Consider the following 275,436-nt stretch of genomic DNA (forward strand, 5'->3'; position numbering starts at 1 on the left):
GCAATTTCGTAAGACTCAATAGAGTAAGAAATTTATGTGTACTGGCTTTGTAATTTAAATAAATAAGAAAAAAGAATCTATACACAGCCTTGGGATGGAGTTAAAATGAGCAGCATTATCAGGACTCTAAGGGTTTATGAGACGCTGTCCAAAAGGAGGGCAGCACGCAGTCATTTCTCATCTAAAATAGCTGCCCATCCAGCATGTCATCCTTTCTGCTTTCTGTTGTTCAGGAGTTGTATAATCCTCTCAGCATAGGAAGACAGAGGCCCCTGCCTTCTCCTCAACCCTCAGACCCTGGCTCTTGACTGTGACAGAGGTCTCATAGCTCTTTGTACACATCATGACATTTTTACATGCTAGAAATACAAATTTCACATTTTACAAGAGTGATGAGAAATGTGATTGTCGCTATTTCTACACCTCCATTAGTAATTTTCTAAAAGTAATCCTGAATTCTAACAAATTACAGTAAAAGCAATGACCCAGGCATCTTTTTTTTGCCATTACCAAAAACCCCATTAGCAATCTTATTTAAATAGACTGAGCCATTTCCTATAACCACTGCAAATGATTTTAAATCAATCCACATCTTTTCTCTAGTTGAACATACAGTTGTTAAAAACTTCATTTATTTTTTTAAAAATAAGCTATGCTTTCTTATGACCTTTGCACTGACTTACTAAGAATACCAGTGCAATAGTCTCAGTTTAAAAAAAAAACAAGCTCTTCCAATCTATTGAAAGATGGCAGGTATAATAATTTGCTTTTAAAAATTTCAACAAAGTAAATTTGAACAAGGTCTGTAGGTTAGGAAATAGTATTAGATTGATGTTAGTTTCCTGATTTTGACAATTTCTCTGTGTAAGAATATGTTCTTGTTTTCAGAAAATACACACTGAAATATTTAGAAGTAAAGGGTCATTATATGGCAACCCTCAAACATCAGAAAAAAATGATTTGCATACATATATAGAAAGAGAATTATGAAATGAGTGATAAAGTAAGTATTGTAATATGTTAATATCTGGTAAATGTGGGTGACAGGCCAACAGAAATTGTTATTCTGCTTTGCAACTTTAAGTCTGAAATTATTTAGAATGAAAATTAAAAAAAAAAATCCCCCAGCTACTCAGAAGGCCAAGGTAGAGGATCACTTGAGGCCACAGTTTGAGACCAGCCTGGACAATATAGCAAGACCCCATCTCTACAAAAACAAACTTTTAAAAAAATTAAGCAGGTGTGGTGGTGTGCACCTGTATTCCCAGCTACGCAGAAGGATGAAGTGGGAGAATCACTTGAGACTAGGAATTCAAAGCTGCAGTGACCCACGATCATGTCACTGTACTCCAGGCTAGACAACAGAGCAAGACCCTGTCTCTTGAAAAATATATGTATTTTCCCCTAAAATGATTCATAAATTCAATAACAGTAACAAATGCTACTGCCCCTAAGTACCCCTGTAGCAGGTGGCAGGCCAGGCCTTCACAAGGACCCTTTCTAATTCCAATTCCTCGAAGCGATATTATTGTCCCTGTGCTACTGAGTATGTGAGGGCCTCAGCCAGCAGTTCAGCAGTGCTCCCCTGTGCCTACATCCAGCCCCATCTATTGGCTTCAGGGAATATTTTAAGTCTTCACCTTCTCTTCAAGCCTCCTTCCTCCCTCATGCCCCCAACACCCTTATTCCCTCAGCACATTAATTCATGCCTTTGTTCATTATTTAATTATTTACTTTCTCTTCTACATATTCTGAATCTTTTCCTCTCAACTGACTTGCCTCAGGCCATACCATGGTGAAGGCACTCACATCCTTTTTTTCTTTTTTTTTTTTTTTTTTTGAGACAGAGTCTTACTCTTGTTGCCCAGGCTGTAGTGCAATGGCACGATCTCGGCTCACCACAAACTCTGCCTCCCGGGTTCAAGCGATTCTCCTCCCTCAGTCTCCTGAGTAGCTGGGATTACAGTTGCCTGCCACCAAGCTCGGCTAATTTTGTATTTTTAGTAGAGACAGGGTTTCTCCATGTTGGTCAGGATGGTCTTGAACACCTGACCTCAGGTGATTCATCCACCTCGTCCTCCCAAAGTGCTGGGATTACAGGCATGAGCCACCACGCCCGGCCCACATCCTATTTTAAAAGTCCCCCTTAACCCTATTCCACGCTTTTGTCTTCCTTTCATAAGCAGGTTTTTGAAAAAAAAAAAAAAACCTATATCTCCAGCTCATTTCCCATTCAAACCAGTGAAGAGAAAGGATGTATGTCTGTATCCTACTATGTGATATATTTTTTTTTTTTGCCAATTTTTTTGTATAGGCTTCTAGTGAGCAGAGAAAAATCAAAATAAGAAAAAGATAGGGATGGTATCTATAGGAAAGAAAATATAGACTTTCTCCCTGGTATACAAAAACACACAGTGAATAAAATAAATCATTGCTGAAAATCTATGTACAAAGCACTCTGTTCTGTATTAGCTACTGGATTTTTGAGAGAAGTTTCTTGTCCATAATATATTTCTGGCCAAAAATATAAATCCCACCACCAGAAACAAAACAAATTCTAAGGACAAACATTCTTAAAGTAGAACAATGTCAAACAATCTTCTAGTTTTTTAGCTGAGATAAGATGCTGGCAACAAAGAAAATTAGGAATAAAAACTGCTGCCAGGTGAATCCAAGATCTAATTATTTTATCATCAAAGGATAGTCAAGTAACATCTCCAATTCGAAGAAGGCTTAAAACACAGGACAGTTTGGGGCTTATTCCTTTGGGCTCATAGTGTCCTGTGGATCAGGTAGGACACCCAGCGGAACCACAATTTCCAGTTGAATGAACCTGTCCCAGTTGCCACCTCCCTTCAGGAGGGGATTGTAATTCACTTCCTCTCCATTTTCTGGGGCCAAGGTACCACCCCCTGCATCTGAACACTTAGGCACTGTGTGAAGACAACTTGGAGTTGCATGAACAGGGGGAACATTCAGCATTGTTAAATGAAAGGATAAATGGGCGAATTGTATCTCTAGTGTCCAGCACATAGATGAAATTTTATGAATATTTCTTGAATGAATAAGTAAACTCACAACCCAATAGTCAGAATTCAGGGCAGTATTCCTGGCCCTACAGTTGTAACTCTAACCCTTCCCCACTCTAGACTCACATTCCCTTTCTTTCCCAGGCTCACCCCATCTTTTGGAAATATTTGAGGACTTGGCTGAAGGTGAAGACCATAAATTCATCTAGTATCGTTTCAGAGCCAAAAGCAGGTAAAAGCAAAGAACTTGGATTGCCAACTCAGAGGTGTTGGTGGGAGATGACTGGCTCAGTGCCATGAAATGGTGCTGAACAGTTTCTCTTAGTTTTCAGTTTCTATCATGATTCATCCAACAAGTCATTATTGAAAAACTATTGTGAGCCAGACAGTATCCTAGTCATTGGGTATAGAGCAATAAACATGTCAACAAAGGCCCCTGAATTTAGGGGTTTCCATGTTCTTTCATTCAGATGACAAGTATTAACTGAGAAGCCAGGCCCTTTATTGAGCACTGGGTGTACATTCCTGCCTCCATGAAATTTACATTCTAGTGGAGGAAAGCAAGAAAATAATTAAATAAATAAATAACATATATAATATATTGGAAGGTGATCAATCTTGGAGGGGGTAAGAAGGGACTGAAGCAAGGAAAGGGGATAGGGAGTACAGATAGGGGATGCAATTTTAAATAGTGTGGTCTAGGTAGACCTCACCGAGAAAGTGGTATTGAAGCAAAGTTCTGCAGGAAGGTGAGGGAGTAGGAAAATGGGAAAGAGCATTCCAGACAGAAAAAACCAAATGTAATATCCTGAGTTGGGAACACCCCTGGCATGTTCAAGAGGCAGCGAAGAGTCCAGTCTGGCTGAAGCAGAGCAAATGAGGAAGAGAGGAAATCATGTTGGGCCTTCTTGGCCATTGTTAAGACTTTGCCCTTTGCTCTGACTGAGATAGGAAGGCACCATAAGGTTGCTAACAGAAGAATAACGTGATGTGATCCAGTTTTTAACAGAACCACTCTGGCTGCTGGGAAAACAAGCAACAACAAATAAAACAGAGTATAGAATGGCAGAAAAGTGGTACGGTTGGTGTGGGGGGATAAATATCAGCATGCTTGTATGCTGATGGTTATGCTTGAGTGAAAAGGGAAAAATTGATGCTACAAGAAAAATAAAGGAAGATTGTTGGAGACATGTTCTTGAGTAAGCAAGAGGGGAATGGCTCTAGTATCCAAGTGGTGGAGCTAAGAACACAGAGTATTAACCAGTAGTCCCGGAGGAAGGCAGAATTTACGGGAACAGATGAACATAAGTGGGTAAATGTGACGGTGGGAGCTTGTGCTATTTCTTTCACATTTGCCTCAATATTGCAGTGAAGCAGAAAGCAAGACCATCAGCGGAAAGTGAAGATGGAGCAGTAGGTACCACAAATTTGAGGAGAAAACAATCACTCATACATGAATGCATCTTTAAGTAATCTCTTGAAAAATGCATAAAACTGTACATGTATTACTAAACTCTTGGCTATAGATTTGGTTCCAGAAAAAAAAAAAAAGACCAGAAAACATTTTTACACATACAGCATATGGAAAGCCATCTGAATACAACAACATGTACAAACGAAGTGATATGATTTGGCATGTTTCCATGAAGCAATAAAAGCTGTAAGTAATTTCCCTAAATTCTATTGAGATTTGAATCAGGCAAATACCTCTTTATTACTGGAAGTCATCTGAACCTAGGTCATTGCATTAGGAGTGAAATACTGGGGTGTAAAACATGTGTCCAGTTGACATGTGTCAACCAATGTGAAACACTGGTGAAGGGAACATTATCGTAGGGTCTATCTCACACCCACACCGAATCCAGTCACCAACTGCCTTTCTAACTGATTTATGTGTTCCCAAACTTTGGGAATCTGGAATTCTCAGGTTATATTTAACCCTCTCTTCCCCAGTAACAGCTCAGCTAACAGTTCTACTACAGGAAAACATGCTTGGATTACACTCATTTCCACCACAAGATTTCACTGAGTAAGACAATTTGAGGGTATAATATATAAAGAGTTAAGATGCCAGCCTGGCCAACATGGTGAAATCCTGTCTCTACTAAAAATACAAAAATTAGCTGGATGTGGTGGCACACACCTGTAGTCTCAGCTACTCAGGAGGCTGAGGCAGGAGAATCACTCGAACCCCGAAGGCAGAGGTTGCAGTGAGCCAAGATCACACCACTGCCCTCCAGCCTGGGCGACAGAGCAAGACTCTGCCCCCCCCCAGAAAAAGAGTTAAGGTGAATTAAAACCCAAAACATGTCATTCTATTCACTGTTTTTTAAACTTGCAATATTTTAAAGCATTACACCCTTCCTTGGTGTCTTGGAAGGCTGTCCTCCAGTCCAAGCTTTGATAATACTGTCCAGCATCCTATGGATGGTTGTTGATGTGCCGGTCCAGGCTTTGGAGAGCTAGTAACAAGGATAAGTAGACACTGCAGACCTCCACACACAGAGCACTTAACCAAGCAGGGGATGGGGGGAAGCCAGCAGTGCAGGGAGCGGGAAGAGGCCACAGTTCTTGTTCTCAGCCTTCAGCTCTCTGTGGACTTACCCGTGGCCTCATCTTGGAAGCCTAGGAGGTTTGCCCCAGATAGAGATGCTAAGCTTTAGAATATTTATCTGTTACCCATTTTCACCTTCCCTTTTAACTCAGGGAATTTTCACTTTTTTAATATTTTGAGAAAATAAATGGCTTAATTGCATTATTTTTATTAGGTTGTTTTATACATATAGTTAAATATCTTATTTAGGTATGATGGTTTTATTTTATCTTAATGATATTTAACCTATCTTGTCCTTCTTATTTGTAACATTTTACCACGTTTAGTCATATTTAAAAGCCTGTATTTTTTATTTAATTTTGTAATGACTTTTACTTCTCTTAACTTTCTATAACAGCTATATTTATTTGTTCTGTCTTTTTTTCCTTACCTAGTTGTAGTATTGCTTCTGCTTTGTTAGCATTGCCTAGTAGTTCCCCTATTTCTTCCAGTTTTAACAGCCACTCCCCATTCCCCTCCACACTCTCAAACTCGCAGCTAAACCCCTCAAGCCAGACAATTCATGAGATTTAACATCCACAATTCCTTCCTTGGACAATACATTTCCTATTCCTATGCACGTGCTTGCCCATAGGGAATGACATTTGTGTCTCACACCGTGCTCAGTAGCATCCTTCTGCTAGAAGTTCTGTGATCTAGAATCCATGGTCTCTCCTGTATAAAATCAATGCATGGAAACAAGATCTGTGGAGAATCACTGTACAACAGGAGGAGGAGGGCAACACGAGGTTTCTTTCACATTGTCCCCAAGCTTATTCTAGTAGGGGGGATCCCATTGTAACATCTCTCCAAAAAATGAACTACCTTAAAGACACCACAAACCTGAAGGTGTTTTGTTGTTGTTTTTGAGACAGAGTCTTGCTTGTCATCCAGGCTGGAGTGCGATGGCGCGATCTTGGCTTGCTGCAGCCTCCGCCTCCCGAGTTCAAGCACTTCTCGTGCCTCAGCCACCGAAGTAGCTGGGACTACAGGCACTCACCACCATGCCCGGCTAATTTTGTATTTTTAGTAGAGACTGGGTTTCACCATGTTGGCCAGGCTGGTCTCAATCTCCTGGCCTCAGGTGATCTACCCAACTCGGCCTCCAAAAGTGCTAGGATTACAGGTGTGAGCCACCATGACTGGCCAAAACCTGAAGGTTTTTAAAAAACATAAACTCCCTCAACTTGCCTATAACTAATATGATTAATCTGCTTTCCAAGTTTGCTATAAAAAATTCTGTTCTTAAGTAGGTAACCCACACGCCTTTCTGAGTTTCAAGCTTCAAGGAGAAGTGAGCTATGCCAGGAATTACCCTAATAAGAGTGTGGGTTTGGTTTGGTTTCAGTTTGTTTTTTTTTTCAGATAGATAGATGATTGATAAATAAAAAGACAGATAATAGACTGATTGATGTACAGATGATTGATAGATGGTAGGTAAATAGATAGATGATCAACAGATAGATGATCTATTGATTACATTCAGCTGTACTTTTGCTGGATCCCTTGAAGACCAGAATCTTATTAAGCAGCTGGAGTGTGCTGTGAACCTCAAAGCCTCACAAGAATGTATAAGCTGCCTCAATCCAACTAAAAAGATCACTCTTTCACAAGGGAGGCCACTCAGTTCGGAGAAGGGGCTGAGGCCAGACACCTGCACTCCTCTACTTCATTCCCTCAAAGAAAGCAGGATGCCATTTTGGTTAAAGCTGAGTTTCTAAAAACAACCTGATAAATGATCAGGGCCTAGCCCATGTCCATGATTCCCCTAAACTTAGAGATATTTCACAAGTTAATTTTTCTACTTAACATTTCCTGAACAATGTGCTTAAATAAGAATCAATCTCCTTCAGCCAGGCATGGTGGCTCACACCTGTGATCCCAGCACTTTGAGAGGCCAAGTCGGGTGGATTATTTGAGCTCAGGAGGTTGACACCAGACTGGTCAACACGGCAAGACCCTAGCTCTACAAAAAATTTTTTAATTAGCTCAGTGTGGTGATGTGTGCCTGTAGTCCCAGCTACTTGGGAGGCTGAGGTGGGAGGATCACTTGAGCCCTGGAAGTCAAGGCTGCAGTGAGTTGTGATGGTGCCACTGCCCTCCAGCCTGGGTGAAAACCTCTCTCTCTCTCTCTCTCTTTCTCCCTGCTTCCTATTCATCAATTCCTTAACATTATCAATGTTCTTTCCTTTCCTGGGAAAACATTTTGGGGCTTAGAGCTCAGCCTGTTTCTTACCAAAATGTATTTAATAACTCCAACCTCCTGTACTTCCCTACTGCCATGGTTGTGCATCCTTCTCAGCTGGCTGGCTCGAGGCATAGAGGCTCTTACGTGCCTGCTGAACTGCTCGTCTTAAAGGCCCACAGGGTCTTCATCTTAAAGTGTTATGCCATGCCCTGCCTTACGTACCTCAGCACAGATGAACCACAGCTAGCCGGTTCTGATTCCCATCCTCAACCAGCAGTGAAAGACAAATTCAGCACTGGGCTTCATAAGGCTTATACTCAGGCCCAGGAGCACCCTCCAGGGAGCATGGCTCCTCACAGGCCCAGGAGGTTCTCAGGAGCATTCCATCAAGAAACAGATATTTTTCTCCTAGAATGTGATAGGACAGCATCCTACTACCAAATATATTTTTGCATGCTTTAAGATATTATGCTACTGAGAAATCCATATTAAGAAAACAAGTTATCTTGTTTCCAATCATTGAAGCCTTTTTGATTTTCTTAGAGACAAAAATGAGAGAAAAGAGGGAATTAGCCTACCTAATTTACAGCCATGTGGAAGGGACTGTAACTCAGCTCCCAGGATCAGACGGCTGCTGCCACCCCCACAACCACCTCCTGGGAGGTTACTCTTGGGCCTGCAGCTGCCACTCCCTTACCTTGCAGTTGCTGTTTGGGATTGTTTTGCTCTCCTGAGGCTATGTCATCTATGAATCAACAAACAGTAGCTGCAAGATGACAGCTGAGGGAGGAATGCCCAGACAAAATCTTCAGGATGAATGAAAATGTATAACTCCTCTGGATTTAATTATCTGTAAACACGGTTCTTTTCCTCATGCTTATCTAATATCTATGTGGATTTTAAAATAAAATTCATAACACAAGTTCCCTCCACCCTCAAAAACAAAACCTCCCAGGATCATATTGTAATAACACCTGTTTACGCCCACCTGATTCATATTTGTAATAAGGTGAGCATGATATGCCTCTCCTGCAAGGATGCACACTGATTGTTCGGGTGCTTAGCCTCTGGTAAATGTGGTATTTATCTCTGAAGATTGCGATGTCAAGACTGGCAACAGTCTTGACAAAGTTTTTCCTGAGACAGTGAGATAAGTTGGACCAAAAGGATTGTTCCCACGTGACGTAGGCCACTTTTCTACAGAGTTATTTGGAGCTAAATGAAAAACCTCCTGTCAAATCTATACATTTCACCAAATATTGCTGAGTGACAGCCTAGCCTCTGCAATGAGGCTACTGTAAATTTCACTTATTTCTCAATTTTACAGATTAATGTTTTGGACTTTCTAGTAGCTAGCCCTGGCTTACTTATTACTATTCTTGGGATGAATATTTTAGTCCATGTTGAAAACCACCATTTAAATTTCCTGTAATATATAAAGAGTACTTTCAAACAAGTGGGTTGGATAAGTAAAAATAAAAACTAGTAGAAAAAATAAGCAAAAGATATGAATAGATAGCTCAAAGAAAAACCAAATCTAAATGCCCAAGAACTATGTAAAAGTATATTCAAATTCATTTATAATCAGGAAAATTAAAAGTAGCATAACCATGAGGTATCACTTTACACCCATAAAACTGCAGACCCTAAAAAAAAACTCTAACATTTGCATTCAGGGAGATATAAGGGACAATACTAAAATATATGGAGGGTGAATTTTGAAATTGATTACAGCATTTATTGAAAGCAATCTGGCAACATCTATGAAAATTAAAATATATATACTTATCAACTTCCCAATCCCACTCCCAGAAACCTACCCTATGTTAGGCAAACATGGTAACACTACACTACGAAAACCTGCAGAAATCTACCATATGGAATAAAAGTGCCAAAATATTAGGACACATGTGAAAGGCAGGGACTGCAAACAAAGTGAATGTCCATCAGTTGGGCTGAATTAATTGTGGTGTGCTCACAGAATACCGCGCAGTCATCCCAAAGGATGAACTAGAGCAATAGAAGATCTGGAGGAACTTCAGGAGCTACTGTTGAAGGAGAAAAGTCAGATGCCAGAAAAAGCATTTATAATATAATCTGTTCTCATTTTAAAAAATAATTTTAAAAAATCTTTATATGATGGATAGATAGAAATAATATACCTAGGCCAGGCGCGGTGGCTCACATCTGTAATCCCAACACTTTGGGAGGCCGAGGCGGGCAGATCACCTGAAGTCAGGAGTTCAAGACAAGCCTGGCCAACATGGTGAAACCCCATCTCTACTAAAAATACAAAAATTAACCAGACATGGTGGTAGGTGCCTGTAATCCCAGCTACTCGGGAGGCTGAAGCAGGAGAATCACTTGAACCTGGGAGGCGGGGGTTGCAGTGAGCTGAGATGGCGCCACTGCACTCCAGCCTGGGGGATACAGCAAGACTCTGTCTCCAAAACAAAACAAAGCAAAACAAACAAAAACAGAAATAATAGGCCTCTATAGAATTATATAAATGTGGATAAAAACATTAAAAAAGGACTCACTAGGCTGGATGCAGTGGCTCACACCTGTAATCCTAGCACTTTGGGAGGCCGAGTCAGGTGGATCACTTGAGGTCAGGGGTTCAAGACCAGCCCAACCAACATGGTGAAACCCCATCTCTACTAAAAATACACAAAATTAGCTAGGTGTGGTGGTGTGTGCCTGTAATCCCAGCTACTTGGGAGGCTGAGGCAGGAGAATCGCTTGAACCTGGGAGGTGGATGTTGCAGGGAGCCGAGATCATGCCACTGCACTCCAGTCTGGGGGACAGAGTGAGACTCCATCTCAAAAAGAAAACCAAAATAAAATTAAAAAGGACTCACTAGACATTAATATGGGTCATTTGAAATGGTCAAGGAACTGAAATGGGATATGAAAGTCTGGGATGGGTGGGATGACAGGTCTCCATGATAAAAACAGAATATATGATGTGATCTGGTTCATGAAAAATTTTTATATAAATTAATATACATGTTTAAACATATATTTAATGTATGTATATTTTTTAAATTGGTGTGTATATGTATATTTTTATATGTACTCCTAAAAAGATACATGAAAATAATGATCAACAAAAGGTGAATGATGGTTATCTCAGGATAGTGGAATTTTACATGAACTTGACTTTCTTTTTTTATTTTTATATGTAGCTTTAATTCTTTAAGATAATCATATGCTACTTACATTTTATATACATTTACTTACATATTATAGGTAAATAAATTTAGACGTATTGAGAAATATATTTTGTATTATCTAATTTATATTTTATATAAAATAAAGTTATTTAATTCTGAAAAAAACAACAAAATAAATAGGTCAATGAATGTTGTAAAGGAAAAAATTCCCCTCTTCATAGCCCTTATAGTAAGGATTCTGCACTTATACTTACAGATAATTGCACTACTAAAACTAAGAGATTATTAAACTAAAATGGGGAAAATGTCCCTGTTTTTTTTTATTTATTTATTTTTATTTTTATTTTTTTTTTGAGACAGAGTTTCGCTCTTGTTGCTCAGGCTGGAGTGCAATGCACGATCTCGGCTCACTCCAACCTCCGCCTCCCAGGCTTAAGAGATTCTCCTGCCTCAGCCTCCTGAGTAGCTGGGATTAGAGGCATCTGCCACCACACCTGGCTAATTTTGTATTTTTAGTAGAGATGGAGTCTTTGCCATGTTGGTCAGAACATGAACTCCTGACCTCAGGTGATCCACCCAACTCGGCCTCCTGAAGTGCTGGGATTATAGTTGTGAGCCACCGTGCCCGGCCTGTTTTTTGTTTGTTTGTTTGTTTGTTTTTAATTAAATAGAGATGGGGTCTCACTATGTTGCCCAGGCTGGTCTTGAACCCCTGGGATCAAGTAATTCATCTGCCTCAGCCTCCCAAAATGCTGGGATTACAGGTGTGAACTCTTGTGCCTGGCCAGTTCCTGTTTTTGTAAGAATTTTTTTTTAACTGGAAGAGCTGTTCCAATTGCTCTGCCTAGCTCCTACTAATAGATGTTAACCGCCTCAGCCTGAACCAGTCTTGTAATTCATGTGAATACACTTCATACACGAATAAAGTATACAGTGACTATCCTTTGTCAGAGACCATCTAGTTTCTACCGCTGACTGTGTTACTCCTTTCATTAAAAAATTAGAAAAGAAAAATATAAGACTGAGAAGTGAACACTTGCTTGAGAACCATGTTGTATTGTTTACCTTCTTGTTTTCCCTGAAGATGCCCTCACGAAGGTGTGGGTAGCAACTTAGAGGGCAGGATGACAAGAATTCTAGCTGAGCAGCATGGAAGGGAAATAGAATAAATTAGTGTAGCTACCCATATTACCCTGCATCATCAGGGTGTCCACCTTTAGAAGGGAGGTCAGCACCCCATTATCTGGAAAAGAGTGACGGGAACCAAGAGATGAGGTCAGTGGGTACCAGGAGAAGGACAGAGGACAAAGGCAACTGTGTCTGGGGATTAAATGCCTGGCCCTTATTCCCAAGGGTCCTAATTCAGCACAAGGAAGGGAACAACTGTGTGGGGCAGCACACTGTGTGCAGAAGCTACTGCAGGCTGTTTCCTGCAAAAGAGGAACATTATACCTCAGCCAGCCATTGCCAGGACATTGCAGGAGAGGGATCTCTGCCTGGCTAGTGCTTGGAGTCCTCACACACCAAGACATTTGGTCACATTCAGACAATCACGAGTCTCACTTCAGGACACGTGTAAACCAACCACTGGACAGAGAAGGAGATGCTCTCATGCCTGGATTTTGGAACCAGACAATGCTTCACTGGAGCAACTCCAGCAGGGAGAGAGTAGTGCGGGCATCTCGTTACAACTGTTTATGACTTGTAATGCCCTGTCATTTCCCTTTCCTTCTGGAGGCAGGAAGTGGCTCTGGGCCAAGCTGCTGGAGCTCAATATAGCCTCTGGTTATTTATGTTCACACGAAACCAGGATAGACACAAGTGGTCTCCTGACAAGTCAGATGACAACCTCCAGTGGTATGCGTTCCCGCCCTACTTCTTTCTAATTTATATGTTCATAATTTGAAATTAGTGTAGCTGACCTGGAGGATATCTCCTGCCACAGACAGTAAGGAGATAAGTATTCTCCTACATTATATTCATATGGTTTTCTTATGAACCAGGGCATGGAGTCCATAAAAAATTGATTCTTGAGTCTATTACCAGAGAGTCTCCATATGTTTTTATGTAGTTTTATGTTAAAGCTAAAAGTATGTCTTTGATAGTCTCCAAAACTAAACTCCAAAGTTTAACATTAAGTATCGACTTACTGTAAATTAATTTGATTTGTTATCTAGAAGTACATTTTTCTCTTAATTTGTCCTGGAAAATATCCCAGAAAAGCAACCCCAAAATTCTGAAACCCGTCTCTTCCTCTTCATCAACTCTGTCACCTTCTGATTTTTAATGTTTCTTGATTGGACAATTTCAACAGCATTTACGAGTCTCTGTGCCTCTGATCTGTCTCCTCCTGGCTACTTCCAGTGAACCCATTCAGCTCACACACATGTGTGAGAATATGCAGCTGTACACCAGGAACACAGAACAGACTACCATGGGGGCTGGCTTTCAGCCCTGGAATTTACTCAGGCCACCTCCTGTGCCCATGTATTCCAATCTGATATGCTTTGCTCTTGTTTCTTCTGGGTCACTGACTCTAGTGCTGATGGTTCTTTGTGGACATCCTACGCCAGTTCAACCTCATTATCTCTCCCAGGCACAATCCTGATAGTCACCTAGTTCTAGCATTCTACTCCTATCACTTGGATCTAGGAGACTGGTCCCACACCAGCGCTTCATTACCCAGTTGTTGGCTAGGGGAAGACCACTAATCTATCTATCTAATATATTCTCTAAATTGAAGCTAGATTCTAATCTAGTTTCATATCTAATCCAGCCTCTAAATTGAAGCTAGGTTCTTCTTTCTTAAATTAAATGCTTATACTGTCTTTCCTCTGCTTAAACTTTTTGAGTGGCTCCTATGGTCTGCAAGGTAAAGTTCAAACACCCTACTGGCAAATATGGCAGTTCAAGTCCTTCCTGATGTTGCTCCAAACACCCCCTCCAGCTGACTCACAACTCCCCCATTGCCAGAATGCATGACTTTTGTCTTCACCATTATGATATACTGGCGTTTTCTCTGATGTACCACGATTTCCTACCTCTGATATTCCCCCTTTCTGGAATGCTCTTTCTTGTATTATTTACCAAGCAAATTCTAACTCAGTCTTCAAAATTAAATATAAATGTTTTCTTCTCCAGAAAACTTTTCTTTTTTCTCTTTTGAGACAAGGTCTTGCTCTGTTGCCCAGGCTGGAGTGCAGTGGTATGAACAAGACCCACTGCAGCCTTAACCTTCCTGGCTCAAGCAATCCTCCCACCTCAGCTTTCTGAGTAGAGCTGGGACCACTGATACACACTACTATGCCTGGTTAATTTTTAAATTTTTTGTGGAGACGGGGTGTCCCTTCACTCCCAGGCTGGGCTTGAACTCCTAGGCTCAAGTGATCCTCCCACCTTGGCCTCCCAAAGTGCTGGGATTACAGGTATGAGCCACCTCGCCTGGCCTTTTCTTGATTTCTCTCAGCAGAACCTACCAGTTCATTCTTGATGGTCCTACAGGGCCTTCTGACCTTGTTGTATATCACAGTCATCCTTTGTTGTTAATGTTTGTCTTCTCACTAAACCACAGACTCTAAGGAAAGGACTGTCCTTTGTTAATCTTTAATTCTGAGTTCCTAACATAATATCTTGCCCAGCATAATTGTTGAATGAAGGAAACTAACAATTGAATGAATGAAAGTTAGAGTAGATCTAAAATACATTCCTGGGAAAATTTTAATGTTACCTTTGGATTAATAACTTTTCAGAGTTGGGCAATATCATTGATTTCTTAATAGTGAAAGAGAAGGTGAAGCATGTATTCTACAGTCTGTGACCAACAATGTGAGAGCGGTCACAATAGTTTCTCTGGGACACATTCTCCAGGAATTCTGAAATAGAAGAGGTTGTGATGGGAAAGAAGGGAAGAAAAAGAAAGAATTTCAAAAAGTCAGTGACTTATGGTTTTGCTAGATAAAAAAGGAAAATGTTTGCTTTGATATCATTTTCAAATATATGAACTACTAGCCAGGTGCGGTGGCTCATGCCTATAATTCTAGTGCTTTGGAAGGCCAAGGTGGGAGGATCACTTGAGCCCAGGAGCTCAAGGCTGCAGTGAGCTATGACTGCACCACTGAGCTCCAGCCTGGGTGACAAAGTGAAATCCTGCCTCAAAAAAAAAAACCCAAATATATATATATAAAAAATACATATATATTATACATATATATAAATAAAATACATATATATTATACATATATAAATAAAATACATATATATTATACATATATATATATATATATATGTTACCAGAAAGGAAACCATAACTAACAAATATTGTACAAGTTAGGAGAGAAGGAGTATTTGTGTCTGGTAATATAAAGCTGTGTAAGTGATACTATGAAGGCACATCATTCTGGCAGGCAGGCAGGACATTGGCTAAGAAGAGATGATGCTCTATTAATAATTGTCATTATTGATAGAGTTCTACCGAAGTGTTCATAATTTTTTGTGGTCATTGTTTCCTTCTTAATGACGGGAAAAATAATATTTTTTGTGTGCGGCATCAGAGTATAGAATCTCGAGATCTGTTTACAACTTACTTAACTGATGTGTGTGCTTTTGATGGTTCTACTTCCTTATTTATTTGTTTTTATTCTGAAAAGTTAGATGGGGAAGAATAGTCCCCCAAACCCCACCTTCCACATCTCATAGATGCTGTACTTATGATTCTCTGATCCATTTCTGTGTAGAGGTAGAATTAATCATCCAAGATGTACTGAAAGATTTTATATATTAATAATAGGATGACAATCTGACCTCTACTGTTTTTATTTTCAAAGCATGGTTCGATCTCAACCAGCCACAGAGACCACTGATGAATCAGTCCCTGGATGGTGCAGGCAACCTCAACATTACCCACCTCCTACCCAGCTTCTATCAGCCTTCCTGAGAGTGGTATTATTTAGAAATTCTCTTTTATGACATGCAATCCCTCTCTTCTTCTAGGTCCTATATTATAGCCTTGAATCAAATCAAACTGTCAAATGAGATGTCTATCAACAAAATCTGCAAGAAATAGTCATAGAAAATTTACTATTTAACTTCCTATTAAAAAATCACTGGGCTCATTAATGACTACTCCTTACATAAAGTTTCAAGTGTAACATTTCTTTAAAACAAAAAGAGAGAGAAAAAGAATACAGGACTAGGAAAGTCTTCACTACCCTAAAAGAAATTGTGTGTGCTTCCTGTTTCTTAATAAGGGCAAGTCAAAATTGCAGCCCAGAAGCCTGCTGACTTCTCTGGGTTCTCCCAGCCCTATTCACAGTAAAAGTTCTACCTCACCATTATCAGGCAACATGGCTACTCCAGCCCTTACTTGCTGTCTCTTAAGTTCACATCTCCATCTCTTCTTGCTTTTCTTCTATTTTTCTTAAGCCTTTAAGTCTTGCTCTTTGATTCATTCATGCAATAAATGTATTGAAATATATTGAGAGTCCACCATGTATTAAATATTATGCTATGTACCAGAGATTATGAATAAGACAGAAACAGTCATGGAGTTTGCAATTTAAGTGAGGTTTAGCTGTTTTACAAACCCATGATTTTTCTGTTGAAATTCCAGGCTTTGTACAGCTCAGTTAGTCCCCAGTATTGGTCCTCCTGGTCCAGAGGCCCCTGCAGACGTTACGTGCCCATCAAGGAGCTGAACAGCAAGGTGATGAAAATCGAAGTTCTACTCATTTGCAACCTCCTGCTAAGGGGCAGATTCTGCCAAAGGCTACTGACTTTTGAGGATGTTCTAATTCCCCTGACATGATCTTTGTCTACCTCTTCACCCACTCTGTTCCTTGCATGCTCTACTTAGTACTTAATTATCCCATTTCCCTGATCACACTGTCTTTCAATTTTTTATGTCTTTGCAAATGCTGTTCCTTCTTACCCTTCCTTTGCCAACTCATCCATCTGGCATACTCCCATTTATCATTCAAATTACTGCTTAGGACACCTTCTCCTAGATGCCTGCTGGCATCTCCTCTATTCTTTTCCTCCTTCCCCAAAGTACTCCCTCCCTCTTCTGTACTGGAGTGGTAGAGTGCAACAGTTTCTAGCTTGGTTTCCAAAGTCAAATTCATCTGAGTTCATCTCCTGGATGTACCACTTAGTCACTATGTGGTCTTGAGCAATGTATATAATCTTTCTGGGTCTCAGTTTTGTGATATGCAAACTTTCCTGATAGAGAGTAATACTATCTATCCCATAGGATTGTTCAAATTAAATTATATAAAGAATACACAGTACTTAGAACAGATTCAGACACATAGGAAGCAATTTTACCATTGGTCATATGACATTAGGTTATAGTTATTTATTTAGGTTCACTCTATCCCGCTAGAATGGCAGCTCCTTAAGAGTAAGAATGATGTTTTATTCATCACAGGGCCCAGCGTACAGTAAATGTGGGTTCTGAACTGAACCTAATAATGGTATAAAATATGTATATCATAATTCATTGCAATTCAAATGCAAGGAATTTTAAATAACAACTCATAGGGACAGCTGTGCTAACTGCAATTAGAGATCACCCTGTTCCCACGGCCTTTTAAAAACTTCCTGTTCCTATATGGCTTAACATCCATCATTCTACAGTTATCTATCAAATGCCTGCTAGGTGCCAAAGCAGTGGAGATACCTTAGTGAATGTTGGCAGCCCACGCCTCCAGAAAAGAAATGAACAAGTAAACCAGCTCTATTAGTCCATTCTCGCATTTCTATAAAGAAATGTCTGAGACTGGGTAATTTATAAAGAAAAGAGGTTTAATTCGCCCACAGTTCCACAGGCTGTACAGGAAGCATGGCAGCATCTCCTTCTGAGGAGGCCTCAGGGAGTTTTCACTCATGGCAGAAGGCAAGGAGGGAGCAGATATCTTACATGGCAAGAGCAGGACTGAGAAGGAGTGGGGAGGTACTACACACTTTTTTTTTTTTGAGATGGAGTCTCGTTCCATCGCCAGGCTGGAGTGTAGTGGTGCGATCTCGGCTCACTGCAACCTCCACCTCCCAGGTTCAAGGATTCTCCTGCCTCAGCCTCCCGAGTAGCTGGGACTACAGGCACGCTCCACAACACCCAGCTAATTTTTGTATTTTTAGTAGAGACGGGGTTTCACCATGTTGGCCAGGATGGTCTCGATCTCTTGACCTTGTGATCTGCTCACCTCGGCCCCCCAAACTGCTGGGACTACAGGCGTGAGCCACCGCGCCCACCCTACACACTTGAACAACCAGATCTAACAGTAACTCACTCACTATCATGAGAACAGCGCCAAGGGAACGGTGCTAAACTATTCATGAGGAACCACCCCCGTGATCCAATCACCTCCCACCAGGCCCCACCTCTAACAGCGAGGATTACAATTGAACATGAGATTGGGGTGGGGACACAGATCCAAACTATAGCTACTGTAACTGCCCAATGGGTCCACCTGGCCCGCTGCCTAGACAGAGCCGATTTATCAAGACAGGGGAATTGTAATGTTGAAAGAGTAATTACACAGAGCCAGCTGTGCAAGAGACCAAATTTTATTATTACTCAAATCAGTCTCCCCGAGCATTCAGGGATCAGAGTTTTTAAAAATAATTTGGCGAGTACGGGCTCGGATAGTGAGGAGTGCTGATTGGCTGGGTTGAAGATGAAATTATAGGGGGTCGAAGTGAGTTCTTTCTTGCTGACTTCTGCTCCTGGGTGGGATTGCAGAACTGGTTGAGCCAGATTATTTGTAGGTCTGGGTGGTGTCATCATCTGCTGCATAGGAATGCAGGGTCTGCAAAATATCTCAAGCCCTGATCTTAGGTTTTGCAACAGCGATGTTATTCCCAGGAGCAATTTGGGGAAGTTCAGACTCTTGCAGCCAGAGGCTGTATGGCATGGCATAATTTCTAATTTTGTAGCTAATTTGTTAGTCTTACAAAGGCAGACTGGTCCCCAGGCAAGAAGGGGTTTTTTGGGAAAGGGCTATTATCAATTTTGTTTCAGAGTTTAAACTATAAACTAAATTCCTTTCCAAGGCTAGTTTGGCCTACGCCCAGGAATGAACAAGGACAGCTTAGAGGTCAGAAGCAAGATGGAGTCGGTTAAGTCTGATCTCTTACACTGTCATAATTTCCTCAGTTATCATTTTTACAAAGGTGGTTTCATACCAGCTTATACCATAAAGTCCTGCTGGGAGTCACAGTGGGATACCATGCAAAATGCTGTGAGAAAACTTCAGAGAAGCAACTAACCAATTTTTGGAGTCCAAGAAAGGAAATCCTGCTGGAATTAGGAGACCATAGTCTTTTCGAAGTGTACCCTTTACCCACTTACCCACTAAGTGATCAACCTGATGCCCAGAAGCACCCCTTGTCCAGAGACATCCTGTGCTAACTTGTTCTTGCATTGCTATAAAGAAATCACCTCAGACTAGGTGATTTATAAAGAAAACGGGTTTAATTGGCTCAGGCTTCTGCAGGATGTAGAGGAAGGATGCACCTGCTCAGCTTCTGGGGAGGCCTAAGGGAATTTTACTCAAGATAAAGGTGCAGCGGGAGGAGGCATGTCAAAGGCAAAGACAGGAGCAAGAGAGAAAGTGGGGGTAGGTGCAAAACACTTTTAAAGGACCAGATCGCTCAAGAACTCATGCACTACTGAGAGGACAGCACCAAGTCATCAGGGATCCACCCACATGACTCAAACACCTCCCTCCAGGCCCCACCTCCAACACTAGGGATTACATTTTAACAGGAGATTTGGTGGCGACGCATATTCAAACTATATCACACACTTCTGTTACTATTAAGGACAGATTCTGAACAGCAGTGCCTTAGGGTCTTGGACAACGCTAACTTCCTTACAGCATTACTCCCGGAAGGATATCCAGCCCTTAGAAACTGATATAGTTAAAGGCAAATAGATTGTAAAAACCATAAAATGCCTGGGGCCATGCTAACTAGAGCTCTGAGGCCTCCGAGAATTGACTGCAGTAAATCTTCCTGTCTTATGCAACCACATGTCTCTTCTTAGAAGGATCCAGGTTTTTTCAAATCACCCGTTAAAATTATTCATCCATAAATTATTTTTATTATGATCTAAAAGGCTTTAATTCTGTTTGATGTAATCCGTGCTTTACATACAAAACATTCTGAGATAATCTCTAAGTTATTTCATCAATTTATTAGACATCTACTGAGGTGCCATGATCATTATCACAAACTGAAGGGTTTTCATATCTTGACTTTTTAAATTCTTTGTCTCAAATCTTAATTATCACACACTCAATTTTCCCACACCTGTAGGTTTATTTATATAGTGAAGTAATTTGGGGAAGGGTATAAATACACTGAAGAATGCAAAAGTCAACAGAATCCCTCATCAGACTTTCAAATGGCTTCTGGACATAGCTCAACTGACTCCTTTCTGGAACTTCCAAACTGTATAGCAGGGGCTCCTTCCTTTATCTGAGCATCACACTAGGGCATGCTCAGGACAGTTCTCTTTAATTCATACTTTTTTTTCTTTCCATGTCAACTACAGTACTTTGCCCCTGCTATCACTAACAGAATATAATTCCAGGTGTTGAATTTGAGTTCATTGGTAAAGGTTAAGGGCTCTGATTGTCTGGAAGAACTCAGTTTGAATTTTAACTCAGCCACTGACTAGCTGTGTGACCTTGGGAAATTTATGTCACATCTCTAGACCTAGTTTCCTTATCTGAATAGAGTGGTTATAAAGATTGCATGAGATAACATATATGAAAAGCTTAGATCATTTTAATAACCAAGAATCTTTCTGTTTTACATGTATTAACTCATTTATCCCTTACAAGGTGACCATCCCATGGGACACTTAGGGATATATGTCATGTCACTATTTTACAGGGAGTTCATATCTCCCCTACATGGTACATTCTGTACCTCCCAGTCACAAAGATGAAGGCCAGCTTTCTTACCAAGGCCAGCCTTGAGGTGCTAGTTGCTCCAGGCATACAGCCCTCAAACCCTTCTAAATAGCGCTTTTCACATGCTCCACGCAGCTGTTTCCCTGAGATAGGCAGCCTGCAACTCTTTGCACTAGCTGCAAACATGTCTCTGCATTTTAGTCCGACAGAACTGGCTTTGCTGACATCAAGGACGTGGTGCAAAGCACAGCTCTTTAGTTTCCAAATGAATGAAAATGACATATTGAAAGCGGGGCTGGCCACAGTATCTAGCTAGAAAACAATAATGACTCACAGGAAAGACAAAGACTGAGTAAGCACCAACGAAAGGCCACTCATCCCTTCATTAACATCACTGGGGAAAATATGGTCTCACTATGGAACAACCAAAAACATACAGACAAAAATCTCCTGGGCTTTTGAGCATAGTCTAATTCCCATCTGGCTTATAAATTTCCTAACTTCTAAATTCATTACACTAGGAGTTAGAAGAGAATAAACAGTGGCCATAGATATTAGAAATTTTTACATGTGGCATGTATCTGCATCACGACTAGCACTGCTAATCAATTGTGAAATGACTATTAGGTAGCTTTGATAAGAGAGTTTCTTATTAGTCTTAGATATTGGACTACAAAAATAGTCCACCAGCAACAAAAAGAGATTGAATCTTCTTTACTACATCTGTATATTGTCAGAGGTCCAGACAGAAATCTAAAAAACATATAAGAATAAATAAAATATTTATTGTGATACTCCTTCCTTGTTTAATATATTATCATGATAATACATGTCTTAATGCTATGTAATTTTGGCATATCTTAAATATAAAAGTGTCCAATTGATTCATTATTTTTATAGCTAATTATTCAATATATTAACAATTATATTTGTGCAACAAAAACATATCTTGATTTTTAATGCTGGTAAATGTTAAGATTTTGAAGTAAAAATACTATTTACATAATATTCCTGAGAAAAATTATTTAGGTAAAAGGCTCTTGTGAATCACTTTCTTGGGGACCTTGCAGGAATTATCAACAAAAATTGAGAGCCATAAAGGAAATGTCTAAAATATTAGAGGCTGTGTGTCAAAGTATCTTGTATTAACTAAATCAAGGGCTTATTAACAGAAGACAAACCTTGTATATATTTTTAATGTTTTTGGCTCCCCAGCATCTAAGCCCCTTCGCTATGCATGAGAAACCTCATGAGGCAGAGCCCACCTCCCACTATAGAAGCTGAACATTCTAAGTACTAGCTTGCCTGGCCTCTCTTGCAGCTAGGATGCTGGCATGTGGCTTTGAGTCATCTGATTGGATGCATTCCCCTCACATTTTGAACCCAGAGCTCATGACCAAAGAAGGAGGAACCTCAAGGAGTCCATTCTGGCAAGGGTAATAGCAGGGACAGAAGCTATATTCATTTTGCAGAAGCAGCAAGCATAACAATTCTAGTGGCCGCCTCCAGTGCCAGCATCAGGCTGGAGGTAAGACAAGCTGTGGTGTCAGTGCCTATTGGCAGAGGTGTTGATATCTTCCTGGAATACTTCTGTTGCATAATGTTGGTCATAGTGCCAGGCTCCACAGCCTCCAAGCTCAGTTCTCCAGCACTTCTAGAGACTGTCAGGCATACCAATATTCTTTAATAAATTCTATCACATGAGACCAGAATCCTGATTATTTCATTGTTTTTACTTTAGAAAATATTGGACTTTTTAAAAATAAAAAATGAACAAAGTTTTCAATATTTATTTTTAAAAATATTTACTCCAGCTATATATTATAGCTTGGGGAATAAGGTAGTTTCTCAAGCAAGCCAAGGTAATGCACAGGCTAATTAGTTAAGAGAGAAAAGGACACAGAAACACAAGTTTTGCAATGGCAAGGCAATTGTCAGCCTTGAGATTGCAAAAACATGTGCTGTGAGTTTGGGGTATTCTCACTTTAAATCCCAGAATGTAGTTTCCAGGAGGCAATGACTGTGTATTAACATGCAATGTGCATCAGCATTTAACTGTTTTCTCTTACCTCTGCAGTCCTCATACCATACTGTGGCTTCCAGCCTGTTCTCTCTCCTCAGCTGACTGGCCTACTGAGGGGGCGTGGCTTTGGGAGAAATTCCCAACCACTGAGAACATCTTGGAAATCCTAGGTCGGGCTAGGGGCAGTGGCTCACGCCTGTAATCCCAGCACCCTGGGAGGCTGAGATGGGCAGATCACCTGAGGTCAGGAGTTCAAGACCAGCATGGTCAACATGGTGAAATCCCGTCTCTACCAAAAATACAAAAATTAGCTGGGTGTGGTGACACACACCTGTAATCCCAGCTGCTTGGGAGGCTGAGGCAGGAGAATCTCTTGAACTTGGGAGGTGGAGGTTGCAGTGAGCCGAGATCGCGCCACTGTACTCCAGCCTAGGCAACAGAGCAAGACTGTCTCAAAAAAAAAAAAAGAATAGAAGGAAAGACTCCTAGGTCAACCTTCTGGCCCCATTGAACTTGCTCTCATTTTATTAATTCTCTTTCCACTTTCTTGTCAGAGTTCCTTAATACAATTTTGCTTCTTTAAAGAAGATCCTTAACAATGTATTGTACACAGTACTTGAAAATTGCTAAGAGAGTAGATTTTAAATGTCTCACCACAAAAAAACAAGGTGAGATAATGCATATGCTAATTAGTTTGATATAGTCATGCCACAATATATACAAATATCAAAATATCACATTGTACACCATAAGTATATATAATGATTGCCAATAAAAATAATTAATTTCTTAAAAAAGGAGAGTCTTGGCTAGTCTACTGCATTTCAACCTAATTCTTAGGAAATAAAATCATAGCAGTGACTTGTGCATGTGTAGACCGTTCTGGCTTGAGTTGGCCAAATATTATCTCTCACTAGCATTAAGGAATTTCTTCTTCCTGTAATTCTGAAAGAACAGAAAACCATCTGAGAAAATTATATCCATCCTATTCCCAGAGAGTAGTGCCACTTTAGCAAAGTATCTTAACAAAGGGTTTTTAACAATTAACTTAATAATTCCATTTAAAAATGTTTGTCTTAGTAAGTTAAAAGGTTATTCAGGACGTGGATGATCCAGGGTGGTTGTATAAAGTGCTTTCCAAAGCAAACATCTATGACATTTTGAACATATCTTTTTTTTGGAGGTGGATCTTTTTTCTCGCTCTGTCACCCAGGCTAGGAGTGCAGTGGCATAATCTCAGCTCACTGCAACCTCCGCCTCCCAGGTTCAAGCAATTTTCCTACCTCAGCCTCCCAAGTAGCTGGGATTACAGGCGCCTGCCACCACACCCTGCTAATTTTTGTATTTTTAGTAGAGATGGGAGTTTCACCATGTTGGCCAGGCTGGTATTGAACTCTCAACCTCAGGTGATCTGCCCACCTTGTCCTACTGAACTGCTGGGAGCCACCGCACCCGGCTGCATTTAGAACATATCTACTTATTAAAGGAGAAGCCAAGCAGTAGCGAAATTCACTAACTTATTCACAGTACACAGCTCGTCCCAACTGGAACTGCATAGTTGGGACTCAAAACCAGGCATTAGACTTCAAACCTCATTCTTTTCCTCAACATAACTATGCCTGCCACATCCAGAGCCAAGAGCCATTTCTAAGGGAAACTGTTCCATCTGGAGCCCCAAGGGCAGCCTTAGCTGACCATGGTGGTTTTGTTTTACCCCTCTCTGGTCTCCACGGATTGAACAGGATTGGGTAACTGACCCAAAAAAAAAGCCAGTCCACAGATTGGTCAGCAGCCTGTAGGATGGCCTGGCACAAAAACTTTTGACTCAACAGAGGTGATCTGAGTCAACCAGATTCTAGCTGACTCTTGTTGCTTCTAATCAAGAGACTCCAGTTGACTCAATCTTTCTGGAGATAATTGTATACATTATTCTGATTAACTGATTGCGTAGAATAACCTTGTTCAACTTTCTATTTCACCACTCTTAGGAAAACATGTCCTAACAGAACAAGATATTACATGTTTGGAAGTTCCCAATCTTCTTAACTTCTGATAAACAGTTTTTCTTTTAGAAATACTTGCTCCTTTGATTCCTTGGCTCCACACAGTCTTGGTCCTCTATTTTTTGGTGCCTCCTTCCTCTATGTTCTAGATAATATGCTGAGTGTTTTACATAAATTATTTTATTGAAGGCTCATGACAATCCCATAAAGTAAACACTATCCCCATTTTACAGATGGAGAAAGCGAGGCACAGGGAGATACTGTTGGTTTGGATCAGGGTTGTGGTAGAGAAGGGAAGAGGACAGATTACAGATATATTTTGAAAGCAGAACCAACAAGGCCCGGTTGCTGAATTAGATGTGGAAGTGAGGGAAGGGAAGAATCAAGGATGATGCTTAAGTAACAGGGTGAATTGTGCTGCCATTTGTCCAGCCAACGGCTCATCTCTAATTGGATATTCCAGAAGTATCTCAAGGTCAACATGTCCAAAACTGAATTCATCTTTTTTTTTTCCACAAGACCTTCTCTTTTTCAAATATTTTCTTCTTCAAAGAATTTCATCATCACTGTTATTAGTGGCAAGTGCTTTATAGAAAGGGATACAAATGAGAGAAACAATAAAAACTATAATAAACATTTTTCTAGAATTTCAAATTGTTTTCTCCCAACTTTTTCATTTGTTTACTAGGCTTTTAGCTCCCTCATTTAACCATAAGCTTCTCAGGAACAGAGCTTGTGTCTGTAATTAGACCTAACATTGATTGAGTATTTTCTAAATGTCATGGCTCGTGCTAAGCCGTGGCTGCATCACCCACGTAACTCTCCTAACAACCACGCCTCATGAGGCTGTTAAGAATAAGGTTAGACTGCCTGAGTTCAAATCCTGTCTCCGTCGTGTGATTTGGGACAAGTTATTCAACTTTTCTGTGCCTTGGTTATCACATGGTACTCTCAGAGTATAGAGGAAAGACATGTAACCCAGATAGATGAGATCAAAGAAGGCTTTCTAGAATGGAATGAAATGCGGAGTTAAATCTTCATTCGCAGAGCTATTAGGGGAAAGGTGTTGCAGGCAGAGAGAGCAGCTGATGTGAAGGCCAGGAAGTAAAGTGAAACATGGAGGTTTGATAACTGCCAGTGCCATTTATCAAGAGCAGGAAAGAGACATGAACATAAATGTTTACAAGCACCAGGCAAGTAAGGAAAATAAGTGAGGCTGGCTAGGGGTAAGACAATGGGAAGATGTGGGTTCCTGAGGCAAACTGCTGAGCCCAGGACTCACCTGAAGGGGCCACCTCTACTGAGGTCACACTCCCCTCCCTCACCAAGTTCCAATACACTGCTTATACTGTCTGGAGGCTCCTTCACTTGCTATATGCTCCACCTGCAAACTGCTTTGCAAGGCTGGCTCCTGAACATCATTTCAGCTCAAATGGCATTTGAAAGATGCCTCCTCTGATTACCACCCACATGCCAGCTCCAGACCTGTCAGTACTCCACTCTAGTTTATTTCTTCTGAGCACTTACTATTACGTGAAATTATTTTGTTCATTTGTTTATGTGTACATTTTGTGTCTTTAATTGTATGTTGGGTATATAATATAAACTGTATTGGAGCAGGAAACTTTTCCAACACCTACAACAATAGCTGACACACAGTAGAAGCTCAACAAAGCCCATTTATTAATTTTGAATAATCAAGTGATGGTTTTATTGTACACTTACTCCATGCCAGGTACAATGGACTACAGTGATAGAATTGGCAATCATCAGAAAATAGGTAGTAGCTAAAAACACAGGAATGTGTGAGAAAAGCCAGGGCATGTGGGTGGAGCCAAAAGATAACAGATCAAGAGAAATTTATTGTAGGCCTCAACATACAAAGAAAAACCCCAAAGAGACTGATCAGGATAGCAAGGGGAGGATCCAGGAAAGACGTGGTATCACAGAAGCCAAAGGAAAACAGAATCCACAGTGTAAGTCATGACTTTATGAGATATTCTGCTTCTGGCTGATTACAATGTACAACAGATTCCTAGATATCTAAAGACTTCACTCATTGCTGTTTCTCACTGTGCCCATTTAGAGATCTCTCTGCAGAAAGTCTCACCTGTATATTTACCATCTGTCTGCATTTCCTGTGATATATCCCAATAGTGATGCCATGTCTGTTCTCTTTTTACCTTATTCAAATAAACTTTCCTACATTTTCACCTTTGGCAAACAAATTTCCATTCATATACCATACCACTACTCTGCCTCTCCTATAAAATTATTTATTTATTAACAAGACAGAATCTACCATACTTATATTCTGATCCTGATCTGCTCCCCAGCCATCAAAATCTTGATAGTATCATAAGTCTATAGTTTTCAGCCTGTGTTAAGTGAAGGTTGAAGCCATAAGCATCCTATCTGGCCCCCTTCTCAGCAAATATATATGTGTATGTATATATACATGTGTGTGTATATATATGTATATATATGTATGTATATATATGTGTGTGTGTGTGTATATATATATGTATATAGGCACTTAAAATCACCTAATATATGTGATTAAAAAAAACTGAGTTCAGGAGATGGGTAGTGACCAGAATGCAGATAGAGGAAAGATACGTGTGATATTCTGATAGGTTGTTGAGGGAAAGTTTCTCTAATAAGGTGACATTTGAGCAGAAATCCAAAGGATGTTAGAGAATAAACCTTGTAGATTTCTGGGGAGGTGGGGGGGATGCTCCAGAGAGAGAGACAAAAAGAACAATAAGGTCAGTGTTTCTAGTGGAGAATAAGCAAAGGAGAGAGCCATAAAAGATGATGGGTTGGCAGGATACACTGAAGAAAGCAGCACCTGCCTTCAACTTAGGAATTCTCCAAGTCTGACTTAGGAAGTAGTAGTGCATCCAAATAGTGCCCAGAACACAGCAGGTGCTCAGTAAACATGCATTCAATGAAAAAATCCACAAAATGGACAGAGAATTATTTTGAGAACAAGCCCTCGGGATACCAGGTGACTGAGTTATTAAATTTATTTAAGATATGGGCCATGTCCTTTATTTTTATGATTCTGAGTCCAGTGCCAGCACTCAACAAACAGTTGGTTGATTGAATAAAATTAAAAAAAATAGTAGAATATAGGCATAGCATGAAGACAATGAAAGAAGAGGTGGTTGGTTATCTCTGGGTGATGGGATTAGAGATCATTTACATTTTTGAAACTTTATGTTCCTTAAAAAATTTCTATAATGACCATGTTTTTCTGCTACAATTTAAAATAATATATTAAAATACTAAAATGAACCAGATGTTAAAGGCAGTAAAATCCATCTCCATTAACACTTCTTCAGGGTCCATACAGATGAAGCATTTGAGCCTCAATTTAACTGTTGGTTGGCTATATATATATATAAAGTCTTAAAAAAAGCCAGCTCCCATTTCTGTACATGGAGAACTGACCATTAAGATAATACAAGTAATTATATAGACACTATCCTACCAACACTCTAAAATGCTCTTGCAAACATATGTTTTAGCAAAGTAAGCCACAAAAAGCAGTGGTAGTACATTTCATCAGAACAGTGTCTTCTCGTAAACAAGTTGTCCTTGCCAAAGCTTACTGAACATTTAACTGCCTCTTGTAGTTATCCAAAATAAAATGACAAGTTTCTGTATTTCTCTAGCAAAATCTCCATTAGAAAGTAGTGACTGCCAAAGACAGACAATGCTCACTTTTAAAAACAGATGCTTGTAAGAATGAATCAGAAGGCCTAGCCCTTCTCAATGAATCTTCAGAGGTCTGTGTATAAGACTCAAACACTAGAGGAAGTCACATGACCAGTGAAGAGCTGGAGAAACATTTCAGGGGACTACTGATACTGTTTCAAATAAGGTAAGCCTTTTAACTAAAATGAAGGACCATGAGACACAGGAATAGGTGAATGGCTCTAATGTATCCTAAAGTATAGCCAGACTTACCTCTGTCTGTGTGCTCTAGAGTGACCACAGAACAGAATGGGCAGAAGACAAATCACTCCTCTAAGGTCAGAGCTCACCTCCACCAAATCCCTGAATGTGATCTGTGACCCACCGAAACCATTAAAAACTATTGGATGGCTCTAGCCTATTTATCTCTCTGGCCTTAATCGCTGCCCACCAAGACCAATGGCATTTGCTTGTAGGACTCATAGAGATGTGCTTAACATTTCCTTTCTGGCTAGATTCCCTATTTCTGACTCCTTCTGGATATTCTTGGGCTGAAAATCTCCTAGAATTTGGTGTTCAATCAAAATTGCTGTAAGTATCCATTTTCCGTTGACTTCCACCCTAAGTTGAAAGTGAGTACCTGGGACTAGATTGCTTGTTTCCCCTCTATGCCTCTGTCCTTAGTCACTAAGCTCACTTACCTGCCCCCATCCTAGACTCTGAAGACGATATAGACCCTAAGTCAAGTGACCTGATCTATCCCAATTACTCAAGTCTCCGGTGGTTCAGTGACTTGGCAGCAAGCCTGCCCTGCTGATAATCCTGCTGTTCCTGTAAACTGCAGCCCTAATTATGAACTCTCTCTCCTATTTTATCGCTGTGCTAGTTGCTGTTTGTTTGGAGAATTGTTTTGTTTTAATATGTTTGCTGGTCAGTTCCTCATCTTTTTTTTTCTTTTTTAACCGAATCCCTGCCTTCTTCTGCTAGTTCAGTAGTTGGCTCCTTCCTTGTTCCCTCATGCTTGAATATTTTTCTAATTCCCCAGTTCCTCTGAGATTTGAATCCTAACTTTCAGAGACTGGAGTCCTGAATCCTAGTTCCCATAGCCATGTCTTTACTACCTTCTAACAAATTAATGCTTAAACAAGCAGCCACGGGTTGGAGAGTCATCAGGGTTCCCACTGTCCATCGCCAACCTGCGTGTCTTCCACATGCCAGGCACAGAAAAACTAAGGGCACCACAAGGAGCAAGACAGACAGAGCTCCTGGCTTCAGGGAGCTTACATTCTCATGTGGGAAGACCAATAATATATTAAATAAGCAAATACAATTCTAGGTGATGAGTGTTATGAACAAACATGCATGCTCCCTTGACCCTATGCCTACAGCTGATCCACTGTGATACCTCCAGCTTCTGTGCACTTCCTCCTGTGTCTGCCCACAAGAACATCCCTGGATATTCCCCTTGGGTAAAGCAGTTCCCAGCAAAAATCTTCATATAATCTGGGTTTAGAGCTTTTGACAATTAAATTGTAAAAACAATGACTAACACTGTTTAATGCCGGCTGGGAATCCTTGAGCAATAATGGGATCTCCCCTTTCATATGATCATAGGAATCTTTCCCTTGCCTGGGAAGCCCCAGCCTTCACACGTGCAACTCACAGGACTCCTATAACTTCCTCTTCCTTGTGACTGGGCTACTATTTGAAAAAAACAGTGGCTGCTTATTCACAGAATGCAAAAGAAAGGCATGGACAGAGCACACATCACCAATAAATGCAGCCTTTTAAAAAATATTTTTGATAGCAAATTCAAGTACCCGATTTAAAATTCAAAAGCTATGAAAGGGTATAGAGTAAAAAGTGAGACTCTTCTCCACCCTTTCTTCCCAATTATCCAGTTCTTCTACTCAGAGACAACCAGCTTTACCAGTTTCTTGTGTGTTCATCAGAGATATCATATGCATATATAAGCAAACACAGAGTTTTTTTACACAAATGGTAGTAGACATTGGTCTTTACCTTCCCTTTTCACCAAACAATGTATCTTAAAGTTTATTCCATACACATAAAGCCACACCACCCTCTTTTAACAGGTGAATGGTATTTCAATGTATGGAGATACTGCAGTTTATTTAAAGTCTCCTATTAATGGACATCTAGACTGATTCTAATACTTTTTGCCTTTGCAAATAATGTTACAATTAACATTTCTGCAATACAGTCTTCTAAGAAGACGTACTCTAACCTGCAAATTCTATAACTCTGTTTTTAACTATCTAAATTTTGTACATTCGTAATTCTACTTACCAGTTTCCTTTTAAAACAACAGACGCTTGTATAGGTGAAGAGGATGCTGTAGTACACTTGAAATCCCAGGCTGAAAGAAAAATTTTAAAACTTCTGGGCAAGGCGAACTACAATGGAATGGCAGGTATGGTCCTTGTCAGGGTGGCAAAATGCCATCTGAGTATTAAGTGTTCACTGTTCTCAAAATTCCTACACTGGCCAAACATGGCTATAGCAGGGCAGTCGCACTATCTGTTTCAGGTAGAAAATCCATGACTTCATGACACTAGCATATTTAAAACCTTGCAATCCTGTCTCTCTGGTGGCCTCCTACAAATACTGGGGAAAAAACAGTCATGCTGCTGGTAAGGAATCTTGTGGTTACCCACCAAAAGAAAGAAGCCCTGAGATTGGTCAGCAGCACATTTCTTGTGTCCTCTAGTTTCCTTTCCCTAAGAACTCAGTACTAAAAAGGAACTCTAGCCAGTCACTGAAGCTTATAAGCAAGGATATATTTCAGCCCTCAGTGTCTGCCTTATACACAGCAGGTGCTTAGTAAATGGTTGTAATGTGGTAATGCTTGACGTTTCATGGGTTGTTGGAATTAACCAGAACTTCTCTAAAAGACATAAAAGAAACTGTGAATGAAACATCAGAATAGTCACCTGGTTATGCGTGTGAAGCTCTTCAACTAGAGGAAATCAGGTGCTGGCCAAAGAGACAGAGGCGAAGGTGCCTCCGGGGAACTGCTGATATTGCTTCAACTAAGGTAAGTGTTTTGGCAGAAATGGTAGAAGCCTGAGACATGAAAGCAGGAGACAGAACTCTCCTGCAACACCAAGTGTAGCCATGGGGTCCACACGTTTTCAATGAGAAAACTCCTAAGGACACCACCGGGAAACCTCTAAATAGAACTAAAAGCAGTTGCCAGGAGGTGTGCACCTGAGGGTGACCACCTGAAGCCCTGGGAGGTCTTAGATAAGGTGACAAGGTAATTGGAAGTTCTGGACTAAGGCAGCCAAGGTGAGATGTGAGGAGGATCTGAAACTCTACCTTTTTAGGCTCAAATGTGAATCTAGGTGTGTGGAAGTCTACCTAAGAGCCATATTTTGGAAGGTAGGACTGCTGCCTTTGTGACCATCCTCCCTCTAGCTGCTCTTTCCAAAGCATTTGCTTTTTACTAGTGAGTCTATTCCAAGATTTTGCCTACTCTGAAGCCACAGCCACTAGAGTTCTTTAATTATGTGCAATTCCAAGTCTCAATCCAAGGTCCAGACTTAACTTTGTAACCAAAAAAGATTCAGCTATCCAGAATCAATAATAGCTAAAGTGCCATATTTGCCTAATGCCTGTTTTGAAGTCTACTATCAGATGTTCAGAATTTGATCCTCAATTTTGCAATGATCTCTAAGTTTCTTTTCATTATCCTAACATCCTCTGAACCCATGAAAATTCTTCCCAATATATTCATTATCTCTCTCTCTCTCTCTCTCTCTCTCTCTAAGTAAATATAATTTGGGGGTAAAAAGAGAATTTGAGTGGAATTCCCTAATGCCTATTTAATACTGAGTCATATAAACATTTTATGTTTATTTGAAATTTTCTTTCCACTCTGGTTTATTAAAGATGAACAGCCATGCCTGGTTATTGTTATCATAGTGAAAATTTTAAATTTTCATACTGACGCTCTCAATAGTAGATAATGAATACTCTCATTTACTGAACTATCTGCCTTTTTGAGATAGGACTATAAAATATTTCCACATGCATATCCTGCTGTTATCTCAAATACATGCCTAAAACCAAACTATTCTGAACGTTTTTAAAAGTAGTTTCTGTACCCATACACTGCCCCTTTTTTCCATTAGTAATGCTACAGGTTTCACATTCACACCCATGAAGTCATTTTAGACTTCTTCCTTTTCTTAAGTCCATCTCCACTAAGTGCACTCAATCATTCACAAAGCCTCTATGATTTGTATACCACAGTGTCTCACTAGCCCATTTCTTCTTCTCCCTCTCTCACTGTCCACTTCATGATTTCAGGTCAATTCTCCCATATTAGCCTGCAAACTTGTTTCCCTCCATTTTCCAAACCATCCGGTGACCATCACAATATTGGTATTCCTCTAATGGGACATTATCACTTTCTGACCAAAATCCTTCCAGATTCCCTACTGGTACACAGACTACATGGAGCCAAATTCTCTCTTTCTCTCTCTTGCTCTCTCACTCTGTGCATGAGTGAGAGTGTATTCCTTGCTTGTTTTGCAAATCTCTGTAATTTTGTCCTACTTTTCCTTTCCAGCTGTTTGTTATCCTGTTCCCCAAATTTCCCTGGCACTCTTCGTATATGTTATCAATTCTATGAATATGTGCTTCCTTATCCTCTCCACTTATCAAAATACTACTCATTCATCACAATCCAGCTCAAATCTCCCCTTTCTGAAACCCCGACTCATCTTCTATGTAAGTGTTCCTAACCACCCCAACCTAAAGTGATTCCTCTGTCTTCTGATACCTCATGGCATTTATTACCTATACTCACATTTGACACCTATAAATTATCTTCTCTTCTTAGTTTTCTTTTAATTTTTCATGTGTTTTTATTTCTCCAAATAAATAGTAAAGTAATAAGGGCAGTTACTGTATCTTATTCACATAATGGGTCCTGATTCTAGAGTCAAACTGACTGCATTTTAGCCCCTGCACTGTTATTTACTGACTATAATCTTGGTCTTAGTTGTCTCGTCTGTGAAATGGAAATAGTGATAGGTATTTCCTTATAGGGGTTTTGTGGGCATTATATGAGACAACGCATGCAAAGTGCTTAGAATAGTATCTGGAACATGGTAAGCATTCATTAAATGTTAGTTATTATAACTATTACTCATCTCTTTTACCTTGATTTTTAACCAAGCTTAATCAATGGAGTTCAGCTGAGTCAACTGTGGGATACAAGGTAAGAGGTAGACTGTGTGGGCAGTATACTGCGGAGTGGAGGAACTTCCTGGCATCACTAAAGCTGTGCCATAGATGCTGTCACTTATCGTCAAACAGCCAGTCTCGTTCTAAGTCCCTGCTAAGTCGCTTAGAGATCCTAAGATTAAGGGCCTCTAACTCTGCTCCAGAGACCTCCAAGATTTTGGCACAGTGTAAAGGGGCTGCTTTCCCAGCCCCTACTTTCCTGCCAATAAAATCTGACCCGGCTGCAGACAGCAGGCTACCAATCTTCCTAAGGGTCTTCAGGGTGGTATGAAAAAATGTGGACCTGGCCGGGCACAGTGGCTCACGCCTGTAATCCCAGCACTTTGAGAGGCCAAGGAAGATGGATCACTAGAGGCCAGGAGTTTGAGACCAGCCTGGGCACATGGGGAAAACCTGTCTCTACTAAAAATACAAAAACTAGCCAGATGTGGTGACACACACCTGTAATCCCAGCTACTGGGGAGGCTGAGGCAGGAGAATCGCTTGAACCCAGGAGGCGGAGGTTGCAGTGAGCTGAGGTCGCACCACTGCACTCCAGCCTGGGCGACAGGGTCAGACTCTACATAAAAAAAAAGTGTGCACCACAGAACCAGAGAAGGCAGCCTACCTGCCTACCTGCAATTTTATTTAATCGGCTTCATGACTGGCCTACTGACGTGGAAAACAGGCTCAGTAAGACACTCTCCTTTCATCTCACAGGCAGAGTCAGGATGCTCAGGTGCACCAGCCAGTAGGATACTCTCAGCTGGGACCCCAACATCAACAGCTAAAGAGCAACTGATGCTGGCCAAAAAGATGGGGACATCTGTGCTGCTCAACTGAGCCATAAAGGCCTATATTTGGTAGAGAATATTAAACTGAAAATTATCAAGTTTGAACCCCAATAAGCATCATGAATATCACTACCATTAGGCCGTCCAAGCAAATTCAACAGATCCAGGCTTAAACCATATATATGCCCTACTGAAAACAACTCAGAGGCAAAACTAATTTTATGAAAGGTGAAAAGTTGATCAAAGGCATGAATCGTGGTCCAGTGAAACAAATGCGTCCTTTAGATGTAACAGACCTGAATACCTCACATTCAAGCTGTGTAACTGCAGGTAAATTTTCTAACCTCGATTTTCTGATGGATAAAGGGGTTTCTAATACCCAGCTCACATGGCTGTGGTGACAAACGGGACAGTGGATTTAAAGCAGGCTATTTGGCCCGTGGCACATGGTAGGGGCACAACCCATTCAGTGTCCCTCCCTCTCACTCCAGAAGCAGACTCATCCTGCCCTAGGCTGCTCGTAATGATTCCAAGGACAGGCGAATAAGGTTATTTGAACATTTCTGAAACATTGACTTAGTTTGTGCTGGGTGTTGTACGATTCACAGAAGTAGAAAGGCTCTCTGCTCCCGGTGCTTTTCAGCCTGCGATTCAGGCGCCCACCTCTGTGCAAAGGGCTGTTTCCTTCCGATCTCCTGAAAGAGATCTGGATGTATCTTGGGTTCAACCTCGATTTTGAAACGATTGCCATTTCCATCAAAGCCAATTTCCTTGCTGAAAGAAGTCCTATCCCTGGGTGAAATCCCAACAGCTTCATTTGTTTAAATTATTTTACTGGCCTTGCTAATGCAGGGTGTGGTTTTTCCTCATCACGGAATATTGATAAGTAAACAACTACGGGGAACCTGCCCTAAGAAGGCGGCCCGTCGATCTCCTTGACTGCCCGGGACATGATCAGTGTTACTGCTGGGTGGAGAAGGTGTCGCCGAGCGGAAAGGCGCCGTCCTGCACCAGGTCGGGGGAGCGGCGCGGGGAGGTCGGGACCGCTGGGTTGGGCCGGGGCAGGGAATAGGCGCGAGGGGAGGCGGCGCGGGAACCTCGGGCAGCCCCAGCGGCTGGGTCGAGCCCGACAGGTTCCAGCAGCTCCCCTCACCCCTCTCCACGCCTCTCGGGTTTTCCCCTTGGCTCAGGGTTTCCTGTTTCAGTTCTCGGCGTTCTCCAGCAGCAGGTGCTGGTTTGCCAACCTCGGCTCCAGAGGCGGCGACGGAGGAGAAGGAAAAGAGGGAAGGGGAGGAGGAAGCGGCGCGGCTGCGGTGGCTGCGGGCGGGCGGGCGAGGAGCGCGGAGCGAGGCGGCGGAGCCGGGTTCGCTCTCGCCCGCGGAGCAGCGGCACGGACGAAGGGCAGGGCCGAGCCGAGCCGAGCGCTCGGGCGCGCCCGAGCCGGGGCCCTGGCGTGCGGCCAGCTGTCCGGGCGGGAGGCATGAGGGAGCCTCGCGCTCGCCCCGCGCCCTAGCGGCGGCCGCGGCAGCCCAGGGCTGAGGCGAGAGGCGGCCGCCTGCCGGAGGGCCCCGGGGCTGCCCCAGCTCCAGGGCATGTAGTGATGGCTGCGGAGAAGAGAATGCAAGTAGGTTGAGCAACAGATTCGAGTGCGCGCGCGTTGGGGCTGTGAGTTGTGCAACCCGGGGAGGGGGCGCCGGGGCTGCGGCCCGCGGAGAGGGCGCGCGGGCGGGCGCGGCTTGGCGGGGGAGGGCCGAGGTGGCCGCTGTCTCCGCGGGCCCCGCCGCCCGCTCGCCGCTTTCTCGCGGGGCTGGCTATGCCGGGTGGCGGCTCCCAGGTTTGTCCTCGGGAAGGGGGTGGGGGGCGCGGACCGCGGCGAGAGCGGTCCTGGGGTAGCCGGTCGTGGGGAGGGCCGCGGGGCCGCGCCCGGGCGCCGGGCGAAGGGTGCCGGGGCCGCAGCGACCTCGCCGTGTGATCTCCAGGCCCAGGCGGGTCGGGCTCCGGAGGTCGAGTCACCGAGCTCCCGTCGCTCAGGTGGGGCCGAGCGGAAAGCCCGGCGCATCCTCCCCTCGGGCAACGCCGTCCCCGCCGGGATTTCGGGCGAGGTGAGGCCGGGCTCCCCGGCCCCGCGGCCTAAGGCACCGGTCCCCGCCCGCCCGGGGGCATAGATCGCGAACATGGAGGCGGGCTCGGGCGCCGCGGATGGAAACGGACACACTGCGCTGCCCCAGCGGCTCAGACTCGCGCGCGCTCGTGGGGCGAGACATCACTTGGCATCTCGGATCCAGCCCTGGCCGTTCGCTTAACTATCCATCCCTCCATCCAGATCGCCAGCAACCCCAGGCCGGGCGTCACGAAAGCCCCTCACTCCCCCCTCGTCCCTCCTTCACCCCCAGGCTCCAGTCCAGATCCCTTTTACACGCTGCGTTCATTTTAGCTCGGCTGTTCACATTTTTAACTCCGTATTAAGAAGTGTTACAAATATAACTTGGAGAAATGAATCCCGCTTTTCTTCCCTAAGCTGTCTCATTTCAAGTCCTTAAAAACAGCCCTAACATCCAAGTACTGATTACTCTGTCTGGGGTTCTTGCCATTTGGTTATCCGTTAACAATCTCGGTTTGTGTTCGCTGTTTTGTGATAAAGAGATGAAAGACGAATCCAGATTTAGGAAAAGTTTTCCTATTGGTTGACAAGACTGTATTGGAGTATCCCAGGCCCATCAGGCGCTTATTGATTCAGACTTTTTTAAAACCATTTTAGAATAGATGCAGAGATAACTGGAGCTAAGTATTGTATGTTTAGAAATTTGGCAACGTTGTTCAGTTTTTCACTTGTTACGTGCTTGAGTTTTTCCACTTTTAAAATGCATATTATAAACGGAAAACGAGATAAACCTCAAACACAATTTTTGACTTTTCAAGAACCACAAGAAGTCATAAATACAGTGTGTTATAAATGTTTTTGTCTTAATGGACTTAGGATTTAGAGGGTATGACTTCCATTCATTTAATCACATGTACAATTAATTTTAGTAGCAGTTTCTTAATTTTAGGGTTCTCTGGTGTTTGACTACATGATAGCTTCATCAAACATTGGTAAAATTAATCTTAGTGTGATAAGCCCAGGAAGATGCCTATTTCGGACTTGACCCCCTGTTCACCTGTTTTCTTCAACAATTTGGCATGCTTATTTCCAGTTACCTAAATCTGTCTACTGGATGGTACCATAAAAATAGAATGGCCTGTTGACTATGTACCCATAGTTCAAAATGTTTTAATATTTTTACATGAAAGAGTCTATCTTACTTCCAAAGTAAGTTACAAGATTCTACTTCTAGTATTTGGTCACCATAAAAGTACTTAAACATTATAACCAAAGTAAAATGAACTTTTAAATAAACAACAACAAAGTGACTGGCGTTTTTTAGCCTTTATTTAATAAGGGAAGTCTAACGGAACTATTTTAGTATAATGGGAAATATTAAAGGATAGGAAACAGAAACTTGGAATGTTTCTATACTGATGGGAGTTTTTATTAGTCACTTCCTTTTACTAAATTTTTGTTTTAATGACCAGACGATATAAAAATACCCTATTTTATATTATGGGCTTCTCTGGAGCTAGGTTTTCATGGGTTACCAACGTCTGCAAAATCGGATCCCAAGTTGTTAATAGAAATTTTATGTTGAAAACATTTTTCTCATTCTACAACTAGGTCTTCATTCCAGCAGACCACAGTGGTTGCTACATTAATTTTAATTACTATCACAAATGTAAAAATGTTGCTGTTATAACTTCTTAGTGTGCTTCATTGTTTTTGTACATAAATTTAGGATTCTTTAATTCTGATTTGATAGCATTTTTAAAGAAACAAACAAGATATTAAGTAGGGAATGTTTTTATCTTTTTACTGTTGGAACGTAGAATAACACTAATCTGCAGTTATTGCTCATTTGAAACTGGCATGCTTCTGTTCTCTCTGCAAATAATTACTTATTATCACTCTAGCTGCTGTGTAAGGCCCCCGACCTCTAAAAGGATAGATTATGAACGAACATAATGCTATGTGGAAAGTACTAAGTTCCGTGAAAAAAGAAGTGAGAAATTCAGGTACTGGGGAGTGCCTCAAAGGTAGGATTTGAGTAGGTAGAGCTGGTTGGGAGTCATTTCCAAATGAGTCAGTGAACCCTGGCAGGAAAGCAGGGAGTGGGCGGTCCAGTATGTGGCGCATGGGGCAGATAATAGGAGTAGTGAGTGGGTAAGTTGGCAAATAGAGTTTTGGAGTATAGTTTTTATTAGAGCAATATTAAGTAAATAAGATGGTCAGTGAATAATGAAAATTAATTCAATCAGGATTCCAAATTTAAGCCTAAAATATTGAGATTCCGGGGTTTGATCGTAAATCTACCAAATGTTCTAAAAAAGCTTCTTGTGTTTTAAGTGCTAATATGCCTCATGGACCTGCAGCATATGAAATCTCATTACTTTACAAAGTGAAAATGTGTGAAGATTCAACAAAACACATGTTATAATCTCTGCTGCTGTTTTGCAATTAATAGTTCAGAGAAAGGATGATCAATCAAGAATGTGATTTTTTAAGAAAGATCTATTTCACCCCAGAATAGATCTCTAATTTCTTGGTGATTCAAGATTTGTTTAAAATTTTTGTAGGATTAGTGTGTAAATTAAATGCCTGACACAGTAATTTTTGGCATCTGATAGTATAAAGATAACTGCAGATATGTGTTGTGGCGGCATCAATTCTCTACTGTTGTTTTGGTTTTTATAGGTGACATAGTAATAGTCACGTTTGTACACTGATGTGCCAGACAACATGCTAAGTCTACATGCATTACCTCATTTAACCCTTGAACACCTTTATGCATTGCTTCTATTATCCCCAGTCTATAGATGCGGAAGCAGAGACACTGAGTTTGAGTAACTTGCCCAAAGTCATATAGCTAGTAAGTTGCAGAAAGGAGTTCAGACCCAGGCAGTCTGACTTTATAACCCATGATCTTAACCACTGTGCAAGTTCTGCCTCGATAGGATTCTGTTTTTAGTTTGTTCTCTAAAAAGTGTGTCATCATGTATGTTGTTTTGTTGACATACACCGTTTGAAAATTAAGTGATGCATAGTGAGTATGTAAGACGAGAAGCCTTTCCTCTGCATAGTACGACAATAGTAGGACAATACAGAAATCCTGTCTGGCCAGGTAAGTTGAAGGCAAGGACCATGTCTTTTTGCCAGGCTGCTTGAGTTCACTAAAGAGACAAATCAAAAGACTCCAGTTTCAGTCCAGCATGGCAAATGATGTAACAGCAGTGTAGTTCACAAAAAGGAGCACTTTTCAGTGAAAGCAACAAACATTCTTAATGAGTAATATTTTTTATTGATTTTTATAACTTTTCTCAGACTATAGAAATGTAATGTGCTTACTGTGGAATAAATTAGAAAATATAGAGAGGTATAAAGAATTTTTAAAACACCTGTAATCCCATAATCCAGAGAGAACTCATTTAACATTATGGCAAATTTCTCTCTGTTTAATTATTCTTAGCATCATCAGAGGATTGTTTTACTTTCTTAAGGGAAAATGGAAACTAATTGCACCTAAAGTATAATGTACACGGTTTTACATTACAACACTGACAATAATTCTTATGCCCAGTAATGTAGCCTGAAGCAGAGCTCATAAGCAGATACCTGAACATTCAAAGCATTCTGCCTTTAAGATAAGTATCCCATCTCTTAGGGTGGATATGGAATAAGTAGAAAATCCCATGGTCTTCCTGCTTACCTGGAACATTTTAAACTATCTTCCCTCACCTTTTGCCTGGGTCACACCTTATTCAGCCCTCAGCTTAGATATCACTTGGTTTACTGCATTGTGGTTTAAGTTTGAGAACACTATGAAACATTTATTGTGCCAAGTATTGTTCTAAGTGCTATACATGTATTAATGCATTTAATGCTTACTACCTGCTTATGAAGAGGTATTTCAGTACCTCTTTTTTCAGATGAGAATACCGAACCACAATGTGGTTAAATAACTTACCCGAGTTCCCACAATTAATAATAGCAGAATGAGGGTTCCAATTAATTTAGCCAGACTAAGTCCCTGTTAAAACAAATACAGTCATGCACTGCATAATCATGTTTTAGTTAAAAACAGACTGCATATATGACAGTGGTGCATAAGATTATAATAGAGCTGAAAAGTTCCTGTCGCCTAGTGATGTCATAGCCATCTCGTGATGTCATAGCACAAGGCATTACTCATGTTTGTGTTGGTGCTGGTGTAAACAAACCTACGGTGCTGCTGATGGTAGAAAGATAATGAACGATTATGTTACTGGGTTATTTATTTACTATACTATACTTTTTATTGTTATTTTAGAGTGTACTCCTTCTACTTATACGAAAAAAAGTTAACTGTAAAACAGCTTCAGGCAGGTCTATCAGGAGCTATTTCAGAAGGCGGCATTATCATAGGAGGTGACAGTGCCGTGCCTGTTACCGCCCCTGAAGACCTTCCAGTGGGACAAAATGTAGAGGTGAAAAGCAGTGATCTTGGTGATCCTGACCCTGTGTAGACCTAGGCTAATGTATGTGTTTGTGTCTTCATTTTAAATGAAGTTTAAAAAGTAAAAAATTTTCTAGATAGAAAAAAGCTTATAGAATAAGGATTTAAAGAAAGAAGATATTTTTGTATAGCTGTACAATGTGTTTCTGTCTTAAGCCAAGTGTTATTATAAAACAGTCCAAAAGTTAAAAAATGAAAAAGTTTATAAAGTAAAAAAGTTACAGTAAGAGTAATTTATTGAAGAAAGAAAAATTTTTCGATAAACGTAGGGTAGCCTAAGTGTAGAGTGTTTATGAAATCTACAGTAATGTACACTAATATCCTAGGCCTTCACATTCACTCACCACTCACTCACTGACTTATCCAGAGCAACTTCTAGTCTTACAAGCTTCATTCATGGTAAGTGCCCTATATAGGTGTACCATTTTTATCTTATAGACTGCATTTTTACTCTACCTTTTCTATGCTTAGATACACAAAGACTTATTGTGTTACAGTTGCCTACAGTGTTTAGTACAGTAATATGCTGTACAGGTTGGTAGCCCCAGAGCCATAGGCTATACCATATAGCCTAGGAGTGTAGTAGGCTGTATAGCCATCTAGAGGTTTGTGTGATGTTTGCACAAAGAGGAAATAGCCTAAGGATGCATTTCTCAGAACATAACTTTGTCAAGTGACACATGACTGTATTAAAGTCTGTGTAACCTAATACGTGTCAATAGATTTGTCTAGTATTGTGAGGTTTAAGCAAAATAATGAAGTCATCTTTCTTAGGAGTTTGGTTCTAAAAGGATACATCTTTTTCCTGTATAATTGGAATTATATTACTTGTAGAACTTGATATCCTACATTCGCTCTCTCATTTAACATACACTAAGGATTTTCTCATGACATTTAAAAATATTTCTAACGTTGTGTTATTTAATCATTCTACTATTTCAGTTAGACATGTATTTTTTCCCAGTATTTTAATATTATAATGCTTTAGTTGACTAGCCCAGTGAAATTCCTTTTTCTGCATCTGTGTTCTTAGGATGGAGTCCTAGAAATAGTGATAAAACAGAATAAACTTGAAGGTTTTTTAATGCCAAAAAGCTTTTCAGAAAAGTTATATTGATATGTATAACCATTAACATAGAGTCAGAGTACTGATTTCATCCCACGTTTGAGCCACTAAGTATTAACTTTGAAAGTGCTTGATTTCAAAGTTTGATGATGAGCATTAATATCTCATTTTAATGCTGACTTTTCTACTTATATTTTAAATTATTAAGGGAGTACAAGCTGGTTAAGAAAAGCAAAGTACCGAGAAAAGGAAAGCCACCTAAAATCTCCTTACCGAGAAATAACTTCAGGTTAATATTTTGATATATATTTACCCAATTATTTTTTTTATTCCTGTAGTTATACTTTACAGAATTTGTACATGAATTTTTAAGTAAAAACATATCACAATTACAAAAATCAGCTGGGTGTGGTGGCATGTGCCTGTAAAACCAACTACTCGGAAGGCTGTGGCAGGAGAACTGCTTGAACCCAGGAGGCAGAGGTTGCAATGAGCTGAGATTGTGCCACCGCACTCCAGCCTGGGTGACAAAGCAAGACTCCATCTCAAAAAAAAAAAAAAAAAAAAATCACAAACATTTCCTAATCCCCCAGTCCTACACAAAAGTAATTGGTAATTGCTTACTTCCCTGTGTTTCCAAAATACTTTTTTTCCCATAACACTTGCATATTAGATGATAGTTAACTCTTCATTTCTTTTCTGCTTTCTGTCTCTGCTATTCATCTGTCAATGGAGAAAATACTACCTACAGATTAGTCATAAGAATTAACTGATAGTACAAAATGATAATGATAGTACACCATACCGTACCTAGGATTTTTACCTTGTTAGTAGTCTTTAGGCTCCCTGAGGACAAGGACTCTGAGTCACATTATTTTATCCTGATTCTTCTACAGAGTTTGGCATATAGTAAATACTTCATGAATGTGTTTTTATTATTAAAAGCTATATGGTACTTTTTTTTTTTTTTTTGATACTGGGTCTCTCTATGTTGCCCAGGCCAGTCTCGAACTCCTGGGCTCAAGTGATCACCCGCCTCCACTTCCCAAAGTGCTGGGATTACAGGCGTGAGCCACTATGCCCAGCAAAAAGCAATGTAGTACTTTAAATGAATCTGCTGGTAAGTGGGTATGATAAACAAAAGGAAGTACAGGCATACCTCATTTTATTGCACTTCACAGACATTGCTTTTTGGTTCTTTTTTTGTTTTTTTTTTTTTTTTACAAATGAAGATTTGTGGCAACCGTAGGTCAAGCAAGTCTGTCTGCGCCATTTTTCCAATAGCATTTGCTCCCTTTGTGTTGCTGGGTCACGTCGTGGTAGTTCTTGCAATATTTCAAACTTTTTCATTTTTATTTTATCTGTTATGGTGATCTATGTTCTGTAATCTGTGATGTCACTACTGTAATTTTGGGGGGGTGCCAATAGAAGATGGTAAACTTAATCGAGCAGTGTTTTGTGTGTTCTGAGTGCTCCATCGACCAGCCGTTGCCCTGTTTTTCTTCCTCTTCTCAGCCCCACTATTCTCTGAGACACAATAATATTGAAATTAGGCCAATGAATAACTCTGTAATGGCCTTAAGTGTTCAAGTGAAAGGAAGATTCAGGTTCTCTCACTTTACTTCAAAAGCTGGAAATGATTTAGCTTGGGGAGAAAGGCATGTGAAAGCCAAGCTAGGCCAAGAGGTAGGCCTCTTGCAACAAACAGCCAAGTTGTGAATGCAAAGGAAAAGTTTGAGGAGATTAAAAGTGCTACTCCAGTGAACACACAAATGAAAAGAAAGGGAAACAGCCTTATTGTTGATATGGAGAAAGTATCAGCTATACTTTCTCTGTATTGCTGGTGATGGTCTGGATAGACAATCAAGCCAGCCACAACATTCCCTTAAGCCAAAGCCTATTCCAGAGAAAGGCATTAACTCTACCTAGTTCTATGAAGGCTAAGAGAGGCGAGGAAGCTGCAGAAAAAAAGTTCAAAGCTAGCAGAGGCTGGTTCGTGAAGTTTAAGGAAAAAAGCAAGAGTGTTAGGTGAAGCAGCAAGTTATCCAGCTCTAGCCAAGATAATTGATGAAGGTGACTATACTAAACAGATTTTTCTATAGACTAAACAGCTTTATATTGGAAGAAAATGCCATCTAAGACTTTTATAGCTAGAGAGGAGAGGACAATGTCTGACTGCAAGGACAGGCTGAAGGACAAGCTGACTCTCTAAGGGACAAATGCAGCTGGTGACTTTGAGTTCAGTGTTCATCTACCATTTCGAAAAATCCTAAGGCCCTTGGGAATTAATGCTATTTTTTTTTTTTTTTTTTGAGAGACAGTCTTGCTCTGTCGCCCAGGCTGGAATGCAGTGGTGCGATCTCAGCTCACTGCAACCTCTGCCTCCCGGGTTCAAGCGATTCTCCTGCTTCAGCCTCCTGAGCAGCTGGGACTACAGGCCCGCGCCACCACGTCCAGCTAATTTTTGTATTTTTTTAGTAGAGACGGGGTTTCACCATATTGGCCAGGCTAGCCTTGAACTCCTGACCTCATGTTCCACCCACTTTGGCCTCCCAAAGTGCTGGAGGACTAAAAGCGTGAGCCACCTCGCCCAGCCCAATGCTATTAATTAAATCTACTATGCCTGTGCTCTATAAGTGGAACAACAAAGCTTGGATCAGTTTACATCAGTTTACAGCATGCTTTACTGAACATTTTAAGCCCACTGTTGAGACTTACTGCTCAGAAAAAAAGATTCCCTTCAAAATATGTAATATTACTATTCATTGACAGGGTACCACCAAGAACTCTGATGGAAATTTACGAGGAGATTAATGTTGTTTTCATGCCTACTAACAAAATATCCATTCTGGCAGTCCAGGGATCAAGGAATAATTTTGACTTGCAAGTCTTATTATTTAAGAAATATATTTTGTTAAGGTTACAGCTGCCGTAGATAGTGATTGATTCCTCTGATGGATCTGGGCAAAATACACTGAAAACCTTCTGGAAAGGATTTACCATACTAGATGCCATCAGGAATATTTGTGATTCATGGGAAGAGGTCAAAATAGCATCAATAATAGGAATTTGGAAGAAGTTGACTCTAATCTTCATGGATGACTTTGAGGGCTTCAAGACTTCAATGGAGGAAATCACTGCAAATGTGGAACAGATAGCAAGAGAACTAGAATTAGAAGTGGAGCCTAAAGATGTGACTGAACTGCTGCAATCTCATGATAAAACTTGAACAGATGAGGAGTTGTGTCTTCTGGATAAGCAAAGACAGTGGTTTCTTAATTTGGAATCTGCTGGTGAAGATGCCGTGAACCATTGTGGAAACGACAACAAAGAGGATTTCAAAACTTCAACCTAGTTGACAAAGCAGTGGCAAGGTTTGAGAGCATTGACTCCAACCTTGTAAGAAGTTCTGTGGGTAAAATGCTATCAAACAGCGTTGCATGCTACAGAGAAATCTTTCATGGAAGGAAGGGGAAATCAATACAGCAAATTTCATTATCATCTTATATTGAGAAATTGCCACAGCCACCCCATCCTTCAGCAACCACCACCCTGATAAGTCAGCAGCCATCAACGTTGAGGCAAGACCTTTCACCAGCAAAAGGAATATGACTCACTGAAGGCTCAGATAATCATTAGAATTTTGTGGCAATAAACTGATTTTAATTAAGGCATGTACATTTTTTTTAGACATAATGCTATTACACATTTAAGAGACTATAGAATAGTGCAAACATAACTTTTATATTCACTGGGAAACCAGAAAATTTGCATCACTTGCCCTATTGTGATATTCACTTTACCATTACATTCACTTTATTACAGCAGTCTGGAACCAAAACCACAATATTTCCAAGGTATGCCTATGGATGAGTAAGAGATGGTTACAATAATACATGCCAAGCATGATAGAATTGATACCCAAACATTTAAAATTTAACTTGGAATGCGTTGTGTGATTTCTTGAGGGGCAATACACATTTGCCTTTGAAGAATATAATTAACCTTATTTACTTCTCTTAGTAGTAAAATATTATAAAAGTGAATCTTCCAAAAAGGTAGTCTTTAAAGTTTTCAAGAGCAAAACATTTTAACTATTTTAAATGGAAGAATTTATACACATGTATATTTTTCTTCTTTCAAATAATATGTAGCCTATGATTTCACTTATTATGAAAGATAATAGTAGCTAACATTTATTGGTACTAACTTTATGCCAGGTCCAATATTGAGAGCTTTGCTTAAATTATTTAATTTAGTTTTGCAACTGTATTGGGTATGTACTGTTTTGCTTATCTTCCAGGTAATGGAATTGATGCCTGGAGATGTTAAGTAGCTTGGCCCAAGTTATTGAGTTTTTTTTTGGTTTTTTTTGGTTTTTTTTTTGAGACAGAGTCTCGCTCTGTTGCCCAGGCTGGAGTGCAGTGGTGCGAACTCGGCTCACTGCAAGCTCCACCTCTCGGGTTCATGCCACTCTCCTGTCTCAGCCTCCCCAGTAGCTGGGACTACAGGCGCCCGCCACCACACCCAGCTAATTTTTGTATTTTATTAGAGATGGGGTTTCACCGTGTTAGCCAGCATGGTCTCCATCTCCTGACCTCGTGATCCGCCCGCCTTGGCCTCCCAAAGTGCTGGGATTACAGGCGTGAGCCACCGCACCTGGCAGTTACTGAGATTTCTAATTTATCCTAAGTGGCATAGCAATACTTGTTATGCTTTTTGTTTGCTTTAGATGTTAGGGGGCAGCAGGAACCAATTCTTTTTTTTTTTTTTTTGAGAATATCATAAGATTGCAGCAGTTCAGTCATATCTTTAGGCTCCACTTCTAATCTGTTACCCAGGCTGGAGTGCAGTGGTGCAATCTTGGGTCACTGCAACATCTGCCTCCCGGGGCAGATGTTCCCAGCACAATTTTCGTGCCTCAACCTCTCGGGTAGCTGGGTTATGGACCAGCTACCCGACAGGCATGCACCACCACACCCAACTAATTTTTGTATTTTTAGTAGAGACGAGGTTTTGCCTTGTTGGCCAGGCTGGTCTTGAACTCCTGACCTCACGTAATCCACTTTGGGATCATTTCAGCCTCCAAAGTGCTGGGATTAAGGAGTGAGCCACCGCACCTGGCCGGAACCAATTTATATGGATTCATGTTAGTGATTTGGGGTCTTGTCTCCTTGATGTTAGCTGTTCCTTGCTGACATGATCGTTCCCTCCCTGTAATTTGCAGGAGAGACTTACGCTGTGGATTGTGAACCTGGATGACAACATGCTAACATTATATATTAAATAAAAAATGTTCAGGCAGTAATTAAAAGCTGTAGGATACTCAGATAATCTAGGTTGAAGACCTGAAAGGCTACACAGTGTGGAGAGAGCAGGTGGGGCCTCTGAAATCAGGTAGACCTGGATTTAAATCCCAGCTCTGCCATTTACTGGTTGTGACCTTCAGCGAGAATCTCAATTTATCTTTGATTTGTTATCCATCAAACATGATCTACTTTGAAGAGTTGTTTTCAGTGATTCAAGATAATGAGTATAAAAGTGCTTGACACATAGAAGGCACTCAATATTCTGAAATGATTTAGCAGTGTCGTTGATTTGATTGAACAGAGATTTTGTTTTGCTTTTCTACTTACTCATTGGCTCTTAGTTGTGTTCTGAGTAATTGAAATAATCAGATACAAAATCAAGTTCACTTTTATTGCTTTTAATATGTCAGTTTATATTTTGGGTTTTTCAAAGAGATTGCAAATCTATTACTTTATGTCTTATAGGGTGAAGCTAAAATTAGTTTTTTTTCTTTGTTCTTAGTCATCTGTACTCATTTCCTATTCAAAATTATGTGGGCTTAATTTTATCCTTATTCCGTGATTTAATCTGTTTCAAATCTTGGCTTTTATTTCATAATTTATTTTTATTATGCACTCACAGGGAACAGTTTTCCCATATAGTTGAGGCTGTCTCCTCATTGTTGACTTACACTTTTAAAAAAATCTTTGGCATCATTTTCTTTGATGGCCTCATTGAGTTGATGATCTTATGTATTGGATACTTTATGAAATTTTGATGTAATTTTAAATGACTAGAACAGATATTAAATGAGCAAAAAATGTCTGTTTTAGGTTAAAATACATTATTTCTAGTTTTGCTAAGATAGAAAAGTGCCTTAAGTAACAAAAAAAATGGGCATAAAGTATGTTAAATCATGCATATGAAAAAAATAGTTTCAAATGGGGGAAGTGTTTTCTAAACTACATTTCTATTACTTTGACTATTTCAGCTTATCTTTTAAGGTTAAATTTTGAGTTGTTTTAGCATTTTATTACATATGTGAAATATAGAAAATATAAAATGATAGTGAAAATCACCTATAATTCTTACCTAGAGATGACTTAAAATTTATAATTCTTTTTTTCATCTTTTAAAAAATCTATTAATCTTTATAAACACATTCTTTTTTAAAAGTATATGCATATATAGTTTTGTTTGGTTCTTGCTTTTCATTCAGTTTAAGAGTCTTCCTGTGTCATAAACATCCTTTTAAGAGATTATTTTTATTAGCTGAATGGCATTCAACATATTTAACTGCTGTAATTTAATTATGTTTATATTGTTAAATATTTATTAAAATGTCACCAGTTTTTTAATTGTAATAACAGTGTGATAAATGTATATATAGGTCTGTTTAACATTATTGAATATATTTTTAACAAATTCCTAGATGTGGCCATGCAAACTGCCATCTAGAAAAGTTATACCAATTTGTATTTCTGTCAGCAATGTATGTGTCCATTTCTCTGCATCCATCACTGTTTCCCCACACAGCCTATTTATGTTCATTTGATAGATAAGAATGGGCATAACAGTGCTAAGAAGCTCATTTTGTACAGTCAGAGAGACGGAGATTGAGTTCCTGCTGTGACACTTGGGGGTTATGTATGTGATCTTGGGTAGGTTTCTTATAAAATGTCCCTAAGCTTCAGTTTCTTTCTTTGTAAAATGATGATAATAATACATATCGTGGTAATGTCATGGTAATGGTTGTAGAGATTATTTGATGGTATATATCGAAGCACTTAAATTCTTGAGAAATGTTAGCTATCATTTATTATGAATGTGATGTCTCCTCATCATGTGCTATATTTTATACTTGGTAGTGGCTGATATAAAAGAAAGTTATTTGTTTTTATGTAATCATCTGGCTACCTTACTGAATAACCCTTTAATGTACTGTTAGATCAATTGCAGGACCTAGTTCCAACACTTTTCAGTTGAGTCTTGTGATTTTCAGGATCTATAATAATGACCCAATACTATCAGGGTTTTTTCAGTATTTCAATTCATACCTTTTTTCTTCTTGTCTTATTGCATTGGCTGAAATCAGAGAACAGTGTTGGTTAGTAGTAGGCATTCAGCCTTTTCTTTTCCAATTTTAATAGGACTTCTTGTTTTCTAACACAGGTATCTCCTGCTTATATACACATGTTCTGAAAATACCTATAATGGTCAAATGTGATAAACTTAAAAATAGACTTACATGCCCTAGAGGGATTCCCTTAAATTATTAAATCCCTAAGTATCTTTTGTGAAACATCTTCAACAATATATTTTCAGTATTTAAGACGTGGTCTGTTTTTGAATTGAACATATTGTTAATCAGTTTAAATCCAGGAAGGCTGAAATTTTAATGATTCTATCCTTGTGTCAGTGGTATAAATTTTGAGACCTATTTTTATCACTGTTGTTCGTTTTTTATGCCATATCTATAAAATATGAGTAAAGGTAAATGATACAGTGTGTACAAAACCATTTATTCAAATGAAGTCTTTTTTTTGTTTGTTTTTTTCTGAGACAGGATCTCACTCTGTCACTCAGGCTGGAGTACAATGGCATGATCTCAGCTCATGGAAGCTCTGTCTCCCAAATAGCTGGGACAACAGGCGCACACCACTATACCCAGCTAATTTTTCCTTTTTTTTTTTTTTTTTAAGACGGAGTTTTGCTCTTGTTGCCTAGGCTGGAGTGCAATGGTGCAATCTTGGCTCACTGCAACCTCCACCTCCCGGGTTTAAGCAAATCTCCTGCCTCAGCCTCCTGAGTAGCTGGGATTACAGGCGCCCGCCACCACACCTGGCTAATTTTTGTATTTTTAGTAGAGACAGAGTTTCACCATGTTGGCCAGACTGGTCTCAAACTCCTGACCTCAGGTGATCCGCCCACCTTGGCCTCTCAATAAGTGCTGGGATTACAGGTGTGAGCCACTGCACCTGGCCAATTTTTCCATTTTTTGTAGAGACAGGGTTTTGCCATGTTGCCCAGGCTGGTCTTAAACTCCTGAGCTAAAGCAATCTGCCTGCCTTGGCCTCCTAAAGTGCTGGGATTACAGGTGTGAGCCACCATACCCAGCCTTTCAGAGACAGAGTGTCTCCCTGTCACCCTGGCTAGAGCACAGTGGCACGATAATGGCTCACTGCAGCCTCAACTTCCCGGGCTCAAGCTATCCTCTCACCTCAGCCTCCCGAGTAGCTGGGCCCACAGATGCGTGCCAACACACCTGGCTTTTTTTTGTTTTGTTTTGTTTTTGGTAGAGATGAGGTCTCAGTGTGTTACCAAAGCTGCTCTTGAACTCCTGGGCTCAAGCAATCCTCCTGCCTCAGCCTCCTAAAGTGTTGTGATTACTGGCATAAGCCACCATGCCTGGCCCTAATGGAGTCTTAAGATCATGAACTTCATGCCCTCTTTACCTGGCTCCTTAGATATCTTTGCAAGAGCACTGTTTGAAAGCTCCTGCTCTCTCAAAAAAGGTTCAGATAATTTACAAACACCAAAAATGACAGTGCTATTGAAATGGAGCTTTTCAGAGGCCGGCAGACAAACCACATATGTGATATCATGATAGCATGAGGTTTTTATTAAATAGTTTTTGTACTGAAGTCCTAATTTAGCATGTAAAAATGATTAAGTTTAGTGGCATATATACTACATGAAAATAAGGTATTCACAAATTTAGGTAATGTCTTCCTATTCTTAAGTTACTAAAATTTTGCTCCTGGACTCTTTTTCTACACTCTTCCAAAATAGTCCATCCAATACTGTATTTTAAAATACCATCCATGTGCTGATGACTACCATATTTATATCTCCGATCCTGACTTCTCTCTTGTACACTGCTGTCTTGTGGACAGCTCCACTTGGATAGCTATTGGTATCTGAAACTAAAATTATCTAAAACAGAATTTTTATCCCTCTAAATCTGTTCCTTTCTAAGTCTAAATGTTACTACCTTCTCAGCCGCTCAAATCAAAAATCTAGAAGTTCTTGATACTTCCTTCATCTTCCACACTGAATCCAGTTTAAGAGCTGTTAACCAATACATGCAACAAGTTGAATTAACAAAGTTGTTCAATATTAGGAAATCTGTTATCATAGAATAAAACCTACCTGGTTAATGTATATTATTATAATTTGAATATACTGTATAATTTCTTTCTTGAACTTTTGCATATAAGATTAATCTGTTCATATATTTGGTTAGTTTGGGTGCCATCTTTGTTGGGCTTTGTCAGCAGTTAGGCTAGCCTCATAGACCAGTTGGGATGCCTTCAATCTTTAGTGTTGTAGGATAATCTAAGAAACATAGGAATTGTTAGATGCTTCGAGTTTTGTTATAGCATGTCTGTAGAATCTGTGGGTAAAGGATTCTTTGTTAGGAATGGAATCAAGTATATAAATCCTTAATAAAGCTCTCATTCCTTCCATGGTTATTCATATTTATAACCTCTTCCCAAGTCAGCTTTGATTATAGGTTCTTAATTTATTGGCATAAAGATTTATGCAGAAATGGCACACTTTAAGCATCCCTTTCATCTCATTGAATATTACAATGGTAATGTTATATATTTGTGGAGTTCCCTGACCTCCTGGTCATACTTTTTGGAGGTTATTCACTCATTCATTCCTTCATCATTCATTACCAGCTTTCCATTTTGTTAATGCGTTTTACTTTTTAATTTTGCTTCCTAATTTATTTCTACTTTTAATTTTATGTCTTTGTTCACCTTTATTTGGTTTGTCTGCACATTTTAACACTTCCAACTTAAATATTTTATTCAGTTTGTTTCTTGTTTTCTATTAGATGCATTTACAACATAAATTTTTCTTTGACTGTCAGTTTGGCCATATCCCATAGGCTATTATTTTATTGTCATTCATTTCTAAATAGTCTGTAATTTTTATTTCTTTTTACTACCGTTATTTGGAAGAGCATTTTAATTTGCAGATAGTGGGATTTTTAGATGGTTGGCTGGTTTGTTTTTGGCTTTCTATCTGCCTCTAACTTCTCATTTTTATGCATCATGATGAGAGTATATTTCTATTTTCCAGGTTTGAGTTTTTCCTCAATGCCTTGAAAAAGTTATTTTTCAAAAGTTACAGGCACAAATGTTTGCCTGAATCTCAACTTTGAAGTCAAGCAGCCCACAGTAAATTATTACGTGAATACCTGAGATACAGGGGTTGCTTTTGTTGTTGTTGTTGTTGTTGTTTAAACACCTAAACCCTGGAGTTTAATGCCATCTCATTATTTAAGGCCCGTGGATAAGAGAAATAAAACTTCTGCTTGTCAGGGCTTTTTGTCCTTTTTGTGTAAGGATAGGGATGGTGTAACTTTCAAAATAAACGTATTTTTCCTAGTTTGTTTTAAAAATATTTGAGTTCCTTAAATGGAGTTTCCCTGTGATATTAATAGTTCTCCACACTGATTGGCCCTAGTGTGCTCCTTTCTATGGGTTTTATAGGATTTCTTGGGGATTGGAAGTTGAGCCAGCACCTATGGCTTTTCTTTGGCCCCCACTGTACTCTTTTTTACCAGTTTAATAGCATTTCCAGGAGCACTTCTGAATACTCTCCACCCTCACACTCAAGATTTTAAAGCTTTGGAAATAATAATTAACTCCTCTTTCCTGTCCTGCTTATGGATGGAATGAATAAACTGCCATAGGAATAGTAGAATTATAGAGATTATTCCACATTCTTGAGAATGGAGAAGGGTGGCAATGCTAGTGATTCCTGTAAGACAATGAACAGACAACTAATGCATCAAATCACTGCCCTTTTATTTCCCATTAAGTTTCCTACCCTTTAGTGTTCTGTCACTTCTTCTGAGTACATTAATGAGAGAGCCTCTGACTGGTCCTAAGGTCTTTCAAACCCCTCTTTGGAATAGAACATGAGTAGGGAACAAGAAGCAGCTAATCTTTGAAGGCAAATTTGGATTCTACAAATTAGAAAGATATTCTGTACTAAAAGAAAGACTAGCTTCAGAGTGTAGGTAGTATAATTTAAAGTATGATTTGTAAAGAAAAATCGGGAATCAGCTTATAAGAAAAAACTTCACAAAATTAATTTTGTGGATTTTGTTGAGGTGGGAAATTGTACTGCTGGCCTGGATGTCTGGGAAGCACATACCAGGTTGGCAGCTGCAGCTTAGCTTCGAGATCATCCCGTGCTGTGATAGCACCTGAGTGAAGATGTGGCAGGTGGAGAAGGCACTTTGGAACTCCTGAGTGACAGCCAGAAGCCAGAGTGTTACTTTGGCAAGTGTGCTACCAGGTGCTGAGTCTTGGGCCTGAGCATTCCTCACGATAACAGGTAGATCATAACTGTTTATTTCCTACTTTGATAGCAAATGAATGTGCATTTTACTAGATTGGATACTTATTTGATGGTATACACCTAATGTGAGCAGGACAGTTAAACATGGATTTACATATGATCAAAATCCTGAAATAATTTATAAACCTATATACAGTGTATAGAATTCTCATATCCTTCAATGTGTGATAGATTCTTACTCAACTTTTTTTATCTCAAAAAAAAAAATCAGAATTAGAAGGTAAAATAAAAGTCAGTAACTTATTTTAGAAACACCAGTTCTGAAGACTTGACTCATTTGTCTAATTGCCAGATATTTGCTTCCCCAGTAGCTTTTTTTTTTTTCTGAGACAAAGTCTTGGTCACCCCAGCTGGAGTGCAGTGGCACGATCACAGCTCACTGCAGCCTGAATCTCCCTGGCTCAAGGATTCTCCCACCTCAGCTTCCCAAGTAGCTGGGAGTAAAGGCACACACCACCAGGCCTGCCTGTTTTTTTTTTTTTATAGTTTTTGTGGAGACAGAGTCTTTCTGTGTTGCCCAGGCTGGTCTCAAATTCCTGGGCTCAAGCCATCCTCTCACCTCAGCATCCCAAAGTGCTGAGATTACAGGCATGAACCACTGTACCTGGCCGCCAGTAGCTTTTTGATTACCAAATCCAATGGAGTAAAAGTTTTTTCCACAAATGAGAAATAGGGTAAGCTGCTCTTATCCTCCCCACATCCCCATCTTTCAGTGCATGTGCATGGTCATGCACACGTGCACACATGTACACATGAACACTCATGCATGTGAACATACACAAGCATAGAGGAGAAAAAGTGCAGGGATAAGGAAGGAGGTCCACAGACCAGGAACATACTAGGACTGCTGTCCTTATAATATCCATTGTATTTACATCCCCTCCTCAAAAATCCTTCACATATATAGATGTTTAATTACCTTAGTCATGTAAGCATCGGAACACCTACACTGATCTTCCTTTTGGAACATATACGTATATTTTTGAGACAGGGTCTGGCTTTGTTGCCCAGGATGGAGTGCCGTGGCACTATCTTGGCTCACTGCAGCCTTGACTTCCCGGGCTCAAGCAATCTTCCCACCTCAGCCTCTCAAGTAACTGGAATTACAGATGTGCACCATCACACCTGGCTAATTTTTTGTAGAGATGGGATTTTGCCTTGTTGCCCAGGCTGGTCTGGAACTCCTGGGCTCAAGCAGTCTTCCTGCCTCCGCCTCCCAAAGTGCTGGGATTATAGGTGTGAGCCACCACACCCGATCCCTTTTGGAATTTTGATTTTTGGTGGAAGAGATAATGGAAGGAGCAACTAGGAATAAAGTATTTAGATTGCCAAATGGCAGCACTAAGCGCTGAGAAGGGTTAAAGAAGGACTAGAAAAGGAGGTAGAAGAGCCACAGAAGTTAACCTCCTGCTTCCTTCTGATAACTGGCAGTTGCCTGCCAGAGGCCCTTTTCCTTGCCTTTCACTCTCCACTCCCAGTCAGTCCTGGCTCACTGGGTGTTGTAGAGGCCAAGAAGGACTGCAGAGTTGAGAGTGGTTGGTTTTGGCAGAGAATTATGGGATGGAAAGCCAATGGTTGCCTGACTGAACCAAGTCTGTTGTTTTTCCCCATTTCACTGCTATTCCTTCTTTTTTCTGTAAGTTATTCTTTCTGTTGTTCTAATTGATTCATTAATTCATTCATACACAGATGTGCATGCATATACCCGTCATCTCTCCTGCCCCACTGAATCCAGTCTCCTGGTTTAAAGTTCTTATCGCCCCCCCACCAAAAAAAAAGATTTAAAAAAAAGTCTTCTTTTGAAACCATTCCTATCCCTCCCCGCCATCCCCAAAATAATCCTTCTATATCTTATTCTTTTCCTGCCAAACATATGCTGTCATCTCTCTCTAGCACATACTTATTTCTTAGCTAGGAGTTTTTAACCTGTGTTCCATGCTTCTCCAAAGAGTCGATAGATAGAATTTGGAGATTGTATGATGTTGAGTATGGGAAAAAATTTTCATCTTTTTTTTCTACAACCTCTAATTGAAATTTAGCATTTCCCTTAATTATGAATGTAAGCAACAAACCCAATGTTAATAGCAGTATTCACCCATAGAAATGATGTTTCCCTACATATTACAGTTGAAACAAATATCCTGAAATATTTACACTTTATGTCAAAATCATGTGAATAGATTTGCTGCTACATCTTGTTATTTTAATGTGTTAGTAAAAAGCACATATTTTACTGTACCACAATTTTTAATATTTTGAGGACTATAATATAATTGGCTTCTTTTGCAATTCAATCCTATGTTTTTGTTTTATGCATTGAAAAGTCTTACTTTGAAAAGAAGTCTGTAGACTTCATTAGACTGAGAAAGGGGTCTATGTTACAAAAATATGCCTGTTTATCCCATCTCTCTTCCTTTTGCAGAAATAGCTCTTTCAGGGACCATTAGTAACCTTGACCCACATCCTCTTCTCTGTGCCATCAGTTATTTTATAACTCCTTCCTCTTTTGTCTTTAGTATCAAATCCTGACTCAACCCATTGGCTCTGTCTTAGAAAATATATCATGTTTGTTTCTCTTTTTTTCTGCATAACTTTAGGTAACTTAGTCAGCTTTTACTTAGACTATTATAAGACCTTCCTAAATTGTCATCTTTGAGTTTCTTGCCTCCCCAAAACTAATACAGCTGGAGTTGTCATCCTAAAATAGAAATATGTACTCAGAAACCTTCAGTGTTTCCCATTACCTTTCTAAAATGTGGGTAGAAGAACACTATTCCCTTTTTCAGAAACCTTCAGTAGTTCCCCACTACCAAAGGTGAAACTCCGTATAGCATTATAGACTTTCCATGAACCAGCCACATCCTGACTGACTAGCCGCTTCTCCGGGAGTATTCATCACACAGTTTTCTGTATGTTGTATCATCTCTCACGCCTCTGGACCTTTGATCCTGTTGTTCTCTGGGCAACAATCCTTTTTTTCTTTGCCTCACCTTACTCCCCCTCCTTCTACCTAACACAGACACATATACCATAGGGAATATAGGAATAGTTTGTCACTGTCATTGTATACTCAGTTTATATGTCACCTCTCAGAGGCTTCCCAAATCTGAAGCAAAGTCTTTGTCTCTTGTACTCTATGACATATCCCTATATGCAGGCATCCCCTGTGTTTTACAGATATTCATTTATCTGGTTTCCTTAATACATTTTATAGTTCTTAAGAATAGCAACTTGTATTCATGTTTGTAACCTCCGTCTTTAACTAAGCATCATCTCTTTCTCATAGTAGGCATTCAGATAAATGTTTCTTCTGTGAGTAAATTAATTCATTGGATACTGGCTTAACCTTTCATTTAGTTTGACTGGATAATCGTGGACCATGCTGCTATTTTTCTGCTACTCATGAAAGTATTACTTTAAAAATGTATTATTTGTATAGAATTTTGAAGTAAAATTTGATCAGCTAGCTCATGTCTCTAAAATGCCCCAAGAACTAAGGTATTTTATATTTAAGTTATATGTCTAAATTATACCACTGTCAATAAAATAAACTCCTCATTCACAAGGATCATTTTTTTACACAAACGATTTTTAGTTAACAGTTATTTTAGGGGGAAAAATATTATGGCTTTAACTTTTCAATAATTTATAGATCTTTGGAGAAAGCTAACTGGAAAGTGTAGCAGTTTATGACTTTAGGGGAATTCTGTGGCTAGAAATTTAAATGTTAATGAAATTATAGGAGAGGTGGGAGGGTACTGCTGCTCTAAATTTGTCTATAGCCATTTATTTTATAATAATTTTTCACTATCCACCATCTATATTGTTAAACTGAAATGAAGGTTTCACTTCTCATTTTCTTTATTTTTATGTATTTATTTATTTTTTAGAGACAGGGTCTCACACTGTCATCCAGGCTGGAGTACAGTGGCACGATGATGGCTCACTGCAGCCTCGCACTCCTGGGCTCAAGCGATCCTCCTGCCTCAGCTTCTTCAGTAGTGGAACTACAGGCATGCACCACCACACCCAGCTAGTTTATTTATTTTTATTTTATTTTTTCATTTATTTATTTATTTATTATTGAGACAGAGTCTCGCTCTATCACCCAGGCTAGAGTGCAGTGGCGTGATCTTGGCTCACTTTAGCCTCTGCCTCCCAGGTTCAAGCAGTTCTCCGGCCTCAGCCTCCTGAGTAGCTGGGTTTACAGGCTCAGATCACCACACTTGGGTAAGTTTTATATTTTTAGTAGAGATGGGGTTTTGACACGTTGGCCAGGCTGATCTTGAACTCCTGACCTCAAGTGATGCACACGTCTTGGCCTCCCAAAGTGTTGGGATTACAGGCGTGAGCCTCCACACCTGGCCTATTTTGTTTTTTCATAGGATGGGGTCTTGCTATGTTGCCTAGGCTGGTCTTGAACTCCTGGCCCCAAGTGATCCTTCCACCCCTGCATCCCAGAGTATTAGAATTATGGGCATGAGCTACTACACTTAACTGTTTTCTCATTTTCTTTTTTTTTTTCCTTTTCCTTTTTTTTTTTTTCCTTTTTTGAGATGGAGTCTCACTCACTCTGTCTCCGAGGCTGGGGTGCAATAGCCTAGTCTTGGCTCACTGCAACCTTCGCCTCCTGGGTTCAAGCGATTCTCCTGCCTCAGCCTCGCAAGTAGCTGGGATTACAGCATATCTGCCACAATGCTCAGCTGATTTTTGTATTTTTAGTAGAGACAGGGTTTCACCATGTTGGCCAAGCTGGTCTTGAACTCCTGACCTCAGGTGATCCATCTGCCTCAGCCTCCCAAAGTGCTGGGATTACAGGCGTGAGCCACCACACCTGGCCTGTTTTCTCATTTTCTGGAAGAAAATCTTTGTTTCCTTTCAGGTGCCTGCTATATTTTCTTCTAATTAAACTTCACTTTTCTCCCTCTTGCCTTCACTCCTGCCCACCATTAAATCAATGTATTTCTTCTAAATCACTCATTTCCAAGCATTCTTACACTTATGTTCCTTACCAATTTCTAACATTGTTTTCTAATTATTTGCACTAGCCAAAGTGTTAATCCCAGCACTTTAATCTTCAATAATTTTTTTAATAAAGAGGATAGGTATGTTTGGCTTTTCCAAACTAAATGTTATTTCCCTTTCCCTTTGAGAAACATTATTCTAAATTATTTTCTTTATTTTCCAAAATTCAAATGTTGAGATATCATGCACAAAGGAATAGAGTCGGGCATTTTAACTCTAGGGCATTTTAACTCTAATGCATTTGATTTCTTGGTTTTATAAATATGTGGTAAGAACTAATGGGACACAGTTAAAGCTTTTGCCTGCATAATATTCTTCTGTGTTACTAAGGAGAGACGTTTTAGAATTACAGTAATGAGAATATGGAATAAATAATGACAGTCAGGTTTTCTGTTTTTCTGTACTGCAATTTCATTTTTACACTAAACTTTTTTAAAGACACACCTCACCATTTACTATGTGACAATCACTGTTACAAGTTATTATGTATATTAACTCATTTAATCTTCATAACAACCCTATGCTGTTAGTGGTATTATCATCTCCATTTTATATTTGAGGAAAATGAGACACAGAGAGGTTAAGTAACTTGTGCAGGTTGCTTGGTTAGTTTCAGGGAGAAGGCATGGTATGGATTGGTTCTTATATCCATAAATTATAAAATCACCCTGTAGTTCATCCTCTTTTCTTTGTACTTTATACTAGAATAAATTGTACCCTGGAGTTTATTAGTAAGTATTCAGAGACAAGTTTCAGAATACCAGTAAGCCAGATCTCTGGAAATAGTAGTCCCTTTATAGGAACAAGTGGTCCAGTCTAGCCTAGCTTCCTTTGGCACTGGCCAGTTGGTTTGCCATTGAGAGCAAGTTCTGAATGGAATACCATACCACTTTTAAATCAACAAAATAGTGGTGCCTAATTGGTGGCAAAGCAAATAGGTTTAAAGAAAGTGACAAGCCATTCTTATGATTATTGATGTAAAAATTCTTAGTGAAATATCAGCATATGTAATCCTCCTCAAAGTAATCATATTTCTCTATTGGCTAATCTATTAGTATAATTCACAATATAAGTTAAAAATTTGTGATTGTCTAATAGATCATTTTAATGTAATCCACATTTCTAAATTTTTTCTCTAAATCTTTTATGTAGGAGAAAAATGTATTTCTGTAAATGATTTTTCAAAGGCTGTATGTAGTGTGGTATGTATATGTATAGATGTATATAAAGTTATAATTACATATAGCTAACATATGAATGCTTGCTATATGCCTTGCACTGTTCTGAGAGTTTTATATTTATTAGCTCATTAAATTTCAAACAACCATATTTTATCCTTTTTTCAACAATTGAGGAAACTAAGGCATGGGGAGGTTAATTTTTGTCCCACATGAGATATATATATATATATACACACACACACATATATATATATTATATATATATACACATACACACACACATATACACACATACTTTATACACACATATATATATGTTGTATTAAAACACTAGAGTCATTCCCATTAATATCAGAAACAACACAAAGTCACCCTTGTTCTTTAATATTGTAATGCAGTGGAACAAAAGCATGGATCAAGAGATATAAAAATTGATAAGGACGATTATTTTATATTATTATATATACCTGAAAAACCCAAGCGCCTCGGTGAAACACTACCATTAAGAATTCACTGAGACATGTAAAACTTTTTCACTGAAGTTTTGTGTATAAGAATAGGTGTTTCTTTAGACACGAACAATAACCAGTTAGAAAATATAATGGGGGAAGAAACACCTCCATTCGCACCAGCAAGAAGAAAAAGCAAAATATTTTAAGAAAAGTTTATTAAGAAATACAAGCCGGGCACGGTGGCACACACTTGTTATCCCAGCACTTTGGGGGGCCAAGGCAGGTGGATCACCTGAGGTCAGGAGTTCGAGACCAGCCTGGCCGACATGGTAAAGCCCCCGTCTCTACTGAAAATATAAAAATTAGCCGGGCATTGTAGCACATACCTGTAATCCCAGCTACTCAGGAGGCTAAGGCAGGAGAATTGCTTGAACCTGGGAGGTGGAGTTTGCAGTGAGCCAGGATGGCGCCACTGCACTCCAGCCTGGGTGACAAAGTGAGACCCTGTCTCAAAAAAAATTAAAATAAAATAAAATAAACGTTTAAGAAATATATAAGTTCCCCGTAAAGAAATCTAGGGAACTCTATTGAAAGATTTTAAAATTTTCAATAAACTGTCATTGATTGAACAATTTAATAAGTCAGCAATGCTTTTTAAGCACCTATTACTGTAGCACTATCTCCATCAAACTCTCAATAGCTTTTTGGTGAAAACTTGTCAAAGCAATTCCAAAGAGTATCTGGAAGCATGCACGTGCAAAAATAACCAGGATAAGAATATGAAAATGAGAAGACTTGCACACAGGGTACCCAGTATATTACAAATCTACAGTTATTAACATGTGCTGCAGGCACAGAAATAGCAAAAGATCAGTGGAACACAACTGGAAGTATGGAAGTAAGCCCAAGTTGATAAGATATTAATATAAAATAGGATCATCACTTCTCTTCTCAAAACCCTCCAGCAGTTTCCCATCTCAATATAAAAGCCAGTTCCTTCATGTGACCTAAAACCTTGCTACTTAAAGTAGTGGGGTCCAGGGACCAACAGCAACAGCATCACCTATGAAATTGTTAGAATGTGGAATCTCAGACTCCATTCCAGACATCCTCAATCAGAACCTTCAAGACGCTTATATGATTCAAATGCAGTTTAAAGCTTGAGAAGCATTGTCTTTTAATGCACTACATGACCTGGCTTCCCTTAACCTTGCCTTTCCTGCTGCTTCTGGCTCTTCCCTTGGAGGCTCCTGACCACCTTGCTGTTCCATGAGCACACCATGCACACTCTCATCTCACAGCTTTGTTCCTGTTTGTCTTCATCCGTTCCTGCTGCTATCACCAAGTACCTTACACTGGGTAATTTATAAATAATAGAAATGTATTGCTCACAGTTCTGGAAGCTGGGAAGTCCAAGATCAAGGTGCTGGCAGCTTCGATGTCTGGTGAAGTCCTCTTCCTCATCAGTGGGGTCTTGTCACTGCATCCTCTCAGAGTGATAGCGGGGCGAAGGAGCTTGCTCAAGCCTCTTTTATGAGGGCACTAATCCCTTTCACAAGTGCGGAACCTTGTGATTTAATCACTTCCCAAAGGCCCCACCTCTAATACTATCACATTGGATGTTAGTTTCCAATATATGAATTTTGCAGGGACACCAACATTCAGATCATAGCCCTGTTATACATATCCTTTCACTTTGTTTAGGTGTCTGCATAAATATCACCTTATCTAAGACGCCTTCCCTGATTTATAATTACCATCACCTGACATGTATTTATTATTTAAATTCTCTCCCCTGCCTCTTAAAACACACTGCACTGAAACCTTGGGGAGAGGAGAGGACTTGCTTTGTTCTTACTGTAGCCTCAGTGCTTGGCACCTAGGAGGTGCCCATTTGCTAAGGGAAATGGTCTCTGGTCACAACATTTTTATCAGCCTATCGATATATGCCCTTGTTTTATGTGTGTTTCTGTTTAAAGATGCCTTATTTAATATATATTGTTGATTCATTAACATTGAACTGATGGCCAACAGCACTCTAAATTACACCTAAACAAAGCCCATCTAACAGTCATATTTTCTCTATAAGGCACATCACAGCCTTCTTGCACTTAGGAACACTGGACAGCATTTTGGCTACGCTCGGGGCCATTTTAAACAGCAAATTCACCAACAAAACACAAAAATGGGAAAAACGTAGCACTAAATAGACCTCAAAGAAAAGGACACTTGACTTGTTTACAAAGACATGAAACACTAAGGCAGAGCTTCTCATTCAGCCTCTGCTGGAACATATGCCTTGGGGAACTCAAAATTTTCACCATTCTCCCTGCACACTTGTCTGTGGAATGACCTAAAAATCACAAGTGTTAATTTAGGGGTTACAAATAAGTTTTAGCAAGTAGGCAAATTTGCAAAGATGGGGAATCTGCAAATGATGAGGATCAGCTGTGTGTCATTTTTCAATCACTGTGTATTGAGTTTCTACTGTGTGCTCTACTCCCAGGATTATGCAGCACTTAAACATTGATCAGTTCCTATCCATATGCCAGACCCTGTGCAAAACTCAAATAATTTAAAGATGAATTTAACAGTGTTTCAGGTATGGCTGAGTCAGGTATTTAGCTAATCTTCAATAATAATGGGTAGGATTTTAACAGGTGAAACTGTGGAGAAAAGTGCTTGGGAAGAAAGAAACTCTTAAGTCAATTTCCGTAACCTTGGCTACACATTAGAATCACTTGGGAAGCTTTTAAAATGCCTCTGGCCAGGCTTCATCCAGACTAATAAAAGTAACGTCTCTAGGTGGGACTTTGGCATCAATATATTTTAAATCTCCTGAGGTGATATCAATGTATATCTAAAATTGAGAGAACTGCCGCTTTAAGTACCTGTGTTTGGCTGGAGAATAGGTTATGTGAGGGAAGTAAACAAATAAATCCAGTAAAGAGATTTTGGTCCAGGTATTGGAAGGCTATTATTGATTTAGCACATTTGTATTCACCTGCTGTGTGCCGGGCACTCTTCTATGTGGTGGGGATACTTCAGAAAGCAAAACACAAGAATCCCGGCCCCGTTAGAGCTAACAATCGAAATGCTTTGGCAGCTGTTCAGGATGATTCATATTCCAGATTTAACTTTTTATAGTATATGATGATTTGTATTTAGAAGGAATCTTGTCCTAAAGGCTCAGAATTCTTAATTTAATGCCTAAAATCTTACATCACCTTTTGATATGTATAGAACTCTAAAGAAAAGTTTTGTTATAAACTTTTGTGCTAATCTCACTGTTTTCTAACACAGCAGTTCCTTTTTTTTTTTCTAGCCTCTTGCACAGCAGCACACTTGTCTAAAATCAGTAGTATGCAGTTATTTAAAATCAGTAGTGTGAGGCCATTGGAAATTATAACTCAAGCTTTTCATTTTCCCATCTTACAAGAACACTGATGTAGAAAGAAGTATTTTCTACATTGATTCTTAATAAGAGTTTATGTTGAGAGCAAACCTAAAATTTACAAAGTACTTTTCTTGGGTCATAGTGGGTTTGCAGCTCGTTTTGGATTATTTCCCATATACCATATTTTATTTTTTTTCCTGAATTCCTGTACAAGCATGGTAATATGTTGTTTACACACGCTTATGGACTCTTAATAGAAACAGACCTAAACACATAACTCTGTTTTAATTCTGATGCAGTTATTCTTTGTAGTCTATCTGTCCATTTCACTTTTTAACAATGCTTTGGTCAAGCAGTTTTTAATTAGTTTCCTAAGTAAATTATTTAACACTTAAAGAAGAACAAGACATGCACGTATCCTCATTTGGTACAAGCAGCCTGAAGATATGATTGTGCAGATCAGCAGCGCATACCAGGTGGTGGCTGAGGATGTCAGAGAGCGTGGCATCCGAAGGAGAGATGAGATGAGGTCTGACCAGGCTTTGATGGTGATATTGTGAATATTCTTACCATACCGTGTCATTTAACTACCATCAGTTATTTTATAATTTCAAGATATCTTATGTAGACATTTTCTTTTGTATAAAATACGCATTTTTGGTCATCTTTTTCTGAAAATTTCAGTTATACTTAATATAACCACGAGTGTATTTTGTTAACATGAATGATAATCATGTGCCTTCTGCTTTTAAAAAAAAATCATACGTAGTCCTCCCTTATCCTCGAAGGATATGTTCCACCACCCACGGTGGATGCCTGGAACTGTGGCATACATATATATACAAATGGTCCCCAATTGATGGTTGTTCACCTTAAGATTTTCAACTTCATGATGGTGCGAAAGCCATATGCACTTGCTAGAAACTGTACTTCAAGTACACAGATACCATTCAAGTGTTTTTCACTTTCAGTACAATAAATTACATGAGATAATCAACCTTTATTATAAACTGGGCTTTGTGTTAGATGATGTTGCCCAAGTGTAACTTAATGTTAGTGTTCTGAGTACATTTAAGGTAGGCCAGGATAAGCTACGATATTCAGTATGTTTAAATGCATGTTCAACTGGTGATATTTTCAACTTAAGATGGGTTTGTCAGGACATAACCCCATTGTAAGTCAAGGTGTATCTATACTACATTTTTTCATTTCTCCTCTAGCCAGCTAACAGGCAGGTAGGGTCTACAGTGTGGATACACTGGACAGAGGGATAATGCACATCCTGGGTGCCACAGAGCAAGTGGGCAGTAGATTTTCTGATACTGCTCAGAACGGCACACAATTAAAAATGTATTAATTTATTGTTTATTTCTGGAATTGTTTATTTCTGGAATTTTGCATTTAATATTTTCAGACCGTAGTTGACTGTGGGTAACTGAAACTGAGGAAAGTGAAATGTAGATAAAGGGGGACTACCGAATGTCCTCGTTGACTCATGAGTTTTCTCTTCCCATACACTAGCTGCCTCAGACCCTGTTACATCAGCACTTTGGATGTCATTTGCATTCCTTGTACTTTTCTAAAATTCCTCATTCCGTGAGTATTTACAGGTTTTGTAGGAATTGAAGATAATCTTTTTAAAGAGCTATTTGCTTAATGAATTTTTTAAAAAACACTAAATGGGAAACTAATCCCTGGAAAATATTGGATGACGTCCTGGGATATGAGTTATATTTTCATTTAAAATGAATGTAGAAGAGTTTCTTTGTCTTTAGACCAGTGGAAAGGAATGCTGTTTTTGTGGATTTATTTTGTATTTGTTTCTGGTTCCTAAACAGAATTGAAGGTTATCTACTCTTGATGACACAGGACGGAAAGATTTTCATAAACCTTAAGAACTTCGACTTTGAGGAGCATTATCTTTCTTGTGACTGAATTTTTTTCTTCTTTTTTGAACTTAATCCACTCAAATGTGTTAGACAAGTGGGCTGATTAGAGTTAATTCATACAGTTTTTATTACCCTTTATTTTTCTTAGTAGTTCTTTATAACAAAACTCTTTTTATTCTTGAGTATTGTTGGAGTTTGAGGGGTCTTTTTCCTGCCTTATTTCTCAACCAGTTGAGAAACAGACAAAGGAGCCAAGCACATGGAGATCAAAATAGCAGCCCTTTCCATCCATAGAACTATTGGAGAGAAGGTGATTTAAGAGAACAGCATAAAGAGCTTAGTAACACTGAACCCCAGAATTAGATTTAACCATCCAGTCCCAGGCCATGCTGGAGGGCAAAGCACCCAAGTGTTTTCTGCCTGTGGGCAGATCTCAAAGAGAAATGTGCAGTTGAAAAGGACTGGTCCTTACAGACTTACCCATCAAAGTCATCCTCAAGTGGGGAGGCAGAAGCTGCAGTGGAACTTCCGCAGGTGCAGCTCTAGTTGGGAAGAGAATCCAGAGGAGACTGCGGGAAAAGACCCGTCATCACTGGGAGTCTTGAGCATCTTTGAATGTTGGAAGCAGCCCCAGTGGCAGTATCAGGGCTACAAGAACTTTGCCAATGGCCGAGGGCACTGATAAACCCACCCTGTCACAGGGAGAAATAAAGACTAGCAGAGCAGCATTTTTGTTCTTGTGAATGCCTGCATTCAAATTTGCAGGGGTCTATTTTTTTTTTTATTGGTCGATTTTTCACTTGAGGATCTTCTAGAGATCAGCACACTGCTGCATGCCATATTGGTTGTACTATGTAGATTATGGGAGAATGAATGGTTCTGCTCTCAAGAAGCCTACATCCTGGTTCATAAATAAATGCTAAATTGTACTGTACACACTATTCATGTTACAGAAGTTTGAAGGAATTGGAAAGCAATAAAAACTGAACTAGTCCAAGAAGGCTTTATGGAAAAAATAAGTCTTGAGCTGGGCTTAGAACAATAGATAAGAACTGGATAGGTGAGGCCGTAGTGCAAGACAACACTTAAGGCAAAGAGACATCTGTGCCCTCACTTTTGCTGTCCCTTCACCTTAAGTGGGAAATTAGATTACAGGGCCAGAGGAGGCCCCGTTTGTAGATGGAGCCTCGAAAACAAAACAAAGCAGAGGACCAGAGACTTGTGATTTGCAGGTGAGATTTTTTTTTTTTTTTAAGCAGAAGAGTGATGTCATTGAAAATTACTTTGGCAGGGAGGTACCTAAGGGATATTCAAGGAAGGAGATAAATTAAGATAATCTAAGCCTGGGGGAATAAATGCTTAGCCTAAGGGATGCTCATGGCCATGGGAATGAGAAAATTGAGAAGAGAAAAATAATCAAGAATTGATTAACTGGATCTTCAGTATGTATTAAATGAATGAAACAATTGAGAAATAGACAAAGATGTCTATGAGGTTTTAAGAATGCACTGTTGCAACAATGATAGCTACTCTTAAGGAAAATGGGGAATGAGATACACTGTTGCTCATAGATGTGAAAACGGAAGCCAAGCAATACATAAATTCTTCAAGACTGATAAGTTTATTCCATTTCTACTTCCTTTTTTAAGTCATTTGGATGGATTTTATGGGAACCATATAGGATCTCTCACTAGTGTGTGTGTGTGTGTGTGTGTGTGTGTGGTTTTTTTTGTGTGTTTTGAGATGGAGTCTCGCTCTGTCGTACAGGCTGGAGTGCAGTGGTGTGATCTTGGCTCCCTGCAACCTCCACCTCCGGGTTCAAGGGATTCTCCTGCCTCAGCCTCCCGAATAACTGGAATTACAGACACATGCTACCATGCTAATTTTTTTGTGTTTTTAGCAGAGACAGGGTTTCACCATGTTGGCTAGGCTGGTGTTGAACTCCTGACCTCAAGTGATCTGCCCGCCTTCGCCTCCCGAAGTGCTGGGATTACAGGCGTGAGCCACCATGCCCAGCCTCTCTAATGTGTTTAATGTCCTTCTGTACTGGGTGTCTGATGTTCTGTCCACCTAGCATTTTCCTGCTCTGCTTCTGTTACTATCACCCCACCTAAGGAATGCCCCGCCACAATCTCCTTACGGCCTGACAGGGCAGCCCATCATGGCCCCACATACACCTGGCCACAGTACTAGGGCAAACGGGTGAGTAACATGACTTCAGCTGTGCTCATCAGATTCTCTGTCTCAGGAATTTGAACCTTGAATGGAGAACACAAGGTCAGAGAACATAGTGCTGAATCATCAGAGAGAGATAGTCTAGAAGCTCTGCAAATGAAACCCGGGGTTTAGTCCTCATCTCTGACCTGAAGGCTTGAATGTTGAGTTCTCTTTCTGACCCTGAGAGCTCCTTCGTGTTCTTCCAGTAAATGTCCCAAGCCCTTTCTCAAAAGGCCTGTTTTTCTTGCTGATGAAGAGTAAATTGATATGCATCTATTATTTTTATTTACCTATTGGTAGTTGCTTAGTATTTTTAGGAGCAAATATGATTTACAAAAAAACATGAGTTCTGATACCATTTCTTTTAGGATTTGAATAGGAAAAGTAGTTGTTGTTTTCTTCTTCTTTTTTTTTTTTTTTTTTTTTTTGAGATGAGGTCTCACTCTGTTGCCCAGGCTGGAGTGCAACTTCAGCTCACTGTAGCCTTGAACTCCTGGGCTCAAGTGATCCACCTGCCTCAGCCTTCCGAGTAGCTAGAACTACAGGCACGTGCCACTATGCCTGGCTAATCTTTTATTTTTTATTTTTGAGATACAGGATCTCCCTATGTTGCCTGGGCTGGTCTTTAACTCCTGGGCTCAAGCAGTCCTCCTGCCTCAGCCTCCTAAAGTGCTGGGATTATAGGTGTGAGCCACTGCACCCAGTTGTTTTTCTTTCTTATTATTAAAATACCAACAGTTTACTTAATGGCTATGGAGGTAACTATATCATGGTGATAATTTTAATCTACCTTCCCCTCAGCCCCCACTTCCAGTAATGAGATTAATGTTAACAGTAAGAAATGGCAGAGATGGCCATGTTACTGGAGGAAGTATGAGCAGAAAATGTGTTTGGAACTTTTTTCATTTGCACTGCATGTTCCAATAATGCTACTTTCATTGATTTTTGTTGTCTTCCTTATTGGTTAATAATATTAGTTATTTTCTACCCAATATTCATATTTTAATGAATAAATACACTAATATTAATGTACTTTTTCTACCCCATATTAATACTTCTCTACTTATGAGCTTTATTTTATATAAAGTTATTTATATTTGATGATTTATTTTAAACATATGATCTTGATTACAGTTGAGATCTTTTTTCTTACAGTTAAATATAAAGGTATATTTTTCCAGAAGTTACTTTGGGTGGATTGTATTCAGGGCTGGCTTCAAATATGGGCTAATGTTGGGACTTTCGGCGTCTGCCTCTTCTCTGAAAAGTGGCATGGTTTCATGGACAGAAAGGAATTAGGAGAATGTCTAACGCTTTCAACAGTACTTTCTGGAATGGGCATGTCTCAGATGTTTATCAGGTTCTTGATACATTTGACCCTACGACTTTCTGTTAACCAGTGCTCCCTATATCTACAGCAATTTATTTGTCTTTAATTCATACAGGCAATATTCTTAGCATTGTTTTGTGGTTTAAAGTTAGTCTTTAACACTTTTCAAATAGCACTCAGAAGAGTAGCTTTCTACAAGAGAGCTCATGGCCTGTCTGACTTCCTAAATATAATAACTCATAGATACTAGAGTTAATGCCTATTTGATTTTTTACTCTATTCTTTTACACTATGTGTGTGAATTAGCTTTTGTTGGTGGTGGTGGTGGTGGTTGCTTCTTTTTTAAACACTCAAAAATAATAGTTTTTGGTTAAAATTTTAATTTCAATGTTTTGGGGACAGTTGGGAAAATCTGATATAATAATCTTACTTCCATGGTGTTATCATTAGGATCAAAAGAAATTATAGGCTGGGCGTGGTGGCTCATGCCTGTAATTCAAGCACTTTGGGAGGCAGAGGTGGGCAGATCACATGAGGCCAGGAGTTTGAGACCAGCCTGGGCAACATGGTGAAACCCCATCTCTACTAAAAAATACAAAAATTAGCTGGGCGTGGTGGCTGGGGCTTGTAGTCCCAGCTACTTTGGAGGCGGAAGCTTGAGAATCCCTTGAAGCTGGGAGGTGGAGGTTGCACTAAGCTGAGATTGTGCCACTGTACTCCAGCCTGGACAACACAGTGAGACTCTCTCTCAAAAAAAAAAAAAAAAGAGATTACATATTAAAGAGAGTGGTCCCAGGAAGTGAACTCAGATCACTGCTGGCAAAGATAATTGATGCCATACCCCCACATCAAAGCTTACTTGTTTCACATTCATACGTCAGAAAAAGTACAAGCCCCTCTCAAATGGTTCAAGTTTCAAATATTAGACCCACCCTTGGCAAAGACAGATTTTAGTATAATACTCCTAAAACTACACTGTCTTTTTTTTTTTTCTGTCATAAGTGTGCATTGTGCTCAGTCATTTATTTCAGTGACCCAAACAGAGCCCAGTCCAGCTGTTTGTATTTTCCCTGCAGTGGGAAGTGGACTAGGGCCATGTGACTAAGAAAGCCAGCCTGGGGGCTGTCTTTTCACCTACAGATGTTTTAATGTGCTTAACATTATCCAATACTAGCAACCGAGATAGTCTAAATACCACAGCAGGATCTGATTAGCTTTTTCAGATCACTGCCTTTATTTGCTGTTTGCAGAAAAGCTTAATCCAGTGCTAGAGATCAGGCTTCCTGCTGAGCCCTGGGGTAGTTTCTCTCATTCTTTGTGTTCACAGTGGCAGGCATTAGTGAGCAGATTCCTCCTCCTCCTAAATTAAAGCTGTAAAGTAGTAACTATAGTAGCAAGGGATAAAGAGAAGGAAGAAAACCCAAGGGAAAAAAGAAGACTGTCTATTCATACCAAGTAGTTTCCTTGATATACACAAAAGAAAGAGTTTCTAATATGAATTCATAAATACTGACCTCAGTGTCTCTTCTAGTCAGTGCACAGCTATTAAGTTTTATTAGGTTTCAGTTGTAACTACTTTGTGTGCATATATGTTACGTTTTTCATATTTATCCTACTCAATCAATCTCAGTTTTACCAGAAGAATTACATTTATTAGCCATAACAGTGGCCCTTCTCTTATTCTTTTCAGGGCTGATATCTTTTTTACTCATGAGATTTCAAAAAGAACTATCACCACCACTAACAAAAAAAAAAAAAAGAGATAAAGTCTTTCTTCATTTCTGGGACATCCATTTGCTTACCCAATATGTGACATTTGAATTCTGTGTAATTTACATTGTAATTTGCAATAAGCGAGAATACTTTATCTCGCTTTATCTTGATGCTTTATCTTGATCTTTGATGGGTTTATGAAATGAGACCATCGCCTTAACTATTTCAGTAATATTGCTATAACCCTTAGCAGAAGAAAGAATAGGTCTTACTTTAGAAATTAGTTTGTCATTCAGAACCTAGTAATTATATTTAGTTCAAAAATATTTTCACTGATTTTTAAATTTCCTACCATTTTTAGAATGGCATACATCAATAAAATATTGGAACTCTCTTGAGGAAATATCTGTAAACAAATGATGATCTGTAATATGGTACTTTATCTTTTAGTTTTCTTTCTGGAAACAATAATAATTTTCAGTTTTTAGTAGGCAGAAGGAGTGTTTTCAGTGCGATAACTGAAACATCTTAACCATGTAGATCTTCTTACTTTGTAAATAGAGACGATCTCATTTGCATTTGAGTAGGCACAATAAGGACAAGGCCAGGAGTCCCAAACTAGTGTTACTTTTTTCCAACTATTCACAAATGATCCTAATTGTGTGTAGCTTCTGTATTTGTGTATAAAAGGAGATTGATTTTGATTGTTTTGGGGGTACTTTTTATATCTTTAGAATTCATGATCATATAATGAAAAAGTCTAGGCTCTGCATAAATCAGCCTATAGCAGAAAATTGTATGTAAAGAGCAGTTCTTTGCCTTCACTGTTTTAATTTGCACTGGAATGAAAAGGGAATGTGCGTGCTTGTGTTCTACATCACATAAGTAAATAGTAGAACAGCTATAGATTTCCTTTTTCTTTAGTAGGGAAATATCCTTACAATGCCTTATAGTATTTACATTTTGATTGATTTTTTTTTTGTTCATAATCAGAGGCCACTCCAAGTATAACTTACGCAGCCCACAAAAGCAAGTAGTACATAGTATTATACATGCTGCAGCCTGAAACTTTGAAATAAATCTGGGATAACAAGTTTACTCACAAAAGGGGCTTATTTTTATATACTTTATACACTACAAAAAATCATAGTATTTATAATGTTAACTTGTTCCTGAGCTGAAATTTGAGTATTACATCTTACAAATTTTATGAAATACAAATACTTTTAAACAGTTATGTTGTATATTAAAATATAATGAAAGACTTTGCTTCTCTTTAATTACGTGGTTAACTAGTATCCATAGTAAAAAAGATTTTACACTGCTATTGGCATACATAGGATAGGTTATTCTGATGATTTTAAGTTGAAGTTAAATAATTCTGTCTAAATCTACAGTTTAGGTGACTCATTTGGCACAAAGTTAGACAGAACTTTTGTTTTATCTACACTTTCAGTGAATTTTTAAAAATCAGTTCTATTTGTGATCTCTTGTCTTTTTCTTTTGCAATTGTATTTTCATCATCTCTTCTTTTTGTTTTCTTGTCTTGCAACAAATTAACAAATACTTAAAACTACACATTTTCCACTATTTCCAGGGAAATAGTTTGACTATACCCTTCTGTCTCATTTCACCAGTAACTCATTTATTAAAGACAGGGATTACTGCAATAGTTAATTGCTACTTTGACACACTTCATTTTCTTTAATAAAAATGAAAAGCTAATAGACTACAGTATAGCCTCAACTTTTTGGAAACATGCAACTTTTACTACTTTAAAATATAATTGGTTTCTTTGTTTCGTGCATTAAAAACAAGGAGGAAAAACTGAAGTCTGCCCAAGCCAGGTGTTTCTTGTTGGCAGCCTGCTCTCTAATGACTCCGCTCTCATAGAGCAGCTGCCTACTAGTCAGCTTTGTATGGCCTATTGTTGCTGCACACCCCTCGTTAATACACATGCTGCCCGGGGCAGACCCTGCGAATGACATCAGCTTGCTTATCTTAGAAACCTACGAACCTGACGCAGGGTGCTGAGGTTGTCTTGCATCTGCCCGGCCAACTAATTGTGAGCTTTCTGGCCTATGATTGGCTGTTATTCCACTCGGTAATAGGTTAAGCAAAGACATTACCATTCCATCTGTTCAACCATTCATTGTTCTTCTTGCCTGCCTGGAAGTCTGCAGCTAAAATTGTGTTAAGGAGTTTACTGCTGAAGCTGCTACAGAAACCAATGTCTTTGTATTTTCCTGCTAACGTGAGTATTTGTGCTACTTTAATGCCTTGGAAGTTAAACTTTGCTAAATATTCAGAGTATTAATTTGAACTCTGTAAAAGAAATCACCTCCAATGAAAGTCTACAAATTATTACATAGTGCCAACATACCAGAAAATTAAGTTATTTTTGTGAAATATGTCTGCGAAGCAGATTTTTACACTTTTCTAGTCTAGAGTTATATAAATAATTACTTAGAGCTTCATGAACATTTATAAGGCATTAGGCATGGCGTATAATCATTTGGAACTTAAAGTCAAGTTATAATAAATGTTCCAATATTTTTGATAAATGGTGGATTTAAATCTTACCTTGTCAAAGTCTTAAGTTTCTTAAGATGTCACTGTCGTACCCAGGTGCTATAAAATGATAAGATTTGATAGAGCTTTCTGTTGTCTTAAAAGTCTAGCTTGGGGAGATGGATTGATGTAGGTAGATGTCTCAACTTGTTTTAGATGCGATGATTAAGCATTCAGTTGCTTTGTCAGCAATCTCAGTATTCATGTGCAGCTTCTGATTTCTTCACTCTCACCTTTCTTCTCCCTTACATTAGTTTCAGACATTAGATGGAAGATGTCATTCCAAGAACTATTTTCTTCAAGAGTTCTGTAAAGGGGAAGGGAGGAAGAAACAAAGACGTGCATCTATCAGTTGGGAGGGAAAGAAAGAGCATAAAGGGTTAAAAAGAGGTTTTCATTTCTACCACATGCCCTATTGTGCGAACATATGCATAAGTCTATTGAAAGTTTTCCGAAGATGGGCAGGCCACCAGTTGCTGGTCTCCTGCAGTTCCAGTAGACATCTGTTGCCCCAGAGCATTAACCAATCTGTTCAAAGGGACATCCCTCCTTTGTTAGCTAGAGGGATGCAGACAACAGCACTCACTCAAATACAATGGTAATTAAATACACAGAGACTACAGCAGTAGGTATTTATTACATATTCATTATTTTATTTTTATTGTTCTCATAGTATTACCATTTGGATAACAACCAGAACCCACTTTCATGGCATTGTAACTTTACATTACAAACAAATAAGTTGGCTTAACAAGTTTATGGTCTAATATTCCTGATTAATATGAGGCTCTGTAGAATAGAAAAAAGATTTTTTTTTTAATCTGATTTGAGACAAAGAATTATCCAAGTTAACTAATGAGAACTTTCAGAAAATTTGGTCACTCGATGGAGGAATTTCAGTGTGTACAATAAATTTCTAGTGAATAGCCATTATGTTGTAAACCTGCATTCAGCTAGTACAAAGTTTCTTTTTGATAATTAAAAGAATTAGCTACACTTCATCATCATCTACAAAATTAGCATGAACATTTAGTTCTTTTTCAACAAATAATATTATTTAATTTTCAACTTGCCTTTTAGCGAGAAAAATTGAGTTTCCAATACAGTATCTGGAAGGAATTTATAGATTTATAATTATAGAAATCTTCACAAATCACTATATATTTGCCCAATTCCTTTTGTGTTCAAGAATATAGTGTCTTTAGGTCAATTACAATGGAGCCCTGATAATACAGTTTAAAAATTAGCTGCATTTCTTGGAGTTTTTTGATAACTATGGGAGTAAAAACTGACCTACTTTGTGAAACTTGGACTATGCTGCTTCATGAAATGAGCAAAATTACCCTTATTAGTTAATATTTCATTGATTAATTTAAGATGGTTTATATGAGTTTACGTTTTAGTAAATGCAAACTTAAAAGTCTAATAATTTTTTAAGAAATGAAAAGTATTTTCTACTTTACATGTGATAATACATTTTGTGTTGTTAATGGTCTTTTCCGTTCTTTTAAAAGTTATATTAATCATTTTTAAAGAACTGAACGAAAATAAAGATTATATACCATTCTTTCTTCTTAAGTTTCTCATAGTAATTTCTTGTAAGTTTTACATATTTCATTATATTAACAAATACTGCAGCCTATTTAAATACCTTGTTTTTAAATCTTTATCATGTAGCTTTTCATTGAATGATTTCAAGATATTGCCAAATTCTGGGTTGTTTTTAGGTGCCCTATTAAGTAAGGGCAATCTTTTGCCAATTACAAGTGGGTGAGGAAGCATTCTAGAGATCAAAGTTTTAAAAACCAAATCTTTACAATTTGGATCAGTACAAATCAGGTTATTTCAAATTTGTAGTATGCTTATAGGCGTAGAAATTGAACTCATTTGTCCCTATTTGTACTGTTTCTATTTAGCCTCTTGTTTTGCAAGGACTAAAAATCATTTAACTGCTTGTTTAGTACACGATGACATTGGATAACCTTCTCTGAGCTAACCAATGAAATCTGGAAGATGAAGAGAGGCCTGTCAGTGTGAAAAAAGTTCAACCAGAATATTTTAAGACAAAACTTATTTGCCTAAAAAAGTTGGACGTTAATTTCTTTTTAAGTAGGTTAGGCTTACATTTATCCTTAGCATTAAAAAGTCAACCTAATTATTGTAAACTTTTTACTTAAAATTGTGTGCAAATTACGTAAATTATCACACGTTAAAAATATGTGGTAGTCACTAAATACACTGGTATACAAATGAAGTTTGTGTGATTTAGTTATTAAAAAAACTGAAAATCCTATTTTCCGCCTTGTATCATGATAGCCATATAATAAAATTACATGGTATAGTAGGTTTAGGTAGTATCACTGACATTTTTTTTAAATATTAGATAGAAGATATAGAAAGATTTAAATACCTTTTAGAGTGATTTTCAGTTTAAAAACTTTGCAGTATCTGATTTTGTTACTTTGAAAAATGTGAAAATTAAGAATAATTTCACTTATCCTTTAAGCAGAACATTTTGTTCTAATATTTGTCACTAGTTGTATTTTTCATAAGGTATCCATCTTGTCTGGTGTAAAAGAAAAACAAAAACAAAAGCAAGCCCCAAACTGCTCAATATTAAATAATATTTCCTAGGTCAATTCAGGGATTTGGTCAGCAAGTCATTATCTTGAAGAATTATCTCACAACAGCACTTATACAAAACCCAAACTTTTCAGGGGAGATCAAAAATGTTGCCCATTAAATGCACTTCCTGCAGTCAGAGCAGATTGTGGGGTTTACAGAACAATGATGTCGGAGCTTCCAGATTGGTTTGGCAGCTGCATTGTTCTCGGAGGGTAAACCAGACGCACTTAAGTCCCAGTCTCTTTTATAGGCTTTTGTTCATACCAAATTATTCTTTCACTGTGCTAGCATTCATGATGGCATGTTAAAGGCGTGCAGCTTAGCAACCAGCTTCTGGTTGCCAAGCAGCCCAGCTTCCAATAGGTTTTCCTCGTTTAAGATACTTTCGGTGGGAGCGCCATGAAGGCCATGGTGTGGACTTTTCTTAACTGTATCCCTTTATTAGGATGCTGCTGTGATTTGTTACTTGCATTATGGTGTTAGTATATTACAGTAGTTAATAAATCACAGGGTGTAAAAATCTGTTTTTAAAATTCCTTCCTTCAATTCTAAATAATTGGGCTCATGCATATCCATATTAATAGGAAAAAATTGAAGTGGATACAACTTCATAATGAAGCAGATGTATACAGAGCTCTCCTAAGGGATATTTCTTTTTATGAGTTGGGCAATCCGGAGCTAGGGGAATTGATGTTTCTTTAAAACTAATGAATCCTGTATTAGTAGAACAATGATATTAAAGTTTTCTGTCTTCTCAGGGAATAGGCCCTGAGGAAACTCCTGTAGAAGTGTGTAGGAGTTCTACACTGAAGGAATGTTAAGTGTATTATCAAGCTGAAGATTCCATGTTCTCTTCTCTAGTATTTACCATAGTTAAAGTTAATAAAATGTATTTCATTACTTGACTCTCTAATTAAAGTTTACCAGGTATGCTTTCAAATTTGTGACTTCTCAGAAAATCACTTAGCATTTTCTTTTAACATTTATATAATAGCTATTTTCTAGTGTAAATATGATGTTGAAGAGCTTTAGAAACATTTTCTCAGTTTTCTTTTTCAGGTTAGTTTTAAATAGGTGTTTTTATGGCAGTCTGAAATTCAACTCTCGCTGGCTTGCTAATGCTGTATCTGTGTAGAATACTAGAATTGCCTTAACAAGTAAATCATGAGGCCAGGCGTGGTGGCTCACACCTGTAATCCCAGCATTTTGGGAGGCCAAGGCGGGCAGATCACTTGAGGTCAGGAGTTTGAGACCAGCATGGCCAACGTGGCAAAACTTTGTCTCTACTAAAAATATAAAAATTAGCCGAGCGTGGTGGCACTCACCTGTAATCTCAGCTACTCAGGAGGCTGAGGCAGGAGAATCACTTGAATATGGGAGGCAGAGTTTGTAGTGAACTGAGATTACACCACTGCACTCCAGCCTGGGCAACAGAGTGAGACTCCCGTCTCAAAAAAAAAAAAAAAAAAAAAAAAGTAAATCCTTGATGTGGATATAGTTCTTACAGTGAAGCACCAGAGAAAATAGCTTTATTTTCCTAACCCATTCCTAGTAGAAAAATAACATTTCCAATAGTCTTTAAGGAAAAATAGTAAAATGGCAAAAAACAAACCAATTTTAAATAGTAAAAGTATTCTTATATGATGAAAAATAGGAAAAAAGATCACTTTTTAACCAAATGCAGATTAATGGCTAGTTAATCTGATATAATACAGGAGCATTTTCTGCCATAAAATTCAAGAAACTGAGATAACATTATTTATTTAATATGCCTAATTGTTTGCTGCTAATTTTATGTGAGATATCATCTCTGCTTTCCGTAAGTGCAGATAGAATAAAACTTTTACTTTTTCCTGGAATGAAATAGACTGCTGTTTCCCTGGCACTTAATAAGGATAGCATAATGCTAGAAATTATATTGTGTTACTATGTTCCATAGTCAAAAAATCATGATTACTAGGGCAAAACCTTGTTCATCTCTTAAGAAGAATTTAACTCACTTTGTAATTATTTAATTCCCTTCTGGCTATCTTAGAATATGTGCTCTTTCATTGCAATATCTATATTATTTTTGAAAGTTCTTTAGATTGCTGTTAAGCTTCATCCAGATTAATAATGATTTTTCAAGTATAAGTTAATGGTTTCTTTCTATGTGGCTTTCTTTTTAAAAGAATATTTATAGATACTTATGAATTCTATTAGAGAAAAATGTAAATTTTAACCTGTCATGCATATTAAAAACATACTTTTTGATGATATTCTATGTGTCACTCTAGAATTGTAAGCCGTCCTAAAAGTAGAAAAATCTGATCCATTGAGATTGAGAAGGAGCATGATATAGTGGGAAAAGCATGGGTTTTAGAATCAGACGAAACTGGGTAAAAAAATACAGTTCTACTACTTATTTACTTTGTTGCCTTGGAGGAATTACATGGCCTTTCTAATTTATGACTTCTTCATCTGAAAAATGGCAGATGATACTCTCTTGGCAAGGGTGTTAGGAGGGAGGAGAGGATGTAGACAAAATACAAAGTATTTTGAGTAGTTGAGTAGTTGAGTAATTCTCTTCTGACTTCTCCATTGAGACAGAAATCTAGCCATAACTATGAAATTCTAAATATTTTACATTTTTCTCTAGGAATACGGGGTGCTTTGCATTCAGGAATACAGAAAAAACAGCAAAGTGGAGTCAAGTACACGTAACAACTTCATGGGCTTGAAGGATCACCTAGGGCATGACCTCGGCCACCTTTATGTGGAGAGCACTGACCCACAGTTAAGTCCAGCTGTACCTTGGTCAACAGTAGAAAACCCAAGTATGGATACCGTTAATGTGGGGAAGGATGAAAAAGAGGTGTCTGAAGAGAATGCAAGCTCTGGTGACTCTGAAGAAAACACAAATTCTGATCATGAGTCAGAACAATTGGGTAGTATTTCAGTAGAGCCAGGCTTGATAACTAAGACTCACAGACAGCTCTGCAGGTCTCCCTGTTTAGAGCCTCACATACTCAAGCGCAATGAAATTTTGCAAGACTTTAAACCTGAAGAGTCCCAGACTACATCCAAGGAAGCAAAGAAACCACCCGATGTGGTGCGAGAATACCAAACAAAACTGGAGTTTGCACTTAAGTTAGGTTATTCTGAAGAACAGGTTCAGCTTGTACTAAACAAACTTGGTACTGATGCTTTAATCAATGATATTTTGGGAGAACTTGTCAAACTTGGAAATAAAAGTGAGGCTGATCAAACGGTTAGCACAATTAACACTATAACACGGGAAACTTCTTCCCTGGAATCTCAGAGGTCTGAATCTCCAATGCAAGAGATTGTAACAGATGATGGTGAAAATCTGAGACCAATAGTTATTGATGGCAGCAATGTGGCAATGAGGTAAGTGGAAAAATCGTTACTGAAAATTACTACCAAATAATCTTTAAAAGCCTTATTTCTAATTTTGTGGCTCTTTTCCTTCTCATGGTCATTAAAGTCAACATTTTTCTGTATCCTGATGTTAACATTAGAAAACATTAGTTTTCCGTCTCTCTTCTTTCAGGGCACTCAGCCATCTTTACTTCATTTATCCCCGTATAGAGACCCATTTTTCTCAGATATGTCTCTTTTTGTCCTCATCTGGCTAAATTTCTATGGTATAAAAATTAGTGTGTGTTTCTGGTTTACTATTAATCAGTAGTTTTAAATGAATAATTTGATATGATAATATTCAGCAATTTTAGAATCTAGTCAAATGGTCTATTTCTTTAGGAAGTTAAATAATCCTAATTCTTCTAGAAAATAAACTATGTATTTTATTGATTTGAGAAAAAACCAAAGCTGTAGTTTGAATTGTTTTGTAATTTGAGTTGTTTTCATTTAAGAAATTCAAATCAGAAATAATTCTTAAGGAACTGGGGGGAAAAAAAAGCAAAACTTTCAGTGATAATTTTTTTGGCCAGGCAGGGTGGCTCACATTTGTAATCCCAACACTTCGAGAGGTCAAGATGGAAGGATCATTTGAGGCCAGGAGTTTCAGACCAGCCTGAGCAACATAGGGAAACACCTCTACCTATAGCAAAATATATATATATATTTAAAATAAAATTTTAAAAGAAATTTTTTTGTGTGATTTTGATGGCTCCATATTTAAAGCACATCTAAATTCAATCAGCTTATGGGTAACTGCTCACAATTTCAGAGCGCTGTGAAGATAAAAAGATATGTGTATAAAAGCATCAGTTCTTCCTCTGGAGAGCTTAGAGTTTCATATGCAGTTTCTCAGAAGGTGATCTGATGATGCCTACCAGAGAATCATCTGAGGGACTTATGGAAAATGCAGATTCTATATCAGTGCTGTCCAAGGGAAATACAATGCAAACCATGTATGTCATATTAAATTTTCTAGTACCTACATTAAAAAGTAAAAAGAAACAGGTAAAATTAATGTGACTAATGTATTTTGTTTAGGCTAACATGTCTAAAATATCTTGCTGACATGTAATCAATTTTAAAAAGTTATTAATGAGATAGTTTACATTATTCTTTTTTTTTTTTTTTAAGACAACGTCTTACCCTGTCACCCAGACTGGAGTGCAGTGGCACCATCTTGGCTCACTGCAACCTCCGCCCCCAGGTTCAAGCGATTCTTGTGCCTCAGCCTCCCTGAGTAGCGGGGACTCCAGGCACATGCCACTGTGCCTGGCTAATTTTTGTATTTTTTAGTAGAGCCTGGGTTTTACCATGTTGGCCATGCTGGTTTCAAACTCTTGACCTCAAGTGATCTGCCTGCCTCGGCACCCCAAAGTGCTGGGATTACAGGCATGAGCCACCACTCCTGGCCTGCATTATTCTTTTGATTTTAAGTCTTTGAAATCTGGTGTATATCTTATAGCACATCTCAATTTAGAATAGCCATATTTCAGGTGCTCAGTATCCTGATGTGGCTATTGACTACTATATTGGACAATGCACTTCTAGAGCCCCATGCAGACCTACCAAGTCAAGTTCAAAGTGTAACTCAGGCATCACTTTGTAAGTAGTGTGCCTTCCATTAATGATGTATGCTGAAATTAGGGAACTACTGTTTTCTGTAGATGACAGCAAGTTCTTTGACATAGACTATGAGGAGAACCAACCTAATCCTCTAAATAGCTTTTTCGGGTGGAGGCAGTATTATCTTTCTTTCATTTATTAGCAAATGCAACAAGATTTGAACTACTTGCCAAGACAAAATGGAATTCAAACCCAAAAATGTCTGACCTAAAAGCCTATATTCTTCATTATATAAAAAAGAGAAAAACTAAGTTGAAAAGGTTAAAGCCAGATCTTACTAGAGAATTTAAAGCTGGCTCTGTAATCCAAGGGAAATTGAAGGGTTTTCAGTAGAGGAGTGTCAAGAGTAGAGTTGTGCCTTATACTGATCATTTTTGCAGTGATGTATGGGAGGTAGGAGATCAGTTTGGATGTAAACAACCCTTTCTAATGGAGTAGAAAGAGTCTCGCCAAGTGTCATAGAGGTATGGAATGCTCATAGGGCTTTGAGAAGGACTTCAGTAAGATTACCTCTTGTTTGATCTTTCCCAAACTTGACCACAAAATAATCTTTTTCTTGAATAATCCAGAATGTCTGAATGATTACCTTAGTGATATTAAGACCAAAAGCCATAAAATTGCCAAACGAGGGAATAGTGAAGGAAAGTCATAGATCCCTGAGGAATACCTACAACCATGCCTGTATACCAGAATTACCAGAGGAGTTATTTAAAAATACATTTTCTAGCATTCTACTTTTGTAGAATATAGAATTAGTCTCTATCCACATGTACCCTCTAGTTTAAATTCATATATTTTCTTTTTTTTTTTTTTTTTTGAGACTGAGTCTCGCTTTGTCACTCAGGCTGGAGTGCAGTGGCATGATATATTTTCTTAAATGAATCCAATGCTTTCTAGATTTTTCCCTGGTTTTAGGTTCAGATGACTTGTCGTTAAGAAAATACAATTAAGGCCGGGCACAGTGGCTCATGCCTGTAATCCCAGCACTTTGGGAGGCCAAGGCAGGTGGATCACTTAAGGCCAGGAGTTCAAGACCAGCCTGGGCAACATGGCAAAATCCCATCTCTACTAAAAATACAAAAATGAGCTGGATATGGTGGTGCATGCCTACATGGGAGGCTGAGGTGGGAGGATGGAACGAGCCTGGAAGGTGGAGGCTGCAATGAGCTGAGATCACATCACTGCACTCCAGCCTGGGCAACAGAGACCCCATCTCAAAAATAACAACAACAACAAATTCTAGCGAGCTATCCAGAGTGGGAATGTGATAAATTGATGTTAGTCTCCTTTGGTACCTAAAAGTGTTTGAGTTCTTCAATATTCTTCCATGACCTAGTCATCTGACTTCATTAAAATTAACTAAATCTCCATATCCCATTTCAGCTTCTTCCAGATTTTATATAAAATAAGAATGATGAAAGAAAAAGCCCAGAGCTTCATGGCTACCTCCACATCATGCCATAGCACACATTCTTCTGTTGAGTGTTAGAATGGAAGCTGGCCACACCAGTCTTGTGTTTTTGATATGAACAGACAGTTGAAACTTTTCCCTCCTTTATCATGGCAAGTCCTACCTTTTGGGTAGTGAACCCAGGTTTCTGGGATTAGATTAAATCTCTCCCCTGACTGGTGGGTAGGCCTTATTTTTGCATGTTCGTGTGGAGTATTAGGATAAATGTTTTGTTGGCTAATAATCTCACATGAACCACTTTTGCCCATGGGATCCATGCTTGTATTTTCTGTTAGTGATACGGAGCTACTAGAAGAATTTAAGCAAGGAAAAAAGTGGCATAGTAATATTTTGCCTTTAGGAAAAATCACTCTATAGAGAAATGTAGAGAATGGATTTGAGCACTAAGATTGGAGACAAAGAGACCCACTTATGTTTGAAAATATATGCAAAAGTTAAATTGTGGACAACTCCTAGAAAAAGATGCAACAAGAATATCATTGGTTTTATATACCGATCAAATGACACAGAATAGAGAAATAAAGTAACCATTTGCTTGAGAGTTTATACTCAGCCCCGCAAAGAGTCATATTAGAAAACAGCTGGTGTTAGTACACATCTGATTGTAACTGGGGTATTAAAAAAAGCACTGCAGGTAAATCACTGAAGTAATTTTCTTAAAGTTTGAACAGAAATCAGATATAGATTATATAGAGTCAGAATATGAACAGGGAAAATGCATTAAGCTGTGATAACTTTCCTCTGTATCAAGAAAATGAACTAAGCCCATATATTTATGAAATACAAGCAGAGTTTAGCAATCTGTACAATCAGGATTTAAGCTTCTGATTAATCTTTTAAAAAGTACAAAGCCTTTCTTATATCTAATCTTTGTGAAGCTGTATGAACTTGAGAACCCTTTTTAATATAAATTTGAATACTGAAGGCTTTCTTGCCTAGGCTCTAAAATTTGCCTTCAATTGTTTGGTTGGTTTTGCTCTGCTGTTGCCTGGTTATCATTTAAGTACAGCACTGACTTATAGTTAATAAAATCATCCTGGAAACCTAGTCCAAATGTATGGTTTAGACTACAAATGAGACTAAAAATTGCCGGAATTCATACAAATTTGTTTTTGGCTCTCTCAACAAAACTGTATCAAAATTACGTGCAGTAGACCTGCATGAAACGTGTCTAGCCCAAATTGAGATATGCTGTAAATATAAACTACATATCACATTTCGGAGACTTCGTACAAAAATATGTAAACTATTTGAATAACTTTTATGTTGATTGTGGATTTAAAGAATTTGATATATTGAGTTAAATGAAATACATACTAAAATTAACTTCAGCTGCCTTTTACTTTTTTAATGTGGTATGCCAGATGATTTAAAACTATATATGTGACTCACATTATATTTCTATTGAATAGCCTCTCAGTAGACTGTTTTCTAAGCCCCAGTTTACTAGGAGTAACATTCATTAAAGGATAGCTTAAATTCCCTCTAGGTGAGTGTCACAGGTATTACTTCATTTGGCAGTGCCCCATTTCTCTTACTGTTTTTAAAGAAAATCCTTAGAGCCTATGAAAAGAATCAAAGAATCAGAGCTAGCTTTTTGTTGTTGTTTAATTATATCATTGTGGAGCCTGACAAAGGCAGATATTAGAGTTATATTCCATTGCACCTCTTTATAATTCTAAGTACATAATTCTAGTTGTCATCAATGTCATGTACTTTAATAGACCAGTCAGCAGTAAACTTTCCTATTATCTCAAGTGTGCTTATTTAAACTCTAACCTAAAAATTGGCAACCTTAGTAATCCTATTACATAGAAATAAAGTTAATCACAGATCTTCACCTAACTAGTGTTACCAGTTATACAAAATGGGGAAAAAGTGATTAGAGTCCATGTTTTCTACTTTTGTTAATAAGACCTTTTTACATCTACTAAACAGATTTTCTTCATTATCTTTAGACTGGATCTTGACCAGCTAGATGTTGCCTCAAATTGTAGACCTTATATGGCGAAGGAAATCTTTTTTCCTTTCCTTTTTCCTTGGCCCTTTCAATTCTCAAAGCTGTACTGCTGTTGAGCTCATAACCAACTGAAGGGTAATAATTACTGCATAATGGACTTCCATAGTAATTTTGGTGTTAAATATTTTTGTTGTCCTAAATCGATGACTTCCAGGCTTCTATTTTCCTTTAAAGCAGTACAATCCTGCAAATCTCTTCATGGAAGCCCAATATTTAAAATCAAGCAATAGCAGAGTTCTGTTTGAATTGGGAAGGATGTACAGGGTTGTGTTCCCACTTAAAAATTCCCTTCTCTACTCCCCAGAAGGTCCTGCCATGCCATGGAATTTCTGTTTGGAACACAGCTTGATAAGCATTGATTTAAATGATCTATAACAAAGGACATGGATTTAGTTTTCTGGTGGTATGTTTAATATTTAGCATCCTGTGAATGAGATTTAGCTTCAGAATGATTTTGGTATATTGGAAAAGAGATCAGAGACAATAACGTTGAGTAGCTATAAGAATAACAAAATAGGCATGCATAAATAGTTATGAGCCTTCAATACCAAAGAAAAAACTCCAGATCCCCATGAGATGAATTATAGATTCTCAAATAAATATGAAATTTAATTGGACTACAATGAGAGAAAGTAAAATATCCTGTTTCTACGTTTCTGTATTTTCCTATTGAAGATGAGAGGCAGCTGCACTTCTTCCCCCTGCTTAAGGACTACGGAATAGATGTAAGAGAATTTAACAATCATTAAACATTGAAAAATATATCAGTGAAGAAGGTCTTAATGTCATTTTTTTTAGAGTCCTTTAAAATTAAAATCTATTTTCATGTGTCCAAGATGGTTTATGTATAATCAGGCCTAAAATATGAGAAAAAAATAAAATTAATTCACCAAATATTTGAAGAGTACCTGGACTTTATATTAATAATTTAATGTTCTATAAATATTTATTAATATTATAATTATTCTGTGATTAAAATCTACTATACTCTTTCTCTAATATAATTAACTATATCTAAACTGGAAGGATTTTGATACTAAAGATTCAAGTATGATTTTCTAGTTTAAAAAGATTATTTTTAAAAATACACACACGTATATGTATTTGTATATGTGTATGTGTATATATGTATAAAGATGGGGTCTTGCTATGTTGTCCAGGCTGGTTGAACTCCTGGGCTCAAGCAGTCCTCCCACCTAAGCCTCCCACAAGTGCCAGGATTACAGGCGTGAGCCACCATGCCCAGCCTAAAAAGATACCTTTATATTTCCATTCTAGCCACTTCATTGACAAACTCTGCTAACTTGTGTCCTTATCACGATAGGTAGGTTAATCTAATTACCCATTAAAGTAATAGAAGTTTTATAATCATACTTATTTTTCTAGTGGAGGGTATCTTATGCAAGTACATCTTAGAATATAGCAAACTTACAGGTCAAGTTTTTAATTTAAATAAAAGATGATATATAGAAGGTTATAGAAAATCAGTTGCATGTCCTTTTGAATCCCATAATTACCTTGATCTTTTGTTTGGTTTCTTTTTAAAACACTGTTTACTGATCTCTACACATCATGCATTTTGCTCTAAAAGTCATAGTTTAGTATTGTGAGATTAAAGCTATTAAATAAAGATGTATTTTATTGGTTTCATTTTGATTCCAAAACAAGCTTTTTTCCATTTTCTAAATATTAAGACTGAGAGGACATGAGAAAGTAAAGACACTAGCATGTGTCGAAGACTTCGATATGCCACGCACTTGGCTAGGTTTATTACCTTATTCAGTTCTCACAACGCTATGAGGTAGGTGAGGTTATTTTCATTTTAAAGATGAGAAATTGAGATTCAGAATAAGAATCCCAAGCTCACACAGAAAAGTGGTAAAGAAAAAATTTAAACTCCTGTCAAATTCCAGAGGCTATGTTATTTTCAGTATCTTCAAGAGCCATCTCTATTTGGAGTACTGAAATGTGCCATTCTAGGTACTTTGTATCATTAGATTTTAGATGATTTGTGAAAAAGACTTTTTAAGAATAGGTCTTCTTTGATCATGTAAATAATATACGTATTATATAAGTTTTAGAAATAAAGATCACCTGTAATTTCCAAGGTTTTTAACAAGCATTATATAATATGCAAATTGTAGTAAAATCAAATTTGAGGAAATAAAAAGATAACTGAAAAGAGGTTCCTCTGAAAAGAGGTTCCTTTGTTCTTTTCTTCACTGCCATATAAAGTATTAAAAAGAGGCAGTCTCTTTTTATAGATGCCTTCATTCTCTTTTTAGGTTTTTCCATGTTTTTCAATTACTCCCCGTGTCTATCATTGGAAGGTAACAGTTATAATTCTAAAATAACCCTTCCTGTTCTGTGGTTAACCTAGTTAATGGTATCTGCATATATACCTAAAGAAAACATTAATATGTAACATTATGGTTTTTTAGATATGGCAGATCTAAAAGTGGTTGTCCCATCATCTTCCCTTCTAGGCCCCAGACTGAGGCACATTGCATTACAATATGTGGTCCCTTGAATTTTTCTCTGCATTACAAAACCCACCTCTATTATCTATTAACCATTGTAGGTGGCTAATATAGTGCCATTAATAAACAAGCATAATTCTCCGGTGGCAATTCATATGGTGTAATAGGATACAAGAAATTATTTTGACTTCTTAGGCCCTTCTCTTGAGGGCAGAAAAGTAGAATTTATGTGCTTTTCCAGTATATTAGTCTTGAGTAAAGATAATCTTGTTAGAGCTATGAGACAAAGTGAATTTACAGAAAAATGAAAAATTATAATAGTGAAAGCCTTATGAAGAATATGTTTGTTAAGATAATTTATGTTCACTTAGCTCTCCCTAATTTCCAGTTGTCTAGTTCATAAGGCGTTGCTTTTACCTGAAACTGAGTAGGCATTTTTGGATAGAAGTAATGAGGTTTCAATTAACCCAATCCAAAGCGCAGTAGTCCTTTTCAGAGCTTGGTCTACAGATTAATTTCATCTTATTATCCAATATGAGCTCTACAACAAATTACAGAAATTGGGGGGGGGGGGGAGTTGCAGTGACTCTAGTAAATCAGCATCTCATATCCTATGTGGTATTTTAGCTGCCACTGATGTTAGGATGCCTCTCTTCTTCGAAATGTGGCCCATAGCATGGAAGATCCCCAGCACATACTTTCTCTTGATATAAACAAGCACATACTCACCAGCTCAAGTGCCCTGTCTCCTAGAGTCTTCCAAATACCCAGCGTACAGAATATGATGGCTCTTAGGTTACACAGCAGGTCCCTTCACAACAAATTAACAGCAGTAAGAAACAAGAGAGAGGCATGTTCTTCGAACACAGGACCTATTGGCTCGGGAATCTCAGACGAAAAAGAAAAGGTAGAAGACGGTTGAGAGAAACCCATAACTTGTTGTTTTAGTTTAGTTTTGTTTTGTTTTTGAGACGGAGTCTTGCTCTGTCGCCCAGGCTGGAGTGCTGTGGCGCGATCTCGGCTCACTGCAAGCTCCGCCTCCCAGGTTCACGCCATTCTCCTGCCTCAGCCTCCCGAGTAGCTGGGACTACAGGCGCCCGCCACCACGCCCGGCTAATTGTTTTTGTATTTTTAGTAGAGACGGGTTTCACCGTGTTAGCCAGGATGGTCTTGATCTCCTGACCTCGTGATCCGCCCGCCTCAGCCTCCCGAGGTGCTAGAATTACAGGCATGAGCCATCGCGCCCGGCCCCGTAACTTGTTTTAATGGGTCAGGCTAAAACAAGAAAGATGAACAGAAACTGCAGAATTCATGGCTCTAGTCTCCACAAGACAGAGCAGGAAAAGATTAAGGCAGGAAAAACAAGCAAACAGATCAGGTTGTCCCATTTCCAGCACTGAGGCTCTCCCATTATGTCACTTTTGCTCCTAGTTGCAGCGTTATTTCCTGTCTGATTTCCCGAGGGGAGAAATCTCTGGAGGGGGTAGTAAAGCTTCATGGTTGGGTTGCATCTCTTGCATCTTCCTCAGTCTCTTCCAGCATCCCTTTTTCCAATGCCCTAGCTTCCTATAGTAGTGACCTATTGACTTTTCATTAGAGGATCTTCTCTTATTTGTTGGTAGTCCCAGAAAGGGGTTTGCTCCCCTTGTGAACAATTCTAACTGGGAAGGTAACACTGCAGTCTTAAGTTTCTTTGTCTTTATCTTTCTACATTTTTTTTCCAAAACTGGATTGCTATTGCCAATACCTGAGAAACTTGTCTATCCTTACCATCCACGTACCTTTTCTTTTACCTACGCCTGAATTCCTAGTAGCAAGGCTGCCATAAAAGTAGAGAAGAATAAGGGTCTATTCTGATCTACCTTTAAATCCATCCTTGTTAATTTAGAAAATGCCTCAGTCAGCCACTGATGAAAATCAATGGGGACTCACCCAACAGCAGCATTGCAGCTTCTCCCAGGTCAGCTCGCGGTGGGTTTCTAAGGCATGAGAGGAGGTAGTCTCCTCTTGTTTGAGGAGGCAGTCAGCTTCCTGAGGCCAGGGCACTCCCTTACAAGAGGGCTTATCATTTGCCTCCATCGTGCCTGTCCCATTAGTCAAACACAGTCGGCCAGAGCAACTCCATGCAGCAGCCAGCATGCCACAGAGCACCTCGGCAAATGTTTCCAGATCTTTTCAGAGCACTGGGAAATAACTCTTTAAGATGGGTACCATCAGCTGGGGAAAAGGTCATATGCACTCCTACCATGTCTGATGTACCTGGCAGTCCTGGATCACTTTAAAAAGGCATTTGAGTCACCGGAGCTACTAAAGGGTAGGGCTGATTTTCTTCCATTGAGATGAAAAAATAAGTTGATTCAATGAGAACACATGACTACAGGGAGGGGAATATCACACACCGGGGCCTGTCAGGGGGTCGGAGGGAAGGGGAGGGAGAGCATTAGGACAAATACCTAATGCTCGCGGGGCTTAAAACTGAGGTGATGGGTTGATAGGTGCAGCAAACCACCATGGCACATGTATACCTATGTAACAAACCTGCACATTCATTCAGCCCATGTATCCCAGAATTTAAAGTAAAATTTAAAAAAAAAAAGAAAAGAAAAGAAACAATAAGTTGGTTTGTATGACACTGTAGTGTCAGTCTCATTTTGCTGTTTGGTATCCTTACTCCTTTTGCCTCCCCTTTCATCCAAGTTACCAAGGCAACCATTTGCCAACCTAATACCTTAATTCTAGGACAGTCTGTTATCCAGGTTCTCAGACTCCTTGTTCCTTCTTCTTCGTCATTTCTGCCTCTGTAGCTGTGTTTTGCATGTTCTGTTTAGGGAAGTTTTGGAGAATGGAATCCACATTAGAATATTCTAATAAGGCTAGCAATTTTCCCCCTTCCAAAGGGAAGTTATCTCCAGAACCTGTAGCCATTGGGAATCATCCATCCATCCAGAAGGTCATTGCCCCACTCTTCTAGGACCTAGATAGAGGCAAAGAAGGGCAACAAGAAGCAGAAAGAGCAACAGCAGAAAGAGGTCAAGAACCTGGAGGAAGAGAAAGGAGCTTTCAGTTACTTTATCTCTTCCTCCAGTTTCTTAATTCATTCTTTGTGGCTGCCCACTTCATTCCTTCTTTTATTTCCTGAGATCCAGAGATACCAATAATCCTTTTGAGTGGGGTTTTTCTGAGAATTCCTGTAAATACATCAATTTGTCTACTTCAAATGAGACTTCTTTTGACCATTGCAAAGCCGGATTTTTATAAGTATGCTTATGCCAAATGTGAGAGAATAAAAGAAGCCTTTTATTTTTAAAAAAGAGACCTACTGACAATATTCTAGGCATCTCGTATTTTTCTACTGTTAAAGCCAGTGATGAATCAGATGGGACCTTCAAAGAGTTACCCATTTTGCTCAGTTGTAACTTGGAATTTGCAGAGAGGCTTTGGAATTTTCCCTGGGAACCAAATCCCACTCAGCCAAAGTAGTCAGAGGGAGACTTTTTGGCAAACATTCAGAGTTCTGACCTAATCACGGGTGACCACAAATCCTCCAACAAATTCACCCACCAAAAGGACTCACTTGAGATATACCAATCTTCCGTATTGCCAAATTGTTGGGATAAAAAAGTAATCAAGGCCCAAAGGGACATGCTAATTCATAAATCTAGAAGTAACTAACTTTGTTACTGAGCAGAAAACCCCTGCATCCATGCAGATAGCCCATAAGTGGCTATAGAGCTATGGTGAATGTTCTCTATTTATAAGCAATTAAAGCTACGGTCCTTTTTTTAGTAAATAGTCAACAGATAGTTCATTTGCATCAGTAGCTACATGGCACTTACTCTGACATCCTGTTTTTCATCATTCTTTATCTGGCTCACTCTGATTTTGTAATTCTTTATCAGTACCTCCTCCAGTTGTCCCTTATATTGTATCTAGCACGTATGATGAGTCACATCCTTCATCATGCGTCAGTAAGGTTAGATTAAGTTCAGTCTCCCAAAACCTCTCCTAGTGTGACAAGTCCCATCTGCAGATTTGAGCCACCAGGTAACTGTCTGCTCAGGCTTAAGTTATTATACCATGAATGATTCTGGATCTTGATGCCTGACACAGACTTCCAAGACAACAGCAGCGATTCTAGAGATTTCTCAGTTAGCATTCATTTTGGGGCCTGATCAGGGGAATATTGGCTGGGAAAGTCCTGGTAACTCAGGGACCCACCCTGCTCATCCCCACTAACCTGACTTTCCCTCGCCGTTTAAAAGATAAGAACAGTAGCTTGCCCCCAAGTGCCACCTAAGGCTGGGAGGAGGATGAAAGGCAGCTGCCAATTGTATTGAATCTAATTTCGAGTTCCTGTGGGGTTTTACTGTACCTGGATGCAGAGCTACTGTATTTTAGAGAAAGTACGCCTTCCGCTTTATGGAAGTATTGCCAAATTGCTCTCCCAAATAGTTATACCAATTTACACTCCCACCTGTGATGTATGAGTTCCTACTTTCACACATTCTTGGCAACATCTGGTGTTTGCAGACTTTATTTTTATCAATCTGATGGGTGTGAAGTAGTGTCTCATTTTGGCTTTAATTTGCATTTCTTTACTATTGAACATCTTTTCCTATGTTCATTGGTCATTTGAGTTTCCTCTTCTGTGAATTGATTGTTCATATCTTTTGCCTTAAAAAACAACTGGCTACCTCTTTTAATATACGAGAGTACTTTATATTCTGAGTACTAACCTTTTGATTGGTATTATATGTTGCAAATCTCCTCTCCAAAGCTATGACCTGTTTTTTTATTATGGAGTCTTTTGTATAAAGAACTTTCATGTGCTCCAATATGTCTGTTTTTCTTAATAGCATGTAGTTCTATGTCTTGTTTAAGAAGTGTTTTCTTACCCTGATGTGAATTCTCTGGTAATTTATTCTAAAACTTTTATAATTTTTCTTTTCATATTTAAATATTTGATCTATCAACAATTTATTTTTGTATATGATGTGAGATTAAAATGCAGTTTTATTTTTTCCACAGGAATAACCAGTTGCCCTAGTACCATTTGCTAAATAGTTCATCTTTTCCTCATTGATTTGTAATGTCACCTTATTGCTGGCCTTTTGTTTTTCCATACTAATTTTAAGATTAGTTTCTCAAGTTCTGTGAAAAAAACCTTTGGAGAATTTGATTGGAATTGCAACATACAGATGAATTTGAAATCATTTGCCATCTTTATTAATCGAGTCTTACTGTCCATAAAAATAGTATATTGTTCTTTTATTTAAGTCTTACCTTATGCCCTTTAATATAGGTTTTCAATTTTCATGTTATCTATAAAGCTCTTGCATGTCTTTTTTTAAAGATCTGTATGGCTTTTATTACATTACAAATTGGATCTTTTAAATTAAAATCGTAAATTGGTTTTGCTGCTATAGCAACACTAATTTTTTAACAAGGACATTATATCTGCAATGTAATAACATATTGTGGTGAAAGAGTGTATTGTATGTATGGTACAGATTCCTGATATCTGTTGAAATCTGTTTTATGACCTAGTACATAGCCAATTTATTTATAAAGTTTTCATATTTTTTAAAATAATTTTTTCTCTTTAGTTTTGTGCAGAATTTGTATATGTCCATTAGCTCAAGCTTGTAATTGATTATTCCAGTTATCTATATCCTTATTAAATGTTTTCTTCTTCTGTCAATTAGTATGGTTGTGGATTTTTTTCATTTCTTCTAGTAATACTGTGATCTTTTGTGTTACTAATTTGGAGATGAGTTTAGAATGACAATAGCTTCCTATTAACTGTTACATAACAACTTTTCTGCTCCTAATAATGATTTTTGCCATAAAATATATTCTTTTTCTGGGTATTCATAGAGCTGTGCCCAGCATAGCAATTAGGGATATTTTCAGCTGCAAATAACAGAAAACTTGACCACAGATTCCTAAACACATGGAGGATTATGTTTTTTTCAACAAGATGGAGATATTTACCATTAACGACGTGCTGTTTTTCATCCTCATTCTTGTTTTTTCCCTGTGAGTCTTTGTGGAGAGGGAGGATAATGAAACAACCTTTATGATCAGAATTGCATAGTACAGTATCCTGTTTTATCATCTATAGAATCTTTATCCCATAATTGTAAATGGTTTGCTGTTCGCACACATTTTATGAAAGTAAAAGTTATTTAATTATTTAGGAGATAGAATTTTCTATTTCTAGAGTGAGTAAATGTGACAGTTATCCTTACCAAATGAAATTACCAGGAAGAAATGTTTATGCAGGCCTGTCGTTAGAGCCAGAAGCAATTAAATGCTCAACTCTCAGTAAACCAAGTATCATTAGTTTACTAGCAAAGCTTAATACGATAGATTTCAGACAAGATCCAGTGCATTCAGGGTGGTATGGGGATAGACATAATGCAATAGATTTCAAAGCATTAATGCAAAGTAAAATTTTAGTGAGGTTTTAGCAAGCTGACTTTTTGCATCTAGGAATACTTGGTACATATGTTCTCTCTAGAGATACCATTTTCTACAGTTTTTCAGAAGACTGATTTCAGTATTTCATTATTTTCCATGAAACCTAATATCACTTTGTACCTTTTGATGGGGCATTCACCAGGCTATCAGGTCACCCTTCTTACCTAGAAAATGACCTCAAAATCTCCCTTTCCTTATCCCATTTTCTGAAACTCTGGTGCATCTGATTTCCCATCTAATCATGCCCTGGACCATTAGGACAGGACTATGGAACCATGTATTTTCTCTTGTTTGTATTTGGAGCCTTGGGCATCTACAAAGCAAGTCAGTCTATTTCTGTTTTTTACTAAAAATGATTAGCCATATGTTAGATGGTTCTAGGGTTTCCCAGGGAACCCTAGAACAAAATATTAATATGCCTAAAGTTTAGTTTATGCTGAAAGTTAATAAAGCATTTACCTTCAATATTTCATTCAGCCCTCCTTCGTCCTAAGAAGAAAAAATATCTCCGTTATAGATAACAAATGGAGCCCTCACATTATAAAAGAACATAATTATTGCATTCAAAATGGGAGACTTTTTCTTCAAAAACATTGGGATGAGTATCATTTTTGAATTATTAGGTTAAAGTGTACAAGCAGGGCCTGGTGCTAGATAAACACTTAATGACTACACTGTTAGTTGGGCATTTTCTTTTAGGCACTAAGGCTGCTAATCCAATTTTGAATGCCCTTTTGTCATCATTAATCCTTGTCCAACACGATATAGTTGAACAGAAACTAGGTGTCTTTTCACTGCAGTATATGCAAAGTGTTTCTTCTATGAGATTAAGCATTGTGAACATGTTTTTCCTTTCAGTGAGTGTATAGTATGTTGTTTTACATTGGTCACCTGATAAAGTTTGTGCATGGTTCAGTCATTGAGTATTGAAATATATACTAAGAACTTTTGAGAAAGAAAAGTTTTTAGAAACTCATAAGTATTCAGTTTCACTGTTTTTACAGATTTTTTTTTTCTGTATGAGTTCTTGACATTTGACTGAAATTCTTCTTGCTGTGGTTGAAGGAAGCCCTTTCTATTTTCTTTATTCTGATCAAAAACAGCTTGTGTCTTTCTGACTAGTTAACCTTTACAGCTTTACCTTTGAAAACTCACTTTTGTTTCTTCGCTGGAAAATAATCATCCCAATTTTCTTTTTTGTTTTTCCTCACAGATCTTGATTTTCAACTTAGTTATCTCGATATGTCTCTGATCTATAAACTCCATTTTAACTCTGACGTCTCTTATTACTGTTGTAATTATGTAATACTTTGTGTTTATAAACTTGAATTAATTTACTTAAATTTAGGTTTTGTTGTGTTTTAAGTGTTCTGTAATAATCTTTCAGCCATGGAAACAAAGAAGTATTTTCCTGCAGAGGAATAAAATTGGCAGTGGATTGGTTTTTGGAAAGAGGCCACAAAGACATTACAGTTTTTGTTCCTGCTTGGAGGAAAGAGCAATCCCGACCTGATGCTCTCATTACAGGTAGGCTTATTCCAGGCGGCTGCTTGTACCTAGCTTTCCTATAATAACCATGCAGGTGTCTGACACTGTCAGGTATCCTAAATCCATTTCACTTACTCAGCGCAGGCAGTGGGACACAAACGTTGTTTTTTGTTGTTGTTTTCTGAGATAGAGTCTCGCACTGTCACCCAGGCTGGGGGGCAGTGGTGCGATCTTGGCTCACTGCAACCTCCGCCTCCCAGGTTCAAGTGCTTCTCGTGCCTCAGCCTGCCGAGTAGCTGGGATTACAGGCGTGTGCCACCACATGCAGCTAATTTTTGTATTTTTAGTAGAGACAGGATTTCACCCTGTTGGCCAGGCTGGTCTCGAACTCCTGACCTCAACTGATCTGCCCACCTCGGCCTCCCAAAGTGCTGGGATTACAGGCATGAGCTACCATGCCTGTCCAGTTTTTGAGTTTGAAAACTATCTGGTTTTATTAATTAAACATTAATCATCACTACATAAGCCAGCTTTTTTTTTTTCTTTACTTTTGTGGAAACTCTGACTTCAAATTTTGTGAAATTCTGACTTTTAGAGAGATGCCAGAAGTCACAAGACCTGGATCCAAATTCTGGCTTTGCCCTTCACTAGCTATGAAGACTTTGAGCCACACAATGAACCCCTTTGGGCCCCAATTTTCTCATGTGCTATTGTGACATTAGGTGGCAGTCAGATTCTAATAACAATAGTTCAAAAAAGACATGTAAGACCATAAGATGTGCTTCAGTCCAGTAGAAAGAAAGGTATTTTGCATTATTTTGTAGTTTTTAAATGTATGAGTTTCAGGCAATGATGTCCTCTGCAACTGTTAATTATTGTTGTTGAACATTTTGCTCAATTACAGTGATTTACAATCAACATCCAACCTTTCTTGTCCTTCTCTCTGCATCCAGTATTGACAAAAACTGAGGCACCTGTGTAAAGAAAACTGTGAAACATTTTAAATCAAAAACAAATAAAGAGACCATCTACTATATACCCAAAGGGCATGATTAAGACTTAATTTTTGGCTGGGCGCAGTGGCTCATGCCTGTAATCCCAGAACTTTGGAAGGCCAAGGCGGGAAGATCACTTGAGCTCAGTAATTCAAGACCAGCCTGGGCAACATGGTGAAACTCTGTTTCTACCAAAAATACAAAAAATTAGCCAGGTGTGGTGGCATGTGCTGTGGTCCAGATACCCGAGAGCTGAAGTGGGAGAATCACTTGAGCCCAGGAGGCAGAAGTTGCAATGAGCTGAGATCACGCCACTGCACTCCAACCTGGGTAACACAGTGAGACCCCATCTCAAAAAAAAAAAGACTTAGTTTTTATGTATAATTATTACATCATTGTTAAATTAACATAAGAATGAATAGGCAAGTCATGGTGGAGTCCAAAGTGGAACCAGACCCTAGCCTGTGTATAAATGTAAAGCAGAGAGGTCATCATTCAACCAGTAGTACCAAATATTGGCTAACCCTTTGGGAAAAGTGTACTTGTTTAGACCCTTATCTTACACCATATAACAATAAATTCCAGGTGGTTGAAGACTAATTATCAAAAATCAAACCATCAGAGACCATAAGAATTTTCTAAATTTAAAACTTTTAGAAGAAATTACTAAGGAAAAGAGAGATAAAATTATATCAAAATTAAAGCTCCTGCATTTTGAGAAACTTTCTTAAAAATGATAATTGGCAAGTTGCCTAAGGAAAAAAAATCCAACAAAGAATCATGCCCTTAATACAAAAAGCTCATACAGATTGATTAAAAAAAAAAAAAAAAAAAAAAAAAACAACAAACTTCTTTCCGGTATATAAGCATCAAAAGGCTAGGAATAGACAACTCCCAGAATATAAGCACCATATAAGAAGAAAAAAAGTTCAACCCCATTAGTAATTAAATAAATGCAAATCTAAACAATGTTATTTTTCACCCAGCAAATTAGCAGAGATGGCCAGATGCAGTGGCTCAAGCCTGTAATCCCAGCACTTTGGGAGGCCGAGGCAGATGGATCACTTGAGGTCAGGAATTCAAGACCAGCCTGGCCAACATGGTGAAATCCTGTCTCCACTAAAAACACAAAAAATTAGCCGGGCCTGGTGGCGGGCACCTGTAATCCCAGCTATTAGGGAGGCTGAGACAAGAATCGCTTCAAGAATCACTTGAACCCAGGAAGTGGGGGTTGCAGTGAGCCGAGATCATGCCACTGCACTCCAGCCTGGGCAACTGAGCAAGACTCCATCTCAAAAAAAAAAAAAAAATAGCGGAAAGTAAAAAACTGATAGCATTCAATGCCCTGAAGCAGTTACTCATAGGCTGCTGTGGAAATTGTTACAACCTGTCAAGAAAGTAGTTGGTCTTAAAATATTAATATTCTTGGATCCACTAGTTCCCCTTCTAAGAATAAGTTCCAAGAAAATAAGCAGAAGTACAGACAAATATTTGTGACCAAAGACATCCCATGCAGTATCATTATTTAGAATAGAAAAACAAAAGTGTTCATTCATTAGAAGAATGGTTCAATTAGGAGGTATCAATATGATAGAATATGCATTAGAATATTCAGGCAGAATTTTTAATGATCTGCAGAAATGCTCTTTTACATAAAAGGCAGATTTTATTTTTGTGTGTCTGTCTATACAGACACACAGGCATACATATATATATACACATATATCAACAATGGAAAGAACAAAATACACAGAAAATGATGAGCAGGAAATATACCAAACTGTTAAGAGTAATTGCCTCTTAGTTGCAACTTTGTGAGGTTTTTATTTCTCTCTGCTTCTTAGTACATGTCCTTACCTTTCTAATTTTCTACAGGGAACTTAACAATATTTTGATAATGGGGGAAGGGATAGAGTAAATTTAAAAAAAGCAAAACAATATTTAAGCATGTAAATGACTTTAAAGCTTCTTGAACATGAAGAGAAGAAGAGAAAATGATAGTACACTGTGTAAGTGTGTCTAAGTTTAGTTTTAAAAATACCAGCATGCCAGTCCCTGGAACACATCAGTATGCAGATTGCTTTGTAAAATGCCAAACTAATGGCAGAGGCTTTTAGGTATTATAACCCCAGGGTAATAATTCTCTTAACTAAAACCCTGAACCAGATAATACCTGATACTCTTTCACTGCACCAAAAAAGACACTTGATAAGAAATATTTTTAAGTTGTCAGCATCATAGATTCAGATTAGCACTTTTGCCAATCTTCCATTCATTTATCAAATATTTAACAAGCACTAGCTATGTATCAATTACTGTGCTAAGAACTAGAAATTCAGTTAACTTACTAGTTTTACTGAACCCATATTACTTATGTCAGGATTATTTATGTCATCCTAATTAATGTCCTAACCTCATTAACAATTAAAGAAATGCAAATTAAGCAACATGATGACTGTGAGGCCACTGAACTTAATCTACAACTCACTTTGGTGAGGATCAAGACGTGGCATAGATGAGTAGACATCCCCACAAATAATAAAGTACCATAGATTACTCATGAACATAAGACGATGAAAGAACTGAAAGACTTCAGAGTATATAGGTTTAAGTAACTCATTCATTCCACAGACAGTCATTGAACATCTACTGATGTGCCTCATGGGCTGGGTGCTGATGGATACAAAGATAAATGACTCATGGCACCTGCCCTCAAAATGCTTATCAGGTTAATACACAAAACTATATGATAGCTCCTATAATTGAGACGGGGCACTTGCTTTTGCATTTGTATTCTGTCATTTCTAAAAGAGATCAACAGTAGGCCAGGCACAGTGGCTCATACCTGTAATCCCAGCACTTTGGGAGGCCCAGGCGGGCGGATCACGAGGTCAGGAGTTCGAGACCACGCTGGCCAATATGGTGAAACCCCATCTCTACTAAAATTACAAAAATTAGCTGGGAATGGTGGTGCGCGCTTGTAGTCCCAGCTACTCAGGAGGCTGAGGCAGAAGAATCGCTTGAACCTGGGAGGTGGAGGTTGCAGTGAGCTGAGATCGCACCAGTGCACTCCAGCCTGGGTGACGGAGCAAGACTCCGTCTCAAAAAAAAAAAAACAGAGAGATCAGCAGTTACGTCTATTGAACAAAATTAAGTTGAAGAGCACATGTTTACTGAGAGCTTGCCAGGCACTGTGCTAGCTGCTTTGCCGCAAGATAACTCATGTACTTCTCATAGTCTATCAACTGCATTTGACAACATGAAGAAACAGACTCAACAAGATTGTGATTGTCTGATGTGGAAAGTGGCAGAACCTGAGCCACATTTCTTCCACTCATAGAAAGGTCTGGTCTTTTTTTTTTTTTTTTTTTTTTTTAAGACAGAGTCTCGCTCTGTTGCCCAGGCTGGAGAGCAGTGGCGTGATCTCGGCTCACTGCAGCCTTCACTTCCCAGGGTTCAAGCAATTCTCCTGCCTCAGCTTCCCAGGTAGCTGGGATTACAGGTGTGCACCATCACACTCATCTAATTATTGTATTTTTTGTAAAGACAGGATTTTGCTATGTTGGCCAGGGTAGACTTGAACTCCTGAGCTCAAGCAATCTGCCTGCCTCAGCCTCCCAAATGTCTGGTCTTAATGAATTCATCTGTCAGGAGCATCATCAATCTGTATGCCAGGATTAGAGCTGACCCGTGTCACTCTTCCATCTGTACCCAGCTCACACTTCTGCTGTGGCAGTTACAACCCTTGCTTACCTGGCTTATGTGTTTGTCCAGTGCAGTCAGACTGAGGCTCCTTTGGAGAGGTGATTTTTAATCTTGATGGCTGTTACACCTGGCACAATACCAGGAAGGTATGTAATAATCATCCGTTGCAGAGATGGATTGAAAAAAACTTAGTAAGTCCAGTTAATAAGCATTGAGAAGAAGTGAGCTTTTTTAAAAAAAAAAATCATGACATCTGTAGGTTTGTGCCCCGCACTCTGTGCCAGAACTTACAATGGTGGGAAAATGGGGGACAGAGGAGCAAAAGTAGAAGGAAAGGATGGTTGAAAGAGAATTTTTATCATTGATTAACATATGAACTCTAGTACCCTTTTTTAAATCACAAAACAAGTCAATAGAGTTACAAAGTGCTATAAGAGTATGCCAACCAGCCGGGCACGGTGGCTCACTCCTGTAATCCCAGCACTTTGGGAGGCTGAGGCAGGTGGATCACCTGAGGTCAGGAGTTCAAGAACAGCCTGGCCAACATGGTGAAACCCTGTCTCTAATAAAAATACAAAAATTAGCCAGGCGTGGTGACAGGCGCCTGTAATCCCAGCTACTCAGAAGGCTGAGGCACAAGAATCACTTGAACCGGGGAGGCGGAGGTTGCAGTGAGCCAAGATCACACCACTGCACTCCAGCCTGGGCGATAGAGCAAGACTCAGTCACAGAAAAAAAAAAATGCCAACCACAGACAAAATGAGCATATCTCTACCTGGCCTTTTCTAATCAGCAGATGTTTTCTCCACATGATGACTTCTTATCTTTTACTCAGTCTGACCCCCACAAGAATGCTGGCATTCGTCACCATGTCTCACAGAAAGGTCATGGGGCATATTGTAGCCATGTTTATAACAACACTTGTGACCTCACTGCCTCCTCTCTCTTTGAACTTTCTGCATTTAAAGATTTTTCTCTTTGCTACCTGGACAACTTCTACTTCCTTTCATACTCTCCCACTAGTTAGAAGAAAATAACTACGAAGTATGCAAACAAACTTAGAAGGAAAAAAATGTATTGCTCACACCTGAACCCCACACAGCATACGGCTGCTTTATTAGAATGGCATTCAAGTAGGAACGTGGAAGAAGCTGTGTCCATAGTGGTCGTGCTGATGACTCCAGCTCTTAAGCAAAAGCTTCACATAATGACAGTCAGAATTTGCCCAGTCATGGTTCAATTTTATACTGTTCGTATTTTTTTAACTAGTTTTAAAGTCTTTATTATTAAAATTCCTGAAGGAAAAATACTATTGAGAGTTGGAAATGATGCTGTATCTACAAATTAAATCATAATCCCTAATTAAAGGATTACATATATACAGCTTATGTTTTAGAGTTTCACATTGTATGAAAATTGCCATGTGTGTTATCTATGTATTTACTTTCTGCCATCCTACCGTCATTATTCTTGCAGATCAGGAAATTTTACGTAAATTAGAGAAGGAGAAAATCCTGGTGTTCACGCCATCCCGGCGAGTCCAGGGGAGGAGAGTGGTGTGCTATGATGACAGGTTCATCGTGAAGCTGGCTTTTGAGTCGGATGGTATCATTGTGTCCAATGATAACTACAGGGATTTGGCTAATGAGAAACCAGAATGGAAGAAGTTCATAGATGAACGATTATTAATGTATTCATTTGTCAATGACAAGTAAGTAAAACCATTTACTTGCCAATGATACTGCTTCTGTAAAAATATAACTATCCCTGGCAGCTGCTACAGAATTCTCTTTTTGCCACTGTCCAGACCTCACACAGGTTTCTAACAACTGATCTCCCCACCGATCCTCAGTGGGAGTCAGGAACACTGCAGAATCATTGCCGGAGGAGGCCCGGTGTGAGTGGCAGGCCCCACCTTTCCCTGTAAGTCACTCATAGAACACCTAAGGCAGAGGAAGTCTTCTAAGACTCTGTCTGGAGAACCTGAGGAAACAGACACTGGGGAAATTCCCATCTTCACCCTCAAAGGACTGCCTTTTAAAATCAATTTAGAGCACTGATAGCTTACTAAATAAGCCATGCTTGGCTTAACAACAGGGATACGTTCTGAGAAATTCATCTTCAGGCGATTTCATTGTGGGTATGAACATCATAGAGTGTACTTACACAAACCAGCTGGAACAGCCTACTACACGCCTAGGCGATGTGGTACATACAGCCTGTTGCTTCCAGGCTACCAACTTGTATAGCATGCTACTGTACTGAATACTGTAGGCAACTGTAATACGATGGTATGATATGTTTGTATATCTAAACATACCTAAACACTGAAGAGGTATATATACCATAAAATATGGTATAAAGGATTTCTAAATGGTATGTCTCTGTAGGGCACTTACCATGAATGGGACTTGCAGGATGGGAAGTTGTCCTGAGTGAGTCAGTGAATGAATGGTGAGTGAATGTGAAGGGCTAGGACATTACTATAAACCACTATAGACTTTATAAACACTGTATACTTAGGCTATGCCAAATTTATCAAAAAATACTTTTCTTTTTTCAATAATATATTAACCTTGGCTTATAACTTTTTTACTATTAATATATAAACTTCTTAGTTTTTAAAACTTTTTTCTCTTTTGTAATACCACTTAGCTTAAAACATTGTACAACTGTACAAAAACATTTTCCTTCTTTATATCCTTATTCTATAAGCTGTTTTCTATTTTTATTTTTTTTTCTTTTTAAAGTGTTTGTTAAAAACTAAGACACAAACACATTATCCTAGGCCTACACAGGGTCAGGATCATCAAAATCACTGTCCTCCACCCCCACATATTGTTCCCCTGGAAAGTCTCCAGGGGCAGTACTATGCGTGGAGCTGTCATCTCCTATGGTAACGATGCCTTTTGAAATACTTCCTGAATGAACTGCATGAAGCTGTTTTACAGTTAACATTATTTTAGAAGTAGAAGGAATACACTCTAAAATAAAAACAAAAAGTATAATATAGTAACTATATAAACCAGTAACATAGTTGGGGATATTTTGTTTTCTTTTGTTTTTTTGTTTTTTGAGACGGAGTCTTGCCCTGTCGCCCAGGCTGGAGTGCAGTGGCGCCACCTCAGCTCACTGCAACCTCCATCTCCCAGGTTCAAGCAATTCTCATTCCTCAGCCTCCTGAGTAGCTGGAATTACAGGCACACCCCATCACACCTGGCTAATTTTTGTGTTTTTTTTTTTTTAGTAGAGACGAGGTTTCACCATGTTGGCCAGGCTGGTCTCGAACTCCTGACCTCAAGTGGTCTGTCTGCCTTGGCCTCCCAAAGTGCTGGGATTACAGGCATGAGCCATCACGCACAGCCAGTGACATCATGGTTTATCAAGTATTATGCACAGTCCATAATAGTATGTGCTACACTTTTATACGACTGGGGGCATGGTAGCTTTGTTTGTACCAGCATCAGCATGATCACAAACACATGTGTAATGCATTGTGCTATTACGTTACCAGCAACTTTTCAGCTCTACCGTCATATATGCAGTCCATTGTTGACCAAGATGTTATGCAGTGCGTGACTGTACCTGAATTTTTAAAGTTCTTATAGTAATGTAAGACTCTGGTCATGATCAGAGTCTAAAAGTTGATGAATGAACGAATGACATCAAGCATGTCTCATGAGAAGTAAATATATTTCTAAATATGTAGAAAATTTCACCTCTTGTGCTAATTAAAAATGCAAATGAATCTAAAAAGAATATATTTTCTCATTTAATTCACAAAAATAATTTCGTGTGTGCCTTATGCTATTAAAGAGGCACTGATAGGTTATTTGGCAGAGGTTCACAGAAGCCTCAAGAATATTGTGTTCCATCAACCCAAAAAGCTCATTTCTTGGAATATATACTGAGGAATAAGTAAAGACCAGATGTGTTCATTTCTGTATTATTTATAATTGCAAGAATTCAAGGGCAACTAAATGTACAATAGAGAAATCAATCAAATTATGATACATCTCCTACTGGAATATTATTCAGCTCTTCAGAGTTCTTATGAAAAAAAGAATTATGCCAGGTGTGGAGGCTCATGCCTGTAATCCTAGCACTTTGGGAGGCCAAGGCAGGTGCATCACCTGAGGCCAGGAGTTTGAGACCAGCCTGGCCAACATGGCGAAACCCCGTCTCTACTAAAAATCCAAAGAAAAGTAGCTGGGCATAGTGGTGGGCGCCTGTAATTCCAGCTACTTGGGAGGCTGAGGCAGGAGAATTGTTTGAACCCCAGGGGGGCAGAGGTTGCAGTGAGCCGAGATGGTACCACTTCACTCCAGCCTGGGTGAAACAGCAAAACTCTGTGTCAAAAAGAAAAAAAGGATTATTATGAGGGCTATTAAGAAACATGGGAAAGTTTTTTTATGTTAAAAAGGCAAAGTGTAAAATTATATTTGTGTTTGATTAAAGCCATGTAAAATGATGTGTGCACAATGAAAATGACTTAAATCTAACACAGACCTGGAAAGTAATTGTATTAAGATTGTGGGATTGAGTGACTTTGTCTTCTGTTTTGTAACATGTAATGTTACCATATTGTTTTGTAATAATAAACACTGTGGTTGCTAAGTGTTACTACTCAGCCACGTTGACACTCCTGTAAGGGTTCATACATTATTCCCATTATTCACATTTTATAGGTAAATACTTGGGTTTAAGTTCAAATGGTGATATAATGAATAGCAGAATTCTTCAAGCATAACTTCTTTTCATTATTCATGCCATAAATTCTTCTCTTCTTTATTAGTCCATCCAAAATAGTAGGTTTATTTCCTTAGCATTTTTTTCTATCTCAACTGAGAAGCGCATTCAAATAGGGGAAGAGAATAGATCGGAGTTAGATCTAATTGAATCTTGACTGTGCCATGCAACACTGGATAAAAATCACTTCATTTATCTAAACCTAAATTAGAAAAGTTTACATATCTGTAAAATGGAGCTAATACTTTGTGGGATCATGGTTAGGATGCCATGGTGTAGTGTGTAAAGTGCCTAGCACTAACCGGTGTCTGGTAAGTTCGTACCTTCCCATTGTGTTCCAGCCCCCTCCCTTCTTCTCAGCTGCTCCACCTCGCCCCACCTGCAGCAATCCACTTCATGAGGTGTATGTTGATAAAGCTCTCCTAAAGTGTCACTGAAATCGTTTTCTAAAACCCTTACAAAATCCCAAGACTGAGAGGAAGGAAGAATTAATAGGACATGCTCAACTCAAAACTTACTTGAATTAAAACAAATACAATTTCAGCTCAAAACAGTTCAATTTTCATTAAGAAATGAGAACTTCATTTACTGATTTCTTTTTTACTCTGTAAATGTGGAATCAAAACACTTGGATTAAAATTGCAAAAAAAAATTCCTTATAGAGGGAACAAATCTTTGTACTCTTTTTAGAATTAAATTATCAGCCTCCTACTTAGGTATCATTTTTTTATTATCTCCATGACAGGTTCATGCCCCCTGATGACCCTCTTGGCAGACATGGCCCCAGTCTGGATAATTTTCTGAGGAAGAAACCTATTGTTCCTGAACACAAAAAGCAGCCTTGTCCATATGGTAACTTGCTTTATGAATATTGGGTATATGCCTTTAGAACACAATATATTATTAAACTTTTGTTAACAAAAATGAACGCTTAAAATTTTGGATGGCATAATATGCAGTTCTTTGGATTCCAAATAAATTTCAGAAAATGTCTTAGCCATGAAAAAGAATTATTTTTACCTGTTTGGATTCAAGACAAATGATTTCCTTATATTAAAACATGGTTCAAAAAACACTGTTAATTCTACGTGAAGTTAGTTTTGAAGTGAATAAAAATTTGGAGTTTTTTCATCTAGATACAAATCAGATGAGCATGGTTCTATCGCCCTACAGTAGTACACTGTGCTCTTCAAAACAGAATTTCCTACCTAATTATAAAGTCCTACTGGAAGACAAGAGGCAGGTAGGAGTTGAGGACACGGAGGTATTAGCCAAAAGTTCTGGAAGTGGCTGGGTGCAGTGGCTCAAATCTGTAATCCCAGCAGTTTGGGAGGCCAAGGTGGGCAGATCACATGAGGCCGGGAGTTGAGACCAGCCTGGCTAACATGGAGAAACCCTGTCTCTACTTAAAATACAAAAAAATTCACCAGGCTTGGTAGCGCACGCCTGTGATCCCAGCTACTCAGATGGCCGAGGCATAAGAATTGCTTGAACCTGAGAGGCAGAGGTTGCAGTGAGCTGAGATCACACCACTGCCCTCCACCTGGGTGACAGAGCAAGACCCTGTCTCAAAAAAAAAAAAGTTCTGGAGGTGATTATTACTCATTCGGCCAACTTCCTCCTGTTCTTGACAGTAAAGAAATGAGAAGACTGAGAAGTGACGTTTCTTAAGAGTAAAGAACAGGGTGACACTTAGCACAGCTCCCATTTCTATCGTTGTCTCTTCTACAAGTTAAAATCGTAGGGCCAAACTGAGTTTTCAGGATCTGATGGTATGCTCCTTTGCCTAATTAATTTTACTCTTCTTAGGAAAGAAGTGTACCTATGGACACAAGTGCAAATATTACCATCCCGAAAGGGGCAGTCAGCCACAGCGGTCAGTGGCTGATGAACTCCGTGCCATGTCTAGAAATACGGCAGCCAAAACTGCAAACGAAGGAGGATTGGTGAAAAGCAACAGCGTTCCTTGTAGCACCAAGGCTGATAGCACTTCTGATGTCAAACGAGGTGCTCCAAAGAGGCAATCAGATCCAAGCATAAGGACGCAAGTCTACCAAGACCTAGAAGAAAAGCTTCCCACCAAAAACAAATTGGAAACCAGGTCTGTACCTTCCTTAGTTAGCATCCCAGCTACTTCTACTGCAAAACCCCAAAGCACTACATCTTTAAGCAATGGCCTTCCATCTGGAGTTCATTTCCCACCTCAGGATCAAAGACCACAGGGACAATATCCTTCAATGATGATGGCAACCAAAAATCATGGAACGCCAATGCCTTATGAACAGTATCCAAAATGTGACTCACCTGTCGACATCGGATATTATTCCATGTTGAATGCATACTCAAATCTGAGTCTCTCAGGCCCACGAAGCCCTGAAAGGCGTTTCTCCTTAGACACAGATTATAGAATAAGTTCCGTAGCTTCTGACTGCAGCAGTGAAGGGAGCATGAGCTGTGGGAGCAGTGACTCCTACGTGGGTTACAATGACCGGTCCTATGTCAGCTCCCCCGACCCACAGCTAGAGGAGAATTTGAAGTGTCAACACATGCACCCTCACAGCCGCCTTAATCCTCAACCGTTCCTGCAGAATTTCCACGACCCCTTAACCAGAGGGCAAAGTTACAGTCACGAAGAACCAAAGTTCCATCACAAGCCTCCTCTTCCGCACCTGGCTCTGCACCTGCAGCACTCCGCTGTGGGCGCCCGGTCCAGCTGTCCTGGCGACTACCCCTCTCCTCCAAGTTCAGCACACTCTAAGGCACCACACCTAGGGAGGTCCTTGGTGGCCACGAGAATAGACAGCATCTCTGACTCTCGACTTTATGACAGTTCTCCTTCACGACAAAGAAAGCCTTATTCCCGCCAGGAAGGCCTGGGAAGCTGGGAGCGGCCAGGCTATGGGATCGATGCCTATGGGTACCGGCAGACTTATTCCTTGCCCGATAACTCCACACAGCCGTGTTATGAGCAGTTCACCTTCCAGAGCCTCCCTGAGCAGCAGGAGCCAGCCTGGCGGATCCCATACTGTGGAATGCCGCAAGATCCCCCGAGGTATCAAGACAACCGAGAAAAGATTTATATCAATTTGTGCAACATCTTCCCACCTGACCTTGTGAGAATTGTCATGAAAAGGAATCCTCACATGACAGACGCCCAGCAGCTCGCCGCAGCCATTTTAGTGGAGAAATCCCAGCTGGGTTATTGAAAGATGATGCATCTTTGTGGTGTTTAGTAGTTTTTTGTTCAGCTCAAATGCTGAGGGAGGTTTGCTACAATAGCACATGTGATCTCCTTCTCAGCAAGGAGGTTATATAGTATCCATTTATGTGAAATACTGTATCATGGAATCTGTATGTATAGCCCCACATGGTGGAAGTATCACGGGATTGCTTTACATTTAAACTTTTTTTTTTAACATTTCCTTTTTAAAGCTATATCCTTGGCTGGAAATTTTTCCAGTTTGATTTAATAGATGTATCTGTGATCTTTGATATTAATCTTTGGTGCATCAGGGGTTTATATGCAGCACTTTTTATCCTTGTTTTGTGTTTTATTAACTTGGTGTTTGTCTATCAATTGCAAGCAATTACAATACCTTCAGAATGTGGGACATTTGACTAGACCTAGCAAACTGTTTTTTCGAGCCAAGCTTAGTTAGCCTCTTTTACAGCTTTTTAAGTTATTTTTATTTGGGGAAAGTGGGCTTCTTTGTGCTATAATCATTATTTATAGAAACAAAGATATACTACAGCACTGACTTTATATTTTAAACAAAATGTAAGTTACCAGTTTTATGTTGAAATGGGTTACAGTATATATATATTAGAATGATTTACAATATGGCACTTTTCGATGTGTTATTTTTGTTTGGATTTTTTTTCTGTTAAGAAATTAGTTAATTTAATATGGTCAATTTAAAAGAAAGCAGATGCAATCAATGGAAAAATGTTTCCATTTTTTAAAAATGAATAAGGCAAAAGCTGTAACTGTTACAGGTTAGAGCTTTGTTATCCAGCTATGATGTGCTTCTTGACAGTAGAAGTGGAATTGAATTCCTAGATTTCCATTAACCTGTATTTTTAATATGTCTGTCTTTTTGTTTTGGGGCACAACAATACTGGATAAAATAACCCTTTCACAGCACTTGCCTGTTTTTAATGAATCTAATTATTCACAATGCAACTTTTATATTTAACATACTCTTTAGCTTTCCTGCTATTTATCAAGGCTGGCCTGAGGTGGGTTTATGTGTTGAGGTTATGCAACATTTCTTGATACTGCACTATAGAGAAATGGTGATGGAGGAGTTGTAAATGGTAACTTAAAATTTTTGTAAGATATTGTATATTTTCCATTTTCCTGAAGGTAGTTTTCTTGGGGGGGCCTGTTATATTATTAAGGCCAGACTCTTGCCACAAATAGTGTAGTTTTAGATACAGACTAAGGTCTGTTCTAGTATTAGTAAGGGATATTTCTGGTTTCAAAGTCATGGGTTTTGCTAGTGGTGAATACATTTCTGCAGAGTAGAAGATAGATTTTGCAGTCAGTGGCAGACAGTTGTGTGATTGACATCACTTGACTGTTGCGTCCAGGTTTTGAATTGTACTTCATGTAACAGATGCATTCAGATCTTTTTCTGTAGTCTGCTTAGATGCCCTGGCTATTCTGATTATCCTACATGCTACAGTTTGAAGTGAAGCCCTGAAAAACCAGAAAGTACCTTTTACTGTTGATACAAATTGTATCTTTTTAACTATAAGAACTATTTTGATTTGTAGATCTAGTTAAAACACAAGTATGCAACTATGATTAGACTTTTGGGCAACATTTTATCCCTTATTTAAATACAAATTTTTAAAGTAAAATTGAGGTCTAGATTAGATTAGAAAATAAAAATAACAATTTAGATAAATAGAAATGTCTGTCTTAGTTTTATATAATATATTAAAACACAGTAAATAAATTTATTGGCATTTTCTTTCTCCTAAAACTTACCTAGTGTGAACTTAAAATAAAGGTAAAATGCTGCCTGAAAATAATGTCCAAGCACCTTTGACTAGGATAACATTTTCACTACTTGTGTGACACTGTGTGTTGCACGAAGTAGGATTTGGGTATACAGTAAATGCTTCTAAAAGGCATTGTGCATATTGACATAACCAATAATCTGAACCGTGTTCAGCAAACTTAATTCAGGAAAGTGGTATTCTACACAATTATTGCTGTTGTGTTTGAAATGAGTGTGGCACTCATCTGTAGCCAGAAATAATATGGGTGAGGCCACACAACCCATTCTGAGTGGTGTCTGTCTGAAAGCAACCCTACTCGCATGTGAAATTGTTCTCCTTGATTTGGTCACTATAAAGCAAGTTTAAATGTAGAGGCTAACTCAGTGCCAAAAACAGGGTTACAAATGTGTAGTATCTTTTATTTTAGTCATATTCTAAGACTTCTTTTTAGTATGAAATCACTTTTAAATTATACATGTAGGTTTTGCTTCCATTTTCTTCATTTTACCATTTTAATTATTTGAACATTCGCCAAATTTTACATTTATTTAAATGAGATCTTAGGTGAGATGTGTGTGACACTTTGAATTTGACCTTCTTGTGTTATTAGCTGACTATTTGTCATTGCCTCATGGATTTTAAATTATGGGAAAGTAGTGTAGCCAGCTGCCACCTCTACTGAAGTGAGTAGCTCTGAACTACCCACACTAAATCCTTCAGTGTAATTAATTATGAGTTTAAAAATAGCAGTTTTCTTATGTGAAGAGGACAGTTTGTCCCCTTTTTTTGAAGCACCGATGTTGCGTTCAGAGCTGTAGAATGAGATAATTGGCAGACTTTAGGTACAGCAAATTCTTACTTATCTAAAGCAGTAAGTCAAAGGAGTCCATCATTAAATTAAATCCATAGCTGATCACAAGCCTTCATTTTAGCCAAAACTTTCTCTCTAACCAAATCTTTTACCAGACTTGCTAATAAATAACCAGAGAGATGTGTTAATAAGTGAAGTTGCCAGAAATGGTCAACTGATCGGAAAAAAAAAGGATTCAGACTGGAGTATTTTGCCCCTGAATAATTGACAGTTGACTGTGCTTTACACAGTAATTAGCCAGTCTGTTGTCTCTGTGTCTTAGTCCAGAGGGAATAGTACCCAACTGGCCAAATACTGGCCCTTAGTATTTCCTCCTTTCTTGCATGGGATACAGACGTTTTCAGTCTTGTTTTTATGATCTCTCTCTATATCCTGATAAGAGTTTGTCATTGACTTACACATTTGGAAGAAATGCACACCAGTATAATATATTTGATACTGGTGGAAACTTGAACTTTGTGTTTTTATGAAAATTCATTTATGAGAATATGTAATATAACTGAAGAGTATTTTATGTATATCTATATACACAAATATGTATTTGTTATGAGGTATTAAAAACAGGGGTTGGGGGGAGTGTTTCTGATGGCTAACTTTTCTCTAATTAAACTATGTTTCTTTGAGTTGTGAACGACCAAGTCTGGGGTCTGGACGGCCAATGATAAGATTTAGAACCACTTGGATGGAAAGCAGTTCTTCACTGGTTTTATTCTTGGTATTTTCAAAGAATTATTTTGATATTTTTAATAGAATGTGTAATTTTAAAATACACAAAAAACTTAAAGTAGTATTGATTATACAAATAATTATTTAACATGTATTATGGATGTATCTATATGTATATAGACAGTAATATATTTATAAAACAAATATACTTTGCTTATGTTATAGCTCTTAGTTTGTGACAGGTGGGAGGATGGCTCTGGGTGTGTGTGTGTGTGTGTGTGTGTGTTTTGAAAACTCTCAAGCTGTTTTCCCTCTGATTTACAATGGTATTTACTTTAAAGTATGTTTGGTTTTCATTATTCTTTTTGCCCTCCAACTTCCTTATTCAAGATAAAATAAGACGTACAGTTTTCTGGCCATTCTGTTGGTGTGTGGTGCACCCATTTTATTGTCATCTAACTCCTGGAGAATTCCCACGTGACCTGAAATCAAACAGATTCTGGCTGGACATATGCTTATGTTCCAAATATATTAAAGATGGTAATTCAGCTAACAGTTAAGTTTCCAAGGTATACACCAACAAATAAAATGAGGTATTAAAAAGAGATGGATTACACACATGCATTAGAATAAGAGAAAACAGAGTGTTAATAAAAGTAAAGAAACATACACTATCTTAGCCCCCTAGGGCAGGGGTTGACTTTTTCTGTAAAGGATCAGATAGTAAATAATACAGGAATCATATGGACTTCAAATGCCATTGTAAAAACTACTCAGCTCTGCCTTTAGAGCATAAGAACAGCCACAGATAACATGTAAATTAGTGTGGCTGTGTTCCAATAAAACTTTATTTACAGAAACGGGAAGCCGGTCAGATTGGGCCTGTGGGCCGTAGTTTGCTGATCTCAAGCAGTAAATCCTGGTATATGTTAATAGAAGAAATCATAATTGCATTTCAGTTGACATTAAAAGAAAATCTGGTAGTTTTTGATGTCCTTCAAAAGAGGATTGTTAGACATTCATATTAAAGCATCTTAATTCATTTGAGTTTTCTTACCTGTTTACACCCATTATTTATTAGAGATATTTCTTGTTTAACCACAAAAAAGCACTCTGTTAAAATGTTTTAATATGTATTGAATTTCTTTCATGAACTTTTCATTTCTGTTGATAAATGGGAATTCCTTACCAACCTTCTGTTTTTTAAAAGTCTCATAGACCAAAAAAAATCTGTTGCAGCATTTAATTAGCCACAAATACATTTTGGCTGCATTTACCAGTTACATTTTTCCGTTGGTTTTGGCTTCTAATAAATAACATATCTGCCATTCTTTAAAAATGATTTTAAAGAAGATAAATATATTGTAATTTCACATGCTATAGCTTTATTCTGTAAGATTAAAAATTGTGACTAGTGTAATTTTAGCTATAATGTGAGTGGCATGTTACAATGTAACTATGAGAAACAAAATGTATCTCTGCTTTGTCTGTCCAGATCTTTAGGATTTTTAGATGCCTTGGGACTGTCCTTGGTGAATGATATTCTTCATATGATCATATGTAATTTTGAATTCGTTGGAAGTACACGCTGCTGAGCATGTTTATTCACAGTGCTTTATACCGGGTGTTGCATCAGTAATCATTTTCATAAGAACATTTAAACAGCATGAACATCATCATCCACTTAAATAGTTAAACTTTCTTTTAAAATTGGAATGCAACTGTAGGTTTTAACAATGTTTATTGTTTTTTAAGTGGTTACTTTGTTTTTCCTTAATACTTTCTGTTAACTTAATTATTACTCCTGTTGCAGTGTTACTGTTATGTATTAGAAGTGGCTTTTCCCCCTAAGATCCTTAGTCTTTTAGATTTAAAGACAATTTAAGGTATTGGCCATTTGGCAGTAGAAAATGTGCATGTTTTAACTTGGTTTTATAAAATCCTTAATGTTTTACTTCTTGAACCATGTACCAAATTTGCCAATTTTCTGTCCAAGTATTTCAGATGAATAACAAAACGCTGTTCATTAAAGCTTTCGCCACCTTTCTTAAAGCAGCTTATGTTCCAAGGGAAAAAGGCATTGAAAAGCAATCGTTTGTTTTTATGAAGAATATGTGTTCAGATTCCTTCAGTTTTTTTGAAATTATAAATTTCTTACCTTATGTGAAATATTCACAAACGTGCACACTTCTGCAGAGACAAAGCATTTCACTGCAAGTGTACCAGGTTATTGATTTTATCTTTTCCTTTCAGGGTTTTGTCCTCCCAAACCAGAGTCGTATGCTGCTAGTAGAATTTTTTATTTGATCCTGCGAACTTTTCTTATAGGAAAAGTAAGGCAAAGGATGTTTAGTGCAACCATCTGATAAACTAATGTGATTGTATTTATCCTCTGTTCTGTGTATTTCTGTAATGGAATCTTTACAATTCCCAAAACAGTATTTTAGACCTAGTGGAAATCTGTATCGAAACAGCTATGTGATTCTGCCACTGAGAAAAAAAAAAAATTTTAATTCGTTTTTCTTATGCTGGTTTGTTTTTCTTTAATGAAGAAATTGATCTCATATGGCATCATAGATGCTAAATAAATAAAAGCATCATACTTCTCCAGTTTGCCTGCATTCAGTGGCTAACATTATGAGCATTGTGTAAGATAAACACATGGTCAGTATCAATGTAAATGTTAGAGCCATGATTAATTCCTATGAAAATTGAAATTAAATGTCAAAGACAACTAGACATAACTTAAGGCATGATGAGAGTGTTTTTTTTCCCTGAACCCGTCATTATAGTGTTGGTTCCCAGTGCTTTTGAAGTATCATCAGGTGTCTGGCTAAGAGTATTGTTGGTAGAGACCTCGTCCAGGGAGTTTGTAAGATAATGCTAGATGGCACGGACATCCTCTTTTCTGATTATGAGGGCTGCCAGTTGATTTAAATTGTATTGAAAAGGCCGGACGCAGTGGCTCACACCTGTAATCCCAACACTTTGGGAGGCCAAGGCGGGCAGATCACTTGAGGTCAAAAGTTCGAGACCAGCCTGGCCAACATGGTGAAACCCCATCTCTACTAAAAATACAAAAAAAAAAAACAAAAAATTAGCTGGGCTTCATGGCGCACGCCTGTAATCCCAGCTACTCAGGAGGCTGAGGCAGGAGAAGGTTGCAGTGAGCCAAGATTGCGCCACTGCACTCCAGCCTGGGTGACAGAGTGAGACTCCGTCTCAAAAAAAAAATGTATCAAAAAGACTCATTGGTGCAGTGGTATTTACTAGGATGCACAAAACTTTGAGCCCTGATGTCCATGACACGCTGACAGGTAGTGGGGCACAGAGAATGAGGGTCCACACATCCCGCTTCAAGTTAACTTCTTTAGCTGGCCTGGAACGTACGGGGCCACATAGCCAACAGGAATAAGGATTTTGTTTGTAAAAATAAATTGAATAGATTTGAATGCACAGAAATTGAAATTTTTCTCTCTTTAATAGTTGAGGCTGGAAAACTTAGATCATTGTGGGGAAATGCTCTGCTTCTGTGAAATTCCTGCACAGATTGGGAGAGATTGCAGACAGCTGTCAGGTACTCCAGGGCTGTGTTTGAATCTCAGTCCTGCACGTATTACTATGGTAACTATATATATGAGACACACAATATGTAAAATTTGGGCAAATTCTCTTTCAGAGTCTTTTTCATACACCGTTGTGAAATGATCAGAATGCCTATCTCACAGGCTTATTGTCACTAGCTACATGGTGGTGATGACTGTGGGCGTAAGGATGACTCAAGGACAGATGCAAACAAATACAGTGCGGCCTCCACCCTGTTCTTGCTGAAGTAAAACAGCAATCTTCGCTGTATCCCGACTATTCTAGACAGCAGTGTCTTCCTGACCCAATTGTCCTAATAATTTTCTATTAACGAAATACTCTGTTTCCGATGCAGTCACCGTATTGTCATGATCTTCATGATTTAGCATGTGGACGTTCTGTGTCATTGCGTGAGAAGCCACTATTTCAGAGAGCGGGTTTCTCCTCTGACATTGCTTTTTGGACCTTTGCTTTTCTTCTTTTTCCCTAAAATTTCCATTTGCATTCTTAAGTATTCTTTTTTTCCCCCACTTGATTACTTTAAGCTGTGTAACTGCGAGCTTATGGATTTAGACCATTTATTTTGGCTCTGCCAGCAGATTTGATTATTGATGTTTGATTGTGGACAGAGGAGTCAGCATATTCAAAATAAGCATTAAGTGTGAGAGTTCCCCAGGTACTTCCACAGGCTGAGCCAAGAATCCAGGAGAATATTCTATTAGGCAACAGTGTTACCTGGGGTAAGGACTTTATTTCTTCTCCACCTATACCATTGGGTAAGAAGAATGGGTTAATACTCATTGATGAATGAAGTGGCATGTGAGAAGGGGAGTTTGGTAAAAAGCAACTATGACAGTGAATTTATTCAAAACAAAACAAAACAAAACAAAACGCCTGCAGTTGGGCCTCTCATTAGTTAAACATCCTTATTTGTTAGCCTTTGCACCTCCGCCTCTGTTGCTGTTTTAGAGTTAATGGTTTTCATTTTTGTGTTTTTAAAGGATTTTTAATTTTTTTTTAACATTTTAAAGGTTTCCCTTTTTAAAGATTTTTAAAATAACCTTTTAAAAAATGTATTCCTCTCTAGGTGCAGTCGTCGGCCTTGGGTTAAGAGTACACACCCAGCTCCACACATCATACATGTAGCAGATTGGCAAATTACTCAACAGAGTAATAATTGCCCCCATTTCCTAGGGTTGTTAAGACTAAATGAGTTGAAACAAGTAAAACCCTTTGAACATGCAAATCCATAGTGTGTGTTCAATAAGTGACAGCCATTATTATGTAAATAACTAGGGGTATTTAAATGCATAGTAATTTTGAGGCTTTCTCAATGGAGCCTTCCCTATCTCTATAGTTATGCTGTGGAAGAGTTTGAATTCTAACAATCAATGTAATTTGATTTATTCACTGGTGAGGTCTATTTCAGGAGTGGTATTTTAACCTTCAAAGAGTTCTTAGAACCCACTTCCTTGCTGCTCCCATCACTCAGCTCTTCTAGGTTTAAGGGTTTTTCTCTGTATCTGCATTGTAATAGGGAAAGTGGAATAACAAATGATAATTACAAAAAGATTTCAGAATCTCACAGTTAAGCAGTTTACGACGGCGTCACTAACATCCCCTGCACTCCACTTTTACTCCTGAAGGTGGCGCTCCGCAAACCTGTCTGCATCTCTTCCCCACCGCAAACACCCCTGACCGAAGTGAAAAGGAATGTCGGTCCCTTACCATAAGAACCTACAGAGCCGACCTGGACAGAGCAATGGCTGCTGTGTGGTCTCAGGTGGACGATGTACATTTCTGGGGAGATGTCAGATGACATTGGGCAACTGTTTTTCCCTTAAGCATTCCCTTCTAGTTTACAACTGCTGCTTTCAAAGTTGGAGAGATAAGGCTAGCAGGAAGAATACTCACATCTGAGGGTCCAGTACTATATATTTACATAAATTAAAATCTATGAAATAAGCATTATCCCTATTTTAGAAATGAGGAAACTGAGACTCCAAAAGCTAAAAGCACTTACTCAAAGACAACCTCATGATTCAATTCCCACTGTGCATGATTTCAGAATTCTTTTTCCCACTTCAGTGTGCTGCAAAGCAGTGCTAGGAATGGGCCCTTAGTCACCTTTGGTATGAGTTATTCTACACAAAGTTAGGTCTGAGGAATGAAACCAGTTATGCTATAAATGCACATCCGTGAACATGCTATAACTTTACCTGGTAACAGGGAGAGACTAGGAAAAATATGAACTAGTGCTGTATTTGTACTTCTTCCGTGGACCCACACACCTTCATCACTCTGCTTTCATGTACAAACACCTGCGACAACGATGTCACTTGGATTAGAGGAAAGGTTTCACTGAGATCTTCCTGTCTTGAGGCTTGTGATGGGCTTGGGTTGGGACTCAGGCCAGCTGACCAGGGTTCACTGCTTAAGGCCCCAGAAAAACCCAGGGCCCGCTGCATCCGATAAGCAACAGTGGTAGCTTCTGTGTCCAAAGGAGGTTATTTCAGAGTCTGGACTCTTGTCTCCACTCTAGCATTCTTTGTAGCCCTGGAGAGTAAAAGGCAGCACATTTATTTCTAATGTTTCCAATCATGCTTAGGGACGTTCTAGGGTGTTTTTAGAGAAGGCCTATTTAGCTTTCAGACTCTTGACAATGCCCACTGCAAACACAACACCTTTTATGCTGAAGCAGCTGCCACTGGCATTTTCCTGGGCTTTGTGTTTTGCACAAATTCACCATGAGATTAAAAATAGGAAAGTTTAATTAGGTAACCAAACAGATTCCCTTCCTAGTTCCCCAGGAGAACTCAGTGAGGAACAGAGCACTGAAAGAATGGCAAGTACAATGTTTAAATGCACTTCCTGCTCTTGTCCAGAGGTCTGGGTGGGTGGATGTCAGTGCACAGAGGGTCCCCCTTCAGCCCCTGGGGTGGGGGTGGGGCCTGCCAGAGGCGAGGCTTTCTGTCTCAGCCTTCAAAGCCCTCTCCCCACTGCTCTCCACTTTCCAAGGATGTAATTATCATTCATTTGAATAATTCTTTCAAATATGCATGTGAAAAGATTGAGGGAGATGGCAAATACAATTTGGTAACTACATGAAAAGCTATTCAGTAAACTCTGGAGGAGATTTATGGGTTTGCTCTGTATGTTGCCAAATTAACAAGACAAGGACAAAGCACATTGTGCCATAGTGAATGCAATACACGTTAAAACCCTGCAAATTAGACAAGGAGGATTGGAGCAAGATGCCTGTTCTAGTCCAAGCTCAACTTCATTGCCTACATTGAAGGGAGGTGGGAAGCAGTGGGAGAGGCGGGAGTGGGGACTACAGGAGGCCCCTGGGCCAAGGCGGGTGTGGGTGAGGGCGCACCAGCACCAGCCTTTTTTTCTTTTTCTGTTTTTCTTTTTTTTTTTTTTTTTTTTGAGGCAGAGTCTCGCTCTGTTGCCCAGGCTGGAGTGCAGTGGCGCGACCTCGGCTCACTGTACCCTCTGCCTCCCAGGTTCAAGAAAGTAGCTGGGACCACAGGTGTGCACCACCACACCCAGCCAATTTTTGTATTTTTAGTAGAGACGGGGTTTCACCATGTTGGCCAGGCTAGTCTCAAACTCCTGACCTCAAGTGATCTGCCTGCCTCAGCCTCCCAAGGTACTGGGATTACAGGCATGAGCCACCTTGTCTGGCCTAGCACCAGCTTTTACAAACCTCAGAGCCCATCCAGGCAGTACCCCTCCTGGCTCCTGCCTTCCACACCCCATCATCTCCTGGCTCTGAGTCATCCAAAAGGGTAAGCATTCTCAACTCTGCCTCCTGCTCCCCCCAGCCACGGGGTGCCTGGGGACATTGCCATCACCCTGTCAGCAGTGACTGTAGGCAGATGGGGAAAGAGGAAGATGGCAACTGACTTTAAAAGATCCTTCTCCATCTCTCTCACAACTTAATATACAGACTTGTGATACCGCTTTCCAGATTGGTAGCAGGAAATGCCAAGTGGTGAGAGGGGTGGCGCAGGGAATATTTTAATCAAGGATTACAAGGATTGAGCAATGCCAGGCTCTGGAGGCCTAGCAGGAAGTTAGAGGGGGATTGTCAGGCCACAGCTTGTGCTCCTTGAACTCCTAAGGAGCCGAAGGTGGTGGGTGCGTCCCCTAACTCAGGCCTATTCTGCTGGGCTGTAGTTCATCTGAACAGGTAGCAGTATCACCAGGCCCTTTCAGAGTCCTCTCTGCTGACCTGAAGGAACCAGCGCAACATCGCACAGTCGGCTGGCCTGCAGCCTGCCGAGGGCCAAGCACACACCACCTCCCCTTCCACCGTGACTGAAGCTTTGCCCAAAAGACCCTCTGAGAGGCTCAGAGTTTCTGGAGCCAAATGCATCTTCCAGAGAAAAGAAACACATTTCCAGAGACATCGGTTCTGTCAAGCTGTAAAGCAAAATGCCTCAGGGCAAAGTAGAAAAAGCCAAGACAAGGAGAGATGCTCATGGAGAAGAATTTCCCACCTCCATCCAGGGACAGGAACGGTGAGACTCCAACCACTCCCTGGCTGAGGCCTGAGGCCGCGACAGTGCGAACTCCTGTGGGAAGTGGTGAGGTGGTGGGGTCCAGACCCAGCTGCTAATCTGGTGCCCCCATTGCTGCACTGCACAACTTTGAGCAGGTCCTTAATCTTGAAGCTCAGCTACTTCCTCTATTGTAAAAGGTGATCTTTTAACCCACCACACAGGGTTGTGGGATGTTCAGCTCCAGTGTCTAGGACATGAGAGGTGTCAAAGACAGAATTCACTTCCCAGCTGGAGGCCTGCACCTTGGCCCCCATTCTTCCCTCTCCCTCCCAGAGGACATACGCAGCCCCCCAAATCCTCCATTCAGCCTCTGAATAGATCTCACTTTCATCACCTTTGCCTTACCTTTGTCCCTCTCCATGGCTCTGGCTGGACCTTGGCCTGGCCTGGGAGCTCTTTTGTGTGTATGTGTGTGTGTTTTTGGTAGAGACGAGGTTTGCCATGTTGGCCAGGCTGGTCTCAAACTCCTGACCTCAAGTGATCTACCTGCCTTGGCCTCCCAAAGTGCTGAGATTACAGGCATGAGCCATGGCGCCTGGCCCTGGACTTTGTTCTTTAAGAAAGCTATTGAGTTGCAAAAGTGAAATTGACTGTGTAGATCTGCCTTGTCCTTCAGTGCTCATCATGCTATGTGCCAGCCAAATTGGACCCCATCCTATTTCCCCAACCCCCATATGGCCAAGGTTTTCCTCATTAGCTCCAGCTTTGGGCTGGGATTCATTCCCTCCCAACTTCAGCGGTCGGAATCTTCCCCTCCTCTCCAGGCCAGGAAGAAAGTGTCTCCTGCTGGAGTCCCCTGTCACCAATCTCACGGCAGGTCTCACCCTACCTTCATTTCCCCGGGCCACTGTAGCAGGCAGCACACACACAGCTCTGTGGTCACCCTCGTGAAGCTGTTCCTCTAGTTCTGCTCTGTAGGGCTCCAGGCCCCTTCATCAGCCTTCTTGCAGTTTCCTCAGTCTGTGTGCATGCTCCTATCTCAGAACTTTTTTTTTTTTTTGAGACAGTCTCGCTCTGTCCCCCATGCTGGAGTGCAGTGGTGCGATCTCGGCTAACTGCAACCTCCACATTTTTGTCATTCCCTTTGCCTGGCTTTATCCTTCCAGGTGCCGCGTGGATCCTTCTCTCACTTCGGGTATCTGCTCAAACATCACCTTCTCAGTGAAGCCGTCCTGATATTTAGAAAATCGGAGCTCCAGCCCCCCTCTTGGATGTGCCCCGTGTTATATTCCTCCACAGCATGAAACCTTCGGATGAACTGTGTGGCTCCTTTATCGCTCAGCCCGGTCCTGGGACACACACTCCATGAAGGCAGGGCCTTGGTTGATTTGTTTGCTCCGTTCACATATGATGAATGAGTGGACAAAACTGCTTCGTTGCCCCATTCCAGGTATCACCTTGGAATGTGTCTGGATCTGCCTGGATTAGAGCAGCTCAGGTGGTGGCCAGGACCCAGGCTACACACACACACGCACACCAGCTCAGGGCTGCATCTTTTTTTTTTTTGAGACGGAGTCTTGCCCTGTCACTCAGGCTGGACTACAAATGGAGCGATCTCGACTCACTACAACCTCCGCCTCCCGGGTTGAAACAATTCTCCTGCCTCAGCCTCCTGAGTAGCTGGGATTATAGGCACCCGCCACCACGCCCAGCTGATTTTTTGTATTTTTAGTAGAGACGGGGTTTCATCATGTTGGCCAGGCTGGTCTTGATCTCCTGACCTCATGATCTGCCCGCCTCGGCCTCCCAGAGTGCTGGGAGTGCAGGCGTGAGCCACCGCGCCTGGCCAGGGCTGCATCTTCATGCTCCTCTAAGGTCGTAAGCTATGTGAGGTTGGCCCCTTCCCAGTATCTTCCACTGCCCTGTGCCCTGGTGGACAAGAAGTCAAGGGGCCTAGAAGAGTTGGGCAGCAGAGCCTCAGGGCTTGGCCAAGAATGGGGGCATGGCCCCTGTGCCTTCATTTTACAATGTGTGGCTTTGAAGGGTGGTCCCAGAAATGGCAATGGACAAAGGCAAGTACCAGGCTGTACAGTCCGGAGCATATCTACCAACTTCCAACAGAGCAAGGGAAGAGAGGCGTCCAAGGCCATGTTATCACACATACACCAGGTGGCTTACCAGGGCAGGGGCATTTTAAGTCAGCTTCACTGTCCTGCAGCAGTGGCCTGAAAAAAAAGGGGGCAGCTTTTATTCTGAGACATTGTTACCACCTCAGACTCAGACCCACGCACACCCTAGAGTCATCAGCAGCTCCATCAACTCCTGATGACTTGGGTACAAGGCCCCCTCACCTGGCAATCTGCACACTCCTCACCCCTCCCTGTTCCTCCCTCGGCCACCCTCTCCCATGCCTACTGTGCTCCAGGGCCAGCACAAGAGAAGGTGGGGGAGAGACACCCAGCAGCTGCTTTAGCAGCTTTCTGAGTGGAAAAAGCTGAGACTTCCAATTCTACCCTTCTCCTCTGAGCTCTCAGCGAGTGAGGACTACTGAGCTCCACAGATTCCTTGCCGCAGTGCTGGGTGCCAAGGGGGACGCGGAAGAGGTGGAGCTCCAGGAGGGCAGAGACGCCTTCCAGCCACTCATTCTGCAGCATCTCCAGTGCCCGGGACTTTGAGGAGGGTCAGAAATATTTGTTGAATGAATGTGGCCGGGCATAGTGGCTCATGCCTGTAATCCCAGCACTTTGGGAAGCCAAGGTCCTTGGATTGCTGGGCTCAGGAGTTTGAGACCAGCCTGGGCAACATGGCAAAACCCCGTCTCTACTGAAAATACAAAAACTAGCCGGGTGTGGTGGCGCACACCTGTAGTCCCAGCTACTCGGGAGGCTGAGGTGGGAGGATGGTTTAAGCCTGAGAGGTGGAGGTTGCAGTGAGCTGAGATCTTGCCACGGTACTCCAGCCAGGGTGACAGAGCCAGCCCCTGTCTCAAACAACAACAACAACAACAACAACAACAACAACAACAACAACTTATTGAATGAATGAATAGGAGAATGGTAATTCTCTTGGGTAATCCTGTTCCTCATTGCCATGGGCAATGGTTTCTCAGAACTTGTACCAAGTCTCTTCATTTCTGCCTTTAGGGAAACTTTTGACAACCATCCCTCAAGGCCAGGTGAGCAGGCTGTCCGGGGTAACAGGACATATGAATAGCATTGCTGCATTTAATTAAACCAGGAGGAACTGAAGATGAGTTCTGAGCATCTACGGATTCTATGTATTTGGGGAGGAACAAAATAAAATATCTATGTTACAGAGAGCAAATCATTCTTTTACAGGTGTCAGAATTGAAATCCAGGGAGGCTAAATGATTTGCCCAAAGTCATGCAGCAGAAAATGGCACAGTTGGCCTTAGAATGCGACTCATCTCAAACCAATGCTAGGCACAGCCAGACCACAGGAGTCAGCCCACTGTGAGGACAGTGAAGGGTGATGACTCAAGTTTGCTAATGTGGGTTACCCGCACCTTGGTTCAACCACCAACTAAAAAACAGCCACTGATGAAGAAATATGGTGGGTACAGGGTGCAGCAGACCTGAGTGTACACACTCAGGACCTGCCAGCTCCTCTCAGAGGTGGCGATGCAGCCCAGTGCCCAGTCTACGTGGAGGGAGGAGCACTCCAGGTGAGAAGCTCTACTTGGCTTGCCATCTGCTATTAATATATGTATATCTGTATCGACAGATACTATAAAAGTTCTTGCTCTGTCACCCAGGCTGGAGTACAGCAGCACAATCACAGCTCACTGCAGCTGCAAACTCCTGGGCTCAAGTGATCCTCCCACCTCAGTCTCCTAAATAGCTGGGACTACAGGTACACGCTACCAGCCCAGCCAATTTATTTTTCTGTAGAGAAAGTGTCCCACTATGATGCTCAGACAGGTCTCCAACTCCTAGTCTCAAGCAATCCTTCTGCCTCCGCCTCCCAAAGTGCCGGGATCACAGGCATAAGCCACTGTACCCAGACTATCTGCTATATTTTTAAGGCTGGTGAAGCCATTACAAATAACACTCAGATGACCTTTTTTCTCTGCCACTGCTCTATTACCTGGTCACTTCTGTCCCTCATTTCTCCTAGAGTCATCAGGCCCACTGAAGGGGCCAGGGCAGCAGGACTCAGTGCGTCACCAAGCCTGGCTTTAGGCCACCATGATTGTTTTCCCCAGAGTTGCAATTCAGCAGGAGTAGGCAAGACCTACGCCAGCTGAAATGGCACCCTGGACTACAGGGCTCTGGCCACGCTTCTATCGATGCTTAGGACTGGGCCGTGCTTTGTGTTGGGAGGGCTGTCCTGTTTATTGTAGGATGTTTTCCAGCATCCCAGGCCTATCCCTGCTAGATGTCAGTGCCACACACACTCAAATCTCAGCAATCACAAACATCCCCAGACATGTCCCCTGGAAGACCACTGGTGTGCAAGATACAGATACTGTAGAATAACAGGAGGGAGAGGGAGCACGTGAGAGCCCAAGGGCAGAGGGGATGATAGAACAATCTGGCGCTGGAGACGGAGCTGATCTGAGCACTGTGGCAGCAACAGGGATGTTCACCAAATCTTCCCTTTGCCATCCTGCCTTTCCCATCCCCCTTGTAGCCAAGAGAACTCGCTATATGACTAGCTCTGACCATGAAATATTGGCAGAAGACACAGGTATCATTCCCAAGCCCAGGCGGTGAACAGCCCTGTGGGGTTCTCCAGCCTCTGTCTCCCTGACATGGTGCCTAAGAGGTCATATGTTCCTCCTGGTGTAGGGAAATCCAGGTCCCTGAGGGACTGTGCAGAACAAGATGCCCCCAAATGAACAGAGAGCAACGCACGGGCCTCTAAGGTGTAAGCCTTGCAGGGTGGGTGGTAGAGCCTCACCTGCTCTGACTGATGGAAATGGGCAGAGGGAATAAGGGAAACCCCTTCTGATGGGGGTGGGAGGCCTGAAGGAAGCCCTGGAGATGGGAAAGTCCTAGAGGGAACTGGCTCTACTGGAACAGCCACACTGTGCCAGGAAGTTGCAAAAACTTGTTGCAGGTGGGAGGCGGGGTGTGCAGCGGGCAGCCCACTCACAGAGGCTGGAGTGAAGGATGTGTGGTCAACAACACGGATGATCAGAAGAGAGACATTTTTAGGAATTCATTGCGTTTGTGGAGTAAAAGAAAGCAGACATGACACATAGAACCTGCTGAATGATGTCAGTTATATAAAGTGCAAGCCAGATAAAACATATCTACCTGTTAGAGTTTGAGACGGTGCTGACCTTGGAGGGAGGGCTAGGGCCTGAGAAAAGCACTAGGGATGTCTGAGAAAAGCACTAGGGGACGCACACTCTGCTCTGGCCTTCTCCTGAATCCACTGGCATTCATCACACGGTTCCCTAACCTGCAAATGTTTGTACTTTTACACTTCAATGACAAGTCATTAAAATCCACTAGCTCCATCATTATTAAAAAGTCTTTATTTGTGCACAGTGCTGTACAAGGTTTTATCCAAGGAGAACTGAGCATGTCTCAAACTCTGTTTTAAAATAGCAATTTCAGGGCTGATGTACAGCTGCTGTTGACTCATCTTGCTTTCTGCATAGAACAGAAATGAGGATAATCCATAATCATTTGTTTCTCCCCAAGGCCGTGGGCTAGAAGAGGATATTGATTTGTAAGAATTACTCATGCTGACCGAGGACTGTTTGCCAGCCCCAGGTTAGCAAAGGAGGCCCAGCTGACTCAGACAGCCTTGAGAACATTGGGTTCTTCTGGAGTTTGAGGGAACAATAACAGAATGCCTTCTCTTAGCCAAGTGTTCCTTGGGTCTTCAGTGTGGTCTCCAGTCCACAGCCTCAGTTTCACTTGGGAACTTGTCTGAAATGCAAATTCTTGGGCCCCACTGCTGACATGCTGAATCAGAAACTCTGGTAGCGGAGCCCAGCATGTGTGTTTTCACAACTCCTGCAGGCAGTTCTGCTGCACATTCGAGTGAGAACCACGGGCTAAATCCATTGAGAAACAAAGCAAAAGAATAAGGCCGTGAAGCTGTCAGACCACCTTCATCCTTGATAAAGCTAGCACTAGAGAATGTGGGCTTATGCCTGTGGCGACTGGGCTTTCTAATACTGAACCCCAGACTTGCCCCTCCCAGGTGGGAGCCTGGCCTCTGTGAAACTATGGCATGGAAGAGCATACTATGGCGTGGAGGTGCTTATGCTTCCTGCAGACAGCTCATTCCCCAAAGGAAAATCCGGGAACAGGACTGGGCTACAAACCCACCAGTCAAGCAACTCATCCCACCTGCCTGGAAACAAATGAGTGGACCACCAGGGAAAGGGTATGGTGCTGACTGATGACTGATGCATCCACACTGGAGGAGGGAAGCCCCCCCAAACCAATGCATTTCCTAAGTATTAGTGACTAGCTTCCCCGCTTTGTGTTGCTACACCCATCAGCTTTGGGCTTACACAGTTGGGAATAGAACTTGACCAGGACTGACATCTGATAGTTACAGAAGCACTCTTCATGGGTCACTGCCCAGCTTGACGGGTGTGGGCAATTCACGGGTGAAGAAAAGTGGGTTTTTGTTCTGAGACTTCAGCTTCCCATCAGAGCATCCCAATGATAAACACACACTGCAGTCTTTCTGCCCTGTGCAGAAGAGAGCCAAGAAGAAATCCAGCCAACAGGGCATGAAAAGTGAGAGCCGAGTATGTTCTGTTTCCTCAGAAAGATTTTGACGAGGTGGTTCTTTGACCTGTCATTATCTTAATGCATTTTTTGGTATCTGAACACAGGCAATCTTCATCACTCGTTTTTTTCCCCGCAAGATGGTGAATTACAGGCTTCTAGCATGCCTCAGCCACTTGGAAATAGCAAAATAGTGCATAAAGATCAATTCTGTGAGCTTTAAGATGGAAAATGGGAATCCATCAGCACAACAAAAGACACCCCAGATCCCAAGGAGAAGGTAGGCAGGCAGCCCCCATGATGGCACCCAGCCAATAAAAGTGAGTGACGCCCCAGAACCTAGGAGGGTCAGAGAGTCTCTCATGGCCCATCTTTCCGCAGGGGTTCCATACAACCCAGGCCAGGGGAGAGCATTTCATTTCTCCCAAGCCCTGGAGCTGACTTACGAAGCAGCTTGGACACGGAAAAGTGGCAGATATTTTCCCAGACCCGGGATCAAGAGAAGGATGCCACTTTTAATCCAGGCTCATACAAAGTCAGTCATTCTTTGGTGACCCTGGCAGTGTAGCCATGCAGGCATTTTAGTCTCAGGTTAGAGATTGGAGCATTTGCTCTGGAGCAGGGTAGGGCCCTCCACAGCCAGAACTGGGCAGCAAATGTGGAAGGTGTCCCAGCAGTAGGCACTGGAACTGTGCTCTCCTCTGTCACAGGCTTGGAGTGGGAGGAGGACTGCCACGGCCACAGTTTCTCCTGGGCAAAAAGATTTGTAGTCAGAGCCAACTTGGCACCCTGGAACTGTCTGCATGTGTAATTGCTGGGTGCCTTAGAGATCGTGGCACAGCAGGGCCCTCTCTACTCTACCCCCAGACATATCTCCAGGTATTTGGAGCAGCTGCTCACCTGAACTAACAGCCTGAACTGCTCCAGTCTTCCTGAGTGAGTCCTTGGTGTAGCGGGGCCCTCTTTGCTCCACACTCAGGGAGACCTCCAGGCATTTGGAGCACCTGCTCCCAGGGATTAGCAGCCTGGATCACCCCATCCTTCCTGTATGGAGTTTGTGGTGCAGGAGGCGCTCTCTTTGCTTCATGCCCAGGCAGATCTCCAGGCATATAGAGCACCTTCCTACCCAGATAGCCTGAGTTACTCCACCCTTCCTGAGCAGAGATCATGGTGCAGGGGGCCATTTTTGATCCTCCAGGCAGATCTCCAGCAATCTGGAGCACCCACTCACTCTCCTAGAGCAGGAGTTTAGGATGCCCCCACTCCCTGTGCAGAGAACTTGGAGCTGAGAAGTTTCCCAGCTCCATACCTAGGCACACCTCTGGGTGCTTGATGGCTGCCCATTGGACCTCTTCCTCTGCACTGGTGCTTATGCTTGCCATTAGGGGACCTGTAAGCAGTCCTTCCCAGTCCAGCCCCACTTATCTTGGTCCTGTCCACCCACCCATCTTGGTCTCCCCTTCCGGGGGTTGAGCAGGGAGCTCGGACCATGGTGCACTGCACAGATCAACCCATTGCCTGAGGAAAAAAGAGAGCTTCTTCCAGTAACAAGGATCAAGTATACACCCATCTGTGTTGGCTGCAGCTGGCTTTTACCCACAAGTGCCATCCACTGGCCTGTAGATCAAACCACACTGCCCAATATAAAACCTGCCAACAGAAGTGCATAGGGCTATTCATAAAAAGAACAAAACAATGGCATTGGCCGGGCATGGTGGCTCATGCCTGTAATCCCAGAACTTTGGGAGGCCGAGGCAGGCAGATCACTTGAGGTCAGGAGTTCAAGACCAGCCTGGCCAAGATGGCGAAACCCCATCTCTACCAAAAATACAAAAATTAACCAGGCATGGTGGTGCGCCCTTGTGATCCCAGCTACTCGGGAGGCTGAGGCAGGAGAATCACTTGAACCCAGGAGGCAGAGGTTGCAGTGAGCCAAGATCACACCACTGCACTCCAGCCTGGGCAACAAGAGCGAGACTCTGTCTCAAAATAATAATAATAATAATAATAATAATAACAATAATAATGGCATTCACAGCAACCTGGATGGAGCTGGAGACCATTATTTTAAGTGAAATAACTCTGGAATGGAAAAGTGAACATCGTATGTTCTCACTTATAAGTGGGAGCTAAGCTATGAGGACGCAAAGGCATAAGAATGATACAATGGACTTTGGGAACTTGGGAGGAAGGATGGGAGGGGGGTGAGGGATAAAAGACTACATATTGGGTAACAGTGTACACTGCTCGGGTGATGGGTGGACCTAAATCCCAGAAATCACCACTAAAGAACTTATTCGTGTAACCAAACACAACTAACAGGCTAACAGGGAGCTTCTCAGCAGAAACCTTACAAGCCAGAAAAGACTGGGGGCTTCTTATGGCATTCTCAAAGAAATTCCAACAAAGATGCTATATCCTACCACACTAAGCTTCATAAGCAAAGAAGAAATAACCTCTTTTATAGACAAGCAATCACTAAGAGAATTTTTTTACCACCAGACCAGACTTATAAGAGATCCTTAAGGGTGTTCTAAACATGGAAATGAAAAAACAATACCTATCACCACAAAACACTCTTATATACATGGCTCACAGACCCTATAAAGCAACCGCACAATAGAAACTACAAAATAGCTAGCTAATAACTTCACGATAGGATCCAAACCTCACATATCAACGTTAACATTGAATGTCAATGTTCTGAATGCCCCACGTAAAAAGCACAGAGTGACAAATTAGATTTTAAAAAAACCAAAGACCCATACATCTACTATCTTCAAGAGACCCACCGACATTTAATGACACCCATAGGTTCAAAGTAAAGGGTTGGAGGAAGATCTATCATGCAAATGGAAAATAAACGAGAGCAGGAGTCAATAGTTTTATATCAGATAAAACAAACTTTAAATGAACAACAGGTAAAAAAAAAAAAAAAAAAAAAAAAGACAAGGACATTACATAATGACAAAGGGATCAATTCAACAAGAGACTTAATTATCCTGAACATATATATGCACCCAACATTGGAGCATCCAGCTTAATAAAACAAGTACTTCTGGACTATGAAAATACTTAGCCACACAATAATTGTGGGGTCCTTTAACACTCCACCAACGGCATTAGATCATCAAGGCAGAAAACTAAAAAATTTTGGACTTAAATTTGACATTTGACCAATGGGGCCTAATAGACAGCTACAGACTATTCTACCCATCAGTCACAGAATATACATTCTTCTCATCTACATACAGAAAATACTGTAAGATTGACCACATGCTCAGCCAAAAAGCAAGTTTCAATAAATTAAAAAACCTGAAGTCACGCCAACCATACTCTAGAACTACAGTGGAAGAAAAACAGAAATCAGTACAAAGAAGATCTCTCAAAACCACACAATTACATGGAAATTAAACAACTGCTCCTGAATGACTTTTCAGTAAACAATGAAATTAAGGCAGGAATCAAAAAAATTCTTTTGGCCAGGTGTGGTGGCTCATGCCTGTAATCCCACCACTTTGGGAGGCCGAGGCGGGCAGATCACCTGAGTTCAGGAGTTCAAGACCAGCCTGACCTACATGGAGAAACCCCATCTCTACTAAAAATACAGAATTAGCCAGGTGTGGTGGCACATGCCTATAATCCCAGCTACTTGGGAGGCTGAGGCAGGAGAATCGCTTGAACCCAGGAGGCAGAGGATGTGGTGAGCCGAGATCGTGCCATTGCACTCCAGCCTAGACAACAAGAGCGAAACTCCATCTCAAAAAAAAAAAAAAAAATTATTTGGAATACATGAAAACAGAGACACACATACCAAAATTTCTGTGATGCAACAAAAGCAGTGTTAAGAGGAAAGTTTATAGCACTAAATGCCTACTTCTTTGGAAGGCCAAGGTGGGTGGATTACTTGAGGTCAGGAGTTCGAGACCAGCCTGGCCAACATGGTGAAACCCCGTCTCTACTAAAAATACAAAAATTAGACGTGCATTGTGGTGCGTGCCTGTAATCCTAGCTACTCGGGAGGCTGAGGCAGAATTGCTTGAACCCGGGAAGCAGAGGCTGCAGTAAGCCGGAGGCTGCAGTGAGCCAAGACTGTGCCACTGTACTTCAGCCCAGGTGATAGAGAGCAAGTCTCCATCTTAAATAAATAAATAAATATAAATGCTTACATCAAGAAGATGGAAATATCTCAAATTAACAATCTAACATCATACCTACAGGAACTAGAAAAACAAGAACAAACTAACCCCCAAACTAGCAGGAGAAAAGAAATAACTAAAATCAGAGCAGAACTGACATTGAGACCCAAAAATCCATACAAAAGATCAACAAAACCAAAAGTTGGTTATTTGAAAGAATAAAAATAATCAATAGACCACTACCTAGATTAATAGAAAAAAGAGATGTGATCCAAATAAGCACAATCAGAAATGAGAAAGGTGACATTACAACTGATCCCACAGAAATACAAAAGATCTTCAGAGACTATTATCAACACATCTGTGAGCACAAATTAGAAAATCAAGAGGAGGGATAAATTCTTGGATGCACATAACCTCCCAAGATTGAATCAGGAAGAAATCGAAACTCTGAATAGAGCAGTATCAAGTTCCAAAATTGAATCAGTAATAAAAAACCCAGCAGCCAAGAAAAGCTCTAGACCAGATGGATTCACAGCTGAATTCTACCAGATGTACAAAGAAAAGTTAATACCAATTCTACTGAAACTATACCCAAAAATTGAGGAAGAGGGAATCCCCCCTAACTCATTCTATGAAGCCAGCACAACCCTGATACTAACACCTGGCAAAGACACAACAAAAAAAGAAAACTACAGACTAATATCCCTGATGAACACAGACACAATATCCAAAACAAAATATCAGCAAATCAAACCCAGTTAATTCACCATGATCAAGTCAGCTATATTACTGGGATGCAAGGCTGGTTTAAGACACACAAATCAATAAATATGATTTACCAGATAAACAGAAATAAAAACAAAAATGATATGATTATCTTAACAGATGCAGAAAAATCTTTTGATAAAATCCAATATCCCTTCGGGATAAAAACCTTCAACAGAGTAGGCATTAAAGGAACATATCTCAAAATAATAAGAGCCATCTATAACAAACCCACACTGAACAGGCAAAAGCTGGAAGGATTCCCCTTAGGAACAGGAACAAGACAAGGATGCCCACTCTTACCACACCTATTCAGCATAGTACTTGAAACCTTAGCAAGAGCAATCAGGTGCCAGGCACAGTGGCTCACGCCTGTAATCCCAGCACTTTGGGAGGCCAAGGCAGGTAAATCACCTGACGTCATGAGTTCAAGACCAGTCTGGCCAACATGGTGAAACCCCATCTCTACCAAAATTACAAAAATTAGCCAGGTGTGGTGCTGTGTGCCTGTAGTCCCAGCTACTCAGGAAGCTGAGGCAGGAGAATAGCTCGAACCTGGGAGGTGGAAGTTGTAGCGAGCCGAGATCATGCCACTGTACTCCAGCCTGGGTGACAGAGGAGACTCTGTCTCAAAATAAAACAAAAATTAAAATAAATCATAGATGATCCAAACAAAGCGAAAAACATTCCATGCTTATGGATAGGAAGAATCAATATTATTAAAATGACCATACTGCCCAAAGCCATTTACAGATTCAATACTATCCCTATCAAACTACCAAGGTCATTTTTCACAGAATTAGAAAAAGCTATTCTAAAATTCATATTGATCCAAGAAAGAGCCCAAATAGCCAGAGCAATCCAAAGCAAAAAGAACAAAACCAGAGGCATCACATAACCCAACTTCAAACTATACTGTAAGGCTGCCATAACCAAAACAGCATGATATGAGCATAGAAACAGACACACAGACCAATGGAACACAGTAGAGAACCCAGAAATAAAGCTACACACCTACAACCATCTGATTTTTGACAAAGTTGACAAAAATAAGCCGCGGGGAAAGGACTCCCTATTTAATAAATGGTGTTGGGATAACTGGCTATCCATATGCAAAAGAATGAAACTAGACCACTACCTTTCACCATATACAAAAAGTAACTCAAGCTGGATTAAAGATTTAAATGTAAGACCTCAAATTATAAAAATTCTAGAAGAAAACCTGGCCCTAGCAAAGAATTTATGGCTAAGTCCTCAAAAGCAATTGCAGCAAAAGCAAAAATTGACAAGTGGAACCTAATTTAACTAAAGAACTTCTGCACAGCAAGAGAAACTATCAATAGAGTAAGCAGACAATCTGCAGAATGGGAGAAAATATTCTCAAACTATGCTTCTCACAAAGATTTAATATTCAGAGTCTCTGAAAAATTTAAATCATTCAAGAAGCAAAAAACAAATAACTCCATTAAAAAGTAGGCAGAGGACATGAACAGACACTTCTCAAAAGAAGATACAAGCAACGACAAACATATGAAAAAATGTTCCACATCACTAATTACCAGAGAAATGCAAATCAAAACCACAATGAGATACCATCTCACAGTAGGCTGAGTGGTTAGTATTGAAAAGTCAAAAAAAAACAACAGATGCTGGTGAGGTGTGGAGAAAGAGAATTCTTATACACTGTTGGTGGGAATATAAATTAGTTCAGCCACTGTGGAAAGCAGTTTGGAGATTTCTCAAAGAACTTAAAACAGAGCTATCATTTGACCCAGTAATCCCATCACTGGGTATATATTCAAAAGAAAAGAAATCACTCTACCAGAGAGACACATGCACTTACATGTTCACCACAGCAGTACGCACAATAGCAAAGATACGGAATCAACCTAGATGCCCATCAACAGTGGACTGGATAAAGAAAATATGGTACATATACACCATGGAATACTATGCAGCCATAAAAAAGAATGAGATCATGTCCTTTACAGCAACATGAATGCAGCTGGAGGCCATTATCCTAAGCAAATTAACGTAGGAACAGAAAACCAAATACCACATATTTTCACTTATAAGTGGGAGCTAAACATTGAGTACACGTGGACATTAAGATGGGAATAGACACTGGGGACTACTAGAGATTGGAGAGAGGGTTGGGGGCAGGGGTTGAAAAACCACCTATTGGGTAGTATGCTCACTACCCGGGTGACAGGATCATTCATACCCCAAACCTCAGCATCATGCAATAAATTCATGTAACAAACCTACACATGTACACCCTACATCTAAAATAAATCTTGAAATTACAAAACAAAATAGAATAAACTATTTTCTCCTCTCAACTGCACATTTTTGCCATCTAATGACCTTCCTGTTTAACATGAAAATGCTACTCCTTTCCCTTTTCCAAAGAAGACACTCTAAGAACAAAAAGAACCTTAGAAATCATTTAGTCCAAACACCTCATTTTACAGCAGAGGAATCGGAGGCCCTGAGAGTTGGAGTGACTTGTCCAAATTCCAACTACTAATTAGTGGCAGAGCCGCAGCAAATGCCCAGGTTTTAACACCCACAGGCTGAAAACTCTCAATCCTTCACAGCTTCATAAACCAAACTTTTGATTATACAGCATTATCTCTAATTGGGATTCTCTCTTACTGCATTATAAACCGAAGCAATTGGTAATTTGTCCCATACATTTTATAATAACGTCCCTTCATATCACCAGTCCTGGCTAGAAAAACCCATATGTAGAAAAGGTTTTTGCCCAGTGCATTGCACAGGAATTAGCTGTTGAAGGCAGCGGCCCATGCTGTGCCCTCTTTATCTTTTGACCTGGAGCCTCAGGTTCCCTGATATATCTATTAAAAGGTGAGAGTAAGAACAGATGTGGCACAACTCTTCAGAGTTACTTGTTCAGTGTTTTAAAGAGCTTGACAGATGATTTCCTCAATTCTCTTCCAGACTATATTTTTTAATACACAAAAAGTAATCTTGCAAGAGCTGTTTGCCCCTGCCATAGGGTAACAATAGGCTGGAGTGCAGTGGCGCAATCCTGACACACAGTAACCTCCGCCTTCCGGGTTCAAGCGATTCTCCTGCCTCGGTCTCCCGAGCAGCTAGGACTACAGGCACCTGCCACCACACCAAGCTAATTTATGTATTTTTAGTAGAGACGGGGTTTTGCCATGTTGGCCAGGCTGGTCTGGAACTCCTGACCTCAACTGATCCGCCCACCTCAGCCTCCCAAAGTGCTGGGATTACAGGGGTGAGTCACTGCACCCAGCCAGATATTACAACTTTTCGTTTCATTGCATTCCCAGGTCTTATGACTGAATGATTTTATGCCAACTTCCACTTATAATCAAGGAGAGGACTGAGAAACCATAATTTGATAAGAAACCACAACTATGTGGTTATCCTTTAAGTTATAAAAGTGCCTGATAACCAAAGATTTTACATAAATTACAAGAGACCACTTGGGTATAAATATTCCTTGATATTAGACAAACAATATTGTATCTGCCTAGTGTCACCTGTAGGAGGAGTTTCTCTCTAAAATAACTAGACTTAATATCCTTGAAAAACATCAGTGACAGATGGAAAATCCTATGTCATGTTGGCGTATTTTGTGGGGTTTTTCAGAAAATCTTTAAGGGGTACCTTTGTGCCCAGCAAATACCTGTCAAATATTATCACAGCACAACATGCTCTTGAAGGCTGTAAGAGTGATTTTTTTTGTTGTTTTTTGTTTTGTTTTGTTTTGTTTGAGACAGGATCTCGCTTTATTGTCCAGGCTGGAGCGCAGTGGTGCGATCTCAGCTCACTGCAACCTCCACCTCCCAGGTTCAAGCGATTCTCCTGCCTCAGCCTCCCGAGTAGCTGGGACTACAGGCACACACCACCATGCCCAGCTAATTTTTGTATTTTTAGTACAGATGGGGTTTCACCAAGTTGGCCAGGATGGTCTCGCTCTCTTGACCTCGTGACCTGTCCACCTCAGCCTCCCAAAGTGCTGGGATTACAGACATGAGCCACCGTGCCCAGCCAGAGTGACTGTTAATGCAGCTGACTCATGTCACAAACTGTCACCCAATCCTCTAAGCTTCAGTCCTTGGACATTCAAAACACCTCAAAGTGCCAGGACTAGTGCCATCTTATGAATTAATAATGCTGCTTCACGTCCCAGCTCTGCCACTGAACTCTCCTCAACCCTCTTTCTCCAAACACTGGCCAGGTCCGAAGTAACTGAAATCAGAGAAGATGGGAACCTGAGATGGGGCAGGCAAGCGATATTCACCGCCTACCACCAGGATGCAGAATCAAGTGCGCAGTACGGCTCAGGCTGATGTTAGAATATATTTATTGCTACATTTATATACAATTATACAAACAGCCCAGACAGGAAAGAAATGTTGCATCGATTTCTGCAGATTCCACCAACATGTGCACAGAAATGGAGCTGTTCACCACTGAGTTTGCTCTTGGATTGAAGCCAAATATAAGTCACATACATTTTTTTGAAAAAGTGGGAAATTCTTGGAAATCCTGTCCATAGATTCTTCCTTACAAGCTAGTCATGCAGAAAAAAGTGGGTTCTCATAAGCTGATGCCTTCCAGCATGTTTGGGGGATAGAGTCTTGAAGATGGGGTGCAGTAGATGCTGGCTTGGGACTGCAGGGTGCCGTGCGAAGTCCCAAGTCCTGGCCCATCTTGCTAAGGTCTGTCTTTAGGAAAGGCAATTGAGAGGGGACTGGAGAGAAAGAGAATAGCAAGAAAGGGAAATCCAACAGTAAACTGAGAAGAGGAGAGAACCATGAGCCAGGGCCCTGGGTAATGGAATACTGGTCCATCCAGTTCCAGCTGAGATTGCAGACTTTGGGGGATATACACATTCAGAACACCAGGTATGTCCTTATCCTAAAGCTTCCCATAAGTCAGTAGCCAGGGGCCTGCATGAAGACACAGAAAGTGAATAGGAAAGTCAGGCAAGAAAGAAGAAAACTCAACTCAAACACTCGTATTATCAACATTCAGTTGAAAAGGCATGACCGTGAATGTCTTTGCACATTTTCTAAGTTAACATTTAGTCATGGTTAGTTGATGGTTGAGTGATGAAGGGGAATGGAATGCCAGTGAGGAAATGTAATGATGTACAGATTGTATCAAAATAAAGGTGCGTCCACAAACTCTACACTCTGACCTCAGCCTGGTTAGAATTACTTTTGGCCTCAAAAGGAGTCTCACATATAGATTTTGCAATGTTCTGATCCAGAATTATGATGTGGATATAAGATGACGGTATAAACACTCTCTCTTTCATGTCACAGTCACATACACCTTAGTGACGTGAATCCCAAGAGAAATTGTTGAGCAGCCACGGGGCGTGTGTGCTTAGGGAATGAGTTCACCTTATTTACACCAGCTCCGTCTGATCCACCTCAGGCCCCTTCCCAACTCAGGAATCCAGGAGGGAGGACCTGCAGATTGGGTTTACTCTGGCCTCCTCAGCTAAAATCAGCTCAGAGCCTCAGAGAAAGGTCTGAAGGTTGAGAAAAAAGGCCCATGAGTCTAAATACACCAGACTGTGCCAGCCTTTGGGGTTGATTAGTAATTTGGGTACAGTCTAGTCCCAAGGCTGTAGGGGTCCTATTCATGTGGAAACCAGTCAGTTCTATCTTGTTCACGGCTTATTTTATTTTTGAGACAGGGTCGCGCTCTGTCACCCAGGCTGGAGTGCAGGGGTGTGATCTTGGCTCACTGCAGCCTCGACCTCCTGGGCTTAAGCAATTCTCCCACCTCAGCCTCCCGAGTAGCTGGGATCACAGGCATGTGCCACTATGCTCAGATAACTTTTTGTATTTTTTGGAGAGCCAGGGTTTTGCCATGTTGCCCAGGCTGGTCTCAAACTCCTGAGTTCATTCAACCCACCTGTCTCAGCCTCCAAATGTGCTGGGATTACAGGCACGAGCCATAGCGCCTGGCCTGTCCATGGCTTTAGATGTCACGTTTAATTCCTTAATGTCACCATAATCCTACAGGCCCCTAGTCACGAGGAAGATAGGATGACAGTGCTGTGGAGAAGCCCTGGGGGCAGTGGGAGACGGACCAGAATATCACTCAAGAGTCCCTGTTCTTTCTCTTGAGTCAATAATTTTATAATCAACTATGGAGAGGCCCAGCAGTTCTTCCAAGGGTGCCAACTATGTGACACCTCAAGCTGGAGGATGTGGCAACCACCAACTCTGTGGATCCCTTCATAAATTCATGTCTAGATAATTCAAAATCTCTTTCTGTCATTTGATCTTGACTTTTCATGCAGAAACTTTCTTTTCCTACTTCTGACGACAATAGCTCAGAGTCAAACTCACTCAAAGGATTTGCTCTAAAAAGAACATTAACAGATGAAAATCAAGGAGGAAAAATCATAAAAGATCAGGTAGATTTTACTTTGGGGAGTTTTACGAGTTGACAAAATGGAAAGAGTTACATGAATGAATTTCTGCACTGGAAGAAATGGCTAAAGATAAATAGCTAAGAAGAGTATTGTTTGCGGCAATCTATGGCACATTAAGAATGTGCTTTAACCCAGGATTTTAGCTCAAATATCAGAAATAAGACCAGCTGCATTCTCAGCTAGACCCGTTTCAAAGAGAGTGAGAGCAAATGATGATGGATGTGTCGTAGCATTTCAAGTGGACTTTGAAACAATGAAAGTGTTTTGGTAGTGTCATGAAATATCAGAGAGAATCTTGCACGACCTTAAACTCATTTCAGGGCAGGCCAAATTCAAGGCCAAAGAAGCAAATTGCTTCTAAAAGTTCCCCACCTTAAATGAACACATGTGACCATTTTTTGGTCACATAAATAAGTCTAAAACATAATATTTCTATAAAGAACATTGGTTCTACATCTTTAAATATTATCTCAAATATATTGACCTTTAGCTAGAAGGAGGTTTAGAGAACTTTGGGAGGCTTAATCAGCAAGTTGGGGGAACTCAAGATTTACAACATAAACAACATTGTTGTGGTTTTATTCACAAATGGGATGAGTCAAATAGTCTCTGCCAAAAAAAAAAAAAGAATTTAAAAACCTGTTATCATGGTAATCATATTGAAAAATGATTTTTAAATATTACCAAATTCAGGTCAGTACGTAATACTATATTAACCTAGCTTATTAACCAATTCTTTAATTCTTCTGCTCCAGGAATCCCCAACCCCTGGGCCGAGGACCAGTACCGGTGTGTGGCCTGTTAGTAACTGGGTGGCATAGCAGAAGCTGAGTGGTGAACAAGCATTACAGCCTGAGCGCCGCCTCTTGTCAGATCAGCAGCAGCATTAGATTCTCAAAGGAGCGAACCCTATTGTGAATTGCGCATGCGAGGGTTCCACGTTGCACGCTCCTTTATGGGAATCTAATGCCTCATGATTTGAGGTGGAACAGTTTCACCCCAAAACCATCCCCTCCACCCCCTAACCCCACTCCCAGCCCATGGAAAATTTGTCTTCCATGAAACCAGTCCTTGGTGCAAAAAGGTTGGGGGCCACTGTTCTACTCAATGTGCATGTACAAAACTTCATTTTTAAGTAAATCTGAATATGTCTTTTTTTTTTTTTTTGAGACGGAGTCTCGCTGTCATCCAGGATGGAGTGCAGTGGTGCCATCTCGGCTCACTGCAACCTGTGCCTCCTGGATTCAAGCAATTCTTCTGCCTTAGCCTCCGAAGTAGCTGGGACTACAGGCATGCACCACCACTCCTGGCTAATTTTTTTTGTATTTTTAGTAGAGACGGGGTTTCACCATGTTGGCCAGGCTAGTCTTGAACTCCTGACCTCAGGTGATCCACCTGCCTCCACCTCTGAAAGTGCTGGGATTATAGGCATGAGCTACCGCACCGGGCCTGAATATGGATTTTTTAAAAAGAAGAAAAGCCTCCCAGCAGAACAGAAGTGTCATAAGAGAACTTGCACCATAATACTTTCATTCTCAATGCTAGAGAGGGCTCTTTCTAAAGGTAAGAGAATCCCCTAAAGTAGGAGGTCCAATCAGCTCACCAAGATTACAGGTAAAACATCATTTTAATAAATTCTAGCTCACCTCAAAATTATTAAATTGGAGGATGATGTCCTTGATTGGCAAAGAGCCCAAGAGATGCAAACTATTGGGAAAGAACCTGGAAGGGATGGAATCAGAGGCTGTAAAGATAGAGGTTGCTCTTGATCAGTTCCTTTGACTTGAAATCCACAGGTCCTGTGGATGAACAGGTTCAGATTTTATGAGGTCCCACCAGCATCCTGGCAGTGGAAGGTGTGGCAGGTCTAGTGGGCAGGTGAGCTCGCCCTGGCCACGGCTGCCAGTTGTACTTACCTAGTGAGGGAGGGAGCCTTCTTCCTAAGGGTTACATTTGCTTTATGCTGCTTTGGCAAGAGCGCATCTGGAACAATGCATACAGTTTGGGTCCCCACCTTTCAAAAGAGACATTAACAGATTAGAAAGCATTTAGCAAAAGAACACAGTAGGAAGCTGAATGGGCAGGCTGACTGCTTGCTCAGCACATTGCAACATCAGGGCGCTCTTGTCAGCCTGGATTATGTAGGGCTTGTTATTGTCAAACTGTCTGCCTAATCTTTAACCTCTTTTTTTTTCCAGTCCACCTTTGAAACTCCACGATTAGAATGTGGAAATAAAAATAACTTTAAACCTTCCTTTTAAATAGATGCTAGACTTCAAATAGTGCAGCAACTCTACACAAGCTAACTAGTCTCTTTCAATAATAAGACCTATTATTTAGAATAGTAGGTCTTGTCTTAAAGCCATAAAAATCAGAACTTCATGTCATTCAGTAATGTGTTCTACCAGATTTTATATTTTATGTGAAGTTCTCTTTTGATTAACCTAGCCATTGTTAAAGTTATTTTCAGGTAGCAACCAGACTAATGGATCCAAAATACTTTATAGTGCCTACTCTGAAATCAATAGTTGCTATGCTTTTGAATAAGCAAATTCTCAGTACCTGCCTACTAAAAGACTGGATAGGTTAAGACAAACAAACCATGAAAACTACCTCCTCTGCAGACACGTTGGCATTGCCGGAATTAAAGAGGTCAATTTCCGCCCTACTCTCTCTGGTCTGTCTTCCTCAGCTGACTCACCTGCCATTCTCCGATATATCCCTTAGAGATAAAACAAAGTCAGAATTAACTCGACAAAGAAACTGCTAAACTGGCCAAACGTATCCATGAGTCAGTTCCCTGACTGGGGAGAATACTGGTTACAGTATTTTCTAACGTTGTGGGTAAAACAATTAGAAATGCAGTTACTAGCAATCTCTATCTTACGAATGAGTTATGAACCAAAAGGGCAGCTGTGGTGGGCTGTTTCCCATGGAAACCACGTCATGAAGAGTGATTTTGTTTCTAGGCAGTTTAACCCATAATGAAAAGCTGAGTCTTTGCAGTAAAATACAGTAGAAACTCCAAATTTGTCAAATATTGTAATAAAGGAACATAGAAACAATGACATTTATTAATGGTTTTATAATTCTTCTTTAATACTTGAGCTTGATGTTAACCTGGCCAGAAATAATTCGATGGTTCAATAGTACCTGAAATTTAAGAACATTTTAAAGGGAATTCTAACTATTTTCAAAGACTTTGAAGGTTAGTCTGGCTGGCACTTTATTGTATGACATGCCATTTCAGGCTGAGTAATTCCAGCACTTTGGGAGGCCGAGGCAGAGATCACCTGAGGTCGGGAGTTCGAAACCAGCCTGACCAACATGGAGAAATCCTGTCTCTACTAAAAATAAGAAAATTAACCGGGCATGGTGGCGCATGCCTGTAATCACAGCTACTCAGGAGGCTGAGGTAGGAGAATCGCTTGAACCTGGGAGTTGGAGGTTACGGTGAGCCGAGATCGGGCCATTACACTCCAGCCTGGGCAAGAAGAGCAAAACTCCCGTCTCAAAAAAAAAAAGAAAGAAAGAAATGTCATTTCAAAATGTATAGCTGTAGTTTTTCCATAGTCACTAGTAATATTATTCTCACTGTAATTAACTAGTAGTACTATTTATGTAGATTTAGACTCATAAAGGAGCAGAGAGAGCAAAGGAAGAGAATTATTTTTCATGAAAATAATGAGAAAATTTAGGAGAGCATGAGAAAGGAGGATTTGGGAGTAAAGTTAATAGATGAAAGGCACAAGAGAGGGAATAGAACTGAAGGAGAAAACTGCATGTATGAGTTTCCCTAACAGGGAAAGAAAGGTGAAGAGACGTCAGAAATTTCCAAGCTTTGCCACCAGGTGGCGCCATGAGATTAGATGACAGTATTTTAGCTGAAGGCAGCAACAACTGAAGGGTAGTGAGGGTGAGATACATAAAAATCACATGAGCTGGATATTCACAACACAGGAGGCTCAGGATTTGTGAAGCGGTAAAACATGGGTTAGAATATATATCAAGTTATAGCAAGAATATATATTAAATTATGTGTTAGAATATATAATAAGGGACGCAAACCTAGTTGAACTTATTTTTTAAGATGTTGTCGGCCGGGCGCGGTGGTTCACGCCTGTAATCCCAGCACTTTGGGAGGCCGAGGCGGGCGGATCACGAGGTCAGGAGATCGAGACCATCCTGGCTAACACGGTGAAACCCCGTCTCTACTAAAAATACAAAAAATTAGCCGGGCGTGGTAGCGGGCGCCTGTAGTCCCAGCTACTTGGGAGGCTGAGGCAGGAGAATGGCGTGAACCCGGGAGGCGGAGCTTGCAGTGAGCCGAGATCGCGCCACTGCACTCCAGCCTGGGCGACAGAGCGAGACTCCGTCTCAAAAAAACAAAAAAAAAAAAGATGTTGTCTCCCTCTGTCACCCAGGCTGGAGTGCAATGGCGCCGTCTTGGCTCACTGCAACCTCTGCCTCCAGGATTCCAGCGATTCCTGTCTCAGCTTCCCAGGTAGCTGGGATTACAGACACATGCCACCACATCCGGCTAATTTTGTGTGTGTGTGTGTGTGTGTTTTCAGTAGAGTTAAGGTTTCCCCATTTTGGCTAGGCTGCTCTCAAACTCCTGACTTAGGTGATCCGCCCGCCTTGGCCTCCCAAAGTTCTGGGATTACAGGTATGAGCCACTGCGCCCAGCCTAGTTTAACATTTTAAAGAATCTATTTATCTAGTACAGGCCATGGCTCACACCTGTAATCCCAGCACTTTGGCAGGCTGAGGCCAGGGGTTGATCACCTGAGGTCAGGAGTTTGAGACCAGCCTGGCCAACATGGGGAAACGCCATCTCTACTAAAAATACAAAAATTACCCGAGCGTGGTGGCCTGCACCTGTAGTCCCAGCTACTCTGGAGGCTGAGACAGGAATCGCTTGAACCCTGGAGGCAGAGGCTGCAGTGAGCCAAGATCATGCCACTCACACTCCAGCCTGGGCAACAGAGCAAGACTTCATCTAAAAAAAAAATCTGTCTAGTTTAGTATATTAACATTTTTTTTTTAGACAGGGTTTTGCTCTGTCCTCCAAACTGGAGTGCAGTGACATGATCATGGTTTACTGAAGCCTCAACATCCCAGGCACAAGCAATCCTCCCACCTTAGCCTCTCGAGAAGCTGGGACCACAGGTGTGCTTCACTACACCTGGCTAATTTTTCTTTTCTTTTTTTTTTTTGGTTGGGGAGGGTGGGACATGAGGTCTCACTATGTTGCCCAGGCTGGTCTTGATCTCCTGGGCTCAAGCAATCCTCCTGGGATTACAAGCATGAGCTGCTGCACTCAGCCAACAGTTTTTTTTTTTAAAGTAAAGACATACAAATGGCAGCAGATATATGAAAAGGTGCTCAACATCATTGAGCATCAGAGAAATGCAAACCAAAACTGCAATGAGATAATCATCTTACCCCAGTTAAGATGGCTTTTATCCTATTAAGACAGGTAATAACAAATGCTGGTGAGGATGTGAAGAAAAGGGAACCTTTGTACACTGTTGGTGAGACTGTAAATTAGTACAACCACTATAGAGAACAGTATGGAGCTACCATATGATCCAGCAACCCCACTACTGTGTATATACCCCCCAAAAAGAAAATCATTATATCAAAAAGATACCTGCACTCCCATATTAACTGCAACACTACTCACAATAGCCAAGATTTGGAAGCAACGTTAAGTGTCCATCAACAGATGAATGGATAAAGAAAATGTGGTACTTGCATACAATGGAGAACTATTCAGCCATAAAGAATAATGAGATCCTGTCATTTGCAACTACATGGATGGAACTGGAGATGGCTAACGTTAAGTTAAATAAGCCAAGCACAGAAGGACAAAAATTGTATGTTCTCACTGATTTGTGGGATCTAAAAATAAAAATAATTAAACTCATGGAGATAGAGAGTAAAAGGATGGTTACCGGAGGGTAAGAAGGGTAGTGGGGAAGCAGGAGGTTGGGAGATGAGAATTGTTAATGGGTTAAAAAAAAAAAAAAAAGTAGAAAGAATGAATAAGACCTAGTATTTGATAGCACAAGGTGACTATAATCAATAATAATTTAATTGTACATTTAAAAATAACTAAAAGGGTATAATTAGATTATTTGTAAAACAAAGGAGAAAAGCTTGAGGGGATGGATACCCCATTTTCCATATGTGATTATTACACATTGCATGCTTGTATCAAAATATCTCATGTCCCCCATAAATATATACTTATGTGCCCACAAAAATTAAAAATAAATTTTTTAAATAAAATTTTTAGTAGCATCATCTACAAAAAAGTTTTAAAAATTAAAAAATTAAAGTACACACACACGGTTACCTCAATATACTCAGAAATTGCGTTTAATAAATTTAAAACCCTCTTTTTATTTAAAAAGAAAAAACTCTTAGAAAAATATGTATATGTATGTGAAAGGAAGTTTCATAAATCTGATAAAAGTCATATACTAAAAATTAGTCAGGCTGGTGCCATGTGCCTATAGTCCCAGCTATTCAGGGGGCTGAGGTGGGAGGATCACTTGAGCCTGGGAGACGGAGGGTGCAGTGAGCCAAGATAGCGCCACTGCACTCCAGCCTGAGTGACAGAGTGAGACCCCATCTCAAACAAGAAAAGAAATGAGACACCACTTATGTTCCACATGGGACTGGAAATTGCAGCCAGTCAACTCAGTAAGAAACAGAATAAAAGTTTTATGGATGGAGAAGACTGAAAACTATAATTATTTGCAGAAAATGAAGAAAGTCTGTGTAGAAAGCCCGAAAGACTTCACAAATTATTAGAAACGGTGAGAATGAAACAAGGTTCCTTAATTTAAGGTCAGCAAAAAAAAAAAAAAAAATCAACTGCATTCTCTACACCAGCCAGAAATAGTTTTCAAATGTAACTCTGAAAATGACAGCAAAAAGATGATTAATAATAAATCTAACAAAATTAATACATGATCTTAATGCAAAAATTTAAACAACTTTACTGAATGGCATCAAGGAAGACTTGGTGGAAAGACACTGCATATTCATGATTAGGAATGCTTAATATTGTACAGCTGTAATTACTTTTCTTTCTTTTTTTTTTTTTTCCTTTTTTTTTTTTTTTTTTTGAGACAGAGTTTCACTCTTCTTGCCCAGGCTGGAGTGCAATGGCGCAAACTTGGCTCACTGCAACTTCCGCCTCCCGGGTTCAAGCGATTCTCCTGCCTCAGCCTCCCGAGTAGCTGCGATTACAGGCACACGCCACCATGCCCGGTTAATTTTTGTATTTGTAGTAGAGACGGGGCTTTACCATGTTGGTCAGGCTGGTCTCGATCTCCTGACCTCGTGATCTGCCTGCCTTGGCCTCCCAAAGTGCTGGGATTACAGGCGTGAGCTACCGTGCCCGGCTGTACAGCTGTAATTTCTTACCAAATTAATCTGTTAATACATTTCCAAGCAAAAGTCCCCAAAGTATTTTTTCCCATACAGGTTACACGAATTTATGCAGAAGAACAAAGAACCAAAACTAGTCAGGAGCCTATTTTACAAACAAGGTGTAGCAACTTTTTAAGAAAGCTCAACCAGATATCAAGACTTGTTAAAAAGCAAAGGCTGTAGTAATTAAGACAGAATAGTATTGACACAGGGATAGAAACACTGACCAATGCAACAGATGAGAGTATAACGAACAGAGGAAGAAATATGAAAGAAATGGCAATGGGATCAATAGGAAAAGGATGAACTGTTTAATAAAGTATCAAGACAACTAGTCATCTAGACAAAAAAATAAAATAAAATTGGATCCATACTTCATACCATGCACAAAAGTTATTTATAGCTGGACTAAAGATTTAAATGTAAAAATAACCAAACTTTTAGATGAAAATATAGGAAAACATCTTCATGACATAAAGTGAGAGAATAATTTCTTAAAACAAGACACACACAGGAAAAAATCCCCACAAATTATGAGGAGAGTAATTTATAAATTAAGCTACAAGAAATTGTAAAACGTTTACCTATCCAAAAAAAAAAAAACAAAAAAAAAACCACCATAAAAAGCCAAAGAGAAGGTAAGCCATGGAAGGAAATATCTCTAAAACATTTAAATGTCAAAAGATTAGTAACCACAATGGAAAGAAATTATCTGAATTAACTGGATCAAGATAAACAATCTAATAAAAAACAGGCAAAAAAAAGTTATTTCAAAGAAAATGAAACATGAAAGGCCTTTAAAGAAAAATTATGTTATATTAGTTATTAACAAAATGCAAATTATTAATAAAAGCACAATGTCATCTTAAACCTATCAAATCGGCAGAAATTGAAAAGTTTAGTGATATGAAGTGTGGTGAAGATGTGGATATAGCCTTACTTTAGGAAACAATTGATGGTTACATAGTAAAGTTGAAGATGTGCATATTCCATAATGACAGACAACTCCCCTCCCTCGGTCTCTGCTGTAGAAATACTGTTGTGCTTATTCACTAGAAAACATGAATAGAAGACAAAAATATCTGTGGCTATATTGTTTAAAGATTTTAAAAAATACTCGTAACAATCCTATAGCCAGACGCAGTGGCTCATGCCTGTAATCCCAGCACTTTGGGAGGCCAAGACTGGTGGATTACTTGATGTCAGGAGTTCAAAACCAGCCTGGCCAAAATGGTGAAACCCTGTCTCTACTAAAAATAAAAAAAATTAGCCGGGTGTGGTGGTGGGTCCTTGTAATCCCAGCTGCTTGGGAGGCTGCAGCAGGAGAATTGCTTGAACCCAGGAGGCAGAGGTTGCAGTGAGCCAAGATCATGCCATTGCACCCCAGCCTGGACGACAGAGAGTCCATCTCAAAAAAAAAAAAAAAAAATACTGGTAACAATCCAAATGTCCACCATTGGGGGAACTGATAAATTGTAGTGCACTCATAAAATAAATACTGCAGTGAAAATGAACCACAGCTATATTCATCAAAATGGATGTGCATGTGTGTGTAAAAAAATTATGTTTTGAGAACTTCATCACGAATTACAAAAAAAAACTAGTTGTATAAAGTTCATGTGTGGGCAAAACTAGACATTATATTGTTGTAGATACAAACACAGATAGTAAAAGCAAAGAAACGGATGACGTGATGGAGAGGAACATGCAGTGCCAGTTACTGGCAACATACTATTTTTCAAACTGATACATGAGTATCTAATATATATACATACATTCCATCATTTATATTTCTACTAGATGCATTTCATTCTCTAATACTGTTATAAATGAATCTCTAGTTTTTAAGTGTTTAAAAACAGAAAGTAATGAAGGAAAAATACTACAATAGATGGGGAAGTTATGAATTTTGTTCCAAATATCTTTGGTCTTTGAACCATTTGAATTTCAAAGGTCTCAAAGAAACTATGTAGAAGTCAATAGTTACTCTAAGGACACTGAGTAAAAGAAGCAACTGTGTTATTTCCACAGTATTGGGTTGGAGTGAGACCCAAACGAGCAATTCTCAAAGTGTGGTCCCAAAACAGCAGCATCAGACTCACCTTTAAAACACGCAATTATTTTATTTTATTTTTTTGTGGCATGGTCTCGCTCTGTTGCCCAGGCTGGAGTGCAGTGGCATGATCTCAGCTCACTGTAACCTCCACCTCCTGAGGTTCAGCCAATTCTCAAGCCTCAGCCTCCCTAGTAGCCGGGATTACAGGTGTGCACTACCATGCCCAACTAAGTTTTGTATTTTTGGTAGAGACAGTGTTTCACCACGTTGGCCAGGGTGGTCTCGAACTCCTGGCCTCAAGTGATCCGCCCGCCTCAGCCTTCCAATATGCTGGGATTACAGGCCTGAGCCACCGCACCTGGCCATAAATGCACATTCTTGAGCAGCTGCATAGATCTACTGAATGTGAAACCTGAGGAGGGCACCCTGCAATCTGTGTTTTAACAAGCCCTCCAGGTGATTCTGATGCACGCTAGTGTGAGAACCACTGCCAAAAGTTGTTCAAGTATCTAAGAAATCCCTTCATTATAACAAAATAAGACCTCCCTAGGTCACATCAAAATATTAATAGTCATCCAGACAGAAAGACACAGCACTGGCCCTTAGGAGAACATTAGTTTTTAAAAACCTTTAACTCAGGAGGCTCGTGGGCCAAACCCAGCTTCCCATCTGTTTTTGTACAGAATGTGATTTAAGAATGTTTTTTACCTTTTTTTAAAAACAAATCAGAGGAAGAATATTTTGTGACACATGAATTGTATGAAATTCAGAGTTAAGTGTCCATAAATAAAATTTTATGGGAACACAAACATGCTCATTATTTACATATAGCTGCTTATGCACTACAACAGCAGAGTTGTATAGCTGGGACAGAGACAACTGGCCTGCAAAGTCCAAAATGTTTAGTATCTGGGCCTTTTCATAAAGATCATTTGCCCTATTTGCTCTAATTTAATAGAACCTACTAGTCTAAAAGCAAAATATAATTATAGTAATTTTCTGTTGAAAACGCAATTTTCATTTTAATTACACACAGGCAAAAATCTAATAAAGAATCATAAGGAAGTTGAATCAGATTTTTTTTTTTTTTTTTAATAGAGACGGGGCACCATGTTGCCCAGGCTGGTCTCAAACTCCTGGGCTCAGGTGGTCTCCCGCCTTGGCCTCCCAAAGTGCTGGGGTTACAGGCATGAGCCACCATGCCCAGCCCAGATCTATTTTTATCTACAAAGCCATTCAAATAACCCACACAGAGCATCTGAAAAATGTTACTAACGCTTTCTCTCTTCAAATTTCTAATAAATGACAAAGAATTGCACAAAGAATTGACTGGCACATTTCAATGAAATACTCATTCAGTTCTGAAAACGAATGTAGCGTTCTCCTCCGGCATTTATTCGGGAGGTTAACTCAAACTATAAGCCTGTCTCAAATGCTGCCTGGTAACTTCATTTTTCAGCTCTCACAGTGGCCACCCTCCTCGCTGGCTCTCTTCTACATGCTAAAACTCACCAAGAGCCTTCTTCCCTTTGATCCTCAACCTCAAATTTTCTCCAGACTGAGTTCAGTTCTTATCACTGAAGACTTGCTCACTGAGTTCCTGAATTATTTTATTCAACACCTATTGGGTGGCTTAAAAAGCCTTCTATCCACATCCATCTTCACTTCTCCAATTTCAACTTTCCTCTAGATTTTAAATATTTCTTGAGCACAGACTCTTCTTTGATTTCTAGGGCTTTAACAATCATTTATTAATTTAAAAAAATAGCCAGGTGTGGAGGTTAACGCCTATAATCCCAACACTTTGGGAGGCGGTCAGGCGGATCACTTGAGGCCAGGAGTTCAAGACCACCCTGGCCAACATGATGAAACCCCTTCTCTATAAAAATACAAAAATTACCTGGGGGTAGTGGCGGCCACCTGTAATCACAGCTACTCCGGAGGCTGAGGCAGAAGAATCATTTGAACCCAGGAGGCAGAGGTTGCATTGAGCAGAGATCACGTCATTACACTCTAGCCTGGGCAACAAGAGCAAAACTCTGTCTCAAAGTAATACTTTTAAAAAATATAATGCGGAAGATGGCCGAATAGGAACAGCTCCGGTCTACAGCTCCCAGCGTGAGCGATGCAGAAGACGGGTGATTTCTGCATTTCCATCTGAGGTACCGGGTTCATCTCACTAGGGAGTGCCAGACAGTGGGTGCAGGTCAGTGGATGCGCGCACCATACGCGAGCTGAAGCAGGGCGAGGCATTGCCTCACTTGGGAAGCCAAAGAGGTCAGGGAGTTCCCTTTCTGAGTCAAAGAAAGGGGTGACGGACGGCACCTGGAAAATCGGGTCACTCCCACCCGAATACTGCGCTTTTCCGACGGGCTTAAAAAATGGCGCACCATGAGATTATATCCCGCACCTGGCTTGGAGGGTCCTATGCCCACGGAGTCTCGCTGATTGCTAGCATAGCAGTCTGAGATCAAACTGCAAGGCGGCAGCGAGGCTGGGGGAGGGGCGCCCGCCATTGCCCAGGCTTGATTAGGTAAACAAAGCAGCCGGGAAGCTCGAACTGGGTGGAGCCCACCACAGCTCAAGGAGGCCTGCCTGCCTCTGTAGGCTCCACCTCTGGGGGCAGGGTACAGAGAAACAAAAAGACAGCAGTAACCTCTGCAGACTTAAATGTCCCTGTCTGACAGCTTTGAAGAGAGCAGTGGTTCTCCCAGCACGCAGCTGGAGATCTGAGAACGGGCAGACTGCCTCCTCAAGTGGGTCCCTGACCCCTGACCCCCGAGCAGCCTAACTGGGAGGCATCCCCCAGCAGGGGCACACTGACACCTCACACAGCAGGGTACTCCAACAGACCTGCAGCTGAGGGTCCTCTCTGTTAGAAGGAAAACTAACAAACAGAAAGGACATCCACACCAAAAACCCATCTGTACCTCACCATCATCAAAGACCAAAAGTAGATAAAACCGCAAAGATGGGGAAAAAACAGAACAGAAAAACTGGAAACTCTAAAAAGCAGAGTGCCTCTCCTCCTCCAAAGGAACGCAGTTCCTCACCAGCAACGGAACAAAGCTGGATGGAGAATGACTTTGACGAGCTGAGAGAAGAAGGCTTCAGACGATCAAATTACTCTGAGCTACAGGAGGACATTCAAACCAAAGGCAAAGAAGTTGAAAACTTTGAAAAAAATTTAGAAGAATGTATAACTAGAATAACCAATACAGAGAAGTGCTTAAAGGAGCTGATGGAGCTGAAAACCAAGGCTCGAGAACTACGTGAAGAATGCAGAAGCCTCAGGAGCCGATGAAATCAACTGGAAGAAAGGGTATCAGCAATGGAAGATGAAATGAATGAAACGAAGCGAGAAGGGAAGTTTAGAGAAAAAAGAATAAAAAGAAATGAGCAAAGCCTCCAAGAAATATGGGACTATGTGAAAAGACCAAATCTACATCTGATTGGTGTACCTGTAAGTGATGGGGAGAATGGAACCAAGTTGGAAAACACTCTGCAGGATATTATCCAGGAGAACTTCCCCAATCTAGCAAGGCAGGCCAACATTCAGATTCAGGAAATATAGAGAACACCACAAAGATACTCCTCGAGAAGAGCAACTCCAAGACACATAATTGTCAGATTCACCACAGCTGAAATGAAGGAAAAAATGTTAAGGGCAGCCAGAGAGAAAGGTCAGGTTACCCTCAAAGGGAAGCCCATCAGACTAACAGCGGATCTCTCGGCAGAAACCCTACAAGCCAGAAGAGAGTGGGGGCCGATATTCAACATTCTTAAAGAAAAGAATTTTCAACCCAGAATTTCATATCCAGCCAAACTAAGCTTCATAAGTGAAGGAGAAATAAAATACTTTACAGACAAGCAAATGCTGAGAGATTTTGTCACCACCAGGCCTGCCTTACAAGAGCTCCTGAAGGAAGCACTAAACATGGAAAGGAACAACCAGTACCAGCCGCTGCAAAATCATGCCAAAATGTAAAGACCATCGAGACACTAGGAAGAAACTGCATCAACTAACGAGCAAAATAACCAGCTAACATCATGACAGGATCAAATTCACACATAACAATATTCACTTTAAATGTAAAAGGACTAAATGCTCCAATTAAAAGACACAGACTGGCAAATTGGATAAAGAGTCAAGACCCATCAGTGTGCTGTATCCAGGAAACCCAACTCATGTGCAGAGACACACATAGGCTCAAAATAAAAGGATGAAGATCTACCAAGCCAATGGAAAACAAAAAAAGGCAGGGGTTGCAATCCTAGTCTCTGATAAAACAGACTTTAAACCAACAAAGATCAAAAGAGACAAGGCCATTACATAATAGTAAAGGGATCAATTCAGCAAGAAGAGCTAACTATCCTAAATATATATGCACCCAATACAGGAGCACCAAGATTCATAAAGCAAGTCCTGAGTGACCTACAAAGAGACTTAGACTCCCACACATTAATAATGGGAGACTTTAACACCCCACTGTCAACATTAGACAGATCAACGAGACAGAAAGTCAACAAGGATACCCAGGAATTGAACTCAGCTCTGCACCAAGCAGACCTAATAGACATCTACAGAACTCTCCACCCCAAATCAACAGAATATACATTTTTTTCAGCACCACACCACACCTATTCCAAAATTGACCACGTACTGGGAAGTAAAGCTCTCCTCAGCAAATGTAAAAGAACAGAAATTATAACAAACTATCTCTCAGACCACAGTGCAATCAACTAGAACTCAGGATTAAGAATCTCACTCAAAACCACTCAACTACATGGAAACTGAACAACCTGCTCCTGAATGACTACTGGGTACATAACGAAATGAAGGCCGAAATAAAGATGTTCTTTGAAACCAACAAGAACAAAGACACAACATACCAGAATCTGTGAGACACATTCAAAGCAGTGTGTAGAGGGAAATTTATAGCACTGAATGCCCACAAGAGAAAGCAGGAAAGATCCAAAATTGACACCCTAACATCACAATTAAAAGAACTAGAAAAGCAAGAGCAAACACATTCAAAAGCTAGCAGAAGGCAAGAAATAACTAAAATCAGAGCAGAACTGAAGGAAATAGAGACACAAAAAACCGTTCAAAAAATTAATGAATCCAGGAGCTGGTTTTTTGAAAGGATCAACAAAATTGATAGACCGCTAGCAAGACTAATAAAGAAAAAAAGAGAGAAGAATCAAATAGACACAATAAAAAATGATAAAGGGGATATCACCACCGATCCCACAGAAATACAAACTACCATCAGAGAATACTACAAACACCTCTACGCAAATAAAATAGAAAATCTGGAAGAAATGGATAAATTCCTGGACACATACATTCTCCCAAGACTAAACCAGGAAGAAGTTGAATCTCTGAATAGACCAATAACAGGAGCTGAAATTGTGGCAATAATCAATAGCTTACCAACCAAAAAGAGTCCAGGACCAGATGGATTCACAGCCGAATTCTACCAGAGGTACAAGGAGGAACTGGTACCATTCCTTCTGAAACTATTCCAATCAATAGAAAAAGAGGGAATCCTCCCTAACTCATTTTATGAGGCCAGCATCATTCTGATACCAAAGCCAGGCAGAGACACAACAAAAAAAGAGAATTTTAGACCAATATCCTTGATGAACATTGATGCAAAAATCCTCAATAAAATACTGGCAAAACGAATCCAGCAGCACATCAAAAAGGTTATCCACCATGATCAAGTGGGCTTCATCCCTGGGATGCAAAGCTGGTTCAATATACGCAAATCAATAAATGTAATCCAGCATATAAACAGAGCCAAAGACAAAAACCACATGATTATCTCAATAGATGCAGAAAAAGCCTTTGACAAAATTCAACAACCCTTCATGCTAAAAACTCCCAATAAATTAGGTATTGATGGGATGTATTTCAAAATAATAAGAGCTATCTATGACAAACCCACAGCCAATATCATACTGAATGGGCAAAAACTGGAAGCATTCCCTTTGAAAACTGGCACAAGACAGGGATGTCCTCTCTCACCACTCCTATTCAACATAGTGTTGGAAGTTCTGGCCAGGGCAATTAGGCAGGAGAAGGAAATAAAGGGTATTCAATTAGGAAAAGAGGAAGTCAAATTGTCCCTGTTTGCAGACGACATGATTGTATATCTAGAAAACCCCATTGTCTCAGCCCAAAATCTCCTTAAGCTGATAAGCAACTTCAGCAAAGTCTCAGGATACAAAATCAATGTAGGACAAAAATCACAAGCATTCTTATACACCAACAACAGACAAACAGAGAGCCAAATCATGAGTGAACTCCCATTCACAATTGCTTCAAAGAAAATAAAATACCTAGGAATCCAACTTACAAGGGATGTGAAGGACCTCTTCAAGGAGAACTACAAACCACTGCTCAAGGAAATAAAAGAGGATACAAACAAATGGAAGAACATTCCATGCTCATGGGTAGGAAGAATCAATATCGTGAAAATGGCCATACTGCCCAAGGTAATTTACAGATTCAATGCCATCCCCATCAAGCTACCAATGACTTTCTTCACAGAATTGGAAAAAACTACTTTAAAGTTCATATGGAACCAAAAAAGAGCCCGCATCGCCAAGTCAATCCTAAGCCAAAAGAACAAAGCTGGAGGCATCACACTACCTGACTTCAAACTATACTACAAGGCCACAGTAACCAAAACAGCATGATACTGGTACCAAAACAGAGACATAGATCAATGGAAGAGAACAGAGCCCTCAGAAATAACGCCGCATATCTACAACTATCTGATCTTTGACAAACCTGAGAAAAACAAGCAATGGGGAAAGGATTCCCTATTTAATAAATGGTGCTGGGAAAACTGGCTAGCCATATGTAGAAAGCTGAAACTGGATCCCTTCCTTACACCTTATACAAAAATCAATTCAAGATGGATTAAAGATTTAAACGTTAGACCTAAAACCATAAAAACTCTAGAAGAAAACCTAGGCATTACCATTCAGGACATAGGCATGGGCAAGGACTTCATGTCTAAAACACCAAAAGCAATGGCAACAAAAGACAAAATTGACAAATGGGATCTAATTAAACTAAAGAGCTTCTGCACAGCAAAAGAAACTACCATCAGAGTGAACAGGCAACCTACAAAATGGGAGAAAATTTTCACAACCTACTCATCTGACAAAGGGCTAATATCCAGAATCTACAATGAACTCAAACAAATTTACAAGAAAAAAACAAACAACCCCATCAAAAAGTGGGAGAAGGATATGAACAGACACTTCTCAAAAGAAGACATTTATGCAGCCAAAAAACACATGAAAAAATGCTCATCATCACTGGCCATCACAGAAATGCAAATCAAAACCACAATGAGATACCATCTCACACCAGTTAGAATGGCAATCATTAAAAAGTCAGGAAACAACAGGTGCTGGAGAGGATGTGGAGAAATAGGAACACTTTTACACTGTTGGTGGGACTGTAAACTAGTTCAACCATTGTGGAAGTCAGTGTGGTGATTCCTCAGGGATCTAGAATTGGAAATACCATTTGACCCAGCCATCCCATTACTGGGTATATACCCAAAGGACTATAAATCATGCTGCTATAAAGACACATGCACACGTATGTTTACTGCAGCATTATTCACAATAGCAAAGACTTGGAACCAACCCAAATGTCCAAAAATGATAGACTGGATTAAGAAAATGTGGCACATATACACCATGGAATACTATGCAGCCATAAAAAATGATGAGTTCATGTCCTTTGTAGGGACATGGATGAAATTGGAAATCATCATTCTCAGTAAACTATCGCAAGAACAAAAAACCAAACACCGCATATTCTCACTCATAGGTGGGAATTGAACAATGAGATCACATGGACACAGGAAGGGGAATATCACACTCTGGGGACTATTGTGGGGTGGGGGGAGGGGGGAGGGATAGCATCGGGAGATATACCTAATGCTAGATGACAAGTTAGTGGGTGCAGCACACCAGCATGGCACATGTATACATATGTAACTAACCTGCACAATGTGCACTTGTACCCTAAAACTTAAAGTATAATAAAAAAAAATTAAAAAAACATTTAGGAGACCTAACAAAAATATATATATATATATATAATGCTTTCGGCCGGGTGCAGTGGCTTATGCCTGTAATCCCAGCACTTTGGAAGGCCGAGGTGGGCAGATCACGAGGTCAGGAGATCGAGACAATCCTGGCTAACATGGTGAAACCCTGCCTCTACTTAAAAAATACAAAACATTGGCCGGGCGTGATGGGTGGGCGCCTGTAGTCCCAGCTACTCAGGAGGCTGAGGCAGGAGAATGGCATGAACCCGGGAGGCGGAGGTTGCAGTGAGCTGAGATCGTGCCACTGAACTCCAGCCTGGGCAACAGAGCGAGACTCCATCTCAAAAAATAAATAAATAAATAAATAAATAAAATAATAATAATGCTTTCCCTCCCCTACAAGAGTAAATCATATATTTCAACTTTAAATCTTTAAGCTATATTGACCTCATCTTGAAAACAGGAGCAATAAACTGGACAGACTAGAGTTACAAGCCCACATGCAGTGGTTCAAGGAGGTTGGTCTTCAATCTGGTGGGTTTGATCAGGTCACTACCACTCTGTATTCAAGTCGAACTTAAGATTTAAAGCAGTCTTCTTTGGCCTATAAATCAATCGATACATTCACTGTGAGTTATGCAGACAAAATAATCCTTCCAAGAGCAAGTAAACATGTCTCAGTTGGCTTTAAACTGGAAAGGTCACATTTTGTAATAAAACAGATAAGGGCTTTCGCTTCTAAGAAAACCAAAATCCAAATGCGGAGTTTGCCACTGTGGTTGTCCTTCGGCAGGTTACCTAGCTGTAAAATGGAATACCTTCAAGGACACCTGCAGCCTTTATGATGTCTTTGTGTGGATAAGGGAATAGTGCCCCTTGCTCAGGCAGATGCAGCCATTTAGCCCCAGGGTACAGTTTGTTGAGAAGAACACAAACTACACTCACACTTCCATCCCTGCACCTCTGTTCCTCAAACTTCTCTTGAATTTACCTTTGCTTAGCTCGCTTCTGGTAGCAATGTTTTTGTCCTACAGGGCCAAACTGCTCAGTGGACATTGGCCTAGATCTTGTAGGCTTCTCACCATGGCTTAGGAAGCTCCTGTGATCTGGCTGTTCCTCAACTTCCTCTCACACATCACTCTCCTCCGGGGTCACCTGGCTCTGGACATACCGCCTTTCTGTCTTTTCCATGAACAAGTGAAGCTCTTTCTTGCCTCAAAGTATTTGCATATGTTGTTCCTTCTACCTGGAATTTTAAAGCAAGGCTGTAAATTGGTGTCCAGTGGGCTACTTCTGGCAAGCAGGTGTATCTAGTTTGGCTTGCCAAACTTTTTCTAATTTTTTTTTTTTTGAAACAGGGTCTTGCTCTGTTGCTCAGGCTGGAGTGCAATGGTGCAAACACAGCTTACTGCAGCCTCAACCTCCTGGGCTCAAGTGATCCTCCCACCTCAGCCTCCCAAGTAGCTGAGACTACAGGTGCGCTACCACACCAATTTCTTTTCTTCTTTTTTTTTTTTTAAATAGAGAGGAGGTCTCACTATGTCGCCCAGACTGGTCTCACATTCCTGGCGTCAAGTGATCCTCTCACCTCAGCCTCCCAAAGTGCTGGGATCACAAGTGTGAGCCACCACACTGGGCCCTAATTTTATTTTTAATTTTTGTAGAGTTGAGATCTTGCTATGTTGCCCAGGCTGGTCTTGAGCTCCTGGACTCAAGCAATCTTCCCACCTCAGCCTCCCAAATTGCTGGGATTACAGGTGTAAACCACTGCACTGAAATAGCTGACATGTATAATCTGAAAGCCTTCACATAAAAATTACATTTCAACTCAAATATAGTATATTTGAATGCTTTTCCTCTAAAAGCCATTTTCTAGCTTATCTTGGAAGATCACAAGGTATAGCAACACAGGGCCTACCTACCCCATATGTAAAGAGCCGATGCCCTCCCTCTTCCTCACTCTTCGGACAGAGCACGAGACTCCTGACGAGACACAGTCCCCATCAGGCCCAGTGCACTCTTTTCATCTGTCTGGCATTTGCATCTACCATCTTGATTTAAACAGAGGAACAAGAGGAGCTAGCCTTTTCCTCCTTCAGGTAGCAACTTACATGCCACTTCCTCAGAGACTTTTTCTTACCTCCTGTCCTTGATTACATTTTCTTCTAACTCAGTCCCTTGTTTATTTCATAGTTGTAAGTGGATATAAAATTGCTGTTTTTATAGGTCAGGGATGGTTAAATATCAGTAACTACACATGATTCAACGTAGTAATACAATTTGTATTCATTATTCTGTTTTCCAATGTTTGTGTTTTCCTACTGGAAGTCAGTTCATTAGGGCAGGGACTTGGCTACTATGATATTCTGAATGACTAGTACACAGCGCCTGTCAAGCGCTAACAGATTTGGATGAATAAATGGAAGGACTCCTCCCACCAAAAGTCCTTAGCAGCTCCAGAACGTACACAAAGTACATCTTAACCTCTCCTGAGGAGAGCAGCGCAAGATATAAACAGACTTTCCTAACCGACAGCCCAAGGCATGCTACCAGACCTCCTCACCCTCTACTCATACAGCGGAGGATACTGTTGGCTCTAGTGCTGGAAATTAATCCTAAAGCATGATAGATTCTGAAACTCCTCTGTGAATCAGCATCAAGACCACTACTGAACTGAACATCCACTGAGATACGCCCTCGGCCCTAAAGGCAAGGGGTAGGGAGATGGTACTTGTTCCTGAGGCGACTGCTAACAATTACAATAACCTCTATAACCTTGTCACTGTTAGCAAGAGGTTGGTCACCACCTAGCTCTGAGTGCCTCTTGTTACTCGTCTCATTGTCATAATTATTTCTTAACTCTTCTGTTTCTTCCTCTAGATGATGTTTTAAATTATTTATGATGATGTATTAAATTATTTATGAATCCTCAGAGCCTAACTTGAGGCATCTAATAAATGTTTAATGAATGAATAACATTATTTGAATGGATGACATCACTCAAGTGCTTCGTGGAGCCTATTTACTATAGATGGCAAATACGGGAACAGATTTTCACTTTACTAGGCATAATCTCACTGACTTGAGCAGGGGTATGGAGTGGGGCTCATGCCAACGTGTCAGATTTAGACATATGGAGCTGACAGAGGACACTGTTAGAGACAGCATTTTCTTGTTCTTGTTATTCTTGGAGCATAAGAATTATGTGTAGATTTGGGGAAAACACTTTGCAGAAGACACACAGTTAAGTGACAACTACTCTTAACTCAAAGAAATTGCTCTTTTCAATGATGTTCTTGTTGCTGAAACCAGTTTACATTTTAAACATCGTAATAGATTTTTTTCCCCCATGTGGCACTGGTGGTCACATGCAGTCACCTTTCTGTCCTACACATCTGTGGGGTCCTCTCTTGCTTTGGCAGTACTTCATGTTGGCACTCTCCAAGGTCCTATACTAAACCCACCAATTCTTTCCTTACACTTTCCCCTTGGGAAATTTCATCTGAAATTCCATCAGCATTCCAAACTCAAACTGTCCAAAAAGAAATGTCACAGGCACACCCAAACCTGCCCTCCCTCATGATTTTCTAGTATTTCACGGTACTACCTTCTGAATCCCAAACTTTACGTTTTCAATACAAATGGGCAGTCCCAGCACACACTCCACATCCTTCTGTGACTCGATATATTTGCATATGCAGTTCCTTCTTTCCAGAAACTTTCCTATCTTTGCCTCCTCGATTAAGAGTAACTCGTCCTGAAAGACTTGGCTTAGGGATCATCTCCCACAGGAAGCCTTCCCTGGAGCTCTGCAGTAAGATCAGGTGCCTTCCTTCTGAGCTCTCAGAGCTCATCTATCCATTCGTTTGTTAAATAGGAGCATCTATGGCATTCCAGGCACTGCTGTAGGCCCTGGGCATATACCAGTGTACACAACAGTAAAATTCCTGCCCTCATGGAGCTTACATTCTAGTGGGGTGAGATAGATACAATACAAATAGGTAAATATATAGTATGCTAGATGGTAAGTGCTACAGAGAAAAATAAAGGCAAGAAATGGGTACCAGATACTTGAGGAAGGTACAATTTTAAATAGGGTTGTAAAAGGCGGCCTCATTGAGGTGGCATTTAAGCAAATTCCTGGAGGTGGCAAGGGAGTGAATCATAACAATATCTGGGAAAGTGTCTTCCAAGCTGAGTAAGAGGAGTTGGACCAGCTGGCTGCTTTAAAGAATAACAAGGAAGCCAGTGTGACTTCAATTTAACAAGAGAAGAGGAAATCAGCAGAGGAGGCCCAAGAGCTTTGGCAGGGACCAGAATAGATTAGGCTGCAAATGACCGCTGAAAAGAACATGGCTTTTACTCAGAGATGGGAAACCTCCGAAGGATTTTGAGCACAAGTGACATGGTCTGACTTACCTGTTGTAAGATCTTAAAAGACTGTAAAATGGCAAACAGGAAATCAAGAAAACAGAATGGAAGTCTTTTGCAATCATCCAGGCAATCCTGTGGGTAGAACACTGATGGCTGTGGAGGATGAGGTGGTCACATTCTGGATACATTATATATCTTGAATGCTGGGCCAACAGAATTATGATTGGACTGGATGGAGATTATGAGAGAGTCATAGATGTGGTCAAGGTTTTGCCTAATTAGCTGGAAGAAGGGACTTACCATTCATCAACTGAGAAGGGGAAGACTGAGGCAGGAGCAAGTTTAAGGAGGGAAGATCTTGAGTTTAACATAAGTTTGAGATGCTTATTAGATATCAAACTAGAAATGTTATGTAGAGAGTTAGATATATACATCTGAAGTTCAGGGGAGAATTTGGTTAGAGATTTAAGTTTTTCAGTCTACAGGTGGTATTTAAAGCAATGACACTGGATAAGGTCACTAAGAGATCCAAATGTAGACAGAAGGACTGAGACTTGGCACACTATAATATGAAGGGGTTGAGGAAGGAACCTCACTTATTCATAACACACAAACACATATAAATTATGTATTTTGTGTACCGGGAGAAAACCATAAACTATTTACTGCTTAGGAGCATGTCTTTCTTATCTCCATATGCTTTGTATAGGCCTGGCACACACTCAACAAACATGGGGAATGATACCTTCTAAGAGAATCATAACTAGAATCCTTAAAAGGTAAACAAAACATATTAAAAAATGGAACCCAAAGGACTTGGCTACAAATATGAATATTCATAATACTAAAGGATGAAAACTAAAATGACAGAAGTTACTATTTATTAACATTTCCAATATGCCAAGGCTGTAAACAAAGTATTTCATGTTTATTATTACAATCAACACTCACAAGATTAATAGTGTTACTTCTGTTTGATGAGACAACTCAGGCTCAAATGGCCAAGTGGATTCCCAAGGTCTCAGAAGTGGCCAGGCCAAGATGCAAACCCGAGGTGGGAATCTAAAACCCATGCAATTACCTCAACATCATGGTGCCTCACAGCTATCCCAAAGATTTCTCTTATTTTTTTTGAGACAGAGTTTTGCTCTTGTCACCCAAACTGCACTCGGCTCACTGCAACCTCCACCTCCTGGGTTCAAGCGATTCTCCTGCCTCAGCCTCCTGAGTAGCTGGGATTATAAGCAGCCGCCACCACATTTGGCTAATTTTTGTATTTTTAGTAGAGTAGGGTTCCACCATGTTGGCCAGGCTGGTCTCGAACTCCTGACCTCAGGTGATCCACCCACCGTGGCCTCCCAAAGTGCTGGGATTACAGGCGTGAGCCACCGCGCCTGGCCCCAGAGATTCTCTTAATGCCTGTCAGACTATGTATCTAATGTGCTGTGAACTGATAAAACCTGGATCTAAACAGCCTCTGTAAAAAAAAAAAAAAAAAAAAAAAAACGTCTGTTGAAAAAGCAGGAAAATTTGGTACAGGATCCCTATACTCCTAATTTGGGGATAACCATAGGCTACAGAGTCCATATTTTGACTCCTGACAGTTTCTAAGCATGCCTAGAAAAACCATGCAGAGACAGGTGTCAGGATCAGACCTCAGTGGCAGCGACTGGCTAAAACAGCAATGGCAAGATGGTGACCATTACAGGCTAAGCCCTTCTGAATCTCTCTGGTACACAAATGAAGAACGTAATGTGACTCTTGGGGAAAAGGACTGGGGAGAGGGAAATCACAAATTACTAAGACTGATGTTTCTTCTGTGTTATTAACATGACTATCATTAGCACTTTTGAGACAAATCCTAGGCTGTACCCCCCCAAAATACTTGTGGTGCAAGAAAATCATTTAAGAACTAAGATCAGGCTGGGTGTGGTAGCTCATGCCTGTAATCCCAGCACTTTGGGAGGCTGAGGTGGGCAGATCACTTGAGGCCAGAAGTTTGAGACCAGGCTGGCCAACATGGTGAAACCCCATCTCTACTAAAAATACAAAAATTAGCCAGGTGTGGTGGCACATGCCTGTGCTCCCAGCTATTCAGGTGGCTGAGGCAGAAGGATCGCTTGAACCCAGGAGGTGGAAGCTGCAGTGAGCCAAGAGTGCACCACTGTTCTCCAGCCTGGGCAACAGAGCAAGACCCTGTCTCCAAAACACACACACACACACACACACACACACAACAGAGCAAGACCCTGTCTCCAAAACACACACACACACACACACACACACACACGAAGATCAAAGTTTATAGGCACAAGAACAATATCTAAAACCTAAGCTCTAAAATCAAAGAACATTTCCTTAGCTTCATCAAGAAATATCACATGAATAAACACTGAATCAAAGTGACCTAAAGTTGAACTAAGTGGCCTCTCATTTCTGTATCTCCTGCACATTTTATCTCAGTTTTTCTTCTGGCACTTAACTACCATACTTTCTATACCTCAATTTGAGTCCAGGACTCAACTCCCCGATTAACTACAATTTTCTTGGCAGAGTTGCAAAGTCTCATCTATTCATCTGTCTCCCATAATTCCAACAGTGCACAAACAGCAATTGCTCTGAAAATCACTGATTGAATGATTCTGAATGCAAATGTATATTATGTCTATATATGTCTTATTTCATGGAAAAGGGAATAAACATCATGCCTTCTTTTCTAATTCAGCATTCCTTTCATAGTACTATTAAACCAAAAATATTTTAAATATCTAATTTTTAAGAGCTAAAGCATAATGGTTGAAAAATAAGAGGTGGCAGACAACATTTTCCTATCTGTATACATCTCACTAGTTATCTAGAAGACATACTTACTCGCAGTCTTCCCAATGCTTGAAAACATTCCAAAAATTTACATACCTTAACCTCCTGTAAAGATGCAAAACTACTTTTCCAATGGATACATTTCATACAAAGCCTTTTATACAGCTTATGCCCCCCAAATTCATTTTAAATATCCTTAAAAGTACATTAAACTATATCCAGAGGATTAGGTTCTGGATTCTAATTCCAGGTCTTATATTGTCTGGTACGAACATTTTACAAAATGGAAGTATTATCTCAGCTTATTTTAAGAATGCATATAAATTACTAAATGGACCGGGCATGGTGGCTCACACCTGTAATCCCAGCACTTTGGGAGGCCAAGGCAGGTGGATCACGAGGTCAGGAAATCGAGACCATCCCGGCTAACACGGTAAAACCTCGTCTCTACTAAAAATACAAAAACTTAGCCAGGCATGGTGGCGGACGCCTGTAGTCCCAGCTACTTGGGAGGCTGAGGCATGAGAATGGCGTGAACCCGGGAGGTGGAGGTTGCAGTGAGCCGAGATCGCGCCATTGCACTCCATCCAGCCTAGGCGACAGAGCCAGACTCCCGACTCAAATAAATAAATGAATGAATGAATGAATGAATGAGTGGACAGGGATTTATATTGTACCTATCAACAAAAATGACTACTTTTAAAAGATGTTAATATTTCTTGAAAAATGACAAGCAGTTTAACCAACCTAAAGGTTTTAAGAAACCCAAGTGAGCTACTATCAAGTACATTTGCAAATATTAATGGAATTAAAAAGTAAACTATTATTTACTTTTACATACAATGAACGATTATATGTCCTTCAACAGCAAATGCTTTAAAAATACACAAATTTTAGGCTGGGCACGGTGGCTCACACCTGTAATCCCAGAACTTTGAGAGGCCGAGGGGGACCAATCACTTGAGGTCAGGAGGTCAAAACCAGCCTGGCCAGCATGGTGAAACCCCGTCTCTACTAAAAATACAAAAAATTAGCCAGGCGTGGTGGTGGGCGCCTGTGGTCCCAGCTGCTCAGGAGGCTGAGGCAGAAGAATGGCGTGAACCCGGGAGGCAGAGCTTGCAGTGAGCCGAGATTGCGCCACTGCACTCCAGCCTGGGCGACAGAGCGAGACTCCATCTCAAAAAATAATAATAATAAAAAACAAAAAAATTAGCCAGGCATGGTGGCACACACCCTTAGTCCCAGCTACTTGAGAAGCTAAGGCAGGAGAATCGCTTGAACCGAGAGGTGAAAGTTGCAGTGCACCAAAATCGCACCACTGCACTCCAGTCTGGGCAACAGAGAAAGACTCTGTCTCAAAAAAATAAATAAAATAAAGTTCCTGAGAAGAAACCATCTACCTGTAACTTAGATTCTATCAAAATATTTTATCTACCTGTATTTGAAAACCTTTATGGCCTAAAAATTGAGAACTAGATTGTATTAGGAATTGTCTGAGAGAAACAATCAAAAGTAAGAAAGAAAAAAAAATCTAAGATGTCATTTGGGTATAAGCAGATGAATGAACTCATACCTCTAGCAAAAGCTAAATTGATGAGCATAATCAACTACAGTTTTCAACTTTTAAAAAATCTAGGCTGGGAGCAGTGGCTCACGCCTGTAATCCCAGCACTTTCGGAGGCCGAGGTGGGCAGATCACCTGAGGTCAGGAATTTGAGACCAGCCTGACCAACATGGAGAATGGAGAAACCCCATCTCTACTAATAGAAAAATCAGCCAGGCATGAGAATTGCTTGAACCCAGGAGGCCGAGGTTGTGGTGAGCCGAGATAGCGCCATTGCACTCCAGCCTGGGCAACAAGAGTGAAACTCTATCTCAAAAAAAAAAAAAAAGAAAAGAAAGAAATCTAAAGAAATTTCCAAAGTGAGTTGTTTAGAGTTGTCACAGCCAGGAAATAACTGTGCCTGTATATTCTGAGATAATCTCTGAGTTATGTTTTGGTGAACATAATCCTGTCATAATGAGCTGAAAGAGTTATTTTTCTAACCCCAAACTGTTTATATATATATTAAAAAAAAAAAAACAAAACCCTTCGAATTTCTTCTAAAAGCCAGTACATTATGACAGTCATTGGAGAGCAAAAAGAAGTCTGATAAACTATTGTTATAAGCATTATTCTGAGGTTAATAGTTTTCAACTATAAACCAGTATTAATAATTCAAACATACACAGATATTAAGCCTCGGTTAGGCATACATTTTTGTGAAGATAATGGATCTAGAATGGAAGTGTCCATAATCTGAATCCAGAGAATGCTCTGAAAAAGGACAATCTGATTCAGAACTATAAAATCAGTTATAAAAGCTAGAGTACGAGAGCATAAGACTTGGAATTAGAACCCAGAACCAAATCCATTTGTTCTTGCATGTCTTTAATTTCTACTTCTATTGTGCCACTAAAGAACCCATTCCCAAAAAGTCATGGATAAAAGAAAAGAAACTGAGGTTTTAAGTGTCTCAAAAGAGGTCGGCTGGAAAATAAGTTCAGAAGAAAATACATTACCACAAACATGAACAATATAGCAAACATGAGAGCAAATTACACTTAGACATTTCCTTTATCAGAATTTCCTTTAAATTCATTCCATGGCCACGGCCTTTCTTAGGCTAACTACAGTAGACATAGCTCTTCTATTATGCTATCTCCTCTGCACTTTCTAGTATACTTTACATCACAACATGAGTTTTCTTTTTCAAGCAAGGTTTAGTTATTGTTCCCTTCTGTAGCTGTGCCTTCCCAAAGCTACCAGTTGTCCTCAAATCAAATTAAACCATCTAAACATAGGATTCAGGGCTCCATAAATTCCTGGGCCCAACCCACTCCAGCTTTATCATCCTACAGTCAATGCACACTGGCTCACATTTTCTATCTATTTACTTTCATTTCTACAGTCTAGAGACTAACCATATACGTATTCTCTCTTCTGCCGTGCCTTTTTGTAACACCTTCTTCATTAAAAAGTATTTTTCCTCTTCAAAAAAACACAAACACCAAAAGCACAGGCAACAACAACAAAATTGGACTTCATCAAAATTAAAAACTTTTGTGCATCAAAGAAAACTACACTATATCAAGGGCGAAAAGGCAATTCACAATGGGAAAAAAGATTTGGAACTCATATCCGAAAAGGAATATTCCAAATCTGGGATAATGGATTAACATTTTGAATCCCAAATATAAAGAATTCCTACAACAGAAAAATAAACAATTTTTAAAATGGGCAGAACTTGAATAGACATTTCTCCAAAAATGATATATAAATGGCCAATAAACACATGAAAAAAGTCTAACTTCTTTTATGATTTGAGAAATGTATCAAAGGAAAATGCAAGTCAAAACCACAATGAGGTACTGCTTCACCATTAGGATGGCTATCATCGAAATCAAGCAAGCAAGCAAATAAGCAAACAAACAAAAAACCCAGAAAATAACAATTGTTAGTGAGGATGTGGCAAAATTAGAACCTTGTGCACCGCTATGTGAATATAAAATGGTGCTGCTGCTGTGGAAAATATTACGACAATTCCTCAAAATATTAAACACAGGGCCAGGTGCGATGGCTGACGCCTGTAATCCCAGCACTTTGGGAGGCCAAGGCGGGCAGATCACCTGAGGTTAGGAGTTCAAGACCAGACTAACCAACATGGAGAAATCCTGTCTCTACTAAAAAAAAAAAAAGAAGAAGAAAAAAATACAAAATTAGCAGGGCATGGTGATGCATGCCTGTAATCCTAGCTACTCGGAAGGCTGAGGCAGGACAATCGCTTGAACCCAGGAGGCACAGGTTGCAGTGAGCCAAAATCGCATCACTGCACTCCAGCCTGGGCAACAAGAGCAAAACTCCATCTCAAAAAAAAAAAAAAAAAAAAAATTAAACACAGAATTAACATATGACCAAACAATTCCATTTCTGGGTATGTACCCCAAAGAACTGAAAGCAAGGACTCTAAGATATTTGTATACCAATGTTCAAAGCAGCAATATTCAGAGTAGTCAAATGATAGAGGTAATTTAAGTGTCCATCAATAACAGATAAATGGATAAAATATGGTATATGCATACAATGGAATATTGCTTAGCCTTAAAAAGGAATAAAATTCTGATACATGCCACAAAATAAATGAACCTTGCAAACATGCTAAGTGAAATAAACCAGACACGAAAGGACAAATATTGTATGAGTTCACTTTTATGAGGTACTTAGAAACATCAAATTTATAGAGACAGAAAGTAGAACAGTGGTCACCAAGGACTGGGGAGGAGGGGGAATGGGGCATTACCATTTAATGGGTACAGGCTTCAGTCCGGGAAGATGAGAACATCCTGGAGATGGATGGTGGTGATGGTTACACAACAATGTGAATGTACTTAATGGCACTGAACTGTACACTTAAAAAATGGTTAAAATGATCAATTTTATGTATATTTTACCATGATAAAAAAGATTCAACTGAAAACTTTTAACTTTATTAATCTTCTCAATATTTAATACAGATATTATAAATTACTCATATTTGACTGGTCAGTTGGGTCTAAAATGAGTCTTCCTAGGTTAGAAAAACTTTTCAAATTAGAGACTCTTTTAGGATAACTTTATTAACTGGTGTTTAAAATTTGGCCTATGAAATGAAAATTAAGTAATTTATCAGAAAACAAGCATACCTGAGAAACGTATACTGAGTATTCATTCATATTCCCTGTCAGTTACTAATTTTCCTGCTTATTGATCTTCCTTTTATTGTGTAAGTTTCCTTCATCTCAAAACTGTTTTTATGAAAATAGCTAAAATTTAAAAGTAAATAATTAGGTAAATGCAATGATAGCATAGAGAATTCAAATGCTAGACTTGAATTTCATAGACTTTTCAATATATATAAAAGTGAGGGAGGAGATAGATATTCCTTTATGATTCTGAAAAACACATGATTCGTAAGTCTAAAACAATATAAAACATCATATTTAAGTTGAAAAAAATAAAAGGGATATCATAGCATATATTGTAATACAGTGCAAGAAGAATTTCATATAATAAATCCATGTTTTATCAAAAGAAACTTTTCCAAAAATAGTCACATAAATAATCTCAGAAATTCTGATCGCATATTACCACTAGGAAGATGGACATTTGGCTATACTGATTTAGTAAGTAAAAAACTAAAACCAGTATCACTATTTTTAGGAGCAAACTAAATGGCATGCATAAATATAAAAATGAATCCAAATATTTAAAATAATGATTAAATAAAAGTGAAGAACAATTAGAATAGGGTGGTAAAAATAATAAGTTGCACTGATAGAAGCAACTAGCTAGCTACAAACATGGAGGAATCTGGGCATACAAATAACAGGAATCAACAATATGGCATTGCCATTTTAAAAGAAATGATATTGTAATAGATAAATGCAAATGATCTAAGGCTAAGATAAGTTAATATTTGAAGTCCCCTATATAGGTCAAAACAAAGGGTCACAATCATCCTAATCTTGCTTCTAAGTCCTTGAATATAGCCAGCTCTTAATAAAAATGCATTGGCTAAATGACGACCATTAAATAAGAACCCGGAGCCATCAAGTAGTTAGGGATCTCCACAGCCAAAACATAAACCTGAATGCAAAGGATGTGTCATGGGGTATCACCTTAGTCAAGATCTTTCATGTAAAAATTGTGTAGGAAATACTTCAACTCCTAAAGTAGTCCATATAACCCCAAATCAGAAAACTCTTGTATCACAGAGGTTAAGGGAAGTCAAAGTATTGATGAAATAAATGGCAATTTTAACAGATAAATGTAAATCTGAGTGTCTACTACCCAAATGGAAAGTAGCTGAACCATACAGCCATGATCTTTCCACAGAGAAAATGGTAGTTCTTATATCTTGATACATGGACATAGTAAGAAGTAGGTCTACTAAGGAAAAATTGGGAGTTAAAATTATTTAACTGGAAAAGCTAAGGATAAGAATGTGTTAATCTTTAACATATGGTTAACATATGGAACATGATTGTGAGCCAGCTTTTCCTAGTTACTACCGTAGACTGTGGGGGGTCAGGCTGCCTGAATATTTCATAAAGTTATCAAACACATTTGCAGAATCCAAAGAGCTTTTGTATGAGCTAGAATACTGTCATTCCATCTGACAGACCACATTAGAATATTTGATAGGTTAAAAAAATGGAAGTGGTACAAACTAAGAAAATGCTAAAGTTCTGTTCATTTAGAACAGACTTAAGAGAGGAACCTAACAGTACAGCTCCACACTGAACTGTTTTCTCTTATTCTTACTAATGGTATCTAAGCTTTGGTTTACTCATTAGTTCAGTATGTTAATGCTAAAGTTAGTAATCCCTTAGACTTTAGTTTCCAGCTTTAACTTTTAAGACTAATTGTTTTTATTGTGCCTATGTAAAATGGGATGCCTGTGAATTTAAAAAATTATTTTCATTTCTAAAAACATTAATAATCAACACGGTGATCAATACTGGGACAGAATACAGTGGGATTTAAAAAAAACACACAATAATATTGAAACACTTCTAATGATAAGAGTGACTTCCAATAAAATCTAACATAACTTTATAAGGGGCCATTCCAGTTCTTAAAACTCTAATTAGACATAAAGCAAAATATTATTTAAAATTCCATTTTCTGACAGGATCAGAGTAAAAAAATCACTATGTGTCCTTCAGAACAAAATAATAAAGTGACAGTTAAATATTACTATCAACAAAAAAATCTAGCTTTTACTATTTTTATAGATTTATCACTTATTTAAGTTAAAAATTAGTAAGAAGACTTGAAAAAGGCAATCAATTTCTAGATTTATAGTAACTGCTCTATAATACAGCTTCAAAATAAGAACATGTACTTACATAAATATACTTAGCATACAGTTCTTTAAAGAATGTTGAAATGTTAATAGTGAGATGAATCAATGACAAGAAACCGTATCTTCCTCAGGAAAAAGAAACTAACCACTATACAATAAAGGCAATGACTGGAAACCCTAAATTACGTTTTGTTGTCAACAAAGTCAATTTAATTTAATAATTTAACTTTTCCACAGAATTAATCACTATTACTTCCATACCAAAGAGGTATCATTTGGGGGAAAGAGTAGATCTATGAGGATTTAAAATTATTTCCTATCTACTTCTTACTTTTAAGTTGTGGTGATTCATGGCTGTGATAAAGATTGTAATTTTCAAGAAATGTACAAAAAATCCATGTTAAATAACAACAGTGGACCTTGAAGGCATGAGCTTTTGTCACTTTATTGTTAACCAATGAATATTATCCAAAATTAGAGATGTAATTGTAACTTAATTGTACAACACAAAATTATGCTAATGGTAAAAGCCTACTGGGATTTACCAAATACTCATTAGTGTATTTTTACATTGACTATATGAACATGTGCTCGCAACTGCTAATAAGTTATAATTGGTTTAATCTCTAAGAAATCCATATTGCAAATGGTTCTTGTTTAGAAAAATTCACACAGCCTTAAAAATGGATTAAATCCATTTTAATCCTAATCTACAAATAGATCATAAACAGCAAAATATAACTGATAATTTTTCAATACTGTATCAAACTGATGTAGCTATGGTAGTGCACATAATTCAAAATGAGGAAAATTAACAAAAATCCAATGAAAGTTCAGGTTTTTATCTATTATGCAATTGCTTTAAAGTGAACATTTATGTCTCAAAACATGAATAGTAGGGTCCACCATCCATTCCTTTGATGTACTGCAAGTAGGAATATTCTCTTCCATAGGATTCTGAAGCATGTGCACAACCATGGTACAACAGTCACTTCAAGGTTAACCAGCTATGTTTTGTCCTGCAAAGTTCAAAAAATATATTAAACGCAACCTTTCTTTTTCATAATGTCTGCCCAGATTAATCCTTTTAAAGTCAGCAAAATCAAAAAAGCACAAGAGATATTTTCAGACACAACTTGAATCTACTGTGCATGAAAATGTTTAATAAAATGGCAATTTTAATAGATAAATGTAAATTTGACTGTGTAATACCAAATGGAAAGTAGCTGAACCACACAGAGAAAACAAGGCTTTACGTATCTCCAAATTTAGCTGTTTTACAATAAACAAAGTATTAGAACATGTGAATATTAGAACCTCCTTCTAACTGGAAAGATTTCTTCAGTAAGCTATAACTGAAATTAATATAAACTAAAATTATAATTTCTAAAATAAGAATTAACAAACCAAATTTAAGTATTTTTAGTCAGAGATTGAAACAAAATAAGCACAGTGATCTAGAAACCAAATATACTGATTATGTAACTATCATATCAAGGTACAGACATTCTTCACATGCTACAAGGTTAGCATTTCTCTCTCTCTCTCATACACACACAGAGTACACACACACACACACAGTCTCTCTCTCATTCTCTCTCTCTCTTGCTCAGCCATACAACACCCCTCCAGGATGATAGTATACCAGTGAGGAGCTTACAATTTTAATACAAATCAGAATCCCACAGTTTGACTCGACAAAAAGGCAGTTAAAAATTTAGCACTCTTAAGATATTCTGAAGGAAAATGAAATTTTGAAAGTATTTCTTGATGATTGAGGCTATGGTTATGAATTATAAAACATATACCTTACACACTCCATTGTGTTTGAACAACCAGTCATCACAGATGTAGTAGTGAGGTAGTATTGTTGTCCCCTCCTCGGGACTGTTTTTATATGCTGCCCTTCCAGAAAGGTCCAGGTTTTAAAAAATAACATTAGTTACCAACAAATGCATATTTTCTTTTTTTTATTAATCATTTGTTTTTCTAAATCAGTCTATAAAAGAACAAAACTTTTAAAATCTTGCAGAGGCTGCTTCATCAGTAAACTCTCCTAGGGAGCTACTACTGCTGTCTAAACCTCTGTGAAATGGTAGGCAAAAAAAGCCATCAAAGGATTACAGGAGATAAAACACCAATCAGTGTAAGCTGTTAAAGATGACTGTGATTAAATAACCAAATATCAAATATCCAATAAGGTAATTAAATTTAGATTAAAAAAAAAACTAAGCACCAGCTGTACATACATTATTAAATGTTCTAATCTCTTTCCTGATTCATAGCCATATTCTACATGATGATCAAAGACTGTCCACTGTGCTACCTACCATCATTTTAAACACTGCCTGATCTGTATGATGGTGGAATTATGGCTATGGACACGGCAGATAAGAGAAGGGCACACTGAGAAAATGTGAGTGAGAGAGAATGTGGAAATACAGGTTAAATATGGAAAGGGCAAGGGAAACCCATTAAAATGTTCACCATTATCCTTTAAAATGTACACAGAACTGAAACCACACATACACGTGATAATTAGTGTTAATCTTCAACAGAAAAAAAAAAGAAAAAGAAAAAAAATGTGAAAGGAGGCAATGGAACACCATTCTCCATTCCCTGGACCAAAAGAAAAAAGAAAACCAAGCATGATATCATACTGCCTTAATGTTGAAGAGCTCCCCTTAAATTTGTCTTTTAGCTAGCACAGTCAAACTGGTGTAAGTGCTTTGGCAAGGTGGGATGCATTCCATCATATCTGCAAAGGCCTGCTTTTCTCTGTTGGTGGTTCAGCTTATGAAGAACATATATGCAAAATAACAGCTCTCACATTGCTTCAAACTCATCGATACGCTGCTTTGTATTGCCTTGTCGAATCTGTCGCAGAGTCTTGTACTTATCACGGCCTGCTTTAACATTCTCAGCATGAAGAACATCATTTTGTGTTTTCTTGGTTTCATCTCTGGCTTGGGCTAATTCTGAACTTAATGCCTATTTAAAAAATAAAAAGTACAACTATTATTTTTTTCTTAGATTTAAAAAAATTTATGAAAATGGCTTTAAGATGCAAAAATACATATACCAAATCATTTCCACTGTGAAACCTTTTTCTTTAGGTATAAGTTTGTTTTAGTAATAGTGGTGGCAGTGGTAAGGGAGGAATACACATGGCCTTTCCACATTTATCAACCATGGTATTTTGTACATTATTCTAAATTTCCTTAACTTTCTAATCTAATACTTGAAATGGCTAAAAAGTTCAAGGTAGCCATTACAGACTAATATTACTATGAGATTTAAAATCTATACCTCAAGGGAAGCCTTCTCCAAAAGTCTTAATATATTTATTGTAACTATCACCTCATTTTCTTTTAATATTTAAAGATTTTAACAATTAAAATATTAGATAACTTACTGGGAAAAAAGAAAGCTCATAATATTAAAATCCTCTACTTTGACCTAGTTATGTCCATGTAATATACTGACCTTTTGCCAGTATAAAATCTGAACAAATAATTAAGATTATGCAATGTCTTAAACATAGTATATTAACTATCATTCTTTCCAATGTACATTTTATTTTATTTTATTTTTTTGAGACAGAGTCACTTACTATTGTCCAGGCTGGAGTGCAGTGGCATGATCTCGGCTCACTGCAACCTCCACCTCCCAGGTTCAAGCAATACCTCAGCCTCCCAAGTAACTGGGATTACAGGCTCATACCACCATACCCGGCTAATTTTTGTATTTTTGGTAGAGGCAGAGTTTCACCATGTTGGCCAGGCTGGTCTTGAACTCCTGGCCTCAGGCAATCCACCTGCCTCGGCCTCCCAGAGTGCTGGGATTACAGGTGTGAGCCACTGCGCCTGGCCCTCAATGTACATATTACTGATCAAAAACTAAATTCACATGTTTTTCAACATGACATTAGAATACTTTCTACCTTTTAAAATGGGTCAAGCTGTAATTAAATAACTCACTAGTTAAGGTCTGATTATACAAAGCTAACAGGTATTTGCTAATGGGTTCACTCAGTGGAAGAAATGAAGTAGCATGACTATAGGCCAAACACCCACAAACCAATCACAAGGGCAGCCAGTATTAAAACTTCTATATTCTTTTTAACTAAGTTTGTCTAAGATGGGGAAAATGCAAACTATATTTCAAATGCGCATACAACTGGAAATTTTAAATACCTGAAGTTGCTTCTTAACACGCTCATTTTTCTGTGTTTCGGTTACACGTTCTTCCTCGCTTCTATGGTTCATTACCCCTTCATTTGATAATTCAGCACTAGCTTCAGCATTATTCTCATCGTGTTCATCATGTTCGTTTTCTGTTGGAGGAATGACTGGTGGTGGTGGAGGTGGAGGGGGGGCAGACATCACAGTTTTTAACTCTTCTTTGGTCTTTTCCAAGTCTTCCTGGGCTGCAAAAGCCTGAACATTAAAAATACGTTTATGAGCAACTTACTTCAAAAATTAATAATCAAAACAATCAAGTTATACTCCCTTTTTAATAGAAACTGTATTTCAAGGTAATGAAAATAGGCCCTATTTATGAAACCTCTATTTTCATAAAAGAATGTCAACAGGTAAAAGAGAAAATCAAAAACATTATTATGCAAACCCTATTAGAATTACTAACTCTGTGAGCTTCAAGTCAGTGACAGGTTAAAAGAAAAACAAGCATACATGCAAAAAAAGAACTATTAATTCTGGCAAGGATTATCAATTGTTTGCTAAAACTGTTGTGCAAATAGTTGATGAGAAATAGATATTCATATAATGCCTAAGAATCTCACACCCAATAGATTTTATTTGAGCCACAAGGGGAAAATGTAACCGAATAATGGAGGAATGAGACTGTCGTTACTCAAATCCAATGAGCACTAAAAAATACTAATGGTGAGTTAACTAGATATTAAGTGTCTTCTGATATGATACAACCTGAAATATCTAACATCACCAATTATTTGGGTGATCATATTATCTTGGTTTACCTGGAAAAGTCCTGTTACACTGTTGTCCCGGTGTAATTATGAACAATACCCCCTTTTTCTCAAAAGTACTCCAGTTTAGATGTTCAATTATATGGAAGTCTCACCTCTGATGCACTGTAGTCAAAAACATTTAATTTGAATTCCCCAGGTTCTAGATCTAACTTCTGGTTCAAAGGAAATACTGGAGTTAAAGGATAAGGTCAATGACACAAGGAAGTAACTAAACAAATGTAGGAGGTGAGACATTCTGTAGGTCCCTTCAATAAATCAAAATAATAAAAAGAGAAACTGCCCTCCATTAAAAGAGACTTACAGCAAATAGAGACAATGCAAAGTCCTCTGAACACTTGTCTGGCAAATTAGCTATGAGACTTTTTGGGAAATTCTTAATATAGTCTAATATTCTGAGATGAAAATTGACTAAAATGAAATAGTACATACAGTAAGATTTCATGTTGAATATATAAACAGGAAGTATCCTGGAAGGATATGTACTAAGGTTTTGCAGTATTGCCCCTAGTTTATGGGAATACAATTGTCTTTTGTGTGCATTTTCTAATTTTCTATAATTCACAGACTTGATATCTGTAATATGCTAATTTTTTAAAGTTTATGTGTCTCTAAATTTCATAAATCATCCCTAAAAGGGATCTAAAAAATTCTAATAAACAAGTAGAGTAACTGGGAAATTAACAGTAGCATTCTTTTTGTAGTTTTATTTATATACAACTAATTTTCAATACATATAAAATTACCCAATGAAATTTAAACTGCTACAAAGATTTACTTAAGAGTGCAAGAAAACTGTTTTCTGTATAAGTACATTTTATTGTAGAAAAATCATCTTCTAAAACTAAATATCATCTTTGGGGGTAAAAAAATTATCTTTTCAGTTAAGAGTTAATGTTGTTTGAATTAAACTCTCATTATCTTATATTCCCCCACTCTCCAACCAAAGCCTGATTTTACAATTGTGTGCTACTTTAGACAACAGTGGTTTCATCTACTTAGGACTCATATTAGAAATCTCGGTGTCAGCTGCACACAGTGGCTTACACCTACAATCCCAGCACTTTGGGGGCTTAGATGGGAGGGCTGCTTGAGGCCAGCAGTTCAAGACCAACCTGGGTTACACAGCAAGACCTCCATTCTCAACAAAAATAAAAATGATGGTGCATGCCTGTAGTCTCGGCTACTGCAGAGGCTGAGGTGGGAGGATCCCTTGAGCCCAGGAGTTCAAAGCTGCAATGAATTATGATTGTGCCACTGCACTCCAGCCTGGGACACAGAGTAAGACCATGTCTCTAAAAAACTAAAAATAATTCAACTTCATATCCAATCACTGGTTCCCATGCCTTTTTGTGACCACAAAATGTCTCTTATATCTTCCCATTCCTCTTTATTCTCATTTCCACATCCTCAGTTTGGGTCTTTATCTCTTAAGTATCCACTATCCCAATCCTTTCTTCACACTGATCACTACATGGTTTTTATAAAATCATATCTGATCATGTTACAATCCTGTTTTGAAATCTTCTAAGCCCCAAGTCAATCGATACTCCCACTGCCTTGCTGTAGCAGAGCATTTATTTAAAGCCTTTCACAATTCCCTATTATCAAACTTGAGGGCCACATCTCCTAACATTTCTGAACAACACTAAGCCTTGGCTGCTTATTGGTTATCCTCAAATCTATTATATACATTCATATTTCCTATACTCATTCAGTTCCCTCTGTCTAGAATGACTACTTCTTCAGTCTCTAACTATTCCCAATCTTACATCCCAATCTTTTGTACCCCCAAAATTTAATTCATTATTCAAGACCCAGCTTAAATGTATATGGGTCTCCCGACAACTCTCTGGTCCCCCAGAAATTAATCACCTCTTCTGTGTTCCCAAAGTACTTGGTTTATATCTGTAGATAGATATTTACAATACACATAACACGAGTATCTTTCCCACTCTAAATTATGACAGTATCTTATACTTATCACTACAAAGTCAGCATAATCCTGGGTATAAAAGCTATTCAATAAAAGCTAGTAAATGAATAAATGATTACTTTGTGTTGCCACTCAGTAGCTTCCTCTTCCTTTTTCTTCTTGGCTTCCTCTAGAAGTGCAATCTTGGCAGTGAATTCAGCAAGTTCTGCTGCCTAAAGTAAACAATATAATTCCAAAATTAAAATAACATATTTTGAATAATCTTATAAGTCAACAAAGCTTTAATGCACATGCTTAGGCTGTTTATGTTTTTCTTAGCCTTCCATTTAAAAAAATACAGTATTTCTTAAGATCTTAAATAGCTTATTTACAATAAGTCCTTTAGGTAATGAGCTAAGGAGACAAAATTAAAAGATTACTATTATTCTACAGACTAGTTAATCCTGCTTTCAGTAGCAGGAACTTAAAATGTGTAACTTAAAAGCTTTTTTAAAAAATTTCCATCAATAAACTATTTGTTAAAGTCCACAAAAGATAAAATATTTATCTAATGCTATATACTTTAAATGGCACTTTGTCAAATCATCTCATTTAATACCCCAATAATCCTAACAGGTAGTATCATTAACAGGTAGTACCATTCCTCCTTTTTTTTTTTTCAGACAGAGTCTCGTTCTGTCACCCAGGCTGGAGCCCAGTGGCACAATCTCAGCTCACCGCAACCTCCGCCTGCCAGGTTCAAGCAATACTCCTGCCTCAGCCTCCCGAGTAGCTGGGATTACAGGCGAGCACCACTGTGCCTGGCTAATTTTGTATTTTTAGTAGAGACAGGGTTTCGCCATGTTGGTCAGAGTGGTCTTGAACTCCTGACCTCAGGTGATCCACCTGCCTCGGCCTCCCAAAATGCTGGGATTACAGGCGTGAGCCACTGCGCCCGGCCATCATTCCTCTTTTCAAAGGGAGGGAACTGAGGCTCAGAAAGACCCAAAGACACATACATAGAAAGTACATGTGTGAACTAATATTTAAATCCAGGATCTTTTAAGTGACATGCTTACATCTAATTATTTGCAAGTCCACTAAATAAAAAAACCCAACCAATTATGGCCTCATAGGAACTATAACATATTATATATCTATAATATATTATATAACTATAACATATATCTATATTATATAACTATAACATATATCTATATTATATAACTATAACATATATCTATAATATATTATATAACTATAACATATTAATTTATCTAAAGCAAAAGACGCCAACTGACTTATTACGGAACCTGTCCAATGTCAAAGTGAATCAGAACCTTTTGCTGACAGTAGACTCCATTTACAAATAATCTATAGAAAAATACCTTATTCTTTTGTATTTTTAGGTTTTTGTTTAGGCAGAAATAAATTTTCTAGGTTTTTGTCTACATTTTGTTATTAAGTTACATGTTATCTTTGGCTTGCTCTCCAGAAAGCACAAAATGGTTGCTTTTCGTTTTTTCTTTTTAGAGGGTTCACTCTATGCTTTTATTTAAACTTTTTTCTCTAAGAAGACAGTTCCTTACTAGCTGCTCCTGATTCTTCATCTGGTCGGCAGCTTGTTTTGCTATGGCAGACTTCGCCTCTTCAGCAGCTCGACGCTCCTTTTCAAGCCGTTCTGCTTCTTCTTTTGCTCGTTTTCGTTCTTGATCCAGTTCTAGAGCTTTTCGAGTCTGTTCTTCTAGTTCTGTGAAATATGTGTATTCCCCCCAACAGTGATTAATTCCAATCATTCTCATTATCAAAAGAAGCTAAAATAGTAGCAAGAAATCAAATCTGTTCAATTTCTAAAAGTTAGCACACATGTAAATACATATATACCTCTTTGTTTTCTTGAGACAGGGTCTCGCTCTGTTGCCCAGGCTGAAGTGCAGAAGCTCACTGCAGCCTCGAACTCATGGGCTCGAGCAATCCTCCCGCCTCAGCCTCCCAAGTAGCTAGGACTACAGGTGCTATACCTCGTTTCCAACTTGGCAAAAGCCTAATAATTTTTAAAGAGAAATGAAAATCTTCTGCAATTCAAGTTATGTAAAAAGGCTACAAGCACGTTAACTATTTTATTTTTAAAAAATAATCTCTCCATCTAAAGTTTTGACCTCAGTAAACAAATTGCCATGTTTCAGAAATCTATAATACATTTTAAAACTTCCATTAAGGTTTTACTTATCTAAACTAATAAGTAAATCCAAGAAATTAAGATTGAAAACAGTATTTACTGACCCCAAAATAGGAATTTTGATGTGATTATATGAATTATTGAAAAATGTGAGTTATTGGTATATATTCATTCCTAAAGCATGAAGATAAGTAATATTGGGAGATAAATAACATGAATTTTAATCCTTAGGTGTATAGATCACTAAATCAACTCTTTTCTTATTCCAATGAGTTGAACAGGAAAGGAAAATAAATTTTTAAGAGAGTTTAACAGTACTAACTTTAAATATTATTTTGACAATTATTTAAGCCCTGTGACAGAAGACAATAGAATGCCACCTACTAAGACAGTACAAGGTCCTACAAAGAATTATTCTCCCTTACTCTATACTAAGAAAATCTATATGTCATGAAATTTGAAAGCTAACTGTAACTTACAAGCTTTTACTTACTGTTCTTAATTTTCTTGGTCTTGATCAGAACTAGTTGAGTAATTGCAGTTAAGACTTGGAAGGTTTTAGGCCAGGTGTTGTGGCTCATGCCTGTAATCCCAGCACTTTGGGTGACTGAGGTGGGTGGATCATTTGAGGTCAGGAGTTTGAGACCAGACTGGCCAACCTGGTGAAATCCCGACTCTACTAAAAATACAAAAATTAGCCAGGCATGGTGATGGGCGCCTGTAATCTCAGCTACTTGGGGAGGCTGAGGCAGAAGAATCTCTTGAACCCAGGAGGCGGAGGCTGCAGTGAGCCAAGATTGCACCACTGCACTACAGCCTGGGCGACGGAGCAAGACTCTGTCTCAAAAAAAAAAAAAAAAAAAACACTTGGAAGGTTTTGAGAGGGTTGGAGAAGAATGACTCTTTGGTTAGGCTTTGGTTAGGCTCACGCCTGTAATCCCAGCACTTTCAAAGGGAAAGGTGGGAAGACCGCTTGAGGCCAGGAGTTTGAGACCAGTCTGGTCAACAGAGTGAGACATCATCTCTTCTTAAAAACTAAAATTAAAAAAAAAAAATCAGTAGCTATTTATATATAACAACAGTAAACAATCTGAAAAAGAAACCAAGAAAGCAATTCCATTTACAATAGCAAAAAAAAAAAAGTAAAACACCTAGGAATCAATCTAACCAAAGAAGTGAAAGAAGGACATTGGCCTAGGCAAAGATTTTTTGTGTAAGACCGCAAAGGCACAGGCAAAGAGAGATAATGGGTATTACATCAAGCTAAAAAGCTCTATACAGCAAAAGAAACAACCAACAAAGTGAAGAGATAAACAAAGAATAGAAGAAAGTGTCTACAAACTGTCTATCTAAAAAAGGACGAATAACCAGAATATATAAAGAGTTCAAACTCGATAGCAGAAAACCAAATAATCTCGTTTACAAATGGGCAAAACATCTGAACTGACATTTCTCAAAAGATGTACAAATGGCCAAAAGCTATATGAAAAAAATGTTCATCACTATAATCACAGAAATATAAATCAAAACCACAATGAGATATCATCTCACCCCAGTCAAAATGGCTTGTATCAAAAAGACAGGCAAGGCTGGGCAAGGGGGCTCACGCCTGTAAATCCCAGGACTTTGGGATTTACAAAAATTAGCTGGGCATGGTGGCACATGTAATCCCAGTTACTTGGGTGGCAGAGGCTAAGAATCACTTGAACCCGGGAGGTGGAGGCTGCCTGGGTGATAGAGGAAGACTCTGTTTAAAAAAAAAAAAAAAGGCAGTAACAGATGCTGGCGGGGATGTAGAGAAAAGGAACATTCATACACTGTTGGTGGGAATGCAAATTAGTAAGGCCACTATGTAGAACAATATAGAGTCCTCAAAAAACTAAAACTACGGAATTGCCATAGTATCCAGCAATATCCAAAACATAGTATCCAGCAATATCCAGCAATAGCAATATCCAGCAATATCCAAAACAAAGGAAATCAATATATTGGAGATAGTTGTACTCCTATGTTTATTGCAGCACTATTCACAATGGCCAAAACATGAAGTCAACCTAAATGCCCATCAATAAATGAACGGATAAAGAAAATGTGGTATATATACACTATGGAATATTCTTCAGCCATAAAAATAAATGAAATCCTGTCATTTGCAGCAATATGGATGGAACTGGAAGCCATCACGTTAAGTGAAATAAACCAAGCACAGAAAGACAACTATTGCATGTTTTCACTCATATGTCAGAGCTAAATCTCATAAAGATAAATAAACTGGTGGTTACCAAAGGCCAGGAAGTGGGTGGGGGGAGTTGAAGGGAGGAGAAAAAGAATATAAATGTATTTATTACTACTGAACTGTATACTTAAAAACGGTAAAAATGGCCAGGCACGGTGGTTCATGCCTGTACTCCCAGCACTTTTGGGAGGCCGAGGTGGGCAGATCACCTCAGGTCAGGAGTTCGAGACCAGCCTGGCCAACATGGCAAAACTGCATATCTACTAAAAATACAAAAAATTAGCTGGGTGTGGTGGCGGGCGCCTGTAACCTCAGCTACTCAGGAGGCTGAGGCAGGAGAATCACTTAAACCCAGGAGGCGGAGGTTGCAGTGAGCCGAGATCACACCACTGCACTCCAGCCTGGGCGACAGAGTGAGACTCTGTCTCCAAAAAAAAAAAAAAGGGTAAAGATGTGTACATTCTGTATTATATGTGTATATTTTACCTCAATAAAAAATAAATAATATAAAAATTATATGTGGCTATTTGGCTATAAAGACAAAATGTATACGGCACTGGATGTTACCATAGCGATATTCTACGATTACTCATTTTAGAATCTGCCTTCTAAAATTTAGATAATCAAGCTGGCCTATCAAACTTTTCTTTCTTTCTTTTTCTTTTTTTTATTTGAGATGGAGTCTCACTCTGTTGCCCAGGCTGGAGTGCAGTGGCACGATCTCAGCTCGCTGCAACCTCTGCCTCCCGGGTTTAAGCAATTCTCCTGCCTCAAACTCCGGAGTAGCTGGGATTACAGACGTGTGTCACCACACCCAGCTAATTTTTGTATTTTTAGTAGAGACGGGGTTTCACAAGGTTTGCCAGGCTGGTCTCGAACTCCCGACCTCAGGTGATCCACCTGCCTTGGCCTCCCAAAGTGCTGGGATTACAGGTGTGAGCTATTGCACCCAGCCTCAAACTTTAATAATTAATTCTTTTCATCTGATTGACTGATATATAAAACAACACCCACAAAGCTCATGGTTTTATCTTCCATCTAAACAAGCAAACAAATAACTAAAGAACTGAAAGTAGGGTCTCAAAGCAATACCTGAACATCCATGTTCATAACAGTATTATTCACAATAACTAAAACACAAAAGCAACCTGAGTGCCCATCAACAGATAAGCAAAATGTGGTATACAAATAGAATATCATTCAGCCTTAAAGGAAGGAAATTCTGACATATGCTACAACGTGGATGAACCTTGAGGGCATTATGTTAAGTGAAATAAGCCAGTCACAAAAAGACAAATACTGTATGATACCACTTATACAGGTAGAATACTCAAAATCACAAAGACAAAAAGTAGAATGGTGGTTGCCAGGGGTTGTGGGGAGGGGGAAAATGGGGATTGTTTAATGGGTGCAGAGTTTTAGTTTTACAAGATGAAAATAATTATGTAGCTGGATAGTAGTGATGGCCGCACAACATTCCCAATATATTTTGCATCAGTGAACTACATTACTTAAAACGGCAAAAAACTGGCCAGGCACGGTGGCTCATGCCTGTAATCCCAGCACTTTGGGAAGCCTAGGCGGGCGGATCACATGAGGTCAGGAGTTTGAGATCAGGCTGGCCAACATGGTGAAACCTCGTTTCTAATAAAAATACCAAAATTAGCCGGACATGGTGGCAGCCACCTGTAATTAGGCAGGAGAATCGCTTGAACCCGGGAGGCGGAGGTTGCAGTGACCCGAGATTGCACAATCGCACTGCAGCCTAGGGGACAAGAGCAAGACTTTGTCTCAAAAAATTTAAAAAAAAAAAAAATTAAAAAAAAAAAAGCCAAAAACCTCAATGCTTTATTTTCTCTCATAATAAAAATTGTTTCTGTATTATGAGACAAAAAAGAGAAATAAGTCTGGGTTACAAAGTTAAATTTTGAAACATTCCCCAATATTCATTTTATCAGCTTTTTGTAATAAAGGTCAATTTGAAAAATGACAGATAAGGCAATAGCTATTTTGTGATATATTAAGAATTGTATAAAAGTGTAAGTTTTAAAAAATGTTTAAAATGAATTCTGAAAACATCAGGTCTACTCCAGTCCCTCCTAAAAAAGGAAGCTTTTTAATAGTCATATAGCCCATAAATGGTTTCTGCTGTTTCCTCTCCAATTAACTGAGTTAATACAGGAGTTAGCAAACTATGGCTCATGGAGCAAACCCAATCCAATGCTTTTTTTTTTTTTTTTTGGTAAATTAAGTTTTACTGGAACATAGCCACCCTCATTTGTTTAGGTATTATAGTACACAGCTGCTTTCACACTGCAATAGCAGAGCTGAATAGCTGGGACAGAGACCATGTGGTCTGTAAAGCATGAAATATTTATCATTACTGGTAATCAAGAAAATAAACTACAGACAGAGTATCCTAATCCAAAAATCTGAACTCCAAATTACTCCAAAATCCTAAATTTTTTGAGCATTTGCATGACACTCAAGGGGAATGCTTACTGACAGCATTTCAGATTTTGGAATTTTGAATAAGGGATGCTCAACCAGTAAGTATAATGCAAATATTCCAAAATTTTAAAAAAAGAAAAAAACCAAAAACCAAAAGCCTGAAATCTAAAACACTGTGGTCCCCAAGTATTTAAGATAAGGGATACTCAACCTGTATATTCACTATATACTCACCAGAATGGCTAACAAAACCAAACCCTAACAATAAAAACTAGTGGAAGAAGTGGTAAGGACATAGAGCAAATGTACTTTCCAACACTAGTAACAGGAATAAAAACTAATCCATGGCTGGGCACAGTGGCTCAGGCCTGTAATCCAGCAATTTGGGAGGCCAAGGCAGGCAGATCACTTGAGGCCAGGAGTTGGAGACCAGCCTGGCCAACAAGTATATAACCCTGTCTCTACTAAAAATATAAAAATTAGCCGAGCGTGGTGGTGCACATCTGTAATCCCAGCTACTCAGAAGGCTGAGGTATGAGAATCGCTTGAAGCTCAGAGACTGAGGCTGCAGTGAACCGCGATCATGCCACTGCACTCCAGCCTGCATGACTGAGCAAGACCTTGTCTCAGGAAAAAAAAAAAAAAAGAATACATGCAATATGCATGTCCAAAAAGCACACAGAAAGACACTCAACGTCACCAGGTATTAGAGATATGCAATAAAAACTATAAAATACCACCCATTAAGATGACTATAATCCAAAAGACAAACATTAACAAGTATTGGTGAAATGTGGAGAAATCAAATTTGCTGGTGGGAGTGTAATATGGTACAGTCACTTTAGAAACCAATGTGGCAGTTCCTCAAAAAGTTAAATACAGTTACCACATGACCCAGCAATTCCACTCCTTAGGTTACACCCAAAAGAAATGAGGACATATGAACAACAAACACCTACACAACGAATGTTCATAACAGCATTAGTCACCTAAGTCAAATAGTGGAAACAATAAAAAACATCAGATTTCAAACAAATAAATAAAATATACCATATCCATAAAATGAGTTCGAGACCAGCCTGACCAACATGGTGAAACCCCGTCTCTACTAAAAATATAAAAATTATCTGGGTGTGGTGGTGGACGCCTGTAATCCCAGCTACTCAGGAGGCTGAGACAGAAGAATTGCCTGAACCTGGGAGGCGGAGGTTGCAGTGAGCCAAGATCACGCCATTTGCACTCCAACCTGGGGCAACAGAGTGAGACTCTGGCTCAAAAAAAAAAAAAAAAAAAAAAAAGAGTGGAGTGCTGATAAATGCCACAATATGAACGAAACTTTAAAATATTATATTAAACAAAAGAAGCCAGTCACAAAAGACCACATTTTGCATGATTCCATTCATATGATTGTCTAGAACAGACAAATCTTTAGAGAAAGATTCGTGGTTGTCTACGGCAGAGAGAAGGGGTACTGAGAAGAAATGGGAGTGACCGCTAATGGGTATGGGATTTCTTTTTGGGATAATGAAAACGTTCTAAAATTGATTATGATGATAGCTGTACAACTTTGTGAATATACTAAAAACCCTTAAACTGTATACTTCAAATGGGTAATTACATGGTGTGTAAATTATAAGCTATATCTCAACAAAGCTATTAGAAAATGATAAACAAAACTAATCTCTATATGATGGTATAAGTCAGAATGACAGAAATCACATTTGAAGTTAAAAGAAAAAGAGAAAAGGAGACTGTGTGAAGGCAGATAATTTTGTCTATCATGTTCAGGGCACTTATGGGAGTAAATTCACTTCGTAAAAATTGAGCCTCATACTTGAGAAATACATATATTACTGTATCTGTACTTCAAAGTTTTTTTTTTTTTTTTTTTGAGACAGAGTCTCGCTCTGTCATCCAGGCAGAAGCGCAGTAGTGCAGTCTTGGCTCACTGCCAACTCTGCCTCCTGGGTTCAAGTGATTCTCCTGCTTTGGCCTCCCTAGTAGCTGGGATTACAGGCACCTGCTAATTTTGTAATTTTGGTGGAGATTTACACTCCACCGTGTTGGCCAGGCTGGTCTTAAACTCCTGACTTCAAGTGATCTGCCCGCCCCAGCCTCCCAAAGTACTGGGATTACAGGCATGAGCCACCACGCCTGGCCAAATTTTTTGTTTTTTAAAAAATAAAACTATAAGGCTGGGTGCAATGGCTCATGCCTATAATCCCAGCACTTTGGGAGGCCAAATGCAGGAGAATCACTTGAGCCCAGGAGTTTGAGGCTACAGTAAACCTTGATCACACCCACTGCACTCCAGCCTGTGCAACAGAGTGAGAACCTGTCTCACCAAAAGAACCCACCTAGAAATTTTCTTTTTAATCTCAGAATGCTAAATTAGGGATTATTTCCATTTTAGAAATTAGGATCCTAAGGAAATTAAGATGTTAAAATGACTTGCTTATAGTCATATTCTAGGTTAATGACAGAAGTAAAGCTTTTTAAAATTGTAAACAATATATATCTAAATTAGACACTCCCCTCCTACCCACAACTACTGCTTTCATAACATTATCATGTTTCCTTTCCTTGTAGCACTTAAAACTATGTAAAATAATTGTATTATTTAATATATTGCTTTGTCTTCCCCCAGTAAAATGTAAACTCCAGGAGAATAGGAACTCTTTTTGTCCAGTACTATAATCTCACTACTAGAAAGGTGCCTAGTACACACAAGGTGTATCCAAAATGAATGAAATCATTATACCAACTCTTTTCTGTGGTTTATCTTCTTGAAGATGGAATTCACTTTGATATTTGCTGGGACAGTAACTGAATGCAGGTCTGGTGCTACATATATAGATATTTCATTTTTTTTGAGACAGGGTCTCACTCTGTTGCTCAGGCTGGAGTGATCCTCCCACCTCTCAGCCTCCTGAGTAGCTGATACAACAGGCATATGCCACCACACCTAGCTCACTTTTATTTTTTGGAGAGATAAGATCTCACTATGTTGCCCAGACTAGTCTTAAACTCCTGAATTTTAGCAATCCTCCTGCCTCAACCTCCTAAAGTGCTGGGATTACAGGCATGAGCCACCGCACCCAGCCTAGGTTATTGCTATTTATTCTCCTAGAAGTATTATTTCTAATCCTCTTGGAATTGAAATGATCAATCAGCTTGCGCATTTATAGCAATCTTTGTGGCTTTCCCCTCTAGCTACTCTCCCTTACAATTATTCTACTCATTGCTCAAGAGTACGTCTCCACCACAGCAGGCTGGTGTAAGAAATCAAAATATATCTTAAATAAGACTGAGTATCCCTAATCCAAAAAACATGAAATCTGAAATGCTACAAAATCCAAAACTTTTTAAGCACCAACATGGCATTCAAAGAAAATGCCCAGGGCCGGGCATGGTGGCTCACGCCTGTAATCCCAGCACTTCAGGAGGCCGACGCGGGTGGATCACTTGAAGTCAGGAGGTCAAGACCAGTCTGGCCAACATGGCGAAACCCTCTCTCTACTAAAAATACAAAAATTAGCTGGGCCTGGTGGAGTACGCCTGTAATCCCAGCTACTTGGGAGGCTCAGGCAGGAGAATAGCTTGAGCTGAGATCATGCCACTGTACTCCAGCACAGATGACAAAGTAAGACTGTGTCTCAAAAAAAAAAAAAAGCTCCGATTTTGGATTTTCAGATTTGAAATGCTCAACAGGACAATGCAAACATCCCAAAATCGGAATATTTCTGTTCCCAAGCATTTTCAACAAGGGATATTCAACCTGTGTTGGCTATTTCCAACAGAACTGAATAGCTTGTTTTACCAATTGTAAGAAAGCAGGTTATTAAATAGAGCTTTTATAAAGAGTGTAGACTTCATGTTACCCCTGAGAGCCTGCTGCTTAGAGAGGAGAAAAACATTTTATTCATGCAATACTTTTTTTTTCTTGCTTTCTCCACTATTCGCTGAGTGAAAGTGGTATATCCTAAAGTTACTTAATATAAACCACATATTATAAATCTAGTATATCCTTTCTCTATACAGTAGCACTTTGGTTATATATTGCCTAAGAAGTAAGTTCTTCCAAACACATTACCAAAAACAAACAAAAAACGTTATAACACGTCTATGTGTTGTGTATTTTCTAGTAGAATAAAGTAAAATATTTTTAGGAATTGAGTTCCAAAAAAGTTCATATAGTCAGAATAGCTTAAATTACTTTAAATTACTTAAATGCCTTACTTATACAGCCATAAAGCATTGCATACTTTTCTTTAAATGCCATAATGTATTGGATATGTGTTTTTTGTTTATAAAGCCCATATATACATTTACAATTATTTAAGAATACATATGAAAAATATTTGCATGTTTAAAACAAAAAACTAAAAAAAGAAAAATATCTGCATGTTTAAGAGAAACATCAGCACTGTATAAATGAATGTGCCTTAGTGAAACATGTTTATGATGTGATTCCACTAAGTATTAATTTGCCAATTAAATATACGATTGTCCTATATAACAAATAAGGTTTAAGAGTACTAAAAAAAATACCACTATCTGACAACAGAGCAATAATAATTTTTAATCCATTTTCAAAAAGAAACTTTTACCTTTCTGAGCTTTAATTGTCTGCTCTTCAATTTGTTTTAGACGTTCCATTAGCTCTTCCTTTTCACGTTCTATTCTTTCCTTTTCCTTTTCTGCTATTTCTCTTTTCTTCTTTTCATTCTCTAATTGTGCCCTTAAAAGGAATTGCAATTGCTGTTACAAATTAATACACAAAAATATTATTCATGTGATGGAATACTACTCTGCCATAAAAAGTAACAAAATAATGTCTTTTGCAGCAACTTGGATGAAGCTGGAGGCCATGATTCTAAGTGAAGTAACTCAGAACATACAAATGCCATATTTTCTCACTTATAAGTGGGAGCTAAGCTATGAGGATGCAAAGACAGAGTAATATAATCGACTTTGGTGACTTGAGAAGCAATGGCTGGGAATGGGGTGAGGGACAAAAGACCACATATTGGGTATAGTGTACATTGCTGGAGTGACAGGTGCACTAAAATCTCAGAATTCACAATGATAGAACCCATTCGTGTAAACAAAAACCACCTATATTCCAAAAACTACTGAAATAAAATAATAATAATTGGAAATAGTATTCATGTGAAACCTAAGAACTGAATCAACTAAGAAGAAATGACAACATAAATATTTTAACAGGGTTTTCATTGTATTACACTTGTGTTCAAAATAGCATATGTAGTTAAAAAGTACAGGACTATGACATACATACACTCATGTACGTACATACATGTGCTGGGTTCCAATGTATTACTTATTGTGGGTTCACAATAAAGACCACTGAGACTATTTTTAAAAAATATTAAAAACTTAGACATTTAGGAACATCCTCAAAGGATGAGTTTACAAAACTGCTAGTAAAGTATAACTGTCAAATATATATTCCTGCATATAGAACATGCTTATAAGGCACACTTTAATGGGGGAAAAATCAGATTTACCATTTGCATACGGGATGAACTCTGGCAACAAATTAAATGTCAGCACCAAAAGAGTTAACCACACAGTTGCCATGCCCCAAGAAAATATCTTCTTTAGATTAACCGGAGACCTCCACTGGGGAAATAATAAAGGACTGAAGGGAGCAAACAAAGGCATGTATCTTCAATAAAAGGGAGGGCAACAATTTTCAATCATTAAAAATGAATTAATCCAAGTTTAATTTCTTGGGTAGTACCCATTTATGCCTAGATACAAGACGACAAATCAATTTCACCTCCTTTCACAATTCCATTAGAATGACAGTAGGTGGCTAATGATCTTAAAAAATATCATCAGAGCTCAGTTGGAAAAAATGCCTTGATCATTTAGCTGCACCTGCCATGGGCCTGATGAGAGTGTTTCTTTTAAATACTGCCAAATTCATTCACCAAACATCTACCAAGAGCCTACCATGGGTCAGAATCTATGTTAGGGGCAAAAATATAAAGAGGAATAAAAGTCACATGGGGAAACTCTTATTATCAGACAATATTGTTTACTTAAGTTGAATCAATATTCAAATCACTACTTTAATAACTTAAAAATCAGTTATGATTTCATCTCTGAAATTTATCTGAGTATGCTTTAATGTTCCACAAAAAGAGCACTGCCACCTGCTGTCAATTCTGAATTTCAAGCACAAAACCCTGTAGTTTCTCAACTTGCAGTCTCTGATAAACTTATCAGAAAAGTTTTGCTATCAAAGATTTCGCCCTTATTTATAAACCTACATTTTAAAATTCCCGCACCTCCTAGATACCCATTTGCCCCTAAAACAGAAAGAGAGCTTACCTTTGGGGCAAACAGGTAGAGGTGTCACAAGTCAGCAAGAGGTCAAACACTGATGGTGACCTCCTAGTACATGCACCAAGCTAAAACATAAAGGGTCACCACACCTCGCTGCTGGTTTAATGAATCCTTCCACCATTTAATAATCTAGAGAGGCTGGGCATGGTGGCTCATGCCTGAGATCCCACCACATTGTGAGGCAAAGGCGGGAAGACTACCTGAGGTTAGGAGTCCAAGACCAGGGCAACATAGCGAGACCTCATCTCTTCTAAAAATAAGAATAAAAAATTAGCCGGGCATGGTGTGTGTACCCATAGTCCTGGTTACTCAGGAGGCTAAGGTGCGAGGATCACTTGTGTCCAGGAGGTCAATGTTGCAGTGAGCTATGATTGTGCCACTGTGCCCCAGCTTGGCAGGCAACTGAGCAAGACCCTGTCAAATAGAAAACAAAAAAACTAGGGCCTGGTGGTCATTCATGTAAGGGAAGCTCCATCTCTGTTCTGGAGTTCCCTATGCCTACGAGGTACTTTCGCAACAGCAAGGAGGAAGAGCCAGTAACTATTCCTAACCCCAGTATTTGGGCTCACTCTGCAGGACATTCACCTCTTTCTCTTTATCCTATTTCAATTTATAAAGCATATACAGGCAGAGAGATTTAAGGAGATACAAGCTTCCACACTTCCAGAAGACGTGAGTTTAAGGGAAAGTTTGAGTTTCCCAATCTCTCCGGGCAAAAGAAAGGCCTGGTGGCCCCCACAGTGGCTGCTGACCTTTCTGTGTTCTTTAGATAGCTGAAACATCACGCTTTGTGTGAAAGAAAAAGAAGCAAAAGCACAGTACTTTTCAACTAATTGCTAGTAAGGCCAAAAGCTATTCTTTTCCATGCCAGGTTGTCTGCCACCCTAGGATGTTGATTAGACTACCCAATCACTCCCCAGCCTCTATGCAATCACATCCAGTTCTGCCACAGTTCCCAAGCCAACTACCTCCCTCCCTCCTTTCCCAAGGTCCCAAGGCAATTCTCGAGGACTTACACTGCAAACCAGATCTCAACCAGAAGTCTACCATCATATTCCACCAACTAAGAGCCTTTCAGACCCAGCTCTGGCATATATGGCCCTTTCTGCAGATGGATGTGCTGGTTTTATTTAGCTTTTCCCTATTGATGTTTCATTTGTTCTTCAGGGATGGAAGTGAAGGAGATATGGAAGCAGAAAAAAAGAATCAAGATAATCTGGCCATATGCAAGTTGGGAGCGGGTGGGGAATGGTCTTCCTACTGAAAAATGGAATAAGTATACAGCAGATATTTAACCTGATTATAATATTTAAAACATGTTGTAGTTTACTGTACTCTGTGAGGCTCGTATCTCACATTTTATAAGAATCCTACCCTGACAATAGCCATCTCCAGCCAACACTTCATTCAAATAATACAAATGCCTTCAGCCCTTTACATTACTCAGTGATATCTAGTTTTTGTAGGCCTGTCTTGTCTCCTTTATGAAACCAGATCTTGCTGCTCCCCTAAATGCTGTTCATTTTAGAGGACCTCACTGGCCCATAGGCACACCACACACATTTTTATCTCTACATATTCATCTATGTTGGCTGCTTCTTCTGAACGTATCTCTTGCTCTCTCTAACCTTCAAGCTTCAGTCCCACTTTCCTCATGAAGTCTTTTGTGATTGCTGTAACAATAGATGCAGATATTTTTATTTGGAGTTTGGGTTTGAAAACACTCATTTCAATGCAGTTGTTCTATTTCAAGGACATAAATCACATTAATAAACTATTATTCCTTGTATTAATATGCAAAAAATTACTTTAGAATATCTTACTTTTTAAAGATCAAATGGGTCTAATTACACTTTTCTTCCATGAATATTAAAAACATATCCAACTTAGTTTATAATAATATTAGGAATTATTATAATGGCTATTTTTTATTAAGTACCGGGTACTTTGCTAAATGCCTGTATACCACTGTCATGATTTCTTACAAAAACGCTTGAAGGTAAGAATATTATTTTCATAGTAAGATCAAGGAAACACAGGCTCAAAATTATCTGTTCGATTGAGTGTTAGAAGAGGAGTCAAGCCCAGATTTATCTAGTTCCAAAGCCTGTGTTCTTTGTATGACACTAGCCAGCCTTGGTGCAGAATCTCCCACAGCTAACCTACAATTGGTACACAGGTATGTAACTCTAAACTGTAAACTTGGGGCTTTCAGTTTTCACATGTGGAAACAATTTTAGCCATACAAAAACGTGCAAAAATTATCAGTCATAATTCAATTTGGATGCCAATAATTTAAGAGCTTCAAAAACTACATGGAATAACCACTCATAGTGTATAAGGTCATTTTCATTGCCAAAAAACCCCAAGGTTATAAAAATTATAGGGAGTAAATATAGCCAAATATACCAAAGTATTGTAGGGAAAGAGGTCTCTTTGCTACTCTTTCCCAACTACTGTTCTTGCCCAAGAGAGTCTAGCAGCACAGGCAGCATACCTCTGGGCATTCTCCCAGGTATATCTGCTGGCTACTTTGCCAATGGGCTTAATCAAAATTGTTTCCACACATACAGCTGCCATTTCTCTCTCTCTGACCTGTAAAGCAGGGAATAAATGACTCAGCATGCCATTTCTGAAAGACTGCCAATTCCTAGGTGACTAGAATAATATATCTCCTAGGCATTCAAACTGCATAAAAGTTACTGAATTCCAACTAAGTATAAAGCAGTCAATAAATGCTTACTAATGAAGAGCTCTAACATTTATCCAGGAGAACTACGGATTATTGTGCCAAAAAAGAAACTTAAGTCTTCCACTTCCATCTAAGCCTTAGAGTAACTAAAATATAGCACCATTACCAAATGATACTAAGTAAACATACTACCTGTACTAGAAGCAATACAGTATTTCTCTATAAGCCATGAAATAAAGGATATATAGATAAATATAGTAAGTTGAGAATGTAAATAATATATCAACATTATGAATGAGCAGAACAGTTAGGCATACTATAGAGTGATGAGTATGAGACACAGGAACTGTATATAAAATAATTCCTCATTTATCTCATGCTAGAAGACCTTTAAGAGACAGTGAAATCTTTAAGACGATTTAAAAAAATTAAGTGGAAACTAAAAGAAGTCTTCCCTTTGACAGAGGGAAATGCAAGGCTATGTGGATAAGAATGTACTGTATAGAAAGTAAAGCCCAATAAAGAGTATTTTTAAAAAGCATTTAAGATTAGAACCACAATGTAATGCTACAGCACATGAGCACAATAAAAAAGGACAGAGCCCATCAAAGTAACAATCCAACTCATTACTCTTTTTTTATTTTTATTTTTAAGAGAAAGGGTTTTACTACACTGCATGTTGCCTGTTGCCCCGATTGTCTTCAAACTCCTGTACTCAAGTAATCCTCCTGCCTCAGCCTCCCAAGTAGCTGAGACTATAGGCACATGCCACCATCCTCACTCAGCTCACCAACTCAGTATCTTTAATGATGGGATTAGTAATTACTGACAAGCTTCAAACCCATATAAAAAATGTTTTGTTATGTGGTTAACTTCTCTAAGGAAGATAATTTGAGTTAATATGACAAAATAGGTAAAAATCAATAAAATCTCTTACACAGAACAGTTGTTGAATAAGAAAAAAAATCATTCAATATAAAACCTAAAACTATAGTAGCAAAATGGTATCTAGCAGATGGCTTCCTTCTAGATACAAAGTACCTTATATCCAATATTTAAAATACATATGTTTAGGGCTCTTCAAATTTTTTTTAAGGACTTACTCTATTTCTTAGACTATCACGTTGTTCCATAAAGATTTATTCAATAAAGGTTAACTTTAGTTTGGTCTCTAAATTTTTTCAAGTAAAGCACAAAGTTGAAATTAATCTAAAACCAGATTTGGGAATTAATGTCACTGGACCCAGTAATCTGATTCCAGGGTTGATATAAATTTTATTCACTACCATTCAATTTTAAAAATTATCAATTTAATATATTTAACAGTTTCTTTTTTAAGTCTAAGAGAAACAGAGTTAAAAAGATTAGGGTCTTCGGCAGGGAGTACTGATGTTACCCTACTTGGCACAGTGACGTTTCAGTTGTGTTCTACAATGTCACTGACATTGTTTCAAAGTTAAATATTCAGCACATTCTTACCCTGAAAAAATTAAGAAATATAAGTCACAAGCAAAACAATTTTGAAAGTTTCAAACTACTATATCTAAAACAATGTCTATCAGTGAAAAGCAAGAAATGAGTCACAAAAAGCTATTTTCTTCGAGATATGTGTCAAAGATTTCTAACTTGAAAATTATACATACTCGTTTTAAAGGATAGAGTGATAATACTGTCTTTGAATTTTAATATAATGAAAATATTAATAAATACAAATTTAAGGTACATTTAAAAAACTGAGCAGTCTTAAATTTTAGATAGCCTACTCCTATCAATTAAAAGTGAAAGGTCATAAACCCCATACCTTTCCAACTGCTTCTGATGTTTCTCCTCCCTAGCCTGAGCCTTCATCTGTTGTACTTCAATAGTATCAGGCTTCCTTCTTCGCATGTATAGTTCATGGTTTCCCATACATAAGGCCAAAATCCGCTTATTGATTCTCAGACGAGGTGCATAAAAAACAAAATCCTAAACATAAAGTATTCTGAATTTAAAATCTTCCTCAAGGATACTGTCTCTCATAACAATCTGTACTAAATTTTAACATGAGGTATGAATTTTAATGTCATATTACATATAGTTTAGAAATAAGAAATCATACAATTTCATAACTCCCAGTGAGCATGACATACTTTCACATAACTGGTTCCTCACCTTTTCATATCCTACCAGTTTTCTAAAGAGGCTAATATTCTTATCCTTGCAATACATTAAATGTCATTTATTCCCTTTTGTTCTCGAAAGTAACTATGAGCACCTGTTCCTTATACACCATTTGCCATTAATGTCAAAATTGGTTCTTCGTTCATGGCTGTAGAGTTTTTTTTAACCTAGAATTGTTCTTTTTTTTTTTGAGACGGAGTCTTGCTGTCATCCAGGCTGGAGTGCAGTGGTGCCATCTCAGTGCACTCCAACCTCTGCCTCCCGGGTTCAAGAAATTCTCATGTCTCAGCCTCCCTAGTAGCTGGGATTACAGGCATGCACCACCACATCTGACTAATATTTGTATTTTCAGTAGAGATGAAGTTTCACCACATTGGCCAGGCTGGTCTTGAACTCCTCATCTCAGGTGATCTGCTCCTCTCGAGCCTCCCAAAGTGCTGGGATTATGGTCCTGAACCATTGCACCCAGCCTGTTCTTCTTACTTTTACCTTTTCAGTAACTAACAGGGTTAGGATACTAGAGTATACTTGACATTAGAGGAACTTTAAAAATCTATTTAAATAAAAAGATTTCTTAAGTTCAAGGCTTCAAGTTACAAAAATACAAAGTTCATAAAGCAAAACTGTATAAACGAAGTTAATTTAGAATAGGGCTACCTCTACTACATCATAGCCACCAATGAAGAAACACTTTAAAATTGCTTCTTAGGAATGGTGATTGTTTTCATTAGCCTCCTAATAAATATTATCTATTTATAACTGAATCTCAAATAAAATAAAATTCTAATATTTACATCTTACTTTAAAAAATTAAATCTTTGGATTTTTATTAACATACTATTTCATCACTGGGAAAGCTGACCTATGGAAAGAGAATGGTCCTCAGAAGCAATTTAATAAATGAACACTGTTATTCTTCAAGTGATATCATGGGAAACTAGCAGATATTAAACAGTTAATACACAAAATATTAAAGAAATTACTTACAGGTGCCTTTTTGTCGATTGGCTTTATAACAAATTTTTTGTCATTAAATGAAATATTTCTGATTTCACTCCAGGGAAAACCAATTTTAGGTGTTAACCTTAAAAAATGAAAGCATCTCCTTAATTAAAGGCAGGAAACAATGAATAAAATTCCTGTTTAGGACCTAAACTGACTGAATGACCAATCTTAAGAGTTCCAGATTTTCAAAATGTATTAACTTATTCATAACTACAGTTGACCTTATCTTTTAAGGGGAAAACTGATAAATCATATAAAACAAACAACTGTCCAAAGATTTCATAAATGTGTCATGAACCTTAAAAGCAGTGTATTTTCCTAAAATTATCTAAAAAAACTACCTGGTGACCCAAGTGTAGAACTGAGCCTCCTGGGGTTTGAACTAGCTGTTCAGTTTTTATTGTTTGGATTCAGGCTACCACTACAGTTTAAATATGTGTAAGAGGTGGGAAGAAAAAAAAAGGCCTTTATAACTTCTCATGTGAATTACGGGCAAGTTACTGCCAATAAAAAAACAGTACTTCCTTCCTGTGTTTAATTTGAAAATGTCTGGATATTCATGAATATACTAAAAATACTTAATTTTCAGTATATTTTGAAAGAATCTTATGGTATATGAATTATATCTCAACTTAAAAATTTTAAACACTCACATACATAAATATTTGGATAAATGATAGAGATGGAATTCAAACTCTTGAGACTATACACAGCAGTTGCCTCCGTTTTACCACCCTACACACAAAGATATAGGGAATCATATTGGAATAAGTGATTTTGTTTCTGCCTTTTCATGTATTTTACTGTTTCAGACTACCTATCAAATGCATCACTATTGTCCTATTGTCCTAATAACTAAGACTGAGAAATGATTTTGACACCTATACTGGCCAGAAGACATCTTTTAGCCAGGCTTCTGACAACACAGCATGAATTTTTACCTATTTATATTCCTTTTAGTTCTCAAGCAGAGTAGGTACTGCAGCACAGCAGAGTCTTTTCTACATAAAACATTCTTTACTCAATAAGCATATTAGAGGACCCTCTAATGGCCCCGATATAAGTCAAAGTAACATGCTTAAAACGGAGACTGCAGGAATGCAACATAGTATTTTAGAGAACACTATGCTACGTTTATATGCTACTTTGAAAAATTCTAAAGCAATTGCCTCATATAATTCTCATAACACTCTTCTGAGGTAAGCCTGGAAGCTAATACAATAACTTTTTTAACATTTAAAAAAATTGCTCCAATATGTGCCAGAACCACCACCACCAAAAAAATTAAGAAGCCAGGCACAGTGGCTCACGCCTGTAATCTCAGCACTGGAGAAAGCGGAGGCGCGAGAAGTGCTAGAGGCCAGGAGTTCAAGACCAGCCTGGGCAACATAGCAAGATCCCATTCTCTAAAACAAAAGAAAAAGATTCAGTTTACAAAAATTAGTCTTGAAGTCATTTTTGCTTTTCAAAAATTTCTCTTCTGAATGATATAACCTTCTAACTTGCTTTGTAATAAAAACATGAGAAGATATTAGGGTAAAAATAGTAAAATGCTCTTGTTTGGAATCACATATGCTTTGAAATTAGTATTTTATTAGATATCTGTAGTAATAAAAATTAAAATTCTGGAGCCAACCTAGAATAAAGAATAATGCCTTAGGAAAAGGCATTAATTACTGGCAAAGACTTGCATGCTTATGTGGTATGGTAAATAAATTAAAGTCTAAGACAATTGTAGTTATTAATCCTGAAAAGTAAGAGTCTGATGTATTTTATATTGCATGTGTATGTGTATAATATACCGTCTCTATATAGTATTTACCCATGTATTTGTATAGTACATATACATGTATATGTAAATATACATATATTATACATATAATAAAATATTGATGAATTATATATAATAAAAAACTATTTGGTCAATTTCAAGATATAATTATAGTGTTCAATATGTGTAATACAGGGATATTCTATTGTATTAATGTCCAAACATATTTAAAACAATTCCTATATATAAATGTTCAAAAAAATCCTCTAAGATATGATAGACATATTTATTAAATCCATTCTCTCATTGCTCCTGATTTCTTATGTATGTTCAATTTCAATCTATTTGTCAAGCATAATAGCATTTTAAAGAATTATTTCTCACCTATCGAGGGAGCAAATTTTAATTAAGTTACTAGACATAACTCACAAGAGCTAAAAGCAGCACAATTCAAATAAAAGTCAATCATCTCATTTGATAAATACACTGAAAAGTAGAACTCTGAAACTGGAAGGTGATAAGAAAATGGAGGTAAAATATCTACAAGTCTATGTGTCATTAATTCATCTTTTAGTTTGAAAATAGTAAGGGTAATCAAGACAAGAAACTACTTTGAAAAACAGGACATAAGATTAACGTCATTTAGACCACTGAACAATGACTAGTTCACTATGCAACTAATTTACTTACTTGTCGTCATGCTCATAAATATTCAGACCCAAAGCATCAACACCTAGCCACAATTCAGTTCCTTTTTTATTTTTTATTTCAAAATAGTTGACTCCATACATTTCTAGATCTTGTGCAATCTTCAGGTATTCCATCATAGAATCCTCCCTGTTGAAATAAAACTAAATGTAATATATTTAAGTAGGAGCATATCAAACTAAAGTTGCAAAATACCTGGAATTAAAAATTAGTACTTTACATAAGTCAAACAATCTTTTGGAAATAATGTAATAATAAATGTTACGACATGAAAATACTTTGAAGGAAAAAAGAAAACATTGAAAATAGCTACCCAAATACCTTAACATTCCTCTATGTTCTTCATGCCAGTTCTGTATTCTTTCTTCCCACTGTTCTTTTGTTAGTTTGTGTTGTTCCAATACACTAAGAGGACCAAAAAAAAAAAAAAAAAAATTATAATGACTTTAAGATTCAAAAGCATACACTTTAAAAGTAGAGAATCCTTTCAGTAACTTGACTGTGGTAGTTGTCAGACAATTAATACACATGATGAAATTGCATAGAACTAAATTACATACACACAGAAATGAGTGCAGGTAAAACTGATGTAATCTGAATAAGGTGGCTAGATTGTACCAATGTCAATATCTTGTTTGTAATATTGCACTGTAGTTACACAAGATGTTACCTTCAGGGAATGCTGGGAGAAGGATACCAGGGATCTCTCTTATTTTTTACAACTGCATAATAATCAGTAATTATCTCAAAGTTAAGTGTCTAGGATCCTTAAATTCCTTGAAATAATACTTGCTCCATAAAGTGATTACAAAGATAGCTTATAGGAACCCAAACAGTTCAAAGGAATAAAACATTAGATAAAAAAATGGCTCACTGTTAATAGATAAAGACCAGACTGAAAACCAGAATTCTTGGGCCCTAATTCTTCCTTTATGTATTTACTTTTTTGCTACTAATTTTGTTGTTTTATGTAGGTAATACTTTCAATTAAAAAGTAGAGTGAAAAGTCATACTCCAGTCCAATATCCCCCAAATAACTTGTTTTTGTATCCTTCCAGTGTTCTTAATTCAAATGTGAGCGAATACATTCTTTTTTTTTTTTTTTTTTTTGAGATGGAGTCTCGCTCTGTTGCCCAGGCTGGAGTGCAGTGGCACAATCTCGGTTCACTGCAACCTCTGCTTCCTGGGTTCAAGTGATTCTCCTGTCTCAACCTCCCAAGTAGCTGGGATTATAGGTGTGTGCCACGATGCTCTCGGCCTCCCGCGTAGCTGGGATTACAGGCGTGCGCCATAATGCCTGGCTAATTTTTCTTTTTTGTGTGTTTTTTTGGTATTTTTAGTAGAGACGGGGTTTCACCATGTTGGCCAGGTTGGTCTTGAACTCCTGACCTCAAGTGATCCACCTGCCTCGACCTCCCAAAGTGCTGGGATTACAGGCGTGAGCTACCACGCCCAGCCAAATACAAACATTATATTCTACTACTACTATTTTAACACCAAATCAGCAAAGTCAACATGATTATAAGTTACCTACTATGCACACTACAGTTTGTGACTTCTATTCTCTTTGGCTCATATGATAATTATTCACCTTTATTTACCAGATCCTACTTTACTGACAGCAGAAGCTGTGGTGTTAAAATATTACTGTTTTACTATATAAAAAATCTTGCATGAAACCCAAGGATTTCTTGGCAGCATAAAGGAATGATAAAATCTCCCCCTGGATTAAGTTACCTACTACTTAGAGTAAATTCCTTAAAGGGGTCTCAGACATACTGTTATGTTCTTATTATACTCTGCTCCTTTCTCTAGGCATCTTTTCCAAGCTCTTGCTTTTGGGGAGAAGAGTTTTATCTTCCTTCTGAGAGAGCTTAGGTTTCCACAGTTTCTTGTCTTTCTTGCTGTCTGGCCTCTGGGCTCACAGAGAGGCATGCAATCAGCCTTGGAGACATAACCCAGTGCAGTCGATTGCTTACCATAATTATATGCCCAATACCAGTACTAAAGAGGGCCTCAAAAATTTGTAGAGTGAATAAATGAATTAATCAATTTTTCCCAACCCCTATTTTTTTTTCTTTTTCAGAGACAACTTTCTTTTATGGACTGTCCATTATACACTAACCTCAATTTCCATACCTGACATCCACTGCCCCCAGTCTACCATAATCTGGCTCAAACACCCAATACTCTATGGTAACTGTTCTTTTTTTTTTTCTTTAGACAGAGTTTCGCTCTTGTTGCCTAGGCTGGAGTGCAATGGCATGATCTCGGCTCACTGCAAACTCCACCTCCCGGGTTCAAGCGATTCTCCTGCCTGAGCCTCTCGAGTAGCTAGGATTACAGGCATGCACCACCACGCCCGGCTAATTTTGTATTTTTAGTAGAGACGGGGTTTCTCCATGTTGGTCAGCCTGGTCGCGAACTCCCAGCCTCAGGTGATCCGCCCACCTCGGCCTCCCAAAGTGCTGGGATTACAGGTGTGAGCCACCACGCCCGGCTGGAAACTGCTCTTCTAAGGTCACTACCAAGCTCCTTATTCCAACAGATACTTTAGTTCTCCTCATATTTGACCTCTTGGTACCATTTGGCAGTGCTGACCATTCTCTTCATCAAAGTATTCTTTTACCTTGGCTTCCATGATATAATACTCTTCTGGTATTATTCTTGTTTTCTGAGATGGAGTCTCGCTCTGTCGCCCAGGCTGGAGTGCAGTGGCGCCATCTTGGCTCACTGCAACCTCCACCTCCCAGGTTCCAGTGATTCTCAGGTCTCAGATTCCCGAGTAGCTGGGATTACAAGCATGTGCCACCATGCCCAGCCATCTTCTAGTATAGAATTATTCTTGAATCTCTGGCCATTGTGTCTCAGTACAGTTGTCCCTCCATTATCCATAAAGGATTGCTTCCAGGACTCCCCTTGGATACCAAAAACTGTGGATGCTCAAGTCCCTGATATAAAATGGTGCAATATTTGCATATAACCTATGCACATCCTCTTGTATACTTTCAATCATCTCTAGGCTAATAATACTAATACACTATATTATTACTATTATGTAGTATAATAATACACTAATACACTACAAATGCTATGTATTGTTATCCTGTATTTTTAAAATTTTGTACCTTTTCATTGCTGTGTTATTTTTTTCACATATTTTCAATCTGTGGTTGGTTGACTCTGTGAATGCAGAACCCAAAGACAAAAGCTGAGGTCCAACAAGATCTGTCCTAGGTCTTTTTCTCATTTTTATGTACTTGGTAGGTTGATCTCTTTCATTCTCATGGTTTAATTACCATCTATTCACTGATTACTCCCAAAACTGTATCTATAGTCCAAGACTGTTTCTACAAGGTCTGCACCCACATACGCAAATAAATACCAGATATCTCTCTTGGTTATATTGCACATATTTCAAACTCAATAGGTTCAAAACTGAATTCATCTTCCCCCTCAAATGTATTTTTTCTTCCACTCATTTTGATAAAAGGTATTACCAAATACCCAGCCGCCCAAGTCAGAAACCTGGTATGTAAAAGTTTATGTATATTTAGCTCTTTTCAAAGGGAAGCAATACTATCTGGTGGAGCTAATTATCTATACCACGAGAGCTAAACTTTTCTACAGTAAGAACAGATTGCTCATCTGGGTTTTTCAATACAAGAAATCAGAACGTATCAGAATCACTAAATTATTTTATTTGATTTGTTATCACCAAATAACCTAATTACTCATTTCCTCCCCAGACTGTACTTAGATACTGAGAAAAAGTGTCCGATATACCATACTGGAATAAGCCAATCACTGTGAAAATATCCTCTCTGTTCTAAACAGAAAATGAAAAAAAAATGGTATTCTAACTTTATGACTAAGTCTCATTTTAAGATTACATGGCTTGAATTAGTCCTCCATGGAATATCAACTCTGAAGGAACAACTGACCTACAAAATTAAGGAACAAATCTTGAAATAGGCATTTGCACTAGCAACCACAAGCAACCCTATCTAAAGCATTTAGCCACCTTCCTTCTTTTTAAATAGAGTAGGTTAGAGCACACCCATATTTAAAATAAACCGTGCTTCTGTGTTATTGTAGTGTTTAAGAGATTTTTTTCAATCACATGAGTTATGAAATGTAAGCCAATTACTTCATCTGCAGCTCAACCAAACAGCAATCTGGCTTAACACTGAAAGATCAATGCTGTACTTGTTTAGATAAAGCATTCCTATTCTTTAACATTTAAAAAAAAATTTAAAGTAATTCTGATTATAAAACAAAAGGTAATCCTTATATGAAATGAAATTCCACCATAATAGTCTGATTACTCAATTCAGTAATCTAAGATGAAGAATCTTAGGTTAGAATAACATTCAAAACCAGAATATAAACAGACTATCAAATATCTCATATTCCTGACTCTCTTGGTGAACAACTTACATAATTCTATCCTTTTCCAAGGTGACTACCAGTGCTACAAAATTAAAGGGCAGAACACTGTGACATTTAATAATTGAATTTTGGCCGAGCATGGTGACTCACGCCTATAATCCCAGCACTTTGGGAGGCCGAGGCGGGTGGATCATTTGAGATCAGGAGTTCGAGACCAGCCTGACCAACACGGTGAAACTCCATCTCCACTAAAAATGCAAAAATTAGCCGGGTGTGGTTGTGCGTGCCTGTAATCCCAGCTGCTCAGGAGGAGACTGAGGCAGGAGAATCGCTTGAATCCGGGAGGCGGAGGTTGCAGTGAGCCGAGATCGTGCCACTGCACTCCAGCCTGGGCAACAGAGCAAGACTCCATCTCAAAGAAAAAAAAAAAAATTAAAAAGTAATATTTGATGTTCCATCTTCTAGATTCCATCAATAATACTACTAAATAACACGTTTCACACTTGACAATTAAAACTGTAAATCATATAGTTCATTAATTATAATCATAAACTAGAAGGTAGCCAGAGAAGGATTATTATCCCCACTTTGCAGATTTAGATACTGAGCTCAGAGGTTTTAGGTCATGTACCTAAGGTCACATATATAGCAAAGGGTGGAATCGGTACTCAAAATTTAGGTCTTCTGATAATTTTTTCCTATGCCATATTATTTTAAAATAGCCATTATAGAAGCAGCAGTACACTGTAGATAAGAACAATGCACCAGCCTAGGAGTCTGAAAACCTAGTTTAAAAAGCCTTTTCAGAAAGTCAGAAAATTCAGCCAGGAGCAGTGGCTCACGCCTGTAATCCTAGCACTTTGGGAAACCGAGGTGGGAGGATCACTTGAGGTCAGGAGTTCGAGCCCAGCCTGGCCAACATAGTGATATCCTGTCTCTACTAAAAATACAAAAATTAGCTGGGCATGGCGGCAGATGCCTGTAATCCCAGCTACTCGGGAGGCTGAGGCAGGAGAATCACTTGAACCTGAGAGGCAGACTCCAATCTCAGCGAGCTGAGATTGCACCACTGCACTCCAGCCTGGGTGACAGAGTGAGGTTCTATCTCGGGGGCAGGGGGGAAGTCAGAGAATTCTATGAAGAAAACACAGCCTGCCACTTACTCTCACTTATTAAGCACCTGCCTGTGTTAGAATTTGTACCAAGCAGCAACAGTCACATCCTTTCCTCAAGTCCAAATTATCACTGCCTCCATTTATTGCTTACCCTATGGGAATGAGGAAAGAAGAGATAGATCAACCTTAGGTAATTATAGAGCATATAAATCTATGGAGGTGCTAGGTAATGATTTTTAGAAGTATACCCCGTGATCCAGCTGGCAACTTAAAATCTGGAAAAAAAAAAAAAAAAAAAAAGAGGCCAGGTGCGGTGGCTCATGCCTGTAATCCCAGCACTTTGGGAGGCTGAGGCGGGCAGATCACTTGAGCTCAGGAGTTTGAGACCAGCCTGGGCAACATGATGAAACCCCATCTCAATGAAAAATACATTAAAAAAAAAATTAGCGGACATAATGGCATGTGCCTATAGACCCAGCTACTCAGGAGGCTGAGGTGGAAGGATGGCTTGAACCCAGGAGGCAGAGGTTGCAGTGGGCTGAGATCACGCCACTGCACTCCAGCATGGGTGACAGGTCCAGACCCTGTCTCCAAAAAAAAAAAAAAAAAAACCTGAAAAACATTTTATTTATAGACTTCTAGAAGATAATTTTCAGACAATATAATGCAAACGCATGTTTCACTTACCGCTGGGGTAGGAGTCTATCATTAGCCAGGTAGCCTGGCTTATGAATCTCTTTATTATAATCTCCATACTTGGCTTGGACAGCATAGGAAGCCAAAAGAACTGCAGTTTCTGGCGGGCAATATATCTCATCATTTAAGATGGCTTCTTTAACTTGCAAGAAGAAGAGTCTCTGGGTTATTTCTTGAATTAATTCCTCAGAAACATCTTCAGGAAAGAATTTAGCTCTAAACTTGAACTGTAAAGGATTCTCTTTTTTAACATCCTGCTGTGTTACCTGGAAAAATAATTTCAAGTATAATCAACAAAAATCTTAAGTTTACAATAATTAGACCTAGTCACACATCAAATTCTTTTTGGAAGAAAATGAAAAGTGAAATAGATTCTAAATCTATGAAGATTTTAGTGTGTAATAGTCTAAATCTGTAAACAAATATATGTGATAAAAGATTCTATGCTCTTGAATGTGACCTATAACTCAGATTCTAATAACCAAATTGAAAACTTTTTTTCATATTCTTGAGAAGCTTATCCTACAGGTATTTACATCAAAATTGAAGTACTTAGTATGCCATTTGTAATATCTGCTTTAATATTTGTTATAGGCTAAGTTTTCAAATAGGAAAAGTAAGCATTTCTTTTTTTTTTTTTTTGAGATGATAAGCTGATGGTGCCTGACTGAATTTAAAAAAACATGGTACCTCATAATGATTAACAGATAACTACAAAAGGAAGCTTGCAATCAGTCAGACTTAGCTTTTCTAGCACAAATTCATAATAACTTCAACTTAACATAATTATTAGTTTAATGTTATCATACATATTTTACCTTTTTATTTAGTTTAAGCCATGTAGAATAACCTTTGCTGTCTACATACTGCAGCCCAAAAAACCAGACCTCACGCAAACCAACTGTTTTCACCACCTAAAACACAACAACAAAAAAAAACACAGTTTCAGTCCAACATACACATTGTGTCTAGATGATACTACACTTCAAAAGGAGAACAAAACTATTTAAGTATACGTATATTCCTTTGCCATAGAAAAGGCTTTCCCTAAATTTAAGATATTAAAGGAACATTTTTGAAAACTCAAATTCAAGTTTTCTATACTCAATTTTTCTTTTTTTTTTAAAAGAAGTTTTTTTTTGTTTTTTTTTTTTTTTGTTCTTGTCACCCAGGCTGGGGTGCAATGGCACAATCTTGGCTCACTGCAACTTCCGTCTCCATTCAAGTGATTCTCCTGTCTCAGCCTCCAAAGTAGCTGTGATTACAGGTATGCACTGCCACGCCTAGCTAATTTTTTGTATTTTTAGTAGAGATGGGGTTTCACCATGTTGGCCAGGTTGGTCTCAAACTCCTGACCTCAGGTGATCTGCCTGCCTCGGCCTTCCAAAGTCTTGGGATTATAGGCGTAAGCCACTGCACCTGGTCTCTAATCCTCAAGTTTGTAGTGTCACTTCAATCCTCTTACTTGATCCACTTTTTCATACCTCCTTTTCCTTATCTATCATGACCTCAACAATAACAAGAGTCTTGAAAATATATATATATAGTTTTCATAATCATACGTTCCAATTTCTATTTACCCCCACAAGTACCCTATTGGTATATTTAGGGCAAATGGTATCATTTTGGTGATAAGAAAAGTCTGATATATTCCATGTTCTACCTTCACTGAGCAAGAAACCATTCTTAGAACATACCATAAATTCCACCCTTCTACATTTTTGCTGATGTTTTTTCCTCTGCCTAGAATGGGTCTTCTGTATTTTTATGACTTATTGAACAATTTATTCTTTAAGGACAAGCTCAACTAACGTGCCTTCTGTGAATAAAGCTCTCCTACCATCTAGATAAAATTAATCACTGGTTCCCTGATATTCCCATAAGACTTTATCTATCCTGCTATTAGAAAATTTACTCTATCATAATTGTGTTATTAGCAGTGTGTCTATTTACCCTCCTTGACTGCATAATACTTATGGACAGAGATTATTGATTTGTGTGTCTTAAAATCCATAGCATCTCACAGAATGATTAGCCTGTGGTAGACACTCAAAAGTAAGACTAAGTAGGCTGTGCGCGGTGGCTCACGTCTGTAATCCCAGCACTTTAGGAGGCCGAGGCGGGCGGATCACAAGGTCAGGAGATCAAGACCATCCTGACTAACACGGTGAAACTTCATCACTACTAAAAATACAAAAAAAAAAAAAAAAAATTAGCTGGGCGTGGTGGCACGCGCCTGTAGTCCCAGCCACTTGGGAGGCAGAAGCAGGAGAATGGCGTGAACCCGGGAAGCGGAGCTTGCAGTGAGCCGAGATCGTGCCACTGCACTCCAGCCTGGGCGACAGAGCAAGACTCTGTCTCAAAAAAAAAAAAAGAAAATAAAGTAAGAGTAAATAAAGTGGTGGAGTTAGGATACACACCCAGGACTTACCCACACCTAACAAAAGCATATGTTTTTTAAAAAAATCTGTATTTAAAATAAAATGAGGAAAATGATCCAGGGCAGGTAAAAGTTCATTAACATTTTAAAAGCTTTACAGAAAGATTCAATATCAGTTCTTAAATAATAAACATTCTTGGTTTTTTGTGGGAGTTTTGCTTATTTTTTTTTTTTAAAGACAGGGTCTCACTCTGTACCCACAATGGAGTACAGTGGTGTGATTCACGGCTCACTGGAGCCTTGACCTCCTGGGCTGAAGCAATCCTCCTGCCTCAGCCTCCTGAACGGCTGGGACTAGAGGCACATTCCACCACACCTAGTTAATGTTTTTTTTTGTTTTGTTTTGTTTTGTTTTCTGTAGAGGCAGGGGTCTTGCTATGTCGCCAAGGCTAATCTTAAACTCCTGGCCTCAAGTGATCCTCCCACTTCAGCCTCTCAAAATGCTGGGATTATAGATGCAAGCCACTGCGCTTGGCCCTTGGTTTGTTTGTTTGTTTGTTTTGAGACGGGGTCTCACTCTGTCACCCAGGCTGGAGTGCAGTGGTGCAATCTCAGTTCACTGCAACCTCCACCCCCACCCCAGGCTCAAGTGATCCTCCCACCTGAGCCTCCCGAGTAGCTGGGACCACAGGCATGCACCACCAAACCTAGCTAATTTTTTATATTTTTAGTAGAGATAGGGTCTCACTATGTTGCCCAGGCTGGTCTTGACCTCCTGAGCTCAAGGGATCTGCCCACCTCAGCCTCCCAAAGTGTTGGGATTATAGGCATGAGACATCGTGCCCAGCCTGTTTTTTAAAAAATAAAGTTAAAACATTTGGCAGGGCAGGGTGGCTCACGCCTATACCAGCACTTTGGGAGGCCAAGGCAGATAGATCACTTGAGGCTAAGAGTTCAAGACCAGCCTGGTCAACATGGTGAAACCCCATCTCTGCTAAAAATACAAAAATCAGCCAGGTGTGGTGGTGCACACCCATAATCCCAGTTACTCAGGAGGCTGAGACAGTAGAATTGCTTGAGCCCAGGAGGCAGAGGCTGCAGTGAGCCGAGTTCGCGCCACTGCACTCCAGCCTGGGTGCCAGAGCGAGACTCCATCTCAAAACACACACACACACACACACACACACACACACACAAATAATCTTAAAACATTCCAGGCTTTTGGTTTCAAGACAGCAAACTGAACCCTTCCATTTACTTTCCCACTCTTGAAAATTTTCACTGAAATGACAGAAAAAAAGAAAAAACACTGGCTGGGCACAGTGGCTCACATCTGTGATCCCAACACTTTAGGAGGACAAGGCAGGAGGAGCTCAGGAGTTTCAGAACAGCCTGGGCAATGTAGGGAGACCTTGTCTCTTAATAAAAAAAAAATTAGCTGAGTAGTCACGCAAATCTGTAGTTCTAGCTAATCAGGAGGCTGAAGTGGTAGGATCACTTGAGTCCAGGAGGTCAAGGCTGCAGTGAGCTGTGATTATGCCACTGCACTCCAGCCTCAGTGACAGAGCAAGACCCTGTCTGAAAAAAAAGAAAAAAAAAATTAAAAATAAGAAAAAAGCATTTAGAAAATGTTACCATCAAAAAAGCAAAAAGTGGGCCAGGCACGGTGGCTCACGCCTGTAATCTCGGCACTTTGGGAGGCTGAGGCAGGTGGATCACAAGGTCAAGAGTTCAAAACCAGCCTGGCCAACATGGTGACACTCTGTCTCTACTAAAAATACAAAAATTAGCCGGGCATGGTGACAAGGGCCTGTAATCCCAGCTACTCAGGAGGTTGAGGCAGAGAAATGCTTGAACCCGGGAGGCGGAGGTTGCACTGCATTGAGCTATCGCACCACTGTACTCCAGCCTGGGTGACAGAGTAAGACTCTGTCTCGGAAAAAAAAAAAAAAAAGCAAAAAGTGAGAAATTTCTAGAAGATGTGGAATATAAAGTCTCATACTGATAATGCAAAAGCTGATCAATGTCAAACAATGAAAAATTCAATGTGGACAAAAGGAGATTCCAAATAATCTAACTTTGGTAAAAGACAGGTTGCCCCAGCAGTGCCAAAGAAAACATTCAAGCTTGGAGCGGCAGGAGTAGAAATGTACAGGTCAAAAGCAGCAGAGAGAAGTATAACAAAGCAGCCGGGCTCAGCTTCTGCCTCCACACTCTGTGAGATTCACAATGCTAAGTAAAAGGGAGATGTCCCACAGTGGGCACAGGGGATAATAGCTTAACTAACTTTAGACTATTACACAAATACAAGGAACAAGAAAGCTCAGCTGTGAAATTCCCTAAAAGGCCCTGTCTCCCCAGTGGTTCTCTACTTCTTCAGAAGGTGCTCCTAGAATGTTTTTTTTTTTTAATTAATATATTTTAGTGAGGCTGTCCTTTGAGCTCCCATAAACTTCTGATCACATACTTTTAGAAGCGAATCTGCTTGGGCACATAACTATAACATATGTATATTTATTTACAAGTTACATACTATCATGCTAATACACTATAAAGCATATATTTTTAAAAATGTTTAAAAATACATATTATATATACATATATATATTTTTTTTAATTTATTTATTTATTTTTTTGCCCAAACTGAAGTGCAGACTGCAACCTCTACCTCCTGGGTTTCAGCAGTTCTCCCACCTCAGCCTTCTGGGTAGCTGGGATTACAAGTGTGCACCACCACACTCAGCTAATGTTTGCATTTTTAGTAGAGACAGTTTTGCAATATTGGACAGGAAAAGGTACAGTAAAAATATGGTATTACACTCTTGAACTCCTGACCTCAAGTAATCCTCCCGCCTTGGCCTCCCAAAGTGCTGGGATTACAGGTGTGGGCCACCAAGTCTAGCCTAAAAATATATTTTAATACTTCTTTCACCCTAACAGATGTTCTTGCACACTCTTTGGGGGTATGAACACTTTTTATACTAATCCCACAAGAAGCAGCTAAAGGAGGAGGCTAGTCAAGAAAAAAGTCAGCAAGAAGCAAACCAAAGGACTTCAAGCACTCAGAGTCCCCAAACACAGAGCAGCTGGCCTCGATTTAACATCATAATCAGACATGGGGCTTTACTACACATGTACTCATGTAGCTATGTGCTCTCATTTTAGAGGACCCAGTTTACCCCTGGCTTGACCTGAACCTGCCAGCTTATCCCACACACACTACATACAAAAGTAAAATCTGCATTTTTCGATCCTTGCATTTGAGTTCAAGGAAAGTTCATCATTGCATTTCAGTTCAAGGAAAGCAGTCAGGAAATAGAACAGGGACTAAAGAACTGCTGAGAAGAGTCCGTAACAGATAACAATACTCAATAATCTAGACCAGGCTGGACGGTGGCTCACGCCTGTAATCCTGGCACTTTGGGAGGCCGAGGGAGGCGGATCACTTGAGCTTAGAAGTTCAAGACCAGCCTGGGAAACATGACGAAACCCCATCTCTACCAAAAATACAAAAAAAAATTAGCCGGGCATGGTGGAGCACACTTGTGGTCCCAGCTACTCAAGAGGCTGAGGTGGGAGGATCGCTTGAGCCTGGGAGGCAGAGGTTGCAGTGAGCCGAGATCGCACCACTGCATTCCAGCCTGGGGCGACAGGAGTGAGAGCCAATCTAAAAAAAAAATTTTTTTTTAATAAAGAAATAAGTAATAATAACCTGGACCATTTACAATATGAACTGTGTGTGCATGTGTGCGTGTGTGTGTGTGTAGTCAGGGTTGCTTAACGATGGGGATACATTCTGAGAAATGCATCGTTAGACAATTGCATCATCGTATGAACATCATAGAGTATACTTAAACAAACCTAAATGATATAGCCTACTACGCACCTAGACTATATGGTACAGCCTGTTGCTCCTAGGCTACAAACTTGTACAGCATGTTACTATATTGAATACTGTAGGCAACTCTAACACAACTGTTAAGTATTTGTGTATTTAAACGTATCTAAACATAGAAAAGGTATAGTAAAAATATGGTATTACACTCTTACGGGACCACTGTTGCATAAGTGGCCCATCATTGATCGAAATGTCCTTATGCGGCACATGACACTGTATTTATCTATATAAATAGAAAGAGATATACACAAAACTATCAAATACTGTTCTACGCACTTTACATAGATTTTCATTTAACTCTCACAATAAACCTCTGAAGAAGTAATGTTACCATCATCCTAATTGTACAAACGAGAAAAATAAGACAAAGAGATTAATTTGTCCAAAGTCAAACAGCTGCAACTACAACTATTGCAGGCAGTGACTCCAGTGCCCACACTTCTAAACCACTATACATCACTGCCCTATAATAAATGGTTTCATTTTCCTGTATCCAAGTGAAAGTAATTCTACTTAATAAAAAACAAGTTTTATTTCTTAGTATCCAATACCAAAGAGGATAACTTGCTGATTAGTTTTTGGCTGCCACAAACATTTCACTTACTATAAATAACATTTCAATTTGCTATGAAGTACAATAAATGCTAACTCTATTCACATTTTTTTCAAATAAGATAGACTGTATATTCACAAACAGGAGGCACAGAAGAATCAACAGAAGCGGATATTATACCAGAACAAAAGTGGTTTGGAAAAAAGAAAAAAGTGGAGATTGGTTCACAAGGTGTGGTGAACTTAGCTCTTTATGATTTTGCTTTAAAATTTCGCACATCCACACAAAAAGCTTTTCATGATCCAAAAAGGCCTTATCAGGACTTTTAAATTTATGAATTACCAAATCAGGAGATTAAGTATATTATTTGTCAGGAGAATAAACAACTTTAGAGAATTTAGAATTTTTATTTCATCAGATTTGAATCTGTATTTGACAGAATGACAACTAACAAAACCAAAGTATCTAGTGTTACTTACTGCTGAAATGCTAGAAACTCTTTCCTTCTTTAAGATCAAGTTATTCTGACTACAGGCTATTGCTCTCCTGCTCCTAAGAAAAAGGGTACGTAAAGTTTATATAAAAGTTATCCTCCTCTAGGTTTCATGCCACACATGATATATACCACCTTCCTCTCTCTTTGCAACAGTTTCTTCATGTTCTTACTTAATCCCTGGGGCCAATCTCTTACCTCGTTTTCTCAGCAAAACTTGCTTACATTGCAATACAACATTATCTGGGAAGCTTAAATTTTAAAATACTGATAATTTAGAGTAGGCCCAGACAATTAAATCAGCATCTCTGGAAGGGGTTTCCAAGCACTGCCTCCTCTCCCTTTTTTTAAAGCTCCACAGGTGACTAATGCGCACTCAAGACTGAGAAGAAAGATAAGATCAGTAGTCCCAGTTCCTTAACATACCGGATACCTGACCTCCATATCCCAACCTTTGCCTCATACATTATGAACCTATGACACCAAATTGTTGTTAGTGATCTCTGTATAGCCTATACAGGTTTAGCATACCTAATCCAAAAATCCAAAATCCTAAATGCTGCAAAATCTGAAACCTCTTCAGTACCAACATGACTCTGCAAGTGGAAAGTTCCACACCTAACCTAACGTGATGGGTCGCAGTCAAAACTCAGTATGCGTAAAATTATTTAAAGGATTTTATAAAATTACCTTCAGCCTATGTGTATAAGTTGTACACAAAACATAAATGAATTTTGTGTTTAGACTTGGGTCCCATCCCCAAGATATCTCATTATACATATGCAAATATTCCAAAATCTAAAAACATCCAAAATCTTCTGGTCCCAAGCATTTTGGATAAGAGATGCTCTCAACCTGTAATTCCCTATGCCTTTCACTCCTGCTGTTCCTTCTGCCCAGGATTCCTACTCATTTCACTCAACAACTTTGTGGATTATCCTTGAATCCCTTTTAGTCACCATTACAATGATTCTCATAGATGTTAAATAAATGCCTGCTGAAAATTATTTTCAAGAAGTCCTCTCCCACAAATGTAGGAATGTGAAAGAATAAAGAATATCCCTAGTGCTGTAGTAGGGATATCTGAATAGCTACTATGAAAAATTCCAAGTGGTACACTGTTGGATTATCAGCAAAAGCACAGAAAAACAGAGAAAGAGGTATGCAACAACATTCACACTATGGTGTCAAAAGTTGCATATTTCATGCAGTTTAATACCTGGTCAAAAAGTTGTTTGCCAGTTGTATTGGGCTGAATGGCAAATTCCAGCTCAGCATCCATTGTAGTTACTCTTACGTTGATCTGTAATAAAAATAAAAGGAATAATAAGTAGAAGAGAAGTTATTAGGCGTGAGAAAACTTTTATGATTTTCTTTATTAAAGTGATAAAGTTTTATTTTAATCACAAGAAATCTTAAATCTATTTGAAAAACAAAGAGCTTATAAAGTCCTCATTTAGGAACATCTATTGAATACTTAACATATACTGGGCACTAAGCTATGGGCTTTCCATACTCTCATTTAGCCCTTGCTATAATACTAGGAGATACTACCTTTATTTCTACAGAAACGCAAAGAGTTTCCATTATTCACCTAAGGACACGTGGATATTAAAAGGCAGAGCAAGAGCTGGACATGGTGCCTCACACCTTTAGTCCCAGCACTTTGGAAGGCCAAGGTGGGAGGATCTCTTGAGGTCAGGAGTTTGAGACCAGCCTGGGGAACACAGCAAGACTATGAAAAATTTAAAAATTAGTTGGGTGTGGTGGCATGTGCCTGTTATTTCCAGGAAGCTGAGATGGGAGGATCACTTGAGCCTAGGAGTTTGAGGGCTGCCGTGAGCTATGATTGTACTACTGAACTTCAGCCTGCACAACAGAGCAAGACCCTGCCTCCAAAAACAAAGCAAAACAAAAAAGGCAAAGCAGGTATTTAAATTGAGGTCTAACTCCAAATTCTTTGAATGTGATTCACTATCCCATATTTCTTTCAACATGAAAATCAGATTTCATTTTATTCATACTGTAAATACATTATTCGCTTTAGGAAAGCATTTATCTACAGTGCTTTATTTGCTAGATTCTATTTTTTGTTGTTTTTAGAGACAGGGTCTCACTATGTTGTGCTCAGGCTGGAGAGCAGTGGCCATTCATGCGTGCAATCATGGCACACTGCAACCTTGATCTCCTGGACGCAAACCTATATTCCCACCTCAATCTACCAAGTAGCTAGGAGCACAGGCGTGTGCCGCCATGCCTAGCTCCAAACAAATAATAATTTTATTGTGTAAATACCTAATATCTCAAAAACTTAACACGCCTTACCAAAATAGTTTTACCACAGAATAGCATCTTCACCTAGAATTCTTCACGTGATCCAAATATATCTTTTTAGCTTTTTAAATTATTTGATCTTTTATTAACTTATTTCTCCTTTAATTTTCCCACACTTCATTTGCTGTTTCTGTATTGATTTTCTAACAATCTTTACTTTTCCCTTAAACAGTATAAACCTGTAGCGATTCCTACTAACACTGTTTCTGTAACAACTGTATTTAAAATTTTATATTAATACGTATTACTGCATTTGTTTTTATGTATCTTTTTCCATCAGCCTGTAGGTTTACTGAGGACACAGCTTGTGCCATTTTATCTAACTTTAACTCACACTATAAAAACTCTAAATCAGACTTCTTATTTCCCCATATGTCTAACAATCACAACCTCAGCACATTATAGCTTTCACCTGGAATAACTTCTGTAATCAAATCTTACAGATTCATCCTTCTTTAAAATAATCTTATTTTTTTCTTTTCTAAAACTGTATCTTATTAAGAAATGATATATACAAAACATCTATCATATATAAACAATGAAGAATAATAAAACAAAACCCATAAATCTACCATCCAACTGAATAACAAGAAATGGTAAATAATGTTGCATATACCACTGTTATTTGTTCTTTGTAAATACCAACAGGTAATCACTAACCTAAATTTTGTTATTCTCTTGCTTTTAAAAAAAATGGTTCTAACGTAAATATATGTATCTGTATGTAAAATAGCTTCATTTTTCTTGATTTTTAGCTGTATTATAACTGCACGATATTTGTTGATCAAGTTTTCTTTCTTGATGTGGGCAATGCTTACATGGGTATATTCACTTTACGAAAATTCATCAACTACACACTTTTTTTTCCCTGTTGCCTAGGTTGGAGCACAGTGGCAGAATCCCAGCTCACTGCAGCCTCAACCTCCTGGGCTCAAGCGATCCTACCGCCTCAGCCTCTTGAGTGGCTGGGACTACTGTTACTACACACTTCTCATATATTCTGTTTGGTATGTATATTCTACTTCAATAAATTCTTTAAAATTGCACTATACTAGTTTAATTTTTCACCATATGTTTCTAAGATTCATTGATGTTTTTGTCATTGAACTTTCACTGCTATGCAACATTCTGCATGTGGCCAAACAAACATTTACTCACCCATTTTCCTGTCAATGAACACTGTTTCCAATTTTTTGGCTATTAAGAACAATACTGCTATGAACATTCTCGTACATGTCTCCGAGTGTCAGAATTTCTCCAGAATATACTCAGAATTCTTGAGTAATGAAGTGTGCACACCTTCTACTTTTACCACATAATGCTGAATTGTACAATGTAACTGTGTCAATGTATACTCCTGTCAGCATTGTATAAGAATTCTTGCTTTTCTGTATTTCCAGGAACAGTGGGCATTATCAGATTTATTAATATCTGACAATTCAGTTAGCAGAAAATGGTATCTCAATATGGTATTGAAGTGGGATCCTCGATTGCTGATGACATCCACATTTCTGTACATGGCATGTGCATACAGAATTTTAAGATGGCCCCTGGTGTCATGCTCATGATTATGTTGCATTACATGATTAAAGGGATTTTGCAGAAGTACTTAAGATTACTAATCAGCTGACTTTAGAACAGGAAGATTATCTAGGAGGGCCTAAGCTAATCAATTTATCTGGCTGGTTGCAGAATAAGTTATACCTTGATTTCAGCCTTATAAGACTTTGAAGCAGGGAACTCAGTCACATCATCCCAGATTTCTAACCTATAAAACTGTGGGATAATACATGGGTGCTGTTTTATAACACTAAATTTGTGGTAATCTGTCATAGACCAATGGAAAACTAGTACAATATGTTTAACTGACCACTCATTCTCATCTGCGAATGTTCACGCATATGGCTTATTTTTCTATTGGGTTGTTTTTTCTTACTTTAACGTAGGAAGTCTTTATATATTCTTGATACTGATCCTTTGTCAGTTATTCCTTACAAAAGAACCTCCCATATTGTGGTTCGTCATTTTACTTTCTCCATGGTGTCCTTTATGATAAACTGACATTCTTAATTTTAATGTTGAATTTATAAATATTTTACACACAGATACCAGTTTTTTACCATCCTTTTTTTTTTTTTTTTTTTTTTGAGAAAGCATCTCACTCTGTCGCCCAGGCTAGTGAGCAGTGACGTGATCTCAGCTCACTGCAACCTCCGCCTTCCAGGTTCAAGTGATTCTCCTGCCACAGCCTCCCAAGTAGCTGGGATTACAGGCATGCACCACCATGCCTGACTATTTTTTGTATTTTTAGTATAAACGGGCCAGTATAAATGTTGGCCAGGCTGGTCTCAAACCCCTGACCTCAAGTGACCCACCTGCCTCAGCCTCCCAAAGTGTTGAGATTACAGGAATCAGTCACTGCACCCAGCCAATTTTTTGCCATCCTTAAGAAATCCTTCCATACTCTGGAGTCATAAGGATATTCATATATTTCCTATTTTGATTTTCACAATTTTCAATGATTTTTGCTTATGATGTTAGAGGTCCAATTTCATTTTTTAATCTCCATATGAATGAAAATAATACAGGGTTTTTTTTAAATCCCAACATAATTTATTAATTAGTTCATTTATTCTCCAAAGTCTGTGCTGTCACAAATCAAGTATCTGCATAAGTGTGGATCTAATTTTGTTCCCCTGGTCAATTAAACTACTCAATATCATATTGTCTTAATTAGTACTTCTTTAAATAAGTCTTGATATCTGGTAGGGCAAGTCTCCATTATTCTTCAGAACTATTTTGACTAGTCTTGGATCATTATCTTTGCTCTTGGTTCCATATAAAACTGTGAACTTTACAAAATACACCATTTATGATTTAGCATTGGAACAACACGAATTTTTTGGTATCTTTGGGTAAGAATTAACATTTTTATTAATATAGACTCTATACAGGACTATGGTTTTCTCACTGTACATTGACTTAGATCTCCTTTAATGACTTTCAAAATCTTTTGAAAGAAGTGCTTATAATTTGCTCCATATAAATCAGTTTACTCATTTGTTAGGTATTTTCTCCTAGATCATTATGGCTTTGTGGGTATTGTAAATATGGATCCACAGTTCCTATTCCATAATTTTGACATCCTAAAAGCACGGAAACCTGAAGATGAGTTAATTTTGAGGAAAAATCTGACATGAAGTGATATAAGACTATCACTTGTAGTGAATTAATTTATTCCACTTCACGTGACTATTCACTCATTAAAACTATAGAAATACAAATGTTTTAGAGGTGATGCCATAGACCTTGATGGGAGTTTCATGTTATAATGACATATGCACATAATATATTGTATATTCATCTTTCTAAAATCCAAAAACTTCCACATTCTGAAACTTATCTAGCTTCAAGAGTGTTTTCTCCACAAGGCAAGTTCTATACTTCCAGAATCTTTAATGAATCAACAACACACAATTGATATCCAACTGCGTATAATTTTGACTCTTTAAGGAACAATAAACACTCTCCACTCAATTATACTGGCAAAGAGTTTTCCAAAGTAGCTGTAAACGTTCACATTCCTAACAAAAATACAATAAAGTCACATCCATATCTACACTGGATTATTACCAGTCTTTTTTTTGTTGTTATTTTTTGTTTTGTTTTTTTTGAGACAAGTCTCACTCTGTGACCCAGGTTGAAGTGCAGTGGTGCGATCTTGGCTCACTGCAACCTTCGCCTCCTGGATTCAAGCGATTCTCCTGCCTCAGCCTCCCAAGTAGCTGGGTTTACAGGAATGTGCCACAATGCCTGGCTAATTTTTGTACTTGCAGTAGAGATGGGGTTTTACCATGTTGGCCAGGCTGGTCTCGAACTCCTGACTTCAAGTGATACTCCCGCCTCAGCCTCCCAAAGTACTGGGATTACAGGCGTGATCTACCATGCCCGGCCTACCAGTCTTTAATACAGCTTCTTTTGTGAAATATCTGCTCAAATATTTTGTCCACTAAAAAAAAAAAAAAAAATCTGAGTTGTGTTATTTTTGAACTGTAAAAGAACTTTATATGGCAATTATTTTCTCCCATTGTCTTGCCTTTCTATGTTTTTATTGCTGTCTTTCAAGAGCAAAAGTTTTTAATTTTGATTAAGTCCAACTTTTCCTTAATGGTTCAAATTTTCTGTGTATTACATAACGAATTTTCGCCTACTCCAAGATCACAAAAATTTTTTCCTATGTTTTCTTCTAGATGTTTTACAGTTTGAGCTTTTGCATGTAGGTCTATAATCCATTGAGTTTATGTTTGTAAATTGTGAGACAACAGTCAATGTTCATGTTTTTCTGTATGGATAACCCTTTGTGCCAATACCATTTGTTGAAAATAATTATAGTTCTCCAGTAAATTGTGTGACACCCTTGTCAAAAATCTAATGAATACATATGTGTATATGGGCGTTGGTGTATTTTCGTTTCACCGATCCTATTAATTTATTCTTTCACCAATACCTCAATGTCTTATTTTAGTGGCTTAAGAATAAACCCTGAAATCCAGGAGTGTAAGTTTTCTTTTTTTTTTAATTGCTTTAGCTACTCTGTACACATTTTGGCATATCCATATATTAATATATTTTAGAATCAGCTAGTCAATTTTAATCAAAGAAGACTGCCTGGATTCAACTGATTGGAACTGAATTTCATTTACGAACACTTTTATGGAGAACTGACATCTTATAAAGATCTCTATACATATTTTATAGTTCTCTATGTATTTAAATTTTTAATTTCTCATAGCTGGTTTTCAGTGTAGAGATCTTGCACAGCATCTATACATTTATTACTAAGTGTGTCATGTTTTTTAATAACTAAATAACCAAACTAGTTTTATATAAAAAGGCCATTGATTTTTTTAATACAATCTTGCATCTGGCAATCTTGCTAAATTCAGTTATTGGTTCTAGTATTGTTTTATAGATTTATGAGGATTTTCTACAGAAACAATCATGTCATCTGCAAATAGGAAATTTTCTTTTTGATCTTTATGCCTTTTTTTAATTCTTCTCTCCCTCTAACAATGCATACTTTGCGACCTGCTGAGTCTTTAAGTCATTCTGAAGTGTTATCCGTGCTAGAAAATCCCAAAAATAACTAATGACTTTCTTTAAAATTATAATTGGCCAAAAGAAACATTCAAAAAAAAAAAAAACTCACTTTATTAGATTAAGAAAAGAACATTTACACCTTAAGAATAAAGGAATCCTTAGTCAAGAAGAACCAAATAACTATAAAACTAAGTAAAATAATCACATGTGTACCCTTAAATTAAAAAAAATCTAAGACTATATAATATCAGTATGGGTAACACTTGCACCTAAACTACAATTATGAGAAAACTAAAATGCATAGATCTTCCTGACCTCTCATTATTTCCTCCCATTTAACAATGTTACAATTTACTGGGCACTAAATATATATCAGATTCTTCTAACCCTTACCATACTCCCTTGGGTAACTAATTATATTCCCATTTTATATGCAAGGAAATTAAAAATTGGACAGATTGAGCTAAATTAACAAAGGTCACCCAGATTGGTGGCAGAACCAAGGTAAGAACTAAGACAGTTTGACCTTAGAACTCATGACCACATAACACTATGCTCTGGCCACATTAATCTAAAGAGAAATAACAGTAGTATCAGTGCCTTTTTCTTCCAACAACTCTACCAACATTCTTTGCCTTGTTCCAAAACGAATTTAATGATATCTTATTATTGAGACACTGTCAAATGTAATAAAATACACTTACTGGTTTCGGCATTTTCTTTCTCTTTTTGTTACCTTCTTTAAAAATTCTCCACTTCAATGAATTCTGTTGTCACTTTCTGTTAAAAAAAAAAAAAGCATAATCTATTATCTTTTTATATAAGGTTTCTATTTTAACTATAATTTGTATAAGATATAAATTAAAATATTTGAAAAGGTGGATTTAAAGTAACAAGGAGTGATTTCATTCTAATTTTCAATATCTTCTACTAGCATTGCACATTCCCTAAAAAGATTGAAATCTGAAGATTAAAAATACCACACATCTCAAATAACATGTTATAAACACACTGATCTAACCAGAAGTTTTAATTACAGACAACAAAGAACAAGGAAACATCACTGCTTAGAGCCCAAAAGCTTGCTCTCTGAGTCAGGTTCATCTCTGTATCCAGGATGTTAGAGAAAGGAACAATAAAAGTGAGGACAGATGGATTCAGACTCTGAAGAGCTTAAGAATACTTATTCAATGTTTTTTTTCTGTACTGCCAAAAACAAAAGGAAATTCTGATTAATGTAATCTACAAAAAAATGGAAGAAACTAATTTTTATTTTTTTATTTTTTTAAAGACGGGTCTCATTCTGACATTCAGGCTGGAGTACAGTGGTAACATCACAGCTCACTGCAGCCTAAACCTCCCAGGTTCAAGTGATCCTCCTGCCTTGGGCTCCCAAGTAGCTAGGATCATGAGCACGTGCCAACATGCCCAGCTAGTTTTTTTATTTTATTTTTTTGTAGAGGCAGGGTTGCCCTACGTTGCTCAAGCTGTCTCAAACTCCTGGCCTCAAGCAATCCTCCCAACTGTGCCTCCCAAAGTGCTAGGATTACAGGCATGCGCCACTGCGCCTGGCTTATTTTTTCTTCTTGTAAATTTGAAAATATGAATGGAGAAAAATATGAATAGCTTATTCACCCAATGTGTATGAAACAGGCAAAGCTCTGCACACTAACAACCTGCATTCAGCTAGCACAGCGGGTCACATCTGTAATCCCAACACTTTAGGACCTATAATCCCAGCTCTTTGGGAGGCCAAGGTGAGAGGACTGCTTAAGCCCAGTGGCTAAAGCTGCTGTGAGCAGTGATCACACCACTGCACTCCAGCCTGGGCAACAGAGCAAGACCCTGTCTCAAAAACAAACAAACAAACAAAAAAATGTTATTGATTGCTGTTTAAGATGCCATAACTAAGGCTGGGCATGATGGCTCATGCCTATAATCCCAGCACTTTGGGAGACCGGGGCGGGAGGATCATTTGAGGTCAGGAGTTTGAGACCAGCCTGGCCAACATGGTGAAACCCCATCTATACCAGAAATACAAAAATTAGCCGGGCATGATGGCAGGTGCCTGTAATCCCAGCTACTCAGGAGGCTGAGGCAGGAGAATCACTTGAACCCGAAAAGCAGAGATTGCAGTGAGCCAACATGGTCCCATTGCGCTCCAGCCTGGGCGACAGAGCAACACTGTGTTTCTAAAAAACAAAAAAAGAAAAGATGCCATAACTAATAAAAGAGAAATTCTCTAAGTTGTAATAAAAATGAAATTTAGGTAAGGCCATTTCCCTAAATTCTAGTCAATCACAAGTAACTGATTACCAATAAACCTCTTCAGAAGAAATTTCCTCCTGAGATTTTTTTTTTATTATTTTTTTTTGAGATGGAGTCTCACTCTGTCGCCCAGGCTGGAGTGCAGTGGTCGCAGTGGTGCAATCTTAGCTCACTGCAACCTCTGCCTCCTGGGTTCAAGCGATTCTCCTGCTTCAGCCTCCGTAGCTGGAATTACAAGCGTCCACCACCGCACCCAGCTAATATTTGTTATTTTTAGTAGAGAAAGGGTTTCATCATGTTGGCCAGGCTGGTCTCAAACTCCTGAGCTCAAGTGATCCGCCGGCCTTGGCCTCCCAAAGTGCTGGGATTACAGGCATGAACCATTAGGCAATGAAATTCTGCTGGAGGTATAAACCCCTCATTTCTTAATTCTTATCATTTCCTAGCTTATTCCCATCTACACTCACCTACCTTCATGAACCTAAATGTATTTCAGTCCAATTTTTAAATTCTATACCCTCTTTTCATCCCAACTACTATTACTGCCTTAGTTCAGGTCTTATCATCTCAGGTCTTGATTAAAACAGCCTCCAGGCCAGGCGCGATAGCTCACGTGTGTAATTCCAGCAATTTGAGAAGTGGGAGGATCACTGGAGCCCAGGAGTTTGAGACCAGCCTAGGCAACATGGCAAAACCCCATCTCTATCAAAAAAAAAAAAAAAAAAAAAAAAAACCAAACAAACAAACAAAAAAAAACGAGCCAGGCATGGTGATGGAAGGAATGCTTGAGTCTGGGAAGTGCAGGTTGAAGTGAGCTGAGATCACCAATGCACTCCAGCCTGGGTGACAGAGCAAGAACCCCATCTCAAAAAACAAACAAACAAAAAATGACCTATAACCTATTGGTTCAGAAAAATTGCTTCATCTCACATTTCATAGAACAATTTTATTCAAATTCTTCACACGTATATAAGACATGTGTGTCTGCATCAAAACTTTGGCCATTTTTTGAATCATAATAGTTGTTTAGATTACATAAGCATTTTTTTGAATCAGTAATACAATCACTAAAGGTTTTATCCTAAGCCAAAATGGCTTGTCCTAAGTTACGTGGGCAATAAATGGCCAAACTACAAGTCTTTTGACACCTAGCATCCAGAGTTCTACAACGTATCAGCCTGTCTTCCTTTTTTTTTGATATGAAAAGACTGCTAACTAATTTCATTTGTGGAAATATACCTGAAGAAAATATTAACAAATATGTATAATGATACAACTACAAAGACTCTAATTATAGTACAATTTATAAAAGTATATGTAAAACTGAGAGTCTAGCTAGGTCAGTCATGGTATATCTAAGGATCCACTAGATCACAATGCAGCCTATCAAAATGTTATAGAAAAATACTAAATGACATAGGAAGATATTCACAAACCACTAAGTACAAAGGCAGGTATTAAACCCATCCATAGTAGCCAGGCATGGTGGCTCACACCTGTAATTCCAGCACTTTGGGAGGCCAAGGCAGGAGGATCACTTGAGGGCAGGAGTTCAAGACCAGCCTGGGTAACACAGAGAGATCGTGTCTCCACAAAAAATAAAAATAAACCAGGCATAGTAGAGTGCACATGTAGTCCTAGCTACTCAAGAGGCTAAGGCAGGAAGATCACTTGAGCCCAGAAGTTTGAGGCTGCAGTGAGTTATGATCATGCCACTACAACCCAGCCTGGGCAACAGGGCAAGATTCTGTCTAAAATGTAAAAAATAAAACATTAAAAAAAAAATCCACAGGATATCATCACTTTTTTTAAAAAAAGACAGGAATGAATGAAAAGACCAGAATGATTATATTCTAAAATATTAAGAGGCTCGAATAATTAAAATGAAATCTGTAAACTTGTAAAATGAAAATGTAGAGGTTTTGTCATAAACTAATCTCTTTTTTTTTTGGAGATGGAGTCTCGCTCTGTCACCCAGGCTGGAGTGCAGTGGCGCGATCTTGGCTCACTGCAACCTCCGCCTTCCAGGTTCAAGCGATTCTCCTGCCTCAGCCTCCCAAGTAGCTGGGATTACAGGCGTGTGCCACCATGTCTGACTAATTTTTGTATTTTTAGTAGAGACGGGGTTTCACTATGTTGCCCAGGCTGGTCTCGAACTCTTGACATCAGGTAATCTGCCTGCTTCGGCCTCCCAAAGTGCTCACAGATGTGAGCCACCACACACACCCGGCCTAAAAAACTAATTTCTTACGATGAAAAAAACAGAATTATTCTAAATAAGTAAACTAAAGTTGGACTCATAACTTCACAATACCATTTAATAAAATGTAAGTAAGTTAATATTTTTTTCAAAAAGAAAGGAGAAGCAGTGGCTCCTACTTGTAAACCCAGCACTTTGAGAGCCCGAGACAGATGGGCTGCTTGAGCCCAGGAGTTCAAGACCAGCCTGGAAAACATAGCAAGACCCCATCTCTATGTTTTTTTAAAAATAATCTAAAACAAACAAAAAAAAAGACAGACTTGAAAAAAATTATAGTTTTGGAAGAATAACATAATATGACTAAGAAAGATATATAGATTATAATAAAAACAGATAAATATATTTTATTTTAAATCTCTACATAGGTAAAATAAATACCAAAATAAAAAAGAGTAGAAAAATTTGCAACAGTATAATAAAGCTGTTATGCAAAGTAATCAAATGGTTAAATATATAAAGATACTGCTCAGATTCCACTCAGTAAACACTTCAATAACAAACTTCGCCAACAAAACTTACGTTAAAAAACACACACAAATGTTCTACTGATTAAAACTACAAATGTTTTACCAATGATATACTCATTAAACTAGCAAAATAAATATTAATTACGCATGCTAAGGTTGACGAACAATGTTGGTAAACAAGTAGGTAAGTATTGTAGGTATCACCAGATATTGGCTCCACATTTCCAGAAAGTAGAGAGAGAATACATAACAAAAGCTACACAGCTTTTTTGAATGTGAAATTCTGCTTTTGTAATAAATCCTCCAGAAGATATTTCTCCCCCCAAACTAAATATAAAAGAAAGTAATCTGTATCAAGATATTCACAGCAGCATTCTTTACAATAGCCAATGATTACAATCACCAAAGTAATGTTGATATTATGTGATAACATGGACTTCTCCAGGGTTGTGGGGGTTTTTTATTTGTTTTTTGGTATTATTAAAACAAACTGTGTCAATATTTAGATAAGGTTAAGTGGAAAGGCAGAATATGTAACTACCCATCCATCAACACAGAAAAACACAGGTATTATTATTTTTTTTTTTTTTGAGATGGTCTCGCTCTGTTGCCCCGGCTGGAGTGCAGTGGCGCGATCTCGGCTCACTGCAAGCTCTGCCTCCCGGATTTACACCATTCTCCTGCCTCAGCCTCCCCAGTAGCTGGGACTACAGGCACCTGCCACCACACCCGGCTAATTTTTTTTTGTATTTTTAGTAGAGACGGGGTTTCACCGTGTTAGCCAGGATGGTCTCGATCTCCTGACCTCGGGATCCACCCGCCTCGGCCTCCCAAAGTTCTGGGATTACAGGCGTGAGCCACCACGCCCGGCCAACACAGGTATTATTAAAAAGGATGTCTGAATACACAGAAAGTTAGTACTTAACAGAGTTTTGTTAAGTTTCTAATTTTAAAAATCAGAGATAAGAATTTTAAAAACATATTTCATGAAATTGCTTATACATATCTTTCATTAGCTTCTACAACACACAGATGTAAAAATTCTACCTTAAATTTTTCAGGACAAAGCTATGTATAAATGCTATTAAAACCTATGTTTTTACACCAATTTAGTGATTAATGGAAAATATTTATATCAAGAGAATATTGTTGCCAGGCACGGTGGCTCATGCCTGTAATCTCAGTACTTTGGGAGGCCGAGGCAGGCGGATCACGAGGTCAGGAGTTCGAGACCAGTCTGGCCAACATAGTGAAACCCGGTCTCTACTAAAAATACAAAAAATTAGCTGGGTGTGGTGTGTGCCTGTAATCTCAGCTACTGGGGAGGCTGAGATAGCAGAATTGCACGAACCTGGGAGGCAGGGGCTGCAGTGAGCCAAGATCCCGCCACTGCACTCCAGCCCAGGTGACAGTGTGAGACCTCATCTCAAAAGAAAATAAAAGAGAATATTGTTTAACCTCAATGAGACATTTCTGGCTAGGTATGGTGGCTCGTGCCTGTAATCCCAGCACTTTGGGAGGCTGAGGCAGGCAGATCACTTGAGGTCAGGAGTTCGAGACCATCCTGGGCAACATGGAGAAACCCTGTCTCTAGTAAAAATAAAAAATTAGCCAAACATGATGGCACATGCCTGTAGTCCCTGCAACTCAGGAGACTGAGGCAGGAGAATCGCTTGAATCCAAGAGGTAGAGGCTGCAATGAGCTGAGATCACACCACTACACTTCAGCCTGGGCGACAGAGTGAGACTTTGTCTCAAAAAAAAAAAAAAAAGAGACATTTCTAGTCTATAAATATATTAGTATGTTTTTAATTGAAACTGGCATCTATTAGTAGCAGAATAGATAATTTCATAAAATGTCACATGGAAAACAAAGAAACCTAGATGCATATCCTGGGGTTCCATCTCTAACTTGAAACAAAACCTGGTCTTTCAAGTCTTTCTTTTCTTCTATTAAAAAAAGTATAAAAATAATAATAAAAAATAAATTGCCTAAACCATTATATATCAAAGACACATATTTATATACCAAATATTTGTATATTTCCACTCTTCCCTCATAAAAATATTTACTCCCTCCTCCCCACTCTTAATTCTCTTAATTTTAATCTGCAAGTTTATTGGTTTAAACTTAATTAAACCAATTAAATCCTAAATTTTCTCCCACTCTTAAATGTCTTAAAAGTGGTCTTGCCCTGCCTCTTTTCCATACCTACTTCTCCTAAAGCAATATATTGTGCTCTTTTCCATACCTACTCCTTCAAAAGCAATAAAAGAGCAGTCATGGCAGCAACATACCCAGCAAGTCGTCTGGAGAGATGCTGCCAGCCAGCAAACGTCTCCCATCTCGAGAAAACCACTCATATGAATATGTACTCAAACACAGTGCCACACATTAGAGACAAAATAGACACAATAAACATTCTCTCCTTTGTCTTTTAACTCTGAGGGTAACCCTCAGTCTCCTTTCTACCTAATGCAATGGAAAAATAGCCTCATGCTCAACACATTGAGCTCTGTTAGGTCAGTGGCACAAGACTCACACCTGTCAGGTGGTAAAACAGGTGTTATAAAGTCTAGTCCATGCAGTGCCTGCACTGAAGCATCAATAATTCATAGCAGATTGCCTGATTTTACTTTTGAGATACTCTTTTCCCTAAGCCTAATTTTAATTATTTTAAATTTTTTTCTGCCTTTTCGGACTTAGAAATGACCTCTGAACATAATTGTGGTCTCTCCAGAAACCAAAATATTCCAAGAGAACTCATCTGCCAATTTACTGGGAGAAAGCTGCACAACAAAGAACAGTATAAACTGAATAAGGCAACTCTGGCAGTCCAATCAACACAATAATGGAATCTACTAAAGAAGTTCTTAATCATTTTATTTTTCCTGCATGGGCCCTGCTGGTGAAGCCTATGAACTCTTTCTAAGAAAAGTATTGTTAAATGCATAAAATACATGCACAAAATACAGAAAATTACAAAAGAAACCAATTACACTGGAATATGATTATCAAAACATAAAAAACACAAACCTTGAGTAATATATATGCTTTTTTAATACTTTAAGTAACAGTTAAGTTATTTCGAGACAGCTTTAATGTATTCCAAAAGTATCTACCGTTTCTATTAGAAACAGTCTCTGGGCTGGTTATGGTGGCTCATGCCTGTAATCTCAACACTTTGGGAGACCAAGGCAGGAAGATGGCTTGGGGCCGGGAGTTCAAAACCAGTCTGGGCAATCTACAAAAAATAAAAAAATTAGCTGTGTGTAGTGATGTGCACCTGTAGTCCCAGCTATTCTAAAGGGTCACTTGAACCCAGGAGTGATGGTGCCACTGCACTCCAGCCTGGGCAACAGAGTGAGATCCCATCTCTATAAAAAATAAAAATTAAATTAAAAAATAGACGACAGAGTCTCTGGTACTGTACTGCTAATGCTGATGTTGTCTATACTCATAACAAGAAAATGTAAAAATAAAGATGTAACTTTTTCCCCATTCAAGGTCATAGGTCCCCGGGTTTAAAACCTTTAATATACAAAGAACTATGCTTATTATGCTGTTAGCTCAGTGTTAATAAATTTTATGGCAATAATAATGCACTTTTACCTATATAATGACATGTCATCCCGTCATCCCTAAGTGAAGCAAAGAGGACAAGAATTTTTAGCTCCATTTTGCAAGTAAAGAAATAAGGCCAAAAGCAAGAAGGGTAGTGAATACAGGGAGCATCTGTAGAATGCTCACTCTCCACTCTGCCTACACTTCCTATCTTCACAATAACTGCCCTCCCCCTTCCTGCCCAAGACAGGTGTTACAATCTCTCATTCTTCTAAAAAAGAAATTAAGATTCAGATAAATGACTTGCTCAATGTCAGGGGGCTACTTAACAAAGACATAAGTCCTTTAAAATCCTAGTCTTGGGCTCTTTTGATTATCTTATTCTACTTTTCTCAGATACCATTTTAGACAAGTTCATTCGAAACAATTACTAGGGCTTTTCAAGAAGTAGGCTATTAAAGCTCTCTATTGTTAGCAGGTCAAGAGACTACCTCTAAAGATGTTTTAAGTGCACATTAATAACTAGTATGATCATCTCTGTAAATGGATTTCCTGTAAGGGTGAGAGGCAGTTTTAAATAAGATATTAAGTCTTGCTCATGTAGAAATGATTTCTGGTTTAATGATATTTTCAAGGAAATGAAATATTCAACGCTTGAGTAATATACATGTTACTGAAAATGCAAAGCAAATTTCTAAAATTTATAAAGCTGAACTGCAATATTAACACTAAAGTTTTACACTGAGTTTGGGATCTCTTCTAAGAGTTTTGTAAATTTAAAAAGGAAAATCATACCTGTATTGTTCCTAAGGTGAGCAGAAAACAAAATAATACACTATCATTTGCAATTATTAAATACTAAAAGGTAAGAAAGCTAAATCCAGTTCAACTTCCTCATTTCACTCTTAAGAAAACATTAAACATTCACATAAAAATGTTTAGAAATGGGAAAATAAAGATGGGTTCATGCAAGTCACTTATATAACAGGAAGGAAGCAAACACAAAATAATTCTCACAAATAATTCTACCCTTAATGTGCTTTGAAACATCAGATATTATAGCTTATTTTCAAAACAGAACAAAGTCAGTATGTTTCTTAAATGTCTTTATAATTAGACAATATTCTCTAACACAGTCAACGAGGCTATATGGCAGTTCTATTGCTATAAAAAAATTAAGCTTCTAATTTTCTAGATATTAACTCCCTTTTCTGAAAAACTGATACAATGCCTGGTTCACAGTTCGGCCTCAAAATGTCTGTTGATTTTGTTGGTGAATTAATCTTACACATAATACTAGTTTTAATTTTTCTGTTAATTAGTGTCAAGGGCAATAGTTTCCTCTCTTTTTTTATGTTGTAAAATGACCAAACTAATAAGCATCACTAAGAAGAGAGAACCAACATGAACATGGGGAACAAAAAAAGCTCCTTACAGCTGGGCGTGGTGGCTCACACCTGCAATCCCAGCACTGTGGGAGGCCCAGGCGAGCGGATCACCTGAGGTTGGGAGTTCGAGACCAGCCTGACCAACATGGAGAAACCCCCATCTCTACCAAAAATAAAAAATTAGCCGAGCGTGGTGGTGCATGCCTGTAATCCCAGCTACTTGAGAAGCTGAGGCAGGAGAATCACTTGAACCTGGGAGGCCGAGGTTGTGGTGAGCCAAGATCGCGCCATTGCACTCCAGCCTCGGCAACAAGAGCAAAACTCTATCTCAAAAAAAAAAAAAAAAAAAAACTTTTTACAACTAGGCCTCCCAAATTCAAGCCTTAACCATCTCTATCCAAAACTGTTTTAATAATTTCAATTAAGTTGACAATCAAATTAAAGGCCAGATAATTTGACACACTTAATGATAACTGTAATTACCATGCTGCTTGTTGATTAGATATTAGCAGTAAGCTTTCTGGTGATATATACTAACTTTGCTAAATAGCCAAACTAAGTTTTTATAGTTTTTCTAAGTCTAGAACCTATAAACAGCTTAAGTATCAGGAGTCCTCACAATGGCTAAGAAAATTTAATCCAAGCCAAAGGGATCTAAAGTCAATTAACCACAGCTGAGATTTTCTATGTTCCCATTCTCCCTTTCACTCAGAGTCCTTATGTTGACTGGGGGCGGTAGCTCACACCAGAAATCTCGGCACTTTGGGAAGCCAAGGCGGGTGAATCACTTGAGGTCAGGAGTTCAAGACCAGCCTAGCCAACACGGCGAAACTCCGTCTCTACTAAAAATATAAAAATTAGTCCCGTCTCTACTAAAAATATAAAAATTAGTCAGACGTGGTGACCTGTTTGGTGGTGTGCATCTGTAGTCCCAACTACTCGGGACGCTGAGGCAGGTGAATCGCATGAACCCAGGAGGCAGAGGCTGCAATGAGCTGAGATCATGCCACTGCACTCCAGCCTGGGTGACAAAGTGAGACTGTCTCAAAAAAAAAAAAAAAAAAAACAAACAAGGGTCCTTACGTTGCATTAATGCATCCACGTTATTCCATGTACTCACCAGGATTTTTTGTTATAAACAAAAATACCCACTCTGGTTAACTTATTAAAAGATTATCAGTCAATTTACAAAAACAACAGGAAGATTAAACAAAGAAAAAAAAAAACAAAGGAAGCAAGAAACATCCAGAACTCACAGCAGAGAATACTGTGCTTAAAATGCTGCTGCAAGGAGTATTAATTAACTTATACACACTACTGTGACACTTAACAGGCCAGGTGTGGTGGCTCACGCCTGTAATCCCAGCACTTTGGGAGGCTGAGGCGGGAGGATCACTTGAACCCAGGACAGCCTGGGCAACATGGTGAGACCCCGTGTCTACAAAAAATAAAAAAGCCGGGAGCGGTGGCAAGCTCCTATAGTTCCAGCTACTTGGGAGACTGAGGTGGAGGGATCACTTCAGCCTGGGAGGTCAAGGTCACAGTGAGCTATAATCAAGCCACCGCACTCTGGCCTGGGCAACAGAGACAGTCTCAAAAAGAAAAAAAAAAAAAGCACTTAACACACTTTATGAATACAATATGGCACATCTATCTGCCCATTCGAGTGAGAACTCCTCAGTATTTTACTCATCTTTCCATTCTCAAATGCAAAGAGTATGTGGCATATAATAACTGTCTGAATGTACGACTGACACCTTAAAGCAGTGGTCGGCAAACTTTTTCCGTAAAGGGCCAGGTAAGTAAACATTATAAGCTTTGTAAGCCACACAGTCTCTGTTGAAACCATTCTACTGTTGTAGCAGGAAAGCAGCCATAGATAATATGTAAACAAGTCAGCTACGATGTGTTCAAATAAAACTTCATTTATAAAAACAGGCAGTAGGCTGGGTTTAGCCCATGGACCACAATTTGCCAAGTATTTTAACAGGAATCAACACTTTTCCTTTCATAATTTAACTGAAGTTGGTACCTACAAAGATATGAGCTCACTACATATGACTATCTGTAATGGATCAATTTTGGATATGACTTTGGGTGGGGGTAAAAAAAGGACCGAAGACATGTAATATAGATGAATAATGAAAATAACAGGGCTGGGTGCAGTTGCTTGCACTTTAGGAGGCTGAGGCAGGAGGATCACTTGAGGCCAGAAGTTTGAGACTAGCCTGGGCAACATAGTGAAACTGTATCTCTAAAAAAAATTAAAATCAGCCAAGCATGGTGGTGTGCATATGTAGTCTTAGCTACTCCAGAGGCTGAGGTGGGAGGACTGCCTGAGCCCCGGAGTTCAAAGCCCTGGAGTTCGTGGCATGGAGCTATGATCATGCCACTGTACTCCAGCAGCAGAGAGGTGACAGTGACGGAGAGAAGGAGGGAGACAGGGAAAAAGGGAGGGACGGAGGGAGGAAGGAAAAAGAAAAAAGAAGTATCTATTGGGAACAGAGTTGGAAGAAAGGGCAATTCCATTACCCTTGCCAGTTGACTGGTTAGGTATAGAATGTGCCCCAATCCTGGCCAATGAGGCTCGAAAGACATCTGTTTGGGGGTTTCCGGAAACAGTACCTCTTATTCCTTTGGATATTGCCCTGTCTGGATGGGATGCAGCAGCCAAACTGGGACAAGGGGCTAACTGTAGGCTTGACCTCCCAGGCTCAAGTGATCCCCCAACCTCAGCATTCTGAGTAGCTGGGACTACAGGTCCACACCACCGCTCCTGGCTCCTTTGCAGCAGCCAAATTGAGATGGGGAAGGGCTGTCTTAGTATGAAGTTAATAGGGAAAATCACAGGGAAGAGAGTTGGAAAGAGAAGGAGTCCTTGATGTCATTATTGAATCATTCTTGAGCCTCTGGACTTTTAGTATGTAAGACATTAAATTTTGGCCAGGCATGGTGGCTCACACCTGTAATCCTCCCAGCACTTCAGGAGGCCGAGGCAGAAAGTCCAAGGCAGGAAGTCTGAGGCAGGATGATCATTTGAGACCAGCCTGGGCAACATAGGGATACCCCATATCTACAAAAAGGCTTTTTAAAAAATTAGTTGTTGGCCAGGCACAGTGGTTCATACCTGTAATCCCAGCACACTGGGAGGCCAAGGCGGGCAGATCACTTGAGGTCAGGAGTTTGAGACCAGCCTGGCCAACATGGTAACACCCTGTCTCTACTAAAAATACAAAAATTAGCCGGGCCTGGTGGCATGTGCCTTAAATCCCAGCTACTAGGGAAGCTGAGGCAGGAGAATCGCTTGAACCCTGGAGGCAGAGGCTGTAGTGAGCTGAGATCATGCCACTGCATTCCAGCCTGGGCAACAGAGCGAGACCCTGTCTTGGAAAAAAAAAAAAATTAGCTGGGCATGGTGGCACACGCCTGTGTTGGCAGCTACTAGGGAGACTGATGTGGGAGGAACTTAAAGGATCACTTGAGCCCAGGAGGTCAAGGCTGCAGTGAGCTGTAATAGTGCCACTGCACTCCAGCTTGGGTGACAGAGGAAGACTCTGTTTTCAAAAAAAAAATGAAGAAAAAAATGACATTAAATTTCCTCATTGTTTAAACCAGTTGGAGAATCTTCTGTTATTTGATGCCAATGCATCTTAAAGGATCTAAGGGCTCAAAACTGAAGAGCGCTCACTTCACAAATTTACCTGCAGTCAGTCCTAGTTGACTTAAACTTTTCACAAATAAATTAAAAAAAAAAAAAATTTAAGGTCCTGAAAGCCATAGAGATTATCTACAACTCAGAAGAAAACGGTCCATTATCTCAATTACTAATAGCTTTATAAATTCTATAATCTCAGAGAAAATAAACAATGAAGTACCTGTTTCTTCAATACTGTATCTAAAATATCCTTTCAACAGGATGTTTTTTCTAAGGAGTTGGCAAACTTTTTTTGTAAAGAGCAAGATGTGGCTATTTCCCACACCAAATTATAAACCTCCTTTTTTAAAAGACACCATTTCTCATTGTCAACTATATGCCATATGCTAGAAAACAAAAAGTAAACTTCATCTTCAATCATTAATCAAGAAAATCTGTACACAAACAAATTTGCACATACACTTGAGAATTAGCGTAGGGAATTCTATTGTGTGCTTTTATTCAAATGATGAAAACATGAGAAATATGATTTACTCAATGTTTAACACAAGTTAATAAGCATCCTTTCAATGTCTGTTACAATATAACCCTATTTTAACAAGACTTTAAAATCACAAATAAGGGATATAAAGTATATGTTTATCCCTGCATACCTACTGGCATTTTCTATAAACAAGGAATTGCCAACAGCAGCTACCTATGGAAAACAGGACTGGGAAAGGGGCTGGGGTGTTCTAGGGAGTAAGGAGGACTTTGACCTTTTCCTTGACATTTTTCTGAGTTTTTAAACTTTGCCATAAAATATATCACTTTTATAGTTTTTTTAAAATGGCTTAAGCTATACATTCAATATAAAGATATACACCAGGAACTTAAAGTAGGAAAAGCAGGATTTCTCTAAAATAGGCTAGAAATTGAGGAACTCTCTGGGGCCAGATTGGACACTTCTATCATCAAAGCGGTACGCACACCCTGGCTGCAGCAGTCAAGGAAGTTACCAAAACAGTCTTCAGCTGGATCAGTAATGCCATGAGACTTAAAATAATCTTTTAAGGGTAGAGTCCATAGCAACCCAATCCAGCTCCACTGAATCTTGTACCCCAGGGGTAGTATCAGTTAAGTACCACCTGCCAGCTCGTGGTCTGCAGGAAGGTTCCTGCCACCCAACAGTGACTTGCTTGACTTCCCCGATGCACAGAAGTAACACGAAATTATATTTATCTACACCTTACATATAAACTCCAGCAGCATATAGCTCAGTTTTCACAACCTTAATAAAACATATTTTTTTAGACTTTGGCCTACAGGAAATATTGGTTAAAATTTGACCCCGTTTTTAAACATTAGTAGCATAAATTAAAATGCATTAAATTAAAAATGGATGAAAAAACAAGACTCTCACCATCATTTACCATTTCAGACTATTATATCAGATCACACATAGTAGGTTAAAAGATTGAGAACTGAAAGCAAAATAAAAATATATAAAGACTTTCACTTCAACAGCCTGCCAAAGATAAAAAATGAATAATAAAATCCAATTCTGGCCGGGTGCAGCGGCTCATGCCTGTAATCCCATCACTTTGGGAGGCCGAGGCCGGCAGAACGCCGGAGGTCCAGGAGTTCCAGACCAGCCTGGCCAACATGGCAAAACCCCGTCTCTATTAAAAATGCAAAAATTAGCCGGGCATGGTGGCGCACGCCTGTAGTCCCAGCTACTCGGGTGGCTGAGGTACAAGAATCACTTGAACCCAAGAGGCGGAGGTGCAGTGAGCCGAGATCATGCCACTGCATATCACCCTGGGAGACAGATCGAGATGGGCTAACTGGATTAAAATAAGCATCAGTTTCATTAAAAAGGACTAACTTGAAGATAAATCTTTTGACTCTAGCTCTTTAGAGGATCTAAAGTGACCTTGATGGACAGTGGAAGAAATCACAACATGGAATTCCTTGAGTAAAAATTTATCGACTTAAAAAAAAAATCCAATTCTGCTTTTGGGAACAGTGAACCAATAAACAAAAGACAACGCGTTCCCCATCTCGGAGACTAATGAGACTCAGCAAGGGAGGGAAACAACAGCAAAGTCTGTCATTTCTTACCAACAAAAGGAAAGTAATCAATTTGACTTTCAGTTAATTAACCACAATTTCAAAAAAAAAAAAAAAAGGACAGACTCAACGTATTTTCCCTACACCCAAATTAATTACATCTATTCTACAGCTACTTCTGAGACTCTCCTACATACTCTTCCATGTGTGGGGATACAGGAGTGAACAAAACATTGTATGTGATTCCTAAGGTCAAGAACTCAACGTTTTTTCAATGCCATAATCAAATTCTGTCTCATTTAAATAAAACTGTAAAGAATGCCAATGTCTATTCATTCCTTGCTAATAATATACCAACTGTTTATTAAATTCCATCATATATAAAAAAGCGATTAAGCAAAGAAAGTCACTGCAATCGTCTTTACAGCATACGATTAACTTCAAAAGGAGTGTTTTACATGTTGCTGTATTTGAAGGAAAGTATTATTAGTCTCTGGAAGATAAAGCACACTGGGGAAAGCAAAGAAATTCTGAAAATAAAAAACTGCAATCCTGAATATTAGTCTCCTTTCTCAAATCCAGTGATGCTGTTTTGGCAAATGGATCAAGCCATTATTTATCCAGCAACATGAACGGGGTAATTGTTCCTTCTTAGCTCCATCAGTCATATAAAAGAGTATTTAGTGTTCTAAAAAAAAAAAAAAAGAAGTATGCTCCTTAAACAATAGATTACAATGTCTATGTCAAAGTACTCGTTTATCAAATAAACCCTTATTATCTTAGGCTTTTATATTTACATCCTGCCAGTCTTAGAGCCACAAGAATGCCATCGAGTTCCTCAGCAACGTGTCTTCTACCCAAATCTCAAATGTATTTTAAAATGTATTTTTATGAAGTTGACTCTTAACACATTTCCAACCTGGTAACTACTCTTTAAGGAAAAATATATATATATTGGGAATGTCTGAAGAAACATGACGTCTGTCTAGGAAGTGATGTAGTCTGTTAAAACTGAAAAAAAAACAAAAACAAAAACGCACTGCCCCCTTTCAAAGTTAGTCCGGGAATTGAGTTTAGAATCCTTTAAAGGAAAAGACGGGTATCATGTACTGAACTTGTCTGGTGGGGTCTGAGACACTAAAACTGAGCGGCCTCAAGGGCCCGAGAAAGTTACAGGGCTCCGAGAGCTGCAACAGCAGCAGGTAGAGCTGCGGCCGGGAACCGCGGCCCTGGCCTGGCGGGTGCGAGCGGCGGGAGCGGCTGGCGCCCCAAAGCCTGTCATGCAACATCCCCTTTGCCACTGGGGCGGAACGCACGCTCTCTAGTAATTCAACACCCCTCCTTTCAAACTGGAGGCCGGGGAACAAGTTCTAATAAATGCAAAATCGAATTCTACCTACGCTGAATATCTGGATTTTCAAACAACCCTTGGGACCATGCCAGCCCGGGCCCGGGGCCCAGTCCAGGCAGCGGGAGCCCACCGTCCCCAGGGCGCTGGGGGTCCGACACCGGCGCTGAAGGCAGACTCCGCGCCCCGAGGAAAGGAGAATCCCGCGGCGGCGAAGGTCGACTTTGGCCCGGCCAGGCACGTTCGGGCCGCGGCTCAGCCACGACTCGGGCAGGGCCTCGCGGCCCCTGCCAGCCCCGGGAGGAGCCTGGCCGGCCGGGCCGTTACCACAGTGGCGCCTCGGCCAGCTGGGCGCGAGCGGAGGCGCGCCAGGCCCTGGCGGCGGCGCCACGGCCGGGCAGCACGGGCCCCGCAACTTCGCGCCGCCACCTTAGCGTCTCCGGAGGAACCGGGAGCGGGGAGTGGGGGAAGGGAGGGCGCCGCGCCTTACCCGGAGAGCGGGCGGCTTCTGCCCGCCGGCGTGTGGCTGGGGCGCTGCGCGGCTGCGACAGGGAGGGAGAAGCGGTGGTGCGAGCGCTGGGCCGCGGGAGACGAGAGGCGCCGCCGCCACCGCAGACAGCTCCGCAATATGGCCGCTCGGCGCCTCCGCGGGGAAAAGGCGGGGCTGCCCGGCGCCCCCCGCCTCCCCCTGCCGGCCGGCCGTCCTCGCGCCGCGGACTGAGCGCCAACGCCGCCGCTGGGGGCCGCCCCCGCCCCGCCCCTCCCGCAGGCTCGCAGCCGCAGGCCTGGCTCCGGGCGTGGCCGGGGGTCGCGGTCTGGGGCCGGCCAACGCGAGGTGGGTGGCTGCGGGCTCGGGAGCGCCCAGGGAAATAGGGCGAATGCGCCGGAGGGTCGAGCCCTTCCAGAGAGCGCTGGGCTCCAGCTAAACCTGCGGTCGAGGGAAGCGGAGCCGCCCAGCCCAAAGCTCGGAGTGTGCCCGCCGCCTCCCCAACGAGTGGAAACTTGAAACTCCCGCTGGTGCCAGCAAACTCACTGAGGGCGTTGCCGTCGCCCCCAGAGGAGGAATTCTTCCCAGAGGGAGCCGGGGACCAAATGAAGCGTGAGACTTGGCTGTTAGGTTTGAAGATCCTGGACTGGGAAGGAGAAAAGGGCCTACCTGAGCGGAATTTAGATTTGCAACAAAGAACGTTTCCATTATTTTGGCAGGTTTTAGCCAACTAGAAAAACTTAATTTTTCAGCGACAATTTTTAAACTTCACCAAAACCTCAATGGATAAGACCCCAAATCAGGAGTGCAAATTTTAATCCAAGCAAGGATGTGTGATAATTTTTTATTACCAACGACATGCTTTGGCAGTTGGAAGGAGTGGGTTAGCAAGAAAAAGTTGGAAGTAGGGCCCCAAAGAGCCGCCAAACCTACATAATTCTAGATTTAGAGAAAGTTAGGCATTCGATCTTAAGACTAAGTCTAGCCCACTCACTTTAGTTAGTGGCTGGGATGAGACAGGAAGCTCCTGACTTCTGGATCAGTCTTCTGTCATCTAATCCATGCTGAGTCCCCTCTCAGTATTGTCTGCTGGGATGATTCAGGGAGCAAAACTTGCTATGAGTATACAAACAGCAAGCGCACAAAATCAGATTCGCCTGGCTTGCCCTGTTTGCAATACTTTTTTTAGCTTATCTTTTGTGAACAAACTTTAGATTCAAATAACAAAACGCCTGAGTATACTTACTTTTATAGGACAAATAACTCCTATACTTCCTGCCTTAGCATTTACCTTAGGTGAGACAGTAGCTTTTCCAGGAAATATCTGCAAATCACTTTCACTAGCCTGCCTCTTCAGTGAGTTTCCACTATTGCCCTTTGAGACCTCTCCGAACAATTAAAAGCCCCCAAGAGACTCAAGGGTTAAACTCAAGGGCCTTTAGATAGCAAATTCCTCAAGGATGGGAACCAGGTGTGTGATTTGCGACCAAATAGGTTCTTGTGGTTCTTAGGGACCACCAAAAGATCACTCCTTACCTCTCCCTAGGGTGCAAGAATTATCCTGGTTATTGTTCAGCCTACCACATCGGGTTGCAGGCATAGTCAAAGTATTACGTAATACTTCCCATGAAGTAGGTAAGAAAAAAAAGTATTATGTAAATTCCTACATAGTACACTAATCAAATGAAATTATATAACACACTTTTGCAACTGAAAGTGAAGGATTCACTGTTGTTGGTCAGGTGCCAGACACTGGTGTGAAATTCTTTTACATGACTGTCTCTTTTAATGGTTACAAAAACCCTCTGGGATAAATACTATTATTGACCCTTTAAAAAAAATCGATGAATAAAGACAGCTTAAAAATAGGTAAGTAATTTCCCCAATGTAACAAAACTAGGAAGTGGCAGAGCAGCGACCAAACCCAAATATATGTTTGACTCCAAAAGCCTTGATTTTATCCTATCTTCTGCAACAGCAAACAGACCAAAAATTGCAACATTTTAGTTGGGTATCCTATTAGTAAATATTTAAGTGAAAGATAACAGTCAAGGCTGGTGAGATAAAAAGGGTACTCTCAGACATGGTGAGTGGGAGTGTAAACTGAAATAATCTCTTTATAAAGCTATTTGGCACTGTGATTCAACCCTTAAGAACTTTCATGGCAGGGCATGGTGGCTCATGCCTGTAATCCCCGCACTTCCTGGGAGGCTGAGGCGGGCAGAGCATGAGGTCAGGAGATCGAGACCATCCTGGCCAACATGGTGAAACCCCGTCTTTACTGAAAATACAAACCTCAGCTGGGTGTGGTGGCACACGCCTGTAATCCCAGCTACTTGGGAGGCTGAGGCAGGAGAATGACTTGAACCCGGGAGGCAGAGATTGCAGTGAGCCGAGATCATGCCACTGCACTTCAGCCTAGCGACAGAGCGAGACTCCCTCTCAAAAAAAAACAAAGCAAAAAAACAAAAAGAATGTTCATAACTGGCCAGTGCTGAAGCTCACACCAGTAATCCCAACACTTTGGGAGGCTGGGGCGGGAAGGTCGCTTGAGCCCAGGATTTTCAAGACCAGCCTGATCAAAATAGTGAAACCCCATCGCTACAAAAAAATTATAAAAATTAGCCAGGCATGGTGGCATGTCTATAGTCCTAGCTACTCAGGAGGCTGAAGAGTCAGAAGAATCCCTTGAGCCCAGGAATTTGAGGCTGCAGTGAGCTGTGATTGTCAAAGGCGTTGACCACAGAGTGACTCCATCTTGAATAGGGGCTGGGTAAAATAAGGCTTAGACCTGCTGGGCTGCATTCCCAGGAGGTTTGGCATTGTAAGTCACAGGATGAGATAGGAGGTCAGCACAAGATACAGGTCATAAAGACCTTGCTGATAAAACAAGTTGCAGTAAAGAAGCCGGCCAAAATCTACCAAAACCAAGATGGCAATGATGGTGATCTCTGGTCATCCTCACTGCTCATTTTATGCTAATTATAATATAGGAGCATGCTAAAAGACACTCTCAACAGCACCATGACAGTTTACAGGTGACATGGCAACATCACGAAGTTACCCTATATGGTTTAAAAGGGGGAGGAACACTCAGTTCTGGGAATTGCCCACCACTTTCCCAGAAAACTCATGAATAACCCAACCCTTGTTTAGCATATGATCAATAAACAACTATAGGTAGTTTTAGTCCAGCAGCCCAAGCTGCTGCTCTGCCTATGGAGTAGCCATTCTTTTATTCCTTTACTTTTTTTGTTTGCTTGTTTTTTGAGATAAGAGTCTCACTCTGTTGCCCAGGTTGGGGTATAGTGGCCTGATCTTGGCTCACTGCAACCTCCGCCTCCTGGGCTCAAGTGATTATCCTGCCTCAGCCTCCCAAGTAGCTGGGATTATAGGGGGCTGAGCCCACGCTCACCTAATTTTTGTTTACTTTTAATAGAGATGGGGTTTCAACCTGTTGGCCAGGGTGCTCTCAAACTCCCGACCTCCGGTCATCCACCCACCTCAGCCTCCCAAAGTGCTAGGATTACAGGCGTGAGCCATGGTGCCTGGCCAATTCCTTTACTTTTCTAATAAACTTGCTGTCACTTTATGGATTCACCTTGAATTCCTTCTTGCACGAGATCCAAGAACCCACTCTTGAGGTCTGGATGGGGACTCCTTTCCAGTAACATTGTGTCCAGAATTGGTGGGTTCTTGGTCTCACTGACTTCAAGAGTGAAGCTGCAGACCCTTGCGGTAAGTGTTACAGCTTTTAAGGTGGCACGTCTGGAGTTTGCTCCTTCTGATCTTCGGATGTGTTCGGAGTTTCTTCCTTCTGGTAGGTTCGTGGTCTCGCTGGCTCAGGAGTGAAACTGCAGACCTTCGTGGTTCAGTGTTACAGCTCTTAAGGCAGCGCGTCTGGAGTTGTTCGTTCCTCCCGGTGGGTTCGTGGTCTTGCTGGCTTCAGGAGTGAAGCTGCAGACTTTCGCGGTGAGTGTTACAGCTCATAAAGGCAATGTGGACCCAAAGAGTGAGCAGCAGCAAGATTTATGGCAAAGAGCGAAAGAACAAAGCTTCCACAGTGTGGAAGGGGACCGGAGCCAATTGCCACTGTTGGCTCAGGCAGCCGGCTTTTATTCTCTTATCTGGCCCCACCCGCATCCTGCTGATTGGTCCATTTTACAGAGAGCCCAGTGGTCTGTTTTGATAGGGCGCTAATTGGTGCGTTTACAATCCCTGAACTAGATACAAAAGTTCTCCACGTCCCCACTAGATTAGCTAGATACAAAGTGTCCACACAAAGGTTCTCCAAGTCCCCACCAGAGTAGCTAGATACAGAGTGTTGATTGGTGCATTCACAAACCCTGAGCTAGACATAAAGATTCTCCAAGTCCCCACAAGACTCAGGAGCCCAGCTGGCTTCACCCAGGGGATCCCGCACCCGGGGGCAGGTAGAGCTGCCTGCCAGTCCCGCACCGTGCGCCCGCACTCCTCAGCCCTTGGGTGGTCGATGGGACTGGGTGCCGGTGGAGCAGGGGGCGGCGCTCGTTGGGGAGGCTTGGGCTGCGCAGGAGCCCACGGAGAAGGCGGGGAGGCTCAGGCATGGCGCGCTGCAGGTCCCCAGCCCTGCCCCGCGGGAAGGGAGCTAAGGCCCTGTGAGAAATTGAGCACAGCAGCTGCTGGCCCAGGTGCTAAGACCGTCACTGCCGGGCCCGCGGGCTGCGGGCCGGCCGGCGGCTCCAAGTGCGGGGCCCACAAGCACCAGCGCGGTTCCCTCCCGCGCCTCTCCCTCCGCGCCTCTCCCGCAAGCTGAGGTAGCCGGCTCCTGCCTTGGCCAGCCCAGAAAGGGGCTTCTACAGTGCAGCGGCGGGCTGAAGGGCTCATCAAGTGCCGCCACAGTGGGAGCCCAGGCAGAGGAGGCGCCGAGAGCGAGCGAGGGCTGTGAGGACTGCCAGCACGCTGTCACCTCTCAACATGATGGCACCACTGCACTCCAGCCTGGGCAACAGAGTGAGACCCTGTCTCAAACAAAAGAATGTTCATAACTCTTGGAACCCGTAATCACATATCTGGGATTCTTTCTGAAGGAAATAATCTGAAATACAGCCAAAGCTTTATTCATAAATGCACAATATTATTTATAAAATGCAAAAATTGAAAACACGAAAACACCATGGGTGTGGTGGCTCACACCTATAATCGTAGCACTTAGGGAGGTGGGATGATTGCTCAAACCCAGGAGTTCAGGACCAGCCTGGGCAACATAGTGAGACCCCATCTCTACCAAAAAAAAAAAAAAACTGGGCATAGTGGCGTACACCTGTGGTCCCAGCTACTTGAGAGGCTGAAGTGGGAGGATCACTTAATCCCAAGAAATCAAGGCTGCAGTGAGCCATGATCAAGCCACTGCACTCCAGCCTGGGCAATAGAGCAAGACCCGTATCTCCAAAAAGACCAAAAAGAAAACGAAACAAAATCTTTTTTTTTTTTTTTTTGAGACGGAGTCTCGCCGTTGCCTAGGCTGGAGTGCACTGGTGCGATCTCGGCTCACTGCAACCTCCACCTCCCGGGTTCAACCAATTCTCCAGCCTCAGCCTCCCGAGTAGCTGGGATTAGAGTCGTGCGCCACCATGCCTGGGCTAATTTTTTTGTGTTTTTAGTAGAGATGGGGTTTCACCGTATTGGCCAGGCTGGTCTCGAACTCCTGACCTTGTGATCCGCCCACCTTGGCCTCCCAAAGTGCTGGGATTACAGGCGTGAGCCACCGCACCCAGCCCAAAACCTTCTAAGTTGAGTTTTACCCGATATGGATTGCCAGTTATACAAAAGCAGTAAAGCCACTCTTTCCTAAGAATAATTGTGGTAAGCTGAGCTGACAGAATTTTATGGTCAGGGGTCAAGTTTACTATTGATTGTAGTACCTACACACATGCAGAAATGTTTTGTTTCTTACATCAGATACATGAACTTTTAAATGAAATGTTAGAGATTTAATTAACAATTTTCCTTCTTATTTTTATCCCAATGCCTCAGATTTCGAGGATTAAAACCATGCACACTTGCTAAAACTACTTTTTTTAAGAAAAAATAATATTAATCAGTAGTTACAAGAAATTTTCTAGTCTCACATATAATATGCTTAAGAAATGCTCGGCTGGGCACAGTGGCTCTCATGCCTGTAATTCCAGCACTTTGAAAGGCTGAGGTGGGCGGATCACAAGGTCAGAAGTTCGAGACCAGCCTGGACAACATGGCAAAACCCTGTCTCTACAAAAATAAATAAATAAGTAAGTCAGGTGAGGCGGGGGCATGCACCTATAGTCCCAGCTACTTGGGAGGGTGATGTGGGAGGATTGCTTGAGACCAGGAGGTTGAAGCTGCAGCGAGCCATAATGGGGCTACTGCACTCAAGACTGGGTGACAGAGCAAGACCCTGTCTCGGAAAAAAAAAAAAAGACTGGGCACGGTGGCTCACGCCTCTAATCCAGCACTTTGGGAGGCCAAGGCAGGTGGATCACCTGAGGTCAGGAGTTCTAGACCAGCCTGGCCAACGTGGTAAAACCCCATCTCTACTAAAAATATAAAAATTAGCTGGGCGTGGTGGCAGGCGCCTGTAATCCCAGCTACTCGGGGGGCCAAGGCAGGAGAATCGCTTGAACTCGGGAGGCAGAGGTTGCAGTGAGCTGAGATTGCACCATCGCGCTTCAGCCTGGGGGACAAGAGTCAGACTAAGTCTAAAAAAAAAAAAAAAATTAAAATTAAAATACCCCACTCAAACCAATCCGTTACTAACACTTCTATGCTACAGTCCTAATCTACTTCATCACAATATGTTATCTAATTCTGAATTCTGGAATTCTGATGATAGTTAACAAAGCATTTGTCTCACTAGCACATGTGAAAGTACTTCTTGAACGTGGAAAAAAATCATTTTTACGAGAATGGTTTATACATAACAGGTTTTTTTAAAAATCTAGAACAAACATTGACTTGCAGGCCCCTTGCTAGTTTGAATAAAACCTGGTTCCTGCCCTTTGGTTTAGTAATGGGAAAAGCAAACAATGCTGTGCAATAGGAGCTATAATAAAGATAGACACATAGTGTCAAGGGAGACCGAGAGGAGGGCAATTCACTCTGCTTAGAGAAGAGAACATCATGTGGAGGAAGGGACAGTAGAAGTTATCTAAGACAGGGGTCGCCAACCCCTGGACTATGAACCTGTCCGTAGCCTCATCTCAGCAGGAGGTGAGAGGTGGGCAAGAGAGTGAGGCTTCATCTGTATTTACAGCCACTCCCCATCGCTTGCATTACTGCCGGAGCTCTTCCTCCTGTCAGATCAGTGTGGCATTAGATTCTCAGAGAAGCGCGAACCCTACTGTGAGCTGTGCATGTGAGGGATCAAGGTTGCATGCTCCTTATGAGAATCTAATGCCTGATGATCTGCCACTGTCTCCCATCACCCCGAGATGGGACCATCTAGTTGCAGGAAAACAAGCTCAGGGCTCCCACTGATTCTACATTATGGTGAGTTGAATAATTATTTAATTATGTGTTACAATGTAATAATAATAGAAATAAAGTGTGCAATATATGTGCTTGAATAATTTTAATCATCCCCAAACCATCTCCTGCTGCACCCACCCCCCCACCCACCCCCACCCCCCCCGCCAGTCTGTGGAAAAAATTATCTTCCACGAAACCAGTCCCTGGTGCCAACAACTTTAGGGACTGCTGCTCTAAGAGGAGAAGCAGAGAAAAGACAACCAGCTTTGGAAACTGATTAGGAAGATGGGGTTGATGTTTAGATATGAAGATGTGTATAACCAGAGGCTTCAGAAAGGTAAATTGAGATCCATTCAGGTACTGCAGAGTTTGTCCTTCACCCTTGAGGAAATAGGAATGCACCCATAAGAGGTATTAAAAAGAGGAATAATGTGATCTGATTTATATTTTAGTAAGGTAACTTGGCAGCCACATGGATTGCCTGGTTCAGTGGCAGTGAGAATAGATGGTGAGATCAAAACTGTCTACCTTAGATAGACTTTTGCTATAAAGGCCCAAGCAAGACAGGATAAGGGTATGAACTTGGGAGTTTGTGAGGATGAAGAAGAGAAAATAGAATCTGTTCAAAGATTTGGAAATAGACTTTGAGGGGTAAGAGAAAATGAGATATGAAGATGACTTCAAGGTTTCCAGAAGTACCATTAAGATACATGAGGAATATAAAAGAAGTAGAACTAAGAGATCAAGATAATTAGGCAGGTTGGGAACATACTGAATTTGAAACATCTATGGACAATCTAGAAACAAATATGTATTCAGTAACTGGAAATATATGAACTATTAATATTAAAAACTATGGCAAATGATACATGCAATAAATACTTGTGAAATAACATAGCATGCTAAAACAGACCTTTCATTTCCAACTATTTCTTTGGAAAATACAGTTTTGTATAAGCCAAGAATTTTACAACAGTATTAGATATTAAATTAACTGAAAGCATCAAAATATACTAAAATGCTTTTCCATCAAAAATTTTATTCACTTTTTTTTCTCTTTTCTTTTATTTTGAGACAAGGCGTCACTCTGCAACCCAGGCTGGAGTGCAGTGGCACAATCATAGTTCACCTGCAGCCTCAACCTCCTGGGTTCAAGCGATCCTCCTACCTCTGCCTCCAAATGTGCTGGCATCACAGGCATGAGCCATCACATCCAGCACTATTTTTAAAAAGCTATAATTATGCAAAATTACAACTACTTTTTTAAACCTATACATACAGGCTAGGTGTGGTGCTCACATCTGTAATCCCAGCACTTTGGGAAGCTGAGGTGGGAGGATTGCTTGAGCCCAGGGTTACAGTAAGCTATGATTGTGCCACTATACTTCAGCCTGGGCAATAAAGGGATACCTTGTCACTTAAACAAACAAACCTCTACACAGAAAGAAATGCAAGAGAATTTTCAATTATAAACCAAGATATTTCATACTATCTGCATTATCTTGCACATTTAATTAAGTACATATTCACAATGTGTTCACCAATATAATGGCTCTCAGTTAAAAAATAGACAAAGTAAATAAAACTATCTTATCATTTACTCTGTGTGCCTAGTTAAGTCATACAAATTTAATTGCTGATAAAAGCTATAAAATTTCAGTGCAGTAGATAGAAGTTTGATGGCTAATGTACCTAAACTAAGAGTCAGGAAACCACAGGTCTATTCCTGCCTTTATTCTCTCCCTATCTAAGATCAAATCACATAAGTACATAATTCATCATGTGTTCATAGATATGAGTCTGTTGGTCTTCCACAAAGACAAGGTAAAGCTATTACCTAATCCTCTCTGCATATGTAATAAAGCCAATTTACTTTGTGATAAATGGCAATAACATTTCAGAGGTAAGTAATAAATGAGTGGAAAGAATCTAAACAAAGGAATCTGTAACCTTGGCTTCATTCCCAATTCCTACAAACAAGTTACTAACTGACCTTGAAAGATCCAGTGGACTGTTCTGTAACTTACTTGCAAACAATGTTAAAATAGGGAGAATGTTATGCCTTTTATGCCTTTCCTGAAAGTTGTTTTAAGACAATATAGATTTTCAGGACTGGAAAAAACAAAGATCTCAAAAGACCACTGAATCCCATCTCTAACATTATTACCAAAAGACCCTCTGTGGTTTTCTGCCACAAACTGAGTGAGAGCTCTAGGGGGGGAAATATTGTTTGTTTATTACAGACGCAAGTTTTTTCATCTTTTTTTTTTTTTCTTTTTTTGAGATGGAGCTTCGCTCTTGTTGCCCAGGCTGGAGTGCAATGGTGCCATCTCGGCTGACTGCAACCTCCGCCTCCCAGGTTCAAGAGATTCCCCTGCCTCAGCCTCCTGAGTAGCTGGAATTACAGGTGTCCACCACCTTGCCTGGCTAATTTTTTTGTATTTTTAGTAGAGATGGGGTTTCACCATGTTGGCCAGGCTGGTCTCAACCTCCTGACCTCAGGTGATCCACCTGCCTCAGCCTCCCAGAGTGCTGGGATTACAGGCATGAGCCACTGCACCCGGCCGTTTTTTCATCTATTAAATGAGAAAGTTGGACTTGACCATCTGTAAGCTTTCTTCAAGCTGTAAAATTCTTCAGCTCTGACTCTGATTCGCATAAAAAATATTTGATTCTCATACAAAACAATATGTAATTTACAGAATTCATTAAGTAATTTACAACATAGGCAGAAAGCATATGCACAGATAATCACTTATAATAGTATTTTGTAATTATAGATACAAACATCCACTAGTGGCCGGGTGTGGTGGCTCATGCCTGTAATCCCAGCACTTTGGGAGGCCAAGGCAGGTGGATCACTTGAGGTCAGGAGTTCGAGACCAGCCTGGACAACATGGTGAAACACTGTCTCCACTAAAAATACAAAAATTAGCCAGGTGTGGTGACGCATGTCTATAGTCCCAGCTACTCAGGAGGCTGAGGCAGGAGAATCCCTTAAACTCAGGAGGCAGAGGTTGCATTGAGCTGAGATCATGCCACTGCACTCCAGCCTGGGTAACAGAGCAAGACCTTGTCTCAAAAAAAAAAAAAAAATCCACTAGTTTATGACTCGATAGCTTTGTACATTCGTAGAGTGCCCTTATCTCATTACAGAGATAGAGAGAAATCTAAATGTAAATATATAAATCAATAAATATTCGTCCAGAATGTTGGCACTTAAGTATTCTAGGCAGCTGTTTTCTAGAAGTTCATAACACTTTAGTTTTATTTAACAGTGTTATTTACTATCAAGAAAAGTTGCCCAGCACTTTCTGAAGTGTCAAGCGTATGAGATTTATTTTTTTTTTGAGATGGAGTTTCGCTCTTGTTGTCCAGCCTGGAGTGCTATGGTGCAATCTCCGCTCACTGCAACCTTCACCTCCTGGGTTCAAGCAATTCTCCTGCCTCAGCCTCCCAAGTAGCTGGGATTACAGGTGCCCGCCACCGTGCCCGGCTAAATTTTTGTATTTTTAGTAAAGATGGGGTTTCACCATGTTGACCAGGCTGGTCTCAAACTCCTGACCTCAGGTGATCCACCTGCCTCGGCCTCCCAAAGTGCTGGGATTACAGGTATGAGGCACTGTACCCAGTCTCTGTGGTGGTTTCAAAATATGTTCACAAATTGTTTGATACTCCTCCTGTCAAATGATAGAGCCTGATTCCCCTCTCCTTGGTGTCGGCTGGATTTAGTGACTTGCTTCTAACAAACAGAATAAAATGGAATTGACAGTATGTGCTATAGTCTGAATGTGTGCCCCCAAAATTCAAATATGAAAACTTAATCACCAGTGTGATAGCATTAAGAAGTGGGGGCTTTAGGAGGTGACGAAGTCTCTCAGGAATGGGATTAATGCCCTTATAAAACAGCCTTCACCCTGCATTTCCCCCTTTTCCCTCTTCCACCCGTCTAGCATGTAAGGACACATAGCAACAAGGTGCTATATCTGAAGCAGGGAGAGCCAGCCCTCACCAGACATGAAATCTGCCAGCACCTGGATCTTGGAATCCCCAGCCTCCAGAACTGTGAGAAGTAAATTTCTATTATTTATAAATCACCCAGTCTAAGATATGTGACTTGTGACTTCTGACACCAGATCATCAAAGGCACTGCCGTGTCCTCCTTGTTACCTCTTTCTGAGATCACTTGCTTTGGGGCAAGCCAGATGCTATTGTCGTGAGGACATTCAAGGAGCCTGTGGAGACGTCCATGTGGTAAGAAATGGAAACCTCCTGCCACCAGTAAGGATCTGAGGCCTTCTGCAAACAGCCTGTGAGTGAGCCATTGTGGAAGCGGCTAGATGTGGTCTCAGTCAAGCTTTCAAATGCCTGCAGCCCCTGCCAACATCCTGAATGCTCCCCGTAGGAAACTCTGCTCCTAAATTCCTGACCCACAGAAATTGTGAGATAATGAATGATTGCTGTTTTAAGTCACTAACATTTGGGGGTATTTTTGAAATGTAGCAATAAATAAACAATACATTTACCTATAAGCAATTCCCACTCAAGATAGGCAACTCGATTTTTGAAAAATGATGGAATTATATAATACAAGCATACAATTTTAGAACTAGACAGAACTTCAAAATAAAGTTTTACTCATATTTTGCAGAAACAGAAAGTAAGACCTCCAGAATCTGTCTTGCTCGAATCTGGTCATCTATCATTGTTCTCTATCATCTCAGCTAGAGATACAGGACTCATCCTTAACACTCACTGCCTCTTTCACGAATCCTATACCCAACTTATTACTTGGTGCTATTATTAATTACTTAATGCTATTAATCCTTTTGCCTCTGCCTACCTCTTTTTTTTTTTTAATCCACCAAGCCACACACTGTTATCTTTTCTGGACTCCAGCAATAACCTCCTAGCTGGTCTCATGTCCACTTGTGCCCCTACAATTAGTTCTCAAGACTGCATACAGAGTTAATGTATTGAAATACAATTGCAGTGATCTTACCTCTTCTCCAATCTCCCTCACTCTCCAGACCCATTTGTTGACTTCTGATCACTGGTCATTGGTTTGCCCTTGTCCTGAGCTCAAGTCATTCTGGCCTTCTATAATTCCTAGAATATGATGATTCTGCATCCAAGCCACTAGGACTTTGCATGTGCAGTTCCTGCAGCCCCATTCACCTAGTTGACACCTAATTATCCTGCAGATCTAAATCACAGTTCAAGTCTATACTAACTTCCCTGCTACAATCTCCAGGTTAGCTTTTGTTTGTAGCACTAAATCACAGTTACATTGTTAATGGTTGGATTTTCAAAAATTGATATCTGTCTTCTTTAATAGAATACAAGTCTTTAAATGCAAGGACAATGTACATTTTATTTGTGTGCTTTAGCACTTAGCACAGTGCCCAGGGCATTATAAAATGTCTGATAACTATTTGTTAAGTGGCTGGATGAATGAATAAATGCATGAAATCATCCAAGAAGTTAATGAGGGACTAAAATCTAGGTTTTCTGACTCCACATTTAATGTTACTTACAACCCACCTGCTGTTCTCAATTTGATGTACTCAACTCTGAGTATCAACATAATGCATTTATCAAGTGCAAAGAAAATCACTGATATTCCTCAAATATCGTGTTTGGCAATACTAGTGGAATACAATATCTAGATAAGGTTACTGTATTGAAATGACAAGGTTGTACTGTGGACCTGTTTACTTTGTGACTTTGCCACTTATTTCCTAAAATATCACCATTACTTAAAACAATTCAAGAGCAGCCTACTCTTCCAAAGTAAATTGCTTTATACAAGTTGAGATTCAATAAGTTAGTAACTGAATGAGCTGAGTGAGGTGGTGTGCACTTGTAGTCCCAGTTACTCAGGATGCTGAGGTGCAAAGATCACGTGAGCTTATGAGTTTGAGTCCAGCCTGAATATAGCAAGACCTGTCTAAAACAACAACAACAACAACAACAACAACAACAACAACAAAAACCCAAAAAAACAAAAACAAACAAAAAAACCAGTAACAATATATGAATGCCTTTTAATATAATAAGTTAATATATAAATGTAATGATTACAGTTAAATTTGGAGGGACTGTCTGAGTCACAGTTGGCTGTTACTTGTAAGTATTTAGGAGCTATGGTGAAAAAGGGTGGCAAGCTCTAGGCTTTTTGTAAATCTACTTGGGTCCTTGACCTAGTCCAACTGTTAGTCTCTGGAATGCTTTTCAAGCCACTGGGCTATGCCTCTGTTCCCTGTCTCAAGAAGCTTTCTCTGGCCTGTGTAATGATCTGATTCCAAAAGAGTGAACAAGATGGCACTGAAGCATTGAGATAGTAGCCATCCAATACTCTGCACCCCTTTGGCGGCTTACTGTCAGTTGTACTGTAGACCTGATGGCTTCCAGGACACACATGCAGGTGTTATAGTAAGTTATTCAGGGGAAACAGAAGAGTGACATTCTCAACTAGTGAAGGGCCTTTTGGTCCAAAGATATGGTATAAGCCAGGCACAGTGGCTCACACCTATAATCCCAGCACTTTGAGAGGACAAGGTGTGTGGATCACCTGAGGCCAGGAGTTCAAGACCAGCCTGGCTAATATGGTGAAACCCCATCTCTACTAAAATACAAAGTTAACTGGGCATGGCGCTGGGTGCCTGTAATCCCAGCTACTTGGGAGGCTGGGGCAGGAGAATGGCTTGAACCTGGGAGGCGGAGGTTGCAGTGAGCCGAGATCGTGCCATTGCACTCCAGCCTGGGTGACAAGAGCAAAACTCCATCTCAAAAACAAAACAAAACAACAAAAAAGATATGGTGTAAACTACTTTGGAACTCAAAAGGTGTTTTTCCCCCACTATGGAAATGAATTTGAAGGGTGGTTCAGTTCTGAGGCTGGCCTAGATATAGCTGACCAATATACTCTGCAACAAGGAAGGCCTGTCTGTTCAGATCCTTCTTGGCATTCCTGTGGAGCAACCCTTCTTCCTGGATACAGGACAGTCAAGGTAGGTCAGATAATGTCTTTATGGCCAGCTCTTATACAGAAAGTAATGGGGAGCTTAGAGGAATTTTTCCGGGTTTTATGACTGGCTTTGGTAGAGAGGGGATCTAGTTTCTCTGACCAGACTCAGGAAAAGGGAATTTAATTTCTATGGCTTATCTCGCTGGAGGAAGAGCATGGGAGACAGGAAGGCAAGGGAAGGTCAGAGAGAGACTTTGCTTCTAAAGCTGCTTCTGAGGCCTTCCAAATTATGTTATTTCAAAGTGTTCAGCATGCCAAAGCACCATATTTTGGGGTATCATTTTCTGAACCCCAATAGCTGACAGAGGCTCAAGTGTGAATTATTTAAATTTCAAGGTAACTCAGACTACTAATCTTCACATTCATGTCTTCATTCTTCACACAAATAATCATCTAAGGTTATTCTGTAACATCCAAATCCAAGTTGTCTCTCCTTTGTTAGAGTTCTTTTATTCTCTAATTTTTTTCTGGATTTCAAGATAACAACCATTTGTTATCTTTGGTTGATAACAGAAGTTTGTTATGTAAACAAATGCTATCAACCATTTGTTCACCTAGCAAACTTTTGTTAAGACCTGCAAAGGAACAAGCACCATAAAAGCACCAGGGTTAAGATACTTGCACATATTATTTCAATATACTCTTCATCATTTTAGTACATTTGTATAACATACTGCAATTGCTAATGCATATGCACATGCTTTACTTATAAATCACATTTTAGATAATTTCTTTCTGTGCAAGTTCTTGTAGACCTAATCCAAAGTATACTTACTCACTCTTTGGCTTCAAATAATATAACTTGTCTGCTTTTTAACCATTTTTCTTTCTGAATATCCCACTGAAAGCTGATCTAACATTGGGCCTATGGACCTTGGCCCTGCCTGAATTCTCTTGAGGGCCAAGGGCCCTCCAGCATCACAGACTGTCTGAGACAAAATAATTCATTTGTGCTAGCCCAGGGGGGACATATGAATCACTTGGGTGAAGGTCAGAATCATCACACACACAAAAAAAGACCCAGATGACTCAGCATTTTGTATTATAGAATGCACAAAAATGAAAATCCACTTGATCTGTGTCTTGTTTTTTTTTTCCAGGGCATAACACAACAATTAGAAACCAGAAAATCTACTTAGACTGTAGGCCCTAGAGTGATTCCTTATAGTTTTAATTATTCATAATCTATAAAATTATACGTGATATTTGTAGCTAAGTGGTTGGTTCTCACATTGCTATGAAGAAATACCCGAGACTGGGTAATTTATAAAGAAAAGAGGTTTAATTGACTCATAGCTCCACATGGCTGGGGAGGCCTCAGGAAACTTACAATCATGGCAGAAGGGGAAGCACAAACATCTTTCTTCAGATGATGGCAGAAAGGAGAAGAGCCAAGCAAAAGGGGGGAAAGTCCCTTATAAAACCATCAGATCTTGTGAGAACTCACTCATTATCATGAGAACAGCAGTATGGGGGTAACCATCTTCATGATTCAGTTACTTCCCATGGGGTCTCTTCCACAACATGTGGGGATTATGGAAACTACAATTCAAGATGGCATTAGCAAACCAGATTGCTAAGTAATCACCGTTTTTCACCAGGTGACAATTTCTACCAAAAACCTATAATAAAACATTAAGCTAAAAAGAAAAGTGAACTCATCATTTCACAAGCTATGCCTTAAAAGTCTTACAAAAGGTTTACTTGCTTGTATATTAGAGTCAGAGACTATTTATGGCAGAGATTTTGTATATTAGCAAAAGAAAAATAAAATTATTAACATGCTTTTTAGAGTAAGAAATGTATGGCTTGCAGTTTAATGCAATGTTAATAAATATGACACTGCTCATCTCATAAAAGTAATGCTCTGGTTTTTACTTTTCCATAAAGCTGAGTCATATATTTTAAATAGGATGTCAAAATAACAATTTCCTTCAAAGAATTTCCTTGTTTCTTTAAATGGAGAGGAAAAATGGTGTTAAAATGTAAGAGCCCCATGACATTCAATGCTTTGAAGAATATGGTAAGACAGGCTATCTTATATACTTTTATATACTTTCAATAGGAGTGTAAATTGGTGCAAAATTCCTAAAAATCAATTTGGCGTTATGTATCAGAAGTCTTAAATATATTTATATTCTTTGGTCATTTATCAGTTTCTAATAATCTGAACTAAAAAATAAGAACATGGCTTAACACAAACATGCAAAGATATTCAACACAGCCTTATATATAATAGTGAAAACTTGAGAACGTACTAAGTGTTCCCCCAAAAAAGTTAAATAAATTATATTATACAATGTATAACATAACAATGTATATAATAAAAAATGTAATGTTTCTTATTCAAAAGAAAAATTGCATTAAAAATTATGTCATTATATGTAAAAATGCTTATAATGTAATGTTAAATTAAAATCAAAATACAAGCCGGGTGCAGTGGCTGACACCTGTAATCTCAGCACTTTGGGAGGCCAAGGCGGCCGGACCACTTGAGGTCAGGAATTCGAGAATAGCCTGGCCAACATAGTAAAACCCTGTCTCTATTAAACATACAAAAATTAGCCAGGTGTGGTGGCATGTGCCTTAGTCCCAGCTACTCAAGAGGCTGAGGTGGGCCGGGTGTGGTGGCTCATCCCTGTAATCCTAGCACTTTGGGAGACCAAGATGGGCCGGTCACCTGAGGTCGGGAGTTCCAGACCAGCCTGACCAACATGGAGAAGCCCCATTTCTACTAAAAATACAAAATTAGCTGGACGTGGTGGCGCATGCCTGTAATCCCAGCTACTTGGGAGGCTGAGGCAGGAGAATCACTTGAACCCTGGAGGTGGAGGTTGCGGTGAGCCAAGATTGCGCCATTGCACTACAGCCTGGGCAACAAGAGCGAAACTCCAACTCAAAAAAAGGAGGCTGAGGTGGGAGAATCGCTTGAACCTGGGAGGCAGAGGTTGCAGTGAGCCAAGATCATACCACTGCACTCCAGCCTGGGTGGCAGAGTGACACTCCGTCTCAGAAAATAAATATATAAAAAAAAAAAATAAAATAAAGATACAAAATATTACATGCAATATAATCCCAATTTCAACAAATTGCTGTGTTTAAGTGTCCATTAAAAAGTTGCTTTCTTATTAATTTAGAAGAGATATTTTTATTTTCTAGATAAAGTCTTTGTCTGATAAAAGTTTTGTCAAGATTTTCTCCTAGTTGTGGTTTGCTGTTTCATTTTCATAGTAATGTCTTTTAAAAAGCAAATATTTTTAATTTTGATGAAGTGAAATTTGGTTTTCTCTTTTATTTCATGATTTTTTGTGAACTCTTTAACAAACTAAACATCTATAGAATTTTCTTCTAAGACCAGGCAATGGTGCCTCATGCCTGTAATCTCAGCATTTTGGAAAGCCAAGGCAGGCAGATGGCTTGAGCCCAGGATTTTGAGATCAGCCTGGGCAACATGGAGAAATCTCGTCTCTACAAAAAATACAAAAATTAGCTCGGAGTAGTGGCACTTGCCTGTAGTCCCAGCTACTCAGGAGGCTGATGTGGGAGAATCACTTCAGTCCAGGAGGTGGCAGTTGCAGTGAGCCCAGATCTCACCACTGCACTCCAGTCTGCACAACAGAGTGAGACCTTGTATAAAAATAAATAAATAAATCTTTTTGCTTCTATGTATTTCTTCTAGATCTAATAGTTTTGACTTCTACAGTGAGGTCTGTAATGCATTTCTTTTTTTTTTTTTTTTTTAGACAGTCTCACTCTGTCACCCAGACTGGAGTGCAATGGTGCGATCTCGGCTCACTGCAACCTCTACCTCCCAGGTTCAAGTGGCTCTCCTGTCTCATCCTCCTGAGTAGCTGGGATTACAGCACATGCCACCACGCCTGGCTAATTTTTGTAATTTTAGGAGAGATGGGGTTTCAGCATGTTGGCCAAGCTGGTCTAGAACTTCTGACCTCGTGATCCACCCACCTCTGCCTCCCAAAGTGTTGGGATTACAGCCGTGAGCCACCGTGCCCGGCCAGTAATGCGTTTCACGTTAATATTTTGCATATCATGTGAATCAAGTGTTGAGAATTATGGGGGATGGATAATGACTAATTTTTCTGGCACCATTTATTGAAAAGATTTTTCCCCCTTTGAATTGACCTGGTACATTTGCGGAAAACCAGTTGAGTCTCTTTCTGAACTCTGTCTTCCATTCTGTTACTCGAAATGTCTCATTTATGCCAATTCCCCATACCTTTGATACTGTAGATTTATAATAATTTTGAATATAATAATTTTGAAACCAGGTAGTATATGTCTATCAACTGTTCTTTCAAATGTGTTTTGACTATTCCAGGTACTTTCCATTTTTATATGAATTTTGGAATCAGCTTTTTAATTACTACAGGAAAAAAATGCTACAATTTCTATTGGAATTTTATTGAATGTAAAGGTCAATTTGGGAAGAACTGATGTTTTAACACTATTGAGTCTGCTAATTCATCAACATGCTGCATGTCTCCGTTACTATGTCTTCTTTAATTTTTCTCAGCAATGTTGTCTTTTTCAAAGTTTATCCTTAAATATTTTCGATTTTTATTTTATTGTAAATGGTATTGCTTTTAAAATTATCAAGTTTGGTTTGTTCATCACTAGTTTGTAGGAATATAATTTATTTTTGTATATTGACCTTGTATTCCACAACATTGCTAAACTCAATTATTAGTCGTAGTAGCTTTTTCGGCAATTCCATAGGATATTCTATAGGTGATCATATTATCTGAAAATAAAGACAGTTTTACATTTTCTTTCCAATATGTATGTCTTTTATTTCTTTTTCTCACTTTTCTGTACAACCTAAGATATCCAGTACAATCTCAAATAGAGGTTGTAAGAGTGGATATCCTTTGGTCATTCCCAATGCCAAGGGAAAAGCATTAGGTCTTTACCATTAAATGTGAAGTTAGCTGTAGGTTTTTCACAGGTGCCTTAGTCCATTTTGTGCTACTATAACAAAATACCCGAGACTGGGTAATATGTAAAGAACAGAAATGTATTTTCTTTTTCTTTTTTGAGATGAAGTCTCGCTCTGTCACCCAGGCTGGAGTGCAGTGGTGTGATGTCGGCTCACTGCAACCTCTACCTCCCAGGCTCAAGCAAGTGTCCTGTCTCAGCCTCCTGAGTAGCTGGGATTACAAGCATGGGCCACCATGCTAGGCTAGTTTTTGTATTTTTAGTAGGGACAGGTTTTGCCATATTGGCCAGGCTGGTCTTGAACTCCTGACCTCAGGTGATCCATCCGCCTCGGCCTCCCAGAGTGCTGGGATTACAGGCATGAGGCACTGTGCCAGCCCAGAAATGTATTTTCTTACAGTCCTGGAGGGTGGGAAGTACAAGATCAAGGTTCTGGCACCTGGTGAGGGCTCCTGTCTTCTTCTAAGGTGGCACTGTGAACTTGGCATGCTCTGGTCAGGAGGAATGCTGTGTCCTCACATGACAGAAGATGGAAGGGCAAAAAGGGGTAAACTCAGATAAGCCCTTTTGTAAGGACAACCAATCCCATCGATGAGTATGGAGTCCTCGTAACTCAATCACCTCCCAAAAGCCATGCCTTCAAATATTGGTGTGTTGGGATTGAGTTTTAACATGAACTTTGGTTGAGACAAAAACATTCAAACCCTAGTAGTGCCCTTTATCAGATTGAGGGCATTCCCTACTATTCATATTTTGCTGAGACTTTTTGTTAATAGATATTGGATTTTTGAACATTTTAATCATTATTTGAAATTTCAGCAATTACTTTCATATAATATTTAAATTTGCACCAAATACAGACAAGATCAAGTCATGTTTTAATTTTGCTAGGAAATGTATTAATGGATATATAAAGTCTCCAGTTACTAAAAATTAAGAATGTCCCTATTAATATTTAAAACACAAATGTTTGACTTCTTTAGGACAGTTTACTAACAAAACCTTTAATGATTTGAGTTTTAGGACTATTTTCTCTTCACAACCAACAATTTAGATTTTAGTTATAATATGACAAGGCAGTTAAAATTGGAGGTGTGCTAATGAAGCAGCAATTGCTGCCATGTGCTAATGAATACAGATATTTGGTTACAAAGATATATATGTATAAGCCTTGAGTTATACATTGTAGATGATGTTTGAGTATCAGGTTACCTTTGCTCCTCTCTCTTCTTTGAATGAATGGAGACCAGGCTGCTATATGGGCAATGCGTCTTTCCTTATTTGATATAGTGTAGCCTCACAAGCATGTATTTTAGGAGATTTGGACTAAGGTAAAGTCAGCTTTGATAGAGACTAACAAAGTCAAAAGAGAACACCAAAAATAAAATTCCCCAAACACCCCAAATCAAAAAGTTGATACCAAAGACCCATTGTTTATCATATGTGCATAATGTACCATTTTATGAAAATATACAAAGATATTATTATAACTTCTACACAGATTGTCAGGAAATCCTTTTTTAAAAAAAGAAAAGACCCACACCTAATTTACTATTACTTGGAAAAATCCATTGGTTTGTGTGATAAACACTAAAATAGACTGATTATTCATCTGGCTAGATGCCAAGCCGTTCTTCTGTGAACTCTAAGATAATGGCCCTTCATTGTTCTGTGTGTTATCATTGCCAATTCCTGTCAGACTGGTCCTCAGCAGTTAGTGGGCTTCTGTCATTTTATCAAAAGTCTGAAGCTTAAAAGTCTCTCTCTGCTTGTCTGAAACAACAACTCATTTGTTTATTAAACATGCATTTGATGAAATTTCCAAGGTTCCCATGTGATAAAGTAAACTTCCACTATTTGTAAATTGAGGAAATGTGTAAAACCATATTGCCTTAGGAAAAATTATGCAATCAGCTACAGTTATCTTTCGGATGGCCATCTTCTCTAGTTTAACAATGAATCCTTCTAGATAAGAATTTTCTGTAATTTTAAGGGAGTCGTATTTGATAAAATATAAGCTAACTCCAGCAGACTGTGTTAGTAATAGTGTTATAAAATTATACAACCTTAAAGACCTGATTTTATCTAAGAATACGTTCTCAAAAAATTCCTGTGCTGGCTTTGTTCCTCTGGAGATAAAGATTTCGGCTTTGTTCCCCTGGAGATTTCGCTGTGTCTTTCAGTCTTCTTCACGCTATTTAACTTCTTTTTTTTTTTTTTTTTGAGACGGAGTCTCACTCAGCTGCCTAGGCTGGAGTGCATTGGTGTGATCTTGGCTCACTGCAGCCACTGTCTCCCGGGTTCAAGCAATTCTCCCATCTCAGCCTCCCAAATAGCTGGGATTAGAGGCACCTGCCATCATGACCGGCTAATTTTTGTATTTTAGTAGAGACAGGGTTTCATCATGTTGGCCAGGCTGATCTTAAACTCCTGACCTCAGGTGATCCGCCCACCTCAGCCTCCCAAAGTGCTAGGATTATAGGCGTGAGCCACTGCACCCAGCCCCACTATTTAACTTCTATGCTACAGAAGCTAAAAAATTTGTTTGCCGAAAATCCTTCTTGCATGTTAATTACATAGTCGTTCAGTTCTATCTTTTGTAGCACTGGGAACTGTTTTGTCATTTGGACTCTAAACCTTTTAAAGTGCATTTTTTACAACTCTCCAAATGTAGGTTAATGAAACAAAGATAATATCAACTCAGACATTATCTCACAAACTTATGAGTGTGCTCTCTTTTGGTAGGTGCATTGAGTGTCATTTAGACAAGACTGCAAAGGAGACTAGTGAAAATAGGGAGACAAAGACATAAATCATGCATTTACTTCCTAAATTCACTTTGGAAAGCTATGTTGGAAAGTAAGCATCAGAAACAGAAAAGAAAGAAGGGAAAGATAGGAAGGAGGATTGTAAAATACTTAATGGACACAGAAAATAATAAAAGAGTTTGTTAATTTTACACTTTATGTGCAAAGATTCTGTAGAAGAGATTAAGGAAAGACAATGTATAAATCTTAACTCAAAGGAGGAAAGTGTATTTAAAAAAATAGAAAGTTTTTTTTGGTGGGGATAGATTTTTTAAAATCCCTCAATCTGGGCCACTTCAGAGTTCTGAAAGCAGCCGGGTGTCCCATAAGGGTATCCGGGCATTTTCTGTCAGCAAGATAGAGTGAGCTAGAGAACAAGGCTGATTGCTTGCACAGGCCTTTCCTGACTTCTTCAAAGCTCTTAGATGTACTAGGACTGCACAATCAGCCCATGAGTTCATTTCTCATCTCTGGTGTTGACCTCTGCTGCTCTACTCAAGGTTGTAGCCATTCTGTTCTGTGGAAAGGGTGAAGGAAGGAGGAAAGGACAAGGCAGGAAGTTGGGTAGGGATCAGGTAGAGGGTTTGATTTTAAGGTCATTTTAATGGTCTAAGCAGTTGTAGGGGTTGATTTTGAGCTTAAGTCACTGCCCCTGGATGGGTACCTTGGTTAGGGCCTGCACTCCTGGTTTCCCCTTATATTAAAGGCAGTGGAGACTACTTATTTCAGGAGCAGTGCTAAGATAAGATGACAGGATTTCCCCTGTGAGAGAAGACAAATGCTTTTCTTTAGGATAACAAACATTCCACAATTCCATAGAGGCAATCCTTTATTTGTTTCTCTTGCCCGGACAATGGGAAATCACAAAACCTCTTTCACCTTATGCCCAAGGCCACTGTGCAAGCACAAACTTCAAGGAAAAGCATAAAGATAAGGTAAGAATCTCTAGGAAGGAAGGTATTAGTGTGCCCTACTGTTCAGAACTCTGCCCCATCCTACTTCCTCACTCTTCTCCCAGCCTCAGATTCTCTGGCTCTCACCCACCTTATCTGCTTCTGGAGCATTTCCATTATTTATCCCGATGTAGGTGTAGGAAATCAGTTTTCCTTTTGGTTCATCTGGGACTTGGTTGGAATTAAAAGAGAAAAACAAACCCCAAAATAAATAAACCGAAGGAAAAGAGAGAAAATATCAGAGCACAGAAATGGATAGGTTTACAAAACTCAGATTTGTTTTTTCTTTTATCCTAATCTCTCCGAGGTCTAGTGATAGCCTGGTTGGATTGGCAGTTTGTAAAGTGCACAGCTTCAATTATTTCTGGCCTCCACACTGTCTGGGCTGACAGAATGGAGGCTAGACTGAGCTCCTTGTATTTCTGGTCCAATGTTACTTTAAACAAATCATCTCTGGTGGAATCTCAGGAAAAATGTTTGGGTCTTTTTGGAACTCAGTTCTGTGTCTATTTTCTGGGATTAGCCTTTAGATTATCTGTCATCCCCAGGTTGGGACACAACTGATTTTCCTTCAAATAGACTCCTGACTCCCTGGGCCCAGCTTTCTTCTTCTTTCTAAATTAAAAAAAAAAAAAAATCCCTCTCTGCTCTGCAAGGAATCTGCCCTCAATCCCAAGGCCTTCATATTCAGCACTGGCAGTCCAGTTAGTCTTTGTGGCCTTGATCCCTGGAAATACTGCTCTTGCTTAAATCCTGTGTTTACTAACTTGGTTAGTTAGTCTGATGCATGCTCCTTTTTTTTTTTTTTTTTCTTTTCTTTTTTTGAGGTAGGATCTCACTCTATCACCCAGGCTGCAGTGCAATGGTACTATCATGGCTTACTGCAGCCTCCGCCTCCTGAGCTAATCCTCCCACCTCAGCCTCCTGAGTAGCTGGGACTACAGGCTTGCACCACCATTCCCAGATAATCTTTTTGTGGGATTTTTTTTTTTTTTTTTTTGAGATGGAGTCTCACTCTGTCACCCAGGCTGAAGTGCAATGGTGTGATCTCCGCTCACTGCAACCTCCACCCCCCGGGGTTCAAGTGATTCTCCTGCCTCAGCCTCCCGAGTAGCTGGGATTACAGGCGCCTGCCACCACACCTGGCTAACTTTTGTATTTTTAGTAGAGACAGGGTTTCGCCATGTTGGCCAGGCTGCTCTCAAATTCCTGACCCCAGGTGATCTGCCTGCCTCGGCCTCCCAAATTGCTGGGATTACAGGCATGAGCCACTGTGCCTGGCTGACTTTTTCGTGTTTTATACAGACAGGGTATCGCCATGTTGCCCAGGCCAGCCTCAAATTCCTGGCCTCAAGCAATCCTCCTGCCTTGGCCTCCCAAAGTGTTGGGATTACAAGCACGAGTCACCATGCCTGGCCCTAATGGATCCTCTTGAGTATCAGATTCTCTGAGACAACTCATCACTCAGAGATGTCCCCCTTCATGGGAGTGCGCTCACTGGAGCTGACCACTTTCATTACACAATTTAAAAACACAAAAACAAACACACATATATACAGCCCTGCTTGCCACCAAGGAAACAGGAGGGATGTTTTCACCACAATTCTTAGATTTCCCAATCCCAAGCTTCTTTTCTACAAAGGTGTAAAACCCCTGACCAAATAATTATGGGGCCCTGGCTATAGTTTTCACATTAAACAGCTGAGCTCTGAGGGGCAGGATTACATAAAGGTCAAGTACATAGGCTCTGGGGGCAGATCATTGGATTTGAATCCTAGCTTTGCTGCTTATTAGCTGATTGACTATTGGCAAATTACTTATTGAGTCCTTGCCTTAGTTTTCCCATGTGGAATATGGAGGGAAATAATAGTGACTACTTTTATGGCCACTGTAGCAATTTAATTCATACATGTAAAGAACATAGAACAGGGCCTGGTACATTGTAAGTACTCTGTAAATGTCAGCCACCATCATTACCACTGTACAGGTCTCTTGGACAGTTAGATTTTAAAAAGTAATGGTTGGTGTAGTGGTGTTAGCAGTAGGATTGAAACTAAAATTTAGAGATTAGTTAAGGGTAACTCCAATGTTCCCTACAATAATAGTTGAGTTAAAACAGTGAACAAGATGGACTATGAAACAGTTCATTGAAACGTTAAACAACATTGTTTCTGTTGCAGGGTTCAGGAACCATCTAAGGGGTCTGCAGCCTTTTGTATTTGTGCCAGTGTTCACCTTTTCAGGAAAGTATCCACCAAAGTCATTTCTTTTTATGACTAACTCTTCTTGTTTCTTGATTTTCTTGTCCAACTCTCCAAGCTCACTATGTATCTAGATTCTATCTAACATGGATTTTAGGGTGAAAACATTCAACCTTTTGCCATTAAGTCTCCTGTTAGCTGCATGTATTTTATAAAATGCCATTCATCAATTTAAGTTCCCTTCTAGTCCTAGTTTGTTGGGAGTTTCTATCATGAAAAGGTGTTGAATTTACTTGATTGTTTTTTCTATTGAAATAATCCCATAGACTTTCGAAACAAAATTTTTGTAGAGACAAGGTCTTGCTATGTTGCCCAGGCTGGTCTCAAACTCCTGGTCTCAAATGATACTCCCACCTTAGCCTCCCACTCTGCTGGGATTACAGGCATGAGCCACTGTGCCTGACCATCGTTTTAATTTCTGCTGGGTCTACAGTATGTCCTCTTTCTCATTCCGGACTTAGGTAATTTGTGTCTTCTCTTTTATTCTTGGTCAGTCTAGCTGAAGATTTATCAATTTTGTTGATCTTTTCAAAGAAACTACTCTTCATTTTATTGATTTTTTTCTGTTGTTTCCCTGTTTTCTATTTTGTATGTTTCTGCTCTGATCTATATTATTTCCTTCCTTCTATATACTATGGGTTTTCTTTTCTTTTCTTTTTCTAGCTTCTTAAGTTGAAAACTTATATTGTTGATTTTGGATTTTTCTTCCTTTTTAACAGAAGCATACAAAGCTATAAATTTTCCTCTAAGCCTACCTTAGCTACGTCCCATAAATTTTGACATGTTGTATATTCATTTTTACTCAGTTTAATGTATTTTAAATTTTTCCTTGTGATTTATCCTTTGACAAGATTATTTAGAAGTGTGTTGCTAAATCCCCTAAACTTCTATCTGTTATTGATTTATAATTTGATTTCATTGTGGTTAGAGAACATAGGGTGTATGATTTCCATCATTTTCAATTTATCAGGACTTGCTGTATATACTAGTATATGATCTCTACTATAAAGAATGTTCCGTATGTGCTTTAGCTAGCTCTGGTAGAAAGTGAGATTCAGCTGATATCCTCATCTCCTTTCACACACCAAAATAAATATTTGATACATAAAAAATGAAATTTTACAAAGTACAGAAAAAGATAAGAGAGATTTGAAGTAATTAAGATGGACTGAACACATACATTTTCTCTTTTCTTCTTAAATCCTATCTTAGAAACTAACCTAAGCACCTGCAAGGAGAAGGTAAAACAAGAAACTAAAATTATTTTTGTCTGTGAGTTCCAGAAAGATTTAGGCATGTGGTCCCCAGTAACCTTTGAAAATAGGGGCATAAGATTGGGCTGAAAATAGAAGGGTTGGTTGGAAGGAGCAGTTAGTCCAGTCAGACCCCCCCTTCTGTCCTATGACCTGTCCCTCACTTCTGCGGAAAACTGGAGCAAAGTTTACTCTCTGGAGAAGTTGAACCAGAGAGGCTTTGAACTCTGGAAGACTAGACACATTAGGGGATAGCCATCACCACACTGAAAAGTGGGAGTGTCAAATTAAACTCTTTTTTTTTTTTTTTGAGATGGAGTTTCACTCTTGTTGCCCAGGCTGGAGTGCAATGGCACGATCTCGGCTCACCGCAACCTCTGCCTCCCAGGTTCAAGTGATTCTCCTGCCTCAGCCTCCTGAGTAGCTGGGATTATAGGCATGTGCCACCACACCTGGCTAATTTTTCATATTTTTAGTAGAGATGGGGTTTCTCCATGCTTGTCAGGCTGGTCTCGAACTCCCAACCTCAGGTGATCCGCCTGCCTCGGCCTCCCAAAGTGCTGGGATTATAGGCATGAGACACTGTGCCTGGACTTAAAGTCTTAATAATAAATAGTGGGATCTCCCAGAGGTCTTACACGCAGGCTTATATTATAGACCTCCAAAGTTTGGAGGATTTCTTGCTTGTGAAACTGACCAGCCCACAACAAAGGCCCTTTATATGCTGATACATAGAGGAGGTTGCCCAAAGAAACAGCTGCATCTCTGCTTAAGTAATTTGTTGTGAGGCCCCTTCATTCAAAACCCCCTCTGCACATAGGACTTTCCATCAGCTATTTCTTTCCTTTAGGAATTATTCTTCAGTAAGTCTTAACAATTTATTGCAAAATGTTATTTATTTTAGTGATGACTTAAAGCCTGGGCTCTGGGGCATTGCTCAGCCTTTCTCATCCATTGAAAGGGTTAGTGAAGGAACATCATTTATTAAGACTGGATCTATGGTCAGCCCAATGTTGGCAGATCCACACATCCACATTTGCACAGGCTGATACAAATTTTGTTAGTTGAAAAGAGCTAATGCTTCAGAAGAATCTAATAGCTAATTTGACTTTGCATTATAGATCATGCTCTTCTTATCAACTCCAAGGTGCCTCACTTGTAATCTAAGAATTTTCAGGATATAATTTAGTTTTTAAAATAAGTAATCCATTCCTCATGCAGAAATATAATCAGCTGGTGCAAAAAAGTATCCTCAAACTTGAGCAGCCTCATCTTCTTCTTGGAAGAAAGAAACAGAAGTTATCCTGCGCTTCTATCACTCAGGGAAAAAACAGACAATAGACAATGAAGGTTGCGGAGATGACAGTGGAGGATGATGGTGGGCCAGCACTGGTGGGGGCTGTGGCTGCTGCTAAGGAGACGGAGGTGGAGAAGATGGCACTCGAGACAATGACTAAGGAGATGACGGCAGATGTGATCACAATAGACCCAATGGCTGCTGAGGCAGAGGTAGCAGAGACAACCTGTATAATAGGTGGTCTAACGTGGTGTCTCCTCTGTGGTGAATCTGAAACGGGAAAAGTTCCCTCATTTCCCTCGAAGAGCGAGCTATGGGGTGTGGCTCACTTCTTCCGTGCCCTGCTCCTCAAACTTCTAGGGGGAGCATGCAGACGGGCAGGTTGTGGGGATTGCATCCCACGGCAGCAGCGTCTAGGGTTGAGTATTTACAGCTCCTGAAGCCCCAGTGGGCGTGTGTTACAGTGCGTTCTTCCAGTTTAGCTATCCGCAGGCGGCTTGTGTTCCTCAGCTCAATTAGACCCCTGCCTTACTGCAAGGACAGAGGGCTTTCTGTATCCCAGGATTCTTGCCTTAGTGTACCGGAAAAATCGGATGACACGTGGGCTTGGAGGATGAGTGCAAGGTTTTGTATTGAGTGGTGGTAGCTCTCAGTGAGGTGGTTGGGGAGGCCAGAAGGGGGATAGAGTGGGAAGGTACTTTTCCCCTGGAGTCGGCCACCCAGAGTCTGGGCTCTCCTCCCACCACCCTGGCCAAACTCCGCATCGTTCTGCCACTCAATGGCCTGCCGTCGTCTGCCAGTACTTGGTGTGCTCTTCCGCAGGTGTGTTCCTCTTGACGTCCAGCCGCTTGTGTCTCTGCCCACCAGGGTCTCGGGGTTTTTATAGGCACAGGATGGGGATGCGGCCCAAATCCAACATTTGGGCACTGAAAACAGAAATGCCTATCCTCACCTAGGTCCGTGAGCACAGGCCCGGGGGTGGAGCTCTAGCCGAGGACCTCCCCTTCTCCACCCAAAACTTCCCTGACCCCCCTCCCGTTTCAAATCCAATGGCGACAGCAGGTGAGGTGGCTGCAGCCCAAGGACAACAGGCCTTATTATTGATGGGGAGGCAGCAGCTGCTGGTGCGGAGGAGATGACAAAGTTGATGTAGCCATAATAACTGGAGGGGGGAGGTAAATGAGTTTTCTGCAATAATCAGTGAGATCGTCCTTCATACCCCAAAGGGACCATAGTGGCAAGTAGAAAGAAAAACCACTGCAATCTATAGAATTAGCCATTCATCATGATTCTGAATTGTGGACTGAGCTCTACACACACTTCGAGAGAAAGAGGCTCGTTAATCCAAGGTGTTTATAGGTGAGCAGCCCCTTCCATGGCCCAGGGAAGCTAGAAAATAGAAAGAAACCAGTAACTGGCTGCTAGAAACAAGAACCACAGATCTATATGTCATTGCAACATCAGAGCTCCAGCCTTTGGGTTCCCTTTCTTGGTTATTCAAGAAGGCAGTTCCATCTTGGATTCCCATGGGTGTAACTAGGATTGCTGTCCCCTTGGGGGTGGGCATATAGAGATAAGGAGAGAGGGGGACCGACTCATATTCAGAGAAGGACTGTGTGGTAGATAGAGCTCCCTCTCCCCTCTCCCCTCTCCCCTCTCCCCTCTCCCCTCTCCCCTCCCCCCTCCCCCGTCTCCCCTCTCCCCTCTCCCCTCTCCCCTCTCCCCTCTCCCCTCTCCCCTCTCCCCTCTTTCCACGGTCTCCCTCTGATGCCGAGCCGAAGCTGGACGGTACTGCTGCCATCTCAGCTCACTGCAACCTCCCTGCCCGATTCTCCTGCCTCAGCCTGCCGAGTGCCTGCGATTGCAGGCGTGCGCCGCCACGCCTGACTGGTTTTCGAATTTTTTTGGTGGAGACGGGGTTTCGATGTGTCAGCTGGGCTGGTCTCCAGCTCCTAACCGTGAGTGATCCGCCAGCCTCGGCCTCCCGAGGTGCCGGGATTGCAGACGGAGTCTCGTTAACTCAGTGCTCAATGGCGCCCAGGCTGGAGTGCAGTGGCGTGATCTCGGCTCGCTACAACCACCTCCCAGCCGCCTGCCTTGGCCTCCCTAAGTGCCGAGATTGCAGCCTCTGCCTGGCAGCCACCCCGTCTGGGAAGTGAGGAGCGTCTCCGCCTGACTGCCCATCGTCTGGGATGTGAGGAGCCCCTCTGCCTGGCTGCCCAGTCTGGAAAGTGAGGAGCGTCTCTGCCCGGCCGCCATCCCATCTAGGAAGTGAGGAGCGCCTCTTCCCGGCCGCCATCACATCTGGGAAGTGAGGAGCGTCTCTGCCCGGCCACCCATCGTCTGAGATGTGGGGAGCACCTCTGCCCTGCCGCCCCGTCCGGGATGTGAGGAGTGTCTCTGCCCGGCCGCCCTGTCTGAGAAGTGAGGAGACCCTCTGCCTGGCAACTGCCCCGTCTGAGAAGTGAGGAGCCCCTCCGCCCGGCAGCCACCCCGTCTGAGAAGTGAGGAGCGTCCTCCCTCCTCATCTGGGAGGGAGGTGGGGGGGTCAGCCCCCCGCCTGGCCAGCCGCCCCGTCCGGGAGGTGAGGGGCACCTCTGCCCGGCTGCCCCTACCGGGAAGTGAGGAGCCCCTCTGCCCGGCCAGCCGCCTCATCCGGGAGGGAGGTGGGGGGGTCAGCCCCCCGCCTGGCCAGCCGCCCCGTCCGGGAGGCGAGGGGTGCCTCTGCCCGGCCGCCCCTACTGGGAAGTGAGGAGCCCCTCTGCCCGGCCAGCCGCCCCGTCCGGGAGGGAGGTGGGGGGGTCAGCCCCCCTCCCGGCCAGCCGCCCCATCCGGGAGGGAGGTGGGGGGGTCAGCCCCCCGCCCGGCCAGCCGCCCCGTCCGGGAGGGAGGTGGGGGGATCAGCCCCCTGCCCGGCCAGCCGCCCTGTCCAGGAGGTGGGGGGGGCGCCTCTGCCCGGCCGCCCCTACTGGGAAGTGAGGAGCCCCTCTGCCCGGCCAGCCGCTCTGTCTGGGAGGGAGGTGGGGGGGTCAGCCCCCAGCCCGGCCAGCCGCCCCGTCCGGGAGGGAGGTGGGGGGGTTAGCCCCCCGCCTGGCCAGCCGCCCCATCCGGGAGGTGAGGGGCGCCTCTGCCCGGCCGCCCCTTCTGGGAAGTGAGGAGCCCCTCTGCCTGGCCAGCCGCCCCGTCCGGGAGGGAGGTGGGGGGGTCAGCCCCCCGCCCGGCCAGCCGCCCCGTCCGGGAGGGAGGTGGGGGGGTCAGCCCCCCGCCCGGCCAGCCGCCCCGTCCGGGAGGGAGGTGGGGGGGTCAGCCCCCCGCCCGGCCAGCCGCCCCGTCCGGGAGGGAGGTGGGGGGGTCAGCCCCCCGCCCGGCCAGCCGCCCCGTCCGGGAGGGAGGTGGGGGGTCAGCCCCCCGCCCGGCCAGCCGCCCCGTCCGGGAGGGAGGTGGGGGGGTCAGCCCCCCGCCCGGCCAGCCGCCCCGTCCGGGAGGGAGGTGGGGGGATCAGCCCCCCGCCCGGCCAGCCGCCCTGTCCGGGAGGTGAGGGGCGCCTCTGCCCGGCCGCCCCTACAGGGAAGTGAGGAGCCCCTCTGCCCGGCCAGCCGCCCCCTCCGGGAGGGAGGTGGGGGGGTCAGCCCCCCGCCGGGCCAGCCGCCCCGTCGGGGAAGTGAGGGGCACCTCTGCCCGGCCGCCCCTACTGGGAAGTGAGGAGCCCCTCTGCCCGGCCAGCCGCCCCGTCCGGGAGGGAGGTGGGGGGGGTCAGCCCCCCGCCCGGCCAGCCGCCCCGTCCGGGAGGTGAGGGGCGCTTCTGCCCGGCCGCCCCTACTGGGAAGTGAGGAGCTCCTCTGCCCGGCCACCACCCCATCTGGGAGGTGTACTCAACAGCTCATTGAGAACGGGCCATGAAGACAATGGCGGTTTTGTGGAATAGAAAGGGGGGAAAGGTGGGGAAAAGATTGAGAAATCGGATGGTTGCTGTGTCTGTGTAGAAAGAGGTAGACATGGGAGACTTTTCATTTTGTTCTGTACTAAGAAAAATTCTTCTGCCTTGGGATCCTGTTGATCTGTGACCTTACCCCCAACCCTGTGCTCTCTGAAACATGTGCTGTATCCACTCAGGGTTGAATGGATTAAGGGCGGTGCAAGATGTGCTTTGTTAAACAGATGCTTGAAGGCAGCATGTTCGTTAAGAGTCATCACCACTCCTTAATCTCAAGTACCCAGGGACACAAACACTGCGGAAGGCCGCAGGGTCCTCTGCCTAGGAAAACCAGAGAACTTTGTTCACTTGTTTATCTGCTGACCTTCCCTCCACTATTGTCCTGTGACCCTGCCAAATCCCCCTCTGCGAGAAACACCCAAGAATGATCAATAAAAAAGAAAAAAAAAAAAAAAAAAAAAAAGACTAAAAAAAAAAAAAAAAAAAAGGAGAGAGACTGTTGATCAGGAGTGAGGACTCTGTGACAGGCAATCAGCTCAGCTCATGGAGGCTGGTAACCTCCATGTTCTCTGATGCTTTGATACTGTTTTCTCTGTGTCACTGACCAGCTCCTCATTGAGAACAATAGCAAATAGAAAATGAAATCTCGTATTTGAGAACAATCACGCATAATAAATGAAAATAGATACGAAATAAAAGTGTCTACTCAATCACACACAAACAAAGGTATTTTGCCTGGATATTCATGAAACTGAAAAGTAGGTTCTTTTATTTAGAATTTAGAACAGAATGACTTCGCTCTTACTACATAAATAAATATTTAAATTACACCTAACTGGCCGGGTGCAGTGGCTCACGCCTGTAATCCCAGCACTTTGGGAGGTCAAGGCAGGTGAATCACTTGAGGTCAGGAGTTCGAGACCAGCCTGGCCAACATGGTGAAAACGTGTCTCTACTAAAAATACATATAAAAATTAGCTGGGCTTGGTGGCGGTGCCTGTAATCCCAGTTACTTGTGAGGCTGAGGCAGGAGAATCGCTTTAACCCAGGAAGCAGATGTTGCAGTGAGCTGAGATCATGCCACTGCACTCCAGCCTGAGTGACAGAGTGAGACTTTGTCTCAAAAAAGTACTAATAATAAAAGAAAATAAAAATAATAATAAAATAAAGTACACGTTAACACAATCCAAAAAAATGATACTTTACCACACACCCAATAGGATGGCTACTATAAAAAAAAAAGTGTTGACAAAGATGTGGAGGAATTGGAACTCTTTTTTTTTGTTTTTTTTTTTTTTCCGAGATAGAGTCTCACACTGTCACCCAGGTTAGAGTGCAATGGCGCGATCTCAGCTCACTGCAACCTCCACCTCCTGGGTTCAAGAGATTCTCCTGCCTCAGCCTCCCAAGTAGCTGAAATTACAGGCACACAACATCCGGCTAATTTTTTGTATTTTCAGTAGAGACGAGGTTTCATTATGTTAGCCAGGCTGGTCTCAAACTCCTGACCTTGTGATCCGCTCGCCTCGGCCTCCCAAAGTGAGCCACCACACCCAGCCCAGGAATTAGAACTCTTGTGCACTGTTGGTGGGATATAAAGTAACAGCTGGTATGAGAAATAGTATGGTGATTTTTCAAAATTAAAAGTAGAATTACTACATAATCCAGCAATTTCATTCCTAAATACTCAAAAGAATTGAAAACAGAGTTTTGAAGAGGTATTTGTACACCAAAATTCATAGCAGCATTATTCATACTAGCCAAAAAGTGGAAGAAACCCATGTCCACCAGTGAATGAATGGATAAACGAAATGTGATATATACATACAATGGAATATTATTCACCTTTAGAAAAGAAAATCCCATTATATGCTACAATATAGATGAAACTTGAGGGCATTATGATAAGTGAAATAAGCCAGAAACAAAATGACCAATATTGTATGATTCCACTTATATGAGATATTCAGAGTAGTCAAATTCATGGAGACAGAAAGGAGAGTGCTGGTTGCCAGGGGCTGGGGAGAGGGGAAATGAGAAGTTATCGTTTAATAGGCATACAGTTTCAGTTTGGCAAGATGAAAAAGTTCTGCAAATTGGTTTCACAACAATGCGAATATACTTAACACTATGGGATGGTACACTTAAAATGGTTAAGATGAAAAAATTTGTATTTTAAATATCTCTATATATTTACCATGATTAAAAATAAAAATAAAAATAAATGACCCTGGCGGGGCGCAGTGGCTCACGCCTGTAATCCCAGCACTTCGGGAGGCAAAGGCGGGCGGATCACGAGGTCAGGAGATCGAGACCATCCTGGCTAACAGGGTGAAACCCCGTCTTTACTAAAAATACAAAAAATTAGCCAGGCGTGTTGGTGGGCGCCTGTAGTCCCAGCTACTCAGGAGGCTGAGGCAGGAGAATGGTGTGAACCTGGGAGGCGGAGCTTGCAGTGAGCTGAGATTGCACCACTGCACTCCAGCCTGGGCGACAGAGCGAGACTCCATCTCAAAAAAAAAAAAAAAAAAGACCCCATGAACAATTTATCAAACATGAGATAGCGTGTGTGTTTATGAGTGTATTTGTGGTCACACTGATGTTTCATACTGTGGCTATCAAGTTGATTATGTGATTAATTTCTCACACCTGCACAGGAAGTTGACCCCTCCCCTCACTTCCCTTCCCCTCCCCTTCCCTTCCCTTCCTTGTGTTACAGTCGGGTCTTTGTTCTTAGAGCTCCCGAGATGGTGGCAGCCGGCTCCCAAGGTGGCAGCAAGACTTTTGTTCTCTGACCTGGGGTTCTTGGCCTCCTGGATTCCAAAGAATGGAACCTTGGCCCATGCGGTGAGTGTTGTGGTTCTATTAGAAACCGTGGGTCATGGAAGAGAACCGTGGAACCCAGTGACTAGTGTTCAGCTCGATTAGGATGAACCTGGGCACTTAGCAGTGCAGGAGCAATAGTGAGCCTCTAGCCCGATCGGGAGCGGCAATGGGCTCCTCACTGGATCAGAAGTGCAGTGGACACCCTGCCTGATCCAGAGTGGTGGAAGTCAGTGGCAGGTCTGTGACAGGGGCATTCAGCAGTGGTGGACGGCGAGCAAAAGCTCAGCCAGAACAAACACATACCAGAAGAGTGTGCAGTTGCAAGATTTAATAGAGTGAAAACAGAGCTCCCACACAATGGAAAGGGACCCAAAGGGGGTTGCCACTCCCTGCTCAAATGCCTGGGTTTATATCCCGATCATTGTCCCTCCCTTTGTGCTCTCAGGCGATATATGATTTGACTATTTCTTTACCTCCTGCTTTTAGCCTAATTTGTATTTTAGTGAGCCCTCTTTACTACCTGATTGGTTGGGTGTGAGCTGAGTTACAAGCCCCGTGTTTAAAGGTGGGTGCAGTCACCTTCCCCAGCTAGGCTTAGGAATCCTTAGCCTAGGAAATACAGCTAGTCCTGTCTCTTCCTTCCTTCCTTCCCTTTCTTCCTCTCTCTTTTTTTTTTTTGAGACAACGTCTTGCTCTGTCATACAGGCTGGAGTGCCGTGCTCTGATCGTGGCTAACTGCAGCCTCAATCTCCCAGGCTCAAGCGATCCTCCCACCTAAGCCTCCCTAGTAGCTGGGAAAACAGGAAAATACCACCATTCCCAGCTAATTTTTTTTGTAGAGACAAGGTTTTACCACGTGCCCAGGCTCAGGTCTTGAACTCTTGAGCTCAAGTGATCCACTTGCTTCTGCCTTCCAAAGTGCTGGGATTACAAGTGTGAGCCACAACGCCCAGCCCAGGCTTTTCTATACATCCTCTGAAATCTAGGTGAAGGCTGCCAAGTGTTCTTCATTCGCATTCTGTGCATCTATAGGCTTGACATCACCTGGAAGCCACCAAGGCTTACAGCTTACATTCTCTAAAGTAGCAGCCTGAGCTGTACCTGGGCCCCTTTGAGCCAAGGCTGTAATTAGAGTGACTGGGATGTGGGAAGGAGTGTCCTGAGGCTGAACAAGGCAGTGGGGCCCTGAGCCTGACCCACAATATCATTCAGTCCCCCTAGGCCTCAGAGCTTATGATGGGAGGGGCTGCTGCAGAGATCTGTGAAATGCCTTTGAGGCATTTTCTCAATTGTCTTAGATATTAGCACCTGGCTCTCTTTTAATTATGCAAACATGTCTAGCAAGTGGTCACTCCACAGCCTGCTTAAATTTCTCTCCTGAAAAAGCTTTTTCTTTCTCTGCCACATGGCCAGGCTGCAAATTTTCTAAACTTTTATGCTCTGATCCCTGTTTAAATATAATTTCCAGCTTTAAGTCATTTATTTGTTCCCACATCTGAATATAGACTGTTAGAAGCAGCCATAACACCTCTTGAACACTTTGCTGCTTAGAAATTTCTTCTGTCGGTTGGGAGTGGTAGTTCATGCCTGTAATCCCAGCATTTTGGAAGGCCAAGGTGGGAGGGTCACCCGAGGTCAGGGGTTCAAGACCAGCCTGACCAACATGGAGAAACCTCGTCTTTACTAAAAATACAAAAATTAGCCGAGCGTGATGGCACATGCCCGTAATGCCAGCTACTCAGGAGGCTGAGGCAGGAGAATCACTTGAACCCAGGAGGCAGATGTTGCAGTGAGCCGAGATCATGCCACTGCACTCCAGCCTGGGCAACAAGAGCGAGACTCTGTCTCAAAAAAAAAAAAAAAAAAAAATGAAATTTCTTGCCAGATACCCTAAATCATCACTATGAAGTTCAGACTTCCACAGATTTCCAGGGCATGAAAAGAGTGCAGCCAAGCTCTTCGCTAAGGCATAATATGCCTGATCTTTGCTCTAGTTTCCAGTAAGTTCTTCGTTCCCTCTGAGACCTCCTCAGCCTGGACTTTATTGTCCGTGTCACTATCAGCATTTTGGTCACAACCATTTAACCAGTCTCAAAGTTCTAAACTTTCCCTCATCTTCCTGCCTTCTTCTGAGCCCTCTGAACTCTCCTAATCTCTGCTTGTTATGCAGCTCCGAAGTTTCTTCCACATTTTTGGGTATCTTTATAGCAATACTCCACTCCTGGTACCAATTTTCTGTGTTAGGCCATCCTTGTACTCCTATAAAGAAATAACTGAGACTGAGTAATTTATAAGCAAAGAGATTTATTTGGCTAATGGTTCTGCAGGCTTTACCAGAAATAGAGCAGCATCTGCTTCTGGGGAGGCCTCAGGAAGCTTATAATCATGGCAGAAGGCAAAGGGGGAGCAGGAACATCACATGCTGAAAGCAGGAGCAAGACAGAGAGAGAGTTGTTGGGGAGGTGCAGAGGTGCCACACATTTCTAAATGACCAGATCTCATGAAAACGCACTATCACAAAGATAGGACCAAACAATGAGGAACCCACCCCTATGATCCAAATACCTTCCACGAGGCCTCACCTCCAGCTTTTTCATTACAATTCAAAATGGGATTTGGGCAGAGACAAATATCCAAACGATATCACCCTCTTTGTAGTTAAATACCTTATATTAACAATTTATTCTTTTAAATTTCCCTCGTTCAGATTACTGGTGTGATTACTGTCTCCTGACTGGACCCTGACTGCTATAGAATTGGTACCTGAAAGCGTCACAGAAGACAGATTCTAAAAGATGGGTTTTGGGATTGGGTGAAATGTTGAGGTTTTTGCTGATGGGAATTAGATGCTAGTAACCCATTCACGCAGCAACATTACAATTAAGCTATCACCTCTGGTTAATTGCAATTAAATGCTAATTAGGTAACTTGTGGGAGCTTATACAGCTGCTGTACTTGACCATTATAGATTCTTCCAAGTGTGTTGGAGTGCTTAGAGGAAGAAAAAATGACAAGCTCAAGTACTTTAACTCTTAGATAAAATGATGGTCTTAGAATCATACAACTAATATGGCAGCAGTAAAGTATCTCATTTCTTGTAGTGATAGGGCTAATGCTGAAAATCAAACATAAAACTTATGTTGCAGAATTACAGCATTAGTTGAATTCACAGCTCTACCAAGTATCTCATGTGAGAGTTAGGGCATTCGTTGGGAAATAATGGCTCCTTGAAACTTGAGATGACAACATCTGATTGGATTCAGATTAGCCTGAGAATCTCTGACTCCTGAGACACTCTAAGCCTCCCTTACCAGTAGAAGTACCTTTCCTTCTTGTGTTGAGATGTCTAGCTTTCCTGTGATAATCTCAGTGGAGCATGCATTGAAAAAGGATGTCCTTTGTTCCCAAGCACAAGCACCCTCTGTTTCCATCAGCCCCATGACTACAGCTGTGTGTCAATATGCTTATAGTGCCAGAACAACTGGGTGGTAGTAGGTTATACACCTAAAGAATTGCAAGGTTTTGTGAATATGTGTCAACAGAAACTGAAGAATATGTATGAAAATAGATTCTAAAGGTATTAGATCAGCAGTCCCCAACCTTTATGGTACCAGGGACTGGTTTCATGGAAGATAATTTTTCCATGGACAAATGGAGGGGTGGGGATGGTGGTTGGTTTTGGGATGAAACTATTCCACCTCAGATCATCAGGCAATAGATTCTCATAAGGATCATGCAACCTAGATCCCTTGCATGTATAGTTCACAATAGGGTTCACGCTTCTGTAAGAATCTAATGCTGCTGCTGATCTGACAGGAGGTGGAGCTCAGGCAGTAATGCTTGCCTGCCTGTCGCTCACCTCCTGCTGTGCTGCCCAGTTCCCAACAGGCCACAGACCAGTACCAGTCCATGGCCTGGGGAGTTGGGAACCCTTGGATTAGACCAAAGAGGACAGAATATCAAAATGGGTTAAATGATATGATATGGTTGCACTTACTAGAGATTTCAGATTTAATGTATTAGCTCATGCAGCTGTAGGTATCTCTAATAGCATGCTTGATGGATTTACTAAAACGTGGACTGACTGGACTGACTGGTGGTCTGTGTCAATGAGGTTGATGTCAGAGCTTCCCTAGCATGATGTAGAAAAGGGAACCCAGAGGCTTAGGAAGATAGGAAGTTTGGAAATGGGTTTATTTATTTATTTAATTTTTAAAAATTAAAAAAAAAATTTTTTTTGAGACAGAGTTTTGCTCTTGTCACCCTGGCAAGAGTGCAATGGTGTGATCTCGGCTCACTGCAACCTCTATCTCCAGTGTTCAAGTGATTCTCCTGCCTCAGCCTCCCAAGTAGCTGGGATTACAGGCACACACCACCATGCCTGGCTAATTTTTTTGTATTTTAAGTAGAAATGGGGTTTTGCCACGTTGGCCAGGC

General features: G+C 39.9%; 2 protein-coding genes and 1 long non-coding RNA gene across 12 annotated transcripts; 1 reads left to right on the forward strand and 2 right to left on the reverse strand.

Moving 5' to 3' along the window:
* The first annotated feature begins 35,565 nt into the window (after nucleotides 1-35,565).
* On the forward strand, nucleotides 35,566-113,998 carry ZC3H12C (zinc finger CCCH-type containing 12C). Of its 6 annotated transcripts, none has more exons than XM_034933635.3 (6): nucleotides 35,566-35,695; nucleotides 79,043-79,794; nucleotides 95,292-95,431; nucleotides 101,569-101,803; nucleotides 105,587-105,693; nucleotides 106,651-113,998. In XM_034933635.3, the coding sequence occupies exons 2-6, from the start codon at nucleotides 79,115-79,117 to the stop codon at nucleotides 108,045-108,047; spliced, it is 2,559 nt and encodes an 852-aa protein (XP_034789526.1). In that variant the 5' UTR covers nucleotides 35,566-35,695; nucleotides 79,043-79,114; the 3' UTR covers nucleotides 108,048-113,998. The 6 variants fall into 6 exon arrangements, with proteins under 6 accessions (XP_034789526.1, XP_034789524.1, XP_034789525.1 ...); XM_034933633.3 differs by lacking the exon at nucleotides 35,566-35,695 and adding an exon at nucleotides 35,988-36,305; XM_034933634.3 differs by lacking the exon at nucleotides 35,566-35,695 and adding an exon at nucleotides 36,398-36,515.
* Nucleotides 58,513-76,658, reverse strand: LOC134731208 (uncharacterized). Its single transcript, XR_010113386.1, has 2 exons — nucleotides 73,792-76,658; nucleotides 58,513-66,640 (listed from the first exon to the last, which is right to left on the reverse strand). It is a non-coding gene; the product is annotated as an uncharacterized LOC134731208 (long non-coding RNA).
* On the reverse strand, nucleotides 110,161-219,491 carry RDX (radixin). 5 transcript variants are annotated; one of them, XR_008620258.2, is made up of 16 exons: nucleotides 219,412-219,491; nucleotides 212,493-212,576; nucleotides 204,768-204,863; nucleotides 203,941-204,215; nucleotides 198,068-198,151; nucleotides 197,729-197,875; nucleotides 195,250-195,346; nucleotides 193,904-194,067; nucleotides 187,643-187,773; nucleotides 177,756-177,916; nucleotides 176,307-176,399; nucleotides 173,437-173,679; nucleotides 172,071-172,231; nucleotides 139,487-139,584; nucleotides 120,374-121,709; nucleotides 110,161-117,529 (listed from the first exon to the last, which is right to left on the reverse strand). XR_008620258.2 is itself a non-coding variant. In XM_034933637.3 (15 exons), exons 1-14 carry the CDS (start codon nucleotides 219,421-219,423, stop codon nucleotides 139,518-139,520), a joined length of 1,815 nt encoding a protein of 604 aa, XP_034789528.1. In that variant the 5' UTR covers nucleotides 219,424-219,491; the 3' UTR covers nucleotides 135,454-136,065; nucleotides 139,487-139,517. The 5 variants fall into 5 exon arrangements, 4 of the variants coding, with proteins under 4 accessions (XP_034789528.1, XP_034789529.1, XP_034789527.1 ...); XM_034933637.3 differs by lacking the exons at nucleotides 110,161-117,529; nucleotides 120,374-121,709 and adding an exon at nucleotides 135,454-136,065; XM_034933638.3 differs by lacking the exons at nucleotides 110,161-117,529; nucleotides 120,374-121,709; nucleotides 139,487-139,584 and adding an exon at nucleotides 135,454-136,065.
* Nucleotides 219,492-275,436: the final 55,945 nt, after the last annotated feature.

The sequence above is a fragment of the Pan paniscus genome, chromosome 9 (genome assembly GCF_029289425.2).
Source record: "Pan paniscus chromosome 9, NHGRI_mPanPan1-v2.0_pri, whole genome shotgun sequence".
NCBI lineage: Eukaryota > Metazoa > Chordata > Mammalia > Primates > Hominidae > Pan > Pan paniscus.

What these genes read in the sequence shown, in the direction of transcription:
- ZC3H12C (XM_034933633.3), top strand. Translation starts at nt 36,282, where the DNA reads ATGGCTGCGGAGAAGAGAATGCAA. An exon ending in GGCAGCAATGTGGCAATGAG is followed by an intron (nt 79,795 to 95,291) that starts GTAAGTGGAAAA and finishes ATAATCTTTCAG; the next exon opens with CCATGGAAACAAAGAAGTAT. An exon ending in AAAGCAGCCTTGTCCATATG is followed by an intron (nt 105,694 to 106,650) that starts GTAACTTGCTTT and finishes TACTCTTCTTAG; the next exon opens with GAAAGAAGTGTACCTATGGA.
- RDX (XM_034933636.3), bottom strand. An exon ending in GCAAACAACTTTTTGACCAG is followed by an intron (nt 204,864 to 212,492) that starts GTATTAAACTGC and finishes GTTGTGTTTTAG; the next exon opens with GTGGTGAAAACAGTTGGTTT. An exon ending in TGAAGAATCAGGAGCAGCTA is followed by an intron (nt 176,400 to 177,755) that starts GTAAGGAACTGT and finishes TGTTTACTTTAG; the next exon opens with GCAGCAGAACTTGCTGAATT.